Below are 241850 nucleotides of genomic sequence, written 5' to 3'. Positions count from 1 at the left end.
TCAGTCTCTTGTCTGTACGCTAAATATGAGGATACCCGACAGCAGCTAGTCAGCTTAGCTTAGCATAAATACTGGAAATGGGGACTGCCGGACTATTTCTTGGTTGAAATTTCCTGGATTCTCTGCTTGTTGCCTGGCATCCTCACAGTGACAACAAGACTACAGGAAGTCACTGCTCCCTCGTTTATGTATGGATTAAACAAACTAAATATAACGTGTTAATTAGTGAGCTTCAGACGTGTTGATAGGTGGGTTACGCCTTTGGGCAGAGCCAAGCAAGCTGTTTCCCCATGTCTCCAGTCTTTATGCTAAGCTAACTGGCTGCTTGCTGTAGCTTCATATTCATCATACAGAAGAGAGTGGTATCAAACTTCTCATCTAACTCTCGGCAAGCAAACAAGCATATTTCCCAGAATGCCAACTTTGTCTTCAGTATGAGTATGATAATCAATTCTTTATTATTATTTGTAATTTGTAACACTCTCAAATTATGTTTACTTTATTCTTTTCTTTTCTCTATAACTGCATAGATCAAGAATGTGATGCGTGGCAGCAATGAAAAAAGAAATCTGAGGATTCACGAGAGGTTTGTTGCTGGCTCTTTGGCTGGAGCTACAGCCCAGACAGCCATCTACCCAATGGAGGTAATATCAGGCTAATACATACATAGAAACAGTCAGCTACAACAGAAAAACCCACTTTCTGGGTTTGATTGAGTGAAATGACTGATGTCTTTTCCCTTTCTGTTCGTCCTTCTTGTCTTTTGCTTTCCATCTCTTCTTATCCTTTTCCCCACAGGTGCTGAAGACCCGTCTCACACTAAGAAAAACAGGCCAATACTCAGGAATAGCAGACTGTGCCAAACAGATTCTACAGAGAGAAGGTGTCACAGCTTTCTACAAGGGCTATGCACCCAACATGCTGAGTATTGTCCCTTACGCCGGCATCGACCTGGCTGTGTACGAGGTCAGAGAGACATGAAAGCACTCAGCTTTCACAGTGCATCTCCTTAGTGTTTACCTTCCTCTCACTCCCTCTATTCTGCAGACTCTGAAGTTCGCCTGGCTGAACAGGAACAGAGGTTTCGCTGACCCAGGGGTCATGGTGCTGGTCGGCTGTGGTGCCGTTTCCAGCACCTGTGGACAGCTGGCAAGTTACCCACTGGCACTGATCCGCACCCGAATGCAGGCACAAGGTCAGGATAACTGTGGTTATAATGATATAGATATAGATGTGTGGCAAATTAAAGGAAAAAAACACTATAACATATCATGGTTAGGTGTTGGGCCACAATGAGCCTCCAGAAGAGCTTACTTTTACCCACCTTTTCTCCAATGCACCTGTCGGTATTTAAAATCACTTTGCTTGTATAGACGGGGAGCACTTGTTTAACACATCGATCACTCATATTTTATGATTCATAATGTCTTCACACTTCCAATGACATCTCCTGTGGACTTATTATGTTTGTCCACAAATTCATCACCCATCTTTATGTCCAAAGAAACATGCTAATTTTGTAAACCCTAACACTGTAAAACTTGTGTATACTGTAACTTACTGCTGACTATTTTCCAAAGCATACTATAAGCTACTAGATTGACTTCATACCTCCTAGTGAGCCATTGTTTTACATTCATTTCAACATGGTATGAAAATCTACTCGCTTAACGTGTAGTTAATGAGCTAAAAAAGGCACAACCACCAGGATGATCCCTTAATTTAGTTACACAGATTTACAATTAGCTCCAGATGCCCTCAGTTTTGCAGTCACATGTGGTGACAGACCAGAATGTGTTGGTGGAGCTCATCTTTTTCTCTTTCCTCAGCTTCAGTGAAGGGAGCCCCCAAACCCTCCATGTTAGCTTTGCTTCACAACATCGTGACCCAGGAGGGAGTGGCCGGACTTTATCGAGGAATTTCCCCCAACTTGCTGAAAGTCATCCCTGCTGTCAGCGTGTCCTACATCGTCTACGAATACACGAGGATAGTTCTGGGAGTGGACATTGAGGGTAGGAGGGGTGGGAAAGGGAAGGGGTAGAGAAAGGCTCAATGTTTTGGGGTGGCTTTCTACTACAAGCACGCGTAGATCTGTTGGCAGTGCATGAGGAAATGGGCCTTGACTGTGGATGAATACATGGTCCTGTGATCACAAGTCTTGAGATTTCAGGATGAGGATGATAGAATGGAAAATTAACCATGGAAGAAAAGAGAAAAACAACGTTATATATCGTTTTATATAATCTGTTGCGAAAAGGCTCACATTTGGAGGACCTCACCTGAACTGGCAGCTGATGTGATGTATTTCAAGTGTGCTATATTGCATTGCAATGCATGCCAGCAGTTGTGTGAAAGCTAATCAACTAGCCTCCTGCTACTGCATTGACTTGGACAGATGAAGACTTGCATGAACTTGCCTGAGAACGAACAGGCAAAAGGTGTAACCAAACTTGGAAGCCATATTACATTCCTACAACATTATTTTTTCTTCTAGGTGATACATAGAGAAGATAAAGGACTGATAGGAGGACTGATCCAGTTTCCTGTTCTGTAAGTGAGGGGAACCTGAAGTAGCTGTACACCGGTGGAGTTACTGAGTCAGAACTTTGATTGACATGTCTTAAACAAATGTTACAAATACTAAAGTACAGAAATAATTACAAAACAACAGAAAATGACTCAACTTATCTCTTGAATGACGACTGAAACGGCGAATGGTGAATAAAAGGAAGAGACGCTTTCCTGGAAGGATTACTACTGAGTAAAGCACACCAACAGACTATATTTTACAGGAGAAACTGCCAAAGCCATATCAATATAACCTCTCGTGCAAAATGCTCGTGTCAAGTGTTCCTACGCAGAAAGGTGTGTTGGGGTCTGTTTTCTTATGTTTGAAACACCCTACAGGGTCCAGAGCCACATAGTATTTTCATAAACTGTATGTGCACAATGTGCAAGTTTAACACTATGATAAAGAGTTAACTTTATTGTGAACTATATCATGAAACAATAAGAAATGAGATTTAATGTCAGTGAACATTTTTGATGTGTCAGTATTTATTATGTAATATGCAAATAAATAAAGCACCTGCATGGTGCTGCTTTTGTTAAATAAATGCCATTGAGCTTTTTTTCTGAAGAACTGAAATGCTGAGAAGAGGTAGCTGTCTGTAAACACGTCAGCCTAATGAAATCACTGCACTAATACTTACTAATTTGTCCGTATGAAGTATTAATTGACTACCACTTTGCTCAGTCCTATTTCCTTTACTTGCTGTGTAACTGTAGCATCATGTTCGTAGCTACTGTTACACTGCTACTAATGTTCATTAAGTAGCTCTGGTTGTGCAGTAAAACTATAACTGCAAAAAGGACAGGACATATATTCAGTTTGACCTCATGGTTTTCAAACAAATATGATCAGATTAAACAAAGATTTTTCTGGCAAAGTCTGTAATTAGTGTGAATGCTGATTCAGTTTTTTATTTTTCCGTCTTCTGTGCAATTTTCGGTCGGCTACTACTCCTGCATACTTTCAGCTACAAAAAACATTCAAATATCAAAATGTTCATCTCTTTTTTTTTTATAATGGGAGAAATCTTCACATCCAAATCCTTAATTCAAACTTAAAATCTGTCTCTCACACACATATAGGAACACACATACACACACAAGGAAACAAGGAAGGAAAAAAGGAAACCTTTTATCCCTTATAACTTCCACATTAATTAGTAGACAAACTTGTCCTGGTTCATGTAATTATTTAAGCAACAGGACATTATCTGCCTCAAAGCAGCCTGCCTCCTGACTCACTCCACAATTGTGGGGACTTTGATTGACCGTGATTTATCTGTATCTCTATATTTTTTACTTGACACACAATTATTACACATCTACATGTTCAGAAATACTTTCTGGTGCTGACGGTGAGGTCATTTCACCGATACAACCTACAGTTTTTGATGGATGATTCTTTGACTGGAACTTTTATAGGTCTCTCTCTCTGTCTGTCTCAATGAGCACTTTCTGGCTCCATATAAAGTTACACACAGCTGATGTTGATTAGCTGATTACACCTCTATCAGTCAGGCAAAATAGCTGTCTGATGTCATCTGGCTGCTCTGCCTCATCTCTCTGCCATTTATCTGATCCATAGATAGCTTTACTTGTTAAAGAAACCGCTTAACAACAAGTAAAGCTATCATCAGCAGTTTTCAAATAATTTCCTAAAAGCGTCAAATACCTATTGCCTTATATGACTAAATATGATGTATGATGAAACCCTTATCCGCTGTCTTTAACACATTCAGTGCAAGTTCGGATTTCCCACCTAAATTGTTGAAAAAATATGATTCCATTGTGAAATAGCTTTTACATAATTGGCGTAATGCAAGTAGGCAATTAAGAATTCTCACTAAATGTTATAAATACAGGCTTGTCCTCAACGGTGTCCAACCTACACTTCAGCCAGCCGACCTCCTGCCCAGGAGGTGGCGGTATGTTTGCTTCATAACATTGGACGTCAACACCCAAGGGTGTAAGGAGGAAGAAGAAGAAGAAGGAGAAGAAGAAGACCCGGGCGTTGAAGGTTCGTTGATTGGTTATTTTAAGCAGGGAAGTTTGCCGGCGTGGTAGGCAGTCTCACTCACATTGGTGTCCCCCGTACGCTCTTGCTTAGCCTTCCCGCTTCTGCGCAGCTCGACCCGGCCAAAGCTATTCAGCCTGCCCCCTGTGTCTATTTGCCCCTTGTGAGCAGCATGTCTGATTACGGCGCTCTGCCGACTAATGGAGTCGGCGCGGGGATGAAAAACGACGCTTTCGCAGATGCTGTACAACGAGCCAGACAGGTAACGTTAACTCGAGAGCTCGACTACAAGAGAAGACGGCCGGGCAGCTAACTAGTTAGCTGGTGGGAAACTGCAGCTAGCTTAATTACCCGTGACGTTAGCTTTAGGTTAGTTAACTGGCTAGCGAGCTAGCTTATATAGCAATGCCATTCATTTGTGTAACACACTCGCCGGGCAGTGTGATGAATTGAAAATGTTTGCGGGGTGGATTGAACCGCGTAAGCAATTAAGGTCACTCTTTCATACAAACAAAACGACTTGTCGCCACCGGGATCCTTGGGTCAAGTTAAATGGACCAACGCTAGCTAACGATACTTGAGCTAAGTTGGCTAACTAGGTTGGTTACTATAGCGTTAACGTTAGTTAACGGTAAGCCGATCGTGAAGTTTCATCCTCCTCCATGTATGGAACTCCATTTTAGAAAAAAATTGACCAACTAACCACATTGTCGTGACATTATGACTGTCATGAAGTAAGGTCAACGAATGTTCGTATGTTGTATTGATATCTAACGTTAGCATTAAATGGACAAAAGGATGCTTATAAGTTGTTTAGTGACAAAAAAAATCTCATTGGCCGTGAATATTTCTTTCACGATCAGAGGCACGAGTGTGAAGCTACTTTACGTCTTCCTATCAAGGTTAGGGCAGCAACTAATGATTGATTGCATTATTTATACATTTATCGAGTTTTTTACTTGATTAGTCTATAAAATGGTGAATGGCTAGCAAGAGCCCAAGGTGACAATTAGTTTATTCTGAGGAACAACCGAAACTAAGATATTCAATTAACAGGGATATAAAACGGAGAAATGGCAGTGAAATATAACATTTGAGAAGCTGAAACTAGAGAATGGTTGGCATTTTTGCCTTTTTAAATTAAATTATCGAGCAAAACAATGAATAGATTATCAAAATTGTTGCAGATTAATTTTCTGTTTATTGAATAATCAATATTTTCAGCTTTAATCAATGTGCTGTGAAGGCACAGTTGGTATTATGGTTATATCTAATTTTAGGCCCTCTGTTTCTACTCATGTAGAAATTACAGGAGTGCTCTTTACAGGATACTCTACAGCAATTTAGTATTGCACTTTCATAAAGTTGAGGCATTTGTGAGACAGATTAAAAAAGGAAAGGTCAAAAATGACCTTCCAACCTCCTAAAGGACTAGATCCTACACTTCCAATAATGCAACTCAATGCCATCTTTTGTTAGACTCTTGCTGCCAAAAAAGGCTTTCTTTTGGCTCCTCTTTGGGCTCCTCATGAGTAAATTGACCTTCATATTTCTGTGTCGTACTACTTTAAATGAGATGATCTTTATTTATATGAAATCACAATTCTACAACAAAATATGGTTTAAAAAGTCACTTACTTCACAGTAGTGATGTTGAAATACTCAAAAAAATACCAAAACTTGCTTCTCTGAAAGTTCTTCATCGTGGTTTCAGGCTGTATTGCAGACACTTCATCCCGTGTATGTCTTTCTAGATTGCAGCTAAAATTGGTGGAGACGGTGTTCCTTCAGTGAGCAACAACGGAGGAGCTGAGAACTATCCATTCACAGCACAGAAACGATCCCTGGAAGAAGCAGGTTAAAATCAGCACAAACGGGCACCTTTGCATCTGCATTTTTCTCCACATTGTAAGACTCACTTTTTCTCTTTTTCAGATGAACCAGATGCCAAGAAGGTAGCATCACAGAACGAAATGGATTCTCCATTGTGTAAGTTACATACTTACATTGATCTTATTACAAGCACTCGGCTCAGTTTCCAACCATTTATCACTTTTTCCTTCTCTTACAGCTATTGAAGCTCAGCTGGCTGCTCTGTCCCAACAAAGGTATAGGGTTATTTTTAGTGTTTTTGTTTTTAAGCAAACACTCTTAGTGCTTATGGTTATGACCGAGACAAGATCTTTTATTTATCATTGTGTTGTTTTACTTGTCTTCAGTGTCAGGCCCTCCACAATGACAGAAGAATACAGGGTGCCTGATGGCATGGTTGGTCTGAGTGAGTACATGCACATACGTTTCCTAAACCACAGACATGATGGCTGCGTTACCCGTGTTCAAACTAAAATCTAAATGTCTTTTCTGTTGTCCCTAAAGTCATCGGCAGGGGAGGTGAACAGATTAACAAAATACAGCAGGATTCTGGCTGCAAGGTCCAGATTGCGCATGGTGAGCATGTGCATAACCCCAGATTTGCTAAATCAGCAAAGTATAATGGATTTTTCTGCTGCTCTTGGATTGATACATATTTTCATATTCATTCACAGACAGTGCCGGCCTTTCAGAAAGAAGTGTTTCTTTGACGGGGTCGCCAGATGCCGTACAGTAAGTTGGGTGTTCACATTTAAAACAATGGATTTCTCAATTTCCAATGCAACTACTACAACTACTCCAAGAGACAGTTTGGGTTCTGGGAAGTTTTCGTTCATTGATGTCTGTGAGTTCAAGTCTCATCTCTGCTCATTTGTTGGAGCAAGGCTAATGAGTATCAAGAGCTAAACTTTCAGCAAGAGGCATTTTTCTCCTTTTTTGAAAGGAGATGCTACTTGATCCCCTAGACTTACATGAATTTGGCCAAGTTCGGCAAAGCCCAACATTCAGAGGAGAGCATTGCATTGCCTATTCAAAACTCTGCAGCTGCTCAAGACTATGGCATACTGTAGGTGCAGCTGGAACCTCTTGCACTGCTTGTAATAAGTCGGAATAGTGTGACCTATTAACTGAATTGCTTGTTAGCCTCGTGGTCTTCAATAATTTCATTTCAATTTAATTTATATAGCGCCAAATCACAACTAAAGTCATCTCGTGACACTCGAAATATAGAGCAGGTCTAGACTGTACTCTTAAAAATATTATTACAGAGACCCAACAGTTCTCATCACCCTTCTTTCATTTGAATTTGCTTCCAGGAGAGCCAAGGCACTTATCGATGACATAGTGTCAAGGGGTCATGAGTCGACCAATGGACAGTCAGGTTCCATGCAGGAGATGATCATCCCTGCAGGCAAGGCCGGCCTCATTATAGGCAAAGGAGGAGAGACCATCAAACAGTTACAGGTGAGAATCACAGGGAAACTTTAACTTTAATCAAAACTTTTTTTTAATTCAGTGTTTCTACTGTACAAATATCAGAAAAATATTATTAGAAAGAAAGCTGATTTCTGGTATCATCCAATAGGAAAGTACACTGCAACCAGTAAGCAGTGTAACATGCTCATGTTGGGAAGTGAATTTGCTGTGTGTGTGTAATTAGTGTAACATACCTCTCCTGCAAAACCTTAGGAGCGGGCTGGAGTCAAAATGATTCTTATTCAAGATGGATCCCAGCCACCCAACATTGATAAACCCCTGCGCATCATTGGAGACCCCTACAAAGTGCAGGTACTCCTTAAGAACAGTGGAGATGTTTGTTCCCACTGATGTTTGGTTTAGTGGGAGATGTTTTATTTACCCTTCAAATAATCTTGTCTTCCTTCTTTTTTTTCTTTTCTTTTTTTTTAGCAAGCCAAGGAGATGGTTAATGAGATTCTAAGAGACAGGGATCATGCAGGTTTTGGAGACAGGAACGAATACGGATCAAGGATGGGAGGTGGTGGTGGTGGCGGCGGCGGCGGTGGTGGCGGTGGTGGCGGCGGCGGCATCGATGTGAGTAATCTCTGTTTAAATATAAAAGGCAAAGCCATGAGTAACTGCGGTAATAAAGACCATTTTCCCCAACCTAGATAAAATGGCATTAAATGAACATACTCTATTGACTGTAGAATAATAATGTATGAATGTTTACCATCATTTTAATTAATGGGTGAGACTCAACTGCTTTCTTTTGTAACTCTACAGATAGCTGTGCCCCGTCACTCTGTGGGAGTTGTAATTGGCCGAAGTGGGGAGATGATCAAGAAGATCCAGAGTGATGCTGGAGTGAAGATACAGTTTAAACCAGGTGAGCTCTCCAAACATTTTCTGGAAGATGCACTGCATCATATTTCATTACATGTCACAAATGGGGGGGAGATAATTTAGGTCACTTAGAGATTATTTTCTTGTATTTAGCTGACTATCTTAAGTGTGCTGTTATTCCAACGCCTTTTTACATCTGCTACTAATTAAAATTGCTGCTACTACAATAGTGACCAGGTATGAAGAAATATTGATCCAGATTTTATCATTATCATATGTCCTGATTGGAACGGAAATTCTTCTCTCCTTCCAGTTAATCCTTTTTGTTTTCAGTCCCTGTACAAACCACCACCAATAAATCTTTGTCATCCTTCACAGATGATGGTACTGGTCCTGATAAAATAGCCCATATTATGGGTCCACCAGACCAGTGTCAGCATGCTGCTTCAATCATCACTGACCTGCTTCAGAGCATCCGAGCCCGAGAGGAGGGTGGGCAGGGGGTGAGTACAGAGTGCAGAGGCAGGCTTTTGATTTCTTTAAAGTGTTTGTGTTGAACATAGAAACAGGGCTTTGCAACTTTGCAACAGTTAAACCTAATGCGAGACGTGTTTCCTCCACAGGGCCCGCCAGGTCCTGGTGCAGGGATGCCGTCTGGTGGGCGAGGACGGGGTAGAAGCCAGGGGAACTGGGGTCCTCCGGGGGGAGAAATGACCTTCTCCATTCCTGCTCACAAATGTGGGCTTGTCATTGGCAGAGGAGGAGAGAATGTCAAGTCCATCAACCAACAGACTGGTGCGTTTGTGGAGATTTCTCGTCAGCCACCACCAAATGGTGACCCAAACTTCAAACTGTTCATCATCCGAGGGTCCCCTCAACAGATTGATCACGCAAAGCAGCTCATAGAGGAGAAGATTGAGGTACGTTCAAGCAACTGATGGAGTAGAGAAGGAATACATAGATTAAACAGTTGCCCAAAGATGAATGATTTTTGGTTTGAATGGCTTCTTGTTTGTTTCCCAGGCTCCGTTGTGTCCTGTGGGTGGTGGTCCTGGTCCAGGAGGCCCAGGTGGTCCTATGGGTCCCTACAATCCCAACCCTTATAATGCAGGGCCTCCAGGTGGTGCTCCTCAGTAAGTACAACCCCTTAACAACACTTGAAAGCAGATATTATGACTTTTCCTTCAGGGGAGACTGGTATAATTAAGCAGTTTATGTTTTTAAATGGTCCTTTCCTTCTCTGCAGTGGAGCTGCACCTGGTGGTCCCCAGTTCTGTCCTCAGGGTTGGGGAAATACCTATCAGCAGTGGCAAGCCCCAGGTCCACAAGACCCCAGTGAGTACCTTATTTTGTGCAATCATTCTTCCCAACTATTCTGTTTCTGTACTTACCTTGGTTTGTTCTTTTTTAATCTTGTAAGGCACTTTAAGTGGTTTGAGGTTTATACTTGATTTCAATTGATTTCATTACTTACTCCCCTTCCTCATTAGATAAGGCAGCAGCAGATCCTAACGCAGCATGGGCAGCCTACTATGCACAGTATTATGGCCAACAGCCAGGGGGAGCCATGGCAGCCCAGGCTCCAGGAGCTGCTGCAGCAGCAGCACCAGGGGACCAGAGCCAAGCAGCGCAGGCCTCTGGGGGCCAGCCAGACTACACTAAAGCTTGGGAGGAATACTACAAGAAGATGGGCATGAGTGAGTGGGATCTCCTGAGACGCAGTTCACTCACCCAGACAGAACCTAGTAGCTTAAAGCTCACAGTTTACCTCAATGCATACAACTTTAACTACAAGTATTGCTTGTATTACATTTAGTACTATTAATATTGCAATGAGTACTATTAAATGAATCGGTCATACTGATGTCAGTAGTATACTGTGAAATGAACGGGTACATGACTGTGTGTGTTGTTTTTTTTTTCCAGCCCAGCCAGCTGGAGGGGCAGCAGCTGCACCAGGCGCAGCAGCCACAGCAGCAGCAGCCGCTGGAGGAGCTGCAGCTGGAGGCCAACAGGACTACAGCGCAGCCTGGGCTGAGTATTACAGACAGCAGGCTGCCTACTATGGACAGACAGGGCAGGCGCCTGGACAGGCAGCTGCTCCACAGCAGGGACAACAGGTAGCGCATCCATGACCAGTGTCCAAAATTAACCTTGTTAGCTGTCGAGGTCTTGTAAATTAATTAAGAACATATTTATACAGACATTTTTTTATAGAAATGTTTTCTGTGCCTTTTTTATGTTTTATAATGAGATGCTTTGACAGTCAATATAAAGAGCAGATGTTTTTATTTTATCATTCTTGGTGACCTCTGGTGTTTCTCAATAAAAATAACACGAGGATTCCTGTAAAATCACTGTAGCTTAGAGAACCATTCAGGCAGTCAAACAGATGGATACCACTTTGTGTATAGGCAGTTTAACTTGCCGCTATTTGTTTTGGTTTGATGTGATTGGTTCAGTTCAATCAAAGCTATACATTGTTCAGGAACAAAATTGTTTTTTTTAGCACTATTTGGCATGTGTTAACGAGTGTATTCATACACTTGCACACACACCATAATGAGAGAATTTTCACATTTTACAAAGCAAAGAGTGATTTAATTTACATTTTGTCTGATGTCTCATTTCAGGCCCAGTAAACGATTGACTCGGTCTGTTGGACAGTTGCGATGGCTCTCTGGACTTTTTCTATCAAGACATATTCTTTTTGGCTTTAAGAAGACAAGACCATGGTTTACTCATCCACCCAGACATTTTCTATTCCAACCTCTTGTTTGTTTTTTAAGTCAAAATTGAAGAAAGGAAAAAGGGAAGACATTTTGCCCATGCATTGAACAAAGCACTAAATAACTGCTTGGGTTACTATTCAGTTTGCCCCTCACCTCACCCACACCTTGTTATACATCTGGTCATTTTTTTAAAATGTGAAATAATAAGCATCTTTGCTTGCAAGCTAGCACAACAGCATCTCAACACTGACTCACATTTAAGTAGTTTTTCCCCTTCAATTTCCTGAGGGTAAAAAACAGTCTAGCAGTATTTTGAATATATTCAGAAATTATGTTTGTAAGGAAAAAAAAAAACTTTTTTTTTTTTCTTGGTAATTTTTTTTAACTACATTTTAAAACATTCCCAGTGTTTAAGTTGCAGGTGTATTTTGCCCTGCTGTCATGATTTCTTAGTTTTAATTTTATTCATTGTAATTATTTTCCTTAAGGGTCATGTGTGTCTGTATACAGTATATGCTACTGAACAGAAAAGTGTGGAAGTTGGCTGTAATAAGGCACTGACTTACTGTCCTTCAGTATGTAGGTTGGTTGTGTGTGCATGTATGTGTCTGTGTGCTTGATTGCCCTCTGTTTAATTTCTACATCTGTATTATTGGAGTTGTTTTGTTCTTTTTTTGTTCCAATTGGTTCCGTTACTGTATGCTGATTCTTCTTTTTTTTTAATGTTATTTTTTACAGCTTGTTTTTAAATACTTAAAATAAAAACATTCAAATTACCAGTTTCTGTCTTGTGTGGTCATCACCTGCATTGTGTTAGGGAGTTGGTGGTTCATTGTAGACCTGATGCTAAAGTCTTTAAGAAGAAACTGTTTGTCTGATTTCTACATTTTATTTCTAATGCTGGATGGGGATACTGATACAGCAGACATACTTGAATCATTTTGTAGTGGCTCCCTCCGTTGTGTCCCACCTTTTGTTTTGGTCTTGATGGATGCATCCACCGGCGAGTGATGGCAGTCTCGTGCAGCCTGTTGACCAATCGCAGCGGTCCTGACTGCAACGAGGGACAACGGTTCTGTGGGAGATGGCGCCCAGCTCGAAATCCGAAAAGGACGATAGCAAACAGAAAGCTCAAAGAAAACATAAAGACCATGTCGTGAAGCTTCTCATGCGTGGGAAGGTAGGCAGGCGTGAATCCACAAAATGTATCATATAAAACAGGAAAAGAGTGGTTGAGGAAAAAATGTAAGACCGCTTCAATGAAAGCCTCCTTGTTTTCAGTAGCTTCTGGGGCTAGCTGCTAAGTAGCTTGGAAGCTAACTCATCTAATGGCAGGCAGGTTGCTAATTAGCTAATGCTACAAAGTATGGAAACATTGAGTGTTTCCTGCTTTCCAGCAATGTTTCTCGGTATTTGTCTCTTTGTGTGGTTTAACAGGCTCATAGACACTTACTTTGAATGACCAGTGTTAGCGTGCTAGCTATTTAAGGCAATGGTAACGTTAACGTTTAACACCTTTATATTGTAACGTGAAAGCTCTATCGGCGTTAGCTTCAGCTAAACCACAGCAGCAACTTGCAGTACTCCGCAGCTCATAAATGCACTCTCAACCCTCAGATATAATAGTTAATCGTTGAACCATTTCACTTTATAGACAACTGGTCTGCTGTGCGTGTGCTCAAGCCTTTTAGATGCTCAGGTGTGTTTCTATGCAGGGCATTGAATGACGCTGAATTTGCCGTGTAGTTTGTTTTAGATCCAGAACCACTGAAAAGGTCATTCCATTAATACGTCCTATATATTTTACACGCATTTCTATGCCTCATGTTGCACCATGTGTGTGTTTAATACGTTGTCTACATTTGTGTCCACTCTCTTGCCTGTTCTGCAGCTGTCAGGACAATTTTCTCAGCGCCTGTTCAGGAAGCTGCCACCTCGAGTGTGTGTCCCACTGAAGAACATTGTCAGCGAGGAGTTCCTGAGAGCAGGGTCTGTGTGTGTGTGTGTGTGTGTGTGTGCCTATTAAATGGGTTTGCAGTCATTAAGAACCTTGTCTTCTACAGTGGACTGCAGTTCACCACGTTTAGCTCACTGAGAGCATTTCAAACGGGGTCTTTGATGGGTGAATCAGAATTATTGATGCTTTGTCTGAATAGGATTCTGCTAGTAGGGATCCACTGATACAACTTTTCCTCTCCCAATATGATTACCTCAACTCACAATTTCTGTTCGTACAGAGTGCAGATCCAATACCAATGCTCTCTTTTCCCCAAATTTTAGATCTGCAACCTCACTCATTGAGGTTGTTGGATAACATGAGGCCAGGGATTGGTGTGGTACTAAAAACTGCGTAGGCAGCCCCCCCATGACGGAATTAATTTAGCTGATATTGGAAACACTGATAATGACATTGACTAAGAAACATTATTTAATATGCATCTGTCATGGCCGATACTCAATCTGCTTTATAAGGTCACTATTTCCGGCAATACTAATTTGACATATGAGATACTAGTGACCATTACATTCAGAGATTTACCATGTGTGATATTGTACAAGCCGAGGCATTTATTACAGTGGTGCATCACATTTTTGGTTGCAGACATATCTTTCTTGGCTTCACCAAATGCGGCCGCTACGTTCTGTCCTACACCAGCGACTGTGGAGAAGATGATGATTTTTCTTTCTATACCTACCATCTCTATTGGTGGGAGTTCAACCTGCACAGTAGACTCAAACAGGTAAAGGAAAGGAAATTTACACACTAGAACCTTAATGTTATCCACCCAGCAGATTCACATGTAAACAGAGGACTAATTAGATGCACTACCACACCCTGCTGTTAACATTTTAACTGGAGAACTTAGTTAAGTCAACTTGATGTATAAATATCTTGTGCTTTGTCTCATGTCTGCTTTTTCTCTTTAGGTGCATCATGTGCGTCTGTTTGCAGGAGAGGAAATCTACAGCGACCTGTACCTTACTGTGTGCGAGTGGCCAAATGACCACTCCAAAATTGTCATCTTTGGCTTCAAGTAAGGAATAATAAACACATCAGTCAGCAAGAATTATGTTGTTGCAGTGTGTAGGTAATGATAAGTGATTGTGTGTGCATGTGTGGTTCTACCTGTCAGTACACGCAGTTCAAGCTCCGTTCTGATGAACTTAATGATGAGTGATGAAAACAACAGAGACATCTACATAACCATCGCCTCCATGCCTCCCCCTAAACCTTGCTCTTACTGCTGCCCAGTTCCCTCAGCCACTACCATACGTACAGGTAAACACACACACACTCACAAAGATGCACTACTTTGCTGTTCTCACTGCCTCCCTCTCATCCAACTTCATCCTTTTCTCTCTCCAGGAAGTGGTGAGTGTCTGGAGCATGGTTATGTGCTAAATAGCAGGTACCAGGTGGTGTACCCGTTCCCCACTTTCCAGCCAGCTTTCCAGCTGAAGAAGGACCAGGTCATCCTGTTAAACACTAGCTACTCTCTGGTGGCCTGCGGCATCTCTCTCTGTCCAGGTAACACACATACACAATAGTAGTACCAGCACATTTTTTTATCCATGTCTTTTTCTCATGCCTAAAGTCAGACAAGGCATTTAAGACCATCGTATGTTAGACTTCTCTCCAGATAGGATGCACTACATGCTTACCTCCAGAGGACATAGGGAAAGGGTCAGATTTCAGGAGGAACTAAATGTGGTGGGAGGAGAGAACAATGGCAACAAAGGCCAAAAAAGTCTGACAAGAAAATCTCTGTTGTGTCCAAGACATCAAATTGGTTCCACTGTGTCACACTGATGACCAATTGTTATTCTTGATACTCATTTTCATTCTCATTGATCCACACCTGTAAGATTTTTGATTATCAGGCTGATTTCAGCATTAGGTTATTTTTATGTTCCATCGTTTTGTACATCTCTTGCAGGTAAGCAGGGTCAGTCCTCGCAGATCCTTTACACAAAGAGAGCAGCTCTGTCAAGTCAAGCCTCCGCCTCTTTGTCCTCCACCTCCCTGGCGTCTTCTTCCTCGCTACCTCAAGGATCTCCCGAAAGCCGACCGCCACCCAGCAGACCCGCTCCAATTCCCTCATCTCCTAGCCAGTCACAAGCAGCCGTGCGAGCCCGGGAGTTTGCAGCTGACCTCTTCAGGCGGGCCCAGGGAGGAGGAGGAGGAGGAGGAGGAGGGAAACAAAACGAAGGCCAGGCAGAAAGGAGAACAGCTGATGGTGGTGAGAAAGAAGCAGCGCAGCTACCAGGAGACAATGGGATAAATGTAGAGAGGAGGAGAGAGGAGGAGGACTGTAGAGAGAGGAGGGAGGAAGAGAGACGGACTAGTTTACCACAAGTGTCAACATCAGGTGGGAGCCACTGTTTGCCACAGGACTCTGAACAAGTGATGTCTCCTGCCTCCTCTTCTTCATCACCTTCATCCCCTTCGACCCCATCCACATCCCAAGAGGTCGGCCCCAGCGAGCCCGGATATGTCAACTATTCACGCCTGCACTTCTGCCTCCAACAGCCAGGGGCAGCAGAGCAGAATACAGGAGGTGAGAGAAGAAGTAGGAGGACACAAAGAACGACTGATTAAAAAAAAACTCTTCGGGTCCCGTCTGAAGCTGCTGACCAGCATCTTTCCTCTCTGTTTCTGTCTCCAGGTTATGAAGACGATAAAGTTCAGCTGCCTTTCACAGTCACTGACCTTAAAGGACGGAACCTGCAGCTGGTCACCGGGCCACACAGTGGACAGGTGTGTGTCTGTGCCTGTATATCTGTGGCTGTGAATTCAGAAACATTGGAATACATATATTTATATATACATATATCCATGTGTCCTACCTGTCAATAATCAGCTGGTTTTAGAGACAATTCTAGCACCATCTCAAATGGCTTTTTAGTTATTTAATTTCTAGTTTAGACGATAAGAAACATTCTGCTATCACATTCATAAAAGGCTTTCATACAGTTGATCATTCTTTACTCCTTGACGTCTTGACTTTTAACTATTTAACTTTTGCGTAAGTTTTAACCTATTTGTTCTCTCTGGCAGAGTGTGTGTGTGGAGCAGTTGACTCTAGACTTTGAGTATCTTATCAATGAGGTGATCAGGAGCGATGCTGCCTGGGCCACTCAGTTCTGCTCCTTCAGTGACTATGATGTTGTGATATTAGAGGTCAGTAAACACACACACACACACACACACAGTACTGTACACTCACACTATGTCTTGCTTAACTTTCAGTCTCTGTTTCCTCTACTTCACACCTGACGCTGGTTTGCAGCAGCACTTTTTCATATCTGAGAACTGTTCTTGGTTCCAAACTCATGTTTCGTTGTGGAGCAAATGTGTGTTAAGTGTTGAAACAATACACTGCTTTCTTCCAATTTGGATTGGATTGCAAATCACAAGTCTCATTAGACCTGGAGTCTTTGGCTTTAGTGTATTTTATGTACCTTGTTTCACATACTGTATTTGCTGCTAGTAAATAGATCTTTTTAGCTTTCATGTGTCTGAGCTGAAAAAACAAGTAAGGAGGAACATTTTGCATTTGACCTGGAGATGATTTGTGTTTTTATGTGTTATCAGGTGTGTCCTGAAACCAACACTGTGATGATCAACATTGGTCTGCTGTTACTGGCCTTCTCCAACTCAGATGAGGAGCACTGCAGGTACTTGTCCTAAATGAACCCAAAGCCGTCTTGAGCCCAGCATCTGCCACTTCTTTCTGTCACCGTTAAGCCTGCTTTTCGTTGTTTTTGTCCCCAGGCCAAACACGTACCATTCCAACCTGCAGGTCAGCTGGGACCTGAACACAGGTGTATGTCGCACCGTGGGTGTTGGTGACCTTACAGAGGTCAAGGGTCAGACCAGGTAAGGAACTACTGTTACTGCCCCCCCGCCCCACACACACACACACACACACACACACACTTTTCTGTCTGTCTCCCTTTTTCTTGTTATGCTCTGTTTAGTTCTGTTGTGTTAAAGGTGTTGGTCTTGATCTCTCTCATCAGTGGGAGTGTGTGGAGTTCTTACAGGAAGTCCTGTGTGAACACAGTGATGAAGTGGTTGGTTCCAGAGAACAGCTCCCGTTACATCAATCGCATGACCAACGAAGCTCTACACAAAGGTGAATTATATACATATTTGTCATTCATCCAGGTCAGAAGTCAAATACAACTGGATTAGACCAAAGAGCTCTGTAACAGCTGGGAAGTATTTTGTGTACATGGGCATTTAATTAAAAGCTGAATACAAACACAATGTTTAAATTGATGCAAGTTTTTTAAAGTACACCTTGATACTTCCCTGCTTTGTTTGCCCAAATTACAACCATTTTTTTCATGTCATGTAACAGTGTGTTACCAATAATAAGTCACTAAGCTGTATTTGAAACCACCTACTATACTAGCAGTACGTACTGATTTGGCCAATATGTAGCATGTAGTATGCAAACAAAAGCAAAATATGCAGTATGTCAAAAACACCCGGATGTCGTACTGATTTGGACAAAATCTCCAGTCTGCATCGGACCAGTCTACCTCGCATACTGTGTCCCACAATGCAAAGCGTTGGCGTTGGTAATTTAAAAGTTTGGTTCGACTTTCGTAAGGCAGGTGCACTACAGGGGGCATAATACCTGCATGATTATTACTTCCGCTTTTCAAAACCGAAAACCGGCTAAGCCTGGCAGGGCATACTGCAAAATTAATCGATTTGACAGTTTTATACTGCATACTACTATGAACAGCATAGTAGTTCATACTGCATACTGCATTTGTTGGTAGTATGTAGTAGACGGTTCCGAATACAGCCTTACACTCGTCACCGCAGGAAAAGCACAGGCACAACAAATGACAATGACTGTTCCTTTTGAAGTCATGCAGGAGGCTTTTTTCACAGCAGACATTTTGACCCTTGTCATAGTGGGAAAAGCACAGGTGTTACTAATGACATTAACGATGGCTCTGTTCTATTTAAGTGTCCCAGTAAGCTGTGACGGTGAGCCAAGCATGCACAACTTATAGAAGACATTTTGACATGTCACAGTAGGAAAAGCACAGGTGTAAATAATAAAAATGAATGATGATGGCTGAATTCCATTTAGCTTTATTGTGCACGATGGCTTACTGTCACATGTCCTTACTGGGACAATTAAATGGAACGGCAATGGCAACACCTGTGTCTTCCCTACTGTGACATTTCAAAATGTAACACTTTATCCATGGATCATTTTATTATTTATAGCTTTTGCTTTTCCTGTTGTGACATGTCAAAGTGTTTATTTCAGATTTAATTCAGTAGCAGTATTCAGTGTTAGTGTTGATAAAGTTTCATACATTTTTATTGCAGTAAATTCTCAGGAGGTATTATCAGTACTGTGTGGACCCCAGGCTTGGTGTGATCGGGCGTTATGTTTCCTGGTTTCAGGACAAGGGTCCCAGCCTCTATTGGAAATTTTACAGTCCTCGCAACCGTGTTTTGATGTGTGTTTGTGTGGATGATTGTGAAATCTAATTCAAATCTCACTCGTCTTCTCACCCGTAGGCTCGTCCCTGCAAGTGTTGGCAGATAGTGACCGATGTACCTGGATTGTATTATGAAGAAAGAAGAGCGCCACAACTGTCAAAGCAACAGAAACAAAAGCACACACAGATACAAGTCGATGTGGCCTCGTTGTCAGTATGGAGCTTGACCTTAATCTGAGCAAAACTGCACACGTTCAGTGACTGCGCTTTGGTAACATAGTTAAAACGTGTCAAATGGAACAAAGAACGCTGTAGTGGAAATACTGTAAAGATGAAAGTTTTTTAGGTGGTCTGTGTTTAATTTTACAAGATTCATCGTTTTTGTAATTGTGAACTGCATTCCTACCACCAAAAGCAAGAGCTGGACTGAACGAAGATTTCGTTTTTACATTTTTGTTTTTATACATAAAGGCGTACTGTTATTGTAGCGTGAGTGTATCTTGTGTGTGTGTGTGTGTGTGTGTCTAACTGAACGTATGCAATATCTGCACCTGTGTGATGTTCACAGGGGGATTTCATCCAGACAATGAGTGTGTGTGTATGTATGAGTGTGTGCATGTTTAATGTGTATGTAACATTCAACAGATTCTGCTGCTTTCTGAACCAGTTGTTTCCTCGCCCGGCCTGGACCTGTTCAGTCTAGCTGTGTTGATTCATTAGGCTTTAAAACGAGACAAATTGAACCCAGTACTGCATCACTTGACTATTAGCATCTTTTGTTAAATCTCATGTCATGGAAGTAGAGGATTGTTGGAGTCACCTGTTCAGTTGGTTGACATCACACTGTATGTTTACTGGCTTGGAAGTAATACTATGTTCTATTGGGATATTTTGTTAAAATAAACTGTTCAAATGTTTTTTTGTGCATCTGTCGTATGTCTTGTTGAGTGTGTGTGATGTAAGTTAGGCAGGGATTTGGCTGGCGTAGGTTTTGATGGAACTTTACTAAAACTAAGAGACACTGTCACAAGTATGGCACAAAATCATGTATTGAGAGACTAGATTAGATCCCAGCATCGAGCACTGTCTGAGGGCTTTAACAGGCGGTTTAAAACGTTTTAAAGCCCTATTCAGTCATGCTCTCTGCTTACTGATCGCCACTCCACCGATTTTCCATATGAAGTTCAATTTTCTTGTCATGAGGATTACTACTCAGCCTGTGAAAACAGTTACATAATGTCTTCTGTGGCTCTGGAGGAGCTTTCTAAAGTATAAAGAAATATACCTGATCATCTCATCACGGTTAACTGTGCTTTGGGCTTCACTTTTTTAACAGAGTGCATTACAAACTAGGTTTGACAGAAGTGGACATATATGAGGCAGTGTAATAAAAGATGCTATTGAGTTGCATCATGGGAAATGTAGGATCCAGTGGATTAGGAACATGATCCCTACTAGAGACAAAAAGCCGGGATTTCTCAGTCTCTACTACTTCGATCTCTCGTGAGTTTCCCAACTTTATGGAAGTACAATATAACATCACTGGAGAACCCCTTTAAGGGAACAGGAAACCTCTGGTCGAGGTGATGTGGTTGACCAAAGACCAAGAACAAAGTCGAGTGTAAAGTCCAAAAAAAAATCTGGCACAAGGTTTGAGAGCAATCACATCCTTTTAGTTAACAGTGAGAATAAAGCTACAAACGTTGATCACAGGTTTAAGTACAAAGGTCTTCAGAATAACATCAAGAGGACCCCATTTATAAAAGGTTCAGCAGCACAAGATAAGGACAGAATCACAATTTTTATAACACTGACATCGCAGTTAGCAGTCGATATAAGTCCGATTTTGCAGTTTGCCCTCAGCATATGAATAAATGTAAATATACCCTTGTTTTCTATTTAGTGCTCTTTGGAGGTCAGACCATCCTGAAGGACATCCCACTACCACCATTATCATTTGTACTTTTTCTTACAGTCCCAAAGTCCAGCAGTTCATAAAATCAACATCTGCTCATGCCATGTGAGAGGCTGCTGGTTGAGCATGTGCTCTTTGGAAAGGGTCCATCTAGAAGGTCACCATATTCACATGCTTGGCCGGTCATCATCATCATCACAATAAAAATATAGCTCAATAATCTGGATGGTGGACACACCACAACATATTTCTTAAGGCAATAATGGTTCAACAACATACAAATAGTTTGGATAAATGATGGTGTTCACAAAAGGTTCATAATATAGGTTATCTAACATTGATAACATTGATACCCAGAAAATAAACATCTACTTTTACACTACAAAAACTTTGAGATAGCTGTAGCTGGTACATCGGTTGTCATGGATACAATGTAGTAAGTGCTGCTGATTGGGTGGGATAAGCTTTGGCCTTGTCCTGTGGCCGTCTGTCTGTCCAGTACGTGTGTGTGTAAAAGAGAGATTATGAGGTTGAAAGAATGGATGGATGATGAATATTTAAAAGGGTGGAAGGATGAAGAACAGCAAACTGGGCTGAATCATCACAACGAGGTCTGACTGTCACCATCTTAGATATTTTTCCCACAGCTAGTAAAAGTTCACAACAACACTTCACAGGACCTTCATTTATTAATCCATCAATACAGAATATATAGAATACAGGCTTTTTCAGGCTAGAAATCTCAAAGGCACAGGGTATCAGTTAATTGGCCAAATTAATAAGAAATAACATAAGAAAAAGTAAAATATGGCATCCTCAAATAGCTCTCAATCAACATCCATGTGCCAACAAATCCCACGGTGCAGTATCATTCCAGATGCTACTCTGAGGTCAAAAAATATATTTCAGATAGTGCCATTCATTAAAGTCCAGCTCCCCTGCATAGTCATTGCTTTAAAGGCAAGGTGAGTGATATTTATGAGTACAACAAAGAACATTGGAGTCTTCTCATCTCTCCACAGCAGTCAGGTCAGTGGTTAAGGCGGGGCAGGAGGGAATCAAGAATATATTATATATACTGTATACCGTCGAGTTTAGGCTAGACAGGAGTAGCTACTGACATCTAGCCACTGGATAGACAGGGAAGGCACAGGGAACGCGGGGAGGGCGTCAAATGACCAGGTGAAGGCAAAGAGAAAAAGAATGGCAGCACAAAAGTACAGAATACAAAATTGGCAAAAGGCTCTCCCACTTTCTCACATGCTTGCACACACACTCAACACCAAACACCACCCGTTTGCAAACCAGAAGCGTACACAGGGTGACAGGATGGGATGACAGGATGTTAAACTCAAACCAAAGGTGTGTGTGTGTATGTGTGTGTGTGTTTGTGATAATTATACAAATGAGCGACTAAGGTGGTGTGCTGTGGGTCTCAGTCAGAGTGTGCAGATTTAAACTCGTCCTGGGCTGCTTGGCAGGCGGCTCTATTGGCTCCTTCTCCTCATCGACTGCACTCAGAGAGCTGGACTGCATCACCAGATCCCCGGTCTCGTCCTCGCTCTCTTCTTCCTCGTCATCCTCTTCTTCTTCTGATGAAGAAAGGCATTGACATGGGGCTTTAGCAAAACTTGAAATTTAACATATTCGTCGGGAGAGCCACACTGAAATTACCTTTGTCCAGGTCCGGAGAGATCCGGCTCTTGACGGTGCTGGCAAACTGCAACACAGAGGAGGATCGGACATTTATAAAAAGAAAAAAGAAAAAAAGAAATGATGGAGGTGCAGACTGTAATATGTGAGCGGGTGTATATACAGACACATACTTCTCCCATGACCGCAATGGGTGTCACTCCTTTAGCCTGGGCCACCCTGTGCTCTATCAGGTAGTACATATACTCATCATACAGCAGGCGGATCAGGTGAAAGGAGCCAAAACTGGCAGCACTGCGCAGAGTAAGGTCCCGGATTACCATAGAACTGGTGAGACAGCAGAGGTGATGAAGAAAATTATTTCAACTTAAAACCAAATATTCCTATACAACACGTTTTCCCTTTTCCCCTCACCTGTAGAAGGACCAGTTGAGCAGGAAGACCTTGGCAGCCTTTGGTAGGGCGACGGGGTGGTGCTCGTAGGGCTTTAGGGCCTGAGAGACAACACCATCCAGCCAGGTAGCCCACTGCTCCAGAGAGTTTTGCTGCTGCAGAGTCATTTTAAAGTCTTGCTCCAGCCGCTGTACCACACGGTCCTCACACTGACACACCCAGGATGCCTGCTCCTGAGGGGGACACAGGTGGACAGTGTCAGGGTTCTGCTCTATTTCACATAAAACACTTAATGTACAGTAATAGATGGGAGAGGAGAAAGGAGAGAGGCAGGAGTACAAACCTGTACGTTAGTGAAATCAACCCGGTTGAGGTCTGAGAGCATCTGGTTGATCTGGGCTGAGTTCTGGAGGACGGCGCGGGCCGCCTGAGCCAGGTGGTTCAGGCTGGTATAGCGGCGCAAAGTCTGGGAGAAGGAACATACACACACCACCTGAAGAAGAGAGGGAGGAGAAAGAATGAAGGGAGCCATAATAAGATGCCTTGTAAATGTGTAAACGGAAGACACACCAAGGATACATTAAGATCCCTTTAAATATAATAAAAAGTTAAACTATCATATTAATACCTTTATGCGAACCATCTCTTCTGGGATGTTCATCAAGGCACCAGTCAACCAATTCTCCAGACTCTTGGCAAAGTTACGGATGGCCTGAGTTAAGGCACCTGAGGCAGGGATGGTGGTAGAGAATTGAAAGAGAGAGAAAGGGTTTACATTTAAACACGCAGGTGTGTGGTAGAAGGTAAAACCCCTAACTTGCCCCCAGATTGAAAGACCAATGTTCCCTCACCTTTTTAGGCTGGTATGCTACAAAATCTGTCAATTAGTATTTATTGTCAAGTCTTGATTGGCTCAGTTTTGCATACAGGGCTCACTAACTTACTAGGGATGGGTCTGAGAACATCAGGGATGAGGATCTCCACCAGAGTCTGGTAGAGCAGGTTGTCGCACTCTTTCGTCCAGAGCAGCACTGGCTCAAATTTGCACAGCACCACCAGGCACGATTTGGGCAGACGCTTCTCCGACTCATTGTGCCTGAGACAGAGGTGACGGAGGAGAAGACAGACCATTCATACTCAGTTACAGCAGTGCATGAGATATGTGTGCGAGTATTTCTTCCATCAGATTGTTTGAGTGTGTTTGTGACACCTACAGGTTGAGCGACTCTGTGTCACTGCTCTGGCTGAACCTCCAGAAGGATTTCCACAGTGTCTCCACAAGAGTGAACTGAAGGTTGACCATCACGTCCAGAATGGCCTGTGGGGATCACACATAACATCACAGAGGTGTCTGAACCCTCTTCACACCTCTGCCGTCGTGACTGCTTAACATTTTCATCAGAAAGACTGTTTAGTTAGTAAGGGAGTGCAGGGAAACTTGGTGTCTTTTAGCACTTAACACTGTGTATGTGCTATACAACAATTCCAGTTAAAGCTAGGTTTTAACAGTAACTCCATCGAGGGCTATGACCCGTGTATGAGGACAGACTACAAAGTTCAAACTTCTAATCTAAAGAGTATCATAATCACATAATCAGTGTGTGTGTGTGTGTGTGTGTGTGTGTGTGTATATGTGTGTATATGTGTGTGTGTGTGTGTGTGTGTGTGTGTGCCCTGTTTTAGTCCATGACTGTCTACCTCGCAATGTTCTCTGTAGAGAGTCTGAAAGGCCTTGAGGTGTTCTAAAAGGATCCCATCAGGCAGGGTTCGATCTTGCAGATCAATGTCCACAAAGTCTGGCAGCGGCCTTGACGCCTCTACACAAGATTCAGAGAAACAGAGACACAGTCAGATCTTCAGTTACACATGTCGGGCCCAATCGTCATCATCAGTCATTACATGGAAAATCCAAAGCCTTCATTTATTTTCAATAACATCATATAATAAAAGACTGTGTATTGCTTGAATACATGGTGAACATCTTGCAGAGTGCAGGTCTTGCTCACCCAGAAACTGCTGATACTGTTGCACTTGTGCTGAAATATCACAGAGTGCCGCCGCCTGCTGACCCATCCCACCTGATGTCCCATTAGTGATCCCCTGTGTCTTCTGAACTGGCTTTATCCTATTGGACAGAGTAGCCATCAATCAGGGAAGACACAGCTTATACTGCAATTGGAGCACTTAAATTGAATGATCCTGTATGCACTTATGCCCTGTTCACTTTTGGCACTATAATGTGTCTGGATGGATGTGCAAATGAAACCAAAATGCATCGCGGACACATCACAACCCAGGCACAGATTTAAAGACATAAAACCACAGGAGTGTTGTTATACTGTACTGATTTTATACAATCTTATATTTACAATCAGATGTCAAAATGAATGCTGAAATTACAAATTCCACAAGGACGTGGTCACATGTGGCTACCTGTTTTTCTGTGAGAAAGGCTGCTGCCTCATCGCCATGTGCTGCTGTTCATCCATCAGCCTGAGCAGAGGGGAACCAGATTTGATCCTCAGACCATAGTAGTGGTACTTAGAGTTCCCTCTGAAACACACACATGAAGAGTTATGACCCTGAGACACTTGTCAAGCAAAATCAATGTAAGTGTGCATGTGTGTGTGTGTGTGAATATACCTGGTCCCTAATCTCCGTGTACGTAGCCCCATGAAGACAGACCTGATGAGTTTGCCGAAAGATGCAGCATTAACAGGTTCTAGTTTCTGCTCCTGGCAGTGCAGCAGGTAGTGGTAGTAGAGGGTGCAGCGAGGTAAACTCACCCCTTCCGCCCCTTCGTAGTTATCACACAGCCACTGCACCTAAGGAAAATGGACGTCACAGAATTCAAATTTCTGAACTTTCATGTCTGAGATTATAACCAACACATGTTTCACTTTAAATTTGAGTACTCACAGTAGCAGGTGGGGCCCGAGAGTTAGGGCTGGAATAACTCTGTCCTCCTCCACCTGATGCAGCTCCTCCTAACACGTAACCTCCCTGAATTACGTAGCCCCCTCCGCCCGCAGCAGCTCCCCCGCTATTGGCTCCTGCTGTTGCCACGGAAACCGACTGCGAGGTCACAGAGCTGCTGATGTCTGACTCAGAGCTGGGCGTGGCCTCGTAGTAGGTGGAGGAGGAGGTGGGAGGGGTCTGGGAGTAGATGGGCGAGTCAGAGAAGGGGTAGTTGCTCGAACGACTGGACAGGAAAAGACATGTACACACACACACACACACACACACACACACACACACACACACAAACATCTAAATACACAATAGGCACAGTGTGACCCTGGAAAGTTGCAAGGTGTCTATGAAATATGCAACACGCACACAGAGCAGGTTCCTCTCTACTCACATGGTGGGCGTAGTAAAAGTCGCATCTCCTCCTCCGTCCACATACTGCACCTGGCCAGAGAACACATGCTCCACCTAGACAACAAGCAAACAGGAAACTTAAAGCAGCATTCATTGATTTTGTTTTTGTTGTTATGGCAAACACGTTAGCAAACAGTTGTTTCTTTACACATCCAGCAGACATGGTAGCATTCATGTGGAGTCTATGGAGTTTGTGTGTTTTTCTAGAGCTTTTTAGCTGAAAACAACATGGATCAGAGTGATGAGAGTGAACCCAAACAATGAAGTTGGAGACTGTAAAAACCAAAACTACAAGCTGAAAGATGCTAAAATGCTCCGTAAAGGTGAGGTGAACTGCAGAGTTGGGAAGTAATCCTCTGTGGGTTCATCACTACAAGTGACCTGTTTCTCATTACAGCGAGTCATTTGATCCATTGTTAATATAAAATTATGGATTAGAGCAGCTTTTAGCTTATTCTGCACCAGACATAATGCTTGAAACAAACAGAGAGTGAAACTTGATGAATATCAACCAATTTTCTTTGAATACTATTATATTGAATATACCACATCTTGTTGTTCTACTGGATAAAATGTGCTGTGCTCCATAACTGGGTCAAGAGATATTTTGTTCAGAGGAGGGGCTGAGCAGACACCATTTCTGAAACCTGTTTGACAGCTCACCATCATTATTGTTATACATGAATGGAAGCCAAGTTGTTGACAGTATTCCTTGGTAGACGTGATAGTTTAAAGGTGGGTATCAAGGAATATCACCAGGAAAACAAAACAAAAAGACTCGCACAGTTAGACCTGTGCTGCGAAAGAGGAGGAATGTGATAGAGGTGAAAAGACATCCTAGATCCCTCTCTTTCTATCTTGCCAGTAACACGGGACAAAGCCATCCATAATGCATGCATGATCACTTGAATTGAACGTAATTATTGTATATTCTCCTACATGATAAGAGGAAATGTTGTGTGTCTGTTTACCTCCGGGTTAATGTGCACAGACTGTAGGTTGTTGATGTGGCCAGTCTGAATCCTCTTGGCTGCCTGCGACACCGCCTGCAACACTGACCTCTGCTGGTGAGTAACGCCAAGAGTGTCGGATAGAGTTTTGGGTGCTCATCCATTTGTTGTGACTTGCACTAACACATCCATGGGGTTTGTGTATATGTGTGCATCTTACCTGTTGGGTGGTCTGCACTGGTTGGACCACCTGAGTAGGAACACCAGGGGCAGGTGGGCTGGAGTCTGACAGACTGTCGTTGGAGTGAACAGAGCCCTCTAGGGATGGCAGAGGGAGGGTGAGGGAGAGAGGTTTTCATCAGACGACCAAACAAATCTCAAAAGAAAAGCCAGCCACCATTTCCACAAGTATAATTTCCCCCCAAGGGATCAATAAAGTATTTCTGATTCTGATTCTGTTTCAGTACTCACGACATACTGCTTCCAAATCATAATAACAGCCACCGCAGAACATCCTGCAACAAAGTTTTTATTTTTTGTTCAGCTGAGGAGAGACTGAGAGCGGGGAGGAGGAAGAGTGTGTCTGTCCAACTCTCCCTTCATCCTTATATGTTGCATGCAGAAGGACAGCCTTGGACAGCTAATCTCCCCAGATGGAGAGAGAAATCACTCCATCTTGTAAACATGCAGATCAGATGAGAGAGGGAAATGAGAGATACATGATGGATAGAGGGAGAAAACAGAGGATGGAGGGTGGGCGGAAGGGAGGGTAATATTCACTTCCCTGTACCCGGCAGGTCAGAAAACATTTTACTTTAGGTGTTTTGCACTGTCTAGCTCTCACTGTGCTGCTCTCATTTCAACCTGGGTTAACCAGAATCAGAAATCAGAATCAGAAATACTTTATTGATCCCCGGGGGGAAAACGCTGTAAACACACCCGTAGTTACACTTGGGCCGAGTTACACTTGAGCCGCCACAACTCTGCACAACCCACCACTCAATTTAATTTAGCATAATGATAACTGATGGAAAGTGAAAACCAGTCTCAACCCAAATGGATACTTAATAAATACGTTATATTCAGAGGTTACATGGTGTTTCCCACAGGCTGACTGCTGGCTAAATATCTCGTTAGTCACCTTTGTTTGGTGGCAGCTTTTATACCGAAATGTATAGATTTGAAGGGGAAAACTGGGGTGCTGACTGACAAAACTAATGAAAGCGATGTCAAGCCATTCTGGCCCAAGACTTTGTTTAGGTTGACCCAATCCTGACAATTGCAGCTGGGACTGGAATAGAGAACTTGAGAGCATGCCCACACCAACCAAATCTGGTTGATAAAACAGGCATGTTCTGCTTGGTACAGTGGTTGACAGCTAAACTTAGGAACAAACTGCAGATGATGCAAAATAATATTATTCGGTAGTTATTAAATGCATCCCCTCGAATTCATGTTGGTAGTGAAGAATTCAGAACCAGCACTACTAAGTAAGCGGCAAACCTGTGCTGAGTAGGACTCAGCTCTTTTTACTACGGTCCATGTCCCATATATGAGGGAATGCCAGGTTTTAATAAGTTATTCAGCTAACTTAGTAGTCCTACTTCATGTAAATGAGACAAGCCCAAGGTCTGTGAGTCTCTCACTCTGGGTGAGAGTGCACAGTGTTATTTGATACTAGCAGGCTAAAAGATCTACGAATAGACGGCCCTAAAATAAACATACAGATAAGACATCAGTGTAAGGGTCAATTCTCTCTCATTTCCACTAGTTAACAACATATTTTAAAATACTAACTGATTTCTTTATGACATTTGTTGTTGTTTTTTTAATTCAGGGTGTATTTTGAAAAAGCAATGGTCTAAATGGATTTGAACTGATATCTGGAAAAGGTCCAAAGCCTTGAAAGCACACATTACATTAGCTACCATAGATACTGGCTTATCTAAATGTTTGTACCGCTGCAGGACTGGCAAACTTAAAGCCATCATTCAAAAAACATAATTATACCACCAACCCTCTATAACAGCAAAAGCAGAGGAGAAGTGAAGTCAGCTTCCATCCATCAGCCATCCATGCTCCCACGTTTGGGACTATGCAGCCTAGCAACCAAGTCCATCAGCTTATTTTGTCCTCATAATGTATGCACCACCCAACCAGACAGGCGAACTAAATCAGTGTTTTTTTGATCCTGGTGGAACTTAGATCTCTGCTCACACTGAACTAATAACACCATCGTCCTAACTATTATATGCAGATTGTTATACACACATGTAGTCAGATAATTCCTGAAATGTCTGTGGATATCATTGGACTACACAAAACAACAAAACAAATTCCTTTTTCAAAGTCCTGCTGTTAAAATGTTGATGAACAAGTGAAATCTAGGCTTGGGATAAAGATAAGAAAATGGCTGTGCACTTGATGTAAATGATTTACCTAATGGTCAACTAATATAGAATGAGCTGATTATAATTTTGATTATGGATTTGTGGTACTAGTTATTTATCGAGTAAAAATAATTAATAATCAGCTTTGATTCCACTTTTTTTATACTGCCAGTCAAAAAAGAGACATTTTAAGAGACCATGATGGGCCCTGGCAACTAAAGACAAGCATTGGTCATCATTTTTAAGATATAGTATAGACAAAGATTTATACATAATTCTCCCCTGCACTGTTTACAATCCATCTCTATGTACCAGACAAACTGCCAGTCTCCAACCAGGATGTTGTTTGCACCATGCTAGATCCCAACTTGCAGGACAAACTGAAGCTTGCTCCGACTGCATGCCATATCTTGCCCTCCTGCTGCTTACATGAGCAGGAAAACATGTATTATGTGTTTGTGCACAGCATGTATTATGTAGGTATGTGTCAGTCATTCAGCAGTCTCTCACCTGTAACAGTTACTATGATGTACTGAGGCGAGCTGCTCTGACCATTACTCTTCTGGACTGCAGAGTGATGGATGTCAGGGGTTACATAGTGCTGCGTGGGAGTGGTCAGAGCCACTGACTTCTGGCTCTGGGCCTGGGTGGGCGGCGCCTGAGAACAAAGTGCATCCTGTCCTGTTTTTGAGGCAGTGGCTGATTGGTTAGCTGAGGCAATGGTGACAGAGGTTGGTGGGATCTCGGACAGGAAGTGTGCCGTCTTTGCGGATGAGGGTGTGGTGGCAGCAGGTGTTGCTATGGTTACTGTGTTGGCCTGCTGAGGCTGAAGGTCCTCAGAGTATCCAGAAGTTGCCATGGCAACCAATGCTTCGAGGCACTAGTTCTGTGGATAAAAAGAGACTTGTTTACTAAAGTGCTACAAGCATACATAGCAACACACTTGTTGGCATATTATCTAACCTCTGGCCACACAGACCTAGTGTATGTATGCTGACACGTGTGAGAGTGTGTGTGTGTGTGTGTGTGTGTGTGTGTGTGTGTGTGTGTGTGTGTGGAACATGAACCAGAGGAGGAAGTCAGGCTTTTGTCTGAGACTAGCAGTGGTCTAGAGCTTTTCCTGTTTGGTCCAGTATGACACAGAGTGCTATCTTAAGCATCATAAATAAAGCATTGAATTAAATTTCCCAAACAAACCAAAAACCTAAAAAGATTCATTGACCTGCCATGGTGTTTCAAGTGAATGACTAAAGATGAGAAAATATTCGTCCATAATAGTCCCAGGTATTACCATCCGGAAATAAACTCAAATCACTAAACCCACTGTCAGTCAGGATTTTAGGCCATCCCACTGAAGATAAGCCACTCCTGCGTAAACCAACACTGCAAACAAGACAATCAGATGATCATCCGGCACACCGTGTTCACGGGAGTGACCTGCCGAATTCAATGTCAGAACAAAAACTTTTTCAAAGTCACAAAAAGATTATGAAACATAGCTACTACACTCATATCTCAGCGTTCCGAACTCACAAACAGTTCAGTTGCCAGAGCAGTTTCGTGTGCTTCTCTGTATCTAACGCTAATGTTTCTGGATCGCTTACTTGAAAAGTGAGTTGAGAAAAGCGAGAGTGAGCTTCCCCAGCTAGCAGCTCACGTTGACTAGTGACGTTAGAGCGAGCTAGCTAGTCGCTTGTTACTCATGTTGGATCGTCAATAAATCTATGACCACGCCACCAATCACGTGTCATTATATTTCCAACGTAATCGAAACTGTAAGAAACAGCCTGAATATTTAAACAAAATAGCTAAAAAAGTACGATTGGCACTACAACACACCCGCCATCTTGTGCTCTTATCAAATATCTGGCATCGCCATAACAACCGTCTGCGTTTGGAAAGAAGCTAGCAACCACTTTCATCGCCGACGCGCTCGACCAATTTCGCGTTAACGCTGACGACTGTACAAACAAGCACACGTATATAATTAAGCAAATAAAATGATAATTCTGATATATTTTACTTCTTCACCTCTAGTTTATCCCAGTATTGTCCTTTTTTAGTCGTTCAAGTTTTTTTCCTTAGATTTAGGTTGTTATTGTTGACTCCCGTTGCTTGGTTCTTGTCGCCAGGACTACCGTGACTATGGCGCCTTGCCTTCACCGGGGCAACTGTTGCTACCCTCTCGTCATCGCCCCGCCCTAGACTAAATGCTGATTGGCTGACTTGGGAGGTGGTCGCAGCGTCAGTAAAAGAACCGATCGTTGATTGGTAGACGGTCCCTGTCTGTCACTTTCACCACAGTCTAACGTCAAATGACCACTTCTAGTGCTACTTTTTTGATTGCTCAGAATGTCAAGCAGATAGATGGAAAAGGATGGAATGTCAGTCACGTCACATACAATGGTGATACCGCCGCTTATCTCCGCCCCCTCAATAGGCTTATAAATAATTAATATTGCACAACATTCAGAAGTTCAACATTTATTTGAGTCACTGCAGTATCACCAGTTGGCCTCTGAGGTCTCTCTATAGTGTGTACGTGTCACTTCAAGTGAACACCAACTTGTAGCACCCTAGTTATCCTTGGGGTGCATGGATAGTGATCTCCATCCAATGCATGGCAGAGCAGGCGGAGAGATGGAGATTGCGCTGGTGACACGCAGCACAACCCTATTGATGTAAGGGACAGAAAGGCCAACTAAAGGTCACAGGTGATTAGATAGCCAAGAGCTCTGTTGACATCACCTCTGGCATCATTCGCCACTTAATCACAACTTTTCTTTTCTCTATGGGCATTGTTGCCCCTAAAGGTCTCTGGTCTTATCTCTGGGCATGACGGAGAGTGGAGGTGAGTTGAGGTCCTTCTCTGAGATGCTGAGGCCTATATAAGGTAGGGGTATTCCAGACAGGAACACAAACCACACAGACACCTCAAGCAATTTCCAGCCTTTGAGACGCCTTTGACATCTTTTCACTCTCACCATGTGGAAGGCAGCACTCTTGACCCTCGGCTTGTTGGTGGCGTTGGTAGACAGGGTGCAGTCCAATGAGGGCCATCCCTCTTTCTATGGTGTGAAACTGTGTGGAAGAGAGTTCATACGAGCTGTCATCTTTACCTGTGGTGGTTCTCGCTGGAGGAGAAGCGTAGGAGACTCAGGTAAGAGTGTGTATGTGGGACTATGGAAGCAAGTTTATTTTTTATGTTTTCCTACAGTCAAACAGTAATATTAAGAGATCTACCCTTGCTTTTTATCAGCTCTTACTGGAGAAGAGGCCTTTGATCCATGGAACACAAATCCCATGCCTCAACTTGCCAGCGAGCAGGATCCTGCAGAGTACCAAGCATGGAGAGACCCAACATCGCATGTGGCATCTGTGGCTGCTGGATTCAGCCGCTCAGCTCGCTCGCCAATCTCAGAGGAGGTGCTGGAGGCTCTACGGAGTGCAGATAGGAAAGGACGGGATGTAGTGGTCGGACTGTCTAACGCCTGCTGCAAGTGGGGCTGTAGCAAGAGTGAAATCAGCTCTCTCTGCTGAACCTTGTTTCTTAAATATACGTCTTGTTCTGTCTCTAATGCAGAGCTCTACTCTTTTCCTATGTGATTCCTTAATTTCTTCACTCTTAGAATTCTTAAAATTCCACATCCCTTCCTACTCACTGTACATAATACTATTGATACAGGAATGTGACTGTTTACTTAAAATGTGTTTACTGTGATTAAAGCAGATTGATATATATGTTTAATAAAGCTTTGTGTAGTTGGTATGAAAGTCTTTGTTCCTGTTCAAAAGAGATACTAAAATGATATTTCATGCTGTTAGAACACTTCCACTTTTCAAAAGCCTTGTTTCAGAAATACCGTTTTGACAAGGATTTCACAACGAAAGGAAGTGGTGGTGACCATGACTACACAAGGTGGCCTGATATTCACTTTATTATGGCTGCTTTCTGTGAGGTAAGACGCAATATATGACCATATTTACGAAGCACTGAAATACAGTACAATAGATCTGCAACATACTGCCTCTGTGAGGCCTATAATGTTGGACTTTGGTTGTTTATTCTAGTGTGTTCTTGGGAATTTGCTCATCCTCCTATCAGAGATGAATTATCAGTCATGTTGAGACAGTTTGTCATAAAAACTGAACATGACAAGCTTCACAACGGTAGTGGTTGTTGTTAGTTTACACTGGTGTGCCCACGCCCTGTATCAGTTCATAGGCTACAGATCAATTACACAGTGGTTAAATGCTCTAGGAATTTGAAGCTGACACCATCTGGTGGTCAGAAATGAAACACAACACAAAACGACGCATATAAAATGTCATGTTCATATAATTATAAGTATGTGATGCATCTTAATTTATTAACGCAATTTTAAGACAGCAGCAAACACCGATACATACTGTATGCAGGCTGTCTAACAAACAGTAAACCCAGTGGCTCAGCACTCTAACTTACACGGTTACCTTGCCAGTCTGACCAGTACGGAAGCCGAACTTGATCAAACCTTGATCACCCGGCTTGATTGCAAGGCATGCAATCTCTGTCACATAACAGCTAGCACAGCAACCACACAGATCCATTGAGATCAGAAGTTTGTGTCTAGCCGCACATATCGCAGTCATATTTTATTTAATGATAGTTGTTAGAGTGTAACTGCACTATTGTCTGTTGAAATATAGATCTACCACATCGGAGTCACCAGGTAAAACCTTTCGCGGTACTTTCAAGATGATGCTAGCTAGCAATGCTACTGGTAGCTGCCGGGGGGTTGATATGCGACTGCTCTGTTATGAGTGTTAATGCGCTCCCTTTGCGCCGTCTTTGTTGCTCTGATTCCAAACACTGCTTTGACAGCGCAACGTGGCGCCCTGATAGTTAACGTGAGACAGCGTTTTGCAGCCGTTTTCTGTGTAAATCTGTCAAGTATCATAGCGACGCTAAGCTAGCTTGCTAGCTGAATGAACCAGACATTTGCGCCTGTTCCACTTGGGCCTAACTAATGTGGAAAAGGCTGACTAGATCGCGATTGATGCTTGGGTTGGCTACTTGTTCATGCAACTGTAACTTACTAACGTTAAAGGACGACTGCGTAGTGGTACTTTTAGGTTTCATGTAGCCAGAAACGGAAAATGGTCATAAACGTTAACGCTTTGTGTTTTGATACATTGTTACGTTAGACAAATATTTACAAGGGATGCCGTTTTCTGTCTAAAATGGAGATTTAAGTAGCTAACTGTGACCGTTAACGCTAGTATTTGACAAGTTGTTGCTACTAGTAACGGCAGTTAACGTTATCACACACTGGTTGTTAGCCCCATCTGTAATCGGTTACTGCTTCACAGCTTACGTTACTTCTACGTGATTTGAGTAGTAATGTACGGAGTGCTGAGGTCACAGGTGGGGCTATGTGTGTAGCTCATGCTTCATAAACAGGTAATGTGTGTGTTTGCGTCCTATAGGATGGAGTGGCAACCAGATGAACAGGGTCTGCAGCAAGTGCTTCAGCTACTCAAGGACTCCCAGTCCCCAGACACAGCAACACAGAGAGCTGTGCAAGAAGTATCCTTTTATCTGTGTGTGTGTGTGTGTGTGTGTGTGTGTGTGTGCGCGCGCGCGTACGTGCTTGATATCGAGGGTGAGAGAAAAAGGTGTGAGATTTTGCCTCCCCCATGAGAGCTTGTGTGTCAAAGTGGTGACAATGAAAACTGACCAGGTGTGTTGTCATGCTGCAGCTTATGAACCGTTTGATTGATTGTGATTATATATTAATCCACACTGCCCAAATGTCAGACAGGAACACAAGATGTGTGTGAGCTTTTGCTATGTATGTGTCGATGGTTGAACTCCTTAACAGAGCCTGCAGAAACTGGAGCAACTTAACCAGTTTCCAGATTTCAACAATTATCTCATCTTTGTCCTCACAAGCCTCAAATCTGAGGGTATGTATGTGCCTGTCAAAAAGAAGGATACTAACAATAGAACAGGATTGTCATTTACTGATAACCCCCCTAACCTCGCTTTCCCCCTGCAAATATTTCTGTATGTAACCTCCTCTTTCCCATTTTAAAAATGTCTTTATACTCTACCTCTCTCCTTCCTTCTCAAGACGAGCCCACTCGCTCTCTGAGTGGTCTGATACTGAAGAACAATGTTAAGGCTCACTACCAGAACTTCCCTCCCAACGTGGCAGACTTCATCAAACGAGAATGCCTCAACAACATCGGAGACCCTTCACCGCTCATCAGAGCTACGATCGGTGGGTGTTTGAGTGAGACAGAGAAGATGGACAAAGAGAAAGCTAGTGTTTGCTGCATGTCCTAGCCAGTGTGAGTCAGACTGTGGATGTAGGTGGTTGAATTTCTGCAGGTAATGTGACTGTGTGGGAGCGAGCGCTGTGTTTTCAAGATGTGTTAAATGATTGAATGCGATGGCAGGTAAAGTTATTGGTTACTCCTGAATTTTAAAACCTGATTTATCTTTGTGTTACCTTTTTTATTATCTGTCATAAAGGTATCCTGATCACGACCATAGCCTCTAAAGGAGAGCTGCAGACCTGGCCCGAACTGTTGCCTCAGCTCTGTAATCTGCTCAACTCTGAGGACTACAACACCTGCGAGGTCAGGCTCACCTGCCTGCACACACAAATAGCTTAGTAATGTTATGTAATAATCAGATTTACATCTGTTTCTTTTGCCTTTTTAACATTCTTTCTTTATGATTTTCTCTGCCTTTCAGGGTTCTTTTGGAGCCTTGCAGAAGATCTGCGAGGATTCATCAGAGCTGTTGGATAGTGATGCTCTGAACAGACCTCTCAACATCATGATCCCCAAATTCCTACAGTTTTTCAAGCACTGCAGCCCCAAGATCAGGTCAGTGAAACGCCAGTCTTATGCATTCTGATTTCTGATTTTCTGATTCTGTCTCTACTGGCACTTTGTCTCTCCTCCACATCCTTTCCCCTTTGACTCTCCCTGTTAGAATCATCATTATAGACCCCACTTGTTTGTGTTTCTCTCAGGTCCCATGCTATAGCGTGTGTGAACCAGTTCATCATTGGTCGAGCTCAGGCTCTAATGGATAACATTGACACCTTCATTGAGGTGAGCACTCCAGAATTATGTTTTGGTTTAATTTTCATTGTTTTCATACCTCCCTTTGTCACATGTGCCTCCATCCCATTTTACTTATAATACTTTCCTTTCAGAGATGGAATATGTAACAATGCATCTGTTGAAGCTATGTGTTTTTACTTTCAAACATAGGTTATGGATGAGTTCCATTTGACTAACTTTACCAGGCTTCATCCATAATAGGACTGTTATGAAAAAGTCGGGGCACAGCATTTCAAGCATCACTCTCTAGTTGCTATGGTTTGCTCACCATACATAAAACCATTGTACGAAAGAATATTGTAATGTGGTAATATGGAGTGTGCTGTTACTTGCAAAGTAACTGCTCTGATTCACACTTTTTGGAAATGTTATGGAAATGTTACTATGTCCTAAATAGGCAGATTGCCATTGACGTCACCACTGCTCTGCATGTCAGACACCAGGCTGAATCACCAGAAGCTAGTTTAGTGTTGAAGTTAGTTTGTATGGATAGACTTGTATCATCAGTGGCTGTGGGGTGGGGTTGGGGGAAGACCCTGAAACCTTGTTCAGGTCCTTTCCAAATGCGATGTCAAGATGTAAATGTGGTAAATCATAGCAGATCAAAATGCATGTTTGGGGGTTGCGTCTGTTAACCTTTTCCCAACCCATTTCTTGTCTTCTGACACATTTGTTGACCCGGCCCATCCTTCCTTTCTCTCTCTGCCACCCATTCTCTTTCTTTCCTCCTCTCCTTATCTCTTTCGTATCCAGAGTCTGTTTGCTCTGGCCGGTGACGAGGACAGCGAAGTGCGGAAGAACGTGTGCAGGGCTCTGGTCATGCTGCTGGAGGTCCGCATTGACCGCCTCATCCCACACATGCACAGCATCATCCAGGTGAGGCTAGGACTTGATCTCACACACCACTTTAAGCAGAAAACATGTGGCTTTCCCTTCCTCCTCCTCCTCCTCCTCATCATCACCACTTCTTGTTGTCCGTCGCCAGTACATGCTGCAGCGGACCCAGGACCCAGATGAGAACGTGGCTCTGGAGGCCTGTGAGTTCTGGCTGACTCTGGCTGAACAGCCCATCTGTAAGGAGGCCCTGTCCGGCCACTTGGTCCAGTAAGTGCTTGCATGCCAACAGGTCGTTGGACAGAGTTAAGATGATGACAAGGAAGTGAAAATCAAGTGTTGTATGAATTTTTTCTGAGTAGTAATGTTGTTGTCTGTTTTTTTTCAGACTGATTCCTATCCTGGTGAATGGGATGAAATACTCTGAGATTGACATTATTCTTCTAAAGGTGAGCCCCCCTGGATAAATCACATGTTCCAAGCTCCTCGTACGAACCCTTCTCTTCTTGTCTCTTCCTTTTTCACCCGTGTCCTTTCTGCATTCACCTTTTGTTTACTTATTCACCTTATTCACCTCCGTTGTCCTCCAGGGCGATGTTGAAGAAGATGAGGCAGTTCCAGACAGCGAGCAAGACATCAAGCCTCGCTTCCACAAGTCCCGCACCGTCACTCTGCAGCACGAAGGAGGGGAGGGCGAGGAGGGGGAGGACATCGATGACGACGAGGATGACGATGATGATACGCTGTCTGACTGGAACCTACGTAAGTTACAGACTTTTGGCAGCTCTTAAAGTGGATTCTTTTACCAACATTAGCTTTTAGCATATAGCTTTTTTTTTCCAACCATAACAATAGAGAGCATTGTTACAGTTAGTTAAAGTTATCTAATGCTGGTGGTTGTGTCCCCCTCCAGGGAAGTGTTCGGCCGCGGCTTTGGATGTTCTTGCCAACGTGTTTCGTGAGGAGTTGCTTCCCCATCTCCTGCCCCTGCTCAAAGGCCTGCTTTTCCACCCTGACTGGGTCATCAAGGAGTCTGGCATCCTAGTGCTGGGGGCTATCGCTGAGGGTGAGACACGGAACAGACTTTCTATTGAAATACAGTATACTGGAGTCAAATAGGTATACCTTTTTACTGTTTTAGATTATTAAGTTTAGTTTAGTTTTTTTTTCTGACCGTAACTATGGGGAGACATTTAAACAGTGACAGTAAGGTGATCTGTAATCCTAAAGTTTCTGATACCTTGAATATGTCTTGATATTTTTATTGCTAGAGATGAAGAACAGAACTTTTCTAATTTAATTTAACAGTGTAAAGAAAAGCTTTATAGGTGCTGGTAGGTGGATTTTGTTATCTTTGGACAGAGCCAGGCTAGCTACTTACACCTGTTTCCAGTATTTATGCTAAGCTAAGCTAACCAGCTGCTGGCGGTAGCTTTATATTTCATGTACTGAGAATGGTATTGATCTTCTAAATTTTCCTTTTAACATGTATAAAACCCTTTTGTCCTTCCAGGCTGTATGCAAGGCATGGTACCTTACTTGCCTGAGCTCATCCCCCACCTCATCCAGTGTTTGTGCGACAAGAAGGCCCTGGTCCGCTCCATCGCCTGCTGGACCCTCAGCCGCTACGCCCACTGGGTGGTCAGCCAGCCCCCTGACGCTCACCTCAAACCCCTCATGACTGAGCTGCTCAAACGCATCCTGGATGGCAATAAGAGGGTACAGGAAGCAGCATGCAGGTACAGCTCTTAGTCTTTCCATGTGTTCGCCTCTCCAGTTTTTTTTTTGCTCATACGCCCTTCTAACCCATCTCGTCTTTCCTACAGCGCGTTTGCCACCCTGGAGGAGGAGGCGTGCACAGAGCTGGTACCTTACCTCAGTTTCATCCTGGACACGCTGGTTTTTGCTTTTGGGAAGTACCAGCATAAGAACCTGCTCATTCTCTATGATGCTATAGGAACACTGGCGGACTCTGTGGGACACCATCTCAACCAGCCTGTGAGCACAAAATGCTAAATGATTTGTGTGTAACATACTGAAATGTTCTATGGGAACAAATTAATCACAGGCCACAATCAATTTTAGGAGTATATCCAGAAGCTGATGCCTCCGCTGATAGCCAAGTGGAACGAGCTGAAGGATGAAGACAAAGATCTCTTCCCTCTGCTCGAGTGTCTGTCGTCCGTTGCCACGGCGCTGCAGAGCGGATTCCTCCCATACTGTGAGCCCGTCTACCAGCGCTGTGTCACCCTGGTCCAAAAGACACTGGCTCAGGCCATGGTGAGCCACACACGTGCAGTCACATGGACTTTACAGAGGCAATTTATGGTTTTGCTGCTTTACATGAATGACTCTTGAGCCTATCGCCCTCTTCTGACCTTTTCTCTCCACCTTCTCTTTGTGTGTGTCTCAGATGTACAGTCAGCAGCCAGACCAGTATGAAGCACCCGACAAGGACTTCATGATTGTGGCTCTGGATCTTTTAAGCGGCTTGGCTGAGGGACTGGGGGGCCACGTGGACACGCTTGTGGCCCGCAGTAACATCATGACTTTGCTTTTCCAGTGTATGCAGGTGAGGAGAGCCCGTGTGTGTGCGTCAATATATTTACATTCTGTTATTACCTCTTTATATAGAAGTTACCTTTGTTAGTGGCGGAGTCCGCCATTCTGTGCTGGATTCAAATTACCTGCACACCATCTCATTGACAGAAGCATCCCTGTTCAGCCATAGCCCTCCTACAGTTGCATCATAGTCGCATTTCTTACTTCTAATGCAAACTAGTAGTGCTGCCTCTTGTTAAATGTGTTCAACTGACTGTTGACTTTTGTCTGTCTGTATTGTGGAGCAGCCACAGGAAATGGAAAAGATTTTAGTGCTGGCTGCCACTGATCACCAAAATGTGTGTCTGCAAGACAAGTCATTTTCTGTGATTTTTAGCGAGCTGGTGATTTTTTTACTTTTTGCAAGACTGTAATGGAACAAGAAGAAGCTGAGGGAGCTGTTACTTGTGCCACTGGACAATTCTTTGGGTCTGTTGACGGTGCGTGTTCACTTTTGTCTTTGTCTCTCTTGTCTATTTTGTCCCAGGATACGATGCCTGAAGTAAGACAGAGTTCATTTGCTCTACTGGGTGACTTGACCAAGGCCTGCTTCCCTCATGTCAAACCATGTATTGGTAATTATCTCACTCACACACACAAACATACAGCACATGCATGATGTTCCCATCATCCTCCTTTTTGTGTCTAATGTATGTCTTTTTGTTCTTGTGTGTCCTGCAGCTGAATTCATGCCAATCCTTGGGACAAATCTGAACCCAGAGTTCATCTCTGTCTGTAACAATGCTACCTGGGCCATAGGAGAGATCTGTATGCAGATGGGTGAGTTGCAGGAAATCTATTTATATACTGCTAAGTGCTTGTGCGGCCGAATATGAAATGCAGTATATTGATGTGTGTGTGTCTCACTTTAATTATCACTCTTTCAGGAGTGGAGATGCAGCCGTACATCGCTATGGTTCTGAACCAGCTGGTTGAGATTATTAATCGACCCAACACCCCCAAGACCCTGCTGGAGAACACTGGTATACGAAGACACAGATATTTCTTATACTTGCTTTTCAAAGGGAAGTAGACAGACTTTATAGTTATATGTTAGGACTGACAGAAAATCAGAACAGATTACAGTCAAGAAGGCTTTAAATGGTTCACATAGGAGAAGTGAGTGCAGTCAGTGTCATGATGCTGCAGATGAGAGCAGACACCCACTATTCTAACACTCCTCTCTCCTCCTCCAGCAATCACCATCGGTCGACTGGGCTATGTGTGTCCTCAGGAAGTCGCTGCCATGCTGCCGCAGTTTATCCGACCTTGGTGAGAGACTTCTCTTGAGAGATCTGTCTTTCTGTGTCCCTTGCTGTCTTTGTGGTGTAATTCAATTTACAACCGTCCACATTAGCAGTTGCCATATATATCACACGCTCAGCAGACACGTGTGCACGCTCCCTCTCGTGGTTTGTGGTCTTAACCACATTTCCATTCTGCACATAATTATGTTAGCTTATTCGTACTTGCAAGATACATTTGTGGCACCAGGCAATTCTTGTTCACTTCATTCATTGTTCTGATTTTTCTCATTTTTTCCTTGCTTTTGTATGTGATCACAATCACAGCATTACAAGGGCTGCAGTATTGACATTCTTTAAATACATTCTTGAAATGATAGGAATCAGCAAGTAGTTAGAATGAAACTTCTCCTGCTTAGAAAAAAAGACAAATGTCCTCCCACACAGTAAGAATGAATAACGTTTGACTGTTATCATTTATTTTGCTTTTTAGCTCACTAACTTGTTCTCATTTTGAGGATCTCAAAAGTGTTCTCTCATAGACAAGATAAGTTGAAGAGTTGAATTCTTAGTAGTGACAGAATCAAGTTTAACTGCTGCTAATTGGTTAATAATTGCATGCTGCAGGTGTACGTCTCTGCGGAACATCAGAGACAATGAGGAGAAAGACTCTGCCTTCCGCGGGATTTGCATGATGATTGGTGTGAACCCAGGAGGTGTGGTGCAGGTGAGGCATTATACACTGTGGGCATTAAGTTATTGCTTTCACAGTCTGTAAAACCACAGATGCTTTAGGGCTTGATGTTGAGACCATTTACTCTCTGAACCTTCTCACCTCTTCCTCTGTGTTTGTTCAGGACTTCATCTTCTTCTGTGATGCAGTGGCCTCCTGGGTGAATCCTAAAGACGATTTGAGAGACATGTTCTACAAGGTGAGGGGCTCATTGGGTGACGCACAGTGTGTTGATCAGGGGTAGAGACAAACTCCGGTTTTACGTTTGTCTCCCCCCTCTGGCAGTGAGAGTAATTACACAAACACTGTCGACTCGCGCTTATGGCATATGCCTGTCCCAGACTTGTGTAAAGAAATAGTTACAAAAATACAGTGACATTTCCACAGTTCCAAGAAAATAAACCATTATTTAGGTAGAGTAAATATAACTACTACATAGCCTATTGCAAATATTTTACAAATACCAACCTGTCCAAGAGCAGTAACGAGACATATGTGTCTGCCCTCAGTCCATTCTCTTCTTCCAACCAGGAAAAGCTAATGCTACACCAGTGGTTATCCGTGTTTGTCCTTGCCGTTTTCTTTTTTTGACTGTAATCCTTTCTCTGGACACCAAGTTTCTTTTTTTGATCTGGAGCATCAGAAACTTTTCTTGGACGCTTCTTAGGTTTTTCCAGCATACTCATAGTTGCTTCAGCCGACTTTGTCGCTACGGTTGCTCCCCCCTTCTGCTCTGGCAAACCAATCATTGCTGGTTGATGTAAAACGCATCACTACTGGTGCACCAGCGCAGGAATATCGGCTCAGATACCAGATTTACTGCGAAATACAGAGCAATTTACCCGGCGGTGATAGGGTTAATCAGCGCTGCATGAGCTCGCTTGGCAACGGCTCGAACGTAACGGACGTTCATTTATGTGTAAAAGTCCCGCACTCCAGCTTTAATTTGCCATGAAAGCTTCTCACTGTTCCTTCTCCTCTCCCCCTGCTGTGTGAGTCACTGTGAGGTGTAGAGATCTCAAGCGAAGCAGAGTTTGTTTATCTCAGCTTTCTGCTATGAAGCTCAGCAACACTGACGCTGCTCTTGTTCTGCAGAGAAATTAAGTGATCACATTCCCCCTCAGGAGCTTACCACATAAAGGCCAAAATGCTCTGCCTGCATATTTAGTGTCGAATCACTGTGCAGAATCCACCGATGCATGTATTTACACTAATCCGAAAATTTCTATATTTATTATGTATAAATATTCCTGTTGGGACATTTGACAGCAGAGTGAATACAAGCCTGTTCTGTATCACTATCATTACACTATTTCTGTTGAAATAGTGACTTTATTTTCTTAAAGTGAGGAAAGTGTACACAGTCTTCTGTTGCTGCTCTGCATTGAGGCCTGGTCCGGCTTACTTGGAGCAGCTAGTCCTGCTTGGCTGCTTCTTGACACCATCAGCATTTTAAAACAACACATTTTCTTTTGGCCACAAAATGCTGCCACTGTGTGACTGACAATTAAACAGTGGGTACATTAGAAAAAAAATAAGTATGATGCATGTCCAATTTACTCTGCGTTTCAGGCTTAAAACAGACTTGCAGTCGATGGCTGGATTAAACTGTCAGGTGGACCAGGGCTCAATATTTTTAGATTGAAAATGGGCAAATGTATGTCGGTATGACAAAGACAGATGTGTCAAAGTTGTGTTTTTTAAGTTACCTAGATTTTGACACAGACACCATCTACAAGACAGGGCCACAAAGTAGCAATTAATGCAGGGCCCGCCTTAGTTGATATTGTACTTTAGAGTCACTTTGGTAATTCAGCCTTGTTGCAGTTAATCAAACACTTGATAAAGTAATGGATAAGGGAACTGTTAAAGGATCACATAGTTTTTAATTATCAACTCCCAGCCAGCTGTAGAAGTGTGTAGTCTGTGGCTCGACTGCTTAGGAAGTTCAAGGATGTGCCTGAAATGAATTCCCCCACCCCTCATCTTCTGCCCCCTCTCACAGATCCTGCATGGTTTTAAGGAGCAGGTTGGGGAGGAGAACTGGCAGCAGTTCTCAGAGCAGTTCCCCCCACTGCTGAAGGAGAGACTGGCAGCGTGCTATGGCGTTTAGATTCTCTACACCCACCCAAGAGGTAATCCCACACGCATCATTATTTAAACTCAAATCAGAGGTGTGTAAATGTTCATACCAGAGTTAACTTCTTTGTGTCCGCTTTCCCTTTTATCCGTCCTCGTAGGTGAGCCAGCAGGAGGAGGGTGAATGGGAAACTCATCCATCTGTGTATTGCACTGCCCAGATCTGGGGGGAGGGAGAGGGACGCTATTGGCCGCTCCCCCTGACGGACGGCCCCCACGCCCTATGTGTTTGTCCATAGAGGGAGGGTGGGCGGGTGGGAGGGAGGGACCGAGGGACACCTCTAGATTAACTAGGCAGGGACCCGACACAGAAAAAAGAAAAACTAACTGGTAGGGACAGATAGAGAGGGACAGAGAGAAGGACATGGAGGAGACGGAGGGATAGACAAGTTGGGAAAGAGGGAGGCAGGGAAAGAGACCAGCACAGAGAAAGTTCAGGGAAAGAGAGGGAGGGAAGTCAGTAACAAGGCAGGGAAGAAGAGCTGCAGAAAGGTCTGTTACTTGGCTGGGAGGACAGGGACAGTTGAGATTTTAATGGGATTCTTAAAGTTAAGAGTAACTGATAGCTTGACCGACAGAGACAGACCAACTACTCAGACTCACACAAATACACTTGCACATGCTGTATATGCAGTACATGGAACTGACTGTGGGTGGCACTATTATTTAGACTTTTTGAGACCTACTACATGTAGTTAGGGACAGACAGGCAGGTGTCTAAACTCTGTTCATTTTCTGGGTGATATCTTTCTTTTCCGGGGAATAGGATTCAATATGAATTGCGTCATCTGTAGTCACTGAATTCTACTTAACTGTAAGATAGTCTCGCTATCCGCATCTATGTTTCCTACCTTCATCTTGACCAGAGTGCTGCTTCACAGAGCTATCCATCTATCAGACATATTCCTGTCACATTTTCTACCTGATCAAAAGAGAGGACAAAAAAATAAGAGCAGGTGTCTTTCCTCGTGGCTTCACAGAAACCATTCCTGTAGGAAGGGAGGATTAGGGCTAACATTTCTTTTCTCCCCACAGGGGAGGAAATCGTAGAAAGAAAATCACATCCTTAGTTGTCTCTGAGGTTTTGTGTGTGTGTGCGCGCGTGTGTGTGCGTGCATGTGCAGTTTGTATATCCTTACTTCGGCATTCTGTGTTAACAGTGTGTGAAATATGTATTGTTTTTGATATGGTACCGAGCTAAAACTTGACTCCCACCACAATGTCCTTGGCACCTGTTAACTGTGACCAAGTGTGTGTGTGTGTGTGTGTGTGTGTGTGTGTGTGTGTGTGTGTGTGTGTGTGTGTGTGTGTGTGTGTGTGTGTGTGTGTGTGTGTGTGTGCGCACGCGCAAGAGTGAGTGTTTATGTCTACATTCATACTGATATCCATTTGATGCCATATTGATTTCTTAAGTAAAACAGTGATTGGCAATGTCATTGTGAACTTTATAATGTTTTAAAAATGGTCCATATTATTTTTTTTGTTTTGTTTTTTTGCTGCTACTGATAATTTTTGTTTGTGTGATAGTGGACTTAGTGTGGATAGTGGATAGTGGTCGCACAATTAACTCAAAAAATATTTGAATTAATGGTATTTTCAGTGACTGTTAAGTTGTTTTTGCACTTTTTATTTTATTTTACCTTTTTTGTTTTTTGTATGGACTTTTTTTTAACCTCACCCATATGATATGTCTTGACCCTAATGTCAGTGTTTGTCATACTGTGTTGCACTGTGAAATTAAGTGTCTTTGACTGGCAGAAATATCCCAATACTAAATGGCAAATAAAAACAACTTTGTGAAACTGGGACTAATCCGCACCTTTACAATGATTAACTTTGCCATATTGCTGAGGTGTGTGTGTATGTGTGTACATGTGTGAGATCCTGCATGTGTGTGTGAGATGTTGCATGTGTAGGCGCGCATGAGTACCTGTTTTGCTATGAGCATGTTTTGGATAGTTAGATTGGCGTTTTTATGATGTGTGCACAGTAGGGGTACAGTAGGGGTGCAAATTCAGTTTTGTTTGGAAGGGTTTGTAGCCTGCCCCAGCCTACTTTGTGTGCATGCTCTGTGTCTGTGTTTTCACTTGTGTGTGTGTGCGGGTGGAGCGGTGTATGTTTGACATATTTCAGAGTGATATGATTGCCCTTTACACACCAACACACCACCTCAATTCACAATGAGAGTAGAGCACAGTATACTTAAAAAAGATAACAGCTAGGACACGGCCAAAGAGTAATAGCCACTGAAATTTAAAAAACAGACAACAAGTAGAGACAAGCTGCTGTTTCAATATTCACTATGTGCATCATGATGATGTAAGGACAGGCACTGAAGGGCTTTTAACATTAATCATGGATTTTGCCAGCAGAATTGACACAGGGATCTATATTTTTTCATTGATATTGATAGTCTTTTCCAGCACGTAGACATTTGGAAACTAACAGACGTTGGCACTTGATTTGACTTAGACTGTGACCACTGAGATAATCAAATCAATCATTAATCACTTCAAATACAAGACAATCTGAACCCCAGTCTAGTTCTATTTCCACAGTCGCTTAGTTCGAAGCTTGTACGAGAAAATGTTTTTGATTGCTTGTTAATTTTAGCGTTTTTTATCTGTGTAACTGACATTATTGTCAACAGTTTTTGTATCTTAAGGATCAGTGTACATTTTCTGTATTAGGCTGACAGATTCGTGAATACATTGAGTTTGAAGGAGGGGAGGGGTGGTGCAGCTTTTTGAATAGAGGTAAAGAAGACTGGAACAAAGGAGGGGTGAAAGACGAAGGAATCAATATTTTTTAAATTTTGTTTATATAATAAAGAGCACGATATTATTGCAAATTGGCAGGGAGACTTTGGTACCTTTTGTTTTTCTGTGGATTACTTTTGCCAGTTGTGATCACCATTTTTGAAGGTGGGAATGGAAATAAAATGCTTTGAGTCTGTTATATGATTTATAGTTTGTGTGTAAAATGTCTTGAAAATCCAGCTGGGTTGTGGATTCATGAAATAAAATAAGTCATGCATGCTGAAGGCCGGATGTTAGACTCTTTTGTGAGAAAAAGAAAAGTTGGGGTGTAATGTACCTTTAAAAAAAACCAAACATCGGCTCTGTGTGTCCACAGGTAGAAAATCCAATGAATGACCAACTTTATTCCACACCAACATACATAACTGAACCCTCAAATAATGATATTCCAGTGGTTTCAACTTGAGCGTGTGTGAGATTAGACACTGTAAATCTCTACACATGCTCAGCAGCAACTGATTTATCACCTCCATCTACAATTTAAATACTGCATGATGTCACTGTGTTTTCTTCCAAAACTTAGCTGCCAGCTCCAGCAGGTTCTCTAATTTCCAGCTACGGAATATCACTGGAAATATGATTGAATCCAGAGTGTCCAGATGACCATCACAGGAACCGTGTGTGTGTGTGTGTGTGTGTGAGTGTGAGTGTGAGTGTGTGAGGAGTAAGAGAAGATGGTCAGAGTCCATCAATTTCATAAAGGAAGAGGAGTTTCAATGAGCAAATCTCTTAATGCAAAGAGCCAAACAGACCTGCTAAAGTCTTACCTTTAAACACAATGTGGTCCTGACATACAATGTAAAACACGGAGTCACATGCTCAGCCTCTTCATTTTAGCACAAGTTTCAATGCTTAAAACTAAGCGCACAGATCATTGAATATAGACAAGATGTGTCTGTGAGCATTTCTTAGTTTAAAAACAAAATACCAAATGTATGGTGGGCATGTGTTTGTGCTAGTGGACCCAGTGAGGGTATATAGAGACTATATCCTACTTCGCCAAAAGTAGCAGCAGAATGTAACCACTGTAATGCTTCCATATCATGTACTACATTATCTTATTTGTATTACTATTATTAACTACCATACTTTATATACATTGCTACCGCATTTGACAGTTCAACCCTTGTACACTACTTGAGTAAAAAAACCTTCCACCACTGGTGGGTTGAGCACATAAGCTGTTGAGCTACATGCATTTACACATATTTCGAAAGTTTATTTCACATTGTGAGAAGTTTCAACCAATCACATTGAAAGAAAACTTAAAACTTAAAGAGACTCAAAAACTTAAGAGATCAGCGTTTTTTTTTGTTTTAAGTTTTTACTATCTAGTCAACCATCTGTCTTTTAAATCTTTTACTTTACAGAAATCACTCTAACATTTAAGAGAAGCACTGAGGTGATCCAACATCATACATTTCATAACTTAGCCTCTCCCATTTCCTCTGTCTTTACATTTAAACGTGATATGCTACATTACAACTGAAGTTAATATAAAGACAACGACTCCAGGACTCAGCCCTGATGAGCTCATTGTAAGTTGAAAAGACACGAAACTATTACTTTGAAAAATATTATCTACCAAAGTTACAACAGAAAAGCGCATCTACAGCAAAATCCGACAGAGTTCATATAGGCTGTTATATATATATATATATACATACATACATATATATATATATATATATATATATATATATATATATAGACTCATGGTCACTAGTCGTGGCTCTGAAATGATGATTTAACAAAGAGAAACACTGTAATGACCAAGCACCATTGTATTAATGCAATTGTTTAATGCAGTGTGTTGTAAGATTTCTGACACATCGACAGAACTTTGTCCTTAGAGATACTGTAAAGTAAGCATCTAGAGAATACTACTATTTGATATCTTACAATGAAGGTTTACACAGAGCAGAATTTAGGAATATTACTACGAATGTTACTAACTGACTGAGCATCAAAAGTAAAATTACTCGTTATGCAGTAAAATGGTCCCCGTCAGTGTTTTACTGTTACATATGTTCACTATTAATATTACAGCTGCATTAACGTGTATGTTGCATTTTACTGCTGTAGTTGTACAAGGTTGTGCTCATTTTAACTACTTTATATACTGTCGGGTGGTTTAATCTACAGCAATGCATCATATTCTATAAGATCATCATGTGTTTGTAGCGTCTGTCCTGCGAGAACCACGTATCTCTAAAAAGTCAACTTTTCATAAGCTCAGAAAATCAGCTCTGTTTTCAGTCCAGCTAATCCAAGGGGGGTTTAAATAGTAGGATCATTTCCATCAAGTAAAGTACAACTACCTCAAATTTGTACTCAAGTATAGTGCTTCAGTTACATTCCACCACTGCATTCTGGGGTCAGAAGTTGCTGAAGATCTCGTGTCTCTTGCTCCAGTCCATAGGAGGTGCTCTCTTCTTGTTGCGGCTGGCGAGGGCCTTTTGTTTAGCCTCAGCAGCTGTGGGACTCAGACTCAGGCCACTGTCCATGAAAGGGTCCGAAACACGCCTGTCATCCTCATCAGGGACCTACAATACACACAAACGTACGTGTTTTATGCACACACTCACCAGTGTTTCATTTTCTGACCGATTTGTTTCTCACATTATTCCCCTCTCACCTGGATGCTCATGTCTGAGCTGCTGATCTCTGATTGGGTGGTGGAGCTTCTTGAGGACTGAGATGCTGAGCTCCCGTTGGCCCGGGGTTTTGGAGATGTGTTTGTGATTGGGGAATCTGTCAACGTGACATTTATGATTGGTGGATCTGTGGCGGGGAGTTCAGTGGTCGGAGAGGGGGTGGGTGGGACGCTTTCTGTGACTGATTCCTCCACATAGACCTCTGTGAGGGTAAACGGAAACACATGAGGCTTTTTGCCTGGAGAGCATGACTGTTTGTGTGTGTGTGTGTGCGTACAATTTGACCTTTGTCACGGCTGGCGGTGGGAGTGATCCCCAGTCTTTGGAAGAGCTTGTCCGTCTCCTGATCGACCACTAGGAGGCACACTTCCTCTCCTCCTGCTCTAATGAGTGCAACCACCTCTGAGTGCCTCAGGCCCTCTATGTTCACTCCGTTCACCTGAGACAGAGGAAAGGAGACGTCACAGGAAACCGAAGCAGTGGGGGAAAGTGACGAGAAAAAGAAAAACTCGAGAAACCTAATGAGACAGACAGGAGACATGGTCAGGGATTAGGAAGAGGCCATAACACAAGCAGGAGGTACAGTATGTCTTGCCTTACAGACCAAAAACAGATCTGTGATTTGAGTAGAAGCGAGTTTATTTGCATGAATTCCCTTCCTGCCTCCAGACTCCTCCTCTACATGACATACAGAAGGAAATGGAAACAAAGTCTCACTCATGCAAGCACACATATCGGCAAGTACACATGAATAAAGAAAAAAGAGAGACCAGCCTCGCCTCTACATCTCCATTCAAGATTATCCCTTGCCGTCATTTCCTCCTTTTACCCTTTAAACAACACCTCTCTCTCTCCCACCAACTCTAAGCCTGAGTGCGGCTAATCTGCTCTAAGCCAATCACACCTCAAATCAGTGCGCAGACCTGATTAATATGGCGAGTGGTGGTAATGGTTTTCCCATCAATTCCCTAAACTTTACCTCTGAAAAAGGGGATTACCCTTCTGCCCCAGTTATTTTAATGTGTGTGTGTGTGCTTTGGTTGTACCTCCACTAGTCTGTCTCCAGGCCTGATGTCTGCACTCTCAGCAGCTGAGCCGGGATCCACTGAACGCACAAACTGTCCACCCTTCGTCTTATCGCTGTGCAGGTTGAAGCCGTAACCGTGCTCCCCCTTCACCAGGTGACACACACGTGGAAGGTGCTCAACTGTCGGCTCAGGTGAGGGCTGCACCTGCAACTATAATGGGACGTAAGACAACAGCAAAGTCTAGGATGAGAACTTTACAAAAACAGGATATTAGAGAAGGAGGCATTCAAATGTTTTCTGTAATACAGGAGTAAATATATTTAAAATTAATCAGATTATTAGGCCCACCTGTACTATCTAGATCAATCCAATACAATAGCCCTGCAATGAATCTTATCTTTGTGAGGTTCACTGTGTAACAAGTTTTGATTTAAATGACCATACCAATTATTTTGGATGTTCTAACCCATTTACTACAAACCACATTTAGATTTTCTTCTGATGTGTTTTTCCTACTTTTCCAGGCAGTGATTGGTTTTTATTAATTTTGTGGTGTAAAACTAACAGGCCTGAAGTTTGCTTGAATTGTGTAATCCACCACAGTGAACAACAAATCTGTATTCATGTTTTAAATTAAAGTTACATGATCGGTGTGTGGTCATGCATTTGAAGTGCAGATTGATCTGAATAGTCCGCACTGCTTTATCATGCAAAGATAATATGATCTTAACGATAATAAATCAGTGCAGCCTTGATGTTCATTTTGATGGATTACACAACTCAAGCAAGTTTCAAGAGCCTGCAGATTATTATATATTATATTATCACAATGAATAAAAACCAACAGCTGCTTATAACCGCATGAAAAATACATCCAAAAATGTAAAGTGTATAGCATGCATTTGAAAATGTTTAAAGACCGTGATTCTTGGAGACCCTGGTATGTTCCTTTAAATATATTGTCTTTTATTTAGTCTGTAGTGACGTCGTGTCGGACTGCACTATACTGTATCTTTTGTCCTCTTACAGTGAAATGATGCAATCAACACCACCACTAATTATGGCCTCAAAAATGTGTTTAATGATAGGTTAGTTGGCTGAGCAATGATTCAATTATCGCATATCAACTTTCAGTACAATCGTATCATGACAATATGATCATATCGAATTACCTTTTAACAAAATGTTGTTGTCCACATCAGTGATTCCAAGAAAATTGTAATTTAAAATGAACAAAACCAGTTATTACGGTTTTTGTTTTACACCTATAAAGAGTTTTGTCTGATATAATGCAAACAACTAGAGAGCATCTTGCCATGGGATCACACCAGCTGTGACGCCCAGCAACATGTTGACCTTTAGACTCATGAGTACTCAGAAGTCATTACTACATTATTACATGAGTAGGCTACTCATGGATCAGACCAGACCCACATACTAACATGCGCAAACATCTGTTAAGAATGACCATTAACAGCGATCCACATTTTGTCATGATGACACACACACACACACACAGACTCACAAGATGAAAACAACATGAACCACACACTGTAGCGGCTGGTAATAATCAAACGGATTATGTTATGCTTAACTTTTAATACATTTGCCATGTTGTAATATACTGTGCGTTGATATTTGAAAAATGTCATACTGATTTCAGATGAATCGCCCAGCCCTGCTACAGGTGTCCCTATTAAACTGGTACATCTGTGTGTATTGGTGCGGCCGTACGATGAGCTAAGCAGGAGAAAGTGGCTGCCAGGATGAGCCAGTGGTCTCAGAGCTGAACAGAGGGGGCTAAGTGGATCTAGCTGAGAGACACTAAGACCGATCCTGAGTCTGATGACCAGCGACAAGAGTTGACGGGGCCTCTACTACTATGTACGTGGTGAATGTGGACCCCGCATTAATCCCCGTCTTGAGGGCAGCCCAGGATAGTGACTGTGTCGTGACACTGCATCATGGGTGAGCTGACCTGAGGGCTTCAGACAGATCTCTCTGTTCTTTCTGCTCCATCAACACCAGACCTGGATTTTTCTACAGATACAGTATTTCCATGTTGTGGTCGTGACAATCAAGTGCAATTAGTTGATCGATAAAAAAAGGCATTGTCTACTATTTTGATGATCAGTAAGTCTTTTAAGCATTGTCAAGCAAAAAATGCAGAACATTCACTGGTTCCAGTTTCTTAAATGTGAGAATGTTTGTTTTGTATGATTGTAAATAAATCAAACTGTAATTTGAAGCCGTCTCCTTGGGCTTTGGGAAATTGTGACAGGCATTTTCACAATTTTCTGGCATCTTATGGACCAAACAATCAATATGCATTGATTTATATGCAATTGCATATAAATCAATAAGCTCTAATATAAAATCGGTAGCTTCATAGCTTATTTGTAGTCGTTCAAAGTTCATATTCTCCTGAAAGTGTTATTTATTTCTATGTCACATTTTCTTTTATCATATTTTACAGATAACCGAGTCAAATGCCATGAATTTAAATGGAGAAATAAAAAATCACTTTTGTTCTAACCTTTTTGAGAAAATCAACCATATTTAGGAGTTTTATTTGTGTGTGCGTGACTGTTGAGTGGCTGTGATAGCAGCCAGCGCTGTGGTTACGTAAGACCACTGTATATGGGCGTCTGCTGCCATAATAGCATCATGCAACAATGAAATCCCGTCTGTATTTACATGTACAATGTGAATGTCACAAGACGAATGACACAAAAGATGAGAGAGAGAGACTACGTGTGTGTGTGATGAGTGTGAGTGTGTGTGTCTTCTGAATACTTAACAAGCACATGAAAAGCACAGAGCTTCAGTGGTGTTGGCCTGGGATTAATACCCCATAATGGTTTCCTAATCGGAGCTGCGTAATCAGTGGACAAAAATAATCACTCACATATGTAACACTCATTGAAAATGTCTAGAAAGTGATGTCGACATTTTATATAAGATCAATCTTGTTTTAATAGATGATGAAGAGTCTCAAAAGGATGTCTAAACAATTAGTTTCATGTGCAGTAAATCCAGGTACACTTAAGACGCTCTTAGCAGATGAAAAAGCTGGTCACTAAAAAGGCTCGTTCTTCAGGCAGTCTTTGGTAGAGCAAGGTCAGATCAGAAAAGGCATATTAAAAACCTTTATTTTGTCCAGTATATTAATGGTTAAAAGCACAGACCAACACAGTAACACCTGCACAATATAATGCAATTCATCACAACACCCCTGTGATAAAGAAAAAACACATTTCTGGAGTTAAGCTTTGGTGGAAGCGGTGAGCTCATATCTGGAGCCAGAGTTGGTGGTGATGTAATAGATTGCACTATGCTGTACAGGTGCTGCTGTTCCTGCGTATTATGTTGTTTGATCTGAACCTAAAGTGATGGCCAGCCAAGGGGCAGCCTGTATTTACCCTGCCTTCAGCTAAACAGATGGCAGTTTGACGTGAGACGCTGCTCCTGAGGATCCTGGTCCACTTTGTTTGGAGCCCAAACACTGAGCTTGATCTCTGACAGGCAGTTCCCGGTTATTTCTGCAGCCAGGCTGACATTGAGATGTGCGACGTAATGATGTCTGGTGGAAATTGTGTTTTTGCCATGTCACAATTGTTGGCTCGGAAAGTTAGGAATTACAGTAAGAGTTTGTGTGTATCTTGTGTACATTAACAAAGCTTCAATAGCATACAAAAGAATGTGTGTAACTATACCTGATGGCTTTTTCTAGCTGTAAGGTCAGAGGTGTGAGAGGTCCCACAGTAGGAGAGTGTGAGATTATGTGCCTCGAGCCCAAAATAAACCACACAAATAGATAACAATGCTTACGCAAAACGTTTGATTGTACAACATTGCTATCCCAAAATCTGACCCCTCCCATGTCTGCTTGCTATTGTCTTTCTTCCCAGCAGACACTTTGCTTTGTTAAAACCCACTCAAATTAAAGTCGAGCAGTAAAATCTGAACTCGTGTTGGACAAGTCAGATGCAGAATAGCACCACATCAGAGCAGATGGCAGAAAGACGTCTCAGATTCTCAGAGAAAAAAACTTAGCTCAGCCTTTGACTGTTTTTATGAAATTCCTACTTAATTTGAATGTTTAAATCTCTGTACACAACATAGAACAACATAGGGGAACAAACGTTTCAGGCAAATTCAACTCTCAGTGATGTGAGTACATGGTTTACACCTCCACCTGGGGCACACTTTATCACGCTACCACGTCATTCACTTTGACGAGACAATGCCTACAGTTCTGCATGTTTTTGCAGGAAACACGGTCAGTTGAGCAGGTGTTTTGTCTCTGGTGTCTGCAGTCAGGTGAGAAGAATCCCACCGTTTGAATGTGTGAGGTGTTAACACTCAGTATGCAGTATTTAAATACAACATGCATTTTAAATCTTCACACCACTTGGAAACAGATGTAACCATGGGTTCAGATTATATTTAAGCAGATGTTTGACAATGAAACCCACTGTTGCACTGTGGCGGAGAGGAGGTGTGAAATCCTTTTAAACCTGCTGTAATTATACTATTCTTATTCACTCTTTTTCAGTTATTCACTGTTTAATTTTTCAACTTGCATGTGCTACAAGGGACTTTACAGCTTAATTATGACTGGAGGAAGAGGGTTTATGCAGTGGTTTTGTGCACATGGTGTGTAGGTATTACCTCTGTCCAAGACATCCAGCTGAATAGAACAAAAAATGATAAATTCAAGCCACAAAATAGTGATTAATATCCTTTCATGCCTGCCACTCTTGACTTGCAACCCTGCACAAGTGCCTCCACTTGGGAGTTTTCTTACCCCTTTTTGTGGCTTCAATTCATTTTTTATTCATTATTTTTCCTCCAGTTTGCCTCAGCTCCTCAGTGCCCCTGAGGTTTGTGCTAGAATACCACAAGCCTGTTATTCTCTCGTCTTTTAAGTTTTCAGTCCCACCTGTTCAGAGAAGTCACCAGACTCTCTCTAGAGGCACTGCTTTGGGACTGAATCCAGCCAGCAGATCAAATCCAGATTAGTCTTAGACAGACTTCAGGTAAAAGAGTGCACGCTCAGTGTCACAGCACTCTTGACACACTAACACATTGGCTCACTGCTGCCAGCAGGAGAGACAGTTTCAGCTCAATTTGGACTCTTCTCTCCTTTCTCTTCTAATAGAAACTATGCAGATAATAGATAAAAGCCTTCAGAGTTTCCTTCTTCCATTTGACTACATTCTTCTAGTGCTAATGAGAGATCACAAACCACAAACAAGGGTCTGCTGTGTTGATGTCCTTACCTCTGTGTCTGTCGCTGTGCTTGACGTCACCGAGGATCTCTTGACCTTGCCTTGTGTGGTGGTGTGTGTGGGCGAGTCTGCAGCAGGAGGGTGACAGGAGTGTGTGTGGTTGGGCTTTAGTGGCAGGGGCGAATTATCCCTGGGTATGGGAGAGGTAGAAGGGGTGGGCCTGGGTGAGGGGCGAGGAGAGAGGGTCCCCATTTCAATGGCCAGGTCCTCTGTGCAGGCCAGGCCAAGGCTGCGGAGGTGGTCATCCGTGTCTCTGTCCACCACCAGCAGCCTGGTGCGGTGGGCCACCTCACGGATACGATTCACCACCTGCAGGGAGGAGAGAGGAGTCACCGAGGGGAGCTTGAGACAATGATTAGTGTGGTGTCATTCAATGCATGTTGTTCACCCTGGAATGGCCTGCACATACTTTTAATGACAAAGACACACAGTGATTCCCATTACACAAGGCTCACACTGACCCATTTTAGTACCCCCCCCCCCCCCCACCACCTCCTCAGGCAAAGCAAAAAGTGGTCTAACAGGTACAGAGCTCATTGTTTGTGCCACTCCTGGCTTCTCTCTATCACGCAAGCACTTGTTTGTCATTTTCTTATGTATTAATTGACCCATCTGTATGGGTCTGACTCACTTGGTGGTGGGTTTCGCTCTCCACATTTTCCCCGTTCACCTCCACCACCCGGTCTCCGGGTCGCAGCCCGGCCAGGTCAGCCGAGGAGCCGGGCTCCACTTTGCGGATGAACTGTCCGCCTTTATTCCGCTCACCGTGCAGGTGAAACCCATAGCCGCGCTCTCCTTTAGTCAGGTAACAGATCCTGGGTCTCAGCTCGCTCTCCATCCCAGCGCGTCAATAGGGGGAAAACGGGTCAAAGTGTCTCAGGAGAATAAGCAGGTGCTTGGTCCAAGAGCGGGGGAAAGTCTCTGGCTCTTAATCCAATGTACGGCTGCGCGCTTCAGTGACCATGCGATCATCATCATCATTCAGCATGATGCGAGTCCATTGATAATCCACAATTGTTCAGAGAGCACAAATCAAAAACTAGGCTAAAACTAACGAGTGTTTAATCCACCAGGCAAATGCCAGGGCGCACACATTAGCGCGCAAAAATGGTGCACAGTGTGCGTAAAACAGTGGCCAAAAACCACGGACAGAGGCCAAGTCCCGTCCATCGGAGGAGTAATCCAAGAGATCAGAGATTAGAAAGCTGTTCCTCGCACGTAACACTTAATTCTCCTCGTCAGCTGAGCCGGGCGCGTGTCCCCCTGTCCGAGCCTGTGAGAGAGTGAAGTGAAGAGGCGTCACCAACAGATGCGCAGCCGCGATGTGCGGGCAGGAAATCATATCCCGCAGAGGGATATAGGCAGAGGGTTGCTCGCCTCAGGTGGTGGTGGAGGTGGAACCAGACTGACCTGAGAACGGAAATCTTCCTTATCCGCCCTCTATCCCTGTCTTCACTGGGGATCAATAACGGGACGGTTGTGTAAAAGGTGTGGTAACTCGGGCTTACTTCATTCATTCATCCATTTAAAAAGTGTGTCTGTCGAGTAAATCAGGACAACCAGGTCTGAGGGTGTGTGTGTTCTTCATATTCAGATCAGGGGAGATGGAGACAGCCACGAGGCAAATAGGCAAACATTAGTGAGGACGCGCTGCAACACATCGGATCCACGTTCAAGCAGTGAAATGTTAAATGGTCGCGTCTGGATCACTCCATCAGCTGCTCAGAGGCCAACAGCGCAAATGTGGAGAACTATGAATGAGAGTGCTCAGTCCGCATCAATTCAAAACCCGCACAAAACAACCAAATAACTATCAAACAATTAGAAGCTAAAGCATACTGCCACACATATGTTTGCCATTCTACAGAGGCTTCAGTCCTGCGTATTAATATCTGTAACAGGCCTTTGTCACAGAAGACATCACAGGTGTAACTCATAACATGAACAATGGCTCTGTTCCATTTAGGTGTCACAGTGAGCCAGCATGAAAGGCCTGGCACTCTGGAGGTGACACACCTAATGAGATGCAGTTGTTATTGTTGTTGGTTACAGGTGCTTTTCCTGCCACAACACGCCTGTTACTCGGTGGGGAAGCATCGCTCCAAACTCGCGCTGCAGTGTGCTGACTCTACCGGGGTTTCACAAAATGTTTATCAAGTATGTTCAGGTTGTGATATATCATGTTGGCCAGTTCATTTTGGACCACCTTGGTTACTACACTGGTCACTACAACCAGCTCTTATGAACAAGGATCAGAGACAACTCACTGTCTTCTAGTTTATTTCTATGTTGTGTGTTCACTTCATGTTATTATACATGCTTATGATGAAACATGTATATTCTGGGTACAGTACTGACATAAATATTAAAAAGCTATACATTTATTTACTGTTGATGCACTTAAGTTTATGTTCTTGTTGTTTTTCCTCGATATGTAGCAGGCAAACTCCCTCTACTGGACAAACTGGGCAAATTTGAAAGGACCTTCACAACCAGTTTCAGTACAAAGTTTTTTATTTGGTAATAAAGAATGAAGCACTAACTAACAGCACAAAAATATATAATCTCATATAAATGTAAGAGGTATTACAGTTTCAAATAAAACTGAGTGGTGAAAACACAAACATCATGAACCATATTCACACTAATGTTCAGCTTAGATGCCTGTTTTCGGTGTGTGCGTGCACAAAGACGTACGTGACTACTAAATCAGTGATTCACTTTGCCTTTTAGCCTCCTTCTCTGCAGGGTGGGGGAAACCGGTGTGGACAGTGGCTCCTTCTTTGTCCTCTCATCTTTAACAGCAGACTCTAGTTCAGGTTCAGTTTTTCTTTTAAAGGAAGAGGTTGGACTTGGAGACCGTGGGGATCTGGCTTTAGGCCTCTTTGTGGGAGAGTTCTTGTGGGCTGATGGACAGCTGTGCTGGTTCAGACACACAGAGCAGAGAGGGTTGACGGGGAGACAAACCTGCTGTCCGAAGCCCACGAGCAGCCAGTTGATCTCGCGCCACAGCTCCCTGCAACAGAGTGCGAGAGGAACATCTCACGCTTACTTTAAACCTGCGTTCATTGATTTTCTGCCCATAATCACAACTCTAACATATTATCACTTTTTAAGCTCATATGGCATATGACGTGTTATCCATCAGTTGCCTTTTCACACATCCAGCAGACATAGAGCAACATTAGCATTCATCTGGAGTCACAAAATATTGCATCCCTCTGTGTTTTGAACAACAGGTGACAGACTGAAAATCATTTTGCAGATAATGGATTTGTCATTTGATGGTCAGTTTTCCTAATTTTGATTTCAAGAGTTGCGTACTCAGATGGTCAACGGTGTGTTGTCTGTGTCTTGGTGACTCTGATCTTTATAGACCCGTTGGTCCGTGTTGATCAGGTTGTACACGTCAGCAGTGAATCGGTCATGCGGTTACCTGGGTAACCACTCCTGCAGGGCCTTGCGTGTTTCCTCCGGGTTCTTGGTGGGTTTCTCGAGCCAGCCCAGCCTGTTAGAGATACGATGCACATGTGTGTCCACGCCTGAAACAAAAATCCACATAATAAATGAGCGCATGCACTGAGATCCTCAGGCAAAACCCTGTTATCTGTTCCAAAGTCACGGCTGAAAACTAAAGGTGCATTCGCTGTTAAAGCCCCTAGACTGTGGAGATCGTGCTAAATCAGTGGCCCTTTTTGAATCACGTGTACAATGCTGCTTTTAATCCTTGATTCCGATGCTTTTATCTTTGTTCTTTTGTTTTTTCTTACTGATTTAATTAGTTCTTGTCTGTTGCCCTACAGTCGTCCCTGTAATACTTGCTTTACTAAATGACACTTTGTCTTGCCTTTTATTGTTTTGCTCTGTTTTATGTATGTACAGCACTTTGTAACTGTGGTTTGAAAATTTTGCTATTAAGTTTTCTCTATAAATAAAGTCATTATTATTATTTACAGATCTGAATCAGAATCTGCTATTTCTTGATGCTGCAACTTCGACCGCAGATTCCTTGAAAAGACATCACCAAACATCAACACTATCTGTCAAATAGAACCGAAACCATTGCAAAACTATTTGATTAATCATCTAGTCACTTATTAAGCAAACAATACCTGATTCTAGCTTCTTAATTATGAGAATTTGTTGTTTTTGTTGGTTTTATATTATAGAATACTGCATATATTTGGACTATTTTTGTACTGTTGGTCAGACAAAAGTAGCTTTAGCAAAACTGTGATAGGCATTTGTTACTATTTTATGACCAAACAATCGATTAATTGGGTAAAGACTCCACTGATAAATCAATAATGAAAATAAACATTAGTTGTTGTCCTAACAGCTAGCTACCTAGCAGGAGGGCATCACATTTGTTGCTGTTATTTTTTGTTTGTTTGTTAAAACAGGAGTCGTACTGCCAAAGAAAGCTTGATGACTATTGCCTGGAGCAGAGTGCAGCTTGTAGTTCACTTTCAAACCATGTGAATTCACGCTGCTCTGTTAGACAGAATTTATTCCATTTGATGTATTTATATATGTATTTGTAAGTGATTGTGCATGCTTCAGGAGTGTGTCCCCACCAATGCCAGACACCTGGTCCCAGGCGATGTTCATAGCCAAGTGAGCCATTTTAGGTCCAACCCCTGGCAGGCGGACCAGCCCCTCCACGCTGTCTGGGATGTCCCCTCCAAACTCTTTCTGCAGCATGGCCGACGTCAGCTTCACATACTTCACCTTATTCTAAAAAGGGGTGGGAGGGAGAAACCAGTCAATAAGGTGCCAAACTGATCAAAGGAGGAGGGTACATGAGATTTCATTACAGTTAAGTGACGCAACACATCAACAGACTCGTGTATTACCCTCCAGAAGCCGACAGGGTAGATGAGTTTTCCCAGTGTTTCATCATCAGTAGCGAGTATATTTTCTACAGTGCAGCCGTGAGCTCGGAGCTTCTGCATAGCTGCTGCTGTCACCTGGTCCTTGGTCTGACTGGACAGCATGAGTGAAACCAGCACCTGGAAACGTCTCACCTGTGCCGAGAGAGAAGACAACGGAGGGAACGAGATGAATTAATTGGAACTAGTGAATTATGTAGACTGACATGTAAACCACACCTACATGTGCCGGGGCCTCTGTGTCGTAGCATTTCTCTGCTCCCATGTTATCTACAGGTGCATCACGGCCACTCCTCATCTCACGAATGAATCCCAATTGTTTCCTCCAGTCAGGAGGTTCCCAGTGCTCGGCCTTCACCGGTGCGACACCTTCATCCTTGTCATATTCCACCTTTAGCTGTCTCCTCCTGCGGCTGTGTGAAGACAGCGGTAAAGTGTCTGTTTCTGTTTTTGGATGCACCGTGCCGAGGGGAAGGAGTTCAGGGCAACCGCCTGAATGAGCACAGGGGAGAGACAACGAGAGATATAATACGGTAAGTCTGCATTCAAAAGAAAATACACTAATATGTACTACCTTGCCCAACACTGTTCACTAGTGACCCCTCCACGCCGGTTGTTTTAATGTAACAATCAAAATAATGTCTGAGTCTGAGTCTCTGGCCTCTAACTCTAAGTCATTTTTATACGCTCAGATGTGTTATTACCGATCAACACAAAGTAGTCCCTGTCCTTCAAACAGGATTCAAGAAATTCCCACCCAGTTTTCCAGTCGGTCTAGTAACATGTTGAGGTGGACCGTGTCGAACGCAGCACTGAGATCTAATGATACCGAGACTGAAACCTTTCTATTGTCTGTGTATAAGTGGACGTCATTCAGGACCTTAACAAGAGCCAAGTCTGTGCTGTGATGTGGTCGAAATCCAGACTGGAAAACATCGAAACAATTGTTAGGGGCCAAGAGGGCCAACAGCCTCATGTTTTCCATTTTACTTAAAGATAGAAGGTTTGATGTGGGCCTGTACTTGTTCATTAGTGAGTTGTTTAGATTATTCTTTTTAATCACGGCAGTTTTCAGGGCCTGGGGGAAACAGCCTGAGAGCAGAGAAGTGTTGATGTGAAGAGGATCTGACGCCATGCAGTTAAAACACTTTTGAAAAAGCCCTGAAGGCAGAATATCAAGGCAGCGGAAGGAGGATTACAGATGTTGCAGAAGTTCTTCCAAGGTTTCGCAGCTGATGGGATCAAATTGTGTCATGCCAACTGAATTGGTTTTAAGTGGACGCTTGGACAATGCAGACTCTAACTTATACCTGGTTTGGAGGAACTGACAGCTTGTCTAATTTGTCAGTGAAGAATGAAGCAAAGTCACCGCGTGGATAAAAGTTGAGGGGCTCCCGACGCACGAGGGCTCGTCAGCCTGTCAACAGTAGCTAATAAGGCACGTGCATTGTGATTGTTTGTGTGAAGCATAACGATCACGTTACCCGTCGATAAGGGGGCCGAGGAGGATCTGTGCTCCGAGATCCTCGCCTCCTCCTCCTCCACTTTCACCGCCACGGAGGAAACTGGATCCGCATTCCTCCGTCTGTTGGTAAGTTTGGAGCCGAGAGAGGCCGCATGTGTGCAGCCAGCCCTTTGATTACCGCTCCGAGTGACAACAGAGCTGCTCTGCATGAAATAAGGAGAAGTCATAGCAAAACACTGGACTGCACAACAGACCTTCGTGCTGCGGCGGAGGAGAGGCATTTAGAAGAAGCTGAAGTTGGTTTCATATTGGTAGTTTTTGGTCACGAAGAGAACAGAAAAGTAGATCCCCCTTTTTTAATAAATCCATGAAGGAAGTAATAATATTAATAATGATAATATGTGAATAATAAGATTTTAACAGAGTAATTCAATTGAAACTACACATCAACAAAATAATACAGTAACCGACTTTAGGATATTAGTGGTTCATATTTACTGTGTAACATGAATATCTATCTTACATACATAAAACTGAATTATAGCCTAACTATGAGACAGTAAGCATGTATTTGAGAACTACTCACAATTATGAGTGAAGGGGTGGGCAATATGACAAAACAATCTACGCCATTTTATGCATTTCTGTTGATAACAAGAAATTCTCAATAGTAAAAGGTTAAAAGTGATTCATTTTGACAACTAGGAATCTGCATTATATGATATTAAGTATACAAATGTGCTAAAGTAATAAGGTATTAGCAGTAGATCTCATCCTGTTGCATGCTGCTATTTTTGAATGAAAAAGAGATGCAGCTGTGGGATATAAAGATCTAAAAAAAATATATATATTTATTGAAACATTCCTTAATTTAAGGCTCAGAATCATATAACTTAATATCTAGGACAGTGAAGCACAACATGGCCTACAGTCTATTCCTGATCACAATAATCACATGTTCCTGAGCTGTGTTTTCCTATTTTAAATACTGTACTGTCAGTCCTGTATACCCTCTACCTTTATAACTCCTGCTTCTGCATCTACAGTATATATTTCAACACTGACTGCTCAATGCATTTTACAACAGCATCGTGCTGTCCTCTCTTCCCGCCACTGCTTTCACCATCTTCCTGACAATCTCTGCTTAATAAAACACTTTCATTATGTCCTGCTGAAATCCACCTTTCACGACAATATTTGCAGCCTCTTTTGCTAATTTACAAGAAGCTATTTCGTCAGTGTGATATCAATAAAAAGATAGGCTAATACTCAGTCCAGTTATTTTGGATTTTATATCATTTGGAATATAATCAAAAGATCTGGTCTACTCTCTGGATGACTGTATTTGGACATGCATCCACGTTCAAAGGCCTCATACAGTAATATTGTAATGCCAACAAAACCTTTTCACCATTTACATTATATAAACTGACTGTTTTCATATGTTGTGCTTCCACCAGGGAGGTACTTGAAAGGTGCAGAAAGTGACTGTTTTTGTTGTTTACTGTTTGCGTCTCTCCATTTTTATACAGCAGCACTTCAGTGTATCTTGTTGAGGATGATCTTGACCGTGTAACTCAGTGACACAGCAAAGCTGAGTTCTTCATAACAATGAAATTACAGAAACTTGACCTTGTTATGAAAAAGCTGCGCTCACAGGCCGCCTGGCGACAGTACCTGACTGCAATAAGGAACCAACTTCAGCATCGTCAGCATGTTAAGCTAGCTGCTAGCTAACTTAGCCGTTGGGTAACGTTTCAGTCGTAGTTAACACTTGTCGCTGCTATTCGACTATTTAACAGTCTTACGTGTCTGTTGGGAAACAGGACAGTGGCTTGCTGCTGTGTACATGTTGTGCTCTTCATTTGTCAAAGTATGTCAAACCCAGACTAACGGGCTTTAGCATCGTTTGGGTTTAGCTTGCTCAGAACTACATTTCCCATCAGCGAAAGCAACAAACGTGTTTTTGTAGGAAGTGTTCCCGTCAAAGCATTAGTGTGACATCCGGTTGAGGAGTGGAGGACTGAGCTTGGACGAGAACAAGCGTTCAGCAGCAAAGGAGTTTTTTATCAATGTAGAGACTCAGACGGCTCTGCTGGCTGCATGTGGACGAAGCTGCGACTGAATGAAACCGAAAGCGACTCATCTCAAATAAGGTGGGAGGGGGGAGGAGGAGGAGGGGGAAGGGAAGGGGAGGGGGTGTTGTTTTATGCTAACAGACCTTGAATGCCACAGAGGAATGCTAGCCCATGACAGGCAATGGAAAGCGCTAGCTAACGGTTTAGTAGCGCAATTGTACATTTCTCTTGATTATACCGTGTTTATTCTGTCAGGTGCTCACAGATATAGTTTGCTCTGGTCGGGGGCTACCTTGCACCGACGTGGTGGTGTTGGTGGTTGTGGTGGTGGTTGTTGTTGTTGAACTGAAACAGTACAGTCCTTGTCTATCTGTTCACCTCCCCTCCCCTCTGTCTCTGTCAAGTCCACATGACAGCAAATTCTCAAAACCTGCCCCCCGGGTTTACACATTTACAGACTTGGACTCCAAACTTCACTGCTGGCTAATAGTGGGTGGGGGTCTTAAAGTGTTTGTCCACCCAAATTACATAACAACACATTTATTAACTTACCTCTTGTGGTGTCTAGATGCAGCCATGCACAGTGTGTGCTGTTGAAGATTTAAAGGTAGTATAATGCAGCTACCCCCTTTGTTAACTTGGGCTGGTCCGGAGTCAAAGAAAATATCTGCCACACAGAGTTATAGTGCAATAATATGCAACCCTAAAAGGTATATTATATTCATCATAGATAGAAATCTGGTTTCATCATGCATAAGAAGTTCCCTGCAGTAAGATCTATATTACAACTCCACACTGACCAAATGTCAAATCATGTGACTGTCCCAAAAACAGTTAGGCAATAAAAAGTAGATATGGGTTAATTATTACTGGTCTGCTAAAGTATGCAAGTTCTGCTCTCTGGAGCACCTGTCAAACAATCAAGTATGCAGAGATACATTTGTGATCAGTTTTCAGCGGGGCTACTTAAAAAGCAATAGTTCTTATGTAAACTGTTGAAAGTGTGTTTGGGTGAAAAGACTCTTAAAGTCTTTAGTGTCAGATTTGCTTCGTTAATGTTTTATCGTATGGAAACGTCATTGCTGATGTCAACATTTTACCATTTTGACTCCAGTTATAGGTCATATTTTACTGTGATGTTCTGTGGTAGCATCGATTTAAATATCTCAGTGCAGATTGACTTAACAATTGCAATGGGTTTTGCTTGGGCATGCGCATGTTTTACTGTGACCACCCATCTAATTGCTAGCTGGCAAGCCACATCAAGTCAGGTGCTTTATCTGGCCTTGAGCCTTTGTATTGTAATAATCCAAGCTAACTGTGACTGCATGTTGCAGAATTTTCTAAATGTGTGCTACTCTTTCTCCAGGCAGCCGTCAGCCCCAGTCTTATTACGCCTCCAGGTTGGGCCATGAATAAACAACCAAGCAAGGAGAGTCTCAAGGACAAGGTGAAGGGGATCTTTGGGCTGGGACCCCCGCGGCCGCCGAGCAAACAGAGTGACAACAAACCGTCTGAGTTTATCATTACGACTGACATCATCAAGGTGCGCAGAAGAGACTGAACATCTTATGCATACCCATACACACTCAAACTATGTGCTTTTAACAATTTGTGTCATGGTCTTGATGTTTTTCAGGAGCTCCATCCGGACTGCGGCCTGAGCAACCGTGTTCGCATGATGAACCACGTCTGTGATCTTGCCAAATCAAAAAAGTTTGAGGAGGTAAGTCTTCTCCGGGTGAAGTCTTTGATACAGAAGTACATGTAATCTCCTATTTTTGATTTAAAAATCTGTGTGTGCATTTGGGGTTTTCAGCATGCAGTGGAGGCAGTATGGAAAGCCGTGGAGGACATGCTGTCTCCAGAGCAGCCACCTGAGGCCAGACATGCTGTCCTGCAGCTGCTGAGGGCCATTATACAGGGACAGGTATATAGACACAATACACACACAAGCAAATACAAAATGCGAATATAGTTCCTGTCATTTCATAAAGTCGTGTTCACTGTTTATGTGAAGGGTGAGCGGCTCGGCCCTCTGAGAGCCTACTTTTTCAAGGTGATCAGAGACTACCAACCATGCAACGAGGACCTCTCTGATAGACTGGAAGTCTTCAAGGCCTTAACTGAGAACGGGAAAGACATCACGTACCTGGAGGAGGACATAGGTAAAACTCCATGGATGAATATGAAAGCACTTACAAAATGACGCTGGGTCGTTGTCTGGTTCACCAGCATACTCCTCTTTGGTTATGAATTGCAATGTTAGTATTAGGATGTCTGGATTGGAAATCTAGATTCTAGAGATGTCAAACACAGAATAAATACAGACTTTAAACTGACTTGCAAACACTGATAAAAAAGATTGGTCATATTAGATTTTATACTAGTTAGTTGCATTTGTACGCTCCCTTCATACTGTCTGTTATGTCTCAGTTGGTTCGTTTCAACTTGTGTCCACTGTTCCCTTTTGACGCATTCTATTTCAACACTGCAACTGCATTTTGGACAGACATGATGATTTTTTTATAAAGATTTAAAAATGAAACTGCATTTCTGTTCTCGTTATTTTCTCCTCTCCCCCAGCGCGCTTTGTCCTCCTGTGGATGGACATAGGTCTCACCTCCGACTTTCTCCACGTTCTCGTAAATCTGGTGAAGTTCAACAGCTGCTACCTGGACCAAAATGTCTCCATCATGGTCCAGTAAGTCAGAGTTACAGACAGATGCACACACTACTGTTTATTTTTAATCCAGAAAATTATTAACATGCACTTTTTGTTTGTTCTGTTACGCTTTATACAGGAAAATCTGTCTCCTGTGCAATAGAACAACATCTTCAACTGATATTGAGGTAGGTGTGTGTTTGTTTTTTCTTCATGTTGCTTGCAGCTTTCTGTTAAACTGAAGTGACTATAACTGCAGTGTAACTTGTTTTCAAGTGTAAGCTGAAGAACAATCGCACATTCTTTGTTCAAACATCTTCTTAGCATTCAACAGTACGTTCAGACTGTCCCCGCTCAAAAGTTACTGTTGTTGTTTCACTGGTAATAAGACACATTAATGCGCCAATAAAGACCTGAAGTCATTCAGTGGTTCAGTTAGAGGCTCACAAGTCTAACAAATAATGTGAGAACTTTCTGAATTTTCATCAAATATGCAAAATCACTGGTCCAAAGCCATGATCCATAATCAGGTAAATGTAAAAAAACCCAAAAGGTTAATAACCATTCATTTGACCATGAGGACAAAGAAAGAACATGATCTTGGAATAAATGATAAAGAAACTGAAATTGAACATTTCATTCTGCTTGAATTGTGTGGATGCAGTGGGCCTTACCTATCACCATGTATATCGCGTTTGCTGAATCTGTATTTATAAGCACCATGTTGCCATAGCAAGCACCAGGGTTTTTTGGTAGAGGTGAGTGTGTGAGGCTTCATTTTAAACAATCAAATGGCAGTCTGGTGTAAGAGGTTTATAATTAACTGTACTTTTGTCTTGTTATGACCTTGAAAAATGCATATGGTTTATTGTAAACAAAATGTAAACATCATCAATACCCATTAACTACATAATAAACACTGCCAATCTAGTGAAGCCCACTTTACGAACCTCAGAGTTTTTTTAAACTTTGTATTGTATGTACTACTACTACATTCTGTGTGTTTGTGTGTGTGTGTGTGTGTGTGTATGATGTGTCCAGGTGGCACTACAAGTACTGGATGCAGTGGTGTGTTACAACTGCCTGCCCTCAGACTCTCTCACTGTCTTCATCATCACACTCTGTCGTACTGTCAACGTCAAGGAGTTTTGTGAATCCTGCTGGAAGGTGAGAGAACACACACACACACACACACACACACACACACACACATTTTCTTTTATCTTAAGGCTCTGATGTGAACAGCAATAATTCATAACTGCCTCCTCTGTCGTTTGTTGTTCTCCCTTGTTGTGCTGCTCTCTGCCTCTCCAGCTGATGAGGAAGGTGTTGGGGACTCACCTCGGCCACAGTGCCATTTACACCATGTGCCGCATAATGGAGGAGAGGTATTGTTCCTGGTTGAGCAGTTTAAGCATATCTCTGAGCTTGTGGTGCATCATTGAACATATATTCTTGTGATGGGGGTATGGTTCTCCTGACATATGTGTGTCTCTCTAACTACCTGCAACCTCCACCAGGGTCTACATGGAGGATGCGCCATTGTTGAGAGGAGCTGTGTTCTTTGTTGGAATGGCACTGTGGGGTGCACACAGACTCCCTGCCCTCAAAAACACACCTACACTTGTCCTGCCCTCTTTCTATAAGGTAACACACATACAGAATCAGAATCAGAAATACTTTATTGATCTCCGGGGGGGGTGATTGTACAGTACTGGTGCTCCCATTCAAGATTAGAAAGCAGCATAAATTTAGAAATAAAAGTATGTACAAAATATACACAAAGTATAAAAATAAGAAGTAGAAGAAAAAAAAAATACACATTGACAATGTTTAAGTGAAAAATATATACAACAGCAATGTCATTTAAGAATAAGTAATAGTGAGGTAGTATATGTAGAAGATTTCCAGTCTGTTTATTCTGAGTGTCAGTGACACTCAGAGGGAGGAGTTGAACAGTCTGATGGCCACAGGCAGGAAGGATTTCCTGTGGCGCTCAGTTGTACATTTGGGAGGAGTGAGTCTCCCACTGAAGCTGCTCTTTTGCCTGACCAGTACGTCATGGAGAGGATGTGAGACATTGTCCAAGATGACCCGCAGCTTGGACAGCATCCTCCTCTCTGACACCACCGTCAGAGATACATACAGTGCATACAGTCTTTCTGATTCTGTTATCTTGGCCAAATGATCTCAAAATGATCTCATTGCTTAAATTACATGAAAACAAAACTAATGCATACTAATAACTGCAAATATTCATGTCTTTTTTTGTTGCTTAAAATATGAATGAACTATGATCAATTGATTGACTAATTGTTTCACCTCTAATGTTGTCAATGAAAAAAATGTCAACTTTCTGTCCAATCATCACTCTGTCCCTTTTCTCTATGAAACACATATTTACATGCATGCTGCTGTGCCCAGTACAAAAGTGTGTGGCATCGGCTGGACCTCCCTTTGTGTTATTAGTGATAGTCATGCCATAGATATTTTCTATCAAGCAGTATCCAGCGTGACTTTATCAGTTGTTGCCTCGTCGCGAGTTCTAAGGATTTAGAAGAGCTGAGATTGAACAATAATGAGTAAATTTACACGAGAAATGATTAAACAGAAGGTTGTCTGACAAAACAAGACTATACTTGCGATGCTATGAATGTAATAAATCAATTGTGATGACTGTTGCTGTCTGACCTCTGCCACTCAGGCCATGTCGTGTGCCAATGAGGTGGTGTCCTATGAAATCGTCCTCTCCATCACCAGACTGATCAAGAAGTACGGCAAAGAGCTGCAGGTGGTCACCTGGGACATCCTGCTGGGAATCATAGAGCGACTGCTGCAGCAGATCCAGGTACAAACGTACATACTGCACATGCTTGCGCGCGCTCACACACACACACACACACACACACACACACACACACACACACACATATATTAAAATACCTGTTCCTTTTTGACCAAGTGGCCTGTCTCATCTGTCTTCACAGACAATAGGCAGTGCGGAGTTGAAGGCCATCGTGTATGAGCTGTTGACCACAGTAGAGGAGCTGTATGAGCAGAACGGTTACCACGGTTCCACAGAGAAGTTCTTCAGTCTGGTGGAGAAATGTGCTGACAAGAGACCTGTTAGTGCTGCTGAGTTTCCATCCCTTGGTGTCATGCTGTGTTTTGTTCCTCTTACATACCGCTGCTACATTTTTTATCTAATCTTGTGTGTGTGTGTGTGTGTGACAGGATGCATCAGTGCTGACCCTGATCTCATACAGGGCCCAGTCCATCCAGCCAGCCAAGGACGGCTGGATTCAGAGCCTTCACCGCCTCATGGAGAAATTCTTCAGGTAGGATGCACACAAAGATGATGGTGAGGATATCACACACCTCAGTGACCAGGTTCTCTTTGTTGATCATCACCTCGATCCCTGTCTCTCGTGTCTCTGCTGTGTCGTAATCTTTCCTCTCTGTTATCTTCCGGTCTCTCTGAAAGGAACGAGACTCGCAGTGTGATAAGGATCAAAGTGCTTCATATCCTGTCCTTCGTTCTCAGTACCAACCGACAGCTCTACGAGGTCTGTACGCGCACACACACACACACACACACACACACACACACACACACACACACACACACACACACACACACACACACATATACTCATTTGCTTCCTTACTAACTGTCTAGTCCACTGTCACTGTAATTGTTATTGTATGTCTGTTCTGTCTGTTATGCTGTCGTGCACTGATGTGTGGTATTTTATGTGTGGGTGTTTGATGCAGTTTTCTCAGATATATACGTCATTCAAATTGAAGAAGATTGTCTGGTTTTGTTCATTGACTTGTTGCAGGATGAGTTGATTGAAATGGTGGTGATCCCCCAGCTCAGTGGGATAGCTGAAGACCGGGACCTGGCCGTCAGAAAACAGGCCACCCAGCTACTGGTGGACCTCGCTGAGGGCTGCAACACACACCACTTCACCAGCCTGCTGGACATCATTGAGCGGGTACACATACACATTCACACAAGCGCGCACACACACACACACACACACACACACACGCAGTCGTGTTTCCATCACTTCAGAGGACATTACATTGACTTATATTAATTTCCCGGAGGCTTACCCAAACCATAACCACTACTTGCCTAAACCCTTACCCTAACCTTAATCTAAAGCTAACCTTACCTTAACCTTAAACCAAGTCTTCACCCTAAATTTGAATGATTTACATGTGGGGACCCAAAAGGAAGGCGAGTGTAAAGAGATTTATGTCCCCACATCATGAATAATACACAAACACACACAGATGCTCGTGTTGTCTCACTTTTAACCTCATTAAGTAGTTTAGTTCTGTCCATTCCTGCCATGATGAGATAATTTCCGTGTTTTTTCTCTGTTTAGGTGGCCAGTCACTCTCTGGTGTGTTCAGGGCCCCTGGAGGTTCCTGAGAGAGACCCCACAGCAGAGTCTCCTATGGAAGACGTCAGGACTGCTATACTGGGCCTGCTGGAAATCCTGCAGGTACACATGCAGATACTGAGGGCTGGATTCACAAAAGTGACATTAAGATTAATGTTAAGAAGTTATTTCAGAAAAAAAGTGCTGTTTTCTGATAAACTGTTGATTAGTATCAACTTCTCTTGAGTTTTGTCTTTTAACCTAAGACGTGTTGCAGTTGAAAAAAACATTTCCCTAATGAGGTTTTTGTGAATCTGTGAGAAATGTAATGAATCAGGTGATTAACCTCCATCTGTTTCTCTCCTGGCAGAGCAAGCTTTACAGCCTACCAGCCAGCCATGCTAGTCGTGTGTATGAGTTGCTCATCAGCCACCTGCAACTTCACTACAAGAACAAATACTGTTCAGCTATCGCTTCCAGTATTAGATTACAGGTAAGGGGGATTGATTTTTCTCTGCATATTTGTGTATCTCTTACTCCATTTGTAACGTACATGCCTGTTGACTTCTTTTAACTTTCATTCTCTCCTACAGGTGTTTGACTTCTTCCTGATGATGCGAGCGGACTCTCTCCACCGTCTCGGAGTCCCCAACAAAGACAGGGCCATGAGGTTCAGCCCTTACTGCTACTGTGACACAGGGTGAGGGCGCACACATGCCATTTTTTGCCACAGCTCTCACCTGAATCTGTTTTGCTTATTATAGCCCAGTTGGATAAATATTGTCTTTTGTTGTTTCAGGGAGCCAGAGAAGCGTGTGAGTGAAAAGAAGCCAACAGGTTCCACATCTCCTCCTGCTGGCAGCCCCGCACCCCCCACTGCTCCTTCCACTACAACAGCTTCAATACGCTCAGCCTACCTGCCCTACGCACCTGCCTTCAGTGTCCTCCTGCAGGGCCTCAAGATGGTACACACAAGTACACAAAATGATTGTATCCCACTCACAGATAAGTGGAGTGTTATGTCTGCATCATGTGTCTCATGTGTATTACTAATGCTCCAGGGCTTTGTGTCAAATGACTTTGCACACCACACAGACTGATACATCTCTAACAGATGATTACAGTGATTTCCCTGCTATCTCTAAAGACATGATTTATTTTCTCTTCTTGTAGGAGACGGATTGGAAGGTGCTGAAGCTGGTTCTTGACAAGCTGCCGTGGACGCTGCAGTACAAAGTCCTGCTGCTCACGTCACCATGCAGCTTGGACCAGCTCTGTTCTACACTCTGCTGCATGGTAGCTCAAACAATGGCACATGCAAACAGATATAAACTACTCACAAGTCTACACACATGAATTTCCTTGTGCACACATGACTCATTTCTTTGTTTGTGTCCGTGTAGGTGACAGATCGGCTGATCTCAGAGCGCTTGAAGAAGACCCCAGAGGGGTTTTCTCGCACTGATGTTCAGCTGGCAGTGGTTCCTGTCCTCACAGCGATCACCTCCTACCATAACTACCTGGAGCAGTCGAGACAGGTGCAAACGATAGTCTGTAGGAAGTAATAGTCTGTGCAATTAGTTTCTGGGATGTTGAAAAGTCTGAGACCACTAGTCAAGATATTTTGCATTTGTTTTGAATGTAATACTATTTTTTTCATTACAAATGATAATGTCAGCTTAACAATGTGTGAACAGTTGAATCTTTGAAAAATGTACAGGAATTTCAGAAAATCTTGGTATTTGGTATGTCCCCCTTTTGCTTTAATGGCAGCATGCACTCGAGCCGGCATGGACTCTACAAGTGTGTGCAAAACCTGATGACCCATGTTATCCCAGCAGGATTTGACAATGTTTCGAAGGGCTTCTTGTGATGTCACAGAATGCTCGGCTTTCTGAGTCTTCAAGTGCCCCCGTAAATAGTTCAGTGCGGTTGAGGTCAGGTGACTGTGGAGGAAAGGCCATGACAGTCAGGACTGTCAGCAAAGCGTTGAGGTGTGTTTGGGCTCATTATTCTGCTGCAGTATGAATCCACAAAGATGCCAACCAGAGGGTATAGCATGTCTCTGAAGAATGGAGTGGTACTTCTCCTTGGTCAGGGTGTAGTTGATTTGGTGCAGGTGTCCAACTCCAGAGTGGGCAAAACACCCCCACACACACCCTTCTGTTTCTGCCATTAACCTCAAACTTGGATTCATCAGTAAATAGGACTTTTTTCCAGTCATCCACAGTGAAATGCTGGTATTTCTCAGCCCACCTCAAGTGTTTGGCCTTGAAGTGGTTTAGAAACTGCTGCTCGTCCTCTGAGACCACTACAAGACTTCTTTTGACAGTACTTTTGCTGATTGGAGTCTTGCATTCTATATTTAGCTAATTCTATATCTGTGATGAAGTTGCTTTTTTTTTATCTATCAGGGAACTAAGCTTGATGTATTGATCTTCTGATGGTGTGGTCACTTTTGGTCTGCCTGATTGTGATTTGGATACAACTGATCCCATTTCTGCAAAGCGGTTTAGAAACCTTTAGTCTAGCCATGATTTGACACTGAGAAAGCCCCTCTTTGCTCAATTTGACTTCTGACACTTTCATTTAGTTTGGATGCCATGTTTCCCACTATCACAATGCTACTTAGTAAGCGATGATCTGCTGGAAACTTGGGGAACAGCCATATTAATAACAGGTGAACACTGGCTTCAAGCTGAGTTAATTTAACAAGCCTCCGATGAGTAGATCAAATCCACCTGAGTGTTCTGAACGCATGCTGTGATGGAAGGGATACAACTCAAAGAAATCTGACCTTTTGTACAAAAGAGTTCAGTTGGTCAATGCCACAAATTTGCTGAAATTTGGTTGCTGACCTAAAAAAAGTGCAGAATCAAAATATTTCTTCTTCATTTTACATGTCATAACTTGTTTTTAAATATTTCTGAATCCTCAAACTTTGTGACTATTTCCAGGGTTATGTGAAAATATCTTAAGATTTTAAATGTGGTCTCAAACCTTTGGACCCCAGTGTACATGGAGGCTGTACTGTCCATGCAAACAGTCCATACAACTGGAATGACGCGAGTTAATTTCCTTTCCCCTCTGCAGAGAGAGCTGGTTCAGTGCCTTGAGACTGGCCTCATTTACCGCTGTGCCAAACAGTGTGTGGTGGCTCTTACGATGTGCACGGTGGAGATGCCTGACATCATGATCAAGCTCCTCCCCGCTCTTATCGTCAAGCTCACCCACATCTCCGCAACCGTTGCCATGGCATCTCCAATGCTCGAGTTCCTCTCCAGTGAGCACCAAAAAGCTTTTCTAAAAACTTTTTCATTCTTTACTGAAAATGCTCTTAATCATTGTTGAATGTTCAAGGTGAGTTAGTTGCATCAAAGTTTTCTTTTTGTCACAAAGGGAGCTCAAAATATGACAGTGTTGGTTGACATGTTCCTTTTTCTGTTATGTTTTAATAGCTCTGGTACGCCTGCCCCATCTGTATGCCAACTTTGTAGCTGAGCAGTATGTCAGTGTGTTCGCCATCTCTCTGCCCTACACTAACCCTTCCAAGTAAGTGCTCACACATGCTCACACGAACACGTGTGTGTTCTCAGGCTCACAAACACACTCTGACGTGTTTGTTTCTTCCATTCTCATCAGGTTCAACCAGTACATCGTGTCCCTGGCCCACCATGTGATCGCCATGTGGTTCATACGCTGCAGACTCCCTTTCCGCAAGGACTTTGTTCAGTACATCACAAAGGTGTGTGCTGGTTTGTCTTCCTACCATTTGTTGATTTTTTTTTTTGTGTGACTTAACAAACATAACCTCAGCGCTATAAATCAGAAAAGAAAAAAAGGCTATCTCCAAACTCACAACCCAATTTGCCATTCCCACCCCACACAAACAATACACACATATATGCAGAGAAAACGAGAAGAGAAACTATACAATACTAAGAGAAAGTATGAAAGCATAACTCCCACATTGAAATCAATGTGCTTCACCTCATCCTTTTGCTTACGTAATTATAAAAGAACGTTTTTCACTTGAAGAAATATTTTCTTTTATATGGGGGTTGGGGGTTCGATCCCCGGCTCCCCCCGTCATGTCAAGTGTCTTTGAGCAAGACACTGAACCCTAAGTTGCTCCTGATCTGATCTGTAAAGTGTGTAATGTGTTAATTAGCGGGCTTTAGAGGTGCTAGTAGGTGGAATTTGATACCTTTTAGACAGAGCCAGGCTAATTGTTTCTTTTGTCTTCATGCTAAGCTAAGCTAATTGTCTCCTCGCTGTAGCTTCATATTAGCATCATATATATTTCCCAAACATATCGGACTGTTCCGTTTAAAGCCTCTTTAACCTAATCTACATAACCTACTAGGGTCCAGTAGTGACAATGTGAAGTTTAAATCATATGAGCCTTACCCTTAAATCTTTCGACATTATTTGGGAGTTGCTGTAGACCCTGTATTGACTTAAACTTCATTTCAGTTTTGCATCTCGATGTCATTACATTGACACCTTTGTCTATGTCTTCAGGGTTTGCGTTCCAACGCCCTGCTGCCATTCGATGACGGTCATGAGCAAAGTTCATTTCGTGCCCGCAGCACCAGCCTGAATGAAAGACCCAAGAGGTAAAGCATACGAACACACACAGCTGCAAGTGCTTGACGTACAAACCAGCAGCACCACACACTGACCATGTGTAAGAGGGTTGGCGTTGCCAAGGTAACAGGGGACTCAGCATGACTGGTACTGTGGCGTGATGGTTGCAGTGACTCCTCTCAGGTTGCCATGGTGATCATTAGTTCATTTTTTTATTCATTTATTGTTTATGCTTTTTACATTTTGAAATGTGTTCTTTTTCTGCCACGATTTGTTTTTTATTCACGTCTCATATGAATGACACACGGGGTGGACACAATGATATGAACACCTGTATAATATAATGTATTCTAAGGCCATAGCCCTTCAGTTGATTGTAATTTTTTGCTGGCCCTTGTGGTTGAAGCTTGTAGTGTGTAGTGGCTTGTATTATATTGTCCAGGTGTTTGTGTTACTGTGTCTACCACCATATAGAAGTACGTACATGGCAATGATATGAGGAAAGGCCTCCCGGGTTCGCTTTCACCTGCTGCCACATCTTGCCATCTGACTGTTTACAACCTTAGTAAATACAGACTTCACATGTACACAAAGAGAAATACACACCGTCTTTCACACAGAGGTGTAAGGAAGCTTTTCTCAGCAAGGCGTCATTCTCATCTGTACATGGTGTGAATGTTTGTCGGTTGTCCGTGTCTTAATCGCCCTAACAACCTACGATAAAAACATCCAAAGTAAGTCATTACAACACAGAGCCAAGGAGGGGACTGGACCGAGGTTTAACCAGCTGAGACTCAGCAGACTAACTGGGCTGTGTCTGTACCACTCCTTAACAGATGTTGGCTGTGATGCACAGTTTTGCCATTCTTCTATTGTTTGGGTGTTTCAGTGTGGACTGAGATCTCTACGGAATTACCTGGAGACACCAGTGTGGTAGTGTACACACGAAAACAATTAGACGGCTTAGTGTAGATGTAGTCTTAATCTCCTAGTTAAACCAATATTTCCAACTATAAAAAAGTAACCAGAGACCACTCTGCACTCTCTGGATGGGCCGTTCCCTAAAGAATCTATTACACTGCTTTCCCTATTTTTTTTTAGCCTTTTTTCCCCAAGAAATCCGTTGCAGCTTTTTATCAAATCCCTTCTCCTCCTCCGTTGTGCAATTACATATGTTTTTTTTTAGGAAATAGGAGGTGCAGCCTCTTTGTCTTTCTTTTTCCAGCCTTTTGTTCCAATCTTGTTTGGGTCTCCACACCTAGTGGTTTATAAATAAAAAAAAACAACCCATAACACCCTTGCTGCCATTGTAATCAAGCATACTCCCCGTTACAGCTTCTCATAGTGAAACATGGTGCCTCTGCTAACATCAGTCTCTACTGATCTTCCATATCAACTCACTTTCAGTGTTATCATTCATCAAGTGATCCATCCTGTCCTTGTGCTGCTCATTGCCCGCTGCTGGGTTGGAGTGCTGCATGTCAGATTTCATATGAATAATATCAAGTTTTTTACTTAGCCTCAAAATTCATCTTATAAGATGAGGTTATGGGAAACTTAAAAATTACTTTTTGAAATCTCTTGAAGCATAACAAATAAAAGAACAATAATTAGTCTTTTCTAGTGCTTCATTGGCTCCCTCAGAGTATTTAGTCCAGACTTGCGGTGCTCCAACTTTCAGGTTTAACCCAGCGTTTCATTTTCAGTTGGTTGAGTTGTTTTTCTTGTGTTTTAACTTCCATTATGTCAGGCCTGTGCTGAGTCCATCCCTACTATTTTACTTCTCCTGTAATAGTCCTTGGCTTCACTCTGTACCTGCTGTGTGAAATAAGGTTTATTTTGTTGCTCTCCTGAATACTTTCTGTGTGTATTTTCTTTTCTGAGTAGCAGAAGCTGTTTTACCCTCTGCTGTAGCTTGTCTGTTTTCCTTTTAGTTTATGTTTATCCTTTTCTTTTTATCCTCTTTTTCTTACTCCGCTCTCCTGTGATCTGATTCATAGTGTCCACTGCTGTTAATTTTCACCTTGTTTTGTTTTTCTTTCAATTCTTCATTTGACCCCTCCCCTGCCTCCTGCGATTGGGTGCTGCGTTGTGGTTGTGGTTTTGGGGGGTGGTCGGGTCATCCTGGATCCTTCCTACATTGCTCCTGGCCCCTCCCTTCTCCTGTGACCTCTGCTCTTTGACCTTTGTGGCCCCATCCTCTGTAACCTGCCCCCCCTCTGCGTTGGGTGTGCCTTTTGGTCACCTGCTCATGTTGCTCTGGTGCTTTGGCGACGATTCCTGCTGTCTCCTGGTGTACCTCCACACACCACACTCTCCCCCCACACTCCCAAACCACCGCCACCCTCACGATGACCCACCCCATTACTGCCCACTGCCACCGTATCGCCAACCCGGGCCCCGTTCCCCTCGCCCTTCACCATGGGTACCCATCACCTCCCAGTCTGCGTGCAGCAAAAGTGGCGAAGGCGGCAGCGGCGGTAGCCAATAGCAGCAGCTCTCCAGTTAAAGAGCTGAGGGACCTGTCAGCCATGGACGCTTTCCGCTCCCGCAGCATCAGTGTCTCCGAACACGCGGTCCGCAGGTTAGAGAAGAGCCTTCTGGGTAACCAAACAAAAAACAACAACAACCAAAACACTTGTTGCTTCCTCCATGGGATGGTTGATGGGGTCTAGGGTCATTGTCATGCGGGTCCGTTGGGTGGTTTGTTGCCAGGGACATCTGGAGTGGGGGGTGCATGCTGGAGCAACGTCTGTGTGTCGACCTTTGGTTTGTTTTGGGCTGAGATCATACACATGCTCTTTTAGATTTTGTTGTCATGACTTGCTTTTGCATGCAGTGTTTTCAGAAGGCATCAGAAAACATTTGATGTTTATGTGTTTAATTTTGCTCTAACACAGATTTTGCTTTAATTTTCATTTGTCTTTGGTTTGACTTTGTTTTTTTTGGTTTGCTGGGTGTATTGCTGACTGGTTTTGATTGGCCTAACAACAAATGAATGGCAGGAGGGAATGGTGCAAAGCATGTGTATCCAAAGTGATGGGATCTTATCCTGATTGACAACAACCGGAACCTACAACTCTGCCTCCCTTTTCCTGGTGGGAGGGCACTTCTGCTTCCTCGGCCAGTGACAGGGACAACAGCTTTATTTGCTTGCTCGCCATATCTTTGTTTCACTCCACTCACAAACATACACTGTGCTGCTATGACCATGGCAATCTCCTAGTGTGGGGTTTTAGGACTAGCTGGGCTGATGTGAACTTTTAAATGTTTAGTTACAGACTCAAATAATTCTTATCACCACACACATATACACACAGACACAAACACCTGACTTTTCTAAATGCCTTATGCTTATCTCTGCTTGGCTGACCTGCTCAAATGACTGACAGATGTATGATCTATCATTGCAGTTGTCAGATGTGGCTGCAGTGCCACTATATTGAATATGTCGTACCCCTCCTGCCCAACAGATGGCAGTAAAAGCCCAGTACTGTTGAAACTACTATATATTGTATTTAATTTCGGAGTGAAACATTGAACCTTATTAGACTCAACAACTGCAGTGTAGATCTGTTTAACCTGCTTCAACTGCTAAATGGCTGCAAATCTGCTATTTTCTCAAACAGTTGGCTTTGTGTCTCTTGAATGGTAACACCTGAGTGACAAGTGAGACTGAAGCCTGTTTCCTGGTGGACACTCGTTTCGCTTCAGACAACATGACATGACATGACTCTATGTGGTTTCGAGAAGTGATCCTAAACACTTTTAGTTTTATTCTTTGTGAGCTTGTGTTGTGCCGCTCATACATCCACACTGACAGTTGTACTCTATCTGCCATAAAAAAAAGCATGGCACACAATTCAGCTTTAGTTTGAATTGTGTAAATCCAATGAAATAAACCACAGTAGATGGCAATGTGCTAAAAAGCAGTGAACACAGCACACTGTTTCAGTCGTGAGCGTTTCAGGGTCATGGTGTTTGGAGTGTGTGTCCACTAGGCATTGAAGTAAAAAAATAATCAATGTCAGTGAATGAAGAATGGTAAGTATAAAATGTGTGGAATAGTGGTTTAGTCACAGCTGGGACTTGGTCTGAGTGAGTGATTTCTTCTTGTTCCTTCTGACGGAACTAATGAATCTGCACAACTGTATTATACATCTATCCTTAAACCGCTCAGATGTAGTCATTTTCTTACTGTGTGCATATATTTCCATTTTAATTTTAAAACATTTTAATTTGCATTTGTGAACATACCTGAATTCTACATTGAGGATGTATGAAACCATGACAACATGCATTTTCAGTTGAGATTAATTTCTGTCAGATAGCCCTCCCCCAACTATTGTAGTGTCTCACACACTGGAGATAGTTACAGGGCTGACGCAAAGCTAAAACTGTTACCATTATAGATCCACCAAAGACCAATCATTCTCTCTCTTTATTCTTCCCATAGTTTTCTCATTTGTTATATTATTTGTCCCTTTTATGTACATTTTCTTTGGTGTTCTTTATGGTTCTGTCAGAATGGGACATGAAAACAGCCTGCCTGCCTTGATACTCTCCACTCTGATGAGACATCACAGTTGATGCGACAGAGTGTAAATAGCTCATTTTAAGTGTTTATATCTGGGCAGCGAGCCAGCGTGGCCTTCATTTTGACTGAATTCACATCCAGTATCTTTTCAGCCCTGATTGAGACTGATGTTAACATCTGTTAAGGTGCTTTTAACCTGATTTGCCTGTAGATCAGGCAGTAATGGTTGTTGTGGATACAAAGAGGTGCTGCTCACTCTACAGAGAATACTAATAAAGAGATTTGGCAGCAGCGGAGACATCAGGGCACAGTTAAACGCGTTCACTCACTCACAGCTTCTACCTGCTGCTTCTCCTGCAGTCTTGTGGCTTACTTGGCATCAAAACATGTTACACCATAGATCCACTCAGCCTCCTACACAGAGCTCATTTGCATTTAGCAGCGGATGAGGCCGCTTATACCATGTCCCAGCGTGTGTCTGTGTTTTAAATTATCTGTTGGTGCATTTGCTTATATGCACACGTGTGGATGCATGTGTGCATATAAATGCCTGCGTTGCATGTGATATAAACGTGAACATTGGTGTGTTTTTGTGATTTTCATGAGGTTCTGCATTCTCTCTGCGTCTGTATATCAGAGCTTGCATGTCTCTGTGTGCACTGATTACATGTTAAAATATATCTGCAGCCTCTGTGCCTCCCTCTTCCTCCTCTGCCCTTCTCACTGTTGTTTAACCTCTGCGTTCACCCCTGTAGGATGCACACCTCAACCACCACCTGCAGTCTGGGCTCCGCTGATGAAAACGCGGTAACTCAGGCAGACGAGGGGCTGAAGACTGTCCACCTGGAACTCACAGAGACCTGTCTGGACATGATGGCACGATATGTCTTTTCTAACTTCTCCGCCCTGCCCAAGAGGTTAGCAAGGACTTTTTATTATCAGTGTGTTTGTGTGGTGGTTGGCACTTCACAATAGTGATTGAGAGAGGCTGTAGCAGTCATGACCTTGAACCCTTTTGTCCTCTTAGGTCTCCCATTGCAGAGTTCCTTTTGGCAGGGGGTCGCAGTATGACCTGGCTGGTGGGCAACAAGCTGGTGACCATCACAACCAGCGGAGGGGTCAGAACACAGGCGCTGCTGGGCCTGGACATGGCTGAACGGCTGGGAGGAGGAGGGGAAATGACGAGGTGAAGCACGCTCACACACACACAGAAAATGACAATTTTTACAAGGGATGCCACGGCCCGGCCAGTCTGTTGGTCGGTTAGTCCACCACTTTGATCCTGACAGAAATATCTTAACAACTACTGGATGGATTGCCATGAAATTTGGTTCAGACATTCATGCTCCCCTGAGGATACATTTTAATGACTATGGTGATTCCCTGACTTTTCATCTAGCGCCATCATCAGGTCAACATTTCAATTTGTCCAACACTTTAGTGTTTAGTGCTAGTTAGCAAATGTTGGCACGCTCACAAGCGAAACTACCGTGGGAAACACAGTAAGCATTCAGCTCAAAGTACAGCCTCACAGAGTTGTTAGCACGAGTGTCGTCTCCTCAGTCTCGTTAGCTGCTTTGTAACCATGTCTTTTTCCTGGTCCTGAAGGTCAGACCCATCACTGCACACCCGAATAACCAAAGAGGCTCCAGCCAAACTGGAGTCACAGTCAAGCCAGCAGCACAACAGAGCCACGCGCATACGGGTCCGCTCCATGTCAGGTAATAAATATTCAGATGCTTGGCTGGTAACACTTGGCCTCAGGACTTAGACCATCCCATGATACACCAGCTTCTCTCTCATTATTTTAGACAACTATGGCTTTTTGTGCTGAAGAGAACTTTCTAAATAACATACCTTAGACTATACACATTTTCTTGTATAAGAATTGTAACCAGAATATACCAGCATCTGGCAGTTAACGCTGCTTTCCAAAATCCATTTTTCAAACATCTTTTGAAGAGTAAAAATGAAATGATTTGTGTTCCCGCTGTCTTGAAATGAGAAATAATCAGGTAGCTTTTATCCTCCACAGATTTGTAGCCCTGCTTTTATCTGTGCCTGCCTTGTCTTATCTCATCACTTTCAGACTGCAACCCACTCTACCGCTTTCTTTTCATGTAAATGAAGATTAGTGGCATTATTTATCATTACTCTATATCGGGTGGTAGTACATTCAAATGGGATGCAAAATGATACTTCATTGCTGTGATCCTCCACATGTCTGTGTGTACTTTGTGTGCTTTGGATTTTGTGTTGGTGGATCTACATTACATAAGGTATTATAACTAGATCTAGCTGCCTGTATATTATGCTCGATAGTTTTTTTTCTTCAAGTTGAATCTAAATATATTCTTGTCAGACGAGCTTTCTGTTTCGAACTGGCCTGAATATAATGTGAGGAGAAGAGCTGACAAATGATGATGTGATGACCTCTCTGTCCATTCCAGGCGGCCACGCTCTACGTGCCGGTCCTGCTCAGAGTCTCAGTCCTCTGGTGTCCCCCTCTGAGGGCGAGTTAGCTGCTCCGCTCTCTCCCCCCTCTGCGTCTACCCTGGATGGCCTGGGTCCTCCCTCCTCCATATCTGCCACCCCATCTGCTCCCCCACCTCTCAAAGACAACCCCAGCCTGGCTGAGTTTGTCCCCATGCTTACACAGGGCTGGGCAGAGATCTTCATACGGAGACCATCTGGTATGTCTGGTACAGTTATTTACAAATGGACTAAAAATACTTTTGTACCTTTCAGGCCATTCTAACCCTAACTCTAACCATTTGTTGCGGGACAGTACGAAAATTAACTTTCTTAAACAACCAATTCCACTGAAGAACTGAAGACATTTATTTTTCAAAGAACAAAAATACAAAGGCAACTTAATGTTCACTGTGGTGTATCATCTCGAGCACATCTTGTGTCTTTGGGAGTTGATTTTCATAGTGTTCTGATGGTGTAAACTAGTGTGATCTAAAGATCCCTGACAAGCTTTGGTAAACTTCCAGTACTAATGCAAAGTAAACATGTTTTATTTGTGTTTAATGGGCTAAAATAATCAAAAGCCCTTGTGTGGTCTTTACTGCACATCAGTGGTCTAATGCTTCTGTCTGTCGTCACAGGTAACACAAGCTGGCTGATGTGCCTGGAGAACCCGCCCAGTCCCTTCTCCTCGGAGCTCGGTAACATGCCGCTGCAGGAGCTCTCCAGTGTCCTCATGGCCATGGAGGGAGTGAAGGAGCCTCCTACCCAGACAGCCAGCGCTCCCGCCAGCACTGCTTCTCCTGCACCAGCCCCCGTCTGCGAGCCCCTAACCCAAACACACAGCAGTGTCGGAGGGAAGGCAAACCTGATCCAGCGCTCCAACACCGGTGAGTAACTGTCTGAGGAGAGAAAGCTGGAAAGATCAGAAAATGTGTGTTACGTTTTCATCTTGTTGATGTGTGTTTGTGTTTGTAATACATCAGTGCAGCTTTTTAAAATCATAAAAATGTCATCCTGTTATCAGTAAAATAAACACAACAGCACATCCAGAATATTTAGCTACAGAACAGAAAATCATCATGGACTTTTAAATGTAATGTTACGCTTGAATGCATCCCTCCTGTCTGCCTGACTGCCTGTCCATGGTCCCCTTTAATGGACTGAGCTAAGGGCCAAATTGCCTGTAAGTAATCTGTTTGAACCTGAAGGTGATCAATGGGCCAGCTTGGATTTACTCAGGTCAGTGATCGTCAAAGATCACTGCTTTGACGTGCTTTTGTTTTATGAGTCAAACGTCTTTTTTCTTTCTTTTGTCCTGTGCTTTTGTACATCATCTGTCTTGCTCGGGGGCTCGCCTGTCTCCAGTTAGTCATCTTCACATTTTCTCTTTATTTACCTCATCAACTCATCTTTTTTTCTTCACTCTTCCTTTCAACCTTTCTTCTTTTCTCATTGCCTTTGAGATTCCTTCCCTCATTCTGATTGGTTTGTTTTCATGTTTTTTCATCCTCACCACCGTGCTGGTTTGTGATTGGCTGCGGTGTGTTATGTGGCGTCATGTGCCACCGACCTGTCCTCTGGCATCCCGCCTGCAGTGGGTGGCTCTCTCTGGTCTCTGGGTTTGGGCTCTGTCCCCCCAGGCCCTCCAGCCCCTGGCAGGTTGCACAGGAGCATTTCCTGGGCAGGTACTGTTCACCACATGTGTGCCCCCATACCACTCCCCTCCAGAAAACTCCTGGTGTAGTGTATTTCTTCTCACTTGCACAACACAGTGGTCAGCCTGCACAAACTGGAAGTGACATGTGATCATCACATGGCTTTCATTATATCCCCTGTAGTTAGTTGAAAATATTGGCAGAGAAAGCCGTACATTATCTCTTACTTGCTATCAACAGTGTTAGATCTGAAGACCGAAATATTGTTTTCCCAATAAGATGTTTTAAAGGAATTGTTTGGCATTTTGGGAAATATGCTTTCATATCTGTCCGTTCAATATGACGCTTAGCTTAGCATAAAGCTAAAAACTGCTAGCCTGGCCTGATCTCCTCCTTTAATTGTGAGAGATTGCTGTCACAGATAACTTGTGCAAAAGACCTGCTGTTTTATACTCGAATATTGTGCAAGTGAAGGAATTCAGCATTTCTGCTTTACACATCAGTCTTCTATTAACATGGGGAGGGTCCGCGACAAGCGGTGCTGAAAACTGCCTGCACTTGGTTCGATCAGTCCAATGACACCTAAAGATGGATCGTGATTTTTTGTTTTTTTTACTCCTTCTGTGATTTGTTTTTCCTTCCTAATCATCTTCTCTAACTCTGTTGTCACTGAAATATACTCCCAGGTTGACCTTTTAACCTTTCACCTTCCGATGTTGTCAACAGGAAAGCCCAGACCTCATCCATCTACTATGCTCCTCCTTGCCTTACTGGTAGACCAGTAGGGCGATGTAGACATTTTCAGAGCTGCCGTTTTTTGAGGGACAACACTCAAGTGTCAAAGAGACCTGATTGCGTTGGCTTCTTCTTTGAGTGAAGGAAGAGTGTTATTTGGGAGATACAGGACTGGAGGGCCTGGTCTGGGCTGCTGTTGCAGTAGCTGCAGTGTGTTCGGGCCGAGATAACCAACAAACCAACAGATGCATGCATCTTGATGGAAAAATCAAGTAGATGAACCAGTTGCTGCCTGCTGCATTGATCTGTCTTTGTCTCAGTGTTTGTAGGTTGGATTGACTGAAGGTCATGATCTTAATGTCTGTTCATGTGCACACGTGTGTTTGCCTGTTTGATCAATGTGGAAACATTTGATTCTGTTTCATGTTGCCATGATCAATTTGACTTATTACGTACTTAACGAGATAAAATATTTGATGTTTGTTGTGGGAGTCTTACACCTGCGTATGCTTTTATGTCTCTCTGATATTGTAACTAATAGTGGACAACACTGTGGTGTGTGTGTGTGTGTGTGTGTGTGTGTGTGTGTGTGTGTGTGTGTGTGTGTGTGTGTGTGTGTGTGTGTGTGTGTGTGTGTGTGTGTGTGTGTATGTATCCACCTATAACCCACATGTGTCCTGCTGTAGACTCTGTGGTGGTGCTGGAGGAGGGGTCAGGGGTCGCCACAGCACACACCCCGTCTGATTGGTTAGAGAGTGAAGAGTTTGAGCCAATGACCTCTGATCCCATCTTCATGTCTGCGGACAAGTTCACAAAGACCCTGCCGCCTGGAACGCTCAGCAGGGTAGGTAGTTGGTGCACTCCCGTTTCAATTCTGCACCCAAAACCAACTTGAATGTACGGCAAGTACCACGTGTACTACATGGTAAACAATGCATACTAATAAATATTCATTCACATGGCTTTATGTGGCTTCACTGTCTCTGCTAACACTTACAGGCTGTTCACCACAGCGTGTCCATCACCTGTGGTTGTTTGATTATCAGAGGGTTTCCCCACCCTTGCTCCTGCATGGCAGCAGCCAGTGATCACACATCCACCAGTGTTTTTATTCTGAACTTTTTTTTATTGTTTTAGCAATTAGCTAATTTGCTAAACTAGTTTTTTTAAATCAGCTCCTATAATCTTTCTCCTCCAGTCCTCCTCTACCTCCAGTCAAGATGATGAAAAGTCGACGCTGGAGGAAGTCAGTGAGGGAGCGATTCCCATCGATCAGCCCACTCTGGGTCCCTCCACCCCAGGCAGCCAGGGCCCCGAGCTTCCCTTCCAGACCCACACTCAGTCTCAGGGTCACGGACTTAACAAGTCCAGTTCCTCCCCGGAGCTCCAAACCTTACCTGAAGCCTTCTCCAAGGCCGCTATGGAGTCAGAGACTGTGCCAGGAGATACGTCATGGCCCAAAACACCTTCTGACAGCAAGCCTCAGCCCCAGCAGCCTCATTTTGAGAAAGAGAAGGTGGAGGGAAGCACAGGAGGCGACGTCAATGGACTGGGAGGTCAGAGTCAAGGAAGCGAATGCCCAGGTGTAGTGTCATCTCAAAGTGGAGGAGCAAGGATGAGGTTAGAGTTTCCAGCAGCGCTGCCGCAACCTGGACCCATCTCCCCCAGCGGAGGCCACCGACCCCGGGGTCACACCATCTCAGTGTCAGCCCCCTCCTCCAGGAGGGAGAGGAGGACAGAGAGGGACTCGTACCACAGTCGACCCGGACCCAGCAACACAGAGAAGATCTCAGGACTGAGCCCCAGGTACTCCAAGATATACACACAAAACTACTGCAGCCTCTGTCGCCTGTTTCTGTCAAATAAATGACGCAATGTGTCAAACCAAGTCAGTAAGCTAATCTCTGCTCCGCTGCTCAGACCCAAAGTGGCAGTCTGCCAGTGAAGGAAAGTATTACAACCCAGTTTTAAATGGAAAGATTGATCGAGATAATGAAAAATCTGCACTTGAAAATGTAAATATTAAAATGAATGCAGATATTCATGAAAACAATGCCTATGAATCACACATCTGATGTGTGGGTTACAAGCTTTTTTATTCTTGTGCTGGCGTCCAACACTTCTTTTTCTACTTCTTTTTGTCTCCTCTAGCTTTGTCTTCCTTCAGCTGTACCACTCTCCTTTCTTTGGGAATGAAGCCAATAAGCCGCTGCTGCTGCCCAAAACTCAGGTTAGTGACCTCTCTGGCTGACCTGGAATCTGCTCCAATGCGTTTTACGCAGTGTTGACTCCAATGTTCATTCTCTGTGGTAGGTGATTGACCGCGCTGTGAAGGTTCTGGACCAGATGCCTCCTTATGACACGCATAAGATCGGAGTGGTGTTTGTAGGAGCTGGTCAGGTGAGAACACAAGAACATTGATGGCTGTCTTAATTGAGGATTACTGTCAGATCATTCCTACACTCTGTGACTCTGCACCTTCATCCTCTTCACCCCCTCCAGGTTAACAATGAGGTCGCCATCCTGTCAAATGAGTACGGTTCGAACCGCTATGCTGCCTTCCTAACAGGCCTGGGCAAATTAATCCATCTGAAAGACTGTGACCCCGACCAGATCTTCCTCGGAGGGCTCGACCAGTATGGAGATGACGGAGAATTCACCTACTGCTGGCATGACGACATCATGCAGGGTGAGCATGTGTGTGTGACTAATATAGCAATGATTTGTTTTCCACAGCCAGTCTGCGTGTTGTTAATGAAATTGTGTCTCCGCAGCCATCTTCCACATAGCCACACTGATGCCAAACAGGGAGAGCGACAAAGGCTGTTGCAACAAAAAGCGTCACATCGGCAACGATTTTGTCATGGTGGTGTACAATGACTCTGGAGAGGAGTACAAACTGGGCACCATCAAGGTACATTCACACAAACACATCTGCAGTATGTATTTTGTACTACAACTCCAATCTCTTGTCTTTTTTTCCTCCCGTTAGGGTCAGTTTAACTTCGTAGAAGTCATTATAAAACCACTGGATTATGAATGTAACCTGGTCACACTCCAGTGCCGCAAAGGTGAGCTGATCACTGTTTTCTCTGCTCTTGCCACTCCATGTTTTGTTTTTACTTTTCTAACTCCTCTTGCTCTCTCTTTCAGACCTGGAGGGGTTAGTAGACACAACGGTGGCAAAAATCGTTTCAGACCGCAACCTTCCACTCTTAGTCAGACAGATGGCTCTGCATGCAAATGTACGTCTTCTCCTTATCTCTCCTTCTCACACCTAGTCACACATACACACTCTCTCAGACATATTTCACTCCTCTTTGTCTACCCACAGATGGCTTCTTTGGTTCATCAGTACAGAGCCAACCCCTCTGATGCTTACGCCTCTAAGTGGCTCGCAAGATTACGGCACATTAAGAGGATCAGGACCAGGGTAAGAAAGCACACAAAGAAAGAAATGGGTTTCCCTTCATCACTGTCACTACTTTTACTTCACAATATTTTCAGTTTCATCCATCTTGCCGTCTCTCTGCTCTGTCTCAGGCCCAGGAAGACATTCAGTCTCGCTCGACTCCCGGCATCTCTCTGACCCAAGGACACACTCAGCAGAACAAGTCGTTCCAGCAGAGCACTCCAGCAGCAAACCAAGAAGTCCCCGGGCAGAGGAAAAGACTGGTATCGACAGTGGACGATTTCACTGATTTTGTTTGATTAGATGTCTTCTCCTGGCAGACACACACACGACCACAGACATGCACACACCTGCCTTAGAGCTGAGTTTACTTTCACCTCTCTGTGTGGAAGAATTCAGGATGACACACTGATTTTGACTTAAAACCAATCGGGACTTTGTATTGGAAACCTTACAAGCTTCATAGTATCATAAAGGCTTATTTTGTGATGAAGTATTGATATGTGAAGACAGTAATTTCTGCATACTTTTCGAAATGTTTTGAAATGCTAACGCTTTACACTTTTTAGGTCTAATCATGATGTTTCTGATGTGCAACATGAGATGAGTGAAGTTGTACAGAACACTACATTTGAGAGCAGGGTGTGTAAATATGTGTGTGGAATAAAAAAAAGGAACATGAAAAAGCTTTTGGGTTTGTGCTCTTTGAGTGGCCGCTTGATTGCAGACCATGAACCTGTTGCAATAGAATAACTATTCTAAAATTGATTTCGACGCATTCGACACCAAAGCCATTTCATTATGCACAGTTCAGCTGTCAAACTCTTTATTTGACTTTGTCAAGTGCAAAAGCATGAGAAGTGCTACAACTGCAAAATACAGATATGAGATACAAGGAAGAACAGAGACAAATGCTTTCAAAGACAAATTTGTAACACCATTTTAAAACAATGCATCGTACAACACAAAGAGACAGTTAGAAGACAAGAATTGTAACACACTGTACACAGGGCAGGGACATGAAGGCCAGTGGAGGCGTTGACTGCTGAGCTTCCTGTGGTCTGTAGTTGGCATATTGTGAACAAAGGTTTATATTAAATAGATTGATAGCTTTGGCTGTAGTGCTTCGGTTAGGGGAAATGTAAAACTTTGGGGTTTGCAACACCAGTGCTTGACCTATGCATATGCCACTGCAGCACATGAACAACACTGATCATGAAAAGCAAAAATATATACATCACAAAGCACCAATATATACAGAAATGTACACGCACAGATGAAGCAGGGTCTTTTTCATTCCTTTTTTGTGAGATCTTATGCAAGTTAATGGGCAGGAAAAAGGTGAGATAATGTTTCAAAATAAAATCGTTGAGGGTGCAGTAGCATTTTGCTTTAACGGTGGAGTTTGATTGGAAGAGAAAGAAAAAAGGGGTTTCAGTCACACTCTGCAACATCGGCCCTTTTTTTCACATCCTTTAAAAACCCATGAAAACAGGGCGCCGAGAGAAGAAGGAAGCTGAAGTCTAAAACAGGCTGAAAGTCAATGTCAGTGGCATGATTTAACCACAAAACCGCAAAATATAATTTCCTTAGATTACTGAAAACACCTACTTTGCCCCCAGCTTTGGTTTTGCTGGCTGTCTTTCCAGGTTTTGGGGGAAAAGGGTGGGTTCCCTGAGATCTGCCCACTGGACACAGGAAGTACGTATGTTGATCAAAATAAGAAAGTTAACAACAACACTACCAAGAGCAGACAAAAGTGCTAGCTATGGCTTCTTGATAATACTTACTAGGACGTTTCTATAATGTAGCTGTTAACATATGAAATGGAAACTTGACACGAGAGTTAAATATAGCATTGGATATCAGCTCCATTAGGAAATAAAGTGCTAAGTACAAAATTAATGAATGAATTACTTGGCATGATAAAAATGATGCAAAAGCTTTGGCAACGTTTATAGTTAAGATACAGTATGAGTGAAGCATTCCTCTATTGGTTTGGACTCAAAGCTTATTACTTTACACCACACCTTACCAAAAAACAAACAGTCTACATCAGAACAAAAGTGCTTTTAAATCACAACCATATTAAACACAACACATAGAAACAAAACATTTTGAAAAGATAATCAGACATTATAGCTTTATGGTGGGAGAACTTGTGTAAATGTTCAGTTCTGCAAATCCTTCCTGCTTCCTCAACTTTTATCTAAAACCAAACTTCTCCACTGAGCATCGTCTTGTCCTTCCTCTGCCTCTTCTTGTTAACACTACTTTGGTCTGTCATTCTACTACCACTTGCTACACCTCCTCCTCGTCACTACTCGTGGCTTCCCTTTATCTTTGTATCTTGGTTCATTTCTCCACACTTGTCCAGTAGAGAGGACGGTTGTATCTGCACCCTGAAGAAGTGGCTGCTGGGATCCCAACAACCTTTGTGTGTGTGTGTGTGTGTGTGTGTGTGTGTGTTTCATTTAGTTTTCTCTTGAACCTCAGTGGGCTGAAGTGTGCGGCACGTTACAATTGTCTGTGCCTACAGTGTTATTTCTATGCATGTGTATACCTGCATGTGCGTATATCTGTGTGTGCCTGCATGCAAATTTGGGTTCATAAAACATGACTATTTTCAGACAGGCCACAAGTACCCATGGTGACCGAAATATAAAATATAAAAAATATGTACATAATGACAACATTACTGAGAAATCAACACAATTTTCTGAGATACACAAAAAGACTGATTGCATTGTCTGCCTTCAGTTCGTTCAGTCCTCAGGTGAGCACGCTCGTGTGCTCCTGTCAGTGACCCCGTGTGACCTCCAGGGTCCGTCAGGGGTCAGTCTTAGTCTGGGGACATAAGGAATAGGAGTACTTCTTGGTTTCAATGAACTTTACAAGGCTGACTAAGCCAGCTCATTTAGCATCTGGTGACCTGCACCTTGTTTCTGAGAGAACTGAACAGGGATTTGGACGGATCACTTACTTATTAACCTGCAAAGTTTTATTTTATTGCTCTCTGTTCTTCTTTCATCACCCCAAACCGCTCGTCTCCCCGTGCTTCATCCTATTACCTCCCCATCCACACTTTTCTCTCCTTTCCCTGGGTTTAGAGGGGACACCTGGGGACAAAACCTGCTGCCCCTGTCCTCCTCTTGTCCTTATCCCAACATTTACTCTTGCGTTCTTTCGCTCCACCATTCACATCTGTTCGTCCCTCTATCCAGAGTATTCAGGATTTGGGGTGTCCAGGGCCGTGCCTGTCTAGGTTGGGGTGCACCTTGTTTTTGAGGGGTGGGGGTTTGCGTTTTCGCTTGCGCGTAGGAATGGTGGTAGTGTGAGCTGGGTGGTTGAACAGGCTGGAGGAGGGGAGGGTCTCTCTCTCTGTGGGGGGGTCCCAGTCCCGGCTAATGGGCGTAGGGGCAGGGGTAGATGGCAAGGAAGGGGTAGGTGCAGGAGTACATGGAGGTGCAGTGGGTGTTTTGGGCAGCGGGACGTGGGAAGGGGGAGCGTTGGCTGATGAGACGGGGAGAGAGGAGACGTCCGAGGCAGATTTATCTGTGGCTGGTGTGGGTGGAGGTTTGGCTGATGAGTGAGGAGCAGGGGTGTGCGTCGTGGTGGAGGCTGGTCTGGTCTTTAAAAAGGGAACAGGTGTGGCAATTGGAGTCTTTTTGGGGTTGGCAGCGGTGTTTCCACAATCCTTTGGAAGTTCACTTTTATCTGTCTTTTTGCCCTTCTTGCTCCCTTTGTGTTTTTCTTTGCCACTCTTTCGTTCTCTCCATCCAGCGGAGTCCTTGTCCTCCCCCTTCCCTCTCTGTCCTGCCTCGCTCCTCCCTCTCTGACCACCACCTCCTCTCTCTCTCCCTCTACGCCTCCGTTTCCTCTGGGCTCGCTCCAGTCTACACTCGATGTGGTACAGATCCTCTGTTGCCATGGTGACACGGTCAAGCTGTTGCAGGAGGGCGTCCAGGGTGGGGAGGAGCCTCCTCAGAGAGGCTTCAGTCTCTGCCCTCTCCCTCCAGCTGGTACTTCCCATCACCACTCCTGGGCCGAGCCCCAAACCCAGGCCCAACCCGAGTCCCAGGCCGATCCCCGGGGCTTCTGTCAGGCTGCAGGGACTGGAGGAGGCCGGGCGCCACGAGGCCTCAGAGCCCGCATCAACGCTGTCTGGGGTGGGAGGGGAGTCAGGACCGTCCAGCGGTGGCAAGCACAGGGACTTACAGTCGCTGGTGGAGGACGAACGGGAGGGTGGCAGCTCCATGCCTTCAAAACGCACCTTATGACGAAACTAAGAACAGGATGAAAGAGGGGAAAAAGAGAGGATGGAAGAGTAGGGGAAAGTGTGAGGATTCATGTATCTTTCTACATAATACTAGAGATGTAGTGTAGCATAGTGTCTACTACCATTAATCTGTTCATATTTTGTCCCTATAAAATGTCTAAAATCTTAATAAAAACAAACTGTTACTATACTGTTTCGTCCCTGAAAGCTCCAGGAAATAGCCACAGCAGCTGTAGGTATGACACAGGAAATATACCTCCTTGGTCCTGCTGAGTCCCATCCACATTTTGAGTCGTCTGAGAAAGAGCTCAACCATCTCGTAGTCTTGGAGATCCACAGCCGGACGGTACAGCTCTGCTCGTGCGCGCCGGTAGTTCCTCAGTAGCACAGAAGTAACCAACCACAGCAACACCAGCCGAAGTACGGCGAAGCTCGCGTGGAACACCAGCGAGGAGACGGTGCAGGAGGGGCCGGTAGTCATCCAGCTGGGACGCCATGATAGCAGACCACGTCCGCCAGCACCCAACAAAGACAGACAGGCAGAGCTCACACTGCCGTAGCCGTCCAATACAGAGAAGAAGAGCTGGAGCGTAGGACACATTGGAAGAAAAGTTTAAGACACCTGATTCCTCGCAGTACTTCACAGGGAATATTGGACAAATCAAAAACAGTGAAAGCAGTGAAACAGCAAAACAAGGATTAAACACAATCGAATTACAAAATGTCTTAATCTGGACAGGGTGAACCAACAAATCAATAACTCAGATACATAGTCTAGATGCTTAAACATGCACTTCACTGTCTGCAATAAAACAAACATTTAAAACAGATTCTGAATTTCACTTTTAGCTCGTGGAGAGAGACAAACAACAGAGCAATATGGGACATTTCAGACCAACTGGAGTTGAGCTACAGACACTTGTGACCAGGTCTACTGTGGGCAGCTAACACATTACAAATACAGCTTTGTGTGGTCATCAAAATTAAGGTCAAGCATACTCAAGATGCCCAAAATTTCAGAATTCTGGATTTTTAATACCTATATTTTTCTCAATGTCACAAATGTCTGTTTTTAAATGGAAGAAAGTGAGAGAGAGACAGAAAGATAAAAGATGTAACAATAAAGTGATATGTTCATATAGGCCATAGCATATGTAAATAGCATACAGAATGGTACATAGATAATAGAGATGAACCTAAAGCACCCGACATGTACCACAGTAATGAAACGTTTTCTCCCTCAGACGCTAATGACAGTCTACAGCCATGCTAGCAGCTCTGTGAGACTAACGTTGGCATGCTGACATGCTCCCAATGAATGAGATTGTTAACATGCTGATGTTTAGCTGGTATAATGTTCACCATGTTTACTATCAAAGTTAGCGCGCTAACGTTCGTGCTTAAAGCAGCCATCGCTCATGACCAAAAGTACGGCACTCCCAAAAACACATTGTGGTGGTGGTTTGGTACTCTGTGGAGAAGAGGAAGAGCTCACTGGTGACACAATAGCAGTTTTTTGGTTCTTTGTTGAAAAAAATATTCATTATCATCTATCATTATTCATCATTTTATGATTATTATTTATTAAATTCTTATCTTATTATGTGTTTTTGGCAAGGCTGTCTCAGAGAGGTTATATCTCAAGGGAACATGCTGGTTGGATAAAGGTCAAATAAAAGTAGAAAATAAGCTGTAACACTGTGTCTCTATATACACAGCTGAGAATGATATATCTTGAATGTTGTCACATTGTCATCTTTCAGTAAAACTGAAAGGAAAAAAAACAGTCAAACATAACCACGCATGCAAGGTGAACAATCATGTGGGTGGACAGAGTTTGACAAGGTTATGTACTAGAACATAGTGTATTATGTACACGTTGTTTCGTCTGTGTGTGAGTGTGTGTGTGTGTGTGTGTGTGTGTGTGTGTGTGTGTGTATGGGAGAGGCTCAGCGAGAGAGAAACTCAAGGAACAGAAAAGATAAAAAGTCTGACCAGGTGTCCTGTGTGTGAGTAAGCCAGCACCAACAGCAGTAATGCCAGGGCGACTCCCAGCAGCTCCCAGACTGAGCGCCGCAGAGCTCTGCCAAACACGGCCCACTCTCTGAGAAACCGCAACTGGTGGGACGCCTGGATGATCAGACGGACAGAGACGGGGAGGGAGGGAGGAAAAAATGTGTTGGAGAAAGTTACAACCAAATAAGAAATAGAATATGAGAAAAATAAATTCTCTCATAGTTTCGGTCATCACGTCTAGCTGTTATGACATTGTGGTCTTTACATCATATTTATCTGGCAGATGCTTTTGTCCAAATACTTTTACCTAATCACACAACTTCAGCAAGTAAAGTAGGTCAACACGGCACCAGGAAGTCAGTCTTTATAAGGATAAGGCTGTTATTATTCTATATCTCCCTTATTATCACCAAATCCCATAAAAAGACCAAAACCCACAATGTGTTAGCCAATCTCTCAGTACTTAAGACAGTACTACTGTACCTGTCTGTGGCTCGCAGCTCCAAGCCCATTTGTTCCTATTGTAGATGTGAATCTTTAAAAAAACAGCTCTCAAATACATAGTTTCAATTTCAAAAAAGCGTAATCATTTTCTACAACAGCTGGCCACTGTAGTCTTAAGCAAACCTTACTCAAACCGGAGTAAATGGCGCATTTGTTGGAGACTATTTTCAGTCGCGTATTAATACACATGAGTGAGTGTTCATAGCATAGCAGGAAGGTGTATGAAAATAAAAATGTTCAACAGTTAATGGTTTTTGGGCCACAATGGAGCACACACACACACACACACACACACACACACAATACTTGTTGATAAGATCAATTCATTGTTGGTTTTGGTCTTTTCATGGGATCTTGATCCATCAGACCTCTTCGTATCAATGTCACTGCCTTCCCACATCTCAGAAATTAAAGTTTCCCTGTGGAGTTTTTGACCTCTAGTAGTGCTATGGTGCAGTTTTTCTATAGAGGTGGGTCCCTGATTTAGCTTATCTCATGCACGCGCACCAGGACGCACACGTCCTACACGTGCCTGTTAATGGTTTCACGCGACTCCACTGATCTACAGGTGGCAGTAATGTGCCAAGATATGCAGAAAGGCCCCAACAAAGGCAGCGAAGAAGAAGACTGCAAGTTAGTAAACATGGATGTAAACAATGCAGGTTTCAAACTTTTGTAAAAATCTGATTTGCAAATGTTTTATGAGGAAGGAAATGCATTCCTAACGTCATTTGTTGGACCTCAAGGATACACACAAATACGCTTTGGTGAGTAACAATGAATGTTCACATAACGTTTGTTTGTTTAGAAGAAAACTCAGGGCACCTTTAACTTGTTAAGTAGAATGTTACTATCACTGATATCACTGGCCAAAACTACAAAAATAATACCAAGATTTATTTCTAAATATGTTTACAGTTGCTTTCCTGGGCCTTTGTGTCGTACCTTGAGCACCAGTATGAACAACAGCAAGGCAGACATGACTGTGTATATCTGACTCTGTCTGGCCAGGGGGTAGAAGTCCGTGAAGGCGTCCCTCGGGTGCTTCAGGTATGACGCCCACTGCTGCGTGGCCATGATGCAGTGGCTCAGGTGCAGCCCACACACAGACGCTGCCAGAGCTAGTTTGCAGATGCCCAGGAGTCTCCAGGCTGACAGCAAGTACACATAGCCTTCTCTGAGGAAGCCCAAGATCCCCCGCACCAGGAAATACACCACCAGGGTGAGGAGGACAATCTGGAAAACAGGAAACCGCAACGTTAAACTGGAGACGCGTTGCCAAAATAACAAAGCCAACGACCGGGGAAAGGATTCAGGTGTAGCTTGGTGGTGGGTAGTGGTTGTTATTATTGACAGTGTCAAAGGGGTTGACAGGGGTTACCATTAGAAGGAGCTGCAGGTCTAGGCCTGTGATTGGCCACAGAGTGGTGACAATGAGGTCAAGGCTGGACTGGGCACGCTCAGAAACTGGAAACTCAAACAGGAAGGAGAAGACAGCCAGGAGGTTTGTGTTGATGTTGAAGAGCGAGAACTCCACAAACACGGCACGGGTCCTACGAACACACACACACACACACACACACACACACACACAAACAAACACACACTTAATGGACTATGACACGATCAGGAGTCAAGACATTTCACAAAGTCACTTCATGTTTTGATTACCTCTCTGTTTTTGGGTGTTTCCATCACTGGAGGTTTTATTTCATGTGGGAGATAAAAAGCACTAACTTGTACAAAAGACACAGTTAAGTGTGCCATAAGAGACCCCCACCACCCACTTTTTATTGACTTTTTATTTCAGTTGCTCCCCCCTGAATATTTGCAACCTAATACCAAATGTGGTATTAACCAGATTAAAGTTTTGTTTATGCCATCACTTATTATTCTCAGAACAATTGTTGAAAGCCAGCCCACATTCTTAACACATTCTTTACTGGATTGTTTTCTGTGTTTTATATTAATGTTTGATGTTTTTATGTGCAACTTTTTAATGACTGCAGGCTGTAAGACGAATGGCACCTAAGGGACAATCAAACTCCACTCCAGATGTGTAAAGCCACGAGTATGCAAGGTTCTGTTTTATTCCAATCATTGTGAAATTGTGTGCAAACGCACATCGAGACCGATTTCTACTCCCTTACATCTGGCCCCCTGACTTTGGAACAACCTGGCCAGTGAGATCAGTCAGCAAACTCTCTCTACTATTTCAAGCCCTGTCCTTCTACGTTTACTACCTGTAGTCGAGCCAGTGCAGCTGCAGCAGCTGCTGTAAGGAGGAAGAGGCCTCCTCCAGGCTTCTGTTCAGCCAGTGGACAGAAGCATCTGCGCTGTTATACACCCCCATCTGACCCAAACGCCACACCCTGGAAAGACAAGTGGGAGGAGAAAAAAGAACATATTAAAGACCAGATGTTAAATAAATACTGAATCTGACCTACAAATAAACACCTGCCCTGTTAAAGCCATGTTTTCAATCATTTCTTTACCAGTATTTATCGCGAGCTCCAAGAGCAGCGTAACTCTCAGCGTGTTCAGTTAGAGATGTGACCCTCCTGTCTCCTGCCCTGGAACCACCTGCAACTGGGAGAAAAAGCAAAGTTTCCAAAAGATCAGAAATGGTGCAGTAACTATAATGCTGGAGTACCTGTGATGCTCAGCATTAAACATTTTATGCAGTTGACTCAATATTATTGAAGACCGGCAGAAAGAGACAAAGAAAAACTTCTCAGAAAACATATTTTTTTAATGTCTTCAGTTTGTGAAGATGTCTGCCATCAGTGGAGCCTCAGGTTATTTAAATATTTCGCGCCCACCAAACAACATTTCAGTCTCACCCTGTGTGTCACGGATCTGACGGAGCCTAAGCGTGCCGAGTAACACACTTCCTGTGTCTCTCAAGAGGGCGGAGTCATCCAGTAGCCGTGGCAACAGGGACCCATTCAGCCACATCAGAACGTCGTCTCGGCTAAAAGAGAGAGAAATATACATTGTGTGTTTGTCATATGCTACATAACAGAGTTGTCACAATGTGATGTGAATGAACATTTTACAGCATGTGTGCGCACAGGATGACCGAGCAGTTGACTGAGACACACTCTGGAGTTATGGACACGGCTTGCTTGAGCCAAAAGCATTTGAATACAATAACTCATGCAGGTCAAGTCTCAAGAGCAAGAGAAAAAATGGGGCTCGGTCACAGGAGCAGTACAGAAATCTTTTTTTTAATGACTTCACACACTGTTTGCCCAAACATTTCAACAAGTCTTACAAGGTGACAAGCAGTGAAAATGTGATGTTATTCTCAGCGGAACAAGCTCATAAAAATGTCTAAATTAAAATTTTTCAAAAGATTATTCACATTTTTTCATTGGACCACAATACCTTCAGGTACAGTCAAGTTTGCAACTGAAGTTCTACCTGTTAGTGTGTGTGTGTGTGTGTCTACCTGCTGATGTTGTGGTACTCAGGTGTGTGTAGTGCTTGTTGAAGCTGAGTTCGCAGTCTCAGGCTGTGTGTGTCTTTGGCCGAGTCAGAGTAGTTGAGAAGCAAAACCACCAGCAAGAAAAACATGTAAACCAGGAAATTCTGAAAATGAGAACCAACAACTCGGTTAACAAACAAGACACGGAGCTCTGAATGTCTACAACACAGCGAACATATAAAGACGATCTCCAGCATCAGCTCTCTGACCTTGTACGTCTTTCTCTTTCTGACTCACCTTCAGCATGGTGTGCAGCATGTGGACCTTGCGGGCCTGGTGTCGAGCCTGAGACAGAGCAAAGCCCTGTGGGGGTCTCACCCTGGGGACCCGCTGGACCACTCTCTCCACCCGGGGGAACTCCACCAGCACATCCTGGTCCTCTGGGCGCAGGCGAAGCACACACACTGCATAGTAAACTGCCTCACACAACACCTGTGGGACAGAGGGCAGAGGAGCTGTTGGGTTTGGAAACTCTTTCAAAACTCAAGAGGCCAAACCAACCAAAATGTATTGTGCTACTCAGATTGATCAGCTGAAATGAAAATAGGAAAACCTCAATTGAGATACAAAGTGTTAACATGGCCACAGCCAAATGGGAATTTAGTCAAAGGAATGTTTGGGTGTGTGCAGTCTATGTACGGAATTTCAGATTTTTAGGAGACAAAAAAAAGAAGAAGAAAAATAGGCCGTTTTTCACCTTGAAGTGAGCGCATTTTGAATTCATATTAAGTGTCAGACATAATCCTGGTGGTTTTGTACCCTTTAAACCTGTGTCAATTGATTTAGCTACATGGGGGCAGCAAAACAAGCCATAAACACACCATAATATTATTATAAAGTTGTAATGGTGAACGTGTTAGTGTTGCATATTTACACATCCAGCAGATACGGACATTAGCATTCATTTGGAGATGTCATTTTGGCCAAGTCCAATATTCACTCTCTTTTTACTCTGTTTTTGGTCTTTACCAACTCCTGAGGGAAACATCTGGCTCGTTAGCTGCTAAATGTGTTCGCTAATTTTGTCTGTCCGCTGTTTGGGTTTCAACGGGTTTCAGAGCTCAGAGCCTTTTTTTGCTGAAAACAGCTGCCTGCTGCCGAAAACGGGGTTGATGAGAGCCGTGAGAGTGAACCAAAACATTAAAGTCGCAGGCCGTAAAAATCAAAACAATGAGCTGAAAGAGGAACTGCAGAGTCTGGTGATAGTTCATCACTACGAGCGACATGTTTCAAATTGCACATTGTCATTTGATCCATTGTTAATATAAAAATATTGTTTTGTGCAGCTTTAAATGAAAGAACATGCGTCACGATGTGAATTTAGAAAAGAGTGTGTATGTGGTTAACTAGCATCTCTGAATGTGAGTGTGACCTTAATTGGCTCCAACAGCAGGCAGGAGCACAGGAAACTGGCAAAACAGGAGATGAGCCACATCATGGCCACACTTTGGCTGAACCCGTGGCCCGCCCAAATCGAAACACCACTGGCCAGAGCGATCCCTGCCCAGCTGCCCCACAGGGCAGCACGTCCACACCAGGGAGGCAACCGCCTGGGACGACACACGTCTGTCACAACTGGAGAGGGTAAAGGAGGGAGAATTTTGTAAAAGGAAATACTGACAACGAAAAGTGAAGGGAAATGGCCTGGGAGGATACGAAGGTTCCAGAGATAAAACAAAGCAGAATGATCAGGCAATTAAAAGCAAGAGGTAAAGAAAGAGACCCCTGAGAGTATTTACATTTTTAATTCACAGTATTAACTATTTAAATGTAAGGGATTTTATTTTTAATTATCTTTCTCTGATACATATGTCTTGAAGGTTATTTCACACTTCACAAAGGGAAATAAGTTCTCACAAACTTTTAAACTGAGTCTTTACCCGCAAGGACTCGAAAGACTGAATAACGTTACCAACAAATCTATCAAGTTCCCCAAAGAAGAATAAATGACATCGTAAGAACTTTGGACACAGGGTGGCTTTTCAATTAATTTTTTTCTCTGACAACAAAGAATTTGTTTTGCTTACTAAACATTCAGGCAGCGAAATGAAAGCACGATGCACATACTGGTTTCACATCAAAACATAACGATAACGGCCTCGACACACAGCACTGGGCTCATTACTGAATGAAAGCAACACAGTCTAACTCATTACTCATCTTTCTTTTTCAAAAGTAATCATCAAACTTTGCTCTTTACCTAATGAGAGTCTTATCCTAATAAAATGGGGTGTTTTATGTGTCCTGTGTCACTAATCAGCCAAAGAGCAACAGCAGAACAGTTTGCAGATAATTGATCTATGAGGAAAATAACTTTCAGATGCACTTTTAAGTCCAATTTGGACTTTGTTGTTGTGACAGCACTTAAGATTTCACATAATTGGCAGAAGAAAGATTTTTTAGCACCTGCATTCAATTTTAATCAACAAGGACATTGCTGTCATTTTGCTTGATAACATAATCCTGAACCAAAGTAGTAGGAACACTAACAACAACAAGGAGAAACTAGACCTATTTGCCATTTTCTGCTAAGCTGTCTTGTCAACTGAAACAACAACCTACCCTGAAGAAAACAACACAGACCAGGGCCAGTGTTTATCAAACAAATATTGATCTTTTTTTTCTTAAAAATGCTAACAATTAAAGTTAAAGTTAAATTAAAGAGAGAAGCAGATGTCTCACCCTCACGTTTTGGAGCGATTGTACAAAATCATTGGTCATTGGTCACGATGAGTAATGCGTTATCTGAAGCAATATGTATAATCATTTGCATTTGATTTGAACATTGGATATGTTACACCACTGTTTTTTTCATTTAACAGGGGTTCAGACAACAATACATCCTTATTTATTATGTACACTTATTACATACGGCGTGGTACTAAATTACCCTTATTGTATGTTTTCACTAAGAACTAGCCCAACATCTTTTTTTTCCTGCTCCAGTTTGATTTTATTTTTCTTTCCATTTCAGATAATTTTCTATTCATGAATCCCTATTTAAATATTACAAACACATTAGATTGTTGTTAATTTCACATATGTATTGCGGAATAAAATATCAGTAAAATGCACTGATTTTTTTAAGGAATGAACAATATGGCAGATTTAAGGTACATCTTTGTGTCTGGCTATTCTCTGAGCATACATGTGATGATTCATGTGACCTGAGAGTTACTCTTAAATGCTACTCTTACACTGTAAGTAGGATGTTATCCGTCTTACATGCCTCCACACACACATATATACGATCACACACCTGTATTTGAGGTGAAAGCAGTTTTTGGTGGGTCTCTTCTCACAGATTCTAGAGGAAGAGGCTCATTCAGCTTCTGGAGGAGAATCACTTCAGTTTTATCTCCGAAAATGCTCGACCTGACACACACACACAGGCAGTGGAAATAAAATGAAACCAAAGCAAATCCACAAATGCTCCAGGTAAAGCTGATGAGTCCAGCGCATTTCATAAAAGCGAAATGTTCAAATATCAGTCCCTTGTTCAGAGATTAAACTTACAGGTCAGCCATCTCACTTTCATCTGCCTGAGGAAAGAAGTTCTGTCCGTCTGTCAGGATGTGTTTGATCAGATCCTCGTCTGTTGAGAGAAAAGTCACAGTTTGACATGACAGTGTAATAATACAACCAAATGTTTAAACACCTGATTTAAAAGCCTTGCTGCTTCGGTTACCTGAGGAGGTGAAATATTTGTTGCGTTGGTCGGTCCCCTCCTCGTCGTCAGGGTTAAAGGTCATGTCGACGCCCAGATGCCGGCTCCCCTGACCCCTCTTCAGCCTGGGCAGCCCTGCGCCATGCCCCGCCCCTCCCACCACAGACACATCACTCAACAGCTCTGGCCAATCCCTGTCCTCCATCTCCTCCTCTGCCATGCCCCAGCTCTCCACACTGAAACACACAGCCAGAGATGTTTGTTATGTCAGCAAATTACTCAATTACTTTAAGAGTCTTCAGAGTTTCTGCTCCAGCTCTCTTAAAGCTAACAACATTTAAGTTTCTCTGGAAACAATAATGATGTTAAAATACTTGTGATCTTTTAGAGCACAATACTGTAAATTACAAACAATTTCCCCCATTTCATGCTCTTTATTCTTCTATTCTCTTTTTTCCTCCCTTTGTCTGAAAGCTGGCAATTACAATTCACTTGGCATCTGTCTTCTAATAAGTAAAGTCATGCATTATCTACAAGTGCTGTCATGGCAACAGAGTACCTCACCTTTTGGTTGATGGAGTGGGCAAATCCACATTGGTTTCTTCAGAGTTGGTCTGAGAAACAGAGAGGGATGGATGGATACATAGATAAATAGATTCAGAGAGACATACACTAATGATCCCACGAGGGAAAATAAAATAAAATGGTTCCTTGTTTAACTGCAGCGTTTCTTTTTTCTGAAAAAATCACCAGGCCGGAAAAAACACGGGATTAATTTGAATTTAATATTGATTCCATGATAAAGTAAAAAATACATTAAGGCATCTGAACTGTAAATAAATATCATATGCCAGTGTTTTCCCATTAAACTCTACCTCGCCATTAAAAAAGAGGAAGGAACTTCCAGCCATGGAGTTGTCCAGGAAGTCATCAATCTCCACTGACTCCTGGTCCACTTGCGGTGCCACCTGCTCCACAGACACACACTAATGTACACACACACACACACACAGAAAATATTCAGCTTCATGTTTGGTCTATGGGAGGTGCCAACAACCTTCATTGTGTTATGGTTTCGGACAGGTTTGTGTTACCTTGCTGCGGCTCATTCTGAAGAGCGTGAAGACGAGCAGGTAGAGAGGGTAGACGATCAGACATGTCACCACACCCGCTGCTACCGTCTCTCCATTTAAAGAAGAAAACCTTGACACGGCCCGCGGGCTGCAGCACAGGGTGGCATTCAAATGTAAATCACCAGTAGTTGTAATGTGGACACAAAGACAGGAAGACAGCGGAGACACAGAAGAAAAACATTCCTATACCTGTATCTCCTGTCCACCACAATGCTGTACCAAAGTGTGTTGGCCAAAACAAATAACTGTAGTAACACAGCGCAGCACGTGGCTCTCTGCAGGCGGGTGAAAGGGCTGCGGGGGGGTTTTTCCCACAGCGACAGCCACAGGTGACTCTCAGACAGCGCCCTCTGCAGCTCACACCGCAGGAGGCGGGGCAACTGACGAAGCTCAGCCTCCTCTGAGGTAAACAGGAAGTAACACGATGGAATGAACAAACAGGCATCGACCACCAGCGGATGTTTATCACTGATGATTTGGTTGTAGTTTCTTACCTGAGGCCTCCACCTCAATCTCTACACGCCCGTCAGTCCTCTCATTGTCGACCGACAGCCACTCCTCAACCAGGAAGTAGTAGCTACTTCCTGTGTGCAAGTCTTTGACCAAGACGTATTGTAGCATCCATGCTGGGGACAGACCTGAGGGAGGTCACAAGAAATGTGTTTAAAGACCAGCTGGTTAAACTCTTTGTGATGACCTTTCTCTCTTGTGTGTGTGCTCATGTGAATCAGTACCCTTGTTGTCATGCCAAATTCGGATTTTCCAGACACTGCCCAGACTGGTATCCGTGGCGATATGAAAGATGTCGAGAGCATTGCGTGTGAAAGCTCCTCTGCTGTCGAGATGGCGGTGTCCACTGCGGCTCTCACGTCCATACAAACTGATTCCCACATGAGCCGTGGTGCCTGGAGGGACAGACAGAGACTCATTATATCTACTATTTCTACAAATTCAGAATTCTGCAGAGGATCTCCTTATTATTTTTTATTAATAATTCAGTCACTGACCTAACGGCAAATTATTTTTTTTTTTACAGAAATTGCACTTGATAAAGAGAGTTGTTCATTCACAGACTACAATAATATTTGTGTCTTAAACTCTCTCTAGTGTGTTTACTATATTTTATGTACATATACAAAATGTTTGCTATGTACATATGTATACTTCTTCAATAAAAGCTCTTGCACAAGGAGTTGTGGTTGTTTTCAGCCAAATATGTAACTTTGGTGCCTATATAGTACTGTAAATACCCACTGAGCTATTAAATAACACCTATGCCCACTTTTTTACCATCCTGACAGGTGACCAATGGCGTGCCCCTCCCTAACTCACCTGCCCCTCGGCTCCAACCAGTTTTGACTTGTATCTCGTACTTAAAGAGCCCGTCTCGGCCGCAGAGTGGGACCACACCAGCCCGGCGTAGATCCAGCTGGTCCAACTTGTGCAAGATGGCCGCTGCCACAACATAGCTTAGTAAGCCCAACACACACACCAACAGCACAACCAGGCTTGGTGCACCAGAACGCTCCTGAAAGACAAGGAAAAACGGTTCAAGTGTGTGTTTGTCTGGTGCATGTGTACAAAACGTGTTTGTTCTTGTGATACTGACTGGCACTTTAAAGCTGATGGCGTTGGCCGGTACAAACAGGCCTGCAGCGAAGGCCGTGAGGTGCCTGGTGCGACAAACAGCTCTGCTGGCGTTGGTTTCTGCCAGGGGCACCATGCCATCGGTCCGCCACTGCTTCTCACTCTCGCTGAAGTACTGACACAGAGAGGCAAACACCCCGACCTCCAGATGAACGCCCACAGGCTGAGAGCCGGAGCTGCAGGCCGTGCTCACGTTGATGAAGTAGTCCAGAGTGGTATCGTACAACCTGTGGAACACAGGACAGAGGAATTTGTTCGTAGTTGAATTGTACGAAAGAAAAACCCAAATGAATCGCTTGGTGACCTTACACCCTCAGTTGCTACTAATGATAATATATAACTCTGAGCTCACTTTGTGCATGTTTAGTACACATCATGCTACGTGGCAGTGGATGAACAAGGGCTTACTCAGGCGACAGGAAGAAGGTGTATTTCCTGTGGTCAAGATCTTGCCCCCTGGTCATATGGAGTTTGATAAGTTTGTTGTCTGTGCAGTTGAACTCATTGGGTCTCTCATGTGAATTAAGGTAGGCTGTGATGTATGGCTCCTCCACGTCCTCCTCTCTTTTATCCCTCTCTCTGGCATCTGGAGAAGGAAAGGAAAAAGGAAAATAGAAGAATGAAGTTGAGTCCATACAATAACCCAACACACAAATAAAAAAAAGCCTCTATTTATCAAGCGCTTTTAGGAACCTATCAAATAGTCACACTGCCACTCTCTCCTGCTGCAAGTAAATACTGGACTGATTCATAATTATATATTATTTCTGGCAAAAAAAACATTAGATGTTCCTTCAATTATAAGGAGAGCGAGGGATGCCAAAACAACACAGTACGGTTCTTTATTGAGCAGTCTCACAGCTGCTTGGACACATTACGACAGTACAAACAATGAAAGTGAGAATAATAAAAATGAAAAGGCTACAAGAGGTCCACCTCTTTCATAATACAGCTTCAAAATACCTTCCTCACACAGGTTTAACAAAACTTGAACATTGTAAGCTTAACCAATGGGTGTGTCTATTGTAATGTAAGACATTATATTGTTCAGCTCTTCCTGTTGTTGTGCCCACCCCCAGTATATGCAGAGTGTGTGTGATGAACATGGAGAGCTCACCCTCAAGGGAGGTGAAATTGAGCTGCACAAACAGCCCTGCCTGTCTGTTGGTGTTCCCCGTGCTGACCCTGACGATGACGGAGTCACAGTGGCTGATGTTAACAGCTCCAGCTGTGGGGACCCCTCCAGTACCAGAACCCTCAGGACCTGCCTCTGCTCCACTACTGCCGTTGTTAATGGCAACAGTGATGGCTAGGCTATCGTCCAGTCCGGAGATGGGAATCTGGGTGCCATTTTCAGTGCGGAACTCCATGGACGCCACCTCCGTAGAGACGGTGTAGTTCGCCACATAGTTGAAGGGGAAGGGGTTGGACTCCACCTGGTGAGAAAAAAGAAAGAAGGAGAGAAAATCAGTAGAGGAGATGCATAGAAATCACTTCTGATGAAGTGAGTAAAACAGTAAAACAGAAATAAGACCACTTCAAGTTATTTGTGTGAGTGTGTAGTGATGAGAGACTTTGGCACCAGCAGCTTTCACACTGCCAAGTTCTTTAACAGCTATCGCAAGAGAGCGTTTCCGATTAGTTTCCATCATGTTAGATGCTTTCTGATGTTACCTGAAACAGAAGCTGCATGATGCTGTTTCCTGCAGCAGCTCTGCCAAAACTGTTGTTGAAAGCTCGGGGGATGGAGAACAGCTGGCACTCTGAAAAACAATTAGAGGAGAGAGGAAGCGAAGATTAAAGACCAACAAACTAATATGATGCATGTGTTTCTTCACAGTCCTGTTCATAATGAACAACTTTCTATAGATCTTTATAGATTGTGAGGTGATGAAGGTTACCACCTACAGGAGACATAACTTTCATCAGCCCATTAGACACTAAATACACAAGCCCACCTGGACTGTTGTTGCCATCGTAGCAGAGCAGGCTCTGGGGGTCTGCCAGTTTTCCTGTGGCAGCGATCTCAGCTCCTCTCAGCACGAGCGGCTCCTCGTTGAGCACACGGGCATGCATGAGGATCAGCATGAGGACCGAGGACAGGCTGTAAGCCTTGGCCGCCACTCTCAGAGGATGTGGCTCCAGTGAGGAGGGAGAGGGGTCTAACAGTGTGCCTCCTTGCTCATTACCAGAGTAGAAGAAAGAGGAGGTGAAGGTGGATGAGGGGGAATCCACGTAGGCGGGCTGGAGGTAAGACTGGGATGCTGACTGGCTGACCTGATGGATCAGGTCACCTGGAGGGAGGTTACATATGATGATAGATATGATGAGGAAAAAGAGAAAGGTAGGGGAACAGTTTCCTTCACTAAAGTTTGTTTTCTCTCAGTGTTGCCAGTCAGAGTGCTGGTGAGTATATGGTGCTAAGGGCTTTTCAAGAAATAGGGTTTGTCAGTCAATCACTGATGGACTATGTCATCTGATGACTGATCTAAATCAAAGATCTACTGAAGATCCAGAATACAAAGGCCTTTGTAGGCAACAAGGTCAACTAAATGATTTGAATCCTATAGAACGAGCAGGACAAATATAGTCGCAGTCAAATAAATCATGTGTACATTAAAGACATTGTAGACCAAGTATGTGATCTGGTTATAAGCAACAGCAATGAGAAGGCACTACCCTCCACTTAGCAATAAACATGCATGATTAAATGACTTGTTGCTAGCTCCTAATTAAAGCCACAGTTTACTTTCATTCACTTTTCACAGAAAGCTCTCTTTCTTACCCATGATGTTCAGGATGTTGTCAGCTATCTCAGTAGGAGTGACGGTGCCCTGCTTGGTGTCAGTTTGCAGTATCTCAAGCATGGACTCCAGCTTGTTCAGAGTGCTGTTCTGACACTCTTCACAGATAAACTCTCGACTCACCGCCTGGAAAACACACGCACACACGCAACTGATCATTTGTTTGCTTTCTTGACTCTTTCCTTCTTTTCAACTTTATTCTTTGGCTTTTCCAATCGCCCTTCTTTCTTTATTTCTATCTTTTCCTGCCCTCTTTTCCTTCCCACCTCAGCCTCCCTCTCGTTCTGCTCACCGTGCACTGAGCCAAAGCAGCGGAGGTCTGCTGGATGTCGTCAACTGTGATCAGGTCTAGAGCGGTCAGAGCTCTGGTGATGTTGCTGCGGACTCTGACCCGGTAACTGCGCTCGTCTTGGTACACCCGCACAGACTGTCTGGTCTGCTCATACTGGAAGAAGGTAAATACAGGTGTAAGTATGCTTCATGTATTATCAATTGATGAATGAATAACTCAATAAAACAATGTCGGTTGGCTAAGCCTCTCCTACCTCATTTAGGACTGTAATAAGAGCCAACGATAACTCTCGGACCCTCTGTGAGTCACCCTGCTCCAGCAGCTTTTTGAGTTTGCTGTCTGTCAGATCAGACAGCCAATGGGGAAGGCTGTCGTACTCAGGGGGCGGATCTGGCAGCACAACCTCGATGGACCTGGACACAAACACAAAACAGAAAGTGCTGTTATTAAATACAGTGTTTGTAACTTTGCCATATTTGTGTGGACTTGGATGTGCATGTATTTGCCTGCATGTGAGTGTAAGGACAGTGATGTGGTTTAGGTCCACCACTTTGGTCCAGACTGAAATATCTCAACAACTACTGTATGAATTGCCATGAAACTTTGTACTGCTACGAGATGGATTTGCACAAAATCATAATCGTCATCATGTAAGCGTTGTCATTGTGAGCATGTTAGCATGCTGCCGTTAGCATTTAGCTCACAATGCTACAGTGTCATGGAGCATGGCTGCAGACTCTTAGTCTTGTGTAATGTCTCTGCAGTTTGAAGTGAACTTACCCTCCTTTTTTATAACCACGTGCTCCGGATCTCATCCTACCACATCCTGAACTTACCCTCCCTTAGCTTGACTGCTTCTTCTATTGGATCATGTAGCTCATCTTTAAAGCAGAGAAATGCTCTTTCTCTAGTGCTGATGGTTTAATAAATTGTGCTTGTTGACCTAGGGTTAACAGTATAGATATATAAATGGGATCTGCTAGATCCCATAATAATTTAACAAGTGATCTAAGAGAGGCTAAATTCACTGTTCAACACACTATGAGCTGAAATGTCCTACTGTATGGCACTAAACTGAACGCTAAAGATCTAAACTTTAGAAAGCTCAGTGGTGAAATTCTTTGGCTTCTACATGAAAGTCAGAAGTCAGCAACAGAACAAAAACCTTGGAGATGACGGGGATTTATTGTACCGCTCAGAACATCTTCAGTAATGTACAGATTTAGCAGACTATGGTAGCTTGGGAGGTAAACAAGAAAAAAAGGACTGAATCTTATTTGATGGGCCTCACTGCTGCTTAACTGAACTAAACCACAATGTAAAATGTAGTTACCTGTTGAGTGGAGTGATGGAGGCTCCCTGGTGGTCCTCAACTGTGATGAATATGTCTACACGGTGTTGGGCTGAGCTGAAGCCTGGGGGCAGGAAGGCTGAGTGCTCCGGGCTGCTGCCTTTGTACACGCAGAAGTCCTCGCAGTAGTCTTCTCTGCAGCGCGTGACCAGTAGACTGTAGAGCAAAGGAGTCTCTGAGACCCCTAGATCACTGTAGCCTGGAAAGCAATAGAGTGATAAAGACAAAGTGAACAAACAAGAGAAGAAAAGACGACAATCTTGGTAAATAGGTGATAAGTAAAGGACGGAGAAATCTGCTACTGTGATTGGACCAAAACAGACATTGTAAATTGTGGGAAAGAACGAGTAAAGAAAGTGTATTGTACGAGAACAAGGTCACACCTTCCTTCTTCCAACCTGAGCAGGTGAAGTGTACCCGGTCCAACAGAGTGCGTATCCTCCAGCCTTCAACGTCTCCGTCCCCATACTCCACTCCCGCTTCTCCTCCCACTCTCAGGTGACACTCCCCGCCGACCGGGGGCCTGTTGTGCTGTAGAGTGATGGAGGCGGCGCCCTCGCCATCCAGACTGTCGTCAGTCACGTGCAGGGTGAAGATGTAGGAGTCTACATGGCGCAGGACGCCCTGCCGCAGCACCAGGTTCATGCCGTCACTTCCTGTGGTGGTGGAGGAGGAGTCTAGGACCAGAGTCTCGTTCTGCAGCGTCATGGCACTCCAGCGCTGAGAGACAGAGAGACAGATTTTACTAAATGCAAGCTCCATTCGGTGATTTTCTCAGAAATATGAAGGCATTAATAAATTAAATGAGCAGCAATTAGCCAGCCTAAAAGCTTCATATTTCTTTCTTAAATTTGTTTTGTTTACCTTACCATGTTTGGAGCCAGCAGTGACCAGCCAATTAAGACATATGAATGACTCATGGAGTCCAGAAACCAGGCTGTAAATGTCCTCGCTTAATGCTTTCAGTTAGGGGTAATCAGGTTGAAGATGAGAGATATAATGGGGCATAAGACAGCTTTAAAGGAATAGTTCAACATTTTCAGTAATACACTTAATCACTTTCTTGCCGAAACTTAAATAAAAAGATTGATACTACTCTAATGTCTATCAATATGCAGCTAGTTGCCTGGCAACCTCACAGTGACAAAAACACCTCAGGAAGTCACTGCTCCCGACCACGAAATATTCCAGCACATAACTCCCTGTAAAACCGAAACATGTCATTTTTACACTTAGGTTTTTGAAGGCGAGGCCTCTGAGTACATTTCTTAGTGTAATTGCTGTGTCCATGTTGTAATTAAAGGTCTCTCAGGTCGGCTAAACAGCGTCTAATGCTCGGCTTATAAGGAAGGGACATTTGTGCATTTGTTGAAAAAACTTATTAAGACTTACTTATATTCCCTCGCTTTTCTTAACTGATGTTCTGCTTTTTGGTTGACGTTATTTCTGTTCACACTATTTTGTGCTAAATGGTTTTATTGTGAAGCACTTTGTAAAAGTAAAAGTGCTCTATAAATAAGTCTTTACTTACTTTGATCACTTTCACACAGGCTTTACATGACACGAAAGAGGTTGAAACTGTGGACGGAGACGCCCTCCAGCTGTTTCTATTCCAGCTGATGCTATCCTTTTACTCGTCTGATGACATGAGTACATGTGAGGACTACATGTAGTCAGGTATATGCAAAGAGTACCAAATTGTGCAGTATAGAAACTGAAGTACACTGAAGTAATTATAAATAAGTGACCTAGGTTACAGTTCTGCTGAGCGCAGTCAGCTGGTATGTGCAATTTGAGGCCCAGTGACTCAACAAGTGTTTTGTCTTTCAAATTGTTTCCCTGTGTTAGTACGGACCTAACATATTCTCTCTGGCTTCGGTTGTACAATGACCTCATTTTCACACCCACACACTGCTGCCTGCATCACAAATCCCAGGGAAAGTCTGAATAAAGGAGAGAGGTGGAGCAGGAGGAGGAGAGGCAAGGAAAGGATCTGGAAATGTTGATTTCACTGTCGCTTCTGTGGTGCAGTGACCTCATTTTGCTGTGACACAGAGAGTTGGATTTGGAGTGTGTGCCTCTGTGTGGGCTTGCCTGTGGGTGGGTGTGTGTGTGTGTGCATGCATGTGTGCTTACCCCACGATGAAAGCCCTGGCAGTTGGTGCAGGTTCCTCTGAGGTAGACATATGAGTTCTGGCTGACCTCGTAGATGGACTGGGCCTTACAGGACACACACTCCAGATACACCATGGGAATATGGCCACTCTGGACAAGCACCTGTCACACGCACACACACACACACACACACACACACACACACACACACACAATGTCAACGTCAAATGCAAAGCAATTCAGGCAGTGGATAAGATGCAGTCCCTCCAATCAGACCCAAGCACAAAACACAAACATTTGTTGATCCACGTGTAGTTTCTCATTCACTCTTCCAAAGTATGTAAGAGTAACAACACATATACATGATGAATTTATTAATTAATTAATTCATTATTGTTAAATTATTATTAATTATTATTATCATTATTATCTTATTATGTATTTATCAGTGTGCATCTCTCCACATGCACGACCGAATAGATGGTGAAAATATTGAACATCCTCACTGTGGCATCATTAACTACATTAATACTCACACAGCCAGAGCCAAAACAAACACAGCTGCTCAAACTGCATCTTCCCTTCAGGGCTAAAACCAGCAATAGTTCTTTTCAGCACTGGACGTTTTCTTCCTGATTGCTGTGTGTCACAAATTTACAGAGAGAGAGCCACTATTCTGACAGCTGAAGCGGGCCTCAAGCTTTCAGAGTTTCTTCTAGTAGTGGAGGGCAGAGACAGAGTGAGTGACAGATCACTCCTAACATGCTCAACATGTTAATGTTACAGTAAGAAAAGAGGCACATAGCACTATCCTCTGTTTAATGTAACAGGGTTATTTTGAGGACATGTAGCACTAAACACTGGGAGCATGAGCAGTGGGCTCCCACTTGTATTGACAAAGGTCTCATTTGTTTATAGTATTGATAAAAAGGTGTATATATCTCCCATTATTAGCTCATTGCAGATATATCGTATCAGAAGAAATTATAGATATGTCAATCTAGGTTTGAGGTAATTTGGAAAGAGTGTGAGAGAGATGTGACCATTGACATACTGACAACTGTATCAGTTGGGATATATATAACATTTTAAAAAGTAAAGATAACAGAAGAATCGAAAATAATTCAATAAACATTTGTGTAGCAGGACAAGCTTTTTTTCTTCTGTTCAATCCCATTTATCACCTTGTGACCCCTCAGATTAATCTTGCGACCCATTGTAGGGGTCCCGACCCCCAGCTTGGGAAATACCGACTTAAAGCATGCATGTATTCATGTGTATGGGAGAATGTGTGCACTTACAGTCTGTGTGGTGGACTCTGGCGCCATGCCGTCTTTGCTGATGGTCAGTCTGAAAGTGTATTCGACGCCCGCCTCCAGCTCGGAGCCGGAGATTCCCAGCACCGGATCGCTGGAGCCCAGGCCGAAGTTCAGACTGGAGCAGTGCTCTGCACCCTGCAAGCAGAAGGTGGGCCATCATTTTAGAAGTGTTTTTTTTATTTTTATGAAACTTGTTACTTTTACATAACATGAGAACATGGTTTGGTATGTATCAGAAGTACTGATATTGTGACTAAAGGTAGGCAATATATTGATAGAAAATGTTGCTATAGCTTCACTGTAATGCAGCCATTAAAATTAGAAAAAGACATTCAATTTGAAGTCATGACTCTTTTTTGAGTCCTCTTGCTTATAAAGCCCCACATAACCTTCATATATCTGTGACAACTTTCACTTTACGTTCCCACAAGAAATTAGGTGAGGCTGCTTTGTATTTCTTGTGCCCCTAAACTATGGAACAGCCTCCCTCTTGATGTTAGAACAGCAGACTCGCTTTTTATTTTCTAAAAGAAACTTAATACCTATGTTTAATCCGTCTATTAATTTGGGATAATCCTACTTTATTTAATTAGTAAAGTAAGTAAATAAAATAAAGTAAATCTTTGTTTGTACAGACCTTATGAAAACGGAAGGTCACCAACCAAATACTGTTACAACTGTTGTCGATTGTCAGCTCTACGTCAGAGAAAAGCAAAGAGGTCAACATCGTGTAAGAATTAATTTTTTTGTTTCCTTCTTTGACCAACTCTCTCGTCTCCTACAATTGTATTTATATCCAAGGTCAGGACAGTGTAGGACAATTGATCGACTCCTTTTCTCTATCTTTTCAGCTTGGAGTTTTTCTACCAGAGTGAAAAGCTGTTTCCCTCTTTGTGGTCAGACTGAGGGTCTTCTTCTTTCTCTTCATCAGCAGTGCTATACAGCTGTGAGTGTGTGTGTGTGTGTGTGTGTGTGTGCATGTTGTTTACTGTATATGCAAGTGTGTAATCGTCAGGGTGGGGAGCAAAGCTCCAGCTGTGGAATGCAGAGTTTATCTCTAAACAGTTACGTAACCCTTTAAATGCCTGTCAGCTTAGATGTACAGCACACACACAAAAGACACACACACTCCTGCAGGACACACCCATCCCATTGGTTCTTATATTGTGGTCTTTTGCTGTACGGGCAGAATGTGTTCCCACCCAGCCAAGGAAGCGGTGAGTGTGAAAAACACTGTCCTGAACTGAGTTCTCCTCTTCACATCAATGCCAAGCCTCTCTGAAGGCAGTTATAGTACTCAGGACCAGATGACCATTATGTAATTTTTCCACAGTCTCCTTTGCAGAATCAAATCTGTCCTCCAAACTCTGTCTAATGAATTCACTATTTAAAAAAAATCCAATAAATTGTTTGAGAGTAGAGTTTGGTTTGACAATTCAGCACTCTTTTATTTCTGAGATTCAAGCCAAATATATAGCGAGAGACAGAGAGAGAGAGACAGAGAGAGAGAGAGACAATCCTGTCTAACCACAGAAGCAAAAGCAGAACAGCAAAGAACTGTTGTACTTGACTGAGTCCTCCTGTACTTGAAGACATTTAAAAAACACCATTCACTATTTTACTAGATACAAATGGACACTGTAATTTACTATTTGCCATATAATAAATAATTGCTCATCAGTTTTGACTAATATAAACTACATTTAGGTAGATGCCTGCCTGAAGAATAACTCTATGCTTGCAATGTGTGGCAACCTGAGTAGCTGCTAGTCCTTTTTGTGTTAATTTTGCCTCTTAGTGGCTGTACTTGTTCATAAATTGAGAATACAATTTCTTTTTCATTTCTCTGCATTGAATAGCTCGTCTTTACTACGGGTAACTATATTTAGATAGCACATTTGGAAATAACTGTCCGTGGAACAGCAGTAAATCAATAAAAATGATATGAGTAAAAATATTGAAGTGAAAACACTACCAGTTGAAAAAGTAATGACTATTGGCACATTTATAGTGTTTTTTAGAGAATCAGCATGATCAACATGATCTGCTACAATTTACTCACTGACTGCAAACCTCTAAAAAGGACAAAACAGTCCAGCCTCCTGGTGAGGGCTTGAATGTCTATTAATGTACAGTGTGCCCTCACCTTCGAAGTGCTTTGACACTCCCAGTGGTAGTGGAGTAGTGACTGGCTGTCTGGGTCCATGTTGGGGTCGTAGGACTGCTCTGCACTGAGCTGCAGGTCTTGTGTCCTCGGCCACACCCTGTAGGTGCCCCCTTCTATGATGGGCATCAGCCTGATGAGGAAAAAGGGTTTGAATTAACATAAAAAGATAAAGTAGTGCAAACTACAAATTCAACTTGTTAACCCCAACTAGTTATCAACTTATTGGTCTACAGATCAACACAGTTAAGCTGCAGTTACGCTTCTGTGGAGATATGCTTAAACGTCTTTGCAAGTCTATGCAGAGAAGGGCACACACCGCCTGAATATCAACAACAACAACCTGTGCATCAAGCAAGCTGATTGGTTATTCCTACAGAAAGCTTTTTCAGTTTTTTCTTTCAGAGTTTGGGCATATCTTTTGGCATAGTACTGCCAAACTAAATTCCTCTTTACTATGCTTGCCCATCTTGTCCATTTACGTTGATGTCCAAATTCGTTCATGTTTGTTTGGCAGGTTTAGTGATTTATACTTCGGGGTGAAACTGATTTCTTTTATGTTTTCTTACATTGTTGTTTGCTAAACATGACACTGCTTCCTAGTGGACGCGTACGCAAACGTGTCTGAACGACACCTGTGTTCGTTCACTTATGTGCAGCCCAGAGAAGCATAATTTCAACTTTACTTTGAGAGGGACTTGTGTCAGGACTGAAATGATAGAGTTGACCCATATTTTGGCAAAAACATGTGTTAGGGACACACTGAGCACAAGCATCAACACCAGAGGGTTATGCTGCAGAAGTGGTTTGAGAAAGTTCTATGGACTCTTACATACATACATTTTCCCACCACGAACATGGGTCACCGTTAGAATCCATTGTAACTGGTATTTAATCAAAGTGACTACAACTGCCAAATATTTTGGATTGGCATTATTGTGTTAATTTCATACTGCAGCAAACTGTGTATCACTAGCAGAATTAATTGATAAAAACAATTAAATTAGAAACAATAACTAAAAGGGATAAAGGATGCACTCAACAGAGAGCGAGTCATAATTTTGATTCTCCACCGACCTGGCAGCCATGACGCTGAGCTGCAGACAGGCAGCCTTCCTTAGCGGCACGCCTTTGTATGACAGAGAAAACACCAAGGTGTAGTTCCCTGCTGCCAGAGCCATCTTAGGCAACGACAGCTGCAACCGCTGCACATCCACCTCCACCGGTAGGCGAATTACTGGGACAAGAAAAGACTGAGAGGGAACACGGTGGTCTTGGTCATCATCACAGGAGGGTGTTGAGAGTATCTGCCAGAGGTACTGAGCTCCGTAGCGTAGGCAGCCTTTCAGGTCCACACTGGCCTCCACCAAAGTGGACTGGGAACGCCAGATGGTCAGGCGGGGGGCTTGAACCATCTGCACTTCTGGCTCCTCACACTCTAATACACTGATGTTTACCTCCACCTGGGCCAACACCCAGCTCACCAGGTTACTGCAGTTCACCTGGCAGCGAGAAAAACGAGCTGGTGAAATCACAAAACTGGGAAGATGTCAAGCTTTCACATAAAGTATCTGTGAAATTAATTAATCTTATATTTTACAGATCAACAAATAAACAATGGATCTATAGAGTACATTTAATGATGTAGTTCAAAGAAACATACTTGGACCAGGTAGTGTCCTGGGCGTCTGTACACATAACCCACAGTTGTGGTGTTGGTGTTAACTGGAGCAGAGCCATCACCAAAGTCCCACAAGCACTCCACAGGATTAGATTTGGTGTGATTGGGGGTGACAGAGGCCATCAGGGTCACCGTCTTATTGATGAAAGTGTCCCGAGGCGTTGCATACAGGTCGGCAGACGTCAGCGGGCTCTGCACCAGGATCTGCTTGGTGATGCTCTGATTATGCACTAAGTTGAAGGCCGTCAGGTGGATGGTCAATAAACCTGTTAATGCTGGCGTGTAGGACACCTGGGGTTGTGTGATTCAATGAGACACATCATCATTTCTGAAGCTTAACAGCTATATTGTGACATTTATGTCATAATTATGAAGACTAAACATTGAAGTGATCTGACCTCTTTGTGCATATATGTTGTATGGTTTTGGTGGTCCACATTAAAAGTCCACAGGAAACTAACAGGTTTGCCCGTCAGGATGTTGGCCACAAACAATTTCTTTACACCTAGGGGGATTGCTGCGCAGTCTCCCAGGATGGAAAGTCCACGCACTGGCTCCATCACCTCGACCTGTTTGTGTTGCCTCTTGGAACTCACCTGGAACATATCATATTGCAACAGAAATATGTGCACTGTATTAGTTTGATTAATCTATCTTGCTGACTTTGACATCAGAGTTAAGTCAAAATGTGCTTAAAGGCAATATGTGTAAAATGTTTATGTGATTAACTTTCTAATTATTCTGATGGCACATGTTTCGGTAGAAGTCTACAGTATGTAGATCTATGGGTGGGAATGTTTTTCTAATACTTCCACCAGGAGCACCAAAGTCTGACATTTTCAAACACTCCACATACTGACTTTAAGTTTTGCTTAAAGTAAGCAGTGAGGTCAAACATCTTTACCACCATTTTACATATAACTTAATGGATGACAACAAACATATCAAACAATGTGTTCAATTATATTCTTGGGGCAACCTGTATGTGCTTCACTTTTACGCATGCTCTTCATGTCAAGGTCTAAATGTAAAGAGCAGTATGCAGAGAATTTAAGTCACTTACAATGATGCTATAAGGTTGCTACTGAGTGTGCCAAGAATAGTGTCCTTGTATATATAAGCATATAACGTAAGTGTTAACTTATGGGCAGACTGGCAAAAATAGAAAATAATTCATTTGTAAATGTTACCAAAAGCTGTACATGTTATACTTCTGACATGGCTGTGGTGGCTTTAGTGTTTGAATGTTATCTTATATTTCATAATAGTGAAAACTGACCAGCCAAACCGTCTATATGACGTGCTCTTATAATATATGTTATCCATCTCCTTCCACTTTACCTGGTTGTGAGCAGTGAGATTCACCATGTACGTATCCACTCTGGTGAATATGTGGACGTAGGTTTGGTTCAGTTGAGGGGTAACAGTGGCGTCTCCGCTGATGCTGAGGATGAGACAAACGTCCGAACCTGCCGCCATAGAAATGGTGAACTCCACCTTCTCACCGACTGCTACAAATTTTTTACTTGGTTTCAGCTCCAACCCCTGAATCTTGTCCTGAACAAAGAACTCTCTGGAAACCACTTCCCCGCTGACATCGTTGGTGGCATTCAGAGTAATGATGGCTGTTTTTGGCTCCTGGAAAATCAGAGAAGTTTTCCTTCCTCTGTCTGTTCTTCCGTCCAACAGCCATGACCATGTCACATTGGTTCCTGTCAGAACCTCCCCCTGCAGCAAGACGCTGACGCCTGTTGCTACGTAATTCTGCTCCGTCACATTGGTAGCTGTGAACCTTAGCCCAGAGATGACTTCCTGGACGCTGACAATCTCTGACAGCACCTCTGAGCTGACTTCATTGAAGACCTCCACAGTAACTAGCTTCAGGCCAGGACTGGTGAAGGTGTGGGTGTTCCAGGGCTTGTTCCACTGCAGAGCGTTCCCATCCACAGACCAGCGGTACTGCAGGTCCGAACCTTCTGTAGTCAACACTGTTAGGTTAGATGGAGCATTGACTGCAACCGGGTTGTCGCTGATCTGCAGGTACGCCACTCCAGCTGGTTCTAGGAAGTGGATGGTTCTGTTGACGGACAGCTGGCCTAGGAGGTTGGCTGCCTGGAGAAAGATGTCACATGGGCCCGGTGTGGAGAAATTCACCTCCAATGTCTTCCCGCTTATGTTGAAGCTTGAGCTGACCGGGTCTAGCTCTCTGATGAGGTTCCAAGTGAATGTCATGTTGGTTCCTTCCTTTAATCCTGCTTGAAGGTGGAGAACACGGTTTGTAGCAAAGCAGCAGCCGTCCAATCCCGTGCCCCCACCTCCTCCGATCTCCTCCTCTGCTAAAATCTGCAGCCCCTCCAGCTCACGTTGGACAAACAGGAAGATACTTGCTTGTGCCGTTCCTACGTCGTTCTCCGCTGTCACAATGATGTTGAAAGTCCCAACAGAGCGGAAGGTGTAGAACATGGTGTGGGTCCCTAAGATCGGGGTGCAGCGGTCACATAAGATCCAAGAGAACCGGACACCATCTCTCTCCTCCATTTGGGCCTCAAAGTGGACTGAGGCGTTGAGAGGGACATTTATCAAACTGGCGTTGACGGTCAACCCACAGATTGGTGCAAGCACAGCAACAGGTAAGGTAGTGTGATTCCTGCTAACTGTGTTGGCTGCTGTCAGTGTAATATTGTAGTTCCCCGAGATGTTGTAGGTGTGGAGGATATTCTGGCCTGCAAGCACATTTCCATCTCCAAAGTTCCAGACGTAAGTGGCATCGGAAGCCAAGGAGGATGTTGTGAAAGTGTACGGTGCTCTGAGAGTCATGTTATTGTACTTAGTGCCGTTATGTTGAATGACAATTGGTCCTATGGGCATCAGGACCTCAATCACTACACTGGTGTTACTAGTGGAGATGTTATTGAAGACAATGACCGTCACTATGTAATGACCTGGGTTTTTATATGTTGTCACGATATTCCCAGAACCACGGATGAGCACAAGGTCTTCCTCTCTACCAAAGTCCCACTGATAGCTGTAGTTAAATTCTGGCTCAGCCCTGGCCTGGAACCGGATCTCCTCCCCAACAGCGTAGTGTGATTTTTCAAGGATGAGGCTGATGTTGGTTAAAGCTGGCTGCACACACACCCAGTTGAAGAAGTTAGCCTTGGTGGCTTTGTTTACCCCGCTGGAAAGAAGCAGAGAGAGGTGGTAGTTCCCACTTGTCCAGTAGGTGTGTGAGACTCTGGGGTTGCCGTGGTGCGTCTCGTTGGGGCTTCCGTCCCCAAAGCTCCACTCATAAAGATGAGCTGATGCGTTTCCGGACACCCAGGCCTGAAATGTGACGGAGGTCCTCTCTTGGACACACCCGGACGGCTCCATCTTCACAACTTGGAAGACAAACACCTGCACTGGTAGGATTGTCCAGCCAGAGCTCACAGCATTTGCAGCAGTCACGTTCACTGTGTAGTTGCCATCTTTGATATAGCTGTGTGACACGAGAGGTTCAGATGTTGTGTAGATGGTCCCATCGCCCATGGAGAATGTCCATGTGATGTTATTACCTAATGCAAGGCGTGCCCGTACTGTAGTAGGACTGTGAAGCTCCGTAGGGGAGGAACTTTCAGCTGTTAAATCTTCAATCTCCTCATATACAAACATCTCGGCACAAACCTCCGTAGAACTGATGGTGTTGTTTACAGATACACAGATATTAAAAATGCCACTCTGTGCATAGGTGTGTGCCACGCGGCGACCTTGCAGCGGAGCAGAACCATCTCCAAAGTGCCAGTCATAGTGAATGCCATAGGGTGAGGGCAGAGGGTGAGCCTCAAAATCAGCTGATTTGCCAGTGAGGAGGAGTCGCGGCTCTGTTTGTATATCAACACGAGTGAGGATGCTGTAGACGCTCATGTTGATGCTCTGACTGATGTTCTCATAACGATTGGACACTGACACCAGCGCTGTATATATTCCTGTACCGAGGAAGGGAAAAAAGGAGAAATTAGCCATATGCCATTATCTACCCGCCAGCTTAAATCAATATAACTTTGTGTAAATTGAAACAAAAGTCAAACTAAATTGGCTGCTGATCAATTATTCAAGCCTGTATGCTAGTAGTGCTGATAGAGAGTTAGGTGAGGGGTTACCTGGCTGAGAGTAGATATAGGTGACATTGTTGCTTAGGAGGACCTGATTGGGTGACTCAGGGCAGAGGAGGGAGGGGGGGTAGGGAGGCTTGTATTCAAACTCCTTATATCCGCCGTCACCAAAGGACCATCTGCAACATAACAGAGACAATGTAAAACCATTAAAAGAGGACCTTAAGAGAAATACATGGAGCTTAGATGAATAGATGTACTGATAACCGTTTCCATCCACACACACACACACACACACACACACACACACACACACACACACACACACACACACTCACAGTCACTAACTGGAAAATGGAGAATCTTCTCTGAGGCAAGAGGGAGTTTGGACGAGGAGAAGTGGAAACTCAAAACTCAGGAAGCCTCTCCGGACCAAGAATGGTGAGAGTGGAGGGAAACTAAGTGAAAGAGTGTGCCACAGTTGGGAGGGTGGGAATGTGAGAGAGGGAGGGAGAGAAAGGAGTAAAAGAGAAAGCGTGGAAGAAAAAAGGGAAAAAAAGTACAGGGGAAACAGCCGAGCAGAAGGGAAAATTCTTGTCAGCAATCTGCTCTAACCACACGGTTATAAATCCAAGGCTCTGCATGGTATGAGTGCTGCAGAGCTATTATGGCGCACAGGAAGACAAAAACAGGGAAAAGAGCAAAGAGAAAGACCGAGACACAGATAGAGGAGAAGAAAAGAGCAGTCAAACACAAACAGATGCACTATATTTTCACTTAGCCTTAAAAATAAAAAAGAGAAGAATAGCCAGAGAAAGTTTTTTAAAATTTTTTTTTTTTTTATAGTTTTTGTTTTAAAAGACATCTATCTATGATTCTGTTCATCTACCCTCCCTCTCTTCATACCGGAAAGTGGCGGCCACAGACATGTCGACGAGCACAGAGGTGGTGAGAGTCTGAGTGGAGCCCTGAGGGACCACATCTGGCACACCCTTTACTGTGAGGTTGGCCATGGGCTGCAGCCGGTCCACGGTCACGTTGAAATGCTCTGTGAGGGTGCTGACATGGTTCATGGCCGTCACCTGGAAGAGATGCCACACGACCAGTAAGACGGCTGAAGACAGCTGGTAGGAAGTCTTGTGTCACATCTACAGTACGTTAGCTATTACACTATGAGGTGCAATCATAATATTTCCAGACATATGATGTCCCCTATAAAGGTCTCTTTGCAACTTTTTTGATAATTAGTTAATTCTTTCATCCTTTCAGGCCTTTTATATATATTTATATAATAATATTACTTTATTCTCTATGATATTAAGTTGAATCTTTGGACTCTTTGGATTGTTTGATTGTAAAGACGTCAAGTTGGGCCCTGGGAAACTGTAAGGGGCATTTTTCACATTTTTTTGGCATTTATAGACCTACAATTATTTGACAAAATTGTCAGCAGATTACATGATCGATAGTGAAAATAATTGTTAGTCAGAAACAAACATTGATGGAACCAAAATGCTAATAATTTTGGTGATTTTATAGTAATACAGGGAGCGTTGTGCCGACCAATTAAAATGTAACAGAAACTCACAGTGAGCTTGTAGACAGCAGCGTGCTGGTAGATGACATTGAGGACAGTGTTGTAATAGGTAAAGTAGGGCTTGTCATCCACTGTCCATTTAAATGTGGGATTGGAACCTTCAAGCACTGATGATGTGTAGCTCTAAAACACACACAAACACGACAGAAAAGACATGATAAAAAAAGAGTGCAATGTGCTTGATATCAATATTAACTATGAACATAATGAACAGTGACACACGCTCACCACGACTGACTCCATCAGCACCCTGTGTGCAGGGTGCGGCTGCACCACCAGTCCTCTCAGCGGCTCTTCCAGCTGGATGACTACAGTCAGGCTGGCCTCCGTCACATTATTATGGGCCTCCAGCTCCACCTGCACTGGACTCCTTTGCTCCTCCGTCCCCAGGCTCAGATCCAGGACCGCATACAAGCTGGGCTCTGCGACCTCGATCCCAGACCCTGAGCTCGGCCCGGGCCGACAGAGCGCTGGGATGGAAGAAAACTCTGGGGGACAGTCGGGCTGGAACATCACACTGCAATTACTGCCATGTCGAGAGGCCTTTGTCACGTAGCGAGACTGGACGCGGAGCAGCAGCCGGGTGTCGTTGGGTTGCAGGTAGAGGGTGCCATTCCGGGTTGGTGGGTGGAGGATCGCCAAGCCCAGAGGAGGCACCACCCGCAACGGGCATGATGCTGAGGCTGGGTATGATGGCTCAGCCGAAGTCACCTGGAATTTATCAAATTAAATTTTGTCTTGATTTGAATGATTTCGTTAATACAACAGCATTAGCGATATACACTCACTTATACAGCTGTGATTTATTAGCTTGTGTTAACATTCAGATGCATGCTGGGGTATGACTTTGATGTCTTACCAGCAGGCTGTAGAGTCCGGGCTGGGGTAGACCAGCAGACAGCTGTGCTCCCTGCAGCTGAGTCTCACTGTGTCCCACATAGAGCACTCTGACGGGGCAAACTACTTCCTCCAGCCAGCCTCCCTCCCCATCCTCCACCAGCGCCTTCACGTCAAGCTCCGGGTCAGGCAGATGGTCAGCCGAGGCGTCTGTTGCCTGTCTTGTGTTGTTGATCCAGAACCACTCCGATTGGTTGAGGGCTAAAACAGGCTGCCGCCACGGTGAGTGTGGCAAGGACTGGCACCGGAGAAGGGAGGCGGGGCCAGCATCATGCTGCAGGGCGATGACATCACCACGGGAGACCAGGAGGTTCTCCAATTTTTCTTGTACCTGAGAGAAACACGGATCAGGAGTGTAAGCTAAAGGCAAATACAGATCAGAATCTAATAGACAGAAGTTAAATTGCACGCTGCAAACTTTGTCTGCAAATAACAAGTGTCTTCTTTATTGAAACAAATCTTAATCTGCCTCTTTTTTTTTGCTGTGAAATGGCAGGCCTTGTACAACAGCTGCAATCCCTTAACTGTTTATCCAAAACAACCTCAAATTAAAGCTGACAGTCATCAACTATTTGTTCTGGGCTTACTGTATTTCATGTCCAAAGCATGAAAACTCTCACCAGTATGTGTGCAGCTGGTCCTGCTGGTAGAGTGAAGACCACCTCATTCTGTAGGGTGTATCGGGGCCTCAGCGCCCCAGGGGGCAGGCGGTGAGCCTGGGTGCAGTTAGGACAGGAAGATGGCTGGCAGGGACTAGAAAGGGGTAGGCACCGACGCTGGAAGGGACACCACTGCTCGAGTTGGGGGCAGGAGGGCGGATCACTGTTCCTGGTGTCATTGGGGACACAAACAGCCACCGGAGCACACGCTGGACCTCCACAACCTGAGACACAAGATGTATCTTGTTTTAATCATTTATACCCTTACCCACCACCTTAATTAGGTAGACTACCTGAACAACACAAATGGTGTACAACATAAAAAGTACAAATCAGGAATTTTAAATTCCAGGCACTCAAGATGTATTTTAATGCATTTTTTAAATAAAAGTCCTGCATTCTTAATTTTACTACAAAAGTAAATGCTAAATGCAATTAATGTAGCTAAAGTATAAGAGTATCACCTGTTTGGCCCTGTTATATTATAATATTGGATTATTACGGATGCATCCCTGTGTGGCAGCATTTTAATGTCGTATCTGGAAGTGGAGCTAATTTAATTTAAAAGTCTCTACCCCCTCACTATTTAATACATAGCTATCTATTTTACATACTATTGGGTAGTTTACATAACAATGCATCGTATTGTACAAGCTGATCACATGTTTTGTAGGCCTATCTGAAAGGTAACTGTAGCTGTCAAATAAATGTAGTGGAGCAGAAGTATACAAGTACAAGCACGTCAAAATTGTACTTTAAAAGCATTTCACTGTCACACCACTGGATGTAGTCTGTTTATATATCATTAATTATTTTTTCAGTTCAATAACAAAGGGTATATACAGATAAAAAAGATTGAATACTGATACTTTAAGGAGAAGTGCTAAAAGACAACAAAAACAAGTCAGAATCTGAAGCTGATTTGTAACTGTGGTTTTGCCTGACGTCACGTTCTTTCATCTAACAAGCATAATGGAGCAAAACTGCAGGTTAAAGCTGCTGGATCAAAGAGATGAAATCAAGCCACTACTGTATCTCTACAAAACAAGCCACACAGTGTGCACTTGTGGAATCTGAATGTAAAAGATGTGTGTGTATTTGTAGTGGGAACATAATTAGCTATCCATCTCCGAGTGGGGTAGAGAAAACTTTTGTCTGACTATCTCCACTGTCTCCTCCCCTGTGACTGCATTCACACACATTCACAAGTCCACATGAAAGTTTCACAGAAAGCATGCTCTCATATCTTTAACAAGCCACTCGCCTCTCTGTGGATCTCTGGTTCACACATCTTGCATGTGTATCCGCTGTCTGCTTGTCTGTCTATTGGCCAGCTTTGCTGCCATGTCTCAATGGAGAAGTGAAAGAAGAAGGTGACTTTGATTGGTCTTGTTTCCTTCCTCTCCTGTTTTGCCCTACTTTCTGTCTCCATTCAAACTTGTCTTTCATGTTCACCTACCTAACAACTTTAGACAAGGCTGGCCAGTGTGTGTGCGTGTGTGTGTTGTTGTCTAACTGGAGGTGTGGGTGCAGGTGGCTTATAGGTTTTTTAACACCTGCTGATACCTGGAATGTGCAGATGGTTTATGTGTCGTGTGTGTGTGTGTGGGAGAGTGTGTTTCTGTGTTTGACTCACTGGGTAGCAGCAGGTGCAGGCCGGGATAATGACAGTGAGGTCTGTAGGTCTGGAATCGAACATGGATTTGTGAGCTGAGCTCCTGTGTGACAAACTCTAGGGAGGACAGACGACCTGCCTGAATGAAGCTCAGAGCTGGGAACAACAGCACCTGAGTGAAAAAGAGAACACCAGACAGAAAGTTTGACGAATACAGGTTGAGCAGAAGACTACGATGATTAAATAAACAAGCTGAGACTCACTTCTATGCCACCGCTGGGAGGTTGTGGAGTAGAGAGTGGAGTGGATGGGGCGCGGTGCAAAGGATTATGGGAGGGAAACACAGCCAGGCCCACCATGTAGATCCCTGCATCTGGAACGTGCACTGTAGAGGCAGAAACAGAATTAAGTCAAGGTGACAAAAGAGGAGGGAGGAGAGAGGTAGTAGTAGTAATTTACAAGAAATGATGGAGCACCTGCAGTGCACACTGTTACAAAATGCTTTGAGAAAGAGAGAGAGGAAGAGGTGAGAGAGAAAACAAACTTCTGAGGACAGAGACTAAACAAAACCACTGTTGAAGATGCTGAAGGAGGAACACATAGTTCTGAATCTGCTCACTGCACACACAGACAAAATCAAAGACAGACTGGACCAAAGAAACACAATTAGACAGGCAGGCAGATAGATACATAAACACATGAAGTTCGAACTGCCACACATATACACTCAATTTAACATGTGACGCAGAATTTCAGCATACATTTCTTTAGAGGAATTCTGCCTCATTAGTGGAGCAGACGGACGTGGTCAGTCCACTTTAACTTCTGCTTGAGCTCCCTCTGCACAGGGTGAAGTGTTACATCATGTCTTACTTTATGAGACTGACAAGTACCCCCCGAGGTCAACTGCAGAACATGTTCTATTTCCCGATAATAACCAAATCAGAAGGCCAGAGACGCCTCTTACTGACTCTGCAATGGGTGCAATATAAATCTAACACTGCCAGACGAAATAACTGAAGCCTACTTTTGAATTTCCTGGTTGTGCATGGGCACATTATAAGTAGATGTAGACATCCAGCAACATGTATTTGGAGGCAAAGCTAGTCAAACTGAGATTGTGCCTATTTCTTAACATGTTTTGAACACCGACTCACCCACATTATGTTGGCCACTTAACATCTAGATGTGGTTAACACTTTGCACATTGCGAAAATGGCAGCAATCAAATATTCTGATGTAACCATAATGCTGAAAATTACAGTCTCTGGGTGCTTCTTACACAAGGAGCAATTTGTATTAATGCTCCAATTATAAATAGTGCTTCAGGGAGCCAGTCTTGTGCCTGTGATTAGTTATGAAGGAGGCTGTTGGCTTTTACTTTGTATTCTTGTTTGTGCCACAACTTAATTTACATTAAATTGACAGTGAAGAAAGTTGAAACTGCTGCTCTTTGCCCAAACAAGTAAGGCGGAGAGGGATTTGGGGAAATTGCATTTGCATTGAATCTGTGCTTCAGTTTGAATTTTCTTCCTCTGATTATGGGTTTCTAGGCATTTTAACTGCTCCGTATTTTTATGTGCATATGTCAAGCCTACCTTGGGGTCTGTACTGGCAGACAGAGGCCCGCTGGGCGTTGCATTGGTGTGAACTGGTCTGACCACGCTGGTCGAGGGACACACATATGTTTCCGTGGGGGATCGAGGAACGAGGTGGCAGGCCCTCCTCGATCTCTGGTGCCTCTGAGCCATTCACCCAGCGCAGCTTTCCTGGAGAGTCGACATCACTCAAGCCCAGCCATACACCTCGCTCACTAGACCGGGAATAGACAGGTAAGACACAGATCAACACAGCACCTGCTTGACAAGTAGCTACGTGGCTGTTGACGGCTGGAAGATTGGCTCCATTGCTTGAAACGCACACAGAAAGACACAAAGACATTACCAAATCTAAGACAAGACTCACATGCAGCTCAGGGGTGAATGACGAAAAGACGGAAACATGATTTCTTTTCTTTTTTTTTTTTTACAAATGTCCTCGTGAATGTGATTGTACAGTCAGATGGAACAACTCACTGCACAAACCTCCTTACAAAACATCCAGACTTGATTCAATGTGGGTCTCAGCAAGTGACATTGAAGTCTGTGAATTATGTGACAGCTTGCCTTCAACAATCAATGATTGCTGGGTAGAGAGAGCATGAAAATGGGCTTTGATTGAACCCCAATGGGGATGTTACAAAGTGGATGTCAGATATTTCGAACGTCCCTGTCATTACGACAGATAAATTGGATTTTCACTCTATGAGTCCACTAATGGACTGCACATTTCCCTCCGGCTTCAATTTTTTTTCTGTCATACGCTGTGAACTGAAAACAAAATGGTCTTCCCTCCTAAAGAAAAGTCAGTCTATGACTCACTATGATCCGGTCAGACCTGTCTACACTTGCTGACCGGCTACTTACATCTGTGAAAACGACTTCTGAAAGAGCGGACAGGGGTTGAAAAATACAAGCAGAGAGGGAACAAGAAAAAAGGGTCTTTGTGGCAAAAAACAAGGACTGAATTAAAAAAAAACAAAAAAACGGGCTACTTATATAAGCGAGGGGGTGGAGGAACACATGAGCGGAGGAGGAGAGAGGGGATAAGCTCCATCTGCAGCAGGTTTTTTCTCCTCTCATCCACTTCATTCTACAAGGGCAGGGCCTCTATCCTCACATTAACACACACACACACACACACACACCGTGAACTGTGGACTCCTCCTCCCAGGGTGTTAAAGTTACAATGCAGCTGTGCTTTTACAGATGTGTTTTTTGCAACCCTCTCTGACCTAAACACCAAACACTGGAGGCCCTCAGACCAGCGTAAGGCCAGAAACGTTTTCATCGTAGCGAAACCGAATCCAGAGCTTACTTGATGTCCATATATGGTGCATCACACGGACACATAAGTAAGGAAGCATGACTTATTTTTTTAAGATACTGTTACCATGGCTAAGAATGACGTCATGATCTCTTCACATCATACACACAATACTATGAAAAAACAGCAATTTCAGTGTTTTTACACAGCCAGGGAATAAATGAAAAACAATAGAAATTAATGAATAGATGACAAAAAACAAAGGACCCTTAAACCAGAGCATAGAATCAATGCGCTAAGCTTCAAGGCAATAAACAGTAAGTAATGAATAACAAAAAGTACTGCCCTTGAAAACATCCTCATGCCTGAACACACAAAGAGTCACATTCTGTCAAAAAAGCCTCAACGTTCACACAGACGGGAGGGGAGCAGCAAGACAAACACACTTTTTGTACCCCCATCCAAACCATGCCCTTCGTGATTGAGAGCTCAACATCTGTTTTGAGCATTTGATGTCTGTCACAATGTGTCTTTGGCTGTCACTTCTGCAGACAGACTGCAACCTGGTGAGAACTATTAAGTGTGTCAGGCAAACAGGGAGGATGCATTGTGTGGCAGCACTGGCAGGTTATCTGTTCTGTACCTGACAACTTTCTTTCTTCTACTGACATAGTATGAATACTGACATCTATCTATATATGTATATCTATTTATGTATTGAGAGCATACAATGTATGATAATGCATTAGTACTTGAAGAAAATGTTCACTGAAATTATTTTTCTGTCTCAGTTTGAGGACATCACAAATTAAGAAAAAACAGAGAATAAACAAACAATCCCAAAGAGAAACAATGAGGCCCCATTTCTCCACCTCATATAGACTGAAACACTCACTGTGTGACTTTGTGTGCCAGCAGGTTACGCAGCGCGTCACTCCTGACTATTGTCAGATCCCCGCCGCGGTCTAAACACTGTTGTCGAGCGTCTGTCCAGCTCAACTCCCCTGGAACGATCTGGAAACAGCATGAGGACTCTGCGTGGTACACCCCATCCTTTGGACAGTGAGGGGAGGCTGGCAGAGGACAGAAACATTCATATGACCGAAGACCAGATCGTTTGAAGTCACACTTGCAACATTATGGAAATACAGAATCATTATTTTATTGCTAAAAAGAAGATCCTCAATAGACTTGACTTCTAGATGCTTATTGAAGCTTTCAAAAGTCACAATTATCCTCCTCAGTTCTGTTTTAGCTTGTTTCAGCTCAGTGTTTTGGGTGACTCTCGCTGCTCTCGTACTGTTGTTTTTGGCAGCAGCAGAGAGCTGCTTTAACTAAAAAATAGCTAGTTAACATACAGTAGTGGAGCATTTAGCAGCTAAAGAGGCAGATATTGCCCTCTGGAGTTCATAGAGACCAAAAACAGAGCTAAAAGAAATTCATTCATCACAAAAAGGACAATTGAATTTCTTGCTCAAAAACTGCTGGACGTGTGTAACAAACTGTTTGCAAACAAGTTCACCATATCAACTTAAAATTTGATAATATGTCAATGTTGTGTTCACAACTGCCCCCAAGTGGCCAAAAATATCAGTTATTGGAGGTTTTAAAAAAGACAAATCCTGTATTTCTCACTGCTTTTTGGAATTTCCTTCAGAGAAAAACAATTCAACCCCAAAGACGGATGTGACTCTTGAGACATTTATCGGGTTAATTTTCTTGATAAAACCCATAGAGAGCCTTAGAGCTACTGTTCTGATTTGCAGCAGGAGAGACAAAATGAATCTGCTGTTGATTACCACAAGGAGATACGAGTCAAACACCATTTCCTGATAAGCTTATAGACGGCCGATCAGCCAAGTGTCAATAGCTGCTCAGAGCTTGTGTGTTGGTGTATCTTACCTTTGGCAATGTGGACGCCATCCTTTGTAATCTTCCAGTCTACATCCACACCAACAGCGCCCCAGCTGACAAGTGTGAACTCTAGGCTCTTGTTGGCCACAGCAAGAGGTGGACAGCGCAGCTCCAGTCTGGGAGGAAGTGTCACGCTCACTTCTCCGCGTGCAGAGACCTGAACACATGCAAATGTGAAACAAAATGTTATAATAAAAAAATGTTTAATGAAACAGAAAAAATAAATAATTTCCTGTTTGTTTCTCCCTCACCTCCTTGTGTCCAGCCCAGGCCATCAAACTGACCGCATAATGTCCCGGAAGTCCATATTTGTGAGTGGCTGCGGTGACCCCGGTTCCTGTAGTGTTGACCCGAGATGACAGGTCACCAAAGTCCCAGGACAGTGTCACCGGAGTAACAGAGGAGGCGGCGGAGAAACTGATGCTGTCGTGAACACTTTGCAGCGGGAGACGCTTCAGTGAGACCGAGAAGTCCACCGCAAACACGTCATGAGCCAGAGTCCACCCACATTCCTGTGAAGAGAGGTAATCATGTGAGGAAGAGGAGGTTTTTGTGTTAACATGCAGAAGTATTTAAAGGTAAAATATAACTTTTCTTACTGTTAATTGTTAAGATTTTTTAAATTTTATGGTTTTAAATAAAAACTTGAAATGAACAGCTCTAATAAAATAAACAAATCTTGATTTGCAACAGCAGTTCTGCAGGAAACTGAATCTGAGGATGTAGGGAAGTCAGTCAAGCCACAGAGGGGAAGTTGTTTGTAGGTTATAGGAAGGTTTAGAGGAAATCCTGACTGTGGCATTTACAAGAGTTGAAGCAAAGCAAGAGAAGGAAGCTACACTAAAGTGGGTCTCCATTAGAAGCCGCTCTTTACTATGCAAACACTTGACCACTGTGTGCTGCATACCTTCATAACATGAGGGTTTGTACAGGCAGCAGAGCACTGAGATTCGCTGATGAAGTTCGGCTCTGAGTTTGTGCTGCAGAGACACTCGTGCCTTGCCCCCAAGCCCCCGTAGCGGTGTGATGCAGCAAAACACACACTGTTACACTGTTCACGTGTGAAGTTTCCGGGTGTGGAGGAAGAGAAGATAACAAGCTCGCTCCGTCCTCCTCCTCCACTGCTGCTGTCCTCAAGACAAGCTGCATAGTTCAGACCTGTAGAAGAAATAAAGATTTTGTAACTAATTCAATGCGGTGCAAATACAATTTTAATCAGCAGCAAGCCTTCTCTGTCCAAACCAGCAAAAGAGATAAAAAAAGGTCAACTAATGAACAGTTTATTCCTCCTATGTCCTCCTCCTAGGTTGTATTATGCACATATCGACACCCTCGATGGTCATTTTTTCAGGTTTTTCAGAAAACACAAAAAACTGAACCAAATATTGAATATATGATATTTATTAATAATTTCACTCAAAAAGGTTATGACAATAGATGACTACTAAAACACAAAGGTAAAGGGTTAGGATCCTTTGTAATTTTTTAGTTATACACATCATTTCTAGCTGTTAGATTATAATACGGTATTCAGATCTTTCTTAATTAGATCATGTAATGTGGAAAAAATAAGAGAAAAACTGTAGATGAAAAGAGTTAACAGAAAGCCTTTCGCTCAATGCTCGCTTCATGGACTTAGCTATTTTGCTGACTAAAATGCTGACTAAAAAGACTGAATAAAAGGACTAAATAACTAAGCAATATTTATAGCCTAGCCTATATTATAGTAAACCTCATCATTTACCAATAGGGGACGAGCCCTGAATCATGCAAATAACATCAGTGGCTAGGTAGATTTTCGTTCTTCCTGAAGCAGCCGCCATCTTGAAAAGCTTGTAAAATTCACATTGTCAAGTCACATTGTCTTTTGACTTAGGCAAAATAAAACGGCCTAAGTCACACTCTTGACATAGGCCATTATACTACAGGGGTAGACTCGCTTGATCTGTTCAACTGAGGATGCAGGCGATTTTACCAGAGGTGGCCAGCATCATTTTGTCAAAAAATGACATAGGCCATTATTTTAGGAAGGTGACGATACAACTAGTAGTTCACCTTTGTTACGCATTTTTTGGCAGATAAGCCTGTGCAGTTATCATCAAGTGCCCCTGCTTGAGGTCTTTCTTTCCGTGAGCTGAGCTTGCCAGAGAGATTTAATTTAGGTCAAGGAAATCCTTCAACTACTTGTATTATGGCACACATGAATCTGAAAAGACCGGTTGGGTCCATTGACAAATAAACAAACAGTTTTTTGAGATTTGTCATTTTTATGACATGTAAATGTAACATGTGCAAGCGTCTGCATTAGTGTGTGTGTGTGTTTGTTTCATACCACAGGTGAGCAGGCTGACGTTGAGCAGGGGTTGATGGCGGAGCTCAGGAGGGTGGCTGCAGAGCATGGTGTCCGGGCGTCGAACTCTCACCCCTTTCTCCTGGAGCCAGCTGACCAGCCGGAACAGCTTACAGTCACAGTCGAAGGGGTTACTGCTCAGGTCACTGGAGGAGACGAGGATTGGTGGGGTTAGCCGCACTGTTAATAAAAGCTGTAGAAACAAGCTACAACAAAGATGGCCGTACATTCTGAGTGTAATGTGATTAGCTATCGTTAGCTACGTGAAAATGTCCTCAGGCAAGCAGTTGACGTTTTCAACAAAGTGCTGAAATTACGCAGTAAATGAGTCTTAACGTCTAACAACACTAATACTTAGCTCCTGCCGAAAGCTGAGAAATAGTTACACCTTCCAACAAAAATAAAGTAATCCTTTTAGATGTTAGCCACCAATACATTTTGTTAGAAAGAGTTATTACGTATGAAGAGCTTGCAGTTTACCATAACAACGGACTTCTGGAGGATGTGTCAGTGCCAAGCTGCGTTTAGTCAGTAGCGTTATAAGCTAACTACTTACAAACTTTTTACATGGCTGACATCTCGGCCTTGCATAGTAGAAATAGCACAGGTATAATGACAATAATGGCGGCTCTGCTCTGTTTATGTCACAATACAGGACCCTGAAACTGGCACAACTAAATGAACAAATAACCATGACTAATGTTAAATGAAAATGTCCGCCATAAAACAAAAAGGTGTAATCCTTCAAATGATGTAAGAGACAGAAAGAGCCAAGGCAAGGAGATAAAAAGACGTAGGGTAGGAAGGTAAATTATGGGAAAGGAATAAGCAATGGAGATGGGCATGACAGACGAAACAAGAAATAAAATATCGGGGGAGACAAGGGGAGAAGAGGGTGAATATGTGGAGCAAGAGATGGAAGGGGGGAAGAAAGACAGGACAGAAAGAACAATAACATTATGTGTCTATCTGCCTATTACCGGCTAGTCCGTTTAGCTTCGCTCAATTACAGTCTCTGCAGAAGAAGAAAACGTTTTCATTTAAAGACCTGGTGAGGAATAATCACTTCTCACTACTTCCCACTCCAGTCTGAAATAGAGCTTCATTGATCTCGTGTGTAGGCGAGGTAACTGGAAACATTCTGCTTATTTAAGCATGTGTGATCAGATGTGTGTCTTTGTGTTTGTGCATATATGCTTCTATACATGCGTGGATGAAAATTACAGAGACACAGAGAGAACAATAATGAACTGGGACTACTTACATTTGAGTTAAATTGCATAGGTTGTCGCATATTCTTTCTTCTATGGTGGTGATGAGGTTGCTGCTCAAATCGCTGATGGAAAGCAAACAAACAGACAAATCACTGCTGACACTGAAACAAGAGTTTTTTGACTTGCACTGATTTGTGGCAATTACGATAATACTGTCATTTTGGCAGGATAAATGTGGTGTGGGTTTGTCATTGACTAAAAAACTAGAAGCCAATAATTGAGTCATTGGATGAATGAATATGTGACACTGCACTACATTATTACCCAATTGCGAATTGATGCAGTCACGCAAAATGACTTTTAGATTTGTGTTTATCAAAGAAAAGGACATTCTCACGTCTTCTTTACACAAAAATGACTCGCATAACTCAGATATATAACATGACACATAAGTGAATGATTAAACAAAAACAAACAACTGAGGTGCTGAGTAATAGCTGTCAAACCTTTCATATTTCTACCTCCTTCTTTCCCCTGTTCCCGCCTATCTGCCTTGTTTCCATGCCTCTCTTTCTTTTTCTTTGCTCCTCTCTCTCTCTTCTCGCTTTTCCTTCCCCCTCCCTCTCTCCTCTATCCAGTAGGCTACATAATGGGGCCGTTGTGTGGTGGTTTTGGAAGGAACTGATGGAAACCACCACAGTCCTCTCTCATCACACACACATGTGCTTAAACGCCCATTCAATGGAAGAAATAAGGTAATGGATGGAGGAAGGGAGAGATGGAGAGAGGGATAGAGGGAGGTAGTGGGAGCCTGGAGCAGTAAGCTGTAATTGAACGCAATTGTGCTGTGATTGGTGTGTGTGTGTGCACGTGTGGGGTGTGTGTGCAGTATACAGTATGTGTGTGTTTTTTTGTGAATGCTTTCCATTGGAGTTAGCTTACTCCAGGGAATTCTGCCTACTTACATCCAGACTAAACCAAGGCTTTCTACTTCTACTTTCTGCTGCTTTTCTTTTCATCTTCCTCATTCTCCCTTTCTGCTCTCCTCTCCTCTTGACCTTGGGTTTGCCCTCATCTTCTCTAGACTTTGTACTCACAGGGTTGACAGAGGCCCACAGCAGAATACTCCTCTGGGGAGGACATTAATCCTGTTTCCTTGAAGATACCTGAAAGATATATATATATATATATATAGATATATATACAGTTAGATAGATCGACAGAGATGCATATAGATGGATTGTGTGTTCTGTAGATGACATTATATAGTGCTGTGTGTACTCACAGCTCTCGGAGGCCAGTGAGACGTTCTAGCAGGCTGGTATCGAGGGAGGAGATGTGGTTCTTGGAAAGATCTCTGCGGGAACAAACCAACATATCCACATTTAAAGCGCGTGTGAGGGCAGGATGACTCCATGCACACACACAAACACACAATATCATCAGAAGTTGCGAGTAATTTACCACATAATGTGATCGCGTAAGTGCTGGGAAATGTAATGAGAGCAAAGGAGAGAGAAAGTGAAACATTTAGCTCACACGAACAGAGGAGATAAATAAAACCAGACACACTAAATAGGGCCGAGATGTGCCAAAGAACACAATACTAAGAACAATACAGGATTTTCTGGTAATATTTTCTTTGCAAAGACAAACCATAATGCAGCTGTTGTCGAGTAAAAAAAATGTCATATATCATAACTATCAACTTTTAGGAACTACAAAAAATTGTCCTGTTTAAAATTGGTGACCTTTTATTTTTTCCCATTCATTCAGTCAATGTTTTCATCAGCCCAAAGGTCAGTGAACTTACTTCTTAGTTCCTCCCAACTCATAAAGTAGCATGTACAGTGATTCCTTTGTCTTTTTGCCTTTTATTTGATGGCAGTGAGTGACAGCAGATGTGTGGAGCGAGAGGGGATGATATATAACAAATTCCCCCCGACCACGTTCAAACTGGGGTCAAAATGATTGCATGGTGTGTGTTTGACCCTAAAGTCACCAAGTAACATGTGCTTCCTTTATCAACATTAAATAATGATAATCACCTACATTTAAGCTCCAAAATCACTGGATCCTACATTTCCCATAATGCAACCAATATCAAAAATATGTATGATTCTTGCCCCCATGCCCCCAGTTCGTAATACAGGCTTTTTGTTAAAAATGTTAAGTCTCCAAGCACAAGCTGATGACACCACTGTGACATCGTCAGGGTTATTTTCTCAGACATGAGAAACAAAGCCCCTCCAGGACCACAGAAGACCGATTTCACAGAATAAGAAGCTCTCCCCATGATGATGAGTCACCAGACCCTTAGGGGTAAAATTGGTGTAATGCCCCTTTAAGTTATAAGATGTTCCAATGACACTTGTTGAGTCACGAAAGGCTTACCAGTATGAAACCATATGTGAAATGATGCCATCCAGCTTTGTGATTAGTGATTAGTTTGTGAGTTACTGGGATTAATTGTCAGTTTAGTAAGAAATAAATCCCGGTGAGTTAAGCTGTGAAAGAAAGGCAGAAGAGGATGGCTAATGAGAAAACGACTGTAAATGTCATCCTTATTGAGTCTACTGTACAGCAGCTTATGTCAAGACGATGGCAGGTTCAGTCTTTTTATCCCCTTGCGTTTCCAAGATCTGCTCTCAAACACAATCAGAATCACTCACTTTCACACATTCCTCCTCATTTCCCAGTGAAGAGGGACGCAGATGTGAAAGACCAGCAGCACAGTGAGAACCGGCAGACAGGGTTCACTATAGTAATTGACATGACATCTAAGGAATTACTCAAACTCAGAAATGTTCTTTGTGACCTTTAGTTGCAGAGACCGAGTTTCCGTTTGTGACACTTTCTTCTTGCCATTTGATTTTCTTAGTTTCATTTAAAAATACTTCCAGGAGTGATGCTCTTTTTAGCATTATTGGACAATAATACAAATGCACTTTAGAGCCTGACCAATAGTAGAGTTTTGGACAAACTACGTAATGGTGACATTGTCAAAAATTAACCTCAATCAACCAAAATATGTGCCAATAGTAATATATCTGCAGTAAGCTAATACCGGCCGATATATAAGCCTGGCTGATTTATTGGTCCAGCTCTAATGAGCATGTAGTACATGCACACATACTGTACACTACTGTGTCATCACTCGCTCACCTGGAGTCAGTGACACACCAGTGGATAAACATGAGCCGTGGAGGTGAGCTGAGGAGGAAGCAGGACAGAGTCCAGCTAAGTGTGCCTTCACAGCAAAGCCTCAGCTGCACGTGAGAACGACGAGAGAAAAGGAAAGATGAAAGCCAGGAGACAAGAAGCCAGAGGTTGAGAGAGGACAAAAAGCCCTGTGTGTGTGTGTGAGAGAGAGAGAGAGATACTGCTGGCCTGGAGTGTTTAAAAATCTAACTCTAAGACAGGAAAATGTGTATGTGAGTGTATGGGAATGTACTCCCCTTTCTCCTCTCTCGCACTCTCTTCCTATGTGTGTGTGTGTGTGTGTGTGTGTGTGTGTGTGAACAGAGCAGGACGCCCATTCCCAAAAGGAAACATCTGTACATTCCAGACAAGCTGTGTAAGAAAGATGGAGACCGAGAGAGAGGGAGAGAAAGTTCTCCTCTGCTAAACCCATCAGCGGACGAAACAGGACAGCATTAAGACGCTCTACCCACGAGCTGATCACTCACACATAAGGCTGACACCTCGCCTCAACATCAATGCCAGGTGTGTGTGTGTGTGTGTGTGTGTGCGCAACTCGACTGTATACAAGAAAAAAACGTTCTTTCTGACCTTAAGGGGCGACACTGCATAGACAAGAAGAGATTAAGTAGAGAGAAAGTGTGTCTGTGTGTGTGTGTGTGTGTGTGTGTGTGTTTAACATGACCATATAATGTGACCTTCACCATGTCTATTAGCAACAGGCTCCCGTTCTCTGAGCTACCTCTGCACACACATGGTTTTAGGCCACACACACACACACACACACACACACACACACACACACACACACACACAGCACACATATGGTTCTGTTTTACTAACGGTGTGGCCAATGATCTAACCACTCCTTATAAGGCCTGTCTGGTGCCACTTATTCTGAGCTGGAGGATGAGAACACACACACACACACACACACACACACACACACAGACTAGTCTGTGCTCAGGCAGAGGGAACGACAGAAGGGGAGTGGGCATGGGCTCTAGAGAGGAAAAGATCAATCTGAAGAGAGATGCAAGAAATGAAAAAGACAAAGAAAGCCACTAAAGAAGATTGATGTTTGACTTCATCTGTCTTCCCTCTGCACAAAAATGAGAAGAAAAAATGCCCTGAGTTTGGTGATGAAAACTGTGATGTAGGTCTGATCGTAGGACAGATTGCTATCTGCTGCATCGTGGTGGCGAAGTGGTCCAAGTCCCTGTAAGTGAAGGCCAGCGCTCCACTAACCCACTAAACACAGACTGCTCTGTGGTCGCTTTCATCCCCCTCAGCCTCCCTGACTGATTCCTCTGCTGCTCCCTCCCTCCCCCAGTCACTTCTCCCAATTTCTTTCCCCTTTTTTTCCCTCTGTAGCTCTGCTGCTTTGTTTATGTTTGAATGCTGGGCAGACCTATATGAGTCTGATGGGAAGGGAAGCAGGACGAAAGTAAAGGAGGGGTTAAAGATGATGGAGTTACAGGAGGAGAAGGCAGGTGTGAAGGGGAAGCAGAGGATAAACTGGGGGAACCAGCAGTGAGCAACACAGTCTGGAGAACAATCGCCCCACTGTGGGCTGTCTGTCCCATGGCCGACTGTCCTAGCTCAGCCATTCTCCTCCAACACTGATTCATGTGAGAGCTGCCAGCCGGCACCTCATGCCTGGGCCATAAGTGGGGGGTGAGGGGGTGGGAGGGGTCTCAGGAGTAGTTGGGTACTTTCCCTACTGCAGGAAGAGAGGGAGCATGAAATTCTGGGAATGGGTCGAGGAGTTGGGGAGAAGGGGGTGTTGATTGAAAAAGTTTGGTCTAAAAAGCATAACATTTTGCTTCTCCGTCTGGCTGGCTGGGTCACAAACACTCTCCTCTCCTCTCCTCTAGAACATTCTGTCCATTTTTCCAGCTGCTGCTGCCTGGGTCGTCTGGTGTCCAGCTGGCAAGTGAAGGGCAGCTGTGTGCAGCGGTTTAACATACTCACTCAAGAAGGACGCACACACACACACACACACTTTTACATGCTGTCAATGCATGCCGAAAAAACTAAAATCCTGTAACACTGTCTTGCTCATTGCTCACTCTTTTACTGGTAAACGAAACTGTGAGTCCCACATATCTTGAAGTCATAAACTGTGGGCTTAAACCAGAAATGGGTCTCAGGCCTGCAGCACTTCTAGGGTGTGACTACGGAAAGGAAAAAAACAACTAGTTATTATTTCAATCAAGCATAATTTCAATAAAAATTGAAACAAGTAACTATATTTTATTGACATTAAACTGCATTAACTCACTAACTAATTATTTAGGGATAAAATAAATCACTAAATGCAAAAGTCCAGTTTGATTTTTTTCCCCCTTCTGGTTTTTATGAATGTGCACACAGAAAAACTGAATGGAAATGCCAGGAATCAGAAAAACTGGTAACAATCCCCGACAACTTGGCAGCAAATGGAAACAAATGTTTTGAGTAAACAATGGTGTAGTGCGACCTGCTTCCACTTCAGCTACACAGACAGTGTAGACGCATCTTGCACACATTTCTAAAATCTACCCTTGTGTCGATTTGAACAAAAGTGTCTTCCAAATCAGCAGTGATTTCTCAATTACCAACATTAAGATATCAACCAACATATTGAGACAGAAGTCACATAAAATAGCAAACAAATGAAAAGAACATAAACACAGAAATAAAATTATGTCAAAGGCAAAACACCAAAAGCTAACTAAAATAAATAGGACAGTAAAATTGAGCAATCAGTAAGTAGTAGTAATCATTTATTTCGGTCCTTATTAATCATTTTCCAAAATGAATGCATATAGACATAACTAGATAACAAAAGGCATTAAATTACAAAGAAATTAAAAGGAAAAAAAAACAAAGGTGTAGGCCGGAGCTACAGCTTATTATACCTACCCTTTTTGCATAACGCATTCTAGGAAACCTTTCCACTACTATGTTTAAGCTATACAAAAACTGTGAAGTGTCTATAAAAGTTTATAAATGTGCCTTTAATAGGCATTCTGTAAATAGGCGTGTAGACTTAAAAATCATACATAATTATGTATGTGCCAATGATGTAAAAGAATAATGATGGCTATTATCTTATTTAAACGTATGTAATCCTCCTCTGCACTCTAAAAATTCATGTGTACACCTGGTCTCATTCTCACCCTGCGTGTTGTTTGTATAAATATATACCGGCTTTGTGTGGAAAATATGCTCGCTTTTTGTGTGTTTGTATTGTTTATACATCTGGTCCCCAGCCTTTTGAAATCTAGAAATTAAAATGTAAAGGACGACTGCAATTAACACATAAACTTTGGCAGGATGGATGTGTGACTGAGAGATGATAATGTAAAACAGTGACAATCCAACTGAATTTGATTAATGTCCCCCTTGTGCCACAGAAACATGCAAAGTAAATGCTAAATGTTGAACGCAATTATCATTTCTTTTATGTCACAAATATGACCACAATTCCAAACTGCTTTGTTCAATTCCTTCAATTGCATTTTCTTTTTAGCATTGGCAGATAACATGTTTCCACCCAAATGTTGCACAATTCATAAGCAAATTTCCATACAGGAAGCAAATGTTAATGTTAATCAGTGTGTCTCAGTGTTTCCATCAACTTATGCTAAGCTAACATTTTCAAGAAGTAGTAACATTACATGTATGTTATCTTAATTAATTAAGACCTTTTTATTCTTTTATTTTGGGCTCTCTGGTGGATCTTCTAATACATCCATGGTTCATGCCATGGACACTTTACACACTCAAATAAAATGGGGGGAAATAACACATCTCACATTCATCATCTTAGTTGAGTGTGTAGCATGCTATTTTTTTGCTTATTAGCCCTATACACAAAGCAATCATTAATCATTAATTTGTTGTTAATTATCAAAAAGACCAAAAAGGAGAACCAACCGACCAACCAACATTGCCATCCATAGAGCCATGCTGCTACCAAAACCAACAACCAAAAGCCTTTTCAGTATGTGTGTATGGATGGCTAATCTGTGTACTGTTTAATATAATATAAGCACGGCTTACATGTGATTATGTGTACATGCACATTTCTAGCCTCGCTTCTACACATGGTTTTTTTATGCATTTGGCTCCAGGCAATTAGGCTGTGTATGCAGCTCCGTAGTATAATTTATCTCATGTTTGTAAAAGTGGAAAGCTCCACATAAACTGATGCAACAAGTGAAACAGAAAGAGCAGAGAGCCCAGTGAGTGAGGATGCAGTGGAAGAAGCAAACAGCAGCGAGAGCAGAGAACACAATGATGAAGTCTGTCACCCAGCAGTTAAATGAGGCTCCAACACCATCAAGGCAAGCAAAGCTTCAGCCACCCTGACAGCGCAGAGGTCAACCCGTGGTGAAGACGGCAGCTACTTCCGCTTGGTCCACCACACCAAGAACTTCATCTTTTGCTTCCTGTATTGTATCTGTTCCCTGTGCTTTCTGCTCTCTCTGCTTGTTTCATGTGTGGCTTTCAGGTTCACTGGCATGAAATAAATAAGACTCAAGTGCCGTCTTTTGTAGACTTCCCGCCTACACAGATCCACATCCTCTGTGGACTTACAAATAGGGGGGGGGGGTTTGCATTATTTCCTTATTCTCACGATCATGTTTTAGTTGCATTTATTTTTTCGATGTGAAAAGGTTGCATCAGAAAACGATACATGGGGATATTTCCTCTTCAGTATTGGCAGACACTGTGAGTTCCTTAACATGAAAGTGAAAATGCAAAACTGGCTTTTTATATTGTTGAATTTGAATTATGTCATGACATTGAATGAAAAGGAAACACACTGGTGACTTGCATTTCATTAGACTTTTGGCAGGGTTGCAGTGCCACAGTTTAGAATCAAACCATTTTCAGCCTCAAAGACCCTTGTTAGCATTTAGCCCATGCAGAACGCCGAGCGTTATTCAGCGATATCTTTATGTCTGTGACTCTCTGCACCCAGTGTGAACAGACTGTACAAACGGAGTGTGTTTCTGTAATTCTCTCACACACAGACACTCTTGTCTTGGCTGTTTATATCTAAATGCAAAAGCAAAATCCAATTATCACTCTCTCCACTTCTTTCTGTGGGTAAAGCAACAACAGGGAGACAACGGGTTAAGTTGTTTTGTCGAGTCCAAAGGGTAACATTTCAAATTGGCTGCATGCAAAACAATCATCTACAGGGCACTGATTATTAAGAGATGTAACAGGTGAAAAATGGCCTGAGTTTGTATAATCAAGATCGAATCTCTACGGGTTTCCCCTCCCTCCTTGCTTTAAAGATAAGATGCAGATATCACACTTTACACAGAACGTACTTGTTAGTGCTTTCCTCATGAGTATCCACCAGCCAGCCTTGCTTGGCAATATGCAAAATAGATCTTTAATGCAGGTCTGATGTAGGAAACCCTGGACGACCTTATTACCATAAAGCCTTGGGGTCAGAAGACAGGCTGTTTTGAGCACAGCGACATGCGTCATTTAAAGCTGCCATGATGCCTATCATGCTTAACTCATGTCTCTCTGCTCTATGTCCTGTGGCTGTCTCACAGTATGTTTCTCTGTTGCACAGCAAGACTCTTACATACAGACTCTTACATACAGCTGCAACGCCGCATGTTATACTGTCTGAAGGCACTCAATGACCTCGGTTATACTGTATATGAGTGATATGTAATGTCTATTCACACACTGTCCCTCTGTACAAATCCAAGGTCCATTTATCTAGTAATTTATTGAAGTGATACTCCACCCAAAAGCTTTGTTTTGGGTATCAAACACTCTAACCCTCTGGAGGCAGTTGTAAACGGTGGCTGTGAAAGTGGCTGTTGAATCCGTTTCAATGGATTCCAAGGGTAATAATTTCTACTCTTCAAACCACTCCTGCAACACAATCCACTTCTCCACTGTCCACTTTCCCCAAAATGCGGTAAGATCCTGTGGATATTTTTACTGTGAAAATGTGTCACTATTGGAATCCACTGAAATATAATGAATTCAAGCTGATCACATCCGCTGTTCTGTCGATCAGCAAACTACAAACTTTTTACAGCCACTTTTCAAGTCTACAATGCGTGTTTGATACATTTTGAGTAGACTATCAATTTAAAGAACATCAGTGTCATTTTTGCTTTTGCTTTTAGCTCAGTTATTTTAGCATCCCTTCATATTGCAGTGCACGAACAACACGATTGATGTTACTGCACATTTCATGTTCTTATCTTGGGGCAATTTTTCTTTTTTTTTTTTTACCTTGCGTGAAATGAACTCTTGCAGGCGGTGACTGATGGTAATCAAAGTGTAATGTAATCATAAGACTGACGTGAAAACAGTCAGCTTAATTAACTAGACGGATGCTTTAAAAAGTAACGCTTTATAGGTAGCTCAGGCAGTTTTTAAGTAGACTTAGTTTCAAACTATTTAAAAGTGAAGGACAACAAATAGCTTCCAACCAAGACAACTGGCAACTGTATTCTATCCTTGTGTCACCCTGTTAGTTCCCAGTCTGTATATCAGTTTCTTTTTCAGGCTTTTCTGTCCGTGAAACACAACACATCTGGCAGAGCTTTGGCAGGAAGAATTGCAGCCAACTACTGTAAGTGCGTGATACCTACACGTGCACAACAAAGTCCCTGAGTGTGTCACTTGTGTTGGTGTTGAGTGACAAAGGAGTTGCAGTGCTACAAACTCACAAGAGTTTATAAAACTCCAAAGACAAAAAGGATGACTTCAGTCTAGTGAATGTTGCATCACCTACACACACACAAACACACACACAGAGGCCTACTTGTGAAAATGACTTCCTTCTACAGCCTACCGTGTAACCACCATCACCACTTCAGTGAGTTAATAATGAACCAAGACATTTCTGTTACCAGCAGTTAAAAGTTACTAAGTGCATGGACACGCACACACACACACACACACAGGAGAGCATGGGAACTGCCTCGTCTTCCTCTCTCTCCGTCTCTTCTCTCGTTCTCTTATTTACGACCTTCTGGAATGTCTCTGCTTCTGTGAGTGATGCCATTAGTTACTATCGCCATGGTACCACAACAAATTCTCCCTCGCATATGGTCGGTACATTCAATCTTTCCTTTCCCACCTCCTTAAAGTCAGTGAGTGTGTGTGTGTGTGTATAGGTGGCCGTACGGATAATAACAATGAGAGATAAGAGAGCTAGAAAACGCACAAAAAAGTGGGAGAATTTCAGATTGAGTCTTGTCTGTCTGACAGCTGTGAAGCCTCATGACCCAGTGCAAAGCCAAAACTGCTCCCTGTGAATAGACTTGTATCGAAAGCACATTGCCACGCCTGCAGTGTGTCTGTGTGTGTCTGTGTGTGTGTGTATGCATCTCGGTGCCATGGTAACCGAGCGGGGCAGATAGGGCCGTGGTGTGTGAGACCGCGAGTGTGTTTACAGTTCAGGTAAAGGGTGCACTGCCCAAGACAGACACGGTCTTCAACAGCGTGAGGAAAGTTCATTTGGAAACTACTACTTTACTTTGTTACTCGCCCTACATACAGTACCATATCCTTTCTAGTTAAGTTAATATGTGTACAATAAAACTCCTAAAAGTCTGACAACACAGAGCTAAGCCTGACAAATATTGCACACCTCATGTGTTTGCGCTCAATGTAAGATAAAACAAAAATCTAATCTTTTGTAATTTGTTCCTCTGTTTGAATGCATGTTTGTTTTCCAGCTCCTGCAAAGCATCTGTGGGCGTCTCTTTGCCTTTATGAAAAGTCTTCTGGACTAGTTCCGTAATTTATCAAAAAAATATATGTAAAAACTCCTCTCCAATGTGTTGGATGTACTTCATCTCTGACATGGCCTCTGGGTTATTTTCTAGCTGAACGGAGGCTTAAATGTGGAAATCACTGTATGGCTCTAATGCCTCAGCAGATAACTGCTATCATCAGTACGCAGGAACATTTGTTTTTATAACCTATTGACCAAGCCAGTAATTAAACGAGCAATGCATTAAATGACTTCTTGCCGAACTGATCTGTGGTGTTACACCAACCCCTGTGCTCTGAACTGCGTCCTTTCAGACAGATGTTGACTGAATTTCTTCTTCACTTTCTGTCTACTGTCCCAGGATGGACACAGCACCATGGTGATTTGTGTCACAGCAATCTGCATACTAAACAACGGCTACAGAGACTCCACAAGCATTTCCCAGAAGTGACTTCAGAGTTGCATAAACTGTCTGTATGAAGTGCTAAGAGATTTTTATTATGTGTGTGGGTTGGAACAGATGGACTGGTGTGTAACGGGAACGCTTTTCTCCGGCTGCTCTCTGTAGTATGTTAAAAAACTTCACTACCACTGAATGATGTTGGTTACCAGGGGCGTGTCTAAAACATTTTCAGGTATAGGGCCAGGTATTGGGGCACAGAGGAGGATACAGCATTGCTTCTCATTGGGTGACCTGTTCTTGCTTCAGTTTTTTAATACTGTCTAACCTTTCAGTGCATCAGATGAAAATCTGTTGCTTTTTACTGAAATGAAAACCGTGTAGCAGTAAAGTTTGTGGTTGCCAACAGCTTTGTGACATTAAACAGAAAACAAGAATGGAAACCCATCAAGGCCCACAGAGCATGTGCGCATATTCCCCATACTAAACAAAGTTAGAATGGAGCAGTAACAGCTCAGTATCTTTAAACCTTGGTGAAATACCCTTTTATAATCAGGAATCAGGACATCTAGACTGTAAGTTAGCCTCTAATAAATGCCAGACGATTACAGACAAATTTAAAGTCAAGATAATTAGTTTCTGGCTAAATAACTGCCTCTGTGGTCTAAATGTCTTTACACAACAATGAATTGCATGAAAAATCAAGGAAATTCGGCAATAAATCAATCATGCCTCTGTCTCACTCTCTACCTCTCTCACACATGTACACAACCAGCAGAGAATCACAGAAGCCCGCGAAGGTCACGTCGCGTTGCTGATTTTGTTGGAAAAACCTCAGAATTTAGCTTTCATCATTTTACCACAGAAAAGAAACGCTCAATATGCGCCTGCCTCTGCTGAAACTGTGAAGTGAACTCTGATGCCGGCCGTGCTTAAACTAAATGTGTGGGTTATACAACGCACCAGCGCGAGCTTCAATGCAAGTCTGTCAAAAATGTAATTCTGATCTGCAGTACTGCATCATACGGTTTATTCATCAAAAGTAAACAAATAACTACATAAATGTGCATAAAAAGCAATCTTCAACAAAATGGTCAAGAATGTACCGTGTAAGCATTTGCTTCATCTCCTGATTCATGGTTCATATTTATGGAGATGAAACCTAAAGAATAAGGGAGTTCTAAGTCATATCTCTGACCCTTTAATATCCAGGGAGCATGTTTTTATTATTGTTACCAATGTAAAAACATTGCTGTGAGATGTTCCATTTTCTCATACCTGAAACATCAGTTTGATTCACTGCAAGACATGCTGCACTGTCAAGCAGTGTGGTTTTGATAAATGCTATACAAATAGACTTTGTTATTGTTATTAGTTATTATAATAAGACGGTGAGAAAGTGGCGAGCTTACTATCTAACACGTTACATCTCACTGCTGCAGACAGCCTGGCCATTACCCAGACAAGTCCCTGCAAGTAAAGGTCCTTTTTTAAAAATTCTTTAAATAATGAGTGGATAGGTAATACAGGCCGAGCACTGCCTGCAGCATTATAAAATGAACATTGTTAAGTTCTCCACTGGATCGTGGCTGGATGTCTCTTCCTGCCACGTTCGGCCATGAAATCAGAGTTAATTAAAAGCAAAATATCTGATTTTAACTCCTTGCTCCTGCCTATAGGACGGGAGCAGCAGACAAGAGGCCAAATTAGCGATGACGGGAATGTTCAGTCGGTCACCTCCACGCATGGCCTCTGCTGGTACGGTAGGACCAAGGAGGTTTATCTAGACTGATGCAATTAGCCCTCCAACGGGGTCTGACATGATTAGAGACAGATCCTGCTGCAGGGTCTCTAATTAACATGGCACCTAACCGAGCACTCTGCCTCTCTAATGCAAATACTATCACTAACTGTCAAGTGATATTAAGGAAACCTGTTGAGATGAGAGGGCAGGCTGAAATACTTTCAAAACAATAACTGCGTTTAGTTGTGAGGAACTTCAGCTGACAGAGACGTACTTGCTTCTAAAACCTCATTTGAACAATATTCATTTGCTTATTTCGTCTCTGAATTAAGCAAGTTCCAAAACACCGATTATAAGCCTGCTATGTAGGGCAAATCTTTAAGTTGAATAAGAGAAGGTAGAGTGAGGGGAAATAAATAATTGATAACATATGTCTTCCGTCTGCGCAGAACAGAATGTTCTTGCTGCAGCAGCACCAGAGGCTGAAGACTGATCTGCACCACAGACACCAGGTTCACTTCTCTGGTGACCAGCTTCATTTAAACTACCACACTGAGACACACATGCACACACTAAGACACACACATGCAGTGTCACTAGCACTCTGGTCTTTCACAGAGGCCTGCGCCACACAAAAAAAAGGAAACCTGTAAGTCAAGTCTTACTCATCTTTCTGTGTATCCAAATTTTGCAAATGGTTTTCTCAAAATATTTTTCTGTCTTTTGTTTTTAACATTCTTCACTAGTGCACATGCTGTTTTGGTTAATCCAAACACCACATCTGTCAGAGGGCCTATGCATGACTCGGGCTGCAACCAACGATTCTCGTCTAATTACTGCCTCGATTAATCATAAGTCTAGGGTCAGAAAGTTGTGAAACCCCCAGAGCCCAGAGTTCAACCAAAGATGTCCAGTGTCCACTGATACAAAAATGCAGAAAAGCTGTAAATATACACATTTAAGAGGCTGGAACCAGCTAAATATTTGGCTCTTTTTTTTTTTTTTGCTTCACCAGAGACTCAAATGATAAAGCTTAAATAGTATATAGTATATTACAATAGTTGCTCATTTATTTCCTGTCAATCGACCAATCGATGAACTGTTTCAGCTCCATGATTGATAAACACATAACTAAAAAGCACAACCTAGAGTAAGATATCTGTCATTCTCTCAGTTACAGATGAACACAAATCTAGAAATTTGTGGGGAAAAAAACAACAAGAAAATAAAGTGGAAAAATAAAACGTAGCGTATTCTTTGCTTGGCATGAACGTACCCGATTAGTACTTTTTTCATTTTCATGCGAGTAGGTTTAAACCCCCTCAACCATTAAAACCTGTTTCACGTAGGCTGCCCTCGGCCGTGCATCCCCGTCCTCCACAGGCACTTTACTTACAGCACGTTGGTGGCCAGCGGGATGTCCGCCGCAGCTGGGGCCCTCTCCAGCCCGACGTTGGAGCAGTTGACGACGCAGGACGGCTGGGGCCCCGCCAGCGCGCAGCTGCAGTTAACGGGACAGGGGCTGCAACTCCTGCCGCCGTCCCCCTGCGGCCCGGAGCCCCACGCCTCCAGGCAGCAGAGCGCCACAAGCAGACTGGAAAAGAAGCTAAACCTCGGGACGCAGACGCCATGTTTTCGCTTGGATAAAGTCTGTCCATTTCCACAAGGCATAGCTCACTCACATCTCATCGCCTCTGATGGTGTAAGTCCTCTCAGTCCGGGAAGGAACAAAACACACGGGACAAACACACGCGTCCCTGTTTCCTTTCATGTGAGGAGGCAAAAACAGAAGGAGGGACGGACTTTCAGACACGTTATCTCCCCCTGCGTTTTCTTTCTTCTTCTGGTCGGATCCCCTTCCTCTGAAAAACTAACGGAGCTTCTCCAGAGTCCTTTCAGGGGGAAAAAAAGTTTTGGAGAACTTCCTCTCTCCTCCTCCTCCTCCTCCTTCCACTTCATGCAGTTCTCTGAGCGGCCGCTGAGACCTGGCACTCAGCCTCTCACTCCTCACTGCATGAAGGCCTGAAAGCAGTTCACATGCTAAACATAGCCCGACATTCTCCCCTCTGTCATGTATTGCACAACACGTTCAAAATAAAATAAATAAATATATATTTAGTGTTCACATTTAATCACGTCTACTTAATATAATTTACAGTCAATTACAAACTAATGAAGTTTGGAAAAACCAATTGAATATGGGGCCTACGGGGACCCTGAGGGTCTGGGGCCAAAGGGTATTTTGCCCAGTTGGTAATTCAGCCTTGATCAAGGTTCACTTCATTCATTCATAAAATCCTATAAATACCAGCCCTACCATCCTAATCAACACACGCTGGTTACAGGACAAGGACAACATAAAATAGGCAGAGTGTTAATATTGTGGGCTCAAATGTGAAATTCTGATGTTTCTCACAGGTTAACCAGTTATTTACCAGCTTTGTACACATTGGTTTCATTTTGCTGGCTGTGAGCTGCAACATTCAGGTTTCAAGGAGTATACAGAGCGTCTCTTCTCTGGCCTTCAACTCCTTTTGTTGGTGGTCTTTTTGTGTATCTGTCTAATGGTACAGTAACTGAAACTCATATATTTGGACCTTTTTTTCCCCCTTTTCTGTCCTCAGAAGTGCTCTGGAGATGATGTGATGGAGGTTTTTCAGCTGACAGGTCTCTTTTCATGTTACTCTTTCTGAACTCAATTCAAGCCAATCAACTCAATTACAGTTAAATGCAACCAATTTGGCCAAAGCAGCGTGAGCTGTCAGTATGTGCATGTGTGTCAGTGTGTTTCCGTATCTCTGCAGAGGAACATCTACGTGTAGGTTGATGAAAGTTGTACCCTGTAACCAAAAACCTCCACTATGCATAGACGGGTTCTGAAATGACTTACAAGATAAAAAAGAAACATCAAAGTACAGAAAACGTATGAATTTTTCAAGTGAAAAGTAAGAAATCACTATGAAGCAGTCACCCTGTATTCCTTCATCATCAGCAGTGATATGACTGCTGTATGGCCTCCTTCACCCACAGAGATGTGACATTTCTCATCTCACTGAAGTGCAGGACTGACACTCCTCTGCTATGACTTGATTGTGAAATGACAGTTGTAAAACTTCACATCATATCAAGCCCCCCCCCTCCCCCCTCTCTCTCTGTAGTATTTCCTGAAGCAGTGCAGGGCACGTGTTAGAGGTGTTTCCTGGGTATTTGACTTGGCCAGGGCCCACTCATTCTCCCTGCAGGCATCTGGTGCTCTGTGCAAAGAAAAGAAGAAGAATCCCACAATAACTCTTGCGCTCTCTTATCCTCATTGGCAGCATTTCATTGCAGAGTTCATATTTGAGAAGCAAAACATGAGTGAGTGGAAGAGGGGCTGTACCAAAGTGTTTTAGGCCAAATAACTCAAATGGTTACTATTCAAAGTGAGTAACTGCACCGTAATCAGTTTCTACTGTTTCAAAACATGCAGTATAATGCAATAGTACACAAAATATTACAGTTTTTTTTCTCCTTTTAGGTTGTTAAAAAACATCTTGTTTCAGATATATATACACTCATATATTCTGTATCAGTTTGTTCCAACTCTTACTTAAAGCTGTATGATGTTTAGACTGAGGGAAATATTCAAACCCCAAAGATTTTTCATGGCTGAACTATTCAGTCAAAAAGAGATACGTCTTGTGCATCATTTATACGCGTTTCCCCCAAAACTTAGCTCAACATATTTGATATCTTTTGAAACTCTGGGATCTCTGCTGGATTTGGAATAAAGTAAGTGCTTGTTAATGATGTACAGAAAATGGCGAAAAAACGAAAGGAAGAGTATTGTTTATAAAGTTGAAGAAAATTAGAAAAACACTAAAGATAAAGATACTTAAAAAATGGATAGTGGCTTAAACATTCATGTCCCTTGCTTGTGCAATATAAAAAGCATGAAACATGACATCCTAAAATATTTCTTATTTGAAAAGAGTTCTACATTGCCAGTAAGTTTGATTTTGATGCCAGCCGTGCTTTTATCTTATCTTCAGCTGTGACTATAACCTCTTGAACACCGTGCATTGAAGTTGAAGTGCTGCCTTCTCTGAAATATACAGAGCCGGTTTATACAGGGAGCTTTTCAGCCATTCCGATTTTTTTTTTACAGAGCACAGAGAGACGAGGAGAGGGGGAAATGACACAAAGGTCGATACAATTCATGTCAAGTTTAATTTCATGACCTATAATAATTACAGTTAGTCTCAAAGGGTTTCACAAGACCATATGCAAAGACAAAAAAGGACTTTCATCTCAGTCAAGCAAATAGAAAACCTGAGGGTGTTCTTGTCACTGAGCCACCCGAATGCCCCTTTCATTATGTTCAGTTTGGTTTGCGTTTGTTGAATTGAATCAGTTAATCTGGTGTTCTGCATATCGTGTTAGAATTTTACAAATTTCTTCAAATGACAAGTTGTAACAAACAATATACAGCCATGTTAGTGGCTCCGTGAGGCTGCATTTAGGCTAATGTCAGCATGCTAACAATTAGAATACCTACATGCTAATGTTTAGCAGGTATAATGTTAATAGTGCATGATGTTAATAATGTTTAATGCAAGTATACATTCACCATCTTAGTTTAGTGTGTTAGCATGCTAACATTGATTAGCACTAAACACAAAGTACAGCTGCGGCTGATGGGTATGAAGTGAACACAGGTCTGTAACTTCCTAATCATTTCCGAAAACGTTTCCTAGAAAGAAATATGTAACTTAATGCAAATTATGGAGACAAAAGAAACAGCTTTTTTAGCTTAGTTAGCTTGAATTAGTTGTGTTGTGTTTTTAAGCCATTGTTGTTTTCCCGAGGTTTTGTTTTTTGAAAGAAACTCTCCATTTACACGTATTATTGCCACCTAAATATTAATTAATTTATCATTAGAAAGTTAATTCTCCATATATGTTGAATTGTATGCACATTCTTGAATGGTCAGTTGACCAAAATACTAAGGAGTAACTGGAATGAATTAAGTGAAAGTGTAACAATTGAAAACGGTCTCAATTTTCTCTATATCTAGTCTCAAATCACGTAGTCCTTTCCAGGAACTCTCCTATGAATTTACAGATATATATCAGTTCTTTCCTAGAAAATAATAATGGAACCCATATAGTAAAGTGTTACTGGAATGAATGTAGTCATCAATGAAAGTACTGGACAAATTAAAGATTTGAGCTGATGATGAAGCTACATGAAAAATTCACAAATCACCAAAGTTAATAAAATACAATCTGAGGGGGACATAAATATCTGTTCCAAAATCCATCCAAGGTTGTCGACACATTTCACCCAAAACCACAAATGTGAACCTCATGGTGGCCAATCACCAAAGTCATACGGATTCATCCTCTGGGGACCATGAATGTATGAAATTTCACGGCGATCCATCAAGTAATTGTTGAGATGTTTCAGTGTGGACCAAAGTGGTGGACTGACTGACTCACTGCCACAGCAAGCGTGGCGAGAAACAACACAATGACTTAGACGAAGACATTTTAATTTTACACGTGTGTACTTTTGCCGTATTTTGATATGTATTGTGTGGCATCACAAGGGGTCATGTAGGGACCTCATGACATTACAATTGATACCAGAAAAATATTTTTTATTTTTAATATCAGGATATGGATTTTGGACACCCAGCCTGTCCTAACTCATACAGGTCTGACCACATGTACATAAAACTGTGAGTCCTGTAGATATCAGGTTGATTGGTACTGTTCGGCTGACCATTACAGACTAGTGGAGCTGGCCTGCAGAACCAGTTTGTCCAAACCTATGAAATGTAGTCTGTATTTGTCTGGCCCAGTCTGGCCCGGGTGAAGGTAAAATGAGCACGGCTCCTGTTTGGTTATGGGGAGGGTCCTCTAGCCCGGCCAGGAAAACACCACTTACTTAGGCCTCTGTCTGTGTTATTGTAAGGCTACAGGAAGGGGGGGGGGGGGGGGGGGGGGGCGGATGAGGAGGGAATGCAGAATGAGAGAGTGAGGAGGGTCTGGAGACGGCGAGTGAGATGGAGGCGCACTCACAGTAGAGAGGAAAGAAAGAGCTGTTGTCAAAGGCTGAAGGATAGATTTGAGAATTGAGGATGTGGCAAAAACAGATGATGATGGCGACAGAGACCAGGAGAGCGTAAGAAGAGGAAGAAGAAGAAGAAGAAGAAGAAGAAGAAGAAGAAGAAATCCCACGGAAAAAAGGAGGTTATCATGACTGTGAAAAGAAGCTTGTTTTCATAATCTTTGTCTCCTCTGATTTGAAGGGATCATTCAGCAGTGATTACAGATACAGTATGTTTATGAATTATAACTGATTTGAGACTAATTATTGACTGACAACATTAAAATGCTACTTCTGTGTTAATGCATCAATAACAATATTCCATTAATACAAACATACTGTATAATAATAATAATAATAATAATAATAATAATAAACACACAGGGACAGGGACCCTTCTGCCCAACAAGCAGTTTTACTGTTGATACTTTCAATTTGTTGATAATACTTTTGTACTTTTACCTCAGAATGTTTTTTGTAACAGGGTATTTTTACAGAGTGGTTCCGCTTCTTTTAAGTAGAATGTATGAGCACTTCTTCCACCACTGTAGCTTGTTTCACCAAATTTGCAGCAGGCAAAGCTGCAACAAGGGACCATTTTCTACCTTCATTTTGAACCGTTTCACTAATCAACACAAGTACCATATTTGCAAACCATGCATGAGTATGTGAGAGCCCCGTAAAACTTGACAATCAGTAGTCAGTCATTTGTGAGGAGTAGTGTAAGCCAATGACGCTGCCACCATTTGGCAACAAATGGCCTTTATATCTTCCAGTTACTTTGAGGATTCTGGTGTTGCTAACCTTGATGTTACAAATAGCCTGTTTATGATTGCTGTTTTCATGCAATAGGTTTTCTTTTCTATTATGAACTCCTGTTTAAATTTAACATGAAGATCACACACTGACATACTTCGGAGCTCGCTATGCCGCTTTGTAATTACTGTATACTATATTACTTGGATTGTATTGGAACAAATTTACATTGTGCTCCTCTTTCCATACAGTAAAGTAGACTGTACACAGAGAAAAGCCTTTTACTTGTGCTGAGAATGATAAGATGTTACACCATATCTAGTCAACTGTCAACTGTTAGTTCAATTTGAAAGTTAAACTGATAAAGTTAAACCTTTTTTCGGCACAAACATTCTCCTCGTTTGACTGTAAATGTGAATTTCTGAAGGACATTTTCTCAGCCGCCTTTCATAGATGTTGGCAGTGAGAGTATGGCAGTCACTGCTACACAATAGTGAACATACAGAAAAGAACGCATTCAGCTTCACAGCGACCTGGAGGGATTATTATCCAGTGGATGTATCAAGGCTGTACAACAGGCAGCTGTGTTTTCCATCAGAGTTGGTGTCCTCAGGTAAGTGCTTTACCGCCACTCTTAGGCTACAAGCCCACTTTGGACGCAATAAAAAAAAGTGAGCACAAGCCACTCAAGTCCGGCCATGAGAACTATATGGACTCAAATAAATAGAGTCGGACAGAAAGCACTCACGGAGAGAATACCAGCCAAGGCTGCCCGTCTGTACATTTAAATGATATGAAATTATTTAAGAAACTGTATCTGCACCTGAAACCAAAATGTGCATCAGAATACACAGTGATAGATAGCCATGCTGAGTGGCTGATGGTAAAACAGAAATACACAATGGAAACAGCTCAGTTATATCACCAGTTTTTTCTTGGTGTTAAGGAAATTGATAGAAAGCAAGACAAACAGAGAGAGAGTTTATTCTTTAAGCATGTGACACAGTGGTTCCATCCACGGCATCCACAGTTCTCTCAACTCTCCCGCTGTGTTTTTAGTTTTACCCGTCTACCTAAATAGCAGTCAGTGTTGCTCTTAATTGTCTATAATCAGGCAGGTTCTCAGAGGAAACTTGGTGCTAAGTTGCTAACCTTCACACAGCAACGCCATTGAATGGCAGCTCATGTGCGGGTGTCACATGAGGGGCAGCTGTAGATCAGGTGGTGGAGCAGGTTTGACTTTAATTGAAGGGTTGGTGGTTGAATCCTCACCTCCTCCAGTTGAAGTGTCCTCAGGCAAGACGTTAAACCCCAAATTGCTCCAGATGTGTGTAGGAGGAAATAAATGTAAGTCGCATTGAGCAAAAGCATCTGCCAATTGGATCTAAGGGGTCAGTTGTGGACGGTGAGCCTCTTGTGGCAAGAACACTGAATTGCACTCATTTGTGTGAAAAAGTGCAAGATAACTATTATGAAAATAATAGTATTAATAGTAATTGATGATGGGGATTATATTTTAATCCTTGTTTCATGCATACTGTACTATTACAGGACAACAACAAGTCCACAGATGAGTAAATCATTCCAATTTCACACAAACTCAAATTTTCAGATCTGCAAGTAAATACAAGAAAAAGATCATGTAAATACTTAATTCTCTCTCTTTCTAGAGCTAAATAAAGTTAGATAAATTACAACATCTACATGTCATCTCTACACCATAGTTATTATTTTAAAAGAGTAGTTCAACATTTTGGGAAATAGTTGGGTAAGAAGATCGATACAGTACTTCTCTCATGTCGGCCCATGAAATATGAATATAATATATGATGAAGCTACAGCAAGGAGAAGGTTAGCTTAGCTTAGCTTAAAGACTGAAAAGAAGGGGGAAACGAAACAAAAAATCACAGCTAACCTGGCTCTGTTGAAAAAGTTAACAAAATCTGGTATCTTGAGTTTTACTGCATTTCAGGAAAGACTGACACTTCCCATAGCATGCACAGTATAGAGGAAAATGTCCTGTTCTCTTAGATCACACCGCTCACACACTGCTTTCTTTTTATACCCAGACTTATTAAAAAATGTTGCATCACAAGTACAAACACCAGGATTTTCTTTTAATCTGTCTGGGCCCAATTTAACCATTGCTGTCCCTCTACTGCCTTCGGTCAAATCATAGGCTCTTATCAAAAATAACCTTTGGTTGCCAACATTTAATTAATGTCTGCTTTAGATGTGTTTGTATTTCGAGCAGGAGAGTATAAAGTGTTCTAACTGAACACTGAAGGCATTCTCTTTTTTCTCTTTGCAGCCATGTTTTCCTCTTTTCCTTCTATCTCTCTCACATACACACTGCCCACAGGACAATAATGTCCTTTGACAGGCTGGTAAGGTCAACCCTCGGGCTGTGTGATAGCTTCACTCCAGGGGATTTTTGTGGAGATGGTCATAAACTTTCCCTCCTTTACCCACCTGACACTCAGATATCAACTAAAGACTGTGTGTGTGTGTGGTAGCGGGGGGGTTAGTTAGTAGGGGGTGGAGTCCTCCTCCTCCTGCATCCATGTTCCCTGCATGGAAGGAAGGACTACATGGAAAAAGAGGTAACATGGGAGGCTACAAAGCAGTGGAAGTCAAGGATAAATGTTATGCTTATAGAAGCGTAAAAGCATCGTGATGTATCTGCTTTGTCTGCTGCTACTCTGCTGTTCTCCTGTGTGTGTGTGTGCAGAGAGAGAGAGAGGGGGGGGGGGGGGTGACAGGTAGAAATAGTCTTAGTAGCACATTTACAGATGCATATAATGAGACATGCAGCTTACATGCTTAAAACAAATGAATGATGTGGAAACATCGTGTTTAGCACCAGCAGGACGCCGCGTCGTTAAAAAGAGCTTTACATGTACCCCCCCCTCAACAAGACGACAGTGGCATCTCTGGGCTCTGGGCTCTCATCTGACATCTCACCGACTCAAGCTTTGTGCAGGAGAAGCAGAAAAAGACAACAGAAGGTATCTAAATCTTTTCATTCATGAGGAACCAACACAACAAGCACAAGTAGATAGCAGTATTATCATCAAACCAGCTGACAAGGTTATAATGGAGAGATCATTTATTTGCAAAATCAGTTGGTTTTTGTGCATTTTTCTGATGTTTTAATATGGACACCAGGACGACTAGCAGACACTTTTTAAAAGCTTAAGTGGAAGAACATGGACTTTGGAGTTAGCAATATTCACAGCTTTCACAAAATGTTTTTCTCCTTCCTTTTATATCTTAAATCAATATAGTGGTCCTTCCTGACAGGTCCCTACAGGCCCTTGTGAGCCAGCCCTGCTGGTGTTAAGCCAATTTACAAAAGGCCAGTCACTCACTGCAGGAGACACACTCTCTGAGGTGAGGGTGAAAGTGTGATTAAAGGGTCAGAACGCATTAAACCAGGGTCTTTCGGTAATCCACTGGTTTAAGACACATACCAGACAGCTGCAATGACGACAGCCAACAACCTTTAAATCATGTCATTTCCTGAATCTCTCTCTATTGTGCTGTCTCACAAAGGCAAAACGACAAAAATGTATTATTTTTAAAAACACACTGACTCAGTCTAAGGTTCACTACTAACAATGTGCTTTTAACGTAACAACAGTTAAATCCTTGAACCCAAAATAATTTAGTTAAATTAATGTGTACGATATATCCGTGGTTGGCTGCATTCCTTCAAATACAGACTGCAGGCCTACTGCTTTGCTTTGGCAAGTAGCACTGACCAATCACAGTTGAGCAGGGGTCTTGGAATGTACATGCAAACGAGGAATGTGAATTGATGCTTATACGTCCACCCTGTACGGAGACATATTGTACGGGAGCAGCCATTTTGGCCTGGATTAGGGCTGCAGCTGCAGTGATAGATCCACTTATATCCAGGTTTATCCGGGCTTATTGTGAGTGATTGTGCTGGATCAGCTGTGGTTTACTTCTGATGATGTGTCCTTTGAAAAATACTTACCTTTTACTTACACACATGCTGGGCAGTGTCCAGTAAGCACAGGTGTCTTCAGCAAAATGCTGTTTTTTACGAGTGCTTCCCTGTCTTGATTGTATTGCCCTTTTGCGCGTGTCACTGAATGTAAGCATAACGTTTTGTTTACACGAAAGCTCCACAGAGTCCCTTTAACTGTCTAGTCAGTGCAAGGTTTCAATTAGTATTTAGACATTTAGCATTTAGCCTGCCACACTGACGAACACTGATTCTAATCTTAACATCAAAGTGAGCTTTTTCACAGAGACCAACAGCCACAAACTAAAATGTTCTCGAAAGAATAGGCTGTCAATGGTTGGCCCTCACAAGTGCAGCTAAACCTGAACACACATACACACACAGACCTGTAGCTCAGCCCTGTTCCCAGCTGATAACATCTCTCTTACACATTTTTTTATCCACAGCTGAAGCAATTTTGTCACCGTGTTTCATTTCAGCCATGAAGATAGTCAGGGGAGTTCATGGAGTTCTCATGTGATTATTTTACGATTTATCACAAATGTGCTTGAGCGAAACAATTGGGCAAGCCACTACTCATATTACCATAATTACTATCCTATCCTGAGATGTGTTTGTCAAAACCAGTGATTTGCCACAGCCACTGACCACTTTCTACGGTATTGATTGCTCTCTCTATTGACACATAAGAAATTAGTTTATTTTTCCAACTGAATGATTTTCCTCATTCTTCCCCGAGTCCACTTGTATCCGTCTGTATGTATATACTGTATATGGCGTGGGAACAATTGCGCTCTTAAACAAACCTTGACCACGGACTTACTCCAGGCATCCTCTCTTTTCTGAAAAGCTCTCCCTCTATCTTTCTGTCAGTGGTATGCATCCAGGAGAGCGAGGCGCTCTGACAATGCTTGTATTACAATGAATGGAGATCATTTGATTCCAGGGCCACAGCCATCCTCAATCTATCAAACAAAAGCGCTGCACTTGGGGAGGGGGGTTTGCACTACAGCTACTGGGCATCGGTCACATGAGTCTCCAGCACATGGTGTCAGTGCTTTATTATATGTTGCCTTGTGCTGTCGTGGAGCTAAAGAATTGAATCATTCTTAACCTTCAAACCATTTGTCCGTGTACTGTTAGATTTATTAGTAAGCCTTTCAAAAGACGTGGGAGCCAGACTGCTCCTGAAAATGAACTTCATTTGAAAAACCATAAAACAAGACATTCAGAGGAAATTATTCTGTTCTGTAAAAGTGTGTGTTTACATCTACTAAATGCTCCCTGAGTTCATCAGTTGGAGTTTAAGGTAATGCTACCTGACAAGGTGGTGAATATTTTGCAGATAGTATTCTCAGTGTCTGACAGTATTTCATTACAGCCTCTGGTGTGTATCTACTATAATTGTTGATATGTACTTGCAGCTTCCAGGTGCATCAGAGTCCATGCTGAGTGTGAAGCTCATATGAGATTGTGACGTTGCATTGTGGTCTATCCTCAGATGCTTTGCCTGGTGTGTATTTGTGTGTGTGTGTGTGCTGAGTGAACGCACACAAACACACAAATCAGTACTCGGTCATGCCCACATGCGACAGACTCCTCTGATATCCAACCTGCTGTTCAGAAGTCATGAAGTTGTTATGGACTGTGGTGTGTGATACACACTCCCCTATCACCCCTGCACAACCTGTAGAGCTGATTCCATCTGTGTGAGAGTGAGAGAGAGAGAGACACAGAGAGACAGGGAGAGAGAGGGCGTTTCAAATCAGCCAAAACATAAATAAAACACGAGTTGTCAAATTTGGACCATGTGTGTACGAGAATATGTTTAATGAGAGTGGCCCTCTGTTCTTGGCACATTCATCTTAATCAGGACTACGTTGAGAGAATGTGATTCATTTCACATCTGACTGATGGCCAGTATCAAACAGGCTGTAATGGCAGGTGCATACCTCTCACTTTGATTTGACATCCTGTAATAATCCAGTGAATCCAACAAAATGACATTAAGCAAACGTTTCTTTTCCCATTTTTTCAGTGTCTGAAAAGTTGAGGCTTCAGGTCTAAACTAAAACCATTATGATTCGAACGTGTTTGTGGGAATGAAACAGATCACATTTCTTTATTGCTGCAAAAATAACAACTAAAATAATTACTTAAAGGAATACTCACACAGTATTTTAGTTGTCGTATTACAATAAAATGCTCCTTTGTTGGTGAATATTCTTCATTCAAAACCTTACTTAAGTTAAAGTATTATCTGCAAAATGTACAAAAAGTATCAAAAGTAAAAGTCCTCATTAGGCACAATAGCTCCTTTCAAAGTGTTTTATTGTTGTATAATTGATATTATTGGATTATTTCTGCTGGAACATTAACATGTAAGCAGCATTTTAATATTAAAGGTTGAGGCGGAGGTTATTGTAACTATTTTCTACACCTTTTAGTGGCTTCATCTACGCTGCATCATAATTATACGGTGATTACATATTTATGTCTTATGTATATTTATGCAAAATCTCAACCTGCAAAATAACTGGAAACTACAGATGTCAGACTAATATTTCCTTATATAGTAGTATAAAACAGCATAAAATGGGAACACTCAAGTAAAGTATCTCAAAATTGCACTTCATTTTTGTTTATTTCTAACAAAATAGTAAGTACAGCAGTTTAGTACATGTACTTGGTTACTGTCCACTGAGCAGAGCTGCTCCTCTTCCCTGATGTCATTATGACATTTTGACGGGTGACAGCTCGACATGCTGCTCTTCTTTTCATGAAGCAGTATAGTCTCTCTCTCTCTCTCTCTCTCTCTCTCTCTCTCTCTCGCTCTATCTCTTAACAAGTCGTATCAAAGAAGCAGCGGACCTGTGTGGGAAGAAAGTTGAAGGAGGACGGAGAAGCGGGGAGCTGCTGCCGACACATTCTGCTCAGCACCACGGACAGCGAAGGACTGGGAGCTCGGACAAAAGGTGTCCAACGATATTGGTTTGGCGGATCTACTCATTCTAATTTGACCACACGGAGACTTGGACTTTTCCTCTGCAGGCCTAACCTACATATAGAATATCGCCTATATTCACAACGCAGGCTTTATTATAGAACTTGTAGTCGAGCAGATCTGCCGTGCGTAAAAGCCGCGGCACTGTTCCCAGCGAGACTCCCGCAGGACGCACGACACAGCGGACAGACAGTGTGAGGTAGAATGAGACGTCTATAACGAGAGATATCAAATAACGCGAAGACACCGGAGAGGTGACTACTTCTTCTTCTAGTGCGTAATTACGGATACGACTCCCTGTTGGAAACTTATCAGAATGTAGGATTCATGGCAACACATCTTTCTCTTCGGAGCCGGCTCATGGCGCACGGGGCGCAAGAGGAAGACACACACACACACACGCGGTATTTCCAGTGACAGCGTACCGGTAGGTGAACTCCCCGTGTTCTCCGTTGTGGTGAGAGCGCACACTTGCGCACACTTAACACTCTTTCTTCGTTTTCGTGTGGTGGCTGCTGATTCTCCTCCTGTGTCTGCAGCAGAGTAAGCATGGACACGAACGTGGCAGAAGCAAAGACTTTCTTCTAAATCAGTGAAAACAGGAGGAAACAAACTTACATCTGGACTCAGTGGCAACATCTTCCTCTACTAACCCACAATGGAGCCCCTAGACCAGACCTACTGGTTTCCCCTTTCATCAGACTTCAACTCCTCCTCAGGAGCCAGCCCCTCACCCTTCCTCTTCTCCTACCCCCGCCTCTTCAACATCTCCTCCAACCTGTCCACTCAAAGTGTCCCCTTTCAGGGCAGCAGCACTCTGATGACAGCAGTCATCTCCCTCACGGTCTTCATGGTGGGTCTGACGGGCAACACTCTGGCCATCTATGTGGTGCTGCGCTACGCCAAAATGAAGACAGTCACCAACATCTACATCCTGAACCTGGCTGTGGCCGACGAGCTCTACATCATCGGGCTGCCCTTCCTCACCACACAGAACGTGCTCTCCTATTGGCCGTTTGGCTCCTTCCTGTGCCGCGTGGTCATGACGGCGGACTCTATGAACCAGTTCACGTCGATTTTCTGCCTGACAGTCATGTCCATCGACCGTTACCTGGCCGTGGTTCATCCGATCCGCAGCACCAAGTGGAGACACCCCCGCGTGGCCAAGGTGGTGAGTGCGGCCGTGTGGGCCGTGTCCTTCGTGGTGGTCCTGCCCGTGGTCATCTTCTCTGATGTTCAGGTATGACTGCACTCCTGGTCCCCACTCTTTCTCTTTACATGCAAATTAGCTTCAACAAATAGCTGCCCCTAACAAACCTTCTCTCGTCTTTGCCAAGAAAGGCAATAACAACAACAATATTAGAACTATTGACAACAAAAGAAAACATATAATATATGATCACAAGATCGGAATTAAAGGAACAGTTTGATATTTTGCAAAATACACTTATTTGCTTAGATGAGAAGATTGATACCACATGTTTGTATGTAGCGAAAGCCAACAGACACTTAGCTTAGCTTAGCATTAAGACTGGAAATGGGGAATAATATCCTGGCTCTGTACAAAGATAACAAAGTCCACCTACTAGCGCCTCTTAAGCTCACTAATTAATATTATACCTTGTTTAATTTGTACAAAACCAAAGTGTAAAAAGGACAATTCTCCGTTTTATGTGGGTTATGTGCCAGACTATTTCTTGACCAAGAAATTTAGAAGCGCTTGTAGGCAGTCTTTGTGCTAAGCTAACCGTCTCCTTTATCTATCTTCATATTTAAGATACACACATGAGAGGGGTATCGATCTTCTCAACTAACGCTTGGCAAGAAAGCAAATGAACTTATTTCCCAAAATGTCAAACTTTTACTTTAAACAATATACAGTACATTTTTCCAATCAACACTGTTTTCCGTTCATGTACTTACAATAAAACAATCAACTGACTGAGAAACTTGCTGAAGGTAATCCAGAGCATGTCTTCACATTCATTTGTATTTTGCCAAAGTTGCTTAGTGGTAAAGTTGCAAGATGATCAGTTTTAAAAACCTTTCCTTGTCAGTGCATTCAAGTAAACGGACATTTGTAATGTTCAGAGTAACCTGCCACTTGTAGTGATATGTGAGTTGGGGGATAATCTCTCCTCAGCTCGAAGGAGCTTTTTAGCGTCTTTCAGCTCATTGTTTTGGGTTTTATGGCTCAGAACTTTACTGTTCACTGGTTCACTTTCATCGCTCTCTGGAACCTACTGGCAACTGAACCCACTAAACCCACTGTACGCTACCTGTCCAACACCAAATGGCAGTTAGAGACTAATAGTTAGTTAACTGGTGAACATAGTGGAGCATTTAGCAGCTAAAGAGCTGGATATATCCCTCAGGAGTTGTTGGAGACCAGAAACAGAGCTGGAATGAGAGTGAAAATTAGACTTACATTTGCCAGCAGGTTGCCAGAAACAGGACTCTAAATGAATGTTTCTCCATGTCTGTTGGATGTGTAAAGTCGCTGCCCAAAAGTGGTCAAAATATCTATTAATGCAGGTTGAAGACTTCATGGAAAGACTACCTTTGTCTTCTTGTGTGTTTTGGTATTCATGGTTAGACATGAAGGGCTGTGATGGAAAGAATACACAAGTTGTTGCTGAAATGCAAAGCATGCAAACTGAAGTAAAACACACTGAAGTCTTTTGTTCAGCAGACACCTTTATTTGTGCCCGAAAGAAAAGCTTTGCAGCAAGTTCTGTAACTGTGAGAAAACACAAAATCTTTTAGAAGAAAGGTAGGAGGAGAATGTAACTTCTGACAAAGTTGCTATTATGTCGGTGCTCCGCTGCTGAAGGCCGTTGGTTTGGTAGAGGACAGGACAAAAAGGCCCTCTCGGGTAAAAAAGTTACTAGTTTGTTTCACAGTTATTTCCTGTTGGCACACAAAACTAATACAGTAATGCCCGGAAATGTCTTCCACAACTTCCTCGAAAGCAGATAATGTAATTTGCAACATCCCTTCCTGTGTAATTTAAGAGCTTTGCAGTTAAACACTTGTTTCTTTACAGAAAGGCTCACTTCCTGTGGGCCTTTATTTTACTCACTGTCTAACTGAGCAGATAATGACTACATTGTCGTTGTTATTCCCCTTTTATATCTAAAATTTAGTCTGGTTATTTCATTTCCCTTTAGGACACATTTAACTCTTGCAACATGATCTGGCCAGAGCCAAAGAACGTGTGGTCAACAGCCTTCATCCTCTACACTGCCACAGTGGGATTCTTTGGACCGCTGCTCATCATTTGCCTCTGCTACCTTCTTATTGTTATCAAGGTGTGTATATGTGTGTGTGTACGAGGCATGTTTAAATCAATACTGTAATCTGCATCAACAATAATTTCCATCATCCTCAACATCCTGTCCCTCATTTTCATCATCATCATTATTACTCTCATATTCATCCTCTTCAGCAGCATCATAATTAAACTATCTTTGGTGTTCTTCTTGCAGGTGAAGTCCTCAGGAGCGCGGGCGGGCTTCACCAAGCGCCGGCGCTCGGAGCGCAAGGTGACGCGGATGGTGGTGGTGATTGTGGTGGTGTTTGTGCTCTGCTGGCTGCCGTTCTTCATCATCAACATGGTCAATCTGGTGGTCATCATCCCAGAGTCCAGCGCCACAGCCGGCATCTACTTCTTTGCGGTCATCCTGTCCTACGCCAACTCCTGTGCCAACCCGGTGCTCTACGGCTTCCTGTCGGACAACTTCAAACAGAGCTTCAGAAAAGTAGGCTGAATATCATCCGGGTAAAACTGTATGAAGACGAAGCTAAAAGAAATAGTTAAAGAAATTTTGGGGAATATGTTAGTTAGATGAGGAGATCGATACCACTCTCATGTCTGTTCGTTCAATTAGATGCTACAGCCAGCAGCTGTTTAGCTTAGCTTAGCATAAAAACTGAAAGCAGTGGGAAGCAGCTAGCCTGGTTCTGTTCAAAAGCAAAAACCTGTACTCTTAAAGCATGCTAAAAGCATCTTATATCTAATTGGGGGGGGGGGGACTACCTGGAGGCGAAGCCAGGATGTCAAACTATTCCTGCATGCTGCAATAATTTGCAATAATGACTGCCTCTTTGCACTGTACTTTATTTATTTCAGAGTTTTCAGATCTGTTTAAACAATAACTGTATACTATTCAAAACAATTATTTTTACCATCTATAAGAGTAAAGAGTCTCTCACAGAGTGTATGTGTTGACTCTAAGCTGACAGTAACAAGGCATTAAGCATTGTTGGAGGTGTATTTCCCTAAAGTATGTTTGAACAGATGGGCGGTCGATCCCACAAACATTCAGTAATTGCGCTACGCTTCTAGGCCAGGCTCACCGTTTAATGTGCTTTTCAGCTGAATGCAGAGACATAAATAAAACATGACTTGTTGCAATATGGGAAAATAGAAAAATCTTCTGTAGTAGTAAAGAGCCAAAACTCCAACCACCTGTGTAGCATGGCTTCCTTGCTAAATGATCTTACTGTGTAGTTTATTTGCTAACAACACAGCTGGCAATAAACTTGTTATTTCAGGTTAACTTGAAACCATTATGTGTAGTATTTGTGAACAAGAATGACAGCAATATCTCCACAGATCTGACCCAGAGATGACAGGGCTGAAAGCAACACATAGACTCCATTTTCAAAGTGAAAAAAACCCCCAAACAAAACAACTTATGTCATTAGAACAACATACAAGATGCTAAGAGATCCACAAATAATGGCTTTAACTGAATTCAGAATACTTTAATATGCAACAGGGTGTCTAAAATGCCTATATATCAATGCTGACCTCTCTCTTACCATGTGCATGATGCAGTTTCTGATGCAGCTCCAGAGCCTCTGCAGATAATTGTTGTTGTGTCCCCTCAGGTGCTGTGTGTGAGGAGCATGAGGTGCAAGGCCAGTGGTGTAGATGACGGCGACCCCAGCGCTCCGCGCACTGAGAAAACCACGGCACACGACTGCGTCCTGCTTTCCCCTCGTAACCAGGTCTACCACGACCCCCAGAGCAGCCAGGTACACTGTGTGTGTGTGTGTGTGTGTGTGTGTGTAGGCAATGGGATTTCTTTGGTATGAAAGGGGAGTTCAAGTGACAATGAAAAATGACAGAGAGATCTAATAATAAAAAATCTATTTAGTGCAGCACCCCATTCCCCCCTCCACACACCTACCTCCAACCATGGCTCTGTCTCTGCCTCACTGGCTGCTGGCTTACACTTACTCAATACTGCCAAACTACTGCACATATTCTCACTTACTTGCACTATATACACTCTCACATACCCACACATTTTATACTACTGTCAATCCTGTATTTGTCTGACCTATAGTGTATTTATATTAAATAAATAAATAAAAAGTTGAATCTAATCTTATCTAAACTGACTCAAATAGGGGATATGCATTATTGTTGATTCAACAGTGGAGGGAAACCAAACTCCTTCAACAGCACACACACACACACACACACACACACACACACACACACACACACACACACACACACACACACACACACACTGCAGCTCTCTACATCTCTCTGCATCAATGATGAGTCGCATGCATCAGGTTTGGCAGTTCTCCTACTTAAGAAGATTCTAACACTTCTGAATTAATAAACAGGCAGGTGTGTGTGTGTGTGTGTGTGTGTGTGTGTGAGAGAGCAGCTAATTGAAGAAGGATGGTAAATTCACACTCCTGTGGAGGCAATGATTAGGGAAAATTCTGAAGGCGAGAGTGAAAGATTATGAGATTAGGTTTATGTGTGTGTGTGTGTGTGTGTGTGTGTGTGTGTGTGTGTCAGACAGAGGAGGGCGGTCAGGAAGGGAAAAAGCTTTGACTCAGTCTCTGAAGTGCTTCAAAGTGTCCAATTAGGTAACTTGTACAAGAACAGTGAGGTGCATTAGACTGACAGAGTGCCTCTGATTCTCCCAAAGCTCCTTCAACTGGATCAAGGTTATCAAAACTACAACTTCCTCCATAAGTCACAGAATATGTGTCAGAGTCCAAGTGCTCAATTATTGATGTATGGATCTCTGGTTACTCTCTGAGCGTAACTTCAAGTCATATCTCTTCATCGTCACGTGACCAGAAATGCAATGAGAAGCAAACACGCACACACACACACAGACACACACGTTAACAAATAAGTCTTGATATGAATTAGGAAATGACACACAGGAGAAATCAAAAGTTAAAGTTGTAACTCATAAGATTTTAGTCTTTATTGATTTGGTGAAACCTGCGGTTACTGTGGTAACAACAAGTACAGTTTGATACCATAAGTCAGAGAAAGTTGAACAGCACTTCTATATAGAGGGGTAATTACTAAATGTAAATGTGCTGAATGGCTATTGTACAAAAAATGCTAAACATAAATACTATCATAAATTAGGTTTTATTTAGTCAAAATCTTAAGAATTATAACTTTAATTTAATTTCATCTTTATATTATTGTGGGTATTTGTAAATTAAAAATGTAGATAGACCTCTCAGCAACACTCAAGTCGCGAGCACACACCGATTGAATCTGCAGCTGAATGCAGACAGGCTGTGATGATGAATTAAGATCAGTTTATTTTTTGTTCAAAGTTCAAGGTAATTATTGCAAAAATATCTTATGATAGGCTTGTTATTATTCAGCCTTTTTGGCAAATCATATTTAGTCCTCACGGCCTGGTAGCAATTCTCCTGAGGCCTGCTACTGCTGCCGGAAGTTGGAAACCTCCTTTAACTATAATGTTAACTAATTCAAGTAACCCAGAGGTGAATTAACTTTATTCTTCATTCCTCTCCCTCTTGTCTTCATCCAAATGCAACCCCTCTTTTTTTTTTATCATCCCACTATCTTCTTCCTTTTTTTATTTCCCTTCTTCCACGACTCTGCGCCTCCTCGTCCTCTCTCTGAAGATCTCTCCTCACCCTCCAGGCTCACCTATCTCTCACACAGCAGCAGACATGCACCGCTCCACCCCTGCATGTCTATCTCCCTCTGCTTGCCCAGGAATCGGTCCCACCACTACCACGGTAACCTCCAAAGCAGCCTCCACGGTAACCTCCATGGTAACCCCGGCCGAACTTCCCACCATCACCGCCCTGACCACACCGCCCTCCTCTGCGTCCGTAACTCCACAGGAACTGTAGCCAACGGACGATGAATGTCGGGTGTTTTAGGAAGTGCGGTGGAGGAAAAACGTGATAAGAACAAAAAACTGATGCTTCTCTGCAGTCATAATGTAAACATCCATTTCTTGGACTATTTTCTGACACATCATTCTAAATGCATTGCAACATTTATGCTCACAACCTCATGAATATTTTTCATGTCTCACTGTGTATCTTTACCTATGGATCACCCAGCTGTTCACCAAGCCCCATTTGTCCATCCAGCCATCTGACATAAGTGCCTTTTCAGCCGCTCTCAGCAATCATCACGACGCAGAAACATTTACACGTTTCTACCGTCTCTTGCTTTCTGTTTATCTGTTACGCAACATGTAAGAATGTATATACTTTTCAGAATCAAAAAAGCCATTGAGGATATATTCAAAGCCAGTGGAGGGGATTTCCTGCAGGTATATTTGGGTAAATCGGCATCACAGGGTTCTTTTTTGGAACCACACTTTTGTGATTTAGGCCGATAAGATGAAAGGTATTTTCAGATAAAAATCTCTGCCTACTACAACATTAATCAAACAGCTAAACAGCACAATGCACTAATTCAGTATCTTCCCGTTTCAAGGTCACACTCGCTTCTGTTCTCTTTACTTCATTTAAATGGATAAATCGTGATGAATGAAGTTGACATCTGTACAGCTTTGTGGAAAAAGTCTGCTGTGATACTTTTTGTATAGTATTTGTATTTTCAGAAAGTGGCTTGCTTGCTGTTTGTCAGCTTCTCAGTCACAGGAAATGTGACTCTTTGCCTGCTCAGTGTCTTTCTGCAAACATGTAGCCAGCAGTAAACACCTCTGACCACTTTGTATGTAAGCCTCTTTCGTGTATATGTGTGTGCATGTACCTTTGTGGCACATATGTATGTACATGTTTTGCCGTGACGCTGGTAAATACAGGGTTTATAGCAGCATATATTGTTGCGTTATTGTGTGACCATGCTTTGCTCAGTGTCTTTACTGTACAGTAGATGCTATATTCTGGTCAGACTGGCAGCACAGTACCTCAGCTGGCACAGCCTCCATTCGTTTTGACCTTTGAAATGTTTATATTGCAAACATGTCCGCCCTCAATCTTTTACTATGAGAGGTCCTGTGTTGTTTTTCGGGACAGGATGGAAAGGATTATACCACATGATCGGCTGCCCTTTTAAATCATATAACAGGACACCTCAGATCAACCTCATCGACCAACGCAGGTAACCATAGCAACAATACTTCTGCTTTGTGCTATACCACTGTTTAACGCTGAAACAGACCTAAAAATGAGTTAATTTGACAATAAACAAACAGCTTCTCTTGTTGCCAGTGGTACAGTAAGTGGCCATTGTACAAGTACAAAAACACACTCATCCATTATTTGGCGTTATGTTTAGACACCTAAAGTATTGCTGTATTTTCTGGTCTTCATAGCATATCATGTGGTTGAGGTTATTCAATAAAAGCTGATTCAAATAGCACTCACATTAGTTTATTGTAGTAGCACATATTGGAGAGGGAATGACTTTAGAAAATCTCAATGGTGGATGGTTGTGCTTTTTTAGCCACTTTTCATCTGTGTGAAGAAAAAGAAAATTAACTGTGGCACACAGTGAAAAGAAGCTGATGAGGAGAATCTAATGAGTGGAGGCGATGAAAGAGAAACTAATGGAAGCTGTCCCTGCAAGAAGACAAAGATGAAGGCTGTTCATAATGAAGACTTATGGTAGACTGTGGTGTTTATTTTACCAGATTATTTGTAGTTGTTTCAGTGCTGTACGTCCAACACTTCTTTGGAATAAAATGGTGTGATCAAAAACCAGACATTTCTGCTCGCTGCTGTCACACAATAACACCCTTACATCTGCAAACTGTCACTGTCAGTCTATGGAAATCATAGCACAAGCAGTCTACACTTTCAACTAGGCTGTGAGACAGACAGCATCGGCTAGAAGCTGCCACCCTGACGCTCAGTGAGGAACACCTACTTCTCCCAGCTGTGTTCAGAAGTTCAGCCTTCATGGCCTTATTTACATTGACGACATCTGGTGTGTCAGCTGGAAGAGCTGAAAACACCTAACAGAAATCACAACCTGGCAGTGGTATTAAGATCTTTTACTTAAGTAACAGTAGCAATACTACAGTGTAAAAATACTGGTACAAGTAAAAGTCCTGCATTCTAACTCTTACTTAAGTAAAAGTACTACAGCATTAGCGTCAAGATATACTCAAAGTGCCAAAAGTAAATGTACTCATTATGCAGAATGGCCCATTTCAGAATCACATAAAGTACATTGTATTACTGGATTATAATGTGTGATGCATTCATGTGTTCATCACTTTAATGTTGCAGCTGGTAAAGGTGGTTCTAATTTTAGTTACTTTATATACTGCTAGGTAGCCTGACCTATAATAATATATCGTAATTTATTACTTCATATATATATTTTGTATCAATAATATAAATCTTCAAAGTAACTAAAGCTATGAAATGTAGTGGAGGTATCAACTAGCATACAACCTTGTGTAACTGTGATTAGCAGCACCCAGCAGCTAGCCTGGTCAGTGGGCATCAGAAGCTCGCATGCAAAGCATCTTGGTACATGTAGGCACTGCCGGCACTCTGCTTTCGAGGTCAATGTAGCACGCACTGAGGAATTTATTGCTTCAGCTGACTACATTTACCGTCAACACTGAGTGGACATCCACATACAACGTGGCACATTTTCCCTCGTAAATAAAAGTGGTAAATTATTCTATAATGAGCACATTTTGTTTCATTTGACGTCCTCTGACCAAACTGTTTCAGTACTGAGATAAAATAATCTAAACTCAAGCTTCACTTACTGGCTTATCCTGCAGCTTTCGGGCTCAGGTGTCACTTGTCCTCAGGAGGAACTTCAACAACATCAAAAGCTCCAGGATAGGTTAGAAAGTGAACTTTGAGTTAAGAATATTTCATCACATTAATATATTCACAAGAGTAACGCTCAATCCATTCCAATCCAATGCTCAAGTACTGTGTCGACTGGTATTTGTTGCACCATCATCTTAACTTTATTTATTAATAATTTACTTCAGGGAGGGAGAAGAGTGGCAGAAATCAGATATCCTTATACTACGTCATTATATGACTGTGTGTGTGTGTGTGTGTGTTTCCTCCCAGAAAGGTCTTTGGAGATGGCCCGTCTTCGTAATGACCACAGACTGGATGTCAGGTTGACTCTGCTTCATTAATTATTACCTATTACACACTAACATAGGCAAATGTACACACTCTTAGCATAATCTAATAAATTATACATGCATGCATCATACTTGCATGAAATAATATATATTATTTAGTCCTCCAAGAGTGACGTCACAGACATACATGTGTGTATACTTTCAGAGCAGAACATTGATTAAATCTGTGTACACCTCATTTTCTCAAACACACAGCTGTGAGAAGAAAGAGACGAAGGGGAGACAAGCAACAGGCAACAATCTTTATTCATAAACCGACAGTATATGTCGTGTAACACTGAGCAGATTTGTGAAATGTCTTATTCAGTGTAAGTACTCCTGCTAAGAAGGTTGTTTCCATTTTGGTGTATTAGTTTGTATTTCAGAAGGATTTTTCACAAAATTAGCAATAAATTTACATTACATTTGGACTGACCTTCCCCTGGCCAAGGAATGAATAATCAGATTCTGCTGTTGAGCTGGGTCCAGTGGGAGAGAAGGACATGTAGTAAGATATACCAGTAATTTAACTTGTACAAGACTCCTTTTATTTCTGTCTTAGAAGAAGTAGTGTCAGTGCTTTGTGAGATGTCTTGGCTCACATGTAAAAGAGTCATCTGTAAAGTTGAGCACTTGAATGAATTAATGAGCTTTTGTGGTTTGTTTTCTCCCCATACAACCCTTAACCAACAGTAGTATTAGAGGTCACTTACATTACCATTAATCATTACTATGGTTCATTGCTAAATTCTGCGTATTGGCTCCTCACATTTCTATTGAGAAAAAAATGTCAGTCTGCCTTCTAAACTGTCAAATTGTCTGTGGTCTGAACAAAATCATTCGGTAATGACCAGTTAAAGTTTTACAAATTCGAAGCTTATGATTGCACAAATTTGTACAAAAAAATGAACGGAAAGAAATGATGTCGTTTGTTTCCCTTCCAGGCTGCGATACAGTAAAAACGTGTCTAATTATAACCTCCTGCTGCTGATTCTCAACACAATTAACACTCTAAATTAGTCTTTTTTTGGTTTGTTTTAGAGACAATTCCTGTTTCCCCACGCCAGATCCCCCACCCACACAAACCCAGAGCAAACCGAACCTTGCATTGCACTTTCTTACATTTTACACCTGAATCTAGCTCAAATAAAACATTGATTAATTGTGGGCTGTAACTTTAACTCTTACACACTGTTCCATTTTGGCACCCGACCATCATCTCGAAGTCCTCGTTTCTTCTCTGTAAGATTATGATTGACATAAAACACATGCCAGTCAAGTGAGCATCAAAGCTTGTTATGTGCTCCCCAGAAGAAGGCTTTCTCTCTGGATTCAGACTCGATGTTAATCGCCTGGGGTTTGACTGTCGCTCAGTCTATCTTTATATAGACTCACATGACAACTGACTGTTCGGTCCACTGAAGGGGAGAATGAGAAGAATATATAGAAAGCAGAAGATGTATAAATGAATTGCAAATTTAACTTTTAACCTTAAAGCCGCAACGCGTAGGATAGGGATAGCATATTCTAATTAGTTGACTCTACCACTGGGGGACGCCAAGGTCAGAAAATCTTAAGCCTACAGGCTTTAAAAGCTACAGTAATCAACATTCAATTACAAGAACACTTGTCATAATATGAGAGTACACACTGTTCATAATAACAGCAGTATTAACATGCAGGTGATACACAATACATGACATATTGCAAGTTTAGTGTGATAAATCATTTTCCATAATTGTTTTGACTGAAGTTCTTGCTTGACTTTCTCACCACAAGGTCTGTTTAGTATAATCTAGAGTTTTCGATCGTATCACATGAGCTTCATCAGCATGTTGTCTTGGAGCTGTAGATGTTCAAATACTCATTTTTCTGAGCACTTTATGGTCTTCTCATCAAGTCATTGGAAAATAGTTTTCAAAGCGCTCAAGAAAAAGCAAACAAACTCCAGAACAGCTACTAAATTGACTTTGCGGTGATATTGTTTGATGTTGTTTCTGAGGTCAAGAATTAACTTTCAATCTCAACTTTGAAGCCAACATGGACAAAACGTCTTTGAAGTGCTGCGAAAAATGGAAATGTGAACATCTACAATTCTGGGCAAACTCCATCTGCGCTTGAAGATTCTGCGATGCGATTAAAAGCTAACTCCATCAATAGCTACATAATCTTTCCAAAAGCAGAAATCACTGACAATGTGTAGTTATTGCAAAATCAAGTACTTTCACTTTTGCTGAATTTAAAGAGAAACTGAGAAAAACATCCACAGAGACTTTTTAAAACACAGCAGCGTGCACACATATGGCTTCACACCAACAACTGAATGTGAAACAACAATAAACTGGCAGGAGAACAAGCAGGAAAGCAGAGCGGTTCAAAATTCACGTATAGTAAAAGGGAGGCTATTAATAACTTGGCAAGAGAAAATATCATCAATGTATTCACATAATGAATCCACAGGAAGTGATCAAATTGAACTTTAGAGAATAAAACCATCACCTAAACAGAGGCAAGTGAATACTGTCATTGAAAAATGAACACAATACAAAGCTGTTTTTTCAAACCAGATCCCCTATATTCCTGGAATATGAAAAAAAAACAAAATCAACAGACAAAGCAGTGAGAGGAACCTATATGAGCCATATTACACCTGGAGGAGACTAGGTTAAAAAACAGAGACAAAGAACTGATGCAGTGACCATTTGTCCATGGCTCATCGCTGCCTGATTAACCATTGATTGGAGCTTTATCAAAACACTGTGCAAACACACACACACACACACTTGAAAAGATAAACACAGGCAGGCTAATGCAAGCCCGCATGTGTGTCAGGATCTATGCCAGCAGGCTATTCACAATCCTTTGGCACTGTTAGTGTTCTGCTCCTGATTTTAACTCTCCATTTATTCCTCCTCTTATGTTTTCAGTTGTGTTGTGTTATCTGGGAGGTTTTGCCGTCACCTATGGTATTCCTTCCTTTTCTCACATTTTAAGCGAAATTTTGAAATCGCAAAAAAGAAATGCGAATTAGGCGCGTTTCCATCAACTGGGTTGCAAAGTGCAGTTTCGTCAGAAGTTGGCTGGTATAGGCTACACCTTACGCATGGCTGTAATCCACCAGTAGAAGAAGTCGAGGTTGCAAGTCGCCTTGGAAAAGTCCTCAGGAATTTGTTTCTACTGGGCAAGTTTTAATTGTACTTTCATGTCAGGTAGTATTGAACATGTTTCATGCCACATTCATAGACACATGAACGGTTCAGTCACGTGAGTTGAATATTAGCTGTGTCAGAACTTATTAGGAAGAGGCATTTCCATATCCCATTTAGCGCATCAACTCAAGCGAGCAAGAAAACGTGAGGTTTGATCGACTTTTTGGTCTTACTTACTTCGAAATGCACATAAAAATAAGTTTATGGAAACACGGCTGGTGATCAGCTTGTCTTATGCTATTTGCTTTTTCTCTCTCCATTTCCTGTGCCACCCACCGCAGCCATCTTGTTCATGCAGGGCAGTTCTCCTACCGCTGAAAGATTAATCATGAAAGAGTGAAGAGACACTGAGTATAGAGAGGAACACAAAGGGGCTAAGAGAGTGTGCAGTTGTCAGAGAGGAGACAAAGTTGGGAACATGTTGCAGTCATCTCCTGTCGCCTCATTTCCCTTTGTGTCATGCAGGCTGACAGACAGTAAACATCCTCTATAGATGATGAGCCAATCAATAACACGTCAATTGCTTTCTTTGGGACCTGTGATGGTGGAGCCCCTGTTCAGCCAATCAGTGTAATTTTGAAAGTGCTCGGCTGCGCTGATGAGATGTATCATTTCCCCAAGCTTCATCAATGTCCAGTCAGTGGTTACAGAGGTATGGATTGGTTCCACCACCTGGATCAATAATATTGAAACAAAGGAGTGAGAGGCATCCTTCTCCAGGTTTCATCAAAATGAACTCAGAGACACGATGTCACATTGATGGACAGACAAAGTCCTCTCTTTGATTTGAGTTTTTGTTGAGTCACACCAGCATTTCAACTTCTTGCGGCAAAATCAAAAATTGCTACGATCAATGGATCGAGGTAAATATGCCTGGATATTAATTCACAAATTTGACAATGCTGCAGAAGGGAGATCCAGCCCGAGGGGAAAACATGCAGGAAGCTATTGCAGCTTATTAGCTGTGTTCCATCCGCTTTCACTTAACCTCCTCTGTTGGAGTATGAACAGCCCCACAAGAGATATGGTTCGCAGAATTGATGGTGAATAAACCGAGTGAACGCATTGTCCCGTTAGCTACAACTGCTTGCCAACTGTCAGATAGCTTGCAAAGTCTGACAGTTAGTAAGGAACTGTTGGCAACTAATTGTCAATTAGCAAGCTTTCTTTATCCCACTTCTATAACTCTGTTGAATGAAATCCTGTAAAATCCTGAGAATAAAGTGATTAAACAGCCAGAACTAGTGACACCTAATACACTCACACAGTGACTTCTTCACCACTGTGGCATTTGCACTCTTATATAATGAGAGCAGTGTTTGCTGTCTGGAGGAGAAACAGAGTCGACCTGAAGCCTCTGCAGAAACCCTGTTTATGTGAGTGTTAGTATGTTTGCATGTGACAGTGAGTGTGTGTGTGTGTGTGTGTTCGGGCAGAATCATGTCAGATTTTTGAGAGACTTTTGGGCCAGACGGCGAGGTCTGTCCGAGAACAAAATGAAGAGCAGAGGCGTTGAAATATGAAAGACCACGCTGTTGGCGGTCTGCAGTAATTGCAGCTCCGCAGCACCAGCTTGTCTCTCTCCCCTGCCTCCTCTGAACACTCGTCACTAGCCCTTTCTTATCTCTTCATAGCTCTTCTCAGCGCTCTCTACTGTGCTCAGCATCAAGCTGCTGCTCCTTTCCTGCTCATTCCTGAACTCCTTTTCCTGCAAAACCTGTGTGTGATGTGTCCTCAGTTCAGTTCAGATGGCTTTATTTCCAATAAATAACCTTGATAATGACAATAAGTCTAATTAGTGAGGAGTAATAACAATGAAGCTGACAATAACAATAGACACCATGTAAAAATACCTAAATGTTAATATTAAGTATTGAATATTATGTCATAGAGCAAAAAAGACATCAAATGATAAAAGAAAAAGAGGGTCCTACCTCTTGTCACTGTTGGGTACCTCAAGGCTATGTGATTCTCCTTTGACTTGACGTGCTATTTACATTTTATTGGTAATATAAAAGTAACCTCTTCTTTCATTGGTATGCTGATGGTACTACAATAAGTAGATAAAATCATAATATATATACTGTATAGATATATATAGAATAAATTCATACAAGCCACGACGAGAGTGCAGCGTACACGTTCCAGAAATCTTTCACAATCAAATCTTCAGATCAGCATTGTGTAATTCATAAGTCACTGACAGAATTTTTTGCAATGTAGTAATGAGAATAAGTACTCATTAAATAATCTATCTCGCCTTCTTTTTCAGGCTTTTCAGACAACATTAAACAGCCATCACAGTTTTTGATCATCTGTACACCAGAATATTTCAGGGTTTTGTCGAGCCATTTCATGGAACATCAACTCTCTTAGATCGTCATAATTTGTACAGTACAGAAGAAAATGGGACTCACTTTCCACTTCACCCAAATCCCACAGCTCACACAATTGGTTTTTCCTACGGAATAGTTTTGAATCGACCAACCTCAATGTCCAGAGGAAGAACACCAGCTCGCAACTGTGCAACTAAAGATCTTTGGCTGCTACATGTAACATTTGAGCATATATTATTCCTGTAGCCATACAGCGTATCCACCTCTCCAAAAACTGAATAAAGCTCTTTTGCCCATGGACAACTGTATGATTTACTCCACATGAACATCTTGTTATTTATACTAACCTCTGCCCATTCATCATTTCACGTTAGCTGCTAGGAGACCCTTAACATTATCAAATGTATTTTCTCCATTTCAGTATACCTACGCTCGCTGGACACGCTTTGTATATTTTTTTTAATCCGTGTGCTACTTCATAATAATAAAACCTCAAGAAGAAGAAGACCAACGTCCACTGCTGAGGTCACGTGATTTCCTGTCAACTGTGGAGATCCGCCCTTTTGTATGCAGCCAGGTACTCACGGAGCATTTAGCAGCCTGATATTCATGTGACATGGACGTGAATGACCTTTAATTAAAGCGTCATAAAGAGTAATAGTCATGGCTTCAGCTTGCACATATTTTGTACAAGATCATTGTGTGGCCTTAGGAATGTTTTTCCATTTTTTATTCCTTGTGCCCACAAAATATTCTGATGTTTGAAGGCTCTTGGTCTGCTGTTTCTGCAGCAGTGAGTCACACAATTACCTTTCACACCTTATCCACACTGTGATGAACTGCAGAGAGTCCTGTTTCTCATGTCTGACACAAATAGATTATTATAACAGAGGTACTACAGAGGCACAGTGCGGCTCCACGTTAGTACCTTTCCTTTTTGAGCTGCCACTGATGCAATCTGCGTACAAGAATGTTCTTCAAGAGTTCTTCTGGTTCACAGCATGGCAGCAAAGATGAGGGATCAAGCAGAGTTGAGTTCAGTCACAGCCAATTAAACAAAGTGTTGCCATAACAATCTTCCATCAGCTTGAGTGGATGAAAGCATGGACCCTGAGAAAGTGCCACCATGGAGGAGTCAGCCGTGTCAGCACAAATTGAAGAAAATTAAGAAATAGAAAAAAAAAAACTTCCTTTACGCTCTAATTTTTCAGAGTAGTGCTCCTCATTTTTTGATGATAATGAATTAGTGCTGATGTCCCTTATTAAGATAACAAAGAGACATGTCCCCCCACTTTTATGGTTTCAGATGCTTTTTTAACATTTTCTCTTACTGTCCAGTCACCACAGTCTTTATAACAGAAGAGAAGAGTTGACAAAAAAGTTGCTATTCTTGTCTGAATCTCCTTCAGTTATCACTGTGCACTCAAAGCAATGAGCAGCAGCGAGCGATGTTGTGTGCTTTTTGGCTGAGAGGAACTCCAGCAGACATGATTCAGGGCATAACTTATATTTTTCCGCTGTATTTTTGTGTATGAATAGTGAAACTATATTTTTATAACCTTGAACTGGTCTATTGTATTTTGAGAGGTTATCATTAAAGATTAGTGCATTTGTATAGGCGCCTGTTTGTTGTCTTTTGGGTTTTGTCCAGCTTTACACTTTACACTTTACACAAAATGATATGTCTGACTTGCAGCTGAGTTTGTGCTGAAAAAAGGATTCCATGCATGTGGGGGTATGGGACAGTTTAAAAGGTGCTAAACATAGACAATGCATGGCAAATCTACAAAAATACACCAAAATGAACCTGGACTCCACGTCTCTTAAGATGGAAATCTTTTTCTCTGTGCTGATAGCTGTGTGCCAAAAATGCTCAGTTCTTCTTGGAGCCGTCACCCCAGTTTCCACAGGGAGACACCAACAGAGTGGGAGGCTGTCTTGGCCCGGTTGATACTCCTGACATTTCAGAGAGCCATTAAAGCTGAAGCTGCTGTTACTGTAGAGGTGAGAACCCCAGGTGTGGGAAGACTTTCAATTACAGGAGTAAGATAAATATAAGCATTATGCGTTTGAAAGCCAGCCGCATCAATTGTGTAGTTAATTAAAACCGGTAGCTACTGTCCCTGATCAGTGTTCACACACAGGTGAGAATGATTTTAAAGCTCACAGCCATGACTGGTTGAACTTAGAAACCTTTTGTGAGCTCCCTGTTCTGTAGAGATAACATCAGAAAAGGCTGGAACCTTTAAGACGTTGATGAAAATGGCAATTTAGTCTCAGTTCAAGCTTTCCAAGAAGACTAGGAAAAAGTCCCTGAAAAACCTTAAAGTGGCACTCTCTATATATTAATGATATAAAAAACAGTGATGAACCCTGCTGTTCCACTCAGCTCTACAGAGCATTGTTCAACGAGAATTAAAACATTTCAGGAGGCAATAAGACACATGGAAGTCAATTAAAATAAAACAGAATAAAATAACCAACAGTAATATAAGGTATAAACAATAATAGCAATAATTCTAAACAGATAAGACATGTTGGCAATAAAACGGTGTGCTAGCATTAATAAAAAGTTTTTTTTGTGAAGTGATTTAAAAGATGTCACTGACTGTGCAGGCAGGGAGAACAGCTGAGGGGTCCTGACTGCACCAGTCCGGTCACTGTTAGTCCTGAGTCTGGACTTAGGAACAGCCAGCAGAGCCCTGCCAGAGGATCTGAGGCTGCCCTCTGGCTCATAGGGGAGCAGCAATTCAGCAATATAACTGGGAGCTGAAGTATGAAGTATTTAAAGGTAATCAGTAAAATCTTTAAATGAATTCTAAAACTTACTGGTAACCAGTGAAGGGATATCATCTTGGCTTCTAGTATTTGTTAAAAGCCGAGCAGCTGTGCCAGCTGAAGGCAAGAGATTGTTTTTGGCTTTAAACCCTGAATATAATAAATCACAATAATCTTACGATTAGATGGTGTAAAGGCACGAATGACCTTCTCGAGACCAGGCTGAGAGAGAAAAGACATGATTTTTGAGATGCTCCTCAATTGGTACAAATATAATTGAGCAACATTTTTCAAATGAAAGGTCTCATTACACCCAGCTTTCTGGTTGCAGGTTTGACATTTGTAGACCAAATTTGTAGACTTTGGCGGACCAAAAAGAATGATTTCAGATTTGTTTTCATTTGGCTGGAGAACGTTTTGGGACATCCAGCACAAGTGTGTGTTTGTGTGTTTATGTGTGTATCCACAGACACACAGAGAAGGGAAAGGGTGAAATAATAAAAATGTATTAAATATGAATGTTGGAACAAAAAAAGACCCACTGCTGACATCGCCTTGTTCTTTCCTTGACAGTTTGGACAGTTAGACGTTAAAAACAATGACAAGCTGTGGACAGGAAAGTTTCGCTTATTTTCAAACATTCCTCAGTATAGATCTGTTCGTCTTGCCCCTCTTTTTGAACGCTATGTCCTAACAAATGACTCATTTAAGATTTTATCACATTGCCTCCTCTCTTGGCTTCAATTTTGCCTCTTGAAATATCTCTATTTTTCTTTCGTCTCTCCTGTCAGCCTGTGAATACATACGAACATTTGTTTCCATGTTCCATGTTCTCCCTCATGTGTGTTACATCTGTGCATGACGTATGTGTAAAAATACTATGACACCTAAGCATTGACAGGTGCCACAGATTGAAAGAATGCAGTGTTTGACACTGGGTGGTAAAACTGTTGAAACAAATGTATGCTATATAAAGGCATATAACCTACATAAACCTGCCCAGCTGAATACTAACGTTTACACCTAAATCACAATGAAGTTTTAATACTTACTTTTGTTTCAGTGTCGACACCTGAATATAACAAGGTTTTAATTGTTTTGTGATCATGTGATGACATAACGAAGCTTAATGAAATCACAAAGCAACAAAACAAACTTTTTTTGTAATGACCACGTAATTTTGTCATTCATTTAATAAGCTTTTTTGAGGTCATAAAATAAAATGACTGATCGTTTCTGAGCAGTGATGAGAAAGCTAATGAAAAGCTACAGTCTCTCCTCAGCGACACTGAATGTAAACCTAGCCCTTTTTCCCCCAAACCAGACATCCCTCTAGACTTTATTAACTTTCTCCTCTGCGCTATTATAACCTCTTTTATTCCCATAATCGTAGAAAGAACCGGGGGGAAGCACACCCGCAAACAAGAGAAAAAGACACCTCAGAGCACAACAGAGATGATGATGGCTTTATTATATTTATGCTCTGTTTCACATCAAAGATATCAACACAGGCACTGTCTCCTCTGAGCTGTCATCCGTAAATAACCTCTGCACAGAGACACCCTCAGAGAGGAGGGTGACACACCGGAGTAGCACTGGTGCAGGTGAACCATGTTAAATCAGATAAGAGTAAGTGGTGGCCAACATTCCTCAGTGTAAGTAAGTAGGTGCAGTTCTGATTTCATGACAAGCTTTCAAGAGAAGAGATGAATGAACCCATGAACACAACATGGTGGGAGGGATGGGAACCAAACTTGGCTGGAATAAAACGTATTAAAAGCGAACACAAGTCATGAATGTGATGACACGCACACAAACTATTTATACTGAGGATTAGGCCTTTAAAATAGCAGCGCTGCACAGACGGTTTCCCACACGTCAGGCAGTTTAACTTTGAGGAAACAGGTTTCGACACTCACTCGATCCGACGTGCAACCTGAACTGTGCTTCTCTTCAGGAGAGAGCCACCAGGACGCTCCTGATCAAGTCCACTTCCTGCAGAACACACAGTCACACTTCATGTTAATGTGTGTCACTGAGCCCTCTGCTGGTGCTCTTTTACTGTTACACTGATTTTTGTTTTTTTGTGAAATCCTGAGATTTCCTGTTGGATACTCGATGTGATTTTGTGCATGCCACCAACACGGCAACATTAAATGCTATAACATTTTGCACTATTATAAAGACAATGATTGTAAAACTACTCTTACAGGAAAATGGACCACGTAACCTCGATCTTGTAGACATTCACACAGTTTCACACACGGCTCGCCAGTACCACCACCGCTGACCTCAGAGCAGGTGACAGGAGCAAGTATTGTGTGTGTATCCTTATATATCTTATGTGTCTGTGCCAGAAACCTCTATTGTTGACCAAAACGCATCAATGAGCCACACCGTTGCACTGAGTGACATGTTCTTTCATGACAATGAACCTGGGCATTGTAGTTTATTTAACGTCAATCCCACATAGACCCTCCTGCTGCTGTAAATACTCTCTAGACTTCCAGATGTGTGTTAATTCGCTATTGAAAATAGTCCCCAACAAATGCCCTGTTTACTCCTGTTTGAATAAAACTACAGTGTCCAGCTGTTTGAGGAAATTGTTTAGCCTTTTTAAAAAATATTTGTGACCCATTTTTAAAGATTTACATCTAAAGTAGAATCCGTTGGGCTTGGGGCTGAGTGCCACAGACAGGCTGGGAAATAGACTGTATGTATTGTTGGTGTTGGTCTTTTCAAAACATAATAATACAGAATAATGGCAGCCGTATCCTTTAAAGTCTTTTCAGCCTTCCAAAGTGGCTTTTTAGTCTTCCTTGAATCACCAAAATATCTCCAAAGGTCAAAAGTTGCACTTCACGTTTTGCCAGTCACCTGGAATATCAAAACAAAAGGTGTTCCTGTGACATTCACTGTACCACCATTGCTCACCTGCAAATGAACACGTGTAAATGTCCAAGATTACAGTAAGAATGCTTGAGAGAAAACAGCTGTTATTTACTTTGCACATTATACAATAGCCTTCAGTATAGCCGTGGACATGGCACACTAAAAAGTTTCTCACAGTTTGCCTCAAACATTGAAACATTAATACAAGTTGGTTACAAAATATATTAATTGTTGCCTTGTAGCTGTTTTTGTTTTAGTTTTTACCACTTTTGTCTTATTTTCTGCATATCGCCGTAAACAAGGCACTCCTGCAAGACAGCTTGACTTCAGTGAGTTTCTACTGTATAAATAAAGGTTTCAATCAATCAGCACATAACATAAATAAAACAAAACGTAATAATCTATTGAAGGAGTTTTGTTGGAATGGTTAATGTAGCAAGACACTACAGAAACAAGTAATGGTGATTCATTTTGATATAGTTGTGACGCAAATGTGCTAGTAAAAAAGTAAACAATGTGATCCACACCAATGACTACTCTTTTCACAGTGTTGCTCCACCTTCTTTCATACACATTACAGCAACATTTGCCTTTTCTCAGTTTCTCTCAAACATCAGAGGAAGAAGCAGTGCAGAGGCTCTCACACTCCCTCCTGACCTCTTTATCAAGGTAAGCAGCATTACATCTGTCTGCTCAGAGTAAGAAGAGACGCCAGCAGAACCTGAAAGTTTCTTGTTTGTCCTCCTTTTCTTTTCTTTTTCAAAGCAAGAAGGAGTCTGAAGTGCTGTTGAGGTTATAAGCAGATATATGCTGAGTTAGTCTGTTCTTTAGATTCTGTCATAGTAGACATTCTGAAAATCAGTCAATCCTAAAAAGACAATTAAAAAAACAGCAATTTGTGTTGAATGCAAACCAAACTACAGTTAACCCACTTAATGTTGGAATTTGTGCGTGTATTACAAAGTGGCTTTGGCTTTTATTCTCCGCAAGCCACCTGTATCAGCTGACCATTGAATCGTGGTCAAAAAGAGCTCAATGCACTCAGACACACACAAAAAATGCATCAACGAATACTCTGCAAATACAGAAAACACAAGCAAACAGAGAAATATCACAAGCTGAACACAACACAGCAGGAATTCATTGGGGACACTAAAAGCTACGACCACTCATTAACAATGATTGAAAGTGTTTATTTTAGTTTCAACATTGTGATCCAACATGAACGTTCCTTCTTGACCAAAAAGAAAAACAAATCTTAACTCAAGGTCCACTTACTAGCTTTTTTCCAGAGCTTTCTTTTGCATGGAAACTCATCAAACTCCTCCACTCTAATGAGGATTGTGAGATGCATTTGTAAGCTCCCGAAATGTGGTTGTGTTAAGACCTTGGTTTGAAATTGTTTTGTCAAATATTCTTGTATGATATTATTGTGAATTATATCAGATTCACAAACACAAGCATGTTTCTGTAATCAGATTTTAGATTTTCCTACTGTGGCATGTCAAAATTTCTAACCTGCAGCATTTCTCTATTTGCCTCGATTTTCTGTATTTGCATGTTTTCTTTATTCACTTATGATTTGTGTATTTGCCTGTGTTTTTCTTAAGGTGTAGTGTATGGATCTCTGTCAGCCCCCATAGAGTAGCGTTTGCATTAGCATTAGTTGTTGACAGGTGTGTTAGAGAAGTCTCCATTGTGACATTTGAACAACAGTGAGATGAAAGTATAATTTATAATGCAGAAGAATGGGACTTTTGGTCATGTGAGGGCAGGGACAATTTGTTCCGTTAAAATGTAAAAATGTAAAAATGCCACCCAACCAGCCTGCATGTAAATGTAATGGACACAGTGTTCTAACAACTGGCCATTCATTTCTTTAAAATGCTCACCAACTTGTTTAGCAGGTTTTCGAGATAAACAATGAGTGATTCAGGTTTCAATCTGTGCTCAAGTCCACCGCACATTTTAACCACCCAACCTGCTTTGTTCAACATCGTCACTTTGCGTCATTCAGAGAGATCAGAAGAACAGATTTGGATCACAAGGCCTTGCTCCAGTTCCTTCTTTACCATATTTTATTTGACTTACCCGCTTTTTTCCTGCTCCTTTCGCAGAAATCATGGAAAAAAATCAGGGACCTCTTCCGGGAATGGCAGCACCGCCGTACCCCGGTCCCCCTGTGGACAACAACATGGGATTCTACCAAGCTCAGCCTGGCATCCAACTTGGTATGAGATCAGGGACCTTGATCTGTGTCATTTTACCTGCTTGTTCTTTCTCTTTTACTGTAATGTAGCTCTTATCTTCCTTTAGTTCCTTAGTTAGTTATTCCTGTCATTTTAGTCCATGTGGTAGGAGCCTTTTGGCAGCTTGTTTATCAGTCTGTTCTTCTTCTGTTTTTTAAAGCTAAATGTTTCTTTCTCATATCCAGTTCAACAACCTGTTTACCAGTACACCCCACAACAACCTCAGGTCTTACAATCTGGTGAGTGTCTCTCTCCAGTTGTTTCTCACAAGTTCCAATAAGTTTGAATTTGCAGAATATAGCAAAAAACAAACAAACTAGGTCAGTTGTGTTGTCAGTAGATGTTTCAGGGTGTTGGGTGTCTTCCTCACAGTGAACCATGTGGTGGTGGTGCAGCAGCCGCCGACTGATGTTCCTGGACAGATGATGTGTCCTCACTGCCAAAACACTGTGGTCACTAAAGTGGAGCACAGAAATGGTCTGCTCACCTGGCTGATCTGTGGCATAGTTGGACTCTTCATGTGAGTAGAGACCCCAACACACACACGGCCATATAAACTCAGGTACACTGTAAAGCATCACACAGGAATTTAGTGGAATCAACTCATCTTTTCTCATTAACTTAATGTAAACATATTTGTTTTATTCATTTCGAGTTCATTCAACTTAAAAGTTCTCATTTTTATCTTGAGACCACTTCAGAACTTACAAACATGAGTTCACTCAACTCATTAAATTCTGTTTGTAAAGAAACATGATTATGATATTATCAGACTTCCCAGCATGCATTGTTTGAGTGTTAAAAGTCTCCAGAGATGCCAATTTTTTAAGGAAACATACATGATGGAAACTGGCTGTGTGACTTAAACACATGTTAAGATAAATCATAGTTGCTTCTTTTATATAATAATAAAAACAATGTGAACCACGATGAAGCTTAGTATGGAATTCAGCCCCTTCCTTAAAAGCAGAACTGACCTTTCAAACTGAGAAAATGTAAGAATCTGTCTGCAACATTTATCAGTGTTGATTCAACTTGCTTTTTTAAGGTTATTGAACTGGTTTCAGACTCACATTTTGTAAACACATGAAGAAGTATTACTTTGACTTCATTCTGATCGTCCACACCAGGTGCTGGCCTTGCTGTTTGATCCCTTTCTGCGTGGATGATTGCAAGGATGTGGAGCATTCCTGCCCCTCCTGTAACAATGTCCTGCATATCCATAAACGCATGTGAAACAGCACTGCAGGTAACAACAAAAGGTAGATGACTAAACAAATATCTGTAGGAGCCAAACCTCTCTATGCAAACACGTGAGACATCATTATGAACCCTGTGCTCACTTGCGAAAAATGCATGTTGAACCTGGTACTGTACATACTGAATGTGTAGAAAGAAGTTTACATAAGAACTGGGATTTTTTTTCTTTTCTTTTATCTGTTGATTTGAAATGTGCAATCATGTTGTAAAAAATGAAATGTGAAAATGTGATCTAGTTAAATCTAGAGCTCAACGCACTGCAATTAAAGGGGACCTATTATGCTTTTCCTTATTTTCTGTCATATACTGTATATAATGTTACAATGTCGGATATTCACATTAAATGGTTGGAGGTAAACATATGTAAAAGTAATCCCTGTGAGCTTCTGACTGCTCTGAACGCTCCATTTCCAACATTTTTTTCTACCCTCGTGTCTATCTGACGTCAGATAGGAATGGATTTCCTTATATGGTCATCTGCTCCAGGCACAGCAGAGACAGAAGATTAAATTAACATAATAGGTCCCCTTTAAGACAACACATGCAATTAGGAAAAACACAACCAAATACAGAATAGCTGCAAGTAGCACAGACGACAACAGGCTGGGACACGCTTGTTTATTTTGTGGGACAACAAGTGTGTCCCAACCATGTCAGGGTGTGTCCATCACTTTTTAGTGTCCCCTGAAATCAGTTTCTGTTGTTGTCAGTGCTACTTGTGTTGTTTCTGTATTTGGTTGTGTTTTCCCTATATGTATGTGTTTTCTTAGGTTGCAGTGCATTGAGCGCTCTGGGCCACTGTACATGAGTCTTATTTTACTTAAATTAAATGTATATTTCATATATATATATATTTTATATATATATTTTTTTAAACGTATATATATATTCTAAGACTGCAAGTTAAGTCAAATTATTTGGCTTTTTTTATTTTTTACTTCTTAAGCTATTATATTGATTTCATTTTGATTGCATGTTGAATGACAACACCTGACTCTGATTCTGATTCTGAATGTTTTATTGAAATTTCAGTTCTCAAAAAGACAAACTATGTCAACGTGAACAAAATCACAGTGTGTGAACCATGTGTCAAAAAAATGCAGTCTTTTAAAAACATGACGGGAAATTATTACATTTTCATGACACACTGACATTAAAAAGTAATAAGAATAGCTGTTCCATAACTAGCATACGATAATCGCCTTCAGTTAGGTTTTTTTATTTCACTTTATTAAATCAATTTTGTTAACAGTTGAAAGCCTTTTACTGCATGAATAATTACCTGACTGCTTGTACCACTGAATTATTGAAATTAATACAGCATAAATAAATCACCATTGAAATATAACTTTCATTATTTTTTTCTTGACTTTATGGCTGAAAGTTGCCTTTTACTTTTAAGTAATAGCATCTTTTAAAGAAAAAAAATATATATTTTGAGATCAAAATGTAACTCTTAGCATTTAGCATGAGCAAACCATGACGCGAAATAATCATTTTGGAGACTTGCTCGAAAACGTTTCTTTTTTTCGATTTTTTAGAGTTTGGGTCAATGCGTTTAAAGTACATCAGTTTTTTATAAATGTGTTGAATTTGTTTTTCATACATTTTTACAGAGTTTTACAGAGAGGGAAGAAAAACAACAATAAGCAGTAAGAGCGGTAGAGTCTGGGATGAATAAAATGAAACTGGACCTTGTTTTTTCAACCTTTTTAGAACATTATGATTCAATGGTAGGCTCAATTTTATCTTATGCTGCAGGAGTTACAGATGTCCCTTACAGTAATGCTATTCAGGGTTGAGGCATGAGGTGCTTTCTTGGGGTGTATAAATATACTGCAATGTGGGCTATTAAATGTGGGGACGTGGGATGGAAGTCATGTTGTATAAAACAGAGATGTAAAATAGTTCTGCTGTGGAACCAGCTTGTCCAGTTGCCAGAAGAAAGGCTGACCAAAAAGATCTTTAACTGTGATAGAGTACACAATAACCCTTGGTCAAGAGAGGCTGCTGTTATATTTTCTGAATTACATTTTATTTTCAGGAGTCATTTTCAGTGTAATATAAATATAGTCAAATAAACACTACTAAAGGTCCAATGTTCAGAGCCTACGTTCAAATCAAAGAAGATTACTGCACAGAACCTTAAATAAAATGTACAAACAGGGCAGAGGTCCCATTGTGGTCCGTTAAGAACTGGTTCTGTACTGCTGGCAATTGAGGTAGGCAGTTATGAAGGTATTCCTGAAAAAAGAATTGCAGTATGTGTTGTCTTTCAGTGGATAGAGCAAGTCAAACCATTGAAAACAGTAATATGTTCACATTGAGCTGTCCTCCGGGATTCATCATCCATGCAAAAAGTTAAAAGGTCAGTTACTTGTAGAGTTATACATAATTCTCTTAAGATTATAAAGCATAAGTATGCTGGTCCGTGCATATGTGGGAGAAAAAACAGATATGTTGGCAAAGAAGGCTTTAAAGTAAAATGACAATGAAATAATAATGGCAACATGTAGGGGAGAGGCCAGATCATTAGTTAGTTAGCCTGGGAACCAGACGAATTTGCAAGCTCATGTTGTATTTGCTCTGGCAGATACGTCTGGCCCCCCTCCCCTTCAGATAGATTCGGATAGAACCATTTAACTAATATGGGGCGTGTTTAAGTGCCTTTGAGGCATTTTTCTAAACAACCAATTTGCCGCAGGACCAGAATGTCCCTGAGTAGTGGTGGAGTGGTTAGTCCCCATTAAACAATCTTTTATTGTGAAAACCACAGGACGGGAAGTGGCTTCAATGAAACTCCAGCTTTTGGATCATCCATTTGAATTACCTGCCAAAGCAAACTTGTGGTCCTCTCTATGCTGGCTGTCAACTTGGCCAAAAGACAAAACTGAACAATGTCCCATCTTATGTGACCTCAGACTGGAGCTTCCTGTAGTTCTCCAAGCAGACAGCAGATAGAGCTGACAGACTGTGAGATGCAGCCCTTTATCTCACACATCACCACTTCCACTCGCCACTTCCTGTTTATGTCTGTATATAATGTCTACTGTTAGCATTCATTTTATGCTTATACCTGTACTGCCTACTGTAACTGCTGCACATGCTCATACTGTATTAACATATATACAGTGTGAGCTTTGTATTGTTTTCATTTCACACTGTTAATACTGTGTATGTCTTGATGTATTCATATCAAACCCCTCACTGTTATTTAAATGTACAGTCCCTCTATACATATGGACATTACTCTGCACTTCACTGCTTTTTGCACTTCTGGTTAGATGCTGAACTGGATTTTGTTGTCTCAGTACCTGTACTCTGTGCAATGACAATAAAGTTGAATCTAATCTATCTAACTGCACTGTTTTACATCAGGTCTCCACTGGCAGTGAAAAGGAGATGTTAAAAAAGACCTTTGCACCACCACTTCGACCAACTGCACAAACACGCCTCTAATGACAAATCAAACACGCTGTGATGACTTAATAACTGCTGCCCTTGAGCCAGGCACTCTCTCCTAAATGTCTTGTGCTGCCTCATGACCAACAGGAGGACGTAAGGTGTTGCGGACTCACAAAATGTAGACCCGGCCCAACGAACCGCCCTTCATGAACTTCCCTTGTGTGATCTGTATGTGGCTGTGTGTGGAGAGGTTTGAAGAGAGACCTGAGGTGGGATAAAACTGGGATTATGGGATGGGCCATACTTAACAAAGCCCTATTAGACTGTGACCATAGTAACCACTGGATTACACAGATTAGGACTGATGTCCTAAATTAGTCAGCATTTCTCTATCCTGTTGTCTCCCACCTCTGTCTTCTTTTGTCTCTGTTAGAGGACATGAACACAAAATGGGACAAAACAGCATATAGATAAACACACTAGACATCAAACCAACTGAATCTGAGAAGGTTCTCCATACTTTTTGAAGACAGTGACTTAATTTATCAATACCTGAGGCAGACAGGGACATCAGAGAGTAATCTGTGAGAGACTAGAAGACATCTAGTTTCTCTCTCAAGGCAATTCAAAAGTGTGGCTCAGACCCAGATCTATTAAAAAAAAAAACTGGACCCTGTGACCCCCATCTGAGTTATTGGGCTATGGATAGCAGTGTAAATAATAGCTAGGGCTGCAACTAACGATGTTTTTCATTATTAATTCATCTGCCGCTTGATTTCTCAATCAATTCATTGTTTGGTCTGTCGAAAAAGAATTTGTAGGAATAGTTTGACATTTAATTTATTTCATTTCACAAGTTGATACCACTCTCGTGTCTGTCCAGCTATAGAGCTAGAGCCAGCAGCAGGTTAGCTTAGCTTAGCACAAGGACTGGAAACATGAGGAGACAGCTAGCCTACCTAACTTCCTGGAGTCTCCACTGCCTGGCAACTGGTCACAGCCACCTGTAAAATGGTTTTGTACTGATTTAACAAACATAATATAACATGTTAATTAGTGAATTTTAGAGCCTACAATCGCTTAGAAAAATTGCTGCAATCCACTAATCGATTGAGATTCGAGTATTTGTTTCAGCTCTAGTGATGACGAGGTGGGAACACACACTTATGATCAGAGTAGGCTTTTTTTCACAGAAGATATTTTGACATAATGAAAATGAACGGTGGCTGAATTCTATTTCGCTGCTTAAGAGTACTGGTGTTGTGCATGCTGGCTCACTGTCACACTGTCATGGCTTACTGGAACACAGCCAAAGTTAATGTTATTAGTTACACCTGTGCTTTTCCTCCTATGACAAGTCTGCTGTGAAAAAGGCCTGTTGTTACTCTTGAAGCACCCACCTGGATTTTTGGGGGAATAGTTCAGGAGATGCATGTAATTGACTGTAATCACTCTACTCTTCTGCTATCACAAACCAAAGCAGTCACCTCTGCTGCTTATATGCATGCGAGGACTCCCTATCTGTCTTGACTGACACAGCAGGGTGCAGGTGTGCACTCCTTTACGTACATCTGTTTGTCTGTGAGTTTATTTGTGTACCACAAACCAGCTTTCGCCTGCCTCTATCTATCACTGAGCTTACCAGCGTCTGTCAGCATCAGTCTCTCTCACACTGATCCAAACTGATCCGATTAGCTAGTACAGTGGTCCCTCCTAGTCATGGTTTCCCTCATGTCGTGTCGCTCTCCAACCCCACATGAAGCCATCACCTGGGGAGGAGATTACTCCACTCTAAAGGGAGGCTTGGCTGAATCACGCCTTCAGGGTTATTATGTAAGACTCTCTACTAGGATGACCACGTGGCTACAGGGCTCACCTGTGTTTAGATTGACCATCTGCTCCTCCCCATCCAAAGCCCATCTTCGCTCCGCAACGCACACAGTCAACTGACATCTTACTGCCGAAGAGACCTCCGATTGTTTTGGTGATCAAAGATGAATCTGCAATCTGCATCACACAGCTCTGGGTGTGAGGAAGAATTGCGTAAGCGGCATGAGGAAGACGTGGGAGCCTGTGGGCAGGAAATAACACAGAGATGTGCAAAGGAGTGACTAATAGTGGATTGGCTGTGAATTACCATGCTTAGATGCAGTACTTACTTCCTATTTTCTTCCTGGTTAGACAGGTGCATCCGCAAATCATATTCCCTGTGTGTGGGTGAAGAGGATTGCATCTCTGTTGACACCTCCGCAGATTCAGCGTGAAGCAGGGAGAGAGAAACACAGACATGCAGACAGAACAAATAGAAAGAGGATGACAGAGGGAGCAAGAGAGAGGCAGAGACTGTGAGGGAGAAGAGTGAAAGAGAGACAGAAGATATATTTGACTATGTGGGTGTGTGAAGTATCAAGGCATGCATCATAATTGTGGATTCTTCTTGGAGCAGCCGGACGTGTCACTGCAGCAGCAGGACATTACTAGTCTCACAAAGTGTGTTATTTTGTACTTTAAAGCAGTGGGAGCTGTGAGCGCAGAGAGCCACACAAGAGACATTTTCAAAGACAAAATGGAAACTGTTTTATTTCCTCTGCCTCAAGGATTCCATTGACTGGGATTACAAAAAAGACTTTAACTTGAGTTGAAGGAACGCAGACTGGAAAATGATGATGCCTCTTCACCGCCAATAATCAAGATTCCAAGAATTTATCTGAGGTGAGTTTTGGAATTATTAGGATTGAATTGAGTTAAATCATTTTAATGCTGTGGTATGTTGAATGTTATGTGTGTGTGTGTGTGTGTGTGTGTGTGTGTGTTTGTGTGTTCTCTGATACTTCTACCCTTGTGAGGACCAATTTGAGTTTCAGACCTTGACAGTAAGAATATTTTGGCCTCACGTATTCACTGTTTGAACGTTAAAACTTGGCATTAGGGTAAAGGTTAAATGAGGCTCATGGTAGCACTGGGGTAAGGCTAGAGAATACATTATGTCACTGAGGGTCCTCACGAGTAAGTACAAACACTGTGAGTGTGTGTGTGTGTGTGTGTGCACGCATACTCGTGTGTTTCTCTGTGCTTTTGGGTACTGAGACTCGACTTCTCAAAAGCCCAGTATGCGATGTAGTCAGCCCACGCTGTTTCCCGTTCCCATGGAAACCATTGCCCAGTGCTAAAAGCAGTTCTATTCTGTGCTGTGAGTGCGTGTGTTTGTGTTTGTGTGTGTCTGAAAGAGAGAGAAACATATTAGTCTCTGATATATTATTATATATTATTGGATCTTTGTATATATTGACTGTATGTTGTGAATCATGACGATGCTGTATGAACTAATATTCAGTAATTTATCACTACATTCACCTTCCTGCCTCCCTCCTCTCTGTAAATTTCTCCACAATATCACTCCTCTTGTTCATCCCTGTGTACCTTCCTCCATCTCTTTCTCTCCTCGTCACTACATATTTTCTGTCTCTGTGTCTCTAAGATGGCCGTCAGCCCTATCATCATCTGCCTCCTGTCACTGATTGGCTATGGCTCATCCCATCCGTCTCCTCCTCCTCGGGGATGCAGTGTGGATGTGGACCCACCGTACAGAGTGCTGTGTGACCTGGAGTCAGTCTGGGGTGTGGTTCTGGAGGCCGTGGCCTGCAGCGGTGGCCTCAGCTCTCTGGTCCTCGCCGTGCTCCTGCTAGTCAAGCTGCGCTCCATTTCTGACCCCGCCAGGCGCTCCGGCATGGGGCCTCTTCTGCTGCTCCTGGGCACGCTCCTGGGGCTCTTCTCCATCTCTCTGGCTTTCTTGGTGGGGAAGAACCAGGCACTCTGTGTGGTCCGCAGGGCCTTCTGGGGGCCCCTTTTTGCCCTCTGCTTCTCCAGCTTGCTAGTGCAGGGTGTGAGGCTCAGGAGGCTGGTGGCTGGCAAGACGAGCCCATCGGGCAGCTCCCTGGCAGCGCTTGGTCTGGCCTTGGCCTTGGTTCAGGGGATCATCTCTGCCGAATGGGTCTTGCTGACGGTAGTTAGGGAGGGTCACCCGGCCTGCGAATATCCGCCTTTAGACTTTGCTCTGACATGCAGCTACACCCTGGGGCTGCTCCTCATAGCCATGGGGCTTTCTCTGGGGGTGGTGCTGTGTGGAGGAGAGATGGGGGCAGAGGGAGCAGGCGGGAGTGAAGAAGATAGAGAAGGAGACAGTGAAAAACGGAGATGGAAGTGTAACGCCGTCTGGCTCTTCCTGTCCAGTCTGGCATCAGCTTTGCTATGGGTGGCCTGGCTGGGGTTTTATCTTTATGGCAGCCAAACACTGAGGGGGAAGGGGAAAGGGGAAAGGTTAGGAGGAGGAGGAGGAAAAAAGGATGTAAAGGTGTTGGATGAGCCTGCGCTGGCGGTGGCTCTGGTCATTCAGGGCTGGATCCTGCTGCTTTTCCATGCTATTCCAGAAGCGCACCTGTGTCTCCGGAAACCTCCACAATCCAACACGCAAGACTTCTTCGACACCACTCACACGTCCCCTCCTCCACATTTTGGAGATGAGCTCCCTGCACACTCTCACCGACCCTTCCCAGAAAACCAGGCCTTTTCCATGGAGGAGCACGGTGCAAGTAGGCTTATGTAATGTGCGTGTGAGTGTGTGTCGCTCTGCATGTTTGTATAAAAGAGATAAAGAATCTGTTTCAAAGAACAACATTTTCTTTTCAACCTGGGTCGAATGCTGCCTTCAAATGCAACTCATTAGGTCGTGTTTTCAACATGCTAGGTTGAGTGCCAAATGTGTTTGGCATTTAAATGTTTTAAGTCATGGGAACACTGTTGCCTGGCAACTGACAACAAAAATGGATGTTGCCTTGATTCCTTTCCAGAAATGGTGAATTACGTTTTTTTCTGCATTCAATGCCATGCTGATGAATGAAAATGACAACAAAAGTACCTAACATTCATGGAGTCTGACATTTTGCTATTAAAAGTTTGGCTCTGGTCAGCTGAATTTATGTAACTTACAAACGACATAGGGGCTGTATTCACAAAGTGTCTTACCTTACCATTAGTCTAGAACCTAAATGTCACGAAAAGATCAGAGCAAAGAGTTTCCCCTTTTCAAAAAACTGCAGAGATCAACTTTCACTGAGGGACTGAGAGAACTCCTAAACTACGAGAAGGGATGATGTCATGTTTCATGGATTCATTTGTTCACTCTGTCTACAGTGATTGGTTGACAGGTGACCGGTCTGTGCCAGCGAGTCGGAAATAAAATATCAATACATACATGCAATCAATACATAGGAGCATCAAAAAGACCTAGATTGGATTAGATTAAAAAATGAAAAATGTAATTAATTTTAATGAAAAATACTATTAAATTAAATATAAATGGAAAGTAAATTATAGATTACATTAAATTAAATTACATTTATATGTAATTAAATGTAATTAAAACTTTAATCAGATACAATTACATAAAACCAAATAAAAAAGGAAATTCAATTTAAATTAATTACATTTCATTGAAATAAAAAATGAAGTTACATTAATTACAAACGTGAAAAAAAGACGAAATCTTCATCCATCAGATCCAAAGTTGTTGGGCTAATTTAATTCTCATTAACTCACCTGCCGTCACAACTGTGCTTTTAAAAGTTCATTATTGTTGTATTTTTCTAAAACACTGATGTGATGAGGCACATTACCTGTAACATTAGACTGACTGTGAGTAGGTCTGACTTAGGACCTCTGCCTCTAACTTCTCTCAGATTTAGGACCTTCTCTTAGCGCTATAATATTTTGTGAATTACTCTTAGACAAAAAACGTAGGAGCCCTAAGGTTGGCACTGACACGCCCATTAATTTTAGAAGTTTCTCTTAACTCAGCCAGTAGACCAGGAGCTAGTTTTAACCCATAAGAACTCATGGTGACACCAGTGTAACACACACTTCAAAGGCCCCAGAATCTTCCTTATACAGCTTTGTGCTTGATCTTAACTCATTATGTCCTTAAGCGACATATACGAAACATCCTGGCGTGCTGGTCATGTCACAGTCATGTGACTGTGACATATTTTGTATTTTGATACTGAAGGTAAATTAAAACCCATTTAAGATTCTAATGCTTTAATAGTGTCTCCTGTATACAGTCAACCTGTTTTTTACCATATTTCTTGAACAAATTAATATAAAACAACACACAAACAATTAAATTTACCATAAACGCCCAATGTAACGTATATGTACCATCACAGATCTTTGACATTAAGGGGTAGTATAAAAAAAACACATCAGAAATATCTTCAACGTGGTCCACTTGGTCTGTGGTGTAGCCCCCATAATTTTCCTTTGAGGGGAAATGGGTCTGGGTTCTTATGGGTTAACCTTAGGATGTTTTGTGAATATCACCCCAGTTCTCTCAGTCGGAAAAATAGATATCTGTAAAAAATCAAACTACGCATAAAAACTGCCCAAACTACTCCTGTAGCATAATCCACTTCAGCACTAGCCATCTGGTCGCTCTGTGTGTTTCCGCCATATTTTTGTTGTTTACCAATCTTTTTCTTGAGCGGGTGCATACTAATACTCAAAAGAATCAGACTCATACTTCAAAGTTTACTTGTGAATATAAGTATGCTAGATAAATAAACTTTTCACTGCAGATCAATCACACGTTCAACTTGCAAGATCACTGCCACATTAACATACTACCATGAGGGCCATGTAGGTTTGTTTACAGCAAAGTGTGGCTCACTTTTAGCGACTGTACACAATCCAAAATCCAATTACACCTTATGAAATGGCTGATTATCCAACATGCTTACAGGGAAATGAATGAGTCATTTCACTTTGATTGCTCTCCATATTTATCTGAAGCCAAATGCACAGATGAAGAGCTAAACCATGATGACCCAGGATAAACAAAGAGTGGAACAGAATCATAAATCATGTTGGTTGGCTAATTTATGGATGACTGAGGAGATTTGAGGATTTACTTTGTGGTTGAGAGGATGGGGTCAAGGCTTCCCCAGTAAACTCCCTGTCTCTGTAATCTCTGCAGTAGAGCTTGTGAGTTATGTTAATATAATGGATATGAATGATGTCCAGAACCATGAAAATAAGACCCAGGTTGACAAAAACTGGAATTTTCCTGAAGAAACGAATGATGTGCCTAATGATGTTTTTGATGCGTCTCTCCAAAATCGCTCCCTATTTACTAACTGATGCACTATATTTACTTTCCGCCTTTTTATTTCAGTGTCCAAATTCTGAGTGTGAAATGTATTCCCTATATAGTGCCCTAGAATATTCCCACAGTGGAATGCTGACCATCCCACAATGCATTGCTCCATTTTATAAATGTGAAAATTACAGTGGTGATGATTGATAAGTGTCTGAACACTCAGTTTACTGCTCACTGTAAAGTAAACCAATGAGTGTCAAGAGAGCAGAGAATGAGTGAACAAGGGAGTGATTTGGGACACAAACATGGTCTCACTTTAAAGGCCCTGCACACCCAAACAAGTGTTTTCAATTACTCCTTTTAATTAGACCACTGCTCAGGTTGACGGTGGGTGGAACTGTGCTGGCAGTAGAGTTGCGAAGTGGGACGGGCCACTGGTTTCTCCCATCCTGTATTCCCATTTAAATTTTTTCTTTCAACAATCTGATCAATGTTACTTCATGTAGATGTGTACATGGGACTCTTGTGGATGTATAGCAATCATATAGGTTTATGTTGTGGCCACCAGTTTTTCAACGTTGTTTCTGAGAAATCATGTTTTGTCTGGCAAATGACTCTATATACTACAATAACCACGAGCCTCTGCCTCTGTTGCCATGGAGAAAAAGCCAGTCAAAGGCACGAATCAGAGCAGCAGCAAATTCAAGAGCAAAACACAGCGCCAAAGTTACACATTAAGTTACAAAACTAATAGAGTTTTAAACTAGGTGATTGGATGTTTCTTGCCAAAATGCACATTGGGAGTTGTAGTTAACTTGTACCTTGAAGTTTTTATGTTCACAGGCTTGTACAGAAGCTTCAACTTTTTATCAAAGTTCCAGATATTTTCTTATGTGGTTGTTAATCTTTTGTACTGATGATTCAACCAAGTGGCAAGTTTTATTCTGTAGAAGTGCCCCAGCTGTGAGTCACATCACTTTGTCTAAGGGACAAATGAATGGGGATTTTACTTCCTACTTCGCACCTCTATTGCGTGAGGTCACCAAACTCCATGTACTAATAAGCATGATAAAGGTGCAATTCATCCAGCCCAGCGAAGCTAACAGGAGACGTCAACCAAGCACAGTCTGTAGACGCCCACACAGTCCTGAAAAGAGGTCTAATCAACCATAATAATTAAAATCCCCTGTGTGGGTTTACTATGGATGTGAGTGACCCAACTGGTCGGAAAATTATACTTTGATGTATGTATGATTTGTATCAGTCAGTAGCACAGTCATCTATCAGATTGGGTGCTCTTGAAACTGGAATCACTCTGATCTAGAAGATGTATCACTTGTTAGCATGGCACCTGTAACTTGTGTGTGTGCTTTACTTTGCTTGGTCTGTCAGCGCTCCGAACTGGAACATACCACAGCAGCCACGGGAGTATCCGTCCTGGCATCGCCTTCAGAGGTCACGTCTACCAACCCACTGAGATGGCTCTGGTCATGAATGGTGGAACAGTAAGTACGGAAGAAACGCACGCTCTGTGTCTTTTACTCTGACCACAGGAGTATTGTACTTGCTCACTACTCGTTTGTCGCTTTCTTCTAGATGCCCACAGCCCCCGTTAACTACACTGGACGACGGTTATGGTGATATGGGAAAGGACTTGAAGAGGATACACTGGTGTAACTCTGGTGTGTAATAGTAGAATTTCCTGTTGCCTAAGAAGAAGAAGATATTACAGAAATCACATATCACACAGAATGGATTTAATGCGAGCTAAATATGTTTAATGTATTTGTGTTTCTGCGCACAGCCCTAGTTGTATTTTTGCTGAAGTTTTCTGGGTTGCCTCTTTATCAGCAGACTGGACATGAAACCACAAGCGAGGGAAGAGAAAGTGATGCAGCTTCCACAGCCTATTTTGTTACAAAGCGAGGGCGCTTACGGTGCATTATTTTGATCAGCACATATAGCCTTCAGTGTAATATGTAAATATACTGACGAGGAGTGTATAAGGAGGGCTAAAGTTATTATATATAAGGTGAATATCAAAAACTAGTATTCAGTGCGGTATTGAAGAGGAGTGACTGAGTGAGCTGCTGTTAGACCATGAGGAAGATTAAAGGATGATTTGAATGTAGTGATGTAAACATTTTGCCAAATGCAAACGCTGTTACCTACTGATGCCAGTCCATCAGTGATGTTTGCTTCATAAAAACGACTTTCATTCTCTTTCTATTTGGCATCGTGCTACAACTCAGAAAAATAAACCTTTAGGATGTTTATGTAAATTACCTGCATACGCCCACAAAGCTTGCTTGGCCTCTGTATTACATGCTGGAAAGACCCAGAGGACTCGTAGTGTTTTTCTCTCCATATCGCCAGTCCATTGTCAGTGCTATTAGATGGTTTGGCACATTTCACCATGTATACTGATATATTTCATGCATTTAACAGAGCTTATACAGAGTTCTGAAGGATGATCTGGTGATTCAAAAGGCTATGGAAAAGTCTACAGCTCAAGGATAAGTCGATTTCAATAAGCGTATCATAAAAAGCCATTTAATACTGCAATACCTATGCTGCAGTATATAGGGTTTAATGTTTGAGGTTGTAATTTTGCACTTTATCAGCGTTGATCATGCCCGGGCATTGTGATATTTGAGATGCATGTAAAAGCACTGTTTAAAGGTAACGTATTTTGTCAAAATTAATGTATTTTGAGTGTTTTCTAGAATTTTGATATACATATTGATGAGAAATACCAGTTTTAGTGTTTAGTTTCAAAGATCACCCCTGACATTGGAAACAGCAGTTGACAAAATCTCAGAAAGTGGGAATTAAAACATCTACAATTCTATGACAACTGGGCAAACCGAGGAAGACCATGTGATACCATTGAAAGCCCTGGAACTGCTACTATAAGGACCTTGAGATTGGACTGTTTTGTCAACCGGTGTCTTTTCATTCTTTTCACACTGTTTTCCCAAATTTACTTTGGATTCAAGAAGGCTATTGATTATTATATACACTTTGTTTGAGATGTATGGCAAGATCCCATTATATTCTGGCATTCAGGATCCCTTTAAATTTCAAATTCCATCGTATATTGAGAAAGCATTCAGTCATCCATCACTGTGAATTTAACGGGAACAGATTCAAACACATGTATACTGTTTATATTAGTTTGGCTCCGAGTCCAGACTGGCAGCAGCTATTCAAATGCACTGACAATTGAACCTGAACTTCATAATTGACTGGTGTGTTGGAGTTTCCATCTCCTGAGCAGCACTGAATTAAATCCAGGACAATGTGTCCAGTTAAAATACAATTAAAACAACAGTCACCATGTTCATGTGACCATTTCTTCTTGCTATAAGACTAAACTAAATAACTATGTGGTCAACAACTTTGCTTTTGTGTAGAGGTGTGTGCTCTGATATTGTACAGTGAAAATATTATCATCACAGGATTTTTATGTATTAACCCTATATAACTGAGTTTTAATCATGTGAATAATCCAAATGTGAAAAAGCAATGGTATTTTCCTTTTGAGATGCTCTTATGATGATAGCACTGTTTTATGGCAGCGTAACATGAATGTCTGTAACGTGATTTGCACAAAGTGGCTAATACATCAGTGCACATTTTCTGTTATTATTGTCTGGTCATTGGACTGATCTTTCTTCAGCCTCCTGTCCTCATGGTGCACCAATGGATCCACCTCACTGTAGGCATCGGTCACGTCATAGAGATGCAGCTATATAATCAGCTACTACTGTGAACAAACAAATTAAAAAAACATCTTCACCACTTTGACAGCACTTATGTCACTGATAGAAAAAGCTGCATATAACAGAAATGCTGCAAGTCGCAAGTTACAGCACAAACAAGGTTTCCAGGTGACACAAAAAAAACTGATTGATGTCCATGTGTCACTTTCTGTAAAGATTATTCTCAAAAGATGTCCGGAGTGCACACATGAAACACATACATTTACTAACAGCCCCTCTCCTGAAAGGGTCATTCTAGACCCAGCTTGTATTACAAACTGTATATATATATATTTTAAAAGTGTATCTACAAAACATTTTACAAAATTATTTGAATAGTATTGCGCTTATTATGCACACTGTTTCACACTTATAAATAGCTGTATCATTTGTACCAAGAGCATGGAGCTCAGCCGGTTTAAGAGCCAAGTGAAGACATGCGCGATGTCCCACCACTGTGTGATGTGTTGAATCGTGAGCCAGTTCACCTCGTGGCTCTATCCATCAAAGATAGCAATGGAACAGCAGTTCTAAAATCCCTCACCACACGTGGGAGTGTTTTAAAAATAACCTGTGCTATATTCAAGTCATGGCACCTTGAATATTTGGGCTTTTTAGAGGTTGTAGATGGAGGATGGGACACCAGCTATCCCCTGGAAGCCATAGTCAAAAGAAGGGGATGCACCTGGTATAGATGCATTAGGTGTTAAAGCTAGAAGTAGAAGGTGGATACCACTGGCCTGCATGACAACACTGTGGCTGCTGTGTACTGGCAAAGGCAACAAGTGATTATCTTTTTGTTTGGCTGGTGGGTGAAGCAACTCTTCCAACCACTTATTTTACATTTCATATTTTACCAGCATTTGTACGGTGCTTATTTTGTGCCCTGCTTATAATAAACTAGTTTGTACGAAGTGTCGTCCGATCACGTCGTCCTTGTGTCCACACTTGTAGGCAAGGTGAAAAGTCACATGGAGATGGGTAAATGCGATCATTGTTGAATTGGGGATGATGGTGCACACTTTAGGACCGTCTCTCCTCATATACATTCATGATGTTGTACTTGTTTGTACATACAAAAAGTGACAGAAGTAGATGTGTGGAGAGGAGCGGGAGAAGTTCAAACTCTACCTGCTCTCTCTCCTCCACACAGCTGGTGAATCGCTGCGGGAATTAGGAGAGATTTCAGATGCTGTTCGACAATGTTTTTTAAAAATATTTTTTATTAAACATTACAAACGTTTAATACACACGTTTAATTCACTAAATAGTCTTTAATATGTAAAACCAACAAACAAAATATATATAAAAACGACTACCATACTTATTTAACTTCACTACGTCAGTTCGGTTAATTCCGTACAACTCCCGAAAGTGCTCGCATGCGCGCGCTCGTTGCTACGGACGCCTGGCTCGCCGAACGAGGGAAACTACTTCCGGGTCAAGAAAGCGACCGGGTGACCAGCATGGGTTTGTTATCCACGTGAATTGTGAAAGATTACAAAGTAAGTAAACTGCGACATTTCACAACACATTGTGCAACTATGATAAAATAGTCTCACCGCTGTGCGGCCCGATTAGTTTGTTTCTTCACCGGGTTAGCTTTTAGCTTCTACCTTAGCTGCTGTTAGCTAGCTATCGTGGTTTACCAGAGCTATGAATAAACTTGGTCACTCTGGGTCTGTAACTCAACATGTCTTCGGTCAAGTGTAGGTGCCACTGAAGTGTTAGTTCACTCATGAACAGTGGGACTGAAAGCATTTTCATCAGACATCAGAAATACTTTATTGATCCCCGGGGGGGGGGGGGGGGGGGGGATTTTACAGTACTGGTGCTCCCATTCAAGATTAGAAAGCAGCATAAATTTAGAAATAAAAGTATGTAAAAAATATAAAAATAAGAAATAGAGAATAAAAAATATTATAATATATAATATAATAATAAGTAATAGTGAGGTAGTAAAGTAGTAGTATGTTAATTTGCACCTGGGGAACTCTGTGCGTTTCATGTTTCAGACGGATTCTGATGAGGACGTGATCTTTGTTTCTGCAAAGTGTTCACCTAAATCCAATGAGATCACGTTTGACCAGGTACTCGTTTGCAACATCAGATATCCAACTTTGAATCAGAATCATTTGTGCACATGCAAGGCAGAAGCATTGTCCGGGATTGGATTTACATGACATGCATACAGGCTGTACTGTGTCACAGTGTGCTAATCATGAACACACTACCAGCAGACGTTCAAAGCCTGAGAATTGCAGAAATGTAAATCTTGTAACACAAATGAAGCATGAGTGAATCAAGAGTAGTCCACAACTGAAGATGAAGTCAACCCTGTGCAGAGAATGCTGCATAAATGCAAAATATGTGGAAACAACTTTGCTGATAGGCAACACAGTAATTATTTTCAATGCACCCTGTGTTTTTGATGCATTTTGTATGATTATAAACCTTGTAGAACAATTCTGCTCTGTTCCCTGCATGCAAAGCGACTGGCCCTGCAAAGAGACATTGATCAGCAGTCCCAGCCCAAGCAGCCAGCCATTCCCTTGGTTAGTGTTTATTGCTCTTATAGTCGCACTTTCCCATCCACAGAGAGTCCATGACCATGGTTTTGCTATTTAGTCTATTATCAACATGTATCGCGTTGCAGTAATTGTATTTCTCTCACCTGACAATCCAGAGGTCTGCTGCTGTGGATAGGCCAGTGGAACAGGTGAAAATGAAGATGGAGGAAGAGAAGAGTGAGAATAATGTTGTTAAGAAGGAGAAGAAACTCAAGAAAGGACAAGCCTCTCTGCCTCAAGAGAAAAACTGTACTGTTGATGATGGTAGCGTAGCAGAGATGAAAAAGGAAAAGAAGAGGTGTAAAACAGTTGATACAATCATTATAGATGATGAGTCTTCGGATGGAGGTGGTGAAAAGGAAGAGAAGAAGAAGAAAAAGAAGAAGAGGAAAACTGTCACTGAATCTCTGAATGATGTCAAGAATGGAAATGACGAAGAAGTCAGCAAAAAGAAGAAGAAGAAAAAGAAGCAGCAGCTGGCTAACAGTGAGAATCAAGTGGAAACGGCACAGTTTCGGCAGAGCTCAGTAAAAGACGCAGAAGGGGAAAAGAAACAGAGGAAGAAAGTAAAAAATAAGTCTGTACAAATTAAACCAGAGAATGTAAACATAGAAAAAGAGGAGGAGGAAGAACAGCAAGCTGGAAAGCCAAAGAAAGCCAAGAAGGTAAAAAACAATATTTTAGTTGTAAGCTCGGAGGAGACTGAGGAGCACGCTAAAGGAAAGAAGAAGAAAAAGACTGAAAAGGAAACCACTGAAGCTATGGAGGGAATAAGTGTAACAAAAAAGAAAAATAAAGTTAAAACAAAAGTGGCTGAGAATGATGTGAAGTTAGGAACACCAGAAGGACAGACTGCTGAGGTTGAAGAGGTAAAAGTGAAAAAGAAGAAAAAGAAAGACGCCAAAATGATAGAAGACGGAAATGAAGAAGGAACACCTCAGGTCAAAGGCAACAGCAAAAGGAGCAAAGCGGAGAAAGACAATATGCTCATCGAGAAGAAAGACAAATCCACAAAGAGTGAGATTGCTATCATAGAAGAGGGGAAGACAGAGGTCAAGAGAAAAGGAAAAAAGGAAAAGGATAGAAAAGCTACTGTGGGGGTCAGTGAAGAAGAGCAGACGGAGCCAAAGAAGAAGAAAAGGAAAAAGGGAAACTCGAAGGGAGAGGAGGAAGAGCCATTAATTCTCATGGAGGAGCAGAGTATGGAAACTCTTGTCACAGTAGCTGGGGACACAACAAGCAAGAAAAGCAAGAGGAAGAAGAACTCCATTAAGGTGGAAACACAGGAGGCCAGTGTGAGTTTTGAAACTGGTGTAAAGCAGAAGAAGAAGAAGAAGATTAAAGAAGAGGTGGAAGACCAACATGTGAGTGTGTGTGTGTGTGTGTGTGTGTGTGTGTGTGTGTGTGTGTGTGTGTGTGTCTCAGAGTATATTTTTTGCATTGGCACTGAACCTCGTTTGTGTTTCAGGACTCTCCCCAAGTGGACGTGGTCTTCTTGTCAGAGAAAACTGGAAATGCTGATGAGGTCACCATCAACCAGGTAAAAATTATCTCTCATTATCTCTATCAGTCCATCAAGTGTGATATTTATTGTCGTGCATAAATGCAATCCAACATTTTGGGAAATACTCGTATTCGCTTTCTTGCTGAGAGTTAGATGAGAACATTGAGACTGCTCTCATGTCTGGTATCGGTCTTCTCATGTAACTCTCCGCAAAGAAACTAATAAACATATTTCCAAAAATGTTGAACTCTTCCTTTTAAAGAGAGTCAACATATAATCATCTGTGTTTTTATTGATGTTGCTTTCTCAAACAACTCTGTAAATGTGTCTGTTTTATGCAGAAAAGCTTAATAAAGTGTTATTTGGTTCGTCATAGGAAAGAAGACAGGCTTTACAAATGGAGATTGACAAGGCCTCTCAACCTCAAAAACCAGCCAAACCTTCGGTCAGTATTAGATGGAAGTGGTCAATATGGTGCAACAGAAAGATCCTGATTTTTAGTTCCTAAAAATCTAGCTAAAAAAACACTGGATTTCCCATAATGCAACTCAACAGCATCCACCCAACAGTGGAGAGCTCCTTAATGCATTTAGTTTCTAATATTTGTCCACAATGTCTCCTCAGGGTTTCGGCCAGTGGAGCACCGCCCAGTTCGACAGCTCTGACCAGCAGCAGAAGTTCCTCCGGTTGATGGGAGGATTCAAAAAGGGTTTCCAGCCGGCCGCGGGGAGCACTGGAGGAGCAAATATGGCACCGGGGAAGGACGCGCAGCAGCAGTTGCAGCAAGGGCTTCTGGGAGAGTTTGAACGTGCTCACTCACGCAGAGTGGACTTCAGTAACAGGGGGGCTGGACTTGGGTTTGCTGCGCCAACCAATAAGAAGTTCTCCATTGACATCAATACATGTCGATCAGTTCGTTTTGATGATTGATCTAAGGGTGTGTGTACGGGCTATCGTTCAGAGATGTGTGTGTGGTTGTACAAAAGTTGCATTTCTTTTTGTATGTGTAGTTTTAACTGAAGATTCACTCTGGTTCACCGAAAAATCCACAACAGAATACTATTATAACTTGTATATAACTGAATGTCAGAGAATGGACACACAACACTAAAGTATTTTTTTGTCTTTTTATGTGAAAGGTTGTAACTGAGAATCACTGATTTCAGTAGGTCACCGTTAACACCGACTTGTTTGTGCAGCTGCAAATAAACATGCTCTCCGTCCCACCGTTTGAAAGTGAGCTAACATGTCCACGTTAAGAAATCCAAAGTGATAACACGGCAAGAACACTCTCCTCTTTTCTGTGTTAAAGGTGTTCAGACAAAGCATTTTTGGTCCTGTTCCTTATTTTCATTCTCATAATGGCAAGAAGTGACTAGAGGCATAACATGCAACGTTAGATGACCGTGTTTTCCATGACATGAATGACAGTAAGGATGTTAATATGTGCTTGCTGTGGTTCTGTGTTTGGGGTCATTGAATCATAAGGTGATTTTTCCACCACTGCTGAGGTCAATGCACAGCTAAAATTATCACTTAGTTTTATTACTGAATACTGAAGTACATCCCTTAAATCAGTCTGGATAGAAAGAGGAAACTCACACTGATTGGCTTCGATAGTCATTTTATTTCAATCTTGCACATGAATGACGTCTGCTGTAAAGTGAATAAAGGAAAGTACACTTTACTTAAAAGATAAAATAGAAACATTTCTGCTTGCTTGTTGTAGGCTCGTAATCCTTTAATTTTGACAATGTGCTGGAAAACAAAAAAGAAATATTTGACTATCATACGTTGTCCTTCAATATTCCGCGCATGGCAGCTATGTTGTAATTCTGACTGAACATTCGGCTCTCGTAATCACATTTATTTTCCTTTAAAACTGCTGTGTGGACAACATTAGTCCACCAGTTTACTTGAAACTGGAAAAGAGTACAGAAGCCTTAAAATGTCTTTCAACTAAATAAATGCCACCTTTATAGACAAGGTAAAAAAAACAAACAAGTTATCTGCATACACATCATGCAAAAGAAGTTTCAAAGTTGCATTTTTGGACGAATCCTCCTTAGTTCAGACCAAATACAGCCACTGCCTTTTGAATGATCCCTCTGGTTACAAAATGCAGGGTATTCTTTTTTTGCCTTTACATGCGATGCAGATTGGGCCCTGTCTTAAACCAAGTCTCACGTTTATGCACCTGGCAACGTGCAGCAACTGCTTCATTCTTCGAGCGACCTGATAATCCGCCATAATACCTTTTAGCAAAGCTGAGTGCAAAAGACCTTTCTTCACTAGACGCTTTTAGCTTCTCAATATAGTGGTCACTTAGAAAGTTTGGCAGCTGAAATGTAACATTTTAGTTTAGTCAAAAATGTCTTTACAACAGTCGCTACGTTGTTTAGAATATGTCCTGACAATTTTGCAGTTTGCTCCCACGCTGCTTCTGTGTTTTCAAGCTGGCACATTTAAATGATGACACGATGTGCAGAGGGAAAGCTATTTAACAAAACACTTAAGAAAGACATGAAACCAGAAGTAGCCAACAATATGCACGTCGTCCAGTCTCTCAGGAAACAGAGTTTGAAGGCTACTTGACAACAGTGAGTGAAGGAGGGAGGGGAAGCTGTGTGTTCCTTGTGGAAGAAAGAAGTTTCAGGGCTCTCATGCCTGTAGATACTCCGGCTGCACTCGTGCCACTTTACGAAACTCTTTGGCGTGCGTCCGTGGGCACTGCATCTCACACCAGCTGATAGGAATCATCTGGGAACCTGATTCAGAAAGGACAACGTGTGACAAAGATGTGACACAAAAATGAGGTTCCTGTTATCCTGTACAGAGTTCTGCTTAAAATCAGACTTATACAATATCAGTATGGACAGATGTAAGCACATGAACGCAGACGCTGCAAGCAGCGCAAGACCGATGTCACAAGTCGCTGCACTCTATAGTGTGTCACCTGTAAAATATTAACGCAATGCAAGCGCCTGCTGTTGTCTGGGTGTCGCAGCTAGGGGCGCTAAAGCATGAACCAGCAAGAGACAGCTGACCCCTTACGTTTGGGTTCACTTCTGCTTACAACACCCATGGCTGACCATATTGACGAAGCTCTAGCTGAACATGTCCGTAATGTGGATTTATTAAGGAGAACATGGCTGGGACAACTGGACATAGGCATATTTAAGACACTTTGTCTCCTCTACAGAGGACCATGACTTCTCCAAAGCGTGAGGTTAAGATGAGACTCATGTCGGTGCTCATCTTGCAGAATTTCTGTATGTGCATTTTGATTTAGTAGATTTACAGGAGCAATGCTTTCAATAGTCATTTTTATGTTCCGCCACTTCCATTGCTCTCAGGAGTAGCAAAATAATTGGATTGAAGGTGCTATAACATATTACTACACAAACAAAAAGGCTTCCTTAGTAGAAGGAGTAAAGTAAATTCTGCCAAACTGCAATAATGCGTTGTAAATATAGCTCCCTATGCAAAATGGCTGTGTACTGTCCACATTACAACAACTGTCTACAGATGCACAGTAGTAACTCTCATCTCTCCAGTTATCTGGGCAGTTACTCTTGCACCACCTTGTGCTCAAACAGGATGCCATCAATCTGAGCAGCGTTGTGCATAAATAAAAAGGAAGAAACAGATGCAGCACTCTAAGTTACCTGCTTCACTGTGTGCCACCACCACCCCCAGTTCATTCTCTGCTGTTGTCAACAGGTAGTTAGACTGCACGTCACCAAGAGAGATCTGACATCACAGGTCAAGGGTTAACAACACAGTAAGTAAACAATTGTAATTGATTTTAAAAGTAACAAATGAAAATGTGCATCTGCTACGCATTATGATTATAAACCCCTTTAAGTAAACATCAGTTTAGGAGTCATTCCAAGTTTAGGGGGGAGGGGTAGCTGATGCATAAGCTGAATAGTTTTCATAGCTACCTTCACAAAGGTACTTATTTGTCTTAGCCCAGAGGGCAGGTGAAGGATACCACTTTCGCCAAGACGATGTCACCAGGTCTGAAGCTTTTGTACGTCTCCACCTGTAACAATAAAGACACAAACTTTAAGCTGAGCATGTCATCTTAGATCAATAAGTAAACGGGAGCAACAGAAAAAGCTGATGATGATCTGATTGAACACATGGGTTCAAACACACCTTGTCTTTCTCTGTTGCGCGCACGTCTTCTTTCCTGTAGAGTCAGAGGGAGTGGGGCTCAGTTTTGGGGAGAAATATGACATAAAACATTGTTTCACTATAGAGACAGGTTTTTGGGGGGTTACCTGATTGTCCCTCTGAAGCGGTCCTTCAGTGGTGTGGAGCCTACATACAGGATGTGGACCTTGGCGAACCTGGGGTTGATGCTTGTCACCTGTCCAAGCAAAGAACAGTCAGGCTCAAGACAACCCACCAGCAAGATCAGTTCATCAGATCATCCCAATTATAGAAAAATACTCTGATTTCATTGCATACCTTACAGGTGACTATTGCTCCTACATCTGGTAGTAGTTGCGTTTCTGTTTCCCTCACCACTGAGATCACTGGTAACTAGAAAGAGACAAAGATCACATGTATTAAAGCTCACACACACGTAACACAGAACCAGCTCAAAACAGCCCGAAGGAAAGACATGTTACACAAAATATGGTTCATAATTCATCACATGCACTGAACAAACCCATTTCAGTAGTCACGTTCACAAACGTTGCGTAATACCTTTACTCTGGCACTTCTACATGCCTGATTGCTTCAGTAGCTGTCCACACCCACCCCACCACACCCCTCACCTCCTCTCCCTCGTTTTTCCTGAGCACGTAGCCTGCCAGTGAGGAGTAGATGTAGCCGTGCCGCAGGTATACTCCTGTGCCGGGAATACAGTCTTCTACACTGCATAGCTTGTCACCTGCAGACGAACATGAAGGGGAAATAAAGAGGTAGTGGAGGAAAGTTGGACATACTATGTGTCAGTGATTTTACAAATCAGAATAAAAGACAAAGCAAATACCACATATTTAATGAGTGTGGCTTTCACCCTTGAACATTAGAAATTATTTTTATTTATTTTATTTTGCTCATTTACTTGATAGGGACATTGCACATTAATGAATATCAGTATAATAATAGATGTAAACATGCCAAAGTTAGAAAGAATACTAATTTACATCTATAGTCCCTAAACAGAAGCAAAAAATGGAACACACAAATATACAATACACAAGTAGAAAAAGACTAATTACATTGTGCAAAGAAGGTGAAACTTATCACAGTCCTGTTTGCACAGGGAATAGATTTAACTCATATAACACTTGTGTGCTCTTTGTCCAAAACTGTCCGTCATCTGAGGACAATTACTGCTCGGGGAACCCTGGTCTGGTCCCTTTGAGCAAGACATGAAATGCTATTCCAGCATGATGAGGACTGACCCACGTTACTACCGTCAATGACTGGTGTTTCCATGCCACAACATAATGAAAAGATCACTATCAGACCTCAGGCAACTGTTCGATGTGAAACATTTTTGTTGGCATGTCCTACTGCCACAAGAAAAGCGAGGATTTCACACGGGTGAGTCAAAACAAGTGAGAGAAGGAATGCTGCTGTCCCGCCTGAGGCGATGGGCAGGGCTGGAGATGAAACCTGCCGTGGAAAGTAAAAGTCAGGAGCTCACAGCCCTGCACAAGTACGGTAATTACCCGTAAAACTATGGGGCACAATATCCCTGAACACACCGACAGTGTCTTATTCACCTGATACAACTAGCCATACTTTAAAAGTAAGTTAACGCAACGTTAACTGTGCTAGAAGCCAAAGCCCACGCCACGCGTGGCAGCTGGGAATAATTAACAGGATTTTACACTGTGAGACTACAGTGGAGCTGTGCTTTCAAGCTACACAGCGACGTCGACAAAAGCCAACATAAGCACAAAAGGACCAAGCGGTCTAAAGTCTGGTTTAACGACATCCTGGGAGCTAATATTTACAAATTTAAGGGACTCACCTGGAACACACAGCTTCATGGGCGACATGTTTTCGAGAAGAGCAGCTCGTCAGCCGATTGGCTGTGACGAAGGGCTCGAGTCAATTCTGATTGGCAGGTCCCACGCTGAGGGGAAGGAAAAGAAGGACGGCTTGGTCGGCCATGTTTGTTGAGGCACACATGGACACATACACATGCCATATAATCAACATCCACACACAGTTTAATAGATTATATGTGTACAGTTACTTACTTGTACTTCAACAACAACGACAGCATATACCACTACTACTACCACTACTACTACTACTAATAATAACAATGCATTCATTATATCAATCACTTTCTTATAATGGACAATTATTTCATTTATAAATATGCTAACTGGGGCGTGTATTAAGCAGATGTTTATGCAATCACGTTAGAGGTATATACGATGCGCACTTTGAGATGTATACCTCTATGGCTTTGTTAAATACCTAAAATCTAAAATCTCAAGGACCGGTGGGGCAAAATACTACCAAAGAATCCATGATGGGATAATAATTTACAATCACTCAAATCAGTCTAAATTTATAAGCTCCATACAAAGATGGCAATGGAGTATGTCCAATGGTGTAAAAAAAAAAATCACAGTCCTACAGTATTTGTCGTATAGTGACTTCACAGCGTCTGACTACTAATCAATAGACTTTACAGTGATCTCATTGTACTTTTATGTTTATTATGTATTTTGTAATCCCCTGTGGTGTCACTATAACATTGCTCTAATAATACATGCCATGTATTATGTATGTAGCGTAGTTTCCCTTTAAAACCAATATATTCATCATTATTTTTCATGAGAGACTTCACCCAACCAATGTCTCCATAACCACATGATTCATAAGGACAGGGTAGACAGCTCTGCTGTAAAATGACGTCAGACACTGATAAAAGATTTCATCACATAATGGCTCACAACTTTTATTCTTTTTCTCACAATGCCACAGCAAACAAAAATCAGCAGTGCAGAGCATGCCCTTGCCCTTTTAACAACAGCCAGTGTTACACTTTATAGGATATACTGTTCCCACTGAGATTTCACCTACATGGGTCGTAAATAGGAAGGAATACTTGGGACGACTCTGCAGGGTTAGTCTATGTTTGCTCCTATTCGCTGGTCCCTAATTTTGCATTTTGGTCAGTGCGTAAATCATATTACAACTGGTATCCATTGTCTAATAATGAAATATATGTTTCAGTATGTCACAAGGTAAAGACCAATCAAATCAAACACTAGATTGTATGTTTGTGTGAAAGCTGGGTATTATCAAAATAAAGTGCACATTTTGTGTCTGTGTGTGCGCAAGTCTGTGATGACAGTAACAATAAATGATCTTGTAATAACTTGATAACTGAACAGCACAAGATTGATCTATACTCTAGCCCACCCACGGGGGGGTGGGAGGAGTCTATTTCTTGGCTTTGCCCTGAGCAGCCACAGCTTCCATGGCCTTCTTGACAGTCTCCTCATCTCCCAGGAACTGCATGGGTCCTAAAGGCTTCAGGTTCTTGTCCAGCTCGTACACGATGGGGATACCTGTGGGCAGGTTCAGCTCCATGATTGCCTCCTCTGACATACCTGGGAGACAGTAACAGACGTGCAGAGCTTTTAATGCATTTGCATGGATATTCATTTCATCTGAACAGACAGAGTTTGATTTCAAGTGGCCAATCAGGTGTGAATCAGCTGATGCTAGCTACGTATGATAGCAAAGGTTTCTTGCTCATAGAAAATTGTTCCCAAATGTTTTGAGAGTGAAACATGCAGAAAATCTAAAAACCACACATGATGTTACATAACCAGTTGTTTGAGCGTGGTCAACACTTTGACAGGCATGAAACTCTCTGCTGAAGCATCAGTAGAATTAGAAATTTTGACAAAAGAAATTCTGTTTTATCAAAAAAAGTAGACACTCGCATAGATAAATCAACTTTGAGACCCACAGACAGAGATAATAAAGATTCAGTCACTGAAATTCAGCCAGCCCCCGTTTGAAAAAAATCAGATTAGTTATCAACTCAGACAGTGATCTTGATTCAGTGTTGAATAATATAAAGGTTATCAATAAATGCAAACTTTCAGGAGTTTAACATGGGATAAACACTTTTGGCACCGGGCAGCGGCTCAACTGTCCGCTCTGTGTCTTACCCTCGAGATGCTTGACGATGCCCCGGAGACTGTTGCCATGGGCAGCAATCAGCACCCTCTTTCCCTCTTTGATCTGTGGAACGATCTCTTCGTTCCAGAAGGGCAGAGCCCTGGCAATGGTGTCCTTGAGACTCTCACAGCTGGGAAGCTGGTCCTCCGTCAGGTCGGCATAACGCCGATCCTACAACAAAAAAGAATGTCAGTGTTACCAATTGTGTTTTAGCCATGTGGGCTTACGCTGATGAAATAAAGATGTCTGCATGTGTAAGAGAGAAATGCTTGACAGTTTTCCTGTGGTGTCACCTTGCTTATGGTCTCATAGAAGTCATGTTCCTCATCCATGGGCGGGGGAGGAGTGTCAAAAGAGCGCCTCCAGATCTTGACCTGGGCATCTCCGTGTTTAGCTGCTGTTTCAGCCTTGTTCAGCCCAGTCAGGCCACCGTAGTGACGCTCATTGAGGCGCCAGGTCCGGTGCACGGGCAGCCACATCTGGTCGATGCTGTCCAGGACAAACCACAGGGTGCGGATGGCCCTCTTTAGGACAGAGGTGTAGCAAATATCGAATTCATAGCCAGCGTCTGAGTGAATCAGAGACAGGACATGAGAAAGATGGTAAATATGAATGTTGAGAGGTTTCACTAATATGTAAGTGCAGGACAACATACAAATCAAATTTAATTTTGTTATAGGGAGGAAAAATTATTATTCCAGCTAATTTACACTCAACCCAATGACGATGATCTGCATTGTTTATTGCTTCTCTCCTCACATTTCTACACTTGCTTTTGCTTAGTCAGGGGCAGTGCTACACCATGGGACACTGGCAGACTGTGGGCTCTGCAGGATGTGCCTGCAGAGGATTTTTGGGTCACAGAAAACCAACAGTGGTGGACTGAAAGGAGGATTGTAAAACTGTCCACATTAACCCCACAAAATCCAACACTGAATAGCAAAATTCCACTCAGCAAACAGTAGTAATCTAAGGAATCTCTGGCCTCCATTATTCCTGAGATCTGAGTGACAGGTCTTTACAGTTATCGGTCCTAAAAGTTGTCACAGGTTTTGACTTCATCAGCATTCTCCAAATACAGATAATTTGCCATTTGTGTTTTACCATATTTTGTTTTTTTCAAAATCAATCAATCAAAGCATCCAAACTTGAATTCTTGACGTCATCAGATGACAGTCATCATGGACATCTGTCTGCATCACGACTTATAGGACATATTATATTATTTACCAAAAAGACAAATCTGAATTATTAATCTTAATTTCTCTTTACTGGAAACGACTGTCTTGACTGGTGTGAGGGACCATCATGGGCTCAAGGGAAAACGGGTCCAGCAGAGACTCTGTGGTCTGTGCCAGACTGACAGATGTCTGATCAAACCATTTGTAGCATCTAAATTCTCCTACAAATGCGTGGCCACTCCAGTTGTTTTTATTTTATTCTCAAGACTAACCGTCGAGCCTAACAAACATAATCACTTCCACCTGCTCTCTCCTCTGCTGCTGGCCTGTCTCGTGTCGCAGTGGGCCGGATACCTGTTTCCCCACCCGGCAGAGTTGCATAAGCACTGGCTTGCAACGGCTTAAATCCAACGACAGAGAGAAAGCCCGATTAGGCCCTGTGACATTATCTGGTACCTTTCAGCGCCTGTCCTCCTCTCTTTGCCTCCTGCTCCCCGGTCTCACTCAGGTCCGCGTCGAACCAGCCACAGAAGCGGTTCTCCTGGTTCCAGCAGCTCTCTCCATGGCGGATCAGGACCAGCTTGTACGCAGCCATCCTCGCAGCGATGCCCTCTGCGCTGTATTTCCGGATTATTTGGGGTAAGTGACTCTTCTCACAATGCGGCGGCAACGTCCGCAGATTTGTCCCGATTTCGCCGCAACCCCAAATACGGCTACAAAGAAGCGGGCGCAGTATTTTTGGTGATCTGGAGGGATAGTCTGAAGCTGCAGTGGCTTTACAGAGTTGGCTGGTCTGTCTGAACTTGACGGATCTCACGACCCGAGCTCTCTTCCTGCCTCCTACCAATCAGAAGGCGAGCTGTGTGCGCCGGAGGAGGAGGGAGAGGCAGGAGGATGCGCACAGAGGCACGTCCACACACCCAGCAGTGCATCATATGGAGGAAACTGCCTTTTTACACAAGCAAATCTCATGAATGATCACCGTAGTAAGTGGAAAAAATACTAGTATACACATCTTCAAATATTAGATATATCAGTCAGTACTGCTACATACAGACTATCTTCACAGCAGCACACCTGTATTCATTTACTTTATTACTTATTATCTGACATGACTCAGTTGCGGCACTAGCAATCTGCACTGTCGCCTCATTTTGCTCCTCATCCCCTAAAGATAGACACAGTCACTAAGCAGTGCTGTGTAATAGAAAAACTACAGTACTGGACAGCTGAATCAAGCTGTCTCTCCCAAATGTGGCTGCATAGACACGACAACTATAGACTGTTGACGTATTGTTCGGCCTACACATAGCAAAACACTATTAAAACAGCTTTGAAAGGAACTTATTTAAATGTGTCATTTAACAGTAATGAAAGACTAGTAGCTTTTAATTTGCAGTTTGCTCATGAGGACTTAAGAGGACCTCATGGACTTGGAGACGTGACTTGGACTTCCCCAGTTATGACAGATTGTGACTGTATTACTCATTAGATTTATTCTGGGACATGGCACTCTGTTTAGAATATCCTTCAAGAGTCCCTCATTCAAACCAGAACCTGCCATGCTGAAGTGTTGCTTGACTATGACATAAAATCCAGAGAGCTTCAGATAGTACCATCCATGACCTTTGACCTTCCAATGCAGGGGGGAGTAGTCAATGTTTGCCATTCAGCATTTTAGGAGCAAAACAAGTGCAAGGAATCAAGAGTGCACAGTCCATAATGGGAATAAGACACTTAGTTTGGGGTTACTGGACAAAATGTATTGTTATCAGCTCAAAAATGCTGAAATTCAATGTGCATTTGTCAAAACATCGTCTGTTGCTCACTGGCAGGCTGATCTTGAAGATATGACTAACTTGCCCTGGGACACAGGAATAAAGATGAACAAATGAAATGCATTCATTGAGGCATGATCTCAAAGATCAAAGAACAGAAGTCATGTATTTCCAACATAGTGGTCCACTGAATCTTGACATGGTGGTGTCATCTGTTAATCTTAACATGTTGATTCAGTTTTGTCAAATTCATTTGTGTTTTTTTTTTGTGTAAACACACTTTAGAGTTGAATTTGGCTTTGTGTTTCTCATTAGGCAGAAGACAGAGGTAGTCGACATTTACCAGTCTGACAACAAGAAAAGTTTTTTTCCTCAGTTCCATAATAACACTGGAATTTTCATCAAAGCCCTTTTTTATATGGAGTTAATTGATTGGGTTAACTATGCTCTCACATGTCTTCCGTGGGCGCAATGGTTATGTCCAATCGGCGCTAGAGGCTAGGTTGTTGACAGGGGCATTTGAAGGCTGATTGGTTAAAGATCAAAACACTCAACTGGTCCCGCCTCTTCCCGGAAGCTGACAGTCATCTGATTTTTCTTTTTTTCTCTGTGTTTCCTTGTTAGCCAGCTTCAGTACTAGCCAGCAAAACAACCGTCCCACTTTCTTTCCCTCTTCTATTTCGTACTCTTTTCTCTTTCTTCGCTTTCTCCAGGAGTTAAAAGAACTCCTCGTCCACCTCCAGAATCATGGACGAGACGAGTCCGCTTGTCTCTCCGCTCCGGGACTCCGGTGATTTCAGCTACGGTCCCACAGAGCCCACCAGCCCCCGGGGCACGTTTGGAAGCACACCGGGCTCGGTGGTGCGTATCCCGGCTGGCAGTCCGGGACGCAGCCGGGAGAGACAGCCGCTTCTGGACCGGGACCGTGGGAGCTCGCCGCGGGAGCCGCACAGGAACGAGTTCCCGGAGGATCCCGAGTTCAGAGAGATCATCCGTAAGGCCGAGCGAGCCATAGAGGAGGGGATCTACCCGGAGAGGATCTACCAAGGATCCAGTGGAAGCTATTTTGTCAAAGACTCACAGGGGGTAAGAGGAGAAGCTGCTAACTTACAGCTACCGATTACCGTTGCTGTAATGGTGACGGTCCCTTTAGAGATCTGCGATATCTGAAGTGTTGTGGGTGTGATGCAATGACTGCAAGTCAGACCAACTGCAGGACTGTTGGTGTTAGTCCCTTCTAGGAAAGGCCTCCTCTAACTAGCCTGTGATGACTTGGCAAATAGGCTGTAAGGCATGCAAACACAACATGACCCTGCGTTTTCCAGTTTAAACTAATAAACAACAATTTCTTAAAATGGAAAAGAACAGATTACAACTTTATTGTCCACCAAGGTGGAAAATGATCTTTGGTCTATGAGTTATTAAAACAGACAGACAAAAGCCATTCGGTCATTTAAATAGATAAATACGTTGCATGTATTTCCTGTAAACATGATCAACATTTACATTCACATCTTTGTATCTTTTAACTTCTTGATCCAGTCGCTTAGCTCCCCCTGAAGCACTTTTATCATCAGCGTGACTGCGGCTGTGCTGGCAGGTGTTCATCATGTCAGATCCTTCTGCCGAGGCAGGTAGTCTATTAGGGAACGTCGGTCTGTCAACAACAACACAAAGTCACAGATAACACGCTTGTCACCCATTATTTCAAGTCGGAGCGAAGAACAAAGTCTGAAGTATCTAATCAAACACTAGATGCTGAGCACACATGGATGATGAGTTGCAGCACTTGTAATCTCTTTATTGTTAAGTGCCACACATTCAAGACAAATCAGGGAAACAACACACGGACCATTATAGAGCATTTCTTTCCATTCGTCACCCTCAACACTTTCTCCTGACTCTCCCTGTCTTTCCAGATTAATGATGGTGAACTTTGATCATTAAAAGTCTGTAGCAACTCACAGACACTGTCCTCCCACTATGCCCCTATCTACAGTGTGTGTTGTGTTCAGTCCATGTTGAAAAAAGAAAAGAAAAGGTGTGCCTTTGGACTTTGTGGCTGGATCCTCACACATTTCTCTATTTTCACTGTGTTCAAGACAAGGTAGTCTAGGCCTTGTATATGCCACTTTCTCTTTCTCCACTCACTAAGTGCTTACAAAACAGAAAACAGTATTCTTGGCCGAGTGCGAGAGGTTTTTTGCCCCCCCCCACCTCTCCAGTTTCCTTAGTTAGTCACCAGTGTGCTTAATAGTCATGTGCTAGCTCCCTGTGAGGATATAATTCTCTTCGATGACCAGGTTTCATGTTGAAATTGGTGTATGTGTGTGTGTGTGTGTGTGTGTCATGCTAGCGTAATGCAACATGTGATTTTCTATATGCAACTTTAAAGTGACAGCGCATGCAAAATGTTTTGCTTATCAAACACTCGACCCTATAGGTTTTAAAGACAGTTTGTAGTTTCACATTTTACAGAACATAGTGGAGACTACTTCAGTTCATGTTAGTTACAGTGGATTTTAATAGTGACAGGTTTTCACTGTATATAATGTGCAATTTGAAATTACTCCTGCAGCACAATCCACTTCTCCACTGTACCCCTGTATTCTCTCTAATTTAATCTCTCGGATTCTGACCCTCTCCGTCTGCTCTCACCTGATTTTCCTTCTCGTATTTCTCCACTCTGCCGTCCCTCCACAGAAAATCATCGGTGTGTTCAAACCTAAGAATGAAGAGCCTTATGGCCAGCTGAACCCCAAGTGGACTAAGTGGCTCCAAAAACTGTGTTGTCCCTGCTGCTTTGGCCGCGACTGTTTGGTCCTGAACCAGGGTTACCTCTCGGAGGCCGGGGCCAGCCTGGTCGATCAGAAACTGGAGCTCAACATCGTTCCCAGGACCAAGGTACAAACGCACACAGTGCTACATTTGCATTACAATAGCAACAAACCATTTGGCAAATAGTCCCTCCATTAATCAGTCTTTTACGCTCTAGGTTGTGTACCTGGCGAGCGAAACATTCAACTACAGTGCCATAGACAGGGTGAAGTCTCGAGGAAAGAGGCTAGCCCTGGAGAAGGTGCCTAAAGTGGGCCAGCGCTTCCACAGGATTGGACTGCCACCCAAGGTAATCTGGTGACTAGTAACAGAAGAAGTCCTGAAATTAAAACTGTATCAGTTGATGATGTCTAGTAAAGTGTAGAAGTTATTATGTGTCTTGTCTACTTTGATTTCACTTTATCATTTCTTGATTTCCTCTGAATGACTTTCAGCAGAAGGAATATGAACTCGTTGCCAGTAATTGGTTTGAACTGTGAAATTTACTGTTCATTAATTTCTGGCATCAAATGTAATTTTAGCTGCAACAGGAATAAACAGATCTGCTGTCACAATGTCTATGTTAAAAAAAAAAAGAAGCTCCGTTTAGTAGCTGTTCTGGGGCTTTCAGTCAAGAAAATACACCACAAAGCAGCAAATAGACCAGGTCATTTTGTGTGTGGGGGGTTTTAGGGGGAATTTTTCCTTTAAGTCAGTCAAAAACTGCATCTAACATAATAAACATCTGTTGCTATTCCACCAGGTCGGCTCCTTCCAGCTCTTTGTTGATGGATACAAGGATGCAGATTTCTGGCTGCGGAGGTTTGAAGCGGAGCCTTTGCCTGAAAACACCAACCGTCAGCTCCAGCTGCAGTTTGAGCGGCTCGTAGTCCTCGATTACATCATCAGGAACACAGGCATGTAGTCTCCCTGTCAGCGCAGCCAGGGCTGGGTCATCATTATGGGAAATGTACTCAGTAAAACCTGTTTATTAGAATATATATTGTTATTAAGATGTTGTTCTACAGTCAACATTGCTGAATGAAGTTCATGCTGTCACAAACTGTGTAACTCTGCTTTGATCAGGATGGAATATGAGTCTGTTTTTTTTTTGGGGGGGGGTATTCTAGACCGGGGAAATGATAACTGGTTGCTGAAGTATGACTGTCCCATGGACCCTGTTGGGAATAGGGTGAGGACACACAGACGATGCAGACTCTACACACACACACACAGAGTCAGAATCTTGACATTCATTTTTCAAAATGCTGATCCCAATGGCTGAATATATGTTTAGTTTGTACCTTTTATCTTTATCTTTATCTCTGTAGGACACAGACTGGGTGGTAGTGAAGGATCCCATCATCAAGCTGGCAGCTATAGACAACGGCCTGGCCTTCCCCCTCAAACACCCTGACTCCTGGAGAGCCTGTAAGCACCTACATTGACATTGCTTTGAACCCATCACTGCTCTGATATATTTCTATTTTATTACTCTTCTTTTCATCCCATTTTGATTTTTCAAGTTGGATCAGCTATTGAGTCACTGTATCATTAACTTTCGAGCTCTTTACAAGTAGCGTACATAATCATTAAGACACAGCTTCACTGTCCAATCACCAGACCCATTCTACTGGGCGTGGCTTTCCCAGGCCAAGGTTCCTTTCTCCCAGGAAATCAGAGAGCTGGTCCTGCCCAAACTCTCTGACCCAAATTTCATCAAAGACCTGGAAGAGGACTTGTACGAATTATTCAAGGTATGGAGGGACTGGTTAAATATTCATCAACGTTTTTGTGCAGAATTAAGTGGTAATAACGTAAGAGTAGAATGTGAGAATCTGGCTGAGAAATGCAAATAAAGGAAACTGCGAGATGGAAAGGAGGATGGATGACTCAGCTCTGTGGCTGTGAACGTTATGTGTAACATACGTGTACTGTCTGCTGTGTCTCGCAGAAAGACCCTGGTTTCGACAGAGGACAGTTTCACAAACAAGTAGCCGTAATGAGGGGGCAGGTGAGTTTTCTCTTCTCTTCTCTAAACAGCTAAATCTAAGTTACTGGATTTAGATAAGACATACAAAGACATGCAGTCTGCTGGCATCAAACAGAAGAAGTCATACTAAACATTGCAGCTAAATGTCCCTCCTCTTTTTGCTTTAAAGCATACATTCACATAACTGTTTCTGTTTTGACGTACTGTTTCTGTCTCCTCTTTCATCCCAAGATCTTGAACCTGTGCCAAGCCCTGAAGGATGGTAAAACACCCCTGCAGTTAGTCCAGATGCCCCCAGTAATCGTCGAAACAGCCAGAGCACCTCAGAGAGCCAACAGTGAGTCCTACACACAGAGTTTCCAGAGCAGAAGACCCTTCTTCACCTGGTGGTAGGATTGATTCGGTGAAGAGGAAGAGGAGGAACAGCAGGAAGCTGGAGCGAGGAAAGGAGTGAGGAGTGTCGATATACGGATGGAAGACTGGATGGACTGGGAGGGCGCAGGTTTCTGTCCTGGAAATGGAAATAATCGTCACCCTCCCCTCCTCTCCTTATGGATATTTTGGTTACAAAGAGTAAGTGAGTGGGTGGAGAGATGAGGCCAAAAGAGGAAGAGTTTCATAACATATCTTCCCTGTTTGCTTCTGTGCCTTGTGTGGATGTCAGTGAGGAATTAACGCCTAAATGATGAAGACTCTGCCTTCCTGCTAGAGAGAAAAATTTCAGTGAGATGTCGGACTTTTCTTTCGGACTCCTGGGTGCACGTAATGTTTGCTCACACACATGCAAGCCAGTCAAAAGCCTCTCATAGTTTGTTTTCAGGCGGGAGGCGTCTCATTCCATGTTTGTTTTTGTTTTTTTTCTTCATACCTCTCTGCCTTTTAATATTCACTTGCATTTTCCATGCCGTGCAGTTTAACGCCCTGGGCTGGTGAAAGCAGCGGTGCCACTAGTGAAGATCAGCATTTTATTTTTTAACAAAAGAGAGAAGTGTGCATTGTGGTTCAGTCTTAAAGATTTGGGAACTGGGCACTCAGTGGTGTGTATGTCTCTACACAGTGAACACAAGCCATGTAAATTGGTTTCGCTCATTGCTCCTCCAAACTGTTTCGATTAAGGTCTGGGACCATGTTGGAAAGCAGAGGCACTTTTGCTTTAAAGAAACAAAACTATTTGTTAAGCTGAGATAAGTATGACTGGCTCGCCTAGTTTTTCCTTCTTCCCCTGATTAATTAAATTATTGGTGAAGAAGACAAAATGATCTCATCTGCAAACAGGCAGAGGGCGGTTTGTGATTCCCAGTCCTCAAGCTCCTGTTTGTTTCGGCCATGTTGATTTCTGTTCATTTTCTGGCTTTTGGCTCGTGCAGTGGACCTAAGTAAACAACGAAGTAACTTCCTGCTGTACTGAACTGACATGAAATGTATTGTGACAATGCACTGTATAATTTGTATGTAATATTTAATGATAGATTATAATTAAAACATATTCCATTAATACAGATGACTTGTGTGTTTCTGAATGAGAATAATTTACAGTTTGTCACAGTCAGTTTACATCTATATGAAAAATTCAGCCAGACCTCCAGTGCTTTACTGTATTCTGTTGATGAACACTGGGTATAATTACAACTGTGGTCATTTTAGAAATGTTATCGTCCAACAATAATATGATACATGTCTTTAAAGCTGCTATTATTAATATATTTACATTACCAATGGATCAAATGTGTAATGTTAAAGTAGTTGCTTGTAGTGATGAACCCACAGAAAATGATCAGCTGACTCTGAAGTTCCCCTCAGCTCTATGGAGCGTTTTAGTTTCGTTCAGCTCATTGTTTTGGTTTTATAGTTCACAAATTTACTGTTTTGGTTCAGTATATGCTCTCATCAGCAACATTTCCTGTTTTCAGTGAAAAAAGAAACACACTGTACACTCCCTGCTCAGCGCCAAACAGCAGATGGATGCAGTTAGCGACTAGCTGGTGAAAATAGTGAAGCATTTAGCAGCTAAAGTGCCAGATATTTCCCTCAGAAGTTGGTAGAGACCAAAATCAGAGCTAAAAGGAGAGTGAATGTTGGATGCACATTTGCCAGGTGGCCAGGAACACAACTCCAAATTAATGATAATGTTGCTGTGTAACTGTTTGCTAACAAGCTTGCCATATCAACTTAAAAGTTGATAATATGTACGTTTTGTGTGTACCGCTTCTTTCCGCTGCCCCCAAGTGACCAAAAAATCAGTTTTTAAAAGAATGTGATTGATGGCATCTTCATTTGGACATTTATTTTAGTATTCAGTCACAAAACCCAAAACATCCTAGGATAGAAATGCTCATAATGTGCTCTTGAACAATTAACATTTAATCCCCCATTTATCATGATAATATATCATGATGGTGCGCCTTCAAAAATGCATCATCCTCATGTATATCTGCAATTTCATTTCAGGCCTTAAACAACAGCCCGTTTCTGTCTGTCTTCTGCAAAAGCCCCTCCAACATGCCTGCGTTGGAACAGATACACATTTGAATTTATGGCTGGAGTAATAATAATAGTTGAACTAATCCCCAACAGATTTTCCAGGGTTTACTGGTATCTATTTGTGCTGGGGTCTAACATGTAGATTACATGTTAGCAGAAGGTGCTAACAGTAGTAATATAGTATGTCTTTTCATGCAGAGTCAATTCTGTATTTCATGACTTCAGCTTCATCGCATCTTCCACGACTGTGTGTCGTTCCAAACTCCAACCCGTTTTTAGTGGAGGATGCGGTGAAGGTAGCGTTCAGAGTGTCTGGCACACTCCTGTCTTGCCACATCCAACCTCCATGAGGAGGGTTTGAAGGGATTTTGGTTCTCTGGGATGTCTTCCACAGTCGCTGTCAGAAATTCTCCCAGACTGGACGGTGTGTTGTCCTCCTCATCCTCAACAGTGTAGACGGATAATGGCTCCTCAATCCTGGAAGACAGAGATGTAAATCACAAGCCTGTACATTTATAAATCCCCTGATGTAGGCATGGCTGTTGGCGAGCCAGTTGTTTTGCTGCCAGATCTCTGATCAGAGCATGCAGCACATTAGTCACTCTGGGAGAGAGGAGGAGAAAGAGCCATCTGTGGAGAGAGCCTCAAGATGGCTGTGGCTCAAGAACAGCACAAGGGCCACGAGGAGGAACTAGTTCGCTTGCCAGCTGGACACCAGCTGAGCTCTGATCAACCTCTGCTTGGTTGCCTGTAAGTATGAGGTTCAAAGACCTGAAACACCCAATGTATGATCGAAAGCTCCACAACTTCTACCAAATAGACCTAGAGGGGAGATTATTTTGTCAAATGCAATTTCTATGGTCAAGAATGAACTTTGAAACTCAATCACTGACGATGTGTCCAGAAGAATTACAAGATGTGCAAAGCCTCTGATTATCTGAGCATAATGCAGCCATGATCACAAAAAAGGTCACAACTGTCCTTTATTTCAATATCACTTCAGACACTTCTTTTTCTCAGCATTGCGCTGAAGAAGCAAAGTTTGATTTTGAAACAAAAGTATAAGACAACACGACTAAGAGCCCAGCGGCTGTGAGGCTGTAGCGGTGCTTGAGCTAATGTCAGCATGCGAGCCTTCTCACATTTACAATGTTGCTGCTGTTGAGCAGGTATGTTTACCATGTTCACCATCTTAGTTTAGATGTCAGCATGCTAACATTTGCTAATTAGCACTAAACACAAAGTACAACAGAGGCTGATGGGAATGTCATTAGTTTTGCTGGTGCTTGTACTGAACAATTTACAATTTTGACCTAAAAATGGTTGTAGAGCTTAGCCATGTTTTGGCTAAAAAAAGTGTTGCAGTACACCATTTTGTTATCACTACACCGCCGTATAGACCGACACCACCATTTTACCATTCTGTGGCACTTCATTCACTCCTGCAATGCAACAAATCTAATTTTGTCTCAGTGAGGAATGTCGAAAGCAAAGCATGGCAGTTTGTGTGTGTGTGTGTGTGTGTGTGTGGTGGTATGCAGAAAGAGGAGGACACAGTCTTGTGAGGTCATGCTGAGTTTGTTAAGCACATGACAATTTACACACTGCATTTCAAGACGCAGAGGCACTGTGCACTCAAGTTAGACATTTACAAGTTCAACTGATTGTTTATATGTAAATAAGATGACAGTAGACAGATTAGTAAGAAGTGTGTGTGTGGGGGGGTAAAAATGCATGTGAATTGAAAAATGGAGTGATGAATTATCAAGTGATTTGATGAATTTAAAGCCAATTTGAGTAAAACAGTCGTGATATGATGAAAACAGAGCCATGTTTCATCATTTTACCCATCTTACATTCATCATTCACAACACATTTATCATTTAAGGAAAGTGGCCCCAACGTTTCCTTAAAGGTTCTCTAAAGGTTTTTAAATGAATCAAATAATACATTAATTAAATTAATTGCTTAAACGATAAATGTCAGTATTTGTGAATGATGAATGTAGACAGTAACACAGCTCAGTTGATTATCAGAGCAATTATCATTCTTTCTTTCAATTCACACACATTTCATCACTTCCATTTTTTTCAATCGGCTTTAAATTAATCAAATCACCTGATCATTTATCACTCCATTTTTCAATTCACATGCATTTTCATCCCCTCCATTTAAATCACCTCATCTTTGTTACGTCCACCCCTCATAACTCCTCGTCTACATATCACTTTTCACATCCCTTCTTCACTTTTTGGTGGCCTCCTGCCATTTGACTTTGTCACTTACCGGAGATATCCTGACGCTCTGAGCCACTTGTGGTCTCTGTGTCCCTCCGCTCTGATCCCTGCTTTATTTCTTGCTCGGACTCTGAGCCCCACCAAGGCCTGGGCCAGCCCTGCCTCATCTTCTCTCTCCTCCCCTTCCTTCTCCTTTGCCTCATCTGCTACCTCGATATCTGCATCCATCCCTCGCCACACCAGCCTCGCCCGATGTTCAGCGTCTCTGTCTCCTGCTGTTCTGAACAGCCTGTGCAACTGGTGCAGACTGACCCCTGTAAAGATGTTGGAGCATCCGGACTTCCTGTTGCATCGATTGGAAAGTTTCCACTGCACACGCAGGCCTTCCTCGGAGGCGGTGGATGCTGGGGCCTCTGCCATGTTGCAAGGGTGGATGGCTTCCAGGTGATGATGTAAGGACAGGAGGACAATATCAAGGGGGAAGGTAAGGTAAGCTGAAATGGGGGAGAAAGGAAAGAGACCAGACTGATCAAACTAAAGAGATCACAGCCACAAGAAAAGCTCTGGCTTCCAGCCAGCAAACACATTTCCATGGCTGCAGCCAAAAAAACAAACAAACAATTACCTCAGCCACCCTTTCCTGTGTGATGAAGTCTTATCTCATTATTCATGGGTGTTAGGGTTAGTAAGTGTGTGGGGAGAGGTAAAAATCCCAAGTTGACACCATCAACATTCTTGCGTTGTCCCAACCCAAAGAAATTGAATCTAATATCTTAGTAGACAAAGACAACTAAAAAAGACTCGAGAAGCTGAAACCAGTAGGTTTTTGGCATTTTTTGCTTTATTGATTAATCTATTAATCAACTTATTGTTTCAGCTCTACACTGATGCTGGCACATCCAAACCTGATGATGCTCATTTTTAAAATTCAGTTCAAAGTGTTCCAGCCTCCTGTATCATTGAACTCCTCATATCCTTCTAAGAACCCATAGCCCTTCATAATGCCATGTTTTGAGTGGTTAATTCAGCTATTTCTTGAGAAACTTACATTTTGGAGATACAGGTATTTAACTGGACAGTATTGATGTGCAAGGGAAAGGGATGAGTAGAAACCAGATCTCAATTCGCCTGTTCCTATACATACAAGTGACAGGCTAGCTATGTAATTGATTGTTGGACTAAGTCAACCTTATACTATATGTATGTTTGTGCTAGTATTTTTCAGTTTCTATGACATATGGAAATAGCCATTAGCACCAACTCTTTCTCATGTAATTTCCCAATAACATCTCCATTACTTAAATACATTCCATAAAAAGTAGAAATTGTTCATGTCTACTATAACAAGAAAAACAAGTTTACCTTACACTAAACCTCAACATGATGCTAAACACAGGTAGAATATAGTATGATGAATGTGCTTACCTTACCCTCCGGAGTTTGAATGAGACAAACTCTAACTCTCATGCACCACAGGCAGGCAGGCAGGCAGGCAACCTGATTATCTAACCAGCATCCAGACTACAAGCTTCACACCCGCTAATGCTGAGCCGACCCACTTGCTGCGGGGGAACGTAAAGGAATAATCAAAGAGTAATCCATGAATGACGTCAGTGCCGAGGCGCTTACCTCAAAGCAAGAGCCAGTTTGAAAAGAAAGAGAAAACAACAAACAGAAGCCAGCAAGTCCAGGACAGGAAGAAGGCATTGTAGGCCTCTGCTGTTTAAAACAGTACAAATAAACTCTGGTGTCAAGCTACAAGGGGGGCCTCAGACAGGCTGTGGGACATCACACACACAGAGACTTGAGAAAGTCCCCCAGAATGTCCCTATAGTGTTTTGTGTGTACAATTAATTAAGCCGCAATGTAACCAGTAACTATAGCTCTAACCGCTAACTCTGTCAAATATATGTAGTTGGTGGAATGTAGTGGAGTAGAAGTATAAAGTACTGTAATTGGAAATTATCAAGTAAAAGTACCTCAGAACTGCCCTTAATTATTTTGGTAATTCTGGTAATTAGGTTTAAGTCTTATTGTGTTTGTTTTGCTGCAGAAATGCCTGTAGTTTCTTGCGTCAGGTGTTTTTTAACATGCCTGGTTATAAGTGAGATTAATGGAGTGAAATCATTCAGGTAGACTTTGCATAGCTTCAATATGAGTGTACCATTGAATTATTAGGCTCAGTGTTGGTAAAGTTGAACTACGTGCTGCTGTCCAGTCCCTGTTGTCTGTACTGTATCACATTTCTTTATTTTCCTTTCTCTTCTTTTCTGTTCACAGCTTTTATAGATTTCTGTTATATAATAAAGTATCGTATCCTCTCTGGGTTTTTGGTGTAAATATATGAACGACAAATAGATTCAATCAGGTACGAATGCATCTTTCTGTACAACGATTGGCCACCAAGTGGCGCCATTTTCCTACCATCCTATTCAGATGGCATCAGATTGGTTTAAAACAGATGGTTTAAAACTTGAATTAAATACAGAATTACAGAGGCAGATGGCACAATGTTGTGCTTCTGTGGATATTATTGTCTGACCTCTGTGATGCTGAAAGAAGCTTTAGAAACACTATAGAAAGACCTGCCTCTCTGAGTCCCTGTCCACAGGGACTACTGGCCGGCATCCCAGAGACTCAATCACAATCCTTGTCAGTCAGTGCTTAAAAATTCATAAAACTACAAAATACAAAGAAAACCCCTGATACAATCAACAATTTTAATAATCAATTTATCATATAGAATACGCAGTTCTGCCAACTTGTGACAGTTGTTTGACATTTTTGACATTTAAAGTGTTGTATGACATAAGAAACTAAAAAATATTTATCACAAATAAATGCTGATGAGAACTGTCACACAGGACTTCAGACATGGACACTGAACTCATCAAAGCTTCCTTGGCTTTTTTCCTACAGCACCTGAAGGCAGCCTAATTAAAATCAGACCAATTAGCAGGTGTGTTATAGGACAGCTACATTTAAAGCGCCCGTGGCCCAGCGCCGTTAACGGTGACTTCTCTTTACTCAGGAGCCGGTAAGATCCGTTTCCCTTCAAAATCAAACATGTTTGGGCTTTTTGCAGGACCGTTGCGGGCTCAGCGGGCTCTTGCTCCCAGGGCAGGTGTAATGATTCAACAACGAGCAAGTTATATCCACGGCAAACCGCCTAAAGAGAACATTGGCCCCGTGGTAAGTTTACAAATGAGCCCACTAAGTTAGCTTGAACTTTTAAACGCTCTTGAAGAGTTCCGGACCACTTCTGTGAGGACTATTTGGTAATCTTAGTAACATGGCTCTGCCCTGCAGGAATCCGCGTCCGTGCTGACTGTGCTGACCCTGGTCGTCCTCGGACCCTCCGGTTGGATACTTGCCCACTTGGACGATTATAAAAGCCGTGGCTGATGGACGAGGCATCTTCTACACTTGTTAAAGCTATGTCTTCTATTTAAAGGTGCAATTTGAAGCTTTTTCTGCGCTTTCGGACATTATAAACATAATAAACTTGAGTTTCTCAATTTCACTTTGTCAGTCAGTCTTTTTGTGGACTGTTGCAGTTCAGCCTCGACACCAGCAGGTGTCACAAGCTGCTGGCGGAAGTGAAACCTCTCGCTTTGCTTACAAACAGACTGTATCGCCACAAGGCATCCATAACTGAGAAATACTGTTGTACGCAGGGAGTTTTTAATATTGCCGAATCATTGCACAGAGCTAGTGCCTCTGAATGCACCATGAAGCCGCAGCCTGCTGGGACCAGAAAGCGCCCAGCCGGAGCTGAGGCTGCGCTGTCTCTGCAAGACGAGCTGGTTGCAGCGATACATGGGGCGTTTGAAGTGGCCGTGGAGATCGCAGTTCGAGAGGTGACGAAGCTTGTAGGCCAGGCGACAGGAGACGTGTATGAAGAGATGCGCCAAGAGAACGATTCCCTCAAACAAAGACTGCAGAGAGCTGAAGCCATGCTGGACTGTGCGCGCAGGGAGGACGGAGGTGGCAGCTCCCCTCCTCCTACAAAGCAACTCCTGAATGCCAGCAAACCTGCAGATCGACCGCCTCGGCCTGAACGCAATCAAAAAAGCCCCAATCCCAAAGTGGGCAGTGTGCACGGCTGCACGGGGGTCAGTGGCGACACTCGTCCTGCAGCTCGCAGCCGTGCAGGCCGGCCTCGGGACCCCCGAGAGAAACGTGTGAGCAGGAATGAAGAGCAGAGATCAGGCGGTGACGTGATGACGCCACATGTAGGTGAAGCAGCTTCAGACCCAGAGAAAAACAACGGATATGCTGTTGCTTGTGATGCCTTGATTAAAGGTATGTAGCAGATTTTAGTTTCTGTTGGACCTTCCTCCCATCACACCTCATTGGTCAGTATAAAGTACTTTAATTCAAATAGTAAGTGTGCACAGAAACTGCATGTTCACGTATGGTGTCGACACATTTTGCAGACCCAAACACTTGCTGGCTGCAACTTCACGCCTTACTAACAGTCAGGATGGCTGAAGGGCAAACACCGGTCACTTTATTTCCAATAGGTAGAAGGGAATACAATGGAGGAGATGTCTGTTTGCCTATGCTTGTGCATTCACTGAGAGCTCAGGTTTGCGCAGGTTACACATCAAAATAAACCTGTAACAAACATCCACTTTGGTACAAAACATCCACTGGAAACTCAAAAGACCAAATCATTTCTAATGTACACTTTACAACTTATTGTGCTGGTTTATTTCAGTTTGAGTTTATATTGGAACCTGAGAAAACACCTTAAATTCCATAATTATTAATTTAAGAACACATTGGAGTTACCGTTGGTCTATTACAGTAGGGTCAAATTCTGTTGTTTTTAAGTAACTTAATCCATGTGCACCCTCTTAATAAATACAAATGGTTTTAAGGGACTTTCAGTTTTTTCAGCAATGTACTTAAATAACTTATGTTCACTAAAAGGCATCACCAGAAATTGTACTTAAATATCTGTAATTCATAACAATGAACACACTTACAATTTAAAGAATACACGTATTTTATTGTGTTCCTACAAATAATATACATTTAAAATATAAAATGTTGAGTGTTTCCTCGCTCACTGCGTCTACCCTCTGATCATCTTGTTTTACAGAAGTCCGTGAAGAGATTTCCCGTGTGTGTGTGGTGAGGGTAGAAAGCATTGGCCAGCCATGTCGAGATCTGGCAGCTCAAGACCGCGACTCTCCACCACTTCCCAGCGGGGATGTCAAGTCCACTTTAGAGCAGGTTACAGTAAAGCAGGAGAAGCCAGAGGAGGAGAGAGATGGTTCAGCTTTCTGTTTAGACTCGATCAAAGAGGAGGACTTGAGCCCAGAGTGTATGTCAGCGGTCCAGTCCAACATGCTGGAGGAGTGGAAACCAGATGTGCTGGATGTTCAGAGCCAAGACTCAAACACTACTCTGTCCTGCACCGGGCTGGATCAGGGTAAGAAGGGAAACAATGAGTGTCTGAAACGACCACAAAACACCCCTTTTTATAGCAACAGATGAAGTGGGGTTAGCTATTCGGGTTGGTGTTACTATGTTTAATATTCATTATCTTTACATCCTAAGTACTCAATGTCTGAGAAACTCTGATTTCGGCTGCTGGAACAAAGGCAGTAAGTGATAATAAAATATATCTTTGCTAATATTGAGTTTGATCAAATGTCCGCTCAAACTTAATTCAGCCTAGTGCCTTTCCATTGATTGCCTTTTGTAGTATTGATCAGTTCTACATCCAACATGTAATCAGCCAGTTTGCATCATAACCATGTGACAGTCTCACTGCATCATCTTCATGCATTCAGGTGCTGGTGCCAAAGTTTTTGCAAATTTACTGCATGTACATATATTTGCTGTGTATTCTTATGAGGATTATCTGTAACTGAAAAAGTTGCACTAAAATATTCAAATGTGGCTACTACATACTGTTTTTAAATGGCATTAAAGTGAAAATGTGGTCAAATTTCCTTCAGTTTAACCCTGAAGTGTGCTTTTTTTTTAAAATTTTATTTCTACAGCTCATCCTTCCCACCAGGCCACCAATCTCCCACCACTGACAGATGTTCCATCCCTCTCCTCAGAGTTCCCGAACATCTTCCAGCTGGCAGAACCAGCTCCCCTCTCAGAAGCCCCTCCACAGGTTTACGGAGTCCACGTACGGACCAGCCGCAACCTCGGCCACACCTTCACCAACCTCTACGCCTGCAAGTCCTGCGGTCAGACGTTCCACCTGCCCAGCTTGCTGCGGCGTCACTCCGGCCAGTGCCAGCAGAAGCTCCAGCAGTGTTGCCAACAGCCCGTAGCAGGAAGCAAGAGGACCAGACTGCAGCTTTACCCGCCGGGCTGCAGCCCCTTCCGCTGCACAGAGTGCCACCGAGAGTTCAACCGCATGGAGAACCTCAAGACTCACCTTCGCATCCACACGGGAGAGAGGCCGTACACGTGCTCTGTCTGCTCTAAGTGTTTCCGTCACTCTGGGGCATTAACCAGGCACTTCCGTATCCACACCGGGGAGAAACCTTACATCTGCGGACAGTGTGGGAAGTCTTTCAGAAACTGTGGGGGGCTCAAATTCCACCAGCGTTCACACAGCAAGCAGCTACAGTAGATCAGAAGGTCTTCACGATCAAACTGTTGCTATGTGGGATGTAAACAGCTGATTTTATGCAATTCTCAATATCAATATGTTTTTAAATTTCATCATTTTTATGTAAAAGATTTTTTTTTTACATGTTTTTCCAGACTGCCAGCACAGTATTGGATACAATACTGAGGAAATAAAGGGTTAGGGTAAATAAAGTATTTCTGATTCTGATATGAAATGTGTGGAACCTTTCAGTGCCATTTTCCAACTTGTTTTTATGATTATTATCAGTTTGTTTCTTTTTCATGGTTATCTTGCAATTTCATTGTGTGCCTAATGTATCCAAATATTTTGACTATACTGTATAGAAAATAATTTGATTAATAAAAAAAAAAAGGGAAGTATGTCAGCTTTTGTTTTGTTTGATTTAGTCAGAAGTGGGAAAATAACAAAGCGCATAAGTTACTCAAGTAGACTCACTGACTCCAGGTCCAGATCAACAACAGACACTGCAGAGTCCCAGTCCACCTCAAGAAGTCAGTCGTTCAGTGTCAACTGAGTGTTTGGAGTTTGACTGCAGCCAGGTTTGAGAACAGAAGAGAGAAGATTGGCCAGTGGGGGGCGACAAAGAAATCACATCACTACTAAACCCATGTAATCACAATCTTGTTGGGTTGCAGTTCACAAGACATTACCGTCAACCAGAAACTCTCCTATCGACCCGATAACCACTTGGATATGCTTAAAAAACAAACAGAATATGGATTTAACTTGTTCAGCTCACGGGTAACTCGGTGTGTAGCCAGACACATCACATCTTCTCATATGAGTTCAAAGAGCCCGTTGCTGCCGCATGATGGAGTTATAAAAACTTGCTGCAGCAACAGTTTCATGAGGGCTTAATTAAACCATTCCAGTGTCCCAGGAGATAGTCTCGTCCCATCACACGCTACCTGTTTGCCGACTCAGTAGTTTGATTGGACGTTATAATAAGAAAATAGAGGCTGTGTGTGTGTGTGTGTGTGTGTTTTAATGGATAAATTTCCCACTGAATTGATCACTTTAAATCACATTGGCACTCCACCCCAAACACAGCTTGACTGGTGGCACTTGACAGTTTCCTCCTTCACTGAGAGCAGTAGCTGTGGTCAACTTAAAGTCTTCCATTTGTCATTTTCACTCTGTAATAAGGCCCAATCAGCAAGTAAAGGACGCTCACTTCTCACTTCTAAACTGCATATCGAAACAAAATCAGTGTGAATGAATTATTGCTGTGTGGGAATGTGTGGCTCTCCAGCTGAGCTGTTCTGTGAGGCTATTATGAAAGTCTCCTTCCACTAAAAAATGTGTTTTGCTTATTGTTACTTCACTTGGATTGTTGATCTCGACTGTGCAGAATGACGTCTGTGCAGAGTTTGACACGTGAAGGCTCACATTCATCTGCTTAAGATGGAAAGTTTCTCTCTGCTCACCTTAAATCTGAGTTTAAGGGTCGTACATACAAGCAAGATTCTGTGACATCACAGCTACAGTGCACAGGCAGCGAAAATGGACTTTTCAATGAAGTAGGAGACATTTTATGTCCAGGAGTTAAACTTCAATAATGAAAAATATTAGCATATTTATAGATTCTGGAGTATAATGTGAGGGTAGCCATGTTTATTTATTTTTCAACATGATCTGCATGTACGTCCTCCGCGCTAAATGCCATTTTAGGAAGTCCAGATCAGTTAAACTCTGCAGCCAGTGATCATCCTACTCTGTGATCGACTGTATCGTACTCGATCCTTTTCTGCTATCAATTACTCCGCCTAGATTAGACGAGGAAGCGGACGTACTCGGAACAACACGGAGCTAACCAAGCTAGCAGGGACCAACAAAATACCCGCTTTGCCCGTCGGGTTTTCTCCGCAGACAACTGGACAGTTTTGTGAACGGCCTCGTTTCGACAGGTGAACTCACGAGCAGGAGGACAAGTTGCTGTCATGGTGACCGCGCCGGTTGAATTTGGAGGCTCTTCCTTCCTCCGGGCTGATGATGTCGGTGGCACTCGCTAGTTACGCCTGAGCTCTTCTCAGCGCTGCTGCTGCTTCACAAGTTGGCTGTTGTTGGACACTCAGCTCGGGGTAAGTTATCTCCTTCATACCCGGAAGATAGTATTAGCTGGGCTGCAGTAGCAATAATATAAATATAGTGTCCTTCTGTTAGCAAGCCAAGTTAACTTTCCTGTTTGTCAGCATCTCGCAGGCCACAGCACTGATTTAAGGAGACGCTGTCTAACGTTAGGTGCTTCTTTGCGTGGCTGTTCACGGCCACGATGAGCAGTTGACTTACACACATTAATTGTATTGCAAAGGAGGATGGTCAGGGATGGAGTGCACTCGAAAAAATGACTCCTGTAGTTACAGGTTAGGATTGCTTGTGTTCAGAACAAGAACAAGAAAAAGTTAAAGTAGCTGTTTTGAAGACTGTACTAGGTACCTGTTTTTTACGGTCATCTTGACAATAACGCTTTAAAGTGAACACACTTTGCTAATCTCTTGCTAACTCAGTGATGCTTTCAGAAGTGTTCACACAGAATTGTGTGGTTTCCACTTCATTTCAATTTGGCACACAAAAAGACATGCTCACGCAAACTGCCGTCTCTTTGTGGCACGTAAGTAAAATACAGCGTGTATCAACAGCCTCGTAAAATACACAGACTAATAAACACGTACTTTATTACGCGGCTTATGGTGGCTGGATCCAAATGTAAAATGTAATTGTACTGTTTCAGCCGACACTACGGCCAGCATGGTCAAATAGAGTGCAGCCTGTGTTGCACCCACACCTAACTGTGATGTCACGGTGTACTGACACACCCTGGAGTACACTTCACCATCACTGCAGAAAGATTCTGTTAAGTCTTGAGCCAGGCTACAGTCTCCTGACCTCTCCCCACCTTCTGTACAGGCAGTTTCAAGTTGTACTTTTCATGTTTGCCTGTCTAGTCTCACTGGGACCGAGTTGTGAAATTGGTTTGACAGGATCCAGAGTATGTCTCTTTCGGGGACAGTGACAATAGCAAGTCAGGAATCTTTCTGTCCTATCACCCTCTGAATCCTGCCTGCGTTCTTTGCCTCTCTCTGAACAGGAATGACGATGCACGGCGTGTCCCAGGACCCCTCTCAGGGTACAGGGGAAGGGGGGGAGGTTGTACACATGTTCTCTAAAGAGACCCCTGGGTCTCCAGATGCCTCCGAGTTGGGGAGCCCGCGGTGTACACCAAACTTTGACCTCCTCAACATGGTGGTGTCCTATAAGAGAATGGCTCTGTTTCTAGAACCAGTTGCAGATGCAGTGGAGCTGACTCGCTTCCTGCTTGGGTGTGTATGTGTGTTTGTCTTTGGCCTGTTTGAGCATCATATCACATAATTGTTTTTGGCCTTGAGTAGTAATGGCAGGAAGCCATATTTATAGTGGAGTATTCAATTCCATCTGCTTTTTTTTCAAATCCCTCAGATGGAAGATGCCACTGTGCTCTCTGCTTGTCTGTGTATTCCTCAACGTCTTCTTCTGCACTGTTAATGAAGGTAAGATGAGGCATTAGGCATTAATATTGATCCAGCTTTTGTTTGGTGTTTTAAAAGACACTTGAATCATTTATTAACTTGCTGTTGTGTCTGCCTCTCTGGTATCAGTTGGTTGGTTCACAGTGGGTGTGGTGGCACTGACGGCACCTGCTGCCCTGGGTTACCTGCAGGACAGGTGTGGGGGCAGAGCCTCAGACGCTGAGCTCCAGAGGAGGCGCTACCACGCTGTGCACCGCAGAGACCTGCAGACGGTGCATCTCACCAAACAGGAGGCCATGCTGGAGGTCAAAGATCTGTAAGATGGACAATGCAGGGGATGGGATTATGTGCTGCAGGGCTGCATCTAACGATTATTTTCTCCATCAATCGTTAATCGTCTTTATAGTTTAAAAAAAATGCCAATTACGTGTTCCTGAAACCCTTGAAGGAGATGTCCTTAATTTTATTGTTTTGTCTGCCCAACAGTCCAAAACCAAAAAATATTCAGTTTACTATCACATAAGACAAAGAAAACATTGCATCTTCACATTTGAGAAGCTTAACTTGATGTTTGGTATTATGGCTTGAAATTACTTAAAACAATGAATTGATTATAAAAATTGTCAAATCATTTGTCAAATCATTGTTTCAGCTCTAATGTGCTGTATGTGTGTGTGTTTCTGCATTTAAGCTGGACCTGAATTTAATTAACGCCACGTCGCAGTTACTTTTGTAAATACTTGTTGGTTACAGTGGTGGCGTTTTCACATTCACTGTTTCTCACCAAACATAAAGTTATCCTCGAGGCCTTACACGCTTGTTTAATTAATTTCCTTCATCACAAAACATTTGCAAAGCTGTCTAAAAAAAGTTCTTACAGCTCTGTGTGTGGTCACACACTCCACAGGATTCCTTTTAAATTAGCTTGTTTTCTTTGTTTTATACCATTATAAAATAAGTGATTTGTAAATATAGACATGTTTTCATTATTTAATTAAAAATAGTGAAAATGTTAATGAGTTGCCCTTTTTGCAACAGGTTTACAAACTGTGGCTTGTACCGACAAGCAGGTCATATGTACACGTGACATTTGTACATGGTATTTGTTCAGTTATGGGTTGAAGTGTGTCTTTGTTCTTGTAGTGTTTGTGGGTGTGCTTATGTTTCTTGTCTTCACCAGGTTAAAGCACCTGGATGACATGCTGTCCTCTGCCTGCCTGTCTGCAGAAGCTATTTACAAGGTCCTGTACTGGGACAACCACACCAAGTCGTCAAGGTCTGCATCTGCACACACACACACACACACACACGCACACACACACACACACACATTCACAACACTTCAGTTATTCTTTGTTGCTGTGCTGATGTTGTTATTGACCACATTTACATGGACTTCCTAGCAGCATTTTGTGATTACCTTAAACCAAATAAGGTCATATTCGGTATAAGCATAATTAAATAGAGACATGGAGTGTCCTAGTTTTAGTTAAATACACTCTCTCTCTCTGTGGTATGTTGTTTAGACAGAAAGCATCTTAATTTAAATACTGTTTTATTATTTTATTGTTACAGCATTAACTACATTAATGTTAGAATGTACTGGCTGATAAATACTTATATGGTGGTTTCTCCGTTTTGTGATATCTCCCTCCAGGTTCTATGCAGGGATGTTAATACTGGTGTGTCTGCTCTATGTCGCTCCCGTGGGCTGGATGCTCGCTGGGCTCAACAGCGTCATCTTCCTGTGGAACAGAGACTTCTGCAGAGGTTAGTTCATCCCATCTGGAAGAAGCCATCGCTAAACACTAACTCTCATTTAAGAGAGTGAAGCTAAAGTGTTGTTTGTTCCTGTGGTTCCAGTGTTGTTGGACCTCAGGAAGCTGTCCTGCATTGGTCAGGCCCAGACCTCCGAGGGGGCATGTGAAGAACAGGAACAGGGCAACTTGTTGGACAGGACCCCCACACCAACTAGTCTGGAGGTAAGGGGAAGGAGCATGATGGAGACTGCATGTGGGTTTGAATACCGAAGGATTTAGTCTTTGTGATTTACATTAAAATCAACCATGGCTTTAAGCTTCTTACCCAGTTTATCCCATGCTCTCAATGTATTTATCCAGTACGAGTAACGCAAATCCATGCACAGATTTGCTCCATCCATACGTGACCGTGAATCACTTCGCTGATCAAAAATAATCAAGGTGACCAAGGTTCAAGAATATCAGTTGATCATCCTACAGTTTATAACATCCTCCTGTTTCTTGAACAGCTCAGATAGATCAGTTATAGCACGACCTGTCTGGGGAGCTGATCCTGGGACCACCAGGGATTCAGGCGTATACTCTTTAGCCCAGTATTTATTTACTAATTTATGTATGTGTGTGATGACAGGACCTGTCCCCTGGCAGTGTGGAGGAAGCGGAGGAGGCGGAGCCTGATGATGAATTCAAGGACGCCATTGAGGTAAATGTTGTCTGTGTTTTTTCCCCCCTAAATTTGTAGTAAGTAAGTACAATGGCTATGGAAAGTAAATTGACTGAGTGTCACAGTCTTCATGGATAATTAAAGTCCACTATAATGGAGATTAAAGTGTGCAACAAGTGACAAGCTTTGAATATGTTCTGAAGCCACAGTATAAAAAATATTTGAATCACAATTGTCGGAGCTTTGCCATCGTGTGGTGGAAAAAAAATCTGATGATGTATGTCCTGTTACTTCCTGTATTTTTTCTCTGCTGTCCTCTGAACTCAGGAGCATTCAATGTCCCTGCAGGTGAGTGTCGCCCCCCTCTGTTTAGAAGAGGCTAATGCACTGCCACCCAGTTAACTGCTTGACACATGAGCAACGACTTCATGTGTTATAAGCTGGTGACCTTGTGGTGTAGTTCTTGCTTTGCCCTTTGAAGCATGGTCTTGGGTATGTCCCTGTGTAATCACACTGAGTATCAGTGTTTGTGGGTAATGTTGTTCTCATGTGCTGTTCTGCTTCCTGATTAGGAAACCCCTTTGGTCATAGTGGTAAGTGGATTTCCCAGCACTTCCCATCCATCCATCCGTTCATGTGCTTGTTCCCTTGGCACGAGATATGCGATAGTGATGACAGTAATCCCATCATGCAGTGCTCATTCATTTCTAGTCCGCATGACTGCCATTGCTCATGAGCCATTTTGCATTAGTGAGATCAGCTTTTCCTTCCTCAAACCATTTCAGTCAGATTCATGTTTTGCAGTGTTTGTGTGTTTTGATTGAAAGCACATTAAGAACAAGCGTTTTGCATAGAGGCGTATTCTTAATTTACCTGCAACATGTGATACTTATAATAGTTACTGCATGATATCATATAGTTTTTGATTGGCAGACTTTTGTAGTTTGTAGATATGCTGTTCAACACACAGGAAGCAGAAACCTGTTTTCCCTGTGTTCCCTAAAAGCCCTGTTTGTTGAGGGTGGATGGTTTTCTTTGGAAAACTCCCTGGTCCTCCATCTTGTAAAGTCGTAGATGTTCCTTTCAGCGGATTGGGTTGTTGCAACCTGATTGCCTTGCCATTGGTTTCCAGAAATAGATCTTTTGACAAGTCTTATTTGGGGAACATGCAGGTAGATATAGAGATAAAAACAATGCTTATTATGGTCAGCATTATTAGGATATAATGATGCAAACTGTTTTTTTCTCAGCTCTTCAGGTGATTTGGTGTCCTTATGTTTGGCAGATACATCAAGTCCAGCTGTATAAGCATGCGTACTGTGCATGTATTTTTCCTCTAAATACAATGGTCTATCTCCCTAGTAGTCCTACTAGCTGCCATCATCATCATGCTTGATTTATTTGCCAAACATCTATTAGTCAAACTGGCTGAAATCATCACTACGAATTTTATCCAGTTTAGCCTTATTGCTGAGTTTGGCTCTGTTTCTTGGCCAGGTTTTCATACTCCAAAAGACCAACTCCAGTTACTGTAGCTTACACAGTAAGTAACTGCCTTTTTCCTTTGTCCACCCCCCTCCTCCCTCCTCCTCCCTCTCCCTAAGGAGGATGATGACGGGCCTCTTGGAGCTCCCGAGTATGACACCATCTCTGAAAATGGTCTCTTGAGCCGCAATGAACCAATACGCAGCAAGGTGTCCAAACTGACAGAGAAACTGCGTAAACGCTACCCCACCACCAGCACAGGTCAGTCTGCTCTGACTCATCCACTGCTTTATTTTCTCTTGTTATACCTCAGTGACGAAAGAATTAGTCTCATATCTTATTTTATTTTATATTTCACCACACTGTCTTATCTTTTTCTCCAAAGGCAATTGTTCTAGTTGCAATGCCGTCTTCTCAGTGCTGAAGAAAAGGGTGAGACTGAAAACCTGTGACAAGAACTGGGGATAATTTTAGGCATCACGTCATCATCATATTTAATTTTGTATTACTGTTCTATTGGCACGAGCTTCAACACTGTGTCTCTTCATATTACAGAGGAGCTGCAGTAACTGTGGCAACAGCTTCTGTTCCCGATGCTGTTCGTTCAAGGTGCTGAGATCTTGCATGGGGGCTACAGGTGAGAAGGGGAAAAAATTGGGATCATTTAAACGTTTTATTGTTGGACAGATGGATGAAATTACATGCCAGTTGCATCACATCATATTATCATGTCTCTGTTGCTCTTACTCATCTGTTCTTTGACTTATTCTCTTTTCATTGTTTCTTCATCAGCTCCAGAGGCCCAGAGAGAGACTGTGTTTGTTTGTGCTGCCTGTAATTCCTCTCTCAGCAAGTTACAATGAGCTGGCATGTCAAACTTGTCTCCCAGCAGCCAGCTGGAGGTTGTTCACTGTTCGCCCCCGTGCCCTACTCCAAGTCACTCAAACCCTAACACATGCCTTGGTTTTCAAGTTAAGGCACTTCTATCTGTCAAGATAACTCCTGTGTTGCCAAGAACCCCCCCCCCAATGCCTTTACCAGTCGCATCCCTCTTTAGCTACTTGTGTTGCATATGGGACTTCTACTGTAATGTGTTAAATATTTCCTGTTTCAACTCTCAATGAAGAACTGGACCTTATGAATCAATGAGACTTAATACAGAGCACAATGACTCCAAAATCAAAAGACCTGGCGCAGAGTATGCAGGGTGGAGGCCAGGTTTGGGCTGGTGGTGTCAGGTGATACAAATAAGCTTATAGGTTGTAAGTGGTTTTTCTTTTACTTTGCCTCTCCACAAAGTTGATTCCACTTGAATGTTGACATCTTCAGCCCCGTGTAGCAGTTTAACTGTACTGTAATGCTGAGAGGTCTCTTATGAATGAACAAGACTAAGGCCAGCACTGTGTACATATGGCATGTTTTTAGATTGGTGATGAATACGATTGTGTGAGCAAAGACTGGCAGTGCGAATTCACTTTGTTCAGATGAACAAAATAATGGAGTTATGACCAAAAGAATCTCTACATTTGGCTTTGATTGCCACAGTGTGCGCAGGCACGATACACTTTGACCTGCAGCTGGTCAACAATGTCATGTGATTAGTTCTGGGTTTGTCCAAGTCAAGACAATGTTTTTGATTTTCTTGTTGTTTTACTGGTTGTGTCTGCTGCCAGTGCAACCCACATGCTCCTCTTGTTGGTATGCACATTATTTACCAGACCTCAAGTTGGTAAGTATACAAGCTCAGAGGGCCATATTCAAGAGCAGTTTTCAGTAAATGCCAAATTTGATTGTAGGGGCAGTTCTGCCACTGAAATACAGGAAAACTCACTTAAAGTTTGCTTTTTTAGATGGTGTTCCCACCAGCTAGAGGAGCTTACAGGACTTAAGGGGAATGGATATAACATGCCATCAAACAATGATAACTCTGTGGCAGTAAACTGAAAATGCATGGCCTGCAATGAATCAC

The 241850-nt window shown here is 42.5% G+C and overlaps 18 protein-coding genes across 23 annotated transcripts in view; 12 read left to right on the top strand and 6 right to left on the bottom strand.

Moving 5' to 3' along the window:
• LOC139291526 (mitochondrial adenyl nucleotide antiporter SLC25A24-like) overlaps positions 1-3331 on the top strand; it is a 9252-nt gene extending 5921 nt beyond the window's left edge. The window contains exons 8-11 of the mRNA XM_070913586.1: positions 531-644; positions 799-966; positions 1048-1195; positions 1830-3331. Of these exons, the coding sequence (XP_070769687.1) occupies positions 531-644; positions 799-966; positions 1048-1195; positions 1830-2041 (642 nt within the window). The 3' untranslated portion in view covers positions 2042-3331. The remainder of the gene's footprint in view (positions 1-530; positions 645-798; positions 967-1047; positions 1196-1829) is intronic.
• Positions 3332-4718: 1387 nt separating this feature from the next.
• Positions 4719-12226, top strand: khsrp (KH-type splicing regulatory protein). Its single transcript, XM_070914617.1, has 18 exons — positions 4719-4847; positions 6340-6442; positions 6521-6574; positions 6657-6693; positions 6805-6863; positions 6962-7033; positions 7132-7189; positions 7774-7921; positions 8147-8245; positions 8366-8513; positions 8706-8804; positions 9140-9264; positions 9385-9681; positions 9785-9894; positions 10008-10096; positions 10252-10458; positions 10697-10881; positions 11395-12226. The coding sequence occupies exons 1-18, from the start codon at positions 4758-4760 to the stop codon at positions 11401-11403; spliced, it is 1989 nt and encodes a 662-aa protein (XP_070770718.1). The 5' UTR covers positions 4719-4757; the 3' UTR covers positions 11404-12226.
• Positions 12227-12577: 351 nt separating this feature from the next.
• Positions 12578-19853, top strand: dcaf15 (DDB1 and CUL4 associated factor 15). The gene is made up of 13 exons (XM_070919174.1): positions 12578-12673; positions 13385-13482; positions 14096-14234; positions 14422-14528; positions 14628-14773; positions 14861-15022; positions 15432-16052; positions 16161-16252; positions 16553-16675; positions 17090-17172; positions 17270-17374; positions 17518-17633; positions 19052-19853. The coding sequence occupies exons 1-13, from the start codon at positions 12578-12580 to the stop codon at positions 19105-19107; spliced, it is 1944 nt and encodes a 647-aa protein (XP_070775275.1). The 3' UTR covers positions 19108-19853.
• Positions 19854-21557: 1704 nt separating this feature from the next.
• rfx1b (regulatory factor X, 1b (influences HLA class II expression)) lies at positions 21558-31803 on the bottom strand. Of its 2 annotated transcripts, none has more exons than XM_070914690.1 (18): positions 31689-31803; positions 30168-30543; positions 27488-27585; positions 27289-27381; positions 26298-26371; positions 25853-26135; positions 25577-25758; positions 25367-25486; positions 24940-25058; positions 24632-24750; positions 24148-24251; positions 23878-24029; positions 23562-23659; positions 23277-23426; positions 22955-23166; positions 22714-22867; positions 22562-22607; positions 21558-22479 (listed from the first exon to the last, which is right to left on the bottom strand). In XM_070914690.1, exons 2-18 carry the CDS (start codon positions 30514-30516, stop codon positions 22301-22303), a joined length of 2532 nt encoding a protein of 843 aa, XP_070770791.1. In that variant the 5' UTR covers positions 30517-30543; positions 31689-31803; the 3' UTR covers positions 21558-22300. The 2 variants fall into 2 exon arrangements, with proteins under 2 accessions (XP_070770791.1, XP_070770799.1); XM_070914698.1 differs by having other exon boundaries at positions 21558-22476.
• An 839-nt stretch (positions 31804-32642) lies between these two features.
• rln3b (relaxin 3b) lies at positions 32643-33301 on the top strand. The gene is made up of 2 exons (XM_070923838.1): positions 32643-32817; positions 32917-33301. Exons 1-2 carry the CDS (start codon positions 32643-32645, stop codon positions 33195-33197), a joined length of 456 nt encoding a protein of 151 aa, XP_070779939.1. The 3' UTR covers positions 33198-33301.
• Positions 33302-35127: 1826 nt separating this feature from the next.
• On the top strand, positions 35128-44556 carry tnpo2b (transportin 2b). Its single transcript, XM_070914583.1, has 23 exons — positions 35128-35226; positions 35531-35606; positions 35774-35923; positions 36178-36284; positions 36403-36536; positions 36686-36767; positions 37533-37655; positions 37765-37883; positions 38002-38062; positions 38204-38375; positions 38527-38679; positions 39127-39352; positions 39440-39611; positions 39699-39893; positions 40027-40185; positions 40702-40789; positions 40896-40994; positions 41102-41197; positions 41411-41486; positions 42086-42185; positions 42316-42390; positions 44197-44326; positions 44432-44556. The coding sequence occupies exons 1-22, from the start codon at positions 35128-35130 to the stop codon at positions 44302-44304; spliced, it is 2670 nt and encodes an 889-aa protein (XP_070770684.1). The 3' UTR covers positions 44305-44326; positions 44432-44556.
• A 4384-nt stretch (positions 44557-48940) lies between these two features.
• Positions 48941-57388, bottom strand: LOC139296047 (Na(+)/H(+) exchange regulatory cofactor NHE-RF2). Its single transcript, XM_070918322.1, has 6 exons — positions 56760-57388; positions 56120-56437; positions 50853-51044; positions 50092-50245; positions 49788-50008; positions 48941-49695 (listed from the first exon to the last, which is right to left on the bottom strand). Exons 1-6 carry the CDS (start codon positions 56964-56966, stop codon positions 49528-49530), a joined length of 1260 nt encoding a protein of 419 aa, XP_070774423.1. The 5' UTR covers positions 56967-57388; the 3' UTR covers positions 48941-49527.
• A 1297-nt stretch (positions 57389-58685) lies between these two features.
• nthl1 (nth-like DNA glycosylase 1) lies at positions 58686-62712 on the bottom strand. Its single transcript, XM_070921134.1, has 6 exons — positions 62505-62712; positions 61244-61512; positions 60985-61155; positions 60706-60865; positions 59565-59670; positions 58686-59144 (listed from the first exon to the last, which is right to left on the bottom strand). Exons 1-6 carry the CDS (start codon positions 62710-62712, stop codon positions 58838-58840), a joined length of 1221 nt encoding a protein of 406 aa, XP_070777235.1. The 3' UTR covers positions 58686-58837.
• Positions 62530-89706, top strand: tsc2 (TSC complex subunit 2). The gene is made up of 42 exons (XM_070921133.1): positions 62530-62611; positions 65933-66109; positions 66203-66289; positions 66383-66493; positions 66584-66731; positions 67150-67267; positions 67368-67416; positions 68270-68395; positions 68543-68616; positions 68749-68875; positions 69933-70076; positions 70216-70353; positions 70463-70566; positions 70713-70794; positions 71071-71226; positions 71626-71745; positions 71993-72115; positions 72216-72322; positions 72422-72587; positions 72796-72918; positions 73026-73160; positions 74716-74905; positions 75081-75174; positions 75265-75367; positions 76147-76241; positions 78656-78796; positions 81505-81666; positions 81777-81935; positions 82358-82470; positions 83200-83442; positions 83863-84111; positions 84820-84909; positions 86301-86458; positions 86813-87420; positions 87766-87844; positions 87928-88014; positions 88117-88303; positions 88389-88528; positions 88607-88685; positions 88768-88859; positions 88949-89047; positions 89158-89706. Exons 2-42 carry the CDS (start codon positions 65975-65977, stop codon positions 89323-89325), a joined length of 5709 nt encoding a protein of 1902 aa, XP_070777234.1. The 5' UTR covers positions 62530-62611; positions 65933-65974; the 3' UTR covers positions 89326-89706.
• A 2475-nt stretch (positions 89707-92181) lies between these two features.
• Positions 92182-149552, bottom strand: pkd1a (polycystic kidney disease 1a). The gene is made up of 55 exons (XM_070916873.1): positions 149191-149552; positions 135976-136047; positions 134741-134812; positions 133459-133622; positions 132034-132284; positions 131378-131638; positions 131115-131283; positions 130108-130285; positions 127946-128160; positions 126611-126732; positions 126369-126519; positions 124694-124956; positions 124036-124404; positions 123405-123887; positions 123168-123299; positions 122486-122661; positions 121628-121758; positions 118830-121453; positions 117887-118084; positions 117471-117779; positions 116885-117309; positions 115790-115940; positions 113626-113778; positions 112346-112486; positions 110608-110929; positions 110192-110408; positions 109112-109271; positions 108859-109011; positions 108548-108692; positions 107721-108056; positions 107437-107525; positions 106880-107198; positions 106171-106348; positions 105725-105989; positions 105448-105643; positions 104850-105020; positions 104610-104753; positions 104305-104515; positions 104077-104203; positions 103858-103968; positions 103547-103596; positions 103004-103218; positions 102832-102910; positions 102575-102690; positions 100688-100890; positions 99553-99747; positions 99280-99419; positions 98669-98799; positions 98321-98414; positions 98069-98197; positions 97207-97378; positions 96771-97061; positions 95301-95435; positions 93562-93888; positions 92182-93311 (listed from the first exon to the last, which is right to left on the bottom strand). Exons 1-55 carry the CDS (start codon positions 149463-149465, stop codon positions 92256-92258), a joined length of 13962 nt encoding a protein of 4653 aa, XP_070772974.1. The 5' UTR covers positions 149466-149552; the 3' UTR covers positions 92182-92255.
• A 12747-nt stretch (positions 149553-162299) lies between these two features.
• On the top strand, positions 162300-168811 carry LOC139292406 (somatostatin-like receptor F_48D10.1). The gene is made up of 5 exons (XM_070914740.1): positions 162300-162881; positions 164812-164952; positions 165130-165402; positions 166538-166684; positions 168578-168811. The coding sequence occupies exons 1-5, from the start codon at positions 162300-162302 to the stop codon at positions 168809-168811; spliced, it is 1377 nt and encodes a 458-aa protein (XP_070770841.1).
• Positions 168812-183873: 15062 nt separating this feature from the next.
• LOC139296725 (LITAF domain-containing protein-like) lies at positions 183874-190122 on the top strand. 2 transcript variants are annotated; one of them, XM_070919218.1, is made up of 6 exons: positions 183874-183928; positions 185377-185490; positions 185694-185747; positions 185881-186028; positions 186639-186757; positions 189545-190122. In XM_070919218.1, the coding sequence occupies exons 2-5, from the start codon at positions 185382-185384 to the stop codon at positions 186742-186744; spliced, it is 417 nt and encodes a 138-aa protein (XP_070775319.1). In that variant the 5' UTR covers positions 183874-183928; positions 185377-185381; the 3' UTR covers positions 186745-186757; positions 189545-190122. The 2 variants fall into 2 exon arrangements, with proteins under 2 accessions (XP_070775319.1, XP_070775311.1); XM_070919210.1 differs by having other exon boundaries at positions 188385-190122.
• Positions 190123-192769: 2647 nt separating this feature from the next.
• gprc5bb (G protein-coupled receptor, class C, group 5, member Bb) lies at positions 192770-198964 on the top strand. The gene is made up of 4 exons (XM_070925330.1): positions 192770-192885; positions 193652-194762; positions 198716-198828; positions 198920-198964. The coding sequence occupies exons 2-4, from the start codon at positions 193652-193654 to the stop codon at positions 198962-198964; spliced, it is 1269 nt and encodes a 422-aa protein (XP_070781431.1). The 5' UTR covers positions 192770-192885.
• A 4129-nt stretch (positions 198965-203093) lies between these two features.
• Positions 203094-206474, top strand: knop1 (lysine-rich nucleolar protein 1). Its single transcript, XM_070924385.1, has 6 exons — positions 203094-203183; positions 203580-203648; positions 203774-205021; positions 205126-205197; positions 205538-205606; positions 205786-206474. The coding sequence occupies exons 1-6, from the start codon at positions 203094-203096 to the stop codon at positions 206089-206091; spliced, it is 1854 nt and encodes a 617-aa protein (XP_070780486.1). The 3' UTR covers positions 206092-206474.
• A 294-nt stretch (positions 206475-206768) lies between these two features.
• exosc1 (exosome component 1) lies at positions 206769-211193 on the bottom strand. 3 transcript variants are annotated; one of them, XM_070916484.1, is made up of 8 exons: positions 211166-211193; positions 209955-210070; positions 209641-209715; positions 209451-209539; positions 209326-209359; positions 209159-209209; positions 208830-208914; positions 206769-207929 (listed from the first exon to the last, which is right to left on the bottom strand). In XM_070916484.1, exons 1-8 carry the CDS (start codon positions 211191-211193, stop codon positions 207823-207825), a joined length of 585 nt encoding a protein of 194 aa, XP_070772585.1. In that variant the 3' UTR covers positions 206769-207822. The 3 variants fall into 3 exon arrangements, with proteins under 3 accessions (XP_070772585.1, XP_070772592.1, XP_070772600.1); XM_070916491.1 differs by lacking the exon at positions 209641-209715 and having other exon boundaries at positions 211166-211191; XM_070916499.1 differs by lacking the exons at positions 209326-209359; positions 209451-209539; positions 209641-209715 and having other exon boundaries at positions 211166-211191.
• An 891-nt stretch (positions 211194-212084) lies between these two features.
• Positions 212085-215360, bottom strand: pgam1b (phosphoglycerate mutase 1b). The gene is made up of 4 exons (XM_070919961.1): positions 214986-215360; positions 213642-213916; positions 213339-213519; positions 212085-212768 (listed from the first exon to the last, which is right to left on the bottom strand). The coding sequence occupies exons 1-4, from the start codon at positions 215122-215124 to the stop codon at positions 212599-212601; spliced, it is 765 nt and encodes a 254-aa protein (XP_070776062.1). The 5' UTR covers positions 215125-215360; the 3' UTR covers positions 212085-212598.
• A 1581-nt stretch (positions 215361-216941) lies between these two features.
• On the top strand, positions 216942-222618 carry pi4k2a (phosphatidylinositol 4-kinase type 2 alpha). Its single transcript, XM_070918067.1, has 9 exons — positions 216942-217393; positions 219011-219211; positions 219303-219434; positions 219888-220041; positions 220255-220316; positions 220456-220555; positions 220748-220881; positions 221079-221138; positions 221349-222618. The coding sequence occupies exons 1-9, from the start codon at positions 217055-217057 to the stop codon at positions 221508-221510; spliced, it is 1344 nt and encodes a 447-aa protein (XP_070774168.1). The 5' UTR covers positions 216942-217054; the 3' UTR covers positions 221511-222618.
• An 11638-nt stretch (positions 222619-234256) lies between these two features.
• Positions 234257-240902, top strand: zfyve27 (zinc finger, FYVE domain containing 27). 2 transcript variants are annotated; one of them, XM_070917388.1, is made up of 13 exons: positions 234257-234547; positions 235555-235786; positions 235923-235993; positions 236102-236288; positions 237153-237248; positions 237630-237742; positions 237836-237954; positions 238364-238435; positions 238724-238744; positions 240001-240142; positions 240267-240313; positions 240437-240518; positions 240674-240902. In XM_070917388.1, the coding sequence occupies exons 2-13, from the start codon at positions 235557-235559 to the stop codon at positions 240742-240744; spliced, it is 1251 nt and encodes a 416-aa protein (XP_070773489.1). In that variant the 5' UTR covers positions 234257-234547; positions 235555-235556; the 3' UTR covers positions 240745-240902. The 2 variants fall into 2 exon arrangements, with proteins under 2 accessions (XP_070773489.1, XP_070773498.1); XM_070917397.1 differs by lacking the exon at positions 238724-238744.
• The last annotated feature ends 948 nt before the right edge of the window (positions 240903-241850 follow it).

The sequence above is a fragment of the Enoplosus armatus genome, chromosome 2 (assembly GCF_043641665.1).
Source record: "Enoplosus armatus isolate fEnoArm2 chromosome 2, fEnoArm2.hap1, whole genome shotgun sequence".
NCBI lineage: Eukaryota > Metazoa > Chordata > Actinopteri > Centrarchiformes > Enoplosidae > Enoplosus > Enoplosus armatus.
The sequence above is the reverse complement of the archived record's forward strand: the minus strand, read 5'-3'. Positions and strand labels throughout refer to the sequence as shown.

What these genes read in the sequence shown, in the direction of transcription:
- rfx1b (XM_070914690.1), bottom strand. Translation starts at nt 30,516, where the DNA reads ATGGCAACTTCTGGATACTCTGAGGACCTTCAGCCTCAGCAGGCCAAC. An exon ending in CTCGGGCCCCACCTGCTACT is followed by an intron (nt 25,759 to 25,852) that starts GTGAGTACTCAA and finishes CATTTTCCTTAG; the next exon opens with GTGCAGTGGCTGTGTGATAA. An exon ending in CCTTTCTCACAGAAAAACAG is followed by an intron (nt 25,059 to 25,366) that starts GTAGCCACATGT and finishes TCTGTCCAATAG; the next exon opens with GATAAAGCCAGTTCAGAAGA.
- rln3b (XM_070923838.1), top strand. Translation starts at nt 32,643, where the DNA reads ATGTGGAAGGCAGCACTCTTGACCCTCGGCTTGTTGGTGGCGTTGGTA. An exon ending in GAGAAGCGTAGGAGACTCAG is followed by an intron (nt 32,818 to 32,916) that starts GTAAGAGTGTGT and finishes GCTTTTTATCAG; the next exon opens with CTCTTACTGGAGAAGAGGCC.
- pkd1a (XM_070916873.1), bottom strand. Translation starts at nt 149,465, where the DNA reads ATGCCTTGTGGAAATGGACAGACTTTATCCAAGCGAAAACATGGCGTC. An exon ending in AGTGTCAAAGCACTTCGAAG is followed by an intron (nt 113,779 to 115,789) that starts GTGAGGGCACAC and finishes TTCTGCTTGCAG; the next exon opens with GGTGCAGAGCACTGCTCCAG. An exon ending in CTGCTTTGGCTCAGTGCACG is followed by an intron (nt 108,693 to 108,858) that starts GTGAGCAGAACG and finishes TGTGTTTTCCAG; the next exon opens with GCGGTGAGTCGAGAGTTTAT.
- tsc2 (XM_070921133.1), top strand. Translation starts at nt 65,975, where the DNA reads ATGAATAAACAACCAAGCAAGGAGAGTCTCAAGGACAAGGTGAAGGGG. An exon ending in GACTGCTGCAGCAGATCCAG is followed by an intron (nt 70,077 to 70,215) that starts GTACAAACGTAC and finishes CTGTCTTCACAG; the next exon opens with ACAATAGGCAGTGCGGAGTT. An exon ending in GCCTGCTGGAAATCCTGCAG is followed by an intron (nt 71,746 to 71,992) that starts GTACACATGCAG and finishes CTCTCCTGGCAG; the next exon opens with AGCAAGCTTTACAGCCTACC.
- LOC139296047 (XM_070918322.1), bottom strand. Translation starts at nt 56,966, where the DNA reads ATGGAGAGCGAGCTGAGACCCAGGATCTGTTACCTGACTAAAGGAGAG. An exon ending in GCACAGCGACAGACACAGAG is followed by an intron (nt 51,045 to 56,119) that starts GTAAGGACATCA and finishes GTCCCATTATAG; the next exon opens with TTGCAGGTGCAGCCCTCACC. An exon ending in CTGGAGACAGACTAGTGGAG is followed by an intron (nt 50,246 to 50,852) that starts GTACAACCAAAG and finishes CCTCTGTCTCAG; the next exon opens with GTGAACGGAGTGAACATAGA.
- pgam1b (XM_070919961.1), bottom strand. Translation starts at nt 215,124, where the DNA reads ATGGCTGCGTACAAGCTGGTCCTGATCCGCCATGGAGAGAGCTGCTGG. An exon ending in TCTATGAGACCATAAGCAAG is followed by an intron (nt 213,520 to 213,641) that starts GTGACACCACAG and finishes TTTTTGTTGTAG; the next exon opens with GATCGGCGTTATGCCGACCT. An exon ending in CATCGTCAAGCATCTCGAGG is followed by an intron (nt 212,769 to 213,338) that starts GTAAGACACAGA and finishes ACTGTCTCCCAG; the next exon opens with GTATGTCAGAGGAGGCAATC.
- exosc1 (XM_070916484.1), bottom strand. Translation starts at nt 211,193, where the DNA reads ATGTCGCCCATGAAGCTGTGTGTTCCAG. An exon ending in CATGAAGCTGTGTGTTCCAG is followed by an intron (nt 210,071 to 211,165) that starts GTGAGTCCCTTA and finishes GTTCGTCTGCAG; the next exon opens with GTGACAAGCTATGCAGTGTA. An exon ending in GGAAAAACGAGGGAGAGGAG is followed by an intron (nt 209,716 to 209,954) that starts GTGAGGGGTGTG and finishes GTCTCTTTCTAG; the next exon opens with TTACCAGTGATCTCAGTGGT.
- pi4k2a (XM_070918067.1), top strand. Translation starts at nt 217,055, where the DNA reads ATGGACGAGACGAGTCCGCTTGTCTCTCCGCTCCGGGACTCCGGTGAT. An exon ending in TGGACCCTGTTGGGAATAGG is followed by an intron (nt 220,317 to 220,455) that starts GTGAGGACACAC and finishes TTATCTCTGTAG; the next exon opens with GACACAGACTGGGTGGTAGT. An exon ending in ACTTGTACGAATTATTCAAG is followed by an intron (nt 220,882 to 221,078) that starts GTATGGAGGGAC and finishes TGTGTCTCGCAG; the next exon opens with AAAGACCCTGGTTTCGACAG.
- khsrp (XM_070914617.1), top strand. Translation starts at nt 4,758, where the DNA reads ATGTCTGATTACGGCGCTCTGCCGACTAATGGAGTCGGCGCGGGGATG. An exon ending in ACGATCCCTGGAAGAAGCAG is followed by an intron (nt 6,443 to 6,520) that starts GTTAAAATCAGC and finishes TCTCTTTTTCAG; the next exon opens with ATGAACCAGATGCCAAGAAG. An exon ending in GAGACCCCTACAAAGTGCAG is followed by an intron (nt 8,246 to 8,365) that starts GTACTCCTTAAG and finishes CTTTTTTTTTAG; the next exon opens with CAAGCCAAGGAGATGGTTAA.
- knop1 (XM_070924385.1), top strand. Translation starts at nt 203,094, where the DNA reads ATGTTTCAGACGGATTCTGATGAGGACGTGATCTTTGTTTCTGCAAAG. An exon ending in CAGCCATTCCCTTGGTTAGT is followed by an intron (nt 203,649 to 203,773) that starts GTTTATTGCTCT and finishes CTGACAATCCAG; the next exon opens with AGGTCTGCTGCTGTGGATAG. An exon ending in ATGAGGTCACCATCAACCAG is followed by an intron (nt 205,198 to 205,537) that starts GTAAAAATTATC and finishes GGTTCGTCATAG; the next exon opens with GAAAGAAGACAGGCTTTACA.
- nthl1 (XM_070921134.1), bottom strand. Translation starts at nt 62,712, where the DNA reads ATGACTTCTCCTTATTTCATGCAGAGCAGCTCTGTTGTCACTCGGAGC. An exon ending in ACACAGAGGCCCCGGCACAT is followed by an intron (nt 61,156 to 61,243) that starts GTAGGTGTGGTT and finishes CTCTCGGCACAG; the next exon opens with GTGAGACGTTTCCAGGTGCT. An exon ending in GGACCAGGTGTCTGGCATTG is followed by an intron (nt 59,671 to 60,705) that starts GTGGGGACACAC and finishes TTTTTGTTTCAG; the next exon opens with GCGTGGACACACATGTGCAT.
- LOC139296725 (XM_070919218.1), top strand. Translation starts at nt 185,382, where the DNA reads ATGGAAAAAAATCAGGGACCTCTTCCGGGAATGGCAGCACCGCCGTAC. An exon ending in TCAGCCTGGCATCCAACTTG is followed by an intron (nt 185,491 to 185,693) that starts GTATGAGATCAG and finishes TCTCATATCCAG; the next exon opens with TTCAACAACCTGTTTACCAG. An exon ending in GGCATAGTTGGACTCTTCAT is followed by an intron (nt 186,029 to 186,638) that starts GTGAGTAGAGAC and finishes CGTCCACACCAG; the next exon opens with GTGCTGGCCTTGCTGTTTGA.
- zfyve27 (XM_070917388.1), top strand. Translation starts at nt 235,557, where the DNA reads ATGACGATGCACGGCGTGTCCCAGGACCCCTCTCAGGGTACAGGGGAA. An exon ending in CTTCTGCACTGTTAATGAAG is followed by an intron (nt 235,994 to 236,101) that starts GTAAGATGAGGC and finishes CTCTGGTATCAG; the next exon opens with TTGGTTGGTTCACAGTGGGT. An exon ending in GAACAGAGACTTCTGCAGAG is followed by an intron (nt 237,743 to 237,835) that starts GTTAGTTCATCC and finishes CTGTGGTTCCAG; the next exon opens with TGTTGTTGGACCTCAGGAAG.
- dcaf15 (XM_070919174.1), top strand. Translation starts at nt 12,578, where the DNA reads ATGGCGCCCAGCTCGAAATCCGAAAAGGACGATAGCAAACAGAAAGCT. An exon ending in GAGGAGTTCCTGAGAGCAGG is followed by an intron (nt 13,483 to 14,095) that starts GTCTGTGTGTGT and finishes TTTTGGTTGCAG; the next exon opens with ACATATCTTTCTTGGCTTCA. An exon ending in GAGGTCAAGGGTCAGACCAG is followed by an intron (nt 17,375 to 17,517) that starts GTAAGGAACTAC and finishes CTCTCTCATCAG; the next exon opens with TGGGAGTGTGTGGAGTTCTT.
- tnpo2b (XM_070914583.1), top strand. Translation starts at nt 35,128, where the DNA reads ATGGAGTGGCAACCAGATGAACAGGGTCTGCAGCAAGTGCTTCAGCTA. An exon ending in ACATGCACAGCATCATCCAG is followed by an intron (nt 37,656 to 37,764) that starts GTGAGGCTAGGA and finishes GTCCGTCGCCAG; the next exon opens with TACATGCTGCAGCGGACCCA. An exon ending in TGAGAGACATGTTCTACAAG is followed by an intron (nt 42,391 to 44,196) that starts GTGAGGGGCTCA and finishes CCCCTCTCACAG; the next exon opens with ATCCTGCATGGTTTTAAGGA.
- gprc5bb (XM_070925330.1), top strand. Translation starts at nt 193,652, where the DNA reads ATGGCCGTCAGCCCTATCATCATCTGCCTCCTGTCACTGATTGGCTAT. An exon ending in CATGGAGGAGCACGGTGCAA is followed by an intron (nt 194,763 to 198,715) that starts GTAGGCTTATGT and finishes TTGGTCTGTCAG; the next exon opens with CGCTCCGAACTGGAACATAC. An exon ending in TGGTCATGAATGGTGGAACA is followed by an intron (nt 198,829 to 198,919) that starts GTAAGTACGGAA and finishes GCTTTCTTCTAG; the next exon opens with ATGCCCACAGCCCCCGTTAA.
- LOC139292406 (XM_070914740.1), top strand. Translation starts at nt 162,300, where the DNA reads ATGGAGCCCCTAGACCAGACCTACTGGTTTCCCCTTTCATCAGACTTC. An exon ending in ACCTTCTTATTGTTATCAAG is followed by an intron (nt 164,953 to 165,129) that starts GTGTGTATATGT and finishes TTCTTCTTGCAG; the next exon opens with GTGAAGTCCTCAGGAGCGCG. An exon ending in ACGACCCCCAGAGCAGCCAG is followed by an intron (nt 166,685 to 168,577) that starts GTACACTGTGTG and finishes CTCTCTCTGAAG; the next exon opens with ATCTCTCCTCACCCTCCAGG.